This window comes from Aquila chrysaetos, chromosome 19, assembly GCF_900496995.4.
Source record: "Aquila chrysaetos chrysaetos chromosome 19, bAquChr1.4, whole genome shotgun sequence".
Taxonomy (NCBI): domain Eukaryota; kingdom Metazoa; phylum Chordata; class Aves; order Accipitriformes; family Accipitridae; genus Aquila; species Aquila chrysaetos.
The window spans coordinates 23,664,220-23,901,901 of NC_044022.1; the positions used below are offsets into that span (position 1 = coordinate 23,664,220).

Here is a 237,682-nt window from a genome sequence, read left to right on the forward strand (position 1 = left end):
TCCTGAGGCAGAAGAGGCAGCCACAGCGCAGCCGAGGTCCCAAAAAGCAGCAGGATCTCGTTACCCCCCGGTACACGGGATCCCGTCCCCCCCGTGCCCTGCTTGGCGCCATAAACCCACCCCGGCCGCCGCCTCCCTCCGCACCCAACGCCGCGAACTACATTTCCCAGCGGCCCGTGCGCCCGGGGCGGCCGGAAAAGGCAGCCCTTCGGGGAGGGAGGGGCCTGGGCGCTTCTCCTTTCCGATTGGCTCGCTGGGGCAGACCCCCGGCGGCCATTGGATGAGGAGGTCACGTGAGGCGGCGGGAGGCGCGTCGCCTCACGGGAGTCGCGTCGCCTCACGGGAGGCGTGTGGAGAGCGGGCCGGGAGCGGAGCGGGATGAGGCCCGGCCGCTGAAGGGAGCAGGCCCGTTCGGCCTCCGCCAATGCTGGGGCCACGGGGGGGATGGCAGGCCCTCCGTCGCTGCGTCTCCTTGCCTCGGGCGCAGCGGGAGGTGCGGCTGCGGGTCCGGGAGGCGCTGGGGGCCCGGGAACCGGCTGGCGAGGTTAAAGTGCAGGTGTGTGGCCGGGAGGTCGGGGTGTGCCTGGGAACGAGCCCACCCAGAGCCTTAACGGAAGGGAGAGGAGCTGGAGTGGCGTGGCCCGCGCCGGTTTCACTGCCTGTGCTTCAGGGAGAAAAGCTAAAACCTCTGCAGCACGTTTTACTAAAGGGACGAGTCTCCTTTACAGTCTCTGGAGCCAGCTCTGGCTGTATTTCTTCAGTTTGCCGTTGTTCGATCAGATACAACGTTTTGAAGATACTTGGCACGTGCAGGGAAAGGCTGTTACTGTGATGGGTTGTACTGAAACATGCTCTTTACGGTTTTGGTTTTGTGGCCCATTTGGTTTGGGAGAGTGAACCACTGCCTCTGTGCTGATGTTTTTAAAGCTTTGCTTTAGGTCTTGTTCCCCATCTAGGTTTATAGCAGTGTCAGGTGGAGCCAACAATAACAGTTTCATTGATGTTCATGTCCAGCTCCTGTTGTGAACCAAGGCAGACCGAGATAAATGGACTTTTTAGCAATGGCGCTCTTTCCCTTTCCTTAGCACAGGGTTGTGTGTCCCCCTGTTTTCTGGTGTTCCCAGCTGACGGAGCGGATGCATAGTCCTTGTTTTAGTGCAAGGCCCTTGGCTAGAACTGTGTAGTTGTCAGTATTTCTGGATGAATCTGTAAAGAACTGGGGTGCTTGGCAACAGTCTTAAACTAAACTGAAAGATGGTAGATATAGATTTATAAGGAAGAAATTCTTTACAATGAGAGTGGTGAGGCACCGGCAAAGGTTGCCCAGAGAGGTTGTGGATGCCCCATCCTTGGAAGTGTTCAAGGTCAGGTTGGATGGGGCTTTGAGCAACCTGGTCTGGTGAAAGATGTCCGTGCCCACGGCAGGGGGGTTGGACTAGATGATCTTTGAAGGTCTCTTCCAACCCAAATTATCCTATGATTCTACTGACCCAAAAACCAGTTTGTAGCACACAGATATTCCTGCACACACATAGATGAAGCCTAATAGGGTAGGAAGAAGCTCCTCCAATATAGGTGCTTTTCAGCTGTAGTTTTATGAATAATGCAAGCTGGAATAAACTGATGCTAAAATTGGCAATACTGCCTTTTTTTTGCCCCAGGTCCTTGCTGCATTGTTGCTCTTCCCCTGTGCTAGCAAAAACGTTTTTCGTATTAAACTGTATTGGGGAACTGAACTGGCTTAAAACCAGTCTTATGGCCCGGTTATTGGAATGTGCAGTCTGGTCTGAGTCAGGATTGGCACTCGCTACATGTTGCTTCTGGTAAGGTGTGAAGTCAAAACACTGCTGCCACAGCCTCTGCTGCTCCAATACAAGTCTGTGGGTATGCTCTTATTTCCTGTTGCAGGATGCAAAACCCATCTCCTTATTTAACAGATCCCAAAACAGCCTGATGAGGTAGAAAAGAAAGCTCTTGAGAATGTTTCTTTATTCAGGGGTTTTGTGTGTTTCGTTAAGGAGCTCTTAGTTCTTGCATTGAAAGGCCTGTCTGAGATTGTGAGGCTGGAGCAAAAGGCAAAGTTTCTTTAATGGTTACGTTCATGGCTTTAAAATCTTCCATAGTTCTTGTATGCAGTTGTCCTCTTTGTTTTATACAAGCCTGTCTAATGCCTTGTCTGTGTTAGTAGACATGTTGTAGTTTTAAGAATGCTTTACTTTTGGTACTGTTTAATTCTTGAATTTGTTCAGTCTACACAACAGAAGTAGATGGATTCGCATTGGTTTGTCTGGTATAAAATCCCTAATGCACTTGTGCAGTCTGAAGCCATTAGAACTGCTTGGGCACTTTGAGTTAAGCAAAAGACAAAACTGTTTGGAAAAGAGGCAGTTTGGTTGTTTAATCGGCACTGTTTTCAGTTGTTCTCTACAGTATTATTATAAAGTGAACTGGAAGCTCCCCAGTGGATAGTTTTGCTTTTAAGGGCAGCTTTGACTCAACTCTTGTGAGCTGGGGAGCAAGTAAGGGAGTTGTATTTTGGATGCTATTACATTTGCTTGGTGCCTTGGTACTGACTTAAATTTAAATTTCTTTTTAAAGGAAATGTTATTTCTCATTGAAAAACTCGAATTAAGACATTAGCCTGACATCTATATGGTCTGTTCTGCTGTTACAAAGAACCGCTGTGTTACTGTTTTAATTCTTCTAGTCAAACTGGACAAGAACACTGCTAGATTTTTTTCTTAATATTTTTTTCCCCCCGTGGGGTTGGTGTACTAGTCTTGATTTGGAGGTGTAAGGAGAAATACCCAAGGCATTAACTTTTATTTTTGTTTTGCATGAATATGTAATTTTTCACTTGAATCTGAATTGGCTGCAGCATCATTGTTTTAGCAGTCCAATGGCTTAGGGCATGTAAACAACTAGTGAACAAATTTCAGTTGGAACCTTCCTACAGGTGATACGGCAACAAAAATTGGTAATAAGAATCATCAAAACAGTCTTGAGTGTGTTATCATAAAGAACTATGCATTACAGGTCTCTCCTGTTTCAGTAAGAAGCGTTTTGAAGGGACAACGCTAATAAGAATATGTACTTTGCTAAAATGCTTTTCATCTTCAGAGCACTTTGCCATTTTCTGTGTTCTCAGCTCCCCAGAGATGCAGGTAGATCTTAGTTATCCCTGCCGTACTCAGGAGGAGAGTTGATATCTCTGCCTAAGGATTTGTTTCTCTTTGCTTTGAAGTCAGTAGAAAACCTGACACTGACTTTTTTTAAATTATTTTTTATTTTTGTGGCCCCTAAAGAAATATTTCCTTTGATTTCAATAAGAAGTTGAAATAGGCCTGAAGTAGCATGTCCAGCTCAGCTGCAAGGAAGAGCATGACTACACAGAGTAAATGCCAAAAAATAACAAATTTCTTTTTCTTTAACCCCTAGGGCTGGGTCCGCTCTGTCCGATCCCAGAAGGAAGTTTTGTTCCTGCATATAAACGATGGGAGTTCTCTGGAAAACCTCCAGGTGGTTGCTGATCCCAGCCTGGAAAATAGGTTGGTCAGTTTGAGATACCTGGAGAAATACCTGTGTTGACCAGTGCTTGGAGGGGTCTGCTTAGGCCTCCTTTACTGTGCCAGTGACTCACCAGCAGCTGGCACCTGGCCACAGGGAAGGCACTACTGCAGTCTGGGGTCTCTGGATGTGTTTTTAGGATGGAGACTGTCTGACTACTCTCTCTCCACTAGCTGAGGCCTTGTAGTTCAGTTGCTTGTCCTGTGAGATTAATTTGGACCCTGTTTTCTTAATAGCTGTTAGCAGTGTGGGCATTCTGGACTACTGTCGTACTTGCTTGGAAATCACACAACGTAGCTGGGGATAACTGTCCCCAGGTTTTGGAGAGTGCTGTTGCTCTTCCTATAACAACATCAGTGCTGGCTTGGTAGGCATACCCCCTAGATAGGCATGCCTGTTCTGTTATAATAAAATAATGCACTTGTTTTACAGCTTCATTATGTTTGTTACTCTAAATTGTTCTTTGGGCTAGGGTTGGGAGTTCTGGGATGATCTAGGAACCTTCTGCATGTAACTTGATTTCTAAAAATTTTTTTGAATTATTTTTCTTTCTGTAAGCCTGGTTTGTCCTCACCAAGAGCCCCTTCTAATAAAAGGCTGTCTCTTTTCCCCTCACTTGTCCAACAGTCCTGTCTTGTCCTAAATTCTTCTGTAGCTTTGTGAATCTATTCACATTCCCACCTATGTGTTTAATAATTTTTCATTTCATCAGTTAAGCCCTATGGCTACAGTATCTCTTGTGATCTCAAGTGGTCCAGCTAAATTAACAGGAATCTCTGTTCTGAATGTAATTGACTTTGTATCAGCGCCGAGTTAAGCTGCTGTTTTTTCTTGGTTTCTTAGAGATCTGACTTTTGGAAGCGCAGTAGAAGTGCAAGGGAAACTGGTCAAAAGTCCTCATAGGATGCAAAACATGGAGCTGAAAGCTGAAACCATCCGTGTGGTGGGACCTTGTGATACTTGGGTATGTCACTGCAGCAGGAGTCCAACTGATAGGACAGCTTTGGAAATGAATTTCAAAAGGTCCAAGTATCCAGCAAAGCACGCTTCAAACTGTATTTTCTTTAAGTCTGAGTGGTCCTGCAGGCTTTGATTTGTCAGCTGTGTCTATAGGGTACATCAAAGGAGAAACATGGGATCACCATGAAAGCTGTCCTCTGGGACAGAGCTGTTTCTACGTGGAAACTGTCCCACCTTGAAGCACTTACCTGTGCCAGGTGGTTCACCTGGTAAGTCTGGCTGGGATACGAATTGGAGAAGCAATGGGACTGGCAAAACACTCCACGTTGTGCCGGTGGAAGAACCATATCTGCCACAGGCATGTTTGGAACCGGCTTGCTGTTGAAGCAGTGAGATGAACAGCTGGCTTTCAAGGTGGCTCAACATCAAAAAGGTGGAGCGTTTCAGAGCGCTACTACCTTCTCTTGTGTTCACGGCTCTTGCTCTGCTGTAAGCATTATAAAATCCACAAAATGACTAGAAAAGATACGCAAAAGTGTCTAGTTCTCTGCTCTGTAATGATGATTGAATTTTAGTAGGCAGGGATGGTGTTCCATGAATAGCAATAAAGCTACATTGACTCCAAGTTCTCATCCTCTTATTTTTCTTTTTTTCTTTCCTTGTTGTTTTTAGTCATTCCCTCTGAAAACGAAGGAGAGGCACCCGCTGGAGTATGTCCGACAGTTCCCTCACCTGCGATGCAGAAACAACACACTCGGCTCCCTCTTGAGAATCCGCAGTGAAGCCACTGCAGCCATCCACTCATTCTTCCAGGTAGTCCCTTCTGTACCGAGCCTTATGTGTAAAATGTTCCCCCAGTTTGGCTTCACAGGAGCACGTTAGGAGGGAGGGAGGGAGCGAGCTTGATGTCTCAGCTGCAGGGCATGGATTTTGGACACAGTGGGGTTTTTTCCAGGCCTGGGTCTGGCTGAGGCCTTGGCCAGACTGTTGCTTATGATCAGGTTAGCGCATCTGTGGTCTTGTTAGCGTCTTTCCACCCATTTCCTGTTAGTTATTTTATCCCTTTCACTAAGTTGCAATGTAATTGCCTGCGAGTGTGTGTGGTCTGTGGAACACAAAATAATGGAGTTGTTTAACCCATCCTCAGCAGTGACCTTATGGTCCTTGGACGGAAGCCTCCTCCCACAATGAAAAATCTGTGGTGCAGGAAGACTACTGATGAACTGGCTTAGAGCTTCATGTTTTATTCTCAGTTCTTACCTTTCTATTACTGTGTTACAAGTCTGGGTGGATGCTGTTAGCTGAGATGAGGAGACTCCTGTTTCAATGCATTTCAAACTGATGGGTGGGAAGCACCTGTATTTTATGAATGTGTCACTCAAGTTGTGGGCGTGGTACAGCCTTTGTGCAGGTGGTGGGGGCAGTGAATTAACTCTAATTACAGATGCCCTGTAGAGTCCGTGTGATTCTTTGCATGAGTAGATAAAGGTAGCAAGTCCTCTAGTGCACCTGAGCCCTTTCTTTTAAAGCCATTCATTGAAATAAACATGTTTAGATAAACTGGCTTTAGTTTGAGTAGAATCATATTTAGAGCATTCTGATTACAAAATTCATGTGTAGTAATTAGCATGGCCCAAAGAACAGGTCAGTATTGTTGAGATTGAATTTCTGGTCCCAGGTATGCTGGTACTTGTTGCCTGCAGTGGCAATGAAGGCTTGCTTGCTCTAGGAGTTATCTCCTATAACCTAGAGTTATGCGTATGGAATACACGGTATTTAAAAGATTATTATTTTTTTTTTTTAAAGAGCGTAATAGAAATGCTTTGTCAGTTAAAGCTGCTGTTGATGTTAGCGTTGTGCCGGCTTGTAAGACAGAACCCAACTCTGTTGGGAATCAGTCTTTTCTGGCGTCGAGCCGCTAGATGGCATTGCCTACAACAATTTGTGATTTCAAACACGGACACAAAGGCTTTACTTCTCCAAATTAATTCCAGCTCAGACTCTGACATACCTTCCTGTTTAAAATGCTCAAGAGCTGAGCAGTATTAAAAAATATAAAGTATCATTAATTTAGCAGCAGCAGCTACACTCAAGTTATTTTTAGAGGGATCAGGGAGATTTGGTCCCAGACCTGATATCTGCGAATGCTTATGTCATGACTCTCCTAGCACCAGGAACATCTGTGGTTTGCTCCATTCCTCATGGAAGGAAAGCAGTCTTTTTAAATTGCCACCTACATGATCCCAAGCATGTTGGAATTTCTGACTTGACAATGCCAGAACATAGATTAACTAGAAAGTGTAATTGCAGTGTTTTCACTCTGCAAAGCTGTAAAGAGCTTAATGGGGAAAGAAAATAAGTGGGGTTTTTTTTAATACATGCTTGAAATTATCTAGACTCTCTGTAACTTTACAAACTTTTCTCGTTTTTTAGCCTATTCATTTCCAGCAGTAAATGACTAATGCCAAATGACTTCTGGATTTGGTTTGGATGTTGAAGGCTAAAATGTTACCTTTAAATCATCTCCTGAGTATCGTGGTCCATATGGGATAGGAACATTGTTCCTAGGCACAATAAAATAGTTGCAGTGTGAACAGCAACCTCCACTTTGCACATTAACTAACTACCAGGTTTGTCAGAGACAGTAATGTGACTTGCAGTCTTTTAGGAGCTTTTATAAGGGGAACTATCCAAGAGCTTTTTATGGGATTCTCATCTTTCAGACCTGTGCAGTTCATTCCTTTCCAAAGCATGTAAAGGGTCTTCTGTGTGAAATGTGCTTCTTTACAGCAATTGTTACCACAGTATGAGGAATTTAGGCAATTTTCCAAAATCTCATGTAGGGTTGGGAGGCCACATGACCAGCAGCTCTGTGGACTACGCATGGGATTGTGGCAGAAACCTGCATTTTGTATTGGTAGGCTGAAACTACCCTCCCCAGGCAAAGCAAGTAGTTCTGGCTCCAAAACTTGTGTGTAGTAACTGGATCTCAGTAAGAAGCTCCTGCCAGGTACTTGGCAAGCTGAGGTCTTTGCACCTGTAACCAAGGTAGCCTAGAGCTGACTGCAGGGGCTTTGGTCCCTCTGGGTCGTGTTATGGTACTTCCACAAAATGCATTGGATGTCTGTATGAACTCTTTGGTCAAAATTAATTTTAGTTTGTTTCTCAGTATGGGCAGTAAATACTGCTCCTGTCTTCCTAGCCTTTTAACTAGCTGGTGATAAGGACCTGGACCTGTCATGTGAATGGTTGATTTGTATTTTGGTAAAAGCTGTGAAACTAAGCTTTTAGAAACATTTGCTTTTTAATCTTTTTTTTTTTTAATTAGTGTTATGTGTAAATAGACAATGGGTTATGCTACATCATTGTAGCATGTATCATGGTAATGCAGGCACACCCTGATTTTAGAAGGGTTCCCTTTGTGCTAGATGTTACAGTGATGCAAGAGAAAACAAATCCTTTGTTCACAGCTGAAATCAGCTAGTACCAGATTCTTGTTTGCCTTGGCATGCACAGGTATGATCTCTGTGCTCCACCAGTGATCTCTGTAGTGAGACTAAGTTAGGAAGGTAACAGTAGAGTTCTGTTCCAGGTTTTGCCTCTAACATGCTGTATGCGGTTGTCTGGGGTCTGCTTGATGTACCCATCCACTGAAAACTGGGTTGCAGCTGGCTTAAAAGTGGCTGCACTGTAGAGAAATCCAGGGAATAGGGGCTCTTTTTTTATACAGCCTTCCTGGTTTCGGAGGCCTCTGCTGGGTCTATGAACTATTACAGGAATGGGTAATTCTCCAGGTACCTAGAATATGACGAAGCCAGGGTATACCCTGTCTCTTAAAATCAGTTTGACTTCAATATCTCGGAAGATGCAAGGTGGGACTGACGTTTTCATGGTGGTTGGGTGTTTTTAAAGCCTCTCTCCCATGCAGCGTGTGATTTCTGTGATCTAACGCACTCGATCATTTCTCTTAGTGGAGAACACTAAGAGAGTGTCCTCTGCCTAACCACCATCTTCCAGAAGCTGGAAGAAGCTGAAGTATTGAGGCTGTAGGGGTGAAAATGCCCAAAAATATAAAAATACCAGAGGAGGTGAGAAGAAAGGGCAATGATGTGGAGATGGGCAGTTGCAAAAACCCATAGTATCTTTAGGAAATATGGAAGAAAAGCACAAGTAGTAAACATTGATTTGTAAATCATGCTAGCATTTAGTTAGTCCTCTCTCCATGTAGGGTAGAAGTTGTTTAAAAGTACATATGCTGTCCTGGTTGGGGGCTAATAGCTGAGTTATGATATGTACTGGTTGACGTTATCCTTGAAGTTGATGTTTGATATCTTTAGCTACTTAACTTTAGTGTTCTGTCTGTTCCAGGATAATGGCTACGTGCATATTCATACCCCCATAATTACATCAAATGACTGTGAAGGTGCTGGGGAACTCTTTCAAATTGAGGTAAGTTGGTTGCATAAAGTTTGTTTTGATTTTTGCTTGCAGAGCAATTCTGGAGTCATTGAAGGTTAGAGGAAATGTTTATCTTTACAAAACCTTTCCTTTATGTACTTCTATGATTATTTTTTTAATATAGCAGTCCTTTGCTTCAACTAATAATTTAGTGTTAAACAGGTGCCTTACTTTTTTTTTTATTGCTGTTTTGTGCATTAATCACCACCTTTTGTACTGATGAGGTTTTTCTATCCCTGATGCTGTGGAAAAGTTTACAAAGAACAACACAGGGAAGTGGAACATCTTAGTAAACAGAAAGATGTGATCATAAGTGCCCAAGAGATGGGGTGGGACATTCAGGACAGCCTACTACATGCAAATATTTCTTAGCTTTGAAATTAAAAATATAATTTACCATGAGATAACTCCTTTTCACCTGTATATATGTTGCTCCTTACAAGCTACTCCTGTTTTATGTTGGAATTCTCCCCCAACATTGCCAAGTCTCCCCACCCATCCACCAAATTACTGTCACAATCTATCATTATATGAAGTACTTCACATTTTGGGTCAAAACCTCCTATGAAACTTAAATACAGCTATAACCACTAAGATCTTCCCCACAGATTTCTCATGATTCCTAACCACCACATCCATGAATCATAAGAAATTCCATCTGCCTTTTATACTTCTGTATATGAAATTAACTCTTCTCTCAAACAATTACATCCATTGCCACTTACGCTTATTGGCTCCAGCCTTGCTGGTGAATCATCTGTAAGCAAAAGAATAATTGTTGAGGTAGCAGTTGCTTGCTGCAGGATCATGTCTTCCACTCTCTGCACAGCCTCATGACAAAAAGCCTCTGTGTACTGGTTCTTCAGGATCTCAAGGTCTAACCTGTGCTACTAGTGATTCCCTTCCAGACCAGTACATGTGGCTCAGCTTTTTGCTTGCTGGGACAATAGAGTTGATTAGCTAAACTAAATTGTTCCTGTTTAATTGAGATCCCTTAATGCTACCAAAGGTTTGTTCCAGGCTGTTGCATGCAAATTAAGATGTGAAAACAAGTGACACTTAATGATGAGAACATTATACAGTTTGCAGCTGTACAGTGTATTACGTCTTTGGTACAAATTGTATCCACTTGAAAGCTGTAGAGGATGCAGGACTACAGCGTAGGTGGCTGGTAGTAACAGAAGCACTGATGCAAATGTTGATTGAGGTGCTAAATTGTGAGTCTGAAACTTGTATAAACTGAATCTTAACTAAATGCGTAGTTCAAGGCAAATCTCTTGCTCTCTCTCCAGTGTGATTGCTTAGGTGTAAATAATACCTGTCTTGGAGAAATGTAGTGACAGCTGTGCTTGAAAGGTGTGGAGTAAGTGCTGAGTCAGATTCCATTAAATGGCCTGTGCCACAAAGAAAGGGCTTCAGAAACCCACTTGCTGCTGGGAAGTGGGAAGTTCTCCCTGATTTCCTCTTTCTTCTTCAAGTACTAGTTCATTGTCTGGCCTAATTTAGGGCTGCATTTTGTTTCTGCAAAGCTCTGTTCGGAATTGGTATTGGCTAGCAGAGATCTAAGACCACTTGCTATCCTACTGTGACCACTTCATTCCACTGGAGCAGTGACACTGTTTCTTGACAGTGGAAATCTGGGGAAGATTAAACCTGCATTGGGCCATGTATGTGAGGCTGTCAGACATAAAAATAAGGGTGACAGGAAGGGTGTCAGACATAAGGGTGTGGTATTTGCAGCAAAGCCTAGAATCTCTACATGCATTTAATCAAATGAACCATCAAGACATTCCCCGACTGCTGTATTCAGTCACTTTTTAAACTAGCCCTTAATTCACTGCTTGGACAGGCCAAGGGAGAAAATAAATTCCTGTTCCTCTTATATTTGAGCAGTAGCCAAGAATTATGATGATGGGAATCAGTGAAAGCAACCTGCATATTAGATTCTTCAATTTAAAAAATGTTTAAATCCTGTACTTAAAGTTTTAAGACCTATCCTCCAGTTGCAACAAGAACATAAATTGGTGGCCTATTGCTCCTGAATCTGTAGTAGTTACAATACACCTGCAGCTTACAGGTTGTTTTTTCTGCCTTTTTTGGGTTTTTTAGCTCCCTTGGGCGGTGCATAAAACTGATAATCTCACCAGTTAGCTGTCCCTCTGTTAGTGGCATAAGTTGAAAACTTTGGTTGAGTAGCCTTTAGGACCCAATTTAGAGGCTGCTTTTGCACCTACTGTGAACCGTTGCCTTTTAATAGCTGTCTTCTCCTGAAGACACAATTTTAATACTCTGACTGATGTCTGATGGCTGCTCAGGCCTGTGCGTTCTTTGGAAATGGTGGAAAGTGAAGAGAGTAGGAATCTGTTTTTACGTGAGACTTGAAGAGATGGGGGAAGAAGTGTCTTGAGTTAGAAGGAAAAGGCTTTTTGACGGCATGTGATCTTTGATTCCTAGACCTCTTAATCCTGTAGGATTTGTGTTTGTTTATATGTTCAGCTTCCTCATTATCTTTGTTTGGGTTTGGGTATACTGATTAGTCTGTACATAGCTTTGGCTGGGATGTTCTCATACCAGGACTTGGGATGGGGGAGAATCTCTTCCCTCTCTGCTGGGCAAATCAGTTCAGCTAAATATTTTAAAAATTAAGTACTGTAACAGTAAAAAGAGGGCGGTAAAGAGAGGAGATTTTAAAAAATAAATAAATCACAAGATGGTAAGAACTCCAGAGAAGTCTTTTGCAGCTGAGACCTTCTACACCTGAAAAATGTAGGTTTGAAGAGAAATTTGAAGAGAAGCTGCCAGAAGTGTGAAAACAGCCAGGCAGACCCTAACCCACATGGAGAACATCAGCAATACCAACTTGTGGATTTCTGCACCTTTGATGGTGTCTGCCTTTGGTGGAACTCTGGAGTGGGGAAGAATCTTGCTTGTGCTGCCTTCTTTAAAGTAAACTTACTGAAAACACCAAAAGAGCTTTGAATATTGAAAGCTGGGTTTTAGTAGAACACAAAGTAGGACGAGGTAATTCTTGAAATAGCGGGAATGCAGATCAGCAGGGTGAGGTGGCGTTTTTTATTTTATTTTAATTTAATCTGACAATAATTCCTCTGTACCAGCAGTCTTAGCACTTCAGGGCAGATCCTTTCTCGCTTTTTTCTTTTTTTCTTCTGAAGTCTAAAATTCTTAGCAGCTTTGTATGTTGCAAGAAAATTTACCCAGTCCCCTTCTGGGTCTGCTTCCTAGGAAATCTGCCTTTCTTTTGTCTTTGTGACCCGGCATGTCTGTTCCCTGCTATTTTCAGTAGCCTCCCACTCTGTCTGCAGTGTTGAAGGCTCCCTGCTTTCTGGGTCTCTTGCTCTCTCTTTTCCACTTTGCTCCCTGGAAAGTTTCCTTGTTTGACTGTCCTCAGCTGCTGTGGAGAAGTTAGAGGCTCCTCTACACTCTGGAAAAGTCTTTCTGGCCTGGGACACTCCAGCTGGTGTGATGAGGCCCTGGACAGCCGCTTTCCCTGCTGCCCAGCTGCAGCCTTTTAGGACTCGGCATGCAGTCAGTTGCAAAGCACAACAGCTCCATTGACATTCACAGCTCTTTAAAGTAGATCTCATGTGTTTTGTATTGCCTGTGGCCTTATTCCTTCCTGGGGACCTTGCTCTATATGTAAGGAGCACTGCACTCTACCTTTTGGCTCCAGTGGAAGTAATGTGTGCTCTGTATCAGGCTTGTCTCTTCCCACACACATATCTCATTGCATCTGGGTGTTGTTTGGCTGAACCCAGGGTCTGAATCAGGCTATTTTCATTATTTGAAAGGGTACTTAACTGTAAACCTGAAGAACCATCCAGGTATTCTTCTCTAAAATGTATCCAGAGATTGTATAGTGTTTGGCTTTTGGGCTTTTTTTGCCCCCTGCTCACAGGAGTGAATGTAAAAGTTTCTAGATCCCTGAAGGGTACAAGTTCATGGTTGTGCCTACTGTGGCGCCAGAAATATGTGCCTGCTGCTGAAGATGCAGAAACTTACTCCTACTCTTCCTTTGGTACTGCTGAAAAATAGCCTTGTCAGCGCCAAGGAAGGCTGGGATCTGCTGCGGAGAATCACACTTAAATGCAACAGTATTAGTGTCTGTCAGGTGTTTTCCCCTTTAGAGATACATCGCGATATGGGAGGCGGCCAGTCACTGGGAGACTGGGACTTCAGAGAGGTGCTCAGCAGGGATCAGGGTAAGCTGGAACTGAGCTGAGGGAGGGCTTGCGCTTGCATTTTCTAGCTCTCCCAGTTTCTGCTCGTTTCTACCTGGTTCATCCCTGCGTGTAATTCCAGTCCATATTTATGAGATGTTTCTCTCAGCAGAACCAGCTGCTATTGCCCAATGCAAGTCCAACTGATCAGAATTAGGACTGGATTTGCAAGGAGGACTTCTCGGAAGTTACAAATTTTGCAGTGGTTGTCTAAAAAGGAAAACCCAATTGTTTATAATGGGACATCACAGAGGGCAGGTCTGGATTAAAGATGTGGTGCTGTGAAGCTTCAGCAGCATGGTGTTGTGGGCCTGGGCTAGAGCTACAGCAGTGATTTCTATGAGCTTTTCAAGTCTTCTCTGATCCTTTCATGCATTTGGCTTGCACAGAGTGAAAGACAGAATCAAACGGTTTATACTCTCCTGAAGCTAATTGCCTCAAGTAAAAGTTAATATAAGACTGACATCAAAGGGAATAATTTTAAATTAAATCATTAGACATTTGAGGAGATGGAGAACAAAACAAGTACTAAATCCAGTTGTTCTCGTATTTAGAATGAGAATAAAAAGCCTTTGATGTTGACGTTGAATCCTAGTATGTTTATAGCACATTTACTCCAAGACACCAAGATGTTTCATGCAGGTTCCCCCTCCTTCTTTCCCCATTGTAATTTGTGTAGTTTTCGACTAGGGAATGGAGAGAACTTGAAAGCAAACACGTTATTCCTCTCTAATCTTTTATCAAGTAGGTATTTGGGGGTTGGGAAGTGGGAGGAAAGTCCATCTAATTGAAATAAAAGCAGCACAATGTTGTGGCTTCGTTTTGCTAGTCATGGACATGAAAAACAATCTCACTCCATGTCAGCAGTGGAGGGATAGCATCACCTATTATTTATTATTTGTCTTCTACCAGCGGCTATGAGGCTGAACATAAATCGGGGGCATAGGCACTTGAAAACATTGGCCTGATCTTGTTCTTGAATGTGTAAACTGGAGGAACCACCTCTAGTGGGTTAGTCAATATTTGGACATGTGAAATGTAAAGTTGCTAATTAGGGGATACCTCCTTGCTGAAGGGGTCCCTTCTGAAGGAAAAGGGAGGCATTTCCTTTTCCCCGTGTAGCAATTGGATTGACTTTTGCAGCTCACAACACCTGTTCATCAAGCTTTGTGTCTCAAAATGAGGGAGAGGAAGTGGGCAGCTGTGGAGAGGTGAGGTGATCGGATGGTGATGGGGGAGTAAAAGTTTATCTAAATATTGCTATGTTTGCTCTTCACCTTCTGTTGGAAGCCATCCAGGAGCTGCTCACAATGCAGACGTGCATCTCAGGATCTCTCAGTGGCCTCTCAAACTGGCTGCAGGTTTTTGTAAGTCCAGTTGAGCTGTAGGCTTTCTCACACTCTTCCTCCAGTCACTTACTGTTGTGTCTATTTTCCCTTTGCCTCCCTGAGATTACATCTGATTTGGAGGATGAAAAATGACACAAAGTCATTATAAATAAACGAAGCCCCAGCTCCTGGAGACAGCTGTATCCTGTTTGTGGATTTGGGGGGAAGTGTTGAGATTTCATGGCTGATTTCTTCTGTTCTTTTCCTGCTTCCAGTCTGTCTCTTTCTCGTTGTTTAGAAGTTGCATCCTACAGGATTAGGTGGGATTTTTCGCTGGTGGAACAAGGAATGTAGCTGAACTAAGCTTGCAGTAGGAGAAACTAGAGTGGTATGTGGTTCATCTCTTTAGTGTTCTGGCCATGGCTCTGGGGCTGTGGTATGTGGGTGTTTGTATGTTTATTAATATCCTTATTGTTTTTGAGCAAATACTCTGGGTTTATTTGAAGAAAACAATAGGGGCCTGCTTCTGCATCCTTGGGTTTTGTTGTCTGGTTTTTTTAGAACTGCAAAACCTATGAAACAAAGGAAGCAGTCCTGGGGTTACAGCCACAAATTGTCTTATTTTCCTTGATCTCTGTGGAGCAAGGCAAGCTTGCTCTTTTCTTTAGTGTGATGCTGTGAAGAGATAAAACTGCCTTGTGATCTGAGGTCTTTGGCAGTCTCTGTTTTATCTTTGCGATGAGCAGTAGAGCTTTTTGAGAACAAAAGCAACACCTTCCGACTCATTGAGAAAAATGGCAGGTTGTAGAATATCAAAGGCTGGGAAACAAGCCTGAGCCTAGCAACCTCCCTGTGACAAAGCAAGTTGGGGAGTAGGGTGACTGGAGGCAGTGGCATACTTAGCTGAGCTAGCAACACTTAGCATAACTCCTAGGAACTACACTTTGAAAAGTGAGTATTTCAAACTTATCTCAGAAGAAAGTATTAGTTTGGAAGTAAATGTAGATTAGCTTCGAAGTTTCTTTCTGTCTTTCTGCTGAACCTTTGACTCCTCCAAAGCTTAGGGATGACATTGAAATATAGAAAATGCTGAAACAAAAATCTCATTCATCTTCATGTGTTTTCTTTAAAGTCACAGAATTGTGACCTCTAGAGATCATCTAATCCATCTCACCATGCTCAGTCAGGGTCAGCTGAACTGCTGAGTTTTTAATATCTCCCCAGATGGAGACTTCATGGCATCTCTGGGCAACCTGTTCTAGTGTTTGAGCACCCTCACAGTAAATAAAAAAAGTGTATTCTTGTTTTCAAATGAAATTTTGTGTGTCTTTTTTAAAATCTGTGAATCTGTGCCCACTGCCTTTTGTCCTCTCAGTGAGCACAGCTGAGATGAGTCTGGTTCCTTCTTCCTTCCCTTCCATCAGGTATTTATACACAAGGATAAGATCCCCCCTGAGCCTTCTCTTCTCCATGCTGAACAGTCCCAGCTTTCTCAGCCTCTCCACATATGAAAGATGCTTCAGTCCATTAGTCATCTTTGTGGCCCTTTACTGGACTCACTCCAGTATGTGCATGTCTCTCTTGTACTGGGAAAGCTGAGCACTTCACCCAGCGATCTTGGTGAGTCACCAGCGCTGTGCAGAGGGAAGGGATCCCCTCCCTTGACCTGCTGGCAGTGCTCTGCCTAACACAGCCCAGGAGGCTGGTGATTTTCTTTGCCACGAGGGCTCCTTGTTGTCTTATGGTCAGTTTGGTGTCTGCCAGGGAAATGGTGAAGCACAGTTCTTATGCTCAAATGACTTTTAAAGCGCTCACCACGGAGATCTTGTAATTTTTCTTTTGTGCCTGCCTGTAAATTAAAAAACCAAAAACATACCATCATTTTAATGGGGCTTTTTTTTTTTTTGAGCATTTTTATAATGAAACACTGAACTTGCTGAATTTTCCATTACTTGTAGTTTTTCATGCTTAAAATGTCTGGTGACCTGAAAAATATGCAAAAGCTGAAATGAAACATCATTTGTTTTCCAGTGCCCATATAATATGTAAGATGTGATTTTTCCAACTCCATATTGTTTCGGTTCTGCTTTTTTTGAAGACTGAGTAACAAGTCTTTAGAGGATATTATATTCCTTTTTTTTTCTGATTACTGTTTTTCTTTTTGCAATGGAAACAAATTCATTTGCCCATGAAAGGGAAGTAACACTGGTTTTAGAAGTCTTTGCTAAAAGGCAGTGCACCTGACATGGAAAATACTCCTCCATTTTCTCATCAGACTTAACTGAATTTTGAAGGCAATGCTGTCTGAAGCTTCAAACTTCCAAATGATAGAGATTCTTCCCTTCCCCCTCACTGTTCATCTTGGTAGGAAAGAGTGAAAATCAATACGTATATTTGGAGACTGGGTTAATAGGCTGGCATCTTTTTCTTATGTTGCTGGGCAAAATGTTCTTTAACAGATGTTCCAGAGGGATTTTAATTTTGTATGTCTGCATTTCCCAGAAACATGGGATATGGTTTTTCCACCTGCTCCCAAACTCCTAGGTAGCCAGAGCCCTTAGCTGTATACGTGATACTTTACTGGCGAGCCAAAAATCAGAGGCTACTCTAGAAAATCTGCATTTCTATCATTCTTGTTCTCAGACTTGCTTGTAAAATGGTGAATATGTCCTTTCTGACATTTTATTTTACATTTTGTTACCTCCTTCCTTTCTACAATGTCATTCCTAATTCAGCTCATCCATGTTTAAACAGGTAAGTTACACAATTCTTTTATTTGAGTAAAATTTAGAGCTCCTGACATACCCACATACAAAGTCAAGAGGTGAGAAGTGAAGAGCCTCATATTCTTTTAGCTTTGTATGAACTCTGTGCTGCCCACAATGTTTTGGGCAAACAGTCAAACTCCATGAAGCTGTGTCATCTTACTGAGTTACTTCCCGCTCAGCTGACCTGATATAACTAATTGCTGGGGATCCAATTTACTATCCCTGTTAGTTTGAGAAATGTATGAAAGAACTGCATATCCTTCCTCTGTGCTGACATGTCCAAGCTTTGCTGGTGACACTGGAGGTATGTGACACAGTTCACGAACTTGTTCTGCAAGTTGTTGTGATACCTACAACCCATATTCTCAAAAGTCACTAAAAGTAGAGATGGGAGCTGTGGTGTTTCCCACTTAAAGTATGGCTTTTCACTACATAGACCTATTATTTGCATCAGACCCCTAGAAAGAGAAGTCCCCAAGAATCCTTTATCTTGGAGGCTTTTCTTAATGTGTCTTGCTTGAATAGGATTTAGAGCCCATTAGGAGTCTGAGGAAAGATGGGAAGTGTTGTCTTACAACTTACCACACTGTTGGATTCCATCTCAGCAGTGTTTGGGTTCAATCTCATGGAATTTCTTAAGAGAAAAAAAGGGAAAACAAGCCAGGAGTTTTTTATTCAAACACCAGTAGTCTGATTTCTTGCTCATTTTTTGACTTACAGACATCAAATGAGGCAAGGGAACCTGCAGAAAAGACCCATTTCTTCAATGTGCCTGCCTTCCTGACAGTTTCTGGCCAGCTCCATTTGGAAGTGATGGCGGGGTGAGCAAAACAAGGAATTTTTGGCTTGACCTGTGAGATCTTCTCAGTTGTTAATTTTGCTCCATTGGTGTCTCTTAGGTATCTGCCACGTGTGCCAGAAACGAACTGAGCAGCAGTGGCTGGGTGATGGTGTGAGGCACCAGCCTAGGCAGGGGAAAATTAGAGTGCTTTTTAATTCTGGTCTGTGAACTAATTTTAAATAGTAGGAGTCTCCTTCTGCTTGCCATGGATTGGAAATATTGGATGGAGACATAATCTTTATGGGAATGACTGTAGGTTGTTGCTAGTAATTGTAATACCTTAAGTGTCTCTTTTTTGTTCACATCTGGCATGTCTCAGCAAGAAAATCTTTTTCATTTTAGCTATCATGTTCCTTTCCTCTTTTCCTCTTTTTTTCCCCAAGCTTCCTTTTTCTGTCTCCTTCAGTCTTCCTGTTGTGTTTCTTCCTTCTGTCAATTCTCATTTTTCCTGTTTTATGGCTTTTGCACTTGATGCTTTGTCATAAAATAGAATCATAGAATGGTTTGGGTTGGAAGGGACCTTTAAAGGTCTAGTCCAACCCCCCTGCCGTGAGCAGGGACATCTTCAACTAGATCAGGTTGCTCAGAGCCCCGTCCAACCTGACCATGAATGTTTCCAGGGATGGGGCATCGACCGCCTCTCTGGGCAACCTGGGCCAGTGTTTCACCACCCTCATTGTGAAAAATGTCTTCCTTATATCTAGTCTTTGTTCATTCTAGCCACTAAAGTGATCACAGTCAAAGAGTTAACACTGACTTTGATTAAAAAAAAAAAAAAATTATCCTTAGGCTTTTAGTGTTAATGTTTCACTGAGATTGTTAGGGGTGAAAGTGTCAGTCTGTCAGAGAGACAGTTCCCTTTGATTAGGGTGTTTGGTCCTCATCTGCACTGAATTTTCCCAATAAATTAACTAAATCAGTACATTAAACAAATGGAGTCAAATCAGCGCAATCCGTTATTTGAAGGTACAGTTTTCTGAGCATTTGCAGTGTGGCTTCTCCTCAGATGTGGTATTTCAGCCAAATCGCTACTTGCCAGCTGAATGGCTGATAAAGCCTGTCAGAGACCAGATCTCAGGCAGGTAGCACTGCAGTTGTTTGCCACTTGCCAAGGGGTTCGTCGTACACTTGTAGTGACTTTAAAATCACTTCTAAAGTGATTAGTTACTGTCCAGTGGAAATCTCCGGAAGATGAGAGGGATAAAATCCTAGCTTTAGAAAATCTGAACTTGGAAGATCTGCCTTTTCATGTGGAGGTTCTGACAAGTATTTCTAATAGTAAGACTCTTTGCTGTCCATGCCTCATATCCAGTGTTGAGAACAAGTGGTTTTTATTTAATCACTGTTGCACAGTTTAATTGGCTGCTGGTAAATAGCTGTAGTGAAATTGTTCAAAGGGCAAGTTTTGCGTATATATCAAAAGGTATAAATTTCTTCAGAAAGCAGTTTTCTGCCTGGCTTGTTCTCTCTGAGAGACACTGTCTCTTCTCAGACCACCTAGACAGCTGTGGTCTGCTGAAATACTCAAGCTAAAGGGTCTCGATGGGCAGGATGTTTCTCATGTGGTGCCCTGGCTGCTGTGACTGAAGCACAGGTCACTTGGCAGGCAAAGGCTGATGTGTCATCTCAGATATTAGCTGGGGAAAGCTAATGAGGAAGAGGCTTGTTTAACTGTAGGATTGGTGGAGCTTTTGCATCCCTGAAAGAAGATGGGACGACATGCATTTGTACGTGTTGGACTTAATTGACTGTCATGTGTTGTGACCTTTTTTGAAAGACGTAATTCCACAAATCAAATAAGTATGGATTGTAATGATTAACTTGAAGTACAATCTCACTCTCTTACATCAGTCTGTTCCCTTTAAATAGTACATAGCCTGCTCTGGGATGGAGTAGAAAGCTAAACTGGGCAGATGCGAGACCTCTCTGGTAAATATTTTTTTCCATTGGTAGCACTCAGGTGCACCTTGCTCTCTAAGGATGGGTAAAAAAATCAATGCTCGTCAGCATGCAGTACGTTACATTACAGCTTCATGTTCCTGTTTTACAGTAGCGTGTTGTTCTTACAGGCATTTTAAATAGTTCCAGTGACATCTAAATTTAGATAAGCTGTGTTTATTCATAATGGGGCATAGCTGTTCTGTGAACCTGCTCCTTTTTATTTTATTTAAGCACACTGAGTTTTTGAGACCTACAGCTGAAGTGGTATTGAATCCCTTTAGTCTTCAAAAATAGATCAAGCTCTTCTAGATGCAGAAGCACCACAGTGATGCATCACAGTATTAACCCTCTAGATACTGTGAAACCCTTTAGATACTGTGAAGGCTCTATCTGTGGTTATTAAATTGGGTCTTACTCTGTGAATAGGACTCCTACATGGTCAAAGAACGTAAGTGCATAATAGTAACCAGAGCTGCTTGGCAAATGAATGTGTTGTGATGATGCTGTCAGAGTAGTAAAAAGTGGGAGTCCTTCTCCCCTCAAAATGGAAATATTCTGGTCTTCCCAATAAACACAGCAGCCAAAACAGTAAAGATTCATAAGTTTTGGATTTGATCCTGTGAAATTTACCCTTTGTTTTAGCCAGACTAAATTTTTCATGCACAGAAAAGGAACTATTCTTCAAAAATTCCCTTTAGCTTAAATAAAATCTTGACTTGCTGCAGTCTTAAGGCTTTCAGGAACAACTGGTCCCTGAGAATTTGTGGGAGGAGACCAAGGTAGAAATGCTTGGGAGACCATTCCCCATCCAGTCTTGGCCCATATCATATTGTGACTTGCTGTGAGATGTGGGAGTGCAGAGACAGACCCTGCAGAAGTCTGTTAGAAACCAGGGGTGGAGCAGGATAGGTATGAGAGGCAGGGAGGAACTTGTCCATGGGATTTATGTAGTAGGGAACAAAGTCAGCTAGGCAGTCATGTCTGTTTGGAGTTAGCTTTTAGCTTTACAGAGCTCATGAACAACTTCCAAGCTGTGGTTGGAAAAGTCAGGGCAGGGGAGGTATGGAGAAGACTTACCAGATGTGCCTGGAACCAAGTCTTCTGCTGTCCTTGCTGAGAGTTCATCTGCAGCCCGCAGGGTATCGTCTTGAGTAGTCGTGCCTGCGTGTTGTCCAGGGCTCAGGGCTCCATTTTTATGGCAGGGCTGCCTCGTGCTATTCCTGATTACAGGAAAGAACAGTGAGCCATTTAGAATTTGTGAGTTTTTAACCTTTTTCTTTGAGGAAACGTGGGGAGAGAGGTATTCCTGCATTTATTGACTGTCTGTTATGCTGTGTGTGCTTCTTATTGAAGGCAAGGTCAGAGAAGTTCGTCTTGTCTCTCAGTATGACACGAACGGCCTAGTTGGCACAACTTCTCATTTCATTGTACTTCATCTTCACAGTGACGGCATCTAGGTTGACTGCTCAGGCTGTCTGAATCATTGTCAGCTGCTATAAATCTATAGGCTCTTTAAGGTCTCCAGAATAGTCTTTATTCAGTAATACAGTTCTCCCCTTTAGTCTTCTCAGTCTCAGATGAGTCAGTAACCAATGTATGTGGTAGAAGTTTGTAGGACTGTGTGTGTCCCGATAACTGGTTTTAAATGCCATTGATTTGCTGTGAAGTCCTTGTGGTATTTCTTTGCCCCCGTGGTCCTTTGGTGAGGATAAAGGCCCCTCTGGGGACCTGAACTGGGCTGGAGGGTCTGTGACAGCTGAAAATGATTCAGAGGCATACTGGAGACAGCCAAAACCAATTGTTGCCAAGAAGTACAGCTCACTGGCTGTATTTACTCATATTTTTTTTTGTCCTTTCACCCGTCTGCTTCCCACAAGCTCTACCTGCTCCTCTCCTTTCAGCCCCTCTTGCTAATAGTTTACATCATTGTTTTGCATTGCTTTTCCTTGCACCACGTCTTATTCCAGGCACTGCCGTTTCTGCCTTTTGCATCATGAGCTTAACTAAAACTGCTCTTCCTAAAAGCTCTGGGGGCTATCCCCTCCCTAAATTGCAGAATAAGTTCTCTCCTCATTCCCTGCTCTCTCTAGCTCTGTTTCTTTTCTCTTTGCAGGGCCTCAGTAGGTTTTTGCTCTCTTGTTCGTCTCATGTTCTCTTGAAGTTCCATTCAAAAGGGTAAAAGGCTCAGGGGCAACCTAATAGCAGCCTGCTCAGACCTGAGAGGAGGTTATCAAGACGACAAGCCCACTCTTTGCCATGGTGAACGACAGGAGCACAAGAGACAATGGGGATAAGTTGAAACAAGAGTAGTTCTGAGAGGATATAGTGAGGAAAAAAATATATCACTAAGACATCAGTCAAGCATTGGAAAAGATTGCTGAGAGAGACTGTGCACTCTTCATCCTTAGAGGTTTTCAAGACCTAGCTAGATAAAGCCTTGAGCAACCTGGTCTGGCCTTCTCGCTGACCCTGCTTTGAGCAGAAGACTGGACCAGCAACCTTCCAGCCTGAATTATTCTGTCCTTCTAAGTTTATTCTTGGCTTCATTCTCATTTTCCTCTCCACCAATCTTGTCCACAAGACCATCTTGGTGAATTCTCTCTCTAGTTCATTTTCAGTTCAACATCTCTCCCCAGGACCTGTATTTTTCTGCCTAACTTAAAACCTCAGCCTTTCATACTGACATCTGCCTGTTAATGTCTAACTGTCAAACTTGGTTTAGTTGAAACTTAGTTAATCCCACTCTCCTCAAGCACATCCACTTGATTTCTAAACCGTAATGGGTTTTGCTACTTTCTGCCTATTCCAGATACTCTCTGCGATCCTGCAACTGTTTTTTCTGGTTGCAGAGAGGCTCTAAAAAAATCTTAGTCATCCAGACCATTTTAGCTGTGTCTGCCTGAGTTTGTAGAGAGCTGAATGCAGAGAATTTCCTGTTGGTTTCAGAAGATACTGAAATCACACTGATTTCACTTTTAAAATGCCTGTACTTCACTGCTTTTTGAAGCATAGAAGAGATGGAGAGAGAGCTGTCATTTCGGGTTGGTGTTCAAGAAGGCACTGCAGAGCTGAAGAGAGATGTGTTTGATGCTGCCTTCCTTAAAAGAGGCTTCATTTTCAGCAGTCTGGCAAACACAGCCTTAAAATTTGATTCCAAAATGACTTGCTAATGATGGAACAGATTGCATTGTCTTTAAGCAAATATTTGCTCTACATTGTACAATTTTAAATACTTTTGAATGCAGCTGCAGGAGTGGTGTCCAGTTGTATAACATTCCTGTTGCTAAGAAGTAACAAAAATAAGTGTAATTATTTATCTTGGATGCCTGAAAAAAATCTCTGACATTTCTTGCACAACATTTGTTTGAGTCTGACTCACAACACAGACTCTTATAATTAGCACACTAACTTCCATTAATTAGGCTGACACTTAATTGGAGCTATAAAAAGCAACTGTGACATGTCTGGTTTTAATCAATTACCACATGCTTCAGTCTGGTTCATGACAGCTGCAGTGATTGTTAATGACTTTATATTACTGGGGGGCTGAATTCATGAACTTCATAGGCACAACAGTGAGCACAGGGTCGCTTAGCTGGTTAGAGCTTTCTGGTCCTCATGGATATGCCGTTGGTCCTCTCCGCTTTTTTTGAGGGGAAGCAGGCAATTCCCTTGCAAGAAGCATGGTGGGTGTGCTGAGAGTAGCTGCAGTTCAGCCATGTCCCTGGGTTCCATGTATGAAGGGCTGAGTGTAATCCCAGAACTGTCTTGGACTATGCTCTCTTTATCTCCTGACTGTAAAAATCAAGTACAGGTAGCAACAGAAGAACAGGTTTTATGGTCATCTGAGGAAAGGTGTCATCAGATGAAATTCTTGGTCCTTCTTTTACAAGTAAGCTAAGATAAACCACTATGTTTCTGTCTCGAATCCAGTGCACGGTCCCTTTTCCTTCTCTGAATGTCTTGTCATCCTTATTCAAAGCGGTAGTAGGTGCCATAGGATCTGTGCCAGAGATCCCAGCATCCAGGTTTGTGTAGAACCTTGCAGCTGAGCTTCATGCGTGTGCCCAGACAAAACTGTGATAGCCGCAGGGGTTTAAGAAACCATGGCTTTGTGAGTTACAACAGGGCTGTTATAACCCTCTGCCCGCGTGTTCCTTGTACCATAGTAGCCGCATTCATGGTGGCTTCTGTGAACTTGTTTTATTTTACGACTGAGGCAAGCAAGAAGCCTGTGGGCAGTCTGTTACTGCAGCTCAGCTGACCGTCAGTGGCTTATGCCGCCGTTGCAAACTTGATAGTTTACGAGAGTCTGAACGTGCCTTGTGTTCAGGCTGCAGCTCCTGCTTCTCAGGGAGTCTCTGTGCCCCAAGAAGTGGCTCCAGTATGGGATGTTAAGGCAGGTAGATTCATCCCTATTTGCTCCCACAGCTTTCCTTAAAATAGATGCACAAATCCAATAGTGTGCGGTCTGAATTTCTTCAAGGGTTTGCTGTCATTGCACTGAAGTAGAATATGGATATAGATACATGTCATAGCTGGAACGTGTTGCATTTAATACAGCTTTTAGTAATTTTTTTTTTAGTACAGTTATTTACTTTGTTTAGTTACTGTAGAATTTGAGGCCTTGGAGATTTTAAATAGCTACACCCAAACTTTGAAATGTCGCCTGAACCATGACTCCCTTTGTGCAGTAATGCACTCACTGATGCAGTTTCTTGCTGTGATTCATATTTATGGAGTTTGTAGAACCAGTGTCCATCTGAAAAAAAAAAAGATAAAAAAATCCTCTTCATAGCTATTATAATGCAGTTTCTGGAGAACATGTGTTTTTTCCACTCTGAAAGGAAAAATATTTAACCCAATTTACACACCCCCCCCCCCCCCCCCACCTGTGTTGGTAGTGTATTTTTATGGCTTAGAGTAGGAGTCACTGGGATGATTAAGTTTTGAAAAACACCTTTGCTCCCTGTTTTATTTAAATCTTTGCAACATTTTATATCAATCCTTTATAGAAGATCTCTGTTGGCTAGGGCATGGGAAATGGTTATTTGAATAAATGCTTAACCACTCTGGTGGCTTTCATCAACCCAGCTTGAGTTATCATTGCTAATCGGTCATTTTATTGACTTTAATTAGAAATAATAATATAAAAACTAAGACAAAATAAGACTCCACTGAGAATGAAGTACAACAGTGTGGCATAAAAGGGTGGAGGACCCAGGCTGATGCGATCTTTGAGCCTGGAGCAGAAGACATTGTATGGCTCTGAGTAACTCTGTTTCCTTTGTCTTGATTTTCCCCTATTCTCCTGCCATCTGTAAACTAACAATACACTGTCTAGGTGTGCTGTGTGGTTTAATAAACAAAATGTGGGGTGCTTTGCCAGATAATTAGGGTATATAGGTCACATTGTTGTTAATTACTCAAGTGTGCCTGGATCATTTTCAAGCAGAGGTGGATGACCTGGGGAGGATCCTTGTCCCGTCATCGTCTTTTCTTGCCGCTGAAGCTGGAGCAGAGGATGTGGCAGGGGGAGAGCTGGTCCTGGAGCGTGGCCGGAGGGTGCTGCTGCGCACACGACCTTGCGGGCATGGTAGGACTCTGCCCTTTGGAGGTTGCAGCGAGGGAAACGGCTGCGTTGCTTCAGTCTGACTGGCTGCGGGGGAAGTTTGGCACTTCCCAGTCCCTGTCTGGGAACTTAGCATTATTTTTTTTTTTTTTTTAATTTATGTATTTATTTTTGGCTGCTTACAAAAGGAAGTACAGTCCCGTCTTGTCACAGCATGAATTGAAACCTTAGCACTCAGCACACCAGCTCTGCTGCCCAGGCCTAAGCCTCACATACTGCTATAAAAGCCCTTGTCAAGATGCAGCTTTTCTCATCTGCCCTCAGAGGGCAGACAGAAGTGGCATGTTTTACGAGGAATCTTTTAAAACTCCTTTTCTGCTGCTTTTCTGGATAAAATTCAGTCCCCCCTGCCACCTTTACAACAGAAACGTGCATTTTCATTGTGCAAAATCCAAACCACCAAACAATAGTAATGGGAGCATTATTTTTATATTGAGGTTAAAAAAACGGGTATTTCTGTCCAACTCTGAGGTTTTATTTAAACACAGTCTACCCAGCTCAAGGATGTAAAGTATCTCCCTCTTCTCAAAACTGCTGGGTACCCGTACATCACTAGCATCATTAGGAGCGCTGGGTTTTCAGCTCCTCCAAAAATTAGACCAGGGAGGCATTAGATCAGTATGTTTCAGTGGTTTTCTGTGTGCATGTGGTTTCTCGCACCGGGCCAGAACATCTTTCAACGTACAAATTTCGGCATCCCTGAAAATCCCAGTCGTGCTTAGGTCAAGCACTGCAGCTGACTGGTGTCTCCTGACAGCCAAGCAAAGTCATCTGCTTATTTTGATGGAGCAGGTAGGTCGTCCATGTTCAAAATGAATATGGTTGTGCTGGAACAGAGTGGAATTAAATCAGATGTCTCACTTTATTAATTTCTTCCCTTCCTAAGGGAAAGGACAATGTGGCTGACAAAGCTAAGCTCCTGGGCTTTAGGGTCACCTTTCTTTCCTTCCCTCCTCTGCTGACATCATGTGTTGTTTTGTCCTTGGGTTAGAAGCTATTGTTTCTAGATTTTCTTGCAATCTAGATTTTGGTGTGTGCATGTGGTAGGGAGGGTTGGTGGATGATGGTGCAGGGGAACATACTGTGTTGAAGGGTCACATGCTGTGCTCATTTAGCATGGCCAAAGATAAGGTTTGGCACAAGTCACCTTTCAGCTTGACTCTTCACTGCAGACCTTGTCAGAGTAATCACTGTGTTTGTGTTTATGCAGATACCGGTAGTATTTTGGAGTGAGAACGAGGGCACTGTACAAATGAAGAGCTGTGTGTATACTGGTTTGGTTTAGCGCTTAGCCCTGAGTCACAACAACCAGCTTCTGCCTCCAGCTGTGTCACTACTGTGTGGTGTGACCTTGGCATAGGCTGTAAGCTGACTGTGCAGGGATTGCATCTTCTTGATTAATAGCCTTGCTCAGAGTTATATCCCCTTGGTTCGACAGCACAAATAAGTCTTTATTACCCTGGTAACAGCGTGGAGTCCTGGCTCAGAAAAGGAGCACAATCCATTCCTGGCTTGGGAACCATCAGCACAATTAATTATATTTGGATTGCAGTGTAAAAATTGCCAGTAAGGCGGAGATGCTCAGGCCTACAAACATTGCGTGAGTTTAATTAAAAGGATGATTTTAAGCAGCTTTGGGCACAAATACTTTATACTTCTCTATTGGTTTCTATCACTGCCTCAGTAATGAATTGTCAACGAGTTCAAATGAAATAAGCTTTCATTCTGCATGGCATAAAGCTCTCAAAGGCAGAGAGGTAGCTGCTTGTGAAGAGCGTTTTAGTAGTGTGTAAAATAAGGGTGAAAAGGGGGAAGTTTTTTTCCTTCCTGGATGTTCATAGGGTAGAGATCACAAATGCAGCCTGTGCAAGAATGAGCCTCCACCAAGCAATCATCCATGCTGAAGGACGGCTGTGCTCCAGCAACGCATCCAAGCGCTGCTGTCTGCGTCTAAAGGGACTCTTGTGAGCCTGTACCTAGAAGGTGGCTAAGCCCTTCGCTGGGCTGGGACAACAAGCTCAGCGTTTTGCAGGATAGGGCCCTGGCTTTTGCAGCGGTTCAGTGTGTTGGAGGGAGCGCTGTGTGTATTCTCTTGGCCTCCACATTCAGCTCTCAGATTTTCCCAGAGAACTGGGCAGAGCGAAATACAGTCCCAGAAAGGGAGCAATTAATTAAACAGCTCTGTGCCGCCTTCTGGTGTCGACCTCGACAGCGCCTGTGAACTGCATAAATGCACTCAGACTTGCTGTCCAGAGCTCTGATCTGGGTGAAGCTGACTGCAAAGGGACTCATTTCAAAGTCTCTCTTGTGTTCTTTGGTAGCACGTACAAGGACAGAGTTACAGACGTTACTGCTCTGCCTGTAATGGCTAAAGAAAAGGGCTCGACAGATTACTGGGCTTGCTTTTATTTATTTTTATTTTTCCCCTCCTGTGTATGTGCTTTTGTTGAAGACGAGGAATTAGCACTACTGATTTTTTTGAAAGACTCTTAAGTGCCCATAACCCCAACTGACCTAGGCACTTTTGGAGACTTAGCCAGAATTTTCCAAGTTATTTTTAAATGCTGGAAGTCTTGCAGAGGTCTGGGAATGTTAAATGATTGATTATTTGCATCATAGAGCATAGGAGTCACAGCCCTGGACTGAGGCTCCATTGTGTTAGGTGGTGAATGCACATAGAACAAAATGACTGGTTCTGCTCTCGGTACCATGAAATTGGAGCGGAGTCAGCTCCCATCCCTCTTTTCTAATATATTTATACATGCTCAGTGTGATAGAGCAGTGTATCAAATCACAGATATGTTTTTTAATAGCAGTTGAAGTACAAATAAAGGTCAGATTTGTGTAGCATGCATTTGTTTAATGTCTTGAATGGCAGAGCACAGTAAACAGTATATGAATGCCTGGATGAAAAATAATTGTTCATGCTTGGAGTTGATAACAGTGCCTATATGTATTTTTAGCTGTGTTTCTCTGTTATGTCCAGGCCTCTGGTCAGTGCTGCATTGCCATTACCAGATGACTTGCATTTACTGTGCTCCTTTGATCGCTTTGCCAGCATGACATCTGGCTAGTTTCCCTTTGCCAGGGTCCCAGGATCATGGTGAAGTTCTTACGGTTATTTGTATCTATCTTTTCACTTTACAATTAGCCTGAGAAAAGAATGATTTCTCCCCTCTCTGCAGATATGGGTTTATTTGGGGGTTTGGGATTTTTTGCCTTCTTCCAAGGGGCAGGCAGGCAGGCAAATTCAGCCCTACACCAGTGATGTCAGGTTCTCTACAGGCTGTCACAAAGCCCTTATCCCTGCTGTTTTTGAGCACCTTGGGATAATCCATGAAGTTGCAGTGCTAATGGTTCGTTTTGTACACTGTAGCACCTCCTACATTTACAAGTTAGAAAAGATTGGTTACGACAGGATGCCTAGAGTTGAGAAAAGACTGAAATCTGTTCCTGTGGGAGTTGTTCTGCACTTCTCTCCAAAAGCTCTGTCTCAGGTACAGAGAGAGGCTTTATTCTTCCAGCACAAAATCGATCTGTGACTGTGAAGCGTTTGACCATGATTAACATTGTGGAGCAATAAGGGTTTTTAAAATTTTTTTTATTACTTTTAGGTATCTTGCAGCCAGCAAGCCCCTTGGAAGATAAGTAACTAGTCATCATGCTTGGGCTGCTATTCAGTAGGAAATAAGTAGAGTTAGCTCAAAGTGCTCATAGTAGCCTGCATTGCTGGAGACTGTCATCTGCCATGGTAACCTGCAGTAACTGAAGTGTCAGTGCCCATGCCTGGACAGCTGTTGAGAAATGTGTCTCTCACTGAAGCCAAACTGTTGCTCTGTGGGACAGGATCTCTTTGCTAGCCACCTGGTATCACACTTTAGTTCTAAGTGTTACTTTGACGACTTCATGTCAGCAAAAAATTCAAGACCTGCACATCAAACCGAGCAGACCTGAGTGGGTACTTTAGCAATTGCAAGCTTTTGAAAATATTTTTGTCTTGTGTCCAGTCCTGGCCCAGTCACAATCTGAACTTGTGACTAAACTCATTTATTTAGGGAAAATTCTTTCTTTAACTGAAGAGCCCCAAATTGAAATATTTTAGCAAAAGCCTGAAACATGGGCACAGGTACCACAAGAACCTGCGTCTCCTGTTTCCCACTGCAGGCCAACTTCTGTGGCCTGGCAAGTTTTTGACCAGTTCTGCCTTAAACATTAAACAATTTTGGCCAAGTGACTCATTGTTTGATATTTGTTGTTTGTATTGCTATAGCAGTTGAGGCTCTTAAGCTTTGGATTCAAGACCTTGTTGTGCCAGGTGCTGTAGGAACATGGGGAAAAAAACCAAGAAAAACAAAAAGGCCTTGTGAGGAAGAACATGCATTTCTGTATAACCCAAGACAACAGATGGCTACAGATGGGGGAGCACAAGGAACTGATGAGATAATACTGGCCTGTGCAGTGAGTAAGTGTCTTGGTACATCACTTCTACACAATCTAAACATTGCTGAGGTTTTATAGACATTATAGCAAAGGACAGTTTGAAGGAGGATGACCGAGTTATGGCAGTTTACAGTAACATCACAGCAAGTGAGAAAGGCAGCAGAGGGAAAAGAGGCATGCTGAAAATTATGCTTGAGGAAAGATGTTTGCTGCATAATCTGGTTGGCATCGTAGATGCTGTGGTCATGTATGAGAGAGTACAGGTACGGAAGCAAAATAGAGACAGAAAGTGTATTTATTGGAGCAGGGAAAGCAGAGCCAGTGGGGAAAAGAAACCAAAAGGCAGGCTACATATTCAGAGTCTTGACGTGGAACTTTCTTCTGGCGTTTTTACTGTTAGCAGCTCAAGGAAAAAGAAAGTGCTGTTTCTTTGGATCGTAACTTTTAACCATCATGTGACATGAGGGAACAGATGAGTGAAGCAGAATGTGTGTGTTCCTTTATTTGCAGTGCAGATGCCTCTGTAAGGGGCAAAGGAATAATGCTGCTTTTTGTAGCGTTGTTTATTTGAACTTCAGTTTAACAAAATTAGCCTTTGCAAAAACTTCAGCGAACATCCTCTTTAAGTTGAAAGCTTGCAGAGCAAGATGCAAGTCAAATGCCAACCCCAGCAATTAGCACACATCCTTTCACAAGTGTTAAACTGTGCTTCATCTCTACTGGTCAGGTTCTTTTTCTCCTACACACTGTCTACAGCTAAAAATGTCAAGTTAAAGATGAACCAAAGATAGCAGCTGCCTAGTCCATGGTTTTTTCTGAAGCAGCTCGGTCTCTCCCCAATCATAGTTTGCTTCCCATGCAGCATGAGAGGAAACACAGCTGTCACGGCATCTGTTTGGGAAGCTCTTGCTGGCTTGAGGATGTCTAGGAGCCCAAGTGCTCATAGCCCACAGTGTAAAAGGTATTGCTTGGAGTGCAGCTTCACCACGGTAAAAATAAAACTTTTAAAGTTGTGTTGCTGTTTGATAGGAATGTTTCTTACAAAGGAAGTGGAGAATCAAGAAGGCTTTTGTATCCTGTGTAACGCAGCATGACGTGACTGCAGAACAAGAGAGGATGTATTTAAATAGGCTCCCCAGAAGGTTGCTGGAGAAATAGCTTCATAATAGGAAATGCATTGGTTGCTTCGGCATAAAATGATATCCCAGATGTGTTCTCTGCAGTAGAGACCCTTTTTAGCTGAACCATTTTTAGCTGTGTGGAAGGAGCCCAGCTCTTTATCTCGAAGGCTCTTTTGGCAATGAACTTTGGTCTTGCCACTAGAGGGGGACTGCAAGCCGTACACCGTACATCTGTCCTGCTGGGCTTCGGCGGCCACCTCTCAGTGCTAACACCGGCCCAGCAACTCCAGCAGCAGGACCCGCTCTGCTCTGTTGAGCTCTGGGGTGTCACAGCACCCATAAAGGTCAGACCTTGCAGCCAAATAAACGTGAAGGGACGTGGACAAGGGGAGCCTGACTGGTGCAATGTCCGTGTGCTTCTCCAGTGATCTGGTTCTGCAGAATGTAATTTTTTATTCCCACACAGCTACAAAAAGTGTCCTGAGCATGAATGGTGTTCAGCAAAAGCTGGTTAGGGTTTGTACAACCTCCCTGAGTCGTTAAGAGGTGTGAATAACCCCTCTCCGTGCCTGGTTGAAGGAATGTAACAGCAGCATACCCAGCAGCACCATTAAACTGGTCAAAGATGAAATAGAAACATGAGAAACATCTAGATCCTGGGAGAAAAGTGGGGGCTTTAAGTATAGCAAACTCGCTTGTGTGCTGGGGCTGACCTACCTGTTTCTTGTCACCTTGCAGGGCTTTTACCCATGTGTTCACCTTTGGCCCGACGTTCCGAGCAGAAAACTCGCAGAGTTGCCGGCACCTGGCGGAGTTCTATATGGTGGAGGCTGAGCTGTCTTTCACTGAAAGCCTCGAAGACATCATGCAGGTGGGCACTCCAAATGTCTGTGCTACAGGACTGGTGCCAGAACTTCTTCCTTGTCCCTGAGCTGTGCTCCCAGCCCTCAGCTGAGGTCGCAGCTTCTCTCGCCCTGTGTGACCTGGGTAGAGGTTGCACAGGGACTTCCCAAGGATCAGGGTTTGCTCAGCAGAGGTGAGGCCACAGAGAGGATTTGGAAGGGATCGTATAGGCACGAACGCAGCCCTCATCTGTATGGGAGGCTGCACAGTTGCTGTATTGCCAGGAAATGTGTAAATGTGCTTGACTGGTGCTAATGAAAGTGGCACTCTACCCTTCAAAACCTTCAGCATCTCTCCAGTGAATCTGAGCGGTATTTATGCAGTGTGTCCCTTGGCGTGCTCTGTAAAGAGCTCCTTGAAACCTGCGTTGAAATCTCAAGTAGAAACAACAGTTCCTGGCATACACTATCCACTGTGGCTTTAGCAGAAGACTGAAAGAAATCCTTAGTCAGCTAGCTTCTGATTTTTCAGGATTGACCTCTTAGTTGCAGTTTAACCACGTGATGGATGCTAATGCATCTTACTAGTCTCAGCATAAGCCAGTTTATGCCTAGTAGGACTTGGAAGTAAACATCCACACGCATTCTCATATATCAGATAAGCTCCTTGGAAAGCTATTGGAGAAATAGCCTTAAAAAGAAAAAGACCAGAGGCACTGGCTACAGATTTATAAAATAACATCCAGGTGGTGGTTTCTTCAGCCTGGATCATCTACAGTCTGCTGAGTCAGTATGGCCTGACAGCAGAGCTGACATACTCTGTCTCTTGTGTGTGCTGCTTCTGCATCTTGGATGTCTGGATGGCAGTGGGCTGTGTGGACTGACCCATTGGGTATCCCTGTGCTTTGTCATTAATAGCATCCTACTCTTTCTTTTCTCTCTCCATTTCTCCAGAACAACTTTGTGTATTCTTAGAGCATAGCATATGTATATGTTTGCGCCTTACTTACTGAGCCCGCTGTTTCTCCAGGTAATCAGGACCTGACTGAAACCTTAACTGCTTTTATCTAGTATAATAAGCAGGGTCTTCTGTTAAGTGGTGTTTGACCCCTTAAACACAGCAGGAACATATCTCTACTCTTATGCTGAGAACACTAATTGCTTGGCTTTTGAAGTATAGACAGCCAGTTCAGACGATTCAGGGAATTAGATTTGAGAACGGTTCTGGAATGTGTAGGGCTTTTATTTGTAGGGAAAGGAGGAACCCTTCTTGGCTTGGCTTTTCTTGTTGCTAAACATCTTGTGAAGTCTCAGCTTGTGCTCTCCTCTTTTGCTTCTTACCTCTGTTCCAAAGTCTTTGTTATAGGGACAGATGCTTGTCAGAAACTCTCCTAGCAGCCATCGTTTTGCATTCCTCATAGCAAGTCTACATTGCAACATGCTTACTTTTGTGATGTTCTCATTTGCAGAAGTGGAGTTCCTGTTTTGTTTATTTTTAAATTATTGGGCAATCTCTCTTTTTAAAAAAAAAACAAAACTGACAGCTGCTCTAAAGCCTAAGTTAAGTTTCTTTTTCCCCACGTAACTGACCTAAATTCAGTGTTTTCTCATGTATCTGCCCGTTGGGCAGTTTGTCTGTTTGTCGTCATCTGCAAGTTCTTTGTTCAGTGCAAAACGCCCAGTTGAAAGCCTTGGGGGCTCTTGGCCAGGGTTAGCATCTGAACTTTGTCCTCACATAAAGAGCTGGATTGTTTAAAATTTATTTTTAAAATTGGTATTCAACATTTGGACTGAATACCTCTTAACTTCAGCAAGTTAGTGTGCTGGGAATGCTCAGCTTCTTCAGGGACATCTTGAAGTATTTGCCTATACACCATTAAAGAAGAGCCTTGCTACAAAGGTGTACGTGTTTACCATTCACTGATGAGGCTTGAGATCTTTCTCTTGGCCAAAGCTCCAAAAGAAACATAGCTTTCCTTACAAAATAAAAAGAAGACGACGACTTAGTAACAAAGTTACATGTATTTGGGAGCAAAGGGCCTGAAATCTTAGAGCAATGGCTTTTTTCCCCACTGTAATTGCACAGAGTAGTGCTCAGTTATTCCTAAATTAGTAGCACAGTTGTTGTGAAGTCTTATGCGTCTTGATCACGCAATCTAAATTTCTGTTCTGTGCCAAAATGTGTTTTAGTGCTACAAAGAAGCTTAAACTCTCACAATACTGGTTTCACAATACTTTCTGTGGAAAGTCCCATGGTCCCATGTGCTCAGTGCAGTATTCTATGCTGGCTGGCTGGCTGATAGAGTTACTACTTCAGTGTACAGGGTATATGTAAGTGCATCTAAGGAGAGGCCTCTGTGGCCTCTTTCCATAAGAGTCTAGTCAAGAAGTTGAGTCAAGTTGCCCCAAAGCACTCTTCCTCCAAACTGGATGAGAAAGAGGGGGAGTTAGAAGAAGGTCAGGTAAGACAGTGGAAGGGGTCTGATTTGTATGGAAGTGTCTGGACTCACTAGAGCCATCGCCCCTCCAGTCCCTGAATTGGAGGTCCAAGGTCTCCAGTCTCATCTGTCATCTGAGATGCCTGCTGCCACCCTCTCCCTCTCTCTTCAGTGCTGTGTCATGTAGCCGTATTTGTAGATCATTGTCTTCTATTTTTCATTCCACTGTCTTAGCAGTGCAGTGAATTTAAAGGATCCCACTTCACTCATGATGCTAATGGGGTCTCAAAGAGGCCATATGATGCAGTCATTATTGACTTTCATCAAATGCACATACAAAACCATGCTAAAAAAAACCATTATTTAGGCTGTAAAGTCAGGATATGCCAGAAGGAAGTTTTCCTGAGGGCATTTTTGGGAGTTTATGCATATTGTTAGTCTTCCTTAACAAGAGCACATCCTAGCACCACTGTCTCTTTAAGAGATGGAGAATACATCTCTTTAAGATGGAGAATACAATTTAACACACAGTATTTGAGCTCTGTCCTGAGGGCAGAAGTATTGTCTTCCACTGGTTATGTACTTAATCAAAATTAATTTGCTGTCATTACAGCCCAGTGACATGGAGCATTATTACCTCTGTTTTATAGAAGGAAATTCAGGCATGAAATGAAATCAACAGTGGCACTGATTTTTGGATGTCAGTTTCAGGGACCTTAGATCTGAAACACCGGTGTGGTTTGATTTCCAGAATAGTTTGCACTCGGAGTACTTTCTGTCTTCAGTGCCAAGGCTAAGACAGTTGGGCAAATCTGACTCCAGTCTCAAGGGAACAAACACCGGTAATCACATGGGAAAGGTTTGTTCCAAGTGTCTTGCGCAGAGCTCTTTAGAGACATTGGGGTATCTGCAGGGCTGTGGGTTCCTTCTCTGAAGTGGCGTACAGCTGCCATAGCTGAGGCTCTTTCTGTTTCCTAACTTCCATCAGCATTTATTGTTCAGCTTCGATGACCAGTGAAGCAGTGGTCTGACAGAGAAGAGTCTCCTTTTCATAACAACAGCATCTCTCCAGAGTGGGTCCTGAGCTGTTGGTTATATAGCTGAGAGAGGAGACTTTATGACCAAGAACAGATGCGAATCTCCCCTCTGTGTGTGTGTGTATGTGCACACACGTATGGTGTGTGTGAGCAAGCATGAAGGTAAGCAGTAATGGTCCATTTGGTGACTGTTTCATATGTAAATGCCCTGTGATCCACACTGCATCCATATGCATACCGCAGGTAAATGCATAAACAAAAATCCTACTGGCAGTTTTTGTGATTTTTCTGAAGGTGTCTTATGTAATAAAGATGATTATTTGAACCCTTCTTGCAGTGTAAAGCACCTTCAATTGCTGCTGCTGACATTTACTGCTGTTTTGTTGATGATTTCCTCTGTTTCAACTCCGGTCAAAATTTTATTTGATAAGAGGATAAGTTGCAGCATCAAAAGATCCAAGTTAAAATTAAACAATACAGTTGGGAGCCACTTCTAATCAAAATTGGACAGTTAACCATTAAGTTCCACAGCAACATTGGGGAAGGACAAGACTGATACTGCTGAACTTCTTTGAAAGGTGAAAATCGAGAGAAAGTCTGGGAGCAATGAGGGAGAATGGAAATCTTTCATCTCTGTCTTCCTCGCCTGCCCTCCTACCAGCACAATTTCTACATTTCCATTATGAAGCAACCAAATTAAAGGGCTTTTGGACATCAGGAATCCCACCTCTGAGATGAGCTACTTGCTTCGATTCCAATGGCTTTTTCCCTCTGTAAGACTCCTATCAAACATGTTTCTTTCAGGATACGTTCAAACCAATCACTTCTCCTGTATCTGCAGCTTGTGTTCCCTCAAACCAGCAAACCAGTGGTTATGCTTCTCCACTCATTTTTCATATAGCCTACTTTCCAGTCCTTCATTGTATTATCTGCCTAAAGCCATAACTTCTCAGTTGGAGAGCTTTTTTTCCCCTCCTTTTTGTTTTTTCCCTCCACTTTTCGTGCCTAGTACACATTTGGCATAAATAAGAGCAGCGAGGAGGCCACTGCATGACCCACGTGTCTGTCTTTTTTGCCAGGATAAAACCTCAAGTCTCAAACCTGGAAATATTTCTCAGATTGTTTTTCCCATACCACCCACATCTTTTTTCCACAAGAGGAAGCTGCTTATGTTGAATGCTGTGGGAACCTAATTGTTACTTTATCGCACAGTGAGGAAAAAAAGTGCTAATTAAACAACATGCTTTTCTGAAACCAGATGATACTTTCATTTTCTGGAAAGAGGAAGCTTAATGTAAAATCCCTTCGACTCTGCCTGGTGAAACCAGATGAATTGCCAAGTAGTTTTCTAATTTCATTTGCATAAGCCTTTTTCTAGCTACTTTGAAGAAAGTTCAAAGCTGACTGTTTGGTTATTTGCCACTCAGCAGCAGGAATGCTAGCTTTTCATTTCCTCTGTGTTTGAGTACCAGTAGGGGTAAAATTGTTCATCTGCATATGATAATGCTGTTCCTTTATTTGGATCTTACCTTTTTAAAAAGAGGGCCCAGGGTGATGCAGGGGCCTGGAGGCTGTTTAGCTCCAGAGGAGTCAAAATGGACTGATTTACCACCTTCTCTAGGCTGGTGGGATGCAGAGGTTGTTCACCAGTGCAGAGCAGTGTTTCAGCAGTTTGGGAGACGTGATGAAGGATGTTCTGCTAAACATGAGAGTTTGAACATTGTGCCCAAAATCTTGTCTTGGCTATGTCAGTTGCCCAGCTTCTTCTTTTCTGTGCCTTTTGTTCCTCTTACCCTGTAAGATCTGGTTCCTTGCAAGGCAGAGACCTGCTCCTTCCTCAGATCTGCTGACTGAACATCAGGTTCATCTTTTCACAGTTAGTCTCTTCTGGGCTTTGCGGTGTCTAGGGACTTGCTACTCACCTAGATATTATCGGTGGATACTTCACTTCTCTCAACTCTGCAATTAATGTAGCAGTTGTTATGCTTACAGAAAAAAAAAAACAGGAATGTGCCAGGACTTTCAGAGGTGCTTTTTGTTGCAAAAAACCTGGTCCCATCCCAGGCTGAGGTGATGTGCAGCCCCGCTGCATTGCTTTGTTCCTTACAAAGGAGATGAGAATAAGGAGGGTGATTTTGAAGAAGAGTTGGGACCATCAGTACTACACGGGTGTCAACTACCTCCTTTGTGCAGTTGTAAGACTACAAGGAGTCATGGGAACTCTTAATCTGCACAACAGCAAGTGTCTTGGATGGTCTGCTTTGCTTAACCAAAAGAGAAAAGTACTCTTAAAATGGGTTGATCAAAATGCAGTGGCATCCCACATGGGGGCTTTTTTTGTTTAGAACCAAAATGGCATTTTAATTTCTTCATGGGTAAAGCCCATTTTACTGGATAAGTGTATCCAAATTGGATGATAATGTCATTTAGTTAATCCACAGTAGTTTAGGGAAATGAAACCACATCTTTTTTTAGTTTCTCAAATATCCCTGCATTGTTGGGTCTTCCGCTTTAGCGCTCTACTCATCTCTGTACAAGTTCTCTTTGCTTTGCTCTTACTGCGCAGAGTCTCTCTAGCTGGGATCTGTTTGATGGGCTGGCTCTACACAGTACACATTTATTCTCTCCTTTAGTTCTGTCTCTTCTAACAACAAAGCAGAAAAACAGAATTGCTCATTACAGGACAGATACCTCACGTATAATTAATCTGAGACCAGTCACCACAAATGGTTGTAATGTGTGTGTTTGTGGCTGACCAGGGCTGCTGCTTGAATATTTTAGCTGTGTTTTTTTCACTGGAGATACCTGACTGAAGGTACTGAGGCCATCAGCAGACACTGAAACCCTAAACCCGTAGCAGAAATACAGGTTCCACTCCTCTTCAGCTACTGAGCAAGCCTGCTAATTAGGAGCGTTAACAAGCAGGTACCCTCTTATGCAGTCTAACCATGCAGGACAGAAGCTCCTTCTGTACCCTTTGGCGGATGTGTACTGTGTTTTATTTATAGTCTGGGACATCTAAGCAGTGTTAATTTCTCATGCACTCCTGTTTTCTCTATTAGGTTATGGAAGATCTTTTCAAGACAGTGACAAGCACTGTGTTCTCCAAATGTCCTCATGATGTTGAGCTTTTTCATAAATACATAGCTCCTGCCCAGAAGGTAATAAATGTGACAGGAAAGAGCTGCAATCCTGTTATGCATTTTGGGGGCTCTTGGCCTTAGGAAGGCTTAATTTTTTTTTTTTTTTTTTTTTTTTTTTACTGTGTTGTCCTGTGTTAACAAACTATGAAGAGCTAAAAGTTGGCCTGAGCTTAAGCAATTGTTCAGATGAACAGAGAGAACACACAACTTTTTGTAGCTGATAGTAAGTGTGGTAGAACTGTAGCTGTCACATCATCTATCAGCCTCTGAATCATCAGCTTCAGTAATCAGGTACCCTTTTAGCACTGAATGGCCGGGATTGGATTTTGACCCATATCTAGATCATAATGCAGACCTACAAATTAAAACTTAGAGGGAGGTAGCTTTTTTAAGTTCCCTCTGGGCCCCTGAACCCTTAAGAGTAGCTTTACGGTTTTATTTTTTCTTGTTTTGACCAAGGACAGGTTGGAAAAAACGCTGAAGAACAAATTTGTGATGTAAGTACTTTTATTTCAAAATTATCTGCAAGAGGGCTTTGGGGGGAAAGAGTTCCTATTTTGTATATGTTCTTTTTCTTTCCCAACTCCATGTCTTCTGGGTTAGCATAATGTCTCCAAAAGAGCATGAATTGCAGTTCCCTTTGTACTGTTTGTCAGTTGCCCTTTCATATCTGCATGAGACTGGCATCTGAATCTGCTGGCCTTTGGCTTTTGCTTCCCTGGACAAGATCCTCTTTCTGTAAGGGTATCCTCCTTCCAGCATGTACTTGCACAGTGGTTTGCTCGCTGTCTTGCTTGGTTTTGGCTTTGGTGCTCTGCCTTCCTTCAGACTTCCACTCTGATGGTTCCCTTTTAATGAAACTATTTTTTGATATTTAAAAATCTCAATTGGTTTTGTATTCCTGATTGCTTGTGCAAGTCCTGTTCCCAGTTCTCTGTGTGCTAAAGAACTGAAGGCTTTTGGTTTCCCTCCTTGGCCCCCAAGAATACCTCCTCTTCCCTACTATTGCCTGTCTCTTCAAACAGTGGTGCTCTCCATTCATCCCACAGAACATTGTAGGGCTGCTTAGCCCAGCACTGGTTTTCCTGTTAAGCAGCTACAGCCACGCTTGGGCAACAGGATCGTGATAGATCCCTGTGCCTCGTGCCTGCATAAGCACCATGGGAGATGTCAGTGAAGTCACTGTCTCCCCATTTCAGTCCTTCTGTCTTTGGACCTAACTGATACTTCTGAGAGGACAAAGTTGCACTCAGCTTCTCCCATGGTCCAAGGAAAAAGAGAGTGAGTCAGCCTCTCTCTCTCTCTTCTCTGTTTCTCTCTTCATCAGCTGCTGGCAGATCTGGGGCATTCCTGGCTTACACACATCAGTTACATGCGTTGAACTTGTGCCAGTGATATACCTCATTTGGACCATGGTGTCTCATAATCCAAACACATGGAGCAATATATTCCTTCTTGAGGTATTTCCTCCAGAAGCCTTCCCTGTATTAGTGAAACCTTGTAGCTGGGTGTAAAGAGCTCGTGCTCTTTAGGGAATTTGGTTTATAATTGGATTTAGCCAATGATACAGAGAGATTAAATTATTGTGACCAGGTTATTCTTTCTTCTCTCTGTCCATAACATTTGCTTGGTATGTGGAAAACTTGTCAGCAAAAGTATCTTCCATTGAGTCTTGATTTCCAGTTATCAAACCTGCAGCATCTTTCACTGCACTTTTTCTGTTTGCTCTGCCATGATGCTGTTCTTTTGTATTGGTGGAAGTCACTGGAGAATCTGCTCTCAGATCTGTCAGAGGAGTAGAGAAACATTGCTGCAAATAAATCTCACAATTTTTGCAAAGTAAAATGAAAATGTTTGAGCTACAAGCCCTTTGCTCTCTGGGCTGTTATTTTTGCCTAACAACATCCTGAATGGTAGAGCTATGCCGATGAGGGCATATTGTTTTCTTAAAAAAAATCCACAAATCTCTATGAAGCAATTCTCTGCAGAGCTCACTTCTGACTGAAATGCAACATTGCAATAATGCAAAAGTGTCTTGAGAGCTTAGCATTTCCTGCCCTGCATGTAGCTGAAGCACAGGAAAACATGGGGTTCTTGCCGTATAAAATGGTTTTTGGTTTCGTTCCAAAGAAGCATTGCTGGGAAGTCTGACATCACAGCACACGTTGGCATGGTGGTGGGGAAATGCCTCCTTAATTTTCCAGTACGGCACTTAGCCAGAAAACTTTCTTGTTAATCCTTTCACAGTTATCTTAAAGACTTTTTTTTTTTCTTTTGCAGAATTTCCTACAATGAAGCAGTGGAAATTTTGAAGCAAGCTTCTCAAACTTTCACTTTCAAGCCAGAGGTAGGTAGTTGTGTGGCAGCTTGTCCCTATGCCTGTTCATGCACACAGCCAGCCTGAACTTTGTAGATCTCATTTCGCTCTTTCTGATACAAGAGTTGTTACTTCACACAGGTTATCTGCCTCCTGGGGTGTTTGCTCAGTTGTAACCCAGGTACAACTTTTGCCCTTTGGGGAAGAAACGGAAGCAATATAAGGAGTGAGTTCTGTAGCAAAGAACATGTAACGTTTGCAGGAAAGGAAGTGATGAGTTTGCTGTTGAAGGACCAAGGCTTTGGCAAAAGCGCTTCTCTTTACTGTATGTGAGTAGTGCCAAATGTGTTGCATATCCAGTAGCAGTCAAGTAAGGAGAGTTGCTGTAACAGTCCTCAAATAAAGGAATAATATTAGGACAGCACCAAAAGTTTGACAAGGACTAATAAGCCAAAACCAGGTCAAAATACCGTGTAATCTAGATCTAGGTAAAGGCAATCCCTTGTCTTTCCAAAGCATAGATGTTGACTGGGAGAAAGAATCACATGCTAGTCTTTCTAATACTGTTAGATTATGGTTTTCTGAAAATCATATTTTGCCCAATTTCAAACACACACACCAGTAGGGAGAGCATTCGTGGTGGTGCTAATCTCATGTGTACGTGTATCCTGATTAATCTTTATCTTGTTCTGATGCTTTGAGGAAAATAACCCTCTGGCTGAAGCCACCTTTGTAGCCAGCTGGGTAACTGTCTTATCTCTGTGTACAGGTGGGTGTAGAACCTCAAGTCCTCTATCAGTACTGCCTTGATATGAGACAGCAAACTCAGGATATTTTCAGATGAGGAGAGTCTGCAGAATATCTGTTCCCCTCTTCCCGTTCCGCTCCCCTGATATTCTTTGCACATCCTATAATGAACTGGAGGTCTCTAGTCAAAAGCCACAGAATTTATAGCATTGCTGGAAGAAAGGAGAAGTGAAGGACATTACAAATGTCCAACGCTTCTGATAACAAAGAATTGTTTAATAGGATGCTGGGTTTTCTTAAATGAGAATTAATGTAGTGTGTAACAGGACACAGCAGGGAAGAGAGCAGTCAGCCTAGTAAAGCTGCTTTCTATATACCAAAGGTAATACTGAAATAAGGCTTGTTTGCTGGGTTGAGTAAGCTGATTTTGGATAAGTGCCTCTTTCCCCTAAGCTATGTGGAGTGTGATTTGGGGGTTTTTGTTTGTTTGTTTGGGTTTTTTTCTGATTTGATACCAGATGGTTGGGCTTGATGCAGGGATGATCTGGCCCTGTTCTGTGGAAGTTAACCACATTATTTTCATTGCTTTGCTCTGCCTTAAAACTTGTGAAACTCTTGTCTGCTTAGCAAATTTTCCCAGTGGCCTGTGTGAGAAGTTGCTGTGCTTGGTTTCATGTTATTCAAAGCTGTACATCTCTCCTAGGCAGCGATTTTTCTGTGTCTCTTGCCACAGGCAAGGTGCACCAAAGCAGCATCCCAGGTCCCTTTTGCTGTCTTTACAGTGGGGCTGTGACCTCCAAACTGAACATGAAAAGTACCTGGTGAAGCACTGTGGAGAGGTTCCCGTGTTTGTGATTAACTACCCATATGACCTCAAACCTTTCTACATGCGGGACAATGAAGATGGACCTCAACATACAGTAAGTCCGTAGGTCACACTTCCACTTCTTTTTTGGCTACATATGTGTCTTACCCTACTGCTAGATAGACAGATGAGAATAGTCTTCTGCTGGGCCTCTTGTCAAGAAGTCCAAGATGAGACGTGACCATCAGGTCATCCTGTTCAGTCGTTTTCCTGTTGTAGAAGAAATCCCCAAAGCAGGAACAACAGGAGGAGGATTCGGGAGTTGGGTAGCGTTAAGTTTTTGCTTAAGTCCTTTAAGACAGATTTGCCGTAGTTTATTTCTTTTCCTGGTAGACTTCTGTACTACTAAGTGAAATGCCTAGAATTGCATGGCTCCAAGCAGCCCGTGATACTCTTGTCATCCAAATCTAGCATCCATGTAATACTCAAATAGCAGATGGACACAAGACGTAGACTCGTCCTCCACAAGTCTCATGCTTTGAAGGTGTGATTTCCCAATTGAAGTGAGACAACCTGAAACATTGCTTCTACCAAAAATAGTGACTACCCCACCATGTGCCACTGTCACTTCACTGGCTTTAATTCTAGCAACAGGCCAGCTGTGGGATGGGAGAAGTAACTCTGCAAAACAAAACAGAGAAGAAAACCAGCCCAAACCTAACAGTATAGGTGATAACATTGGGATCCTAACACTTGGATCAGCACATCGGTGCCATTGATCCATTGGTATCGTTACCTCTAGAGCTGGCTCAAGGAATGGGGGCAGATGGAGTAAACACAAGTTACAAGCGTCAGAGTGGCTTAAACTCTAAGGGAATTGGGGCTTCAGGAAACTTGCCTGTGTGTCTTTGTCTCCTTGTGAGCTGCTGTTGTGTTCTTTATACCCTGCACAGTCTTGCCTACATGCACAGGTTGTCACCAGAGTAACCTGGTGGGATTCAGTTCACACCACCTGCTGTAGATGTCCTCAGTCTGGAACACCACTGCACTTCTTTATGTTTTCTGTAGACTTACTGATGGTTATCATTGTAAAGTTCCCTCCTAGTCTTCTCCTGTCAACAAGGGGCTTTTCAAGCATTTGCAAATACTTACATAAGTGTCCTGGACTCAAAAAAAGAATTACGGTAGCTTCTTACAAACAGCCGTCCAGTGTCAACTGTACTTCTGCTGTAGACTGTATGGCTACATGGCATGGCTTATGTTAGTTTTCTTTCTTTTAAGGTTGCAGCTGTTGATCTCCTTGTACCAGGAATAGGCGAGTTGTGTGGAGGCAGCTTGAGAGAGGAGCGACTGCCCTTCCTTGAATCACGCTTACAGAGGTATGAAAAACCCACAGGTGCTGGGAGACTAGCCTGACCAAGAGAGTGTTTCAGCAGCCCTCAGTGGTTGGCAAGACAGAGGAGCGGAAGGGCAACTAATGGTATTTAAAAGAAGCCTATTTTTGTCTTTGAGATATCTGTTTCTCTGAGTAGGTGACTGCAAACTGGTGAAGAAGTTCTTGTGCTTCTGTTGTAGGTATGCAAACTGCCTCCCTGTTTTAGCTCATCAGAGAAGAAGAGTTTATTTTATGTTAGGAGGCCAGGGCAGTAGAATGCCTCAGCTCTGCTGGGACTATCTGGATTAGGGTCTGATGTGAGGCTCTTCATCCTTGAGCCTTTTCTTTGTAGCTTTTGTGGCTGGGAGTGGATTGCGAAGGTGGAAATTGTCACATAGACAGAGCTTAGATGTATTTGTCATCGCATTGTGTAACTGAGGAACTGCAATTTTGGTCAGAAGCTTTGCTAGCTGTGATGCAGCTGGCCTCAGTGGCATCATTTCAGAGAATATGGTTCTTTGCTAACAGTTTGGTGGGAAGCTTCACTGGAAGTACCTGGGACCTGTACTGTGTCATACAGGCTCCTTCCCTGCTCTTTGTTCTGATCATGTGACTTGGAGTGATTTTAGGCTAAATTCGGTGTCAGAATATCAAAGCTGCTGTTTAGTTAACAAGAATTGACATTATAGATCGGGTAATTCTCCATAGACAGTTACTCCTCGGATCCTGTCTGACTGCTCAAAAAAACCTGTCATAACTCAGATGAGTCCATTTGGGCCAGTCGTACACTTGTGCAAAGCAATTTTGGAGGAGGATTAGTCCCAGAGTAACACCATTTGCATATTAGGAATGAATTTGTTGCTTAAATCAGCCACATGCTCACCGAGATATATCTAGTCAGTGGAGAAGAGCAAAATCCATTTCAGCATAATGAATCCAAAAGGCGCTGGGCAATTAAAATCACCAGAACATTGGTTCTCAATTTGTGGTGTAGGATGATATTATTCCCTGTGCTTCCTGCTACTCTCCCTGTGAACTCTCCCGAAGCAAGCATGCTTCAGCTGAAGCAGAGTACAATGTTGCCTGCTGCACTTTCACTTGAAATTTTTGCCAGTAAGATCTAGAGTCCACAGCCCTCAAGGTGTGGGGCTGGAGGAGAGGGGGTCTGTGTGGAGGTTGAAGCCAGACTTTCTTGTTTGTTGGGAAAGTAATAGGAATTATTTCAAGCTATAAATGGGGTGTGTCTTCAGTGACCTTAAAGTACAGCTCTGCACTGAAGATGACCTGGAAAAATAACACCTCTTTTCACATGTTTTTCTCAATTTTGAGTACTCAGGATCTGATCTGCTGAGCCCAAATACTTTAAGGCTTTTAAATTCTACTTCCTGCAGACCCAGCATAGCTGAGAGAGATAAAGAACGGGGTTCTTGTCTCCTTATACACACTTCATACAATAGCTCCCCAAGTCCCAGTCAGGGACAGCTGCAATGCACTGAAGATGAGAGAAGTGGTCTCACTTTGCCTACACAGTTTTCTGTTCACGTTCAGAGAAATGGAAAAAAACTGACAACTTTGTTCTTGTTCTGCCAGGGCAGGGAAAGGAGAGAAGGTGCACTGGTGGCCATTAGAAAAAGACGTATTTTATTTAGTAGCTTTATGGAAGTTGATAGACATTAATAAAGCTATAGGAGTTCAGTGTTTTTGTGGACTACGGAAGGGAAGCCACATAGCCACACATGTGAAGAGATTTTTTGACTCACTCATAAATGAGGTTGGCTGCATGTCATTGTAAATTTAATATTCAGGCCTGTACTTTCCAAACATTCACAGATAGAGTACTGATATGCTTAAAGTTGAGAATATGCACAAGTCTTTGTATGAAGCCGAGATCAACCCTTTATGTTGACAAAACAAAATTTGCATTTTAAGAAGCAGGTGGGGAATCTGTTCAAGATTGTCTACCAATTACCAGAACTGATAGCCACTGCCTTTCCTTTTTTGGACTCAGTTTAGTCATCAGACCCTCCCTTTTCTTGTAGCATTCTCTTCCAGTCAAGTGCTGCTTGTGCAGATTTCCTCTGTTCCTTTACTTAAACGGCATTTTCTTTTTGTTCCACAGATTAGGACTCACAGATGCCTACCAATGGTAAGACACTATCTTGGTCTGCAAGCTCTACTTCTTCTTTTGAGATTCTTTAAACAACTATTTCATTTTTTTGATCTGTTTTTGAGGGGACATTTCTTGGCCCAGTTGCCCTGCCATCAGTGCCAGTCTGAATGGAACAGCCAGTTCATTTAAAAAAAGTTTAATCTAATGCTACTTAGTTTGTCTTCCCAATTTGTCCACTCACAGCACAGGTCATTCCTTTCAGGATTGCATGAAGTGGGTTAATTTACATAATGATTTTTGATATTAAATCATTAGGCTGTGTTCAAAGTTGAATAGACTCTGACCGCCATTGCATGAGATAAACAGGTTAGAGAACCACAAGCAATTTGTGACCTTTAACAGCTCCATGAATAACTCCCTTTGCAATTGACAGGGCAATTGGGTCGAAAAATCTTCCCTAACAAAGCAGCTGAAGCAATTAAAACTGTCCTGCTAAGGAGACAGATCAACCTTTGAATTAATGGTTTAGCCTATTAAAATGACAGAATGATCTTAGTGTTCCTCTTGACAAGTCTTTCTTGGCATGTACTTTGTCATAGCTACTGAGAGAGTGATAGTGCAGACAATTTTAAATTTAGAAGAGTATATTCAAATACTCTGCAGTATTTGGATAGATCATTAGGGAGGCTGCCTTGAAAAAAAGCAGAGTGAGTGTAGGGTTCTTTACTCTCCTCTTGCCACAATATGAGATCACTTAGGAACAGCCCAGTGCATGGCAGACCTTTACATCATCCATTTGCAAACAGGGTGAATTAAATCTCTTCCTTTACTGTTTGCGTTTATGGGCCAGAATACACCGTATCACTTCATCTGAGGGAAGGATTATCCTGAACAAGGATGATCAGTTGTGTGGTTAGATGCTGAGATATAGCCTGAGGAAGTCTGGTGTCCAGTGGCAGAGCTTTCCAGCACTAGTAAGATAACACAGCCCTGCCTCATGCTTCCCTCAACAGAGAAAATTAAGACATTGCCCGTTGCCCATTTGCATTTTCATGTGGTACGTAGCAATCACATTCTGGAAACCCTTTCTTCCTGTGATCTTGTTTTGGATACTCTTTCTTCCTCTATCCCCTCCACTCCATCACAGATAATGTAACTTCCCAGAGAAGATTAAAACCGTTGTTAGCCACTGCCATAGCAGGGTCTGGTGTCCTGGGAAGTGCAGGATAGGAGTAACCCTGAATGCTTCTGGACTACAGTCCAAAATCTGCCAGAAAACGGGTAGGTGGTTTGCCAGCATCCATCTTTTCAGTGGAGGTGGCAGGAGAGACTGAAATTTATCTCCTCCAATTTAGTGATTGAATTTAGTCTCCAAAGCTGGCTCACAAACTCCTTGAAGAACAGTTGAGTCATTCCTTTTAAAATATAATATTTTCTGACTTTAGAATGGGCAGCTGAGTGAGATGTGGTCCCTTTTGAAATCCCTTATATATTGCCATATCTCTGTTTCTACCTGTTTTCTTCTCCCACTAAACATGAGGATATTTTGGGGGCTGATTACTTCTAGGACAGCTTCAGGAGTGCCTTGTTTATGGGAGTATCATTGGGCAAAGAGGCAGCTGATGATCTGAAGTACTGTTGTGCTTCTGCCTATTCCTACCTTTTAGAAAGCTTTTCAAAAAAAGTAGATAAGGGGACATGGTCAAAGTCCTCTGAATCTTCTTCAGTTCACTACCATCTTTCCTGTTGTGCGGGTTTCTTTCCATAAAGAATATGAGTTGCAAAAGTATTTGTCGTGATTTTGCGGAGTTACTTTATTTTATTTTCACACTCCTTCCTTTAAACTGTAGATAGAAAAGAGCTCAGTGCTGTACATGCTGATCTTGGCTAGACTTGGAGCGGTCTGTGGAAGCGAGGTGGGAAAGTTGGGCAATCAGAGTTAACTCTGGAAAGTCACTTGCTTTTTCTGTGACCAGGGAATATTGAGTATATTGCCTTGTAAATGGGGGTCCTGATCCTGTTTGCAGCCTCCAGGTGCCAGCTTAGCACGAGCAATAACAAAGCAGGTACTTTGTAATGACCAACGTGTCCCCACTACCATCAGCTTGAGCAGCATTTCAGACAGTCTTTCTACATGTAAGGCACCCATTTCCTCACTCTGATTATCATCATGTGCATTCAGTGGAGAAGATGGCCTCATACTGAATGAACCCTTTACAGTCCAGGTACCTTTCTGATCTTCTGATCTAACGCTGGTGAAAGTACACAGTGGCAGAGCAGGTGTTACCTGCTGTCTTAGAATGGATATTACTGTGTTGTCTTGGCCTTGCTCCTGCTCTGGATGGAGACAATTGGGCTGTGTTGCGCTCTTTAATTTCTGATTTTCTTTGAAGCTTGAATGCCGGAGTGTTCTGTTGGGTCCTTGTGTGGCAAGGTAGAAAGGAGGAGTTGGACTTAAGGAACAGCAGCACTGGTAAGGCACTTGGAATCCATGGCTAGTGACAGCATTCCTATCATCCTTTAACCTCCTTCAGAGGCCAGCAAAAACCAGTAGCCTGTCACTGTCCTTGGCAGTTGCCTGGTCCTATTACTTCTGCTTTGGGGAGTAACTGGAGCGCTGTGCTGGGCCATACAGAGGCAGGCGGAAAGTCAGTGCTAAAGCCAGCCAAAATGTGCCCAAACCCCATTTGTGTTAATGGGAGTGTTTTAGACTGACCTCCTTGAATGTTTTTCCTGTGGATTCCCAAAAAGTTGTAGCAGAGCAGAAGCTGCCTGAAACCAAAGACAGCATTTTACCCAGCATCAGAACCTGGTGATGCTTTGCATGTTTATTTCCTGAAACATTCAACAAAATGGTCTTTCAGATGTCATTTCAGTAGTAGTTTTTCATTGCTCTCATTTCTTTCCTTTTTTTTTCCAGAAGGATATTCAACTTCATGGACTGAAATATCTCTGTTCTTTTAGCCTTACTTTTTTCAAACTGGCTGCAGAGGCTTCAGTATAACAAGAGGGTTACATAAAAGAGCAAGGTTATATTTGTTTTGAAAGGTGACCAAAAAGAATATATTCTGCTTATGAATGGTCACTAAGAAAGCACTGATCTTCATAGTGCCTTGCCGTGCAGCACAGGAGCTCGTGATGATCATAAAAGGGTATAGATTTTTAAAAGGATGAAAGGAAATGCTCTTCTAACTTGGCACATAACAAGCTCCTGGAATTCATTGCCAGGGGATGTTGTTGCAGCACATACTTTAGTAAGATTCAAATCTCTGAAGAACTACCAGTCCTCCAGGTCCAGAGCATGACCTCTGGGGCTAGCTGGGGTCGCAGAAACTTATTTCCCCCCTGGAATAATGTTGCACAGTCCCCCAGTTGCCAATGGAGGGCTCAGCTCTTCTCTTAAGTATGAGCTACTAGGAGAAATAGCTAGACTACTTCATGTGTGTTTTTGAGGTGAGAAACATCTGATGTCTGGAGACTACTGAATGAAGAAAAACCTCAGGGAGCATTTTCCAGCCTAAAGGGAATTTTCTCTTCATCTGCAAGGAGTTACTTTTTCTTTCATCTAGGAAGAATGGAAAATTTCTCAATTCCTTTGCTGCTTCTAAGCACAGTCATCAGAAAGGATTCAGTCTTGATCCTCAGCACCTTTAATTCAATGGACTTTTTCCATTAACTTTAATGGGTTGTGTTTTGCTCCTTTTGCCAAAATGGCTTCTTGGAGTGCTTTGAGATCTACAGATGAAAGCCCTGGATAAGCAAGGGTAGAATTTATTGTTATTGTTCATCTGGAAGAGGCTGAGTTATTTCATCTCCTTACAATGACTTTATAAACTCTGTTGCCAGCAAAAGGGGGAAAAAAGATGCTGGGTTTAGTCTCAACTGTCTGCATAGGCTGAGATATTCCTATAGATGTCATTAGAAATGTTTGTGCTGTTATTTATATTGCTAGCTGCAGCTAGAGTTGTCACCAGCTGGTTTGCCAGTTCTGCTCAGAACTACTGAGCTGGTACAGATTGATCTGCCACAGCTAGCACCCATATCCCTCACATTTACGAGGTCTTTCCTATTTCACAAGCCACCACCATCAGCATCAGATCTGCCCATCATCCTCCTTGCAAACCCTTGAAAAGCTGCAAAGTGGAGCTCCCCGGGGGCAGTTCCCAGTCTATTAGCAGAAACTCAAGTTCTTCTTAATGCAATCTGTATGGAGTAGATAGAGATGAAGACCACCATGCTGTTGCACAGTCTAGTGTTCATATCCTAAGCATAATCTTCGTCACAAGGTGTGGGGTGGACACAGCTGAGCCTTAGCAAGCCAAGCTAACACCAGCAGCACAGGTAGAAAGAACGTGGGTCCCAGGGATCAGAAAACATGGGTCCCACTCTTGAGCCTGCTGTTCAACTTGCAGTACAGGTATAACTGTGCTTTGTGTGTCAGTGCTAATAGGAAGAGGTAAGAAGTTCTACGATTCTATCACATTCTGCTTCTGGTTTTACTGCTTGGGCAGTGGAGGGGAGGGGAAAAAACCCTGAAGATTGGATTGAGTGTAATAAATGGCTTCCCAAATTTTAACTACTGTTAATGAACTGCAAGGAAAAACAATATTTCATGGTATAAAAGGCATACTGTCAGACTGAGTCTGCCAGGGCAGTCTCTTGCAGCTGTAGAATTGGTTGGAGAGTATTTTTATTTTGCAAGTAGAGTTGATCAGTGGCATTACCTTGCTTCACTTTGTTAAAATGTAGTCTTCAAGCCAACAAAATTCTGAAGTCCAAGCAAGTACACTTAAATATATATAATGTATATCTTACATATTAATATATATACACACAAATATTATTTTTCCTTGCAGTTCATTAACAGTAGTTAAAATCTGGTAATCCATTTATTACAATCAATCCAATCTTCAGGGTTTTTTCCCTAGTGTGTTTTCCCTTCCCCTCCACTGCCTGAGTAGTAAAACTTATATATGCATTTATATTTAAGTGTACTTGATTTTTTTTTTAAACTGCGATGATAAAATATTCATGCACAAAGATTAGAAGCATGTAATAATACATCTGGAGTCACTCAATCCCTTACTAGTGCATTCATATAAAGAAGGATAACTTTGTGGCCTCAGTAAGCTCAGAAGTGGCCCCATAAATCGATAGAACCACTGCCATGTTTTTCGCTCCTATTAAAATAGAACTGTTGGTGACAATTTATAGCTACAAATATAGTTCCTATGTATCACATTGGCTACAGTCCAGCTGGGAAATGGGGTACTCTAAAGAAGGACCACCATAATCTTGTTGACACCTATATATTTGGAATATCTGCTTCCAAATGTTTTCTGAGTTTTCTGTGCACAACAGGTGCTGTTCTCCAAAAGGAAATGTCTTGTTCCAGATCTCATTTTTGGAGCAGATATGTCCCAAGATTTTTTGCTGACTTACTGTGGAAATAAATGAATCAGTCTGTAAGAGTAATTGGGGAAAAAGTAACAAAAAGCCATCATAATTACCTTAAAAGAAAAAAAAAAAACCTGAAGGAATATTCAGTAGACAGCAAGACCTATTTAGGCTTCTGAAGAAATTACTGGAAATGAAATGACTTAGACTATTGAAAGGAAGACAGAAAATGAAAGAATTTATTGTAGGGCACATTTCAGCACAAGCATGGCAAGGGCTAAACAAACACAAGCAGGCAACTCCATCTCCGACTGCGGAAATGCTTTGTGATTCTGTAGGAACCTGGATTTGTGCCTCTGCTAGGAATATTTTAGATACTAAAACTTACAAAGATGCTTTCAATATGAGCAGAGCTTTGGTGTTCAAGCTGTTCTTCATACCCAAATGAGTTCTTGCTCCTAAACAAAACAGGCTCTAGCATATTGGCAAAGCATAGCTATGCTGGTTTAGATGTGTTTGCACTTGGGGTTTCTGCTAATAAAATTCTGCCTGTCAAGGAGCCGCCGCACCTCCTCACACCCCTGACCAAGGCCGTCTGTGTTGGCAGAAATCCACAGTGGTTAGGGTCAAAGGGAAGTAATTAAGATGGAAAGCAAAACCCTGGATAAAAAGCTCTCTGTAATTACATCAGCATAACTATGCTGCAAATGTAACTGTCTGTTTAAATTACAGGTATCTAGACCTCCGAAAATTCGGCTCAGTTCCTCATGGAGGCTTCGGAATGGGATTTGAACGCTACCTGCAGTACATCTTGGGAGTTGAGAATATCAAAGATGTTATTCCTTTCCCCAGGTTTTCTCACTCCTGTCTCCTGTAGCTCAGCAGTTGACTCACGTGGAGAAAACTGCTGGTGTGATGATATGTATATAACATATTAGGATATGACTAAGTGTGTTTCAATAGGAAATCTAGATAATTTTTATATCAGTTAAACTCTTGGTAAATTTAATACTGGCTTATTGAAAAATAATATTTGTTCTGGTGAGATGATGGAAGCACACTTGGCGGTTAATTTCACAGCAGTTCACGTCTTCAGTGCGCTGCAGGAGTACTAATAAATCCCACTTAACTAAAGGGTTAAGGTTCTCGTGAGACTAGTACAAGCCATGGAAGTACTGAATAAGTGTTGTTGGGAGGTAGTGGGGGTTTTATGTGAAATATTAATAAGGAGGTGTGACCTAAAATGGACTGGGAGCCAGGACTGCTGTGAGGCTTTAATAGGCTTTAATTAAATGCCTGCACAGTGCTTTGAAGATTGAGTGTTATAAAATTGTGAAGTATTGTCATGGCTTTGATGCACTTGCTCTTACGAAATGGCTACTGTAAAGCATGATTCTCCCCACCCTGAGTTAGAAACAAATATTGTTTACCTTGGAAAAATCAGTCAAACCTAGCAAGGAAAAATGTGATATTGGAACTGCTGGAGTGAATTAGGTGAATGATGTTTGATTTTGTGAATCATCAATAAAGATGTACACTGGGTTGTTTTGTAACTCTGTATGGTTTCTTCTTCTGTTATAAAACAATAGCACTCAGCATCATAGTGTTTTCTTCACTGTCTTTGGTAGATGTTTCCTTTTCCGTATACCCAAATTAGTTGCACAACTTCTGCCTGTTTTCTGTCTCCAAGAAAGCACATGCTCATAGCAGAAAGAAATGTTCAGTTAGATGAGAGTTCATTCATCTCTCCAGAGCCAACTTGCAGTTTATTGGTGTTTTTTTTGTTATTGCTTTGCTGTTTTGTTGTTGTTATTGAGAAAATCTCTCATGTGCTCATCGGACCAAGCAGTTTTGTCTATATTTTGAAACAACCAACATATGCTCCCGAGCATTGCATATGTATTAAGTAATTGCTTATCACTATAGGATCTGAACTCCTTGCAGTCTTTAGTGGGTTTATGCTCTCAGCTTCCCTGCCAGGTAAGGAAATATTAATTTCTGTTTTGAAGACAGGATTATGGGAAGATCAAGTGACTTGCCTAAGGCAATTGGAAACCAGTGGTTTATTTGGGACTTGAACTGAGGGTTTCCAGCATCTTTCTTCCCTTCCAGATTATCACAATCCAGTAAATGGTCATTTGCATAGTGCTTACTAGTCTGGAGCCCATGACGGCTGCAGTATAAACAATATATATAAAGAGAAAAAACAAGGTGACAGCCTTATTGCTAATGAACCTTGTGTAAATTGGCATATACAACGTGAAGTAGCTGCAGAACAGCCCTGAAGACTTCTTTTCCGAGCAGATGAAAGAGACTGAAAAATAGTAATCAACTAGCATTGCGCTGGTAATATTGCAGTCACGGTTCTCTCTGGTAGGGCTGTATAATACTGCACCTGCAGTATCTAAAAATACTTATTTATGTCATGTGGCACCCGCCATGTTTCGGTTTGGTCCACGTCTGGGGCTTTTATGTGTTACGATCATGCAAACAACATCACCACAAGGCCATTACTTTGGGGTGTTTGTTGCATGCACTGAGATATCCCCTGCCTAATGAGATTTTTTTCATATCTCCTTCATCTGCTTGATTAGGCAGGTGTTAACTGTGCATTTGCTGGTTTGCGTTTCCTGGTACAGCCTTGAGTTGGTAACTCTGGTTCCACGAACTGGTTCAAGCACCTGCCTTCCCTTTGAAACCACTAAGTTCCTACATCAGACACCCGAGTATCTTCCTGCATTTGGACCATCTCCTTTTAACACGTTGTCTTAAATGTTATTGCTGGCCTTTTTGTTTTGGAATTACTTCTCTCAGCAGAAAGATGTGGAAAGAGTACAGCTGCCAAACAGCCCCATCCATACCGTGTTCCTAAATAACTTGTGATGAGCAGGTGTCCTTACTGAGATCCTTAGTCACTGGTTCTGTCGCAGTTGCTGTAAATGAGAGTGCCTGAACTGGAAGCCCATCTGCTGAAAGCAGAGTGGGTGGATGGCAAAACCATCTCCCGTCCACTCTGCTCTCGTCCCCGCTGCAGCTCTGGGCTGGCTGTGTTGTTTCTGGCATCAGCGGGCTGTTGTCAGCGGGAGGTTGTCGATCACGTTGTGAGATGCCAGATCTGATGGGCAGGGTGGAGCTAAACAGCGATGGGGTGGAAAACAAGGTGTAGAGAAGAAGACAATAGAAGGTGCCAACAAGTCCTAGGATGATGTGGCATGAGTCACAAGTTACAGGGACGGATAGCAGGACTGTTTCAAACAGGCTTGCAGAGTGGCTGTCAGGGCCTTAGATGAGGCGACAGCTTGCAAGAACCGAGAACTGGTGTGATCTACCCTTCATTCTTTGCCTTGATAAAAGGTTGTTGCAGGAGAGCAGGAAAAGTTTGAACCTTCTCTTTGTGTATAGGTGGGTATATGAAGGTATATGGTAAGAAAGACGTAGCAAGGATGCACCGTGAGTGGTTCTTTATGCTTTTCTGACTGGGTGTCCAAGAGGAGCAGTCTCCCCAGTCTTCTGCATGTATTTCTATTTCACTCAAAGGTACTCAGTGAGTTGGAGACCCAGTGAGCAGGGTTTAGCTAAGGGGGCATTGCCCTTAGGTCTAAAAGCTTATCCAAAAAACTACCGCCAATAATCTGGCAGAATAAGCAGGAGGAGAGTGGGGTTTTTCCCAATAGAACTAACCGGATGAACGTTCAGGCTCAGAAGGGAGAAGAAAGGGTTGTCCAGTCTTGGAAACAGCCTTCAACATGCGTTGTTTTTCCCAGCGGTGGGAGAGAGGAGAATGTAGAAGCTGAGGCCCGTGTGCGTGATGATATTACTTAGGGTTAATACCGAGATTGGCATTCCTGTGAGAAGCTTGATTTATGGGTGCTCAGCAAGGGTGGGAGCTGCTCTTTCCCTCCAGGCTGGCATTGTTTGCCTCGTGCTATGTATATATAACGTGGGCTGGTATTGCCAAGGAATGCGACATGTTTTCCCTGGGATTTCCATGTGGAATGTCATGTATTTCCTTCGAATCTCCTCTCCCAGAATGAAACGGAAGTTAATCTGGAGGACAGGGGAGGTCGTTCCTCTTGGACGTGTAGGCAGGGAAAAGCACTGAGAATTTCTTAGATTTAAGCCGTTTTCCTTGCTACGTCTTCGCTTAGAGTTTGTATTCTGGCAATGGCTGAAGCCAGATAAAACCTCTGACAGTTCTTCAAATAAAAAAATGTTATTCTTTGCACACAGGAATCTTCTCTTAGCCTGAACACGCAGTGCAGTAGCTTACATTGGAGGGTTTTCAGTGCGGTAAGCAGTCAGCTCTCAAGCCCAGGTGACCAGCACGGTCTCTGCTAGCATCCTTGCGGTAAGTATTTCTTGAAGTTTCAGTTCCTCGGCAGCTAGCACTGCCTCTTAGCAGGTCTGTCCTCACTTTGAGCTTCAGAAGAAGGAATCAGTGTCATTGATTACTGAGTCTGTGGCTTTGCAACATGAGGACAGAGTGATGGGAGAGCAACACCACTGGGAATAAAAGAGCAATGCCATAAATTTTGTGTAACCAAATGCCAGCCTCTGAGAAGAGTGTTTAGAGGAAAACCTTTTGTTTTCACTCCAAGACTATCAGATAATCCCTTCACTTAAGGTTTTTTTATGTGCAGGAAAAAAGTATCCCGAAGTACTCTATTCTTAATTTAAAAAATAATACCTGCAGAACTAACACCGTGTCTCAGTCTTCTAGTATTTAAATCCCCAGGAGAGCAAATGCATGCTCTGAAGCTAGTAGCAGAGATTGCTCTTCTCTCCCTTATGATGTATGTTGTGATACTATGGCAGTGTCTAGATCTTGGACTGTTGTACTAGCTTCTGTACAAGCATAAGCAAAAAGATCCATTGCTGGGCCAAATGTTTAAAAGTCAGCAGACCAGCGCAGGGATTTTAGCTGAATTACCTGCATTCAGGCCTCCAGACCTGAGGGAAAAGCAGCAAGGTGCCCAGCTCAGCAGTCCTCTCTCCGGTTTATTTGGTAGTAGTTGTAATTTATAAAGCATCGCTTTTTTGAGGGCATGCCAAGACTTTGATGGGAAATGTAATGTACAGTTTTGCTTGCTGGACTAATATTGATTGTTTTGGAAATAGCTTATAGATGTGTTTTTCTTCAGGGGGAGAAGGGGACTAATTTGCCAAAAAACACTTTGGACATTGTTTCCATTAAATGTGTGTATAGAGATAAATGTGGCTTTGCTGCTGCTGAAACCAACAACAGCCATTATTACTGTTGGTTTAGCCTCTGTCTTACGCTTAGAGAGAATTGGGAGATGGGTCCAAAGGAGAAATAAGAAAGACTTTGTATAAAGATTGTCAAAGTTCTAATTTCCTCAGATCTAACCAAAGCTGCCGAAGCCACAAAAACGGTGGTCTTGGGGGTGAATTTATTGTTTTGTCTTGCTGTTTGTTGCAGAGCCGTGACCTTCAGAAGGATTGTAAAGTTTTATTTTATGATCCTGCTGGTAAAGAGACATATGTAATTTACTATACGAGTTCTTACAGACTTGGCTAACAACAAGTTTGACCCAGAGTTCAAAGAAATTATGGCTCCCGTTGTTTTATTGCTGCTGTGAAATGTATTATTATCTGTCCTACAGCTGTGTCTCGGTGTCTGCTGCAGAAGGTGTTCGGCAAAGATGCTCTAAAGGGAGAGCTTTCACGTAAAGGGCAAGAGAGCGGCGAGACTGTGTGGCCATTTAAAAGTCATACACTAGCTCCATCAGAAATTGTAGGCTCGATTATGGGTGAAATGTGGGTGAAATGACTTCAGAATCGTTGTTGCTCTTATTGCTGACACTATTTTATTGTGGGAAATTGAGGCACGGAGCAATTAAGCTGCTTGCCCAAGGTTATGGAAGATGCATGGCAGAACCATGGAACTCACCCAAATCAACCAAATCCTTGCTCAGCACCTCCCCGTGAGACTTAGCTCTGTTTGCCTTTGGGTGCACTGTCACACCAGAAGCAAGGCAGGATGTTTGCAGCTGATCCGGTTTCAAATGCATTTTTGGCATTTCTAAGATCCTAGACTGTGCTTCAGTGATTTTTATCTATCTCTGTATGTCCCAAGGCCTTTCAAAGATAGCAATCCTGCTGTTTATTTTTATTACTCTTACAATTGATTTTTTCTGAATAATTTGAGGCAGCCAACAGAGTACATTTTTAATTTTCTTTACAAAGCTTGATCTTGCTTTTTGCTCTTCACCAATAGCTGTATATCTTACTGTCTTCAGCAGGTTAATGTACTGATACTTGTATGTGCTGTAAAAATGGAGGTCTAAATTTTCAGAAGTCACCGATCATGTAGGTTGCTGGCAAAAAAATATGCAAACTGCTCAGAAAAAGTGTGGTCTGGGAGGTGGCCTTGATGAATCATGTAAACACGTAAGTTTCTATATTGGACTATTCTGTACTATCTGCCATGACTTCCAAAAGAGGCTAGATTTCCAGCCACAGGGGAAAATAATTATATTTCATAGGCACAATGGTTTTGTAATAATACTTCTGCGGTGTCTTTACCTCCAAAGTGATTTTTGAGCATTAATTCAGTGCTATCTTTGTGGCCCTTTGAAGATCCTGGGCTCTAAGTGCTCAGTACTATGATTAAGCTGTGTGAAGCAGGCTTGTGATCCATATTTTTCTGAGACACAGGTCTCCTGTTTTCTGCTTGTCCCTTGGCTTTGCTGCTGCTCTGTTGATGAATGCACGGCCACGGGCTGCCCGTCCAAGCAGGAGACAGCTAGACGCCCACCCTAGGCAACTTCAGGGCTTACTGACCTCTCTGTGTCGGTGCTGCCAAGGCTGTTCACCCAGCTGTGATGCTCCAGGTGAGTGCAGAAAAGTCAGGGACAGGATCAGGGTTAGATTTCCAGGCTCTCCTGCCCGAGTCGAGAACAGGTTTCTCCCATTTCTGCACGAAGTTAGAGAAAATCGGTGCTTAGCCAGTAGCTAATTTGCAGCTCCAGGAGATCCAGCTGCGAGCACTTAACTACTGCAGAGATTCTGGCATGGCTGTAACCGATGAGGCCCTGTTCTGGCAGGTTGGAGTCACACGATGGCATCTCCGTGAAGCACTTGAAATGACCTCTGCAGTTGTTTAGTATAAATAAGTCACCATGTGCGTTCAGGCTTGTCCAACAGCGGGTACGCAGCGTCATAGCCACCAAGAAGGGGCTCTGCACAGCAGATGGAGTGCAGGGAAGGGTGTGCTTCAGATGCCTCTTTGTAAACACGCATGGGTTGTGCTTTTCCGTATCACCCTACACATCTGAACTTTGCCACCCGCAAAACACGAATAAACATGCAAATCAAATCCGAGGGCCTGGTTTATAGAGTGGCTTCAAACAGTCTTTCACATTCCATTATTACTAATGGCGTTAATAAATTATTAGCATTTATGGTGATTTAGGAAGTATAGGGTTCAAGTGCTTAATAAATTTAATGAGCCTGTTTGTTAACGAACTTGATGGATGACTTGCCGGGCAGGATTACATTGCTGTCTCCTTGGAGTACATGCTAAAAGACGGTGTTTTTAGCACCGTGTTACTCCAGTCCCTGATTGAGATCTAGTGCCATCTGTAACAGTGCTGGTATGGAAAAAAGGAAGAAAGTTTGTGCTAAACCCTCTGAGATACAATGTTATGAAGTGTTCATTTCCCACATCATTAGAAACTCAAAATAGCCATCTGGCCAAAACCAGAGATGCATATGCCTGCATCTATGGTTTAACAGCATTCAGCTGTGAGGGTGGCTGCTCTGTAGCTTTTGGGACTGGGAGCTGGAGAGCATCTTCTGCCGCTGATCTTAGGGAAGTCTCTTTGCACTTTGGTCTTTTTCATGGTTGATCTGCAATTCAAAATTGAGCTGAATTTTAGGAGGTGTCTGTCTAAAATGCAGTAGACGTTTCAGCCAGGAATATAATATGCTTCCTATGCTTCCAAATGGCCTAAAATGCTTTGAAACCACAAGAGCGTATCACCTCCATGCATTACTCCAGTAATTATTTTCACCTTTAAAAAAGTGCTGTATTTCAGTCTCCATTTGCCTGGCCTCAGCATCTGTCAGGAGGATCTCAGTGTGTCTTAACTCTCAGCATTTTGGGGCCATTAGAAAAGACCACAGGGTCTTGAATTTTCAAAACTTGACCTGAAGTATGATGGGAACAAGCTTTTACATGCTGCTTCAGTGCCTTAATACTGGTAGGAGCTGGGGGTGTGCTGAAAACAAGGTCTTTATGCTGCTGGCCTTGTTACATTTACCAGGTGCCACTCTGTCACCTATAGATTACCTGTAATAGAGCTATGTCTGCTATACACAGCATTTTGTATATTCCTTGTTCTCAGCTGGTGATGTACAGCAGAAAATGGGACCTGAGGAACTCATTCCTCATCAGCCATTCACTCCTGCACGTGGTCTCAGCTTCCCTACTTGTACAGTAAGGATAATAAGATTTCTATGTCTCAAAGCTCATGTGCATCATAGGTCTATGCTCCAGTAGTTTTAGCTCTCAGCTGTGCATGGTCTACGCTTGTAAACAAACGTAGAGATGCATACTCCAGATTATTTACACTTTCTAGGAGAGGCCTGAACGTAATATGACAGCAATGATTTCCTTCTTCTAATAGAATTTTTAGTTCATTATATTGACTGTACAGTGCAAGCGTATATCCTGAAGGGGTGTCACTGGAAGGAGGAGTAGGGGGAAAGCATCTGTTTTTATTCTGGCTTCTGTTTTGACCAGCAAATATAATGGCACATGACCATTGAGCCGACAGTAATCCAGTTACAAAAGTCTTCAGAGTTGCTGCACCAACCAAATTAAACTTGATTACGTCCAATTATGCTGAAAAGCCAGACAACAGCTCTTAGCTCGGGGTGAAGTAACTTCTTGCGATCGCATGCGGGGAGGCCTTGCGGGGTGTCAGGAGGATAATTGCTCGTTTGCTCTACCACAGAGCACCATCTGCTCTTGAAGTAATGCCTAAGGATGTGAGAGTATACCAGGGTCGGGTAAACAGGCAGGGGAGCCTGGCGAAGATTTCCTCCTGCCTGTTTTATTATCATTTGTTTTATGGTTGCTTGCCCTGGGCCCAGCTGCGGTCAAAGCCCCATTGTGCCAAATAGTGTCCGTAGAGGGAGTCCTTTCCATACAGAGCTTCTGGACTCATCAGGAAAAAAGAAGAATGAAGTGGCCTTTATGCTTAAATCAGAACAGTGTCCGTGTCTGGAGCATTGCCTGCTGCTCTTTCCACCAAGCAATGCTACAATGGTTTTCTGTCTTCAGAAGGTGAGGAAAAAAAAAGGGAAAACTCCCAGTTTCTTTTTCTTCCATGGTAGAAACAGTGTAAGTGGGGAAAAAAAAAAAGGGCAAACGTAGCTGCCAAAAACGTATCTGGATCCAGGCAGGAGAGTTTGCATGAGGAACTCATCCATCCTAGAGGGAAGGACCATGCATGAAGAAGCTCTACCTGGGCCCAAAATAGAAATATTTCAGTAGCATTCTGTCCCAGCTCAGCTCCAGGCAAAATTATTTCTAACTGTCCAGTTTACTGAGGCAAGTAGGATGGGGCTTCAGCTTGGACTGTGGTTCTCAAATAGGAAAACCCATTTAATTATCTTCAAGTGCACGGACTGGAAGCGTCCTCTGGCTGCATCCACAGACACTGTCCGGCTCAGCACCGCGGCCCCCTCCCCGTGCTGCCTGGCGGTCTGAATCCATTCTTGATGAGAGGTGCTGGTTTTTGCCAGGATCTCCAACGGAGAGGGGACAAAGCAGGTTTAATCTGTTGTTTTCCCATCGCCACCACTAGCAAATGGACCGTCAAGTCCCAGGGAGGGTGTGTGCCTTCAACGCTGCTGACCTGCGAGTCGTCTCTTCCCTTCTCTCTGTTTTGTCTCTATTAAGGCATCAGAGCTCTGGTGCCCACATCTTTGCCAGAACACTGTAGTGAAGACGCTTCAAACTGTCTCATTATCTGATCAAAGCGTCCTGTGCTACTATTCCCCCTGCTCGTGGGAAGCAGCCAGTGCTGCTGGAGCTGCTGTCTATCGTGCGAAGGAAAGGACCGTCTTGTGGTTTGGCTTCGATTGCGGTTGTTCTGGGGGGCTTGCTGTGCTCTTTTACGGAGGGTGGAAAGCTTGAAAAGACGAGTTCTTGAAAGAAGTGATTATTTTTTTTTAACCTTGAAAATTCTTGATGAAATAAAAAAAAGCTGCTTCTATCTAGCTCTGCTGCAGGAACTGTTGCATAAAGATAAAGTCAGGTCGTATTGTTGTGGAGCTGCATCTCATGAGACCGAGCGTTCGCTCAGAATTGAAAAGCAGGCAGGTAGCACCAAGCGGCACAGCAGATTTTTAAAGCCTTTCCCCCCGCCCCCCAGCATGTTTCGGTTTATATTAACCTCGGTATAGGGCATTTCCAAGGGATTAGTGCCTGGCTGGGGTACGTAGCCCAAAGCATTTCAGCCAGCTGGTCCCTAATCCCCAGGAAATGCCCGGTGTCTCCATCCATCCCTACTGCTTACACCAGCGAGCCGGAGCGAGCAGGGGAATTGCTCTGCTGCAGCTTTCCCTTCTGCCAGTAGATGGCACAGCTCATTTAAATAAATTTGGAGCCGGCAGAGACGCGGTGGGCATTGTGGTTTCTTTCTTAGAAGTTCTGATTTTTCATAGATTTCAGTTTCAGACAAGAACAAGGAAGCACACTGAAGGTTATGATTAAAAACCCCGGAGGTTTCTGCAGGAGAAAGTGTAGCTTTGTCGCGCACCCGGGCACATTAAACACGCAGCACAAGGGCTTTTTCTTGGAAAAAAGTTTTTCTTTCTGCCCTACCCTTATGCGAGGAATATGATTTCTTACATGGCATCTCTTAATTTCTCCCTTGCTATGCCTGCTAATTCTGCTGTTCCTCCTTCAGTTGCTTCTGCTGGCAGAGACAGATTCTTGATGGCTTCATATAACTCCCTCATCGCGTTTTTCCAACACGGGGATGTGGTTTTCACAGTTTTCCGCCAAGGCTGCTGGCTGTTAGCTCAGACTCCGGAGATTTACGCAGTCAGCTGGGGCCAGCCTGAGTTCAGTCTCCACCGCCGGTTGGAGGAACAGCTTGAAGTTGGTAAAACTGTTACGAATGTGCAAGCGCTGCCAAATCAGAGCCACGTTCATGACATACGTTGTCTTTAACTCCTAGAGGCATCGGGGGTAATACTTGTCTTCCTGGCCAAACGCTTTAAGTAGGGCCAGCGTTATATAAGGCATTGTAATGTTACATGCATTGAATCATATGTAATCTGGCAGCCCGACGCCAGAATTAACTCACTGTTCCCACTCTGCGTACGGCCACGGTGGAATTAGGGAGGCACGTTCACATGAGCATCTTTGTTTCGAGCATTTTTCTGTGCGGAGCTTATATTTCACGTTTGAGAAGGCACCGTATTTAAGTGTACAGAAAATGCAACCTGTTTCCCACCCAGAAGTCCCAGCAATCTGAGGTACATGTGTCAGGCATCACCAAAGGCATGAAAAAAAGAATTCACAGGGGTACTTTATGTTTTGGACACTGTTCAGATATATCTTGTGATATAACCAAGTCAGTAAATGTGATCCATAATAAAGGATGAGCCGAGAGAAGGGATAGTACAGCAAGAGAGCAGGGTAGTAAACGAAAGGCTGGGACAGAATAAGTAGAATAATTCATTCCAGTTCACACAATGATAATTACGGAGCATTTCTTTAAACATCCATCGCCCAAATGAAGTATTTCAACTCCACGTGGTGGAGGTTGTTAACATAAAAATGCGGACAGGGTTCTCTGCAACTGGTTTTCAAACTGATACCACTTTGCATTGGTGTCAGTATGAGCAAATTCCTAACCTGTGAATCATTAACATCCACCATGGTATGGCTTTGCATGATACCTGCGTATTAATCATGATCGTCGGCTCTCGACGGGGGCTTTATAAAGCCCCAGTAGGTCACCGGCCTTCCTGAAATTGCTCTGGGTTTTGGGAAGATCTCTCAAGCGCAGGTCACCAGGACGCTGTTTTCCCTGCGAATGCGCAGAGTGCCTCTAACCCAGGAGAGTTTGCGGACGAGACTCTCGCTCTCATGCAGTGTAAATTGATACAGCTCCAGTGCACTGAATAAGGCAATGCTGGCTTGTGCCAGCACAGAACTGGCCTCTCCGTCCTCCCCTGCTCTCAGCTCCATCACGCACTCCGCGTTGGCAGAGACGGGCGAGCTGATCTGACCGTAGCCGGCGTCTGTGCGGATGTTGCCGAGCGCTTGAATAGGATCAAGCCCTTCCTTTGGGGGGTGAAAAGGTAGAAAAATCTTCTTTTTCAGCCTTTGCTTTTCACTGGCAGAAAAAGAAAAACAAAGCTGTGGAAAAAATACATTCCTAACAAATGACATACTTGTTCTTTAAGGGGTTATTCCCCTCCTTTATGTATTCACAAAGATGATAAACAACATATGGCTTAACTGTGCTGTCCCCATCTTGAAAAGAGGTGTCATGCCTACCTCCCAGAGGCACTGCGAGTCGTAATTACTGCTCTACAGTGATGCAAGATCCCCACGCGAGCGGCGTTATATAAAGATTGTTGTTGTTTGACATACGGTAGAGCATCCAGCCAGCGTGGAGTTGTTATTGCACCAGCTACGGCACAAACACCTAAGGAGGGACTGTCCCTGCCCACGGAGGTTGGACGGGCAGGGAAGTTGAGGCAGGAATGACTGAATGTGCCCGAGCAGGTTTGGGGCAGAGCTGCCGTATAGAGACAGGTCTTGGAAATCCATCCCCAGCAAACAACCCCGGGTTGTATTTTCCTATTAAGTGGACAGCGTGAGAGTGTCGTGGGCTAGGAGGACTCGGGTTTTATGGGTGCCATGCCCAGGTTTTTGCTTTTAAGGGTGCAGCGAAAGGAGGGTTAGAGCGTAAGCCTGCTTGCAGGGCTGTGGAGGGAAGTTTTATTGCTGCCTGAGCTGGGGAGAGGATCGGACTTTTAGATGTACAGTGTTTCTAGATCTGGAAGGTGATAGTTAATCTCAGCCAGGGTATAATACGCCGTAATACGAAACCGGCCTTGTCTGCATGAGACTCCAGTGGCAGTCAAATCCCCTTTCAGTGGGCACTGCTCCATTATTTAAAAATCAATAATAAAATATGAAGCTTTTATCGATTCCCCTCTTTTTTTTTTTTCCTTATCTTTTTTTTTTTTTCTTCCTCCAGGAGGGTTTTTGCTATCTCTGGTGTTTGGCTGTTTCTCGCTCGACCTCTTTGTTTTCCTATGGCACCTTCGTCTCACGCACAAGCCCCTGCGCGCAGCGGGGCGAAAGCCACCCTCTCCTTTCTGGGGTGAGAAGGACCTTTTCCACCGAGAGAGAGGAAGGGTCCTGAGGGGCTGGGGTGATTAAACCATCCACCGGAGGGGGTGGGTTGGGGGTGTACGTCTTTTTAATCAAAGCAGCGCCAAGGAGCTCACCTGCTGCGCTGTGCCTCAACTTTCTCTAGAGGTGCTGTAGGAGCGCGTAGGGAGCTGGAATCGAAAGGCAAGCCCTCCTGGGCTGCGGGGGGGGCCGGGCAGCCCCTTTTTCCCGCGGGGTTTGTATCTTTAAAGCAGGCGGACCGGGAGGCGTGGTGAGCCGGGGAAGGAGCCAGTTTCCTGCTTCCCCGCTCGCAGCCGAGCGGCGGCGGCGGCGGCGGGGGGAGGCGCTCGTCGCCCCCCCCCCATCCATCCATCCATCCATCCATCCATCCATCCATCCATCTATCCACCCACCCATCCATCCACCCACCCACCCACCGCCCTCCATGGGCCGGCGGGGCCGGCGCTGAGCGCCGGGAAGGCAGCGCCCGGCTGCCGCGATGAGCGGCGGGGAGGTTGTGTGTTCGGGTTGGCTCCGAAAGTCACCGCCGGAGAAGAAGTTACGGAGATATGTAAGTGGCAGCCCACCCTATCCCAGCTCTATCCCGGCTCCGGGGTGCTTTGGGGGTGGTGGTGGGGGGGGGGGGGGTCCCCCTTTTTCGGTAACCGGCCGCCTGGGTGCACCTGCCGCTGTCCTCGGCTGGGTCGGGGGGTGCCCCTTCTTCGGGCAAGGGAAGGGGTTGCTATGGGCTCCCCGCTGCTTGGGGAAGGGGTGGGAGTATCTCCGACCCCCCCCCCCCCCCCGGCTCGTTCCCTTGCCCCCGGGCAAGTTCTGGGGCAGTTCTTGCTGCGCCCCGCGGTGGCCGGGCTGAGCCGGGACCGGCGGCTGTTGCCCCCCCCCGTCCTTTGAAGTGGTGGGGTTCAGGGGAGGTTGGGAATACCTTTGGCCTAAAGAGTAAAGGTAATAATACAGCTTGGGTCGTGCGTGTCCCCCCCCCAACACCCCCATAACGGTCGCTTTCCCCCTCCCCGGTTCCTATTAATCATTTAACGTCCAAGCCCTTTGAAGATAGCACCAGTAGCGCTTCGATAGCCTTTTGTGTCATTAGCGGCCGAGATCAAACACTTCAAAGAAGTTGTAAAAAGAGGGTCCAAATGCCAGCTCTGTCACATTCCCCGCTCATTGAAAGAAATAACTGTTCTTTGCACCCTCCGCCTGACGGTCTCGCTGTGCGCCACGAGTGTTAGAGCTCAAAAACGCGGCTACGTCGAGCTGCCATCCTATGACTCGGCACATCGCTCCCCGGGATGAAGCCGGGGTCCCACTCCCTGACTCCAGTGACCAACCTCTTTGGTCGGCTGGGATGCAGCCTCCGGGAGAGAGCTGGATACTCTCCCTTCCCGGGCTAGGGGGTTGCGGGGGGGGCACCAGCCAGATCGTCCTTTGGTCCCATTGCTTTTGCCTGCGTGGATTTTGGGAACGGCAGGCAGAACAAGTGCAGCTGGTATCTCCCCAGTGCCTGTTATTGACTGATGGAAGCATCGCTGCCTACCCTTGAGAGGGAGGGGGATGTCTGTAGTCCCATATCACAGGCTAGGGCAGGGCCGGAGGGGTATCCGATTTGTGATCTGGTGTTATTAGCCTTGTCCAAAACGGGCGCAGCACCGTCGACATCAGTTGTGCCACATCCATTTGCATTAGACTGCGTGCCCGGTCACTCTTGGCAATCCTTCCCTCGTGTGCCTGATCCCCTTCGAGGGAGGATCAGCTTGGCTGTGGGATGGAGTTGCGAGGGAATCCGGTTTTCTTGCTCCCTGTCCCCCCGAATGTACTGAGACAAAGGTAAAACCGGGTGTTTACGTGGCAAATATCAAGCCCCCGAATGTATGTAGGCAGGCTTTGTGGGGGATGGACAGAATGACTTTGTGCATGCTGAACTGTGGAGGATGCTTTTAGCTTAATGGAGCAAAGCACCTTCCTCCCGCAGAAATCAACTAATTGCTGATCCTGAGTCACCAGTGGCCTTAACTCATCAAACATCATTAGCTCCCCAGCATCTGCCCCATGAAAGGGCGCTCACATCGCCTTCTGAATATCCAGCTTGTGCTCTGGCATTCCAGCAAGAGCTGAATAAATCTGCTAAATGCTCTACGCGAGGGTGTGACACGCCGGCGGTTAGCACTAATTATCGATGTGCATAAGAGTGCTTTTCATCCAGATACATCCCAAACTGCTTTGCAAGCCACCTATGTTTTCAAAACATCCTCGTTTCCCCAAGAGGAAAGGCGGCCGCGTTGAGATGTGCCCGGCCGTCCCACGCAGCCTCCGCGGGGCAGGAAGCGATGCTCGGCAGATGTCACCCGAGGGGATCTCTGTGCCGGAGCGGTCCCGGCGCTGTGGTCAGTGGGACTTCCCTTCCAGTCACACCAGTTGCGCCGGCTTCCTGCGTCGGTGGCTGGATTTGAAAACGTTGGCCTTAGTTTGGACTGTGTTTCGCCGGGTGGTGCCTCATCCCCTTGCTTTTTCATGCATTATTATTAATATGATAATACTTAGATAACTGCGTTGTGCATTCAGGGCGTCGAGGCGTTGATGAGGTTGTTCTCGTCGATAGTGGTTTGGAGCGGGTAGATGTGGTAGAGCCTGAGGCTGATGGCTTTGCTCCCCTAAAACCTGCCTTCATCTGCAACAAACCCACACGGTTGGACTTTGGTTTTCATGCACAAAAGGCGAGTTTTCCGCCACCGCGGTGTTATGCCGGCTTTTGTACAGACTCAAAGGGAAGGCGCTGAATCGCTGGCTTTGCCGCTTTCCTTATGCCTTCGGTTTGTTTTCTGCTTTGAGACCTCAAAGGAGGAATCTCAGGCTGCAGGATGCTTCTAATCGGGTTTGAAGTTCCTGCTCTGGCTGTATTGACACAGAGAAGATGATAGGTTTATTTTGTCTTTGACAAGTGCATTTCAAATGTACGTGTCTGTACTTGGGTGTGTTGCTGACGCTGTCTTTGAAATGCTGTGCTTTTATAAGCCCGGTTTTGTTTTGGTTTTACTTTTCAAGGAGATCCTTGGCAAGCGGGGAAGGTGCTAAGTTTTCACTCTAAATTCCAGCCAGAGTGGTTGGGGAAGGGGACTCTTCTCCACACCTGATCCACACAGCGTTAACCTGCATTTACAGCAGTACCTGCTCGGTTTCACTTCCAGGGATTGTATTTATCTCAGACTGTGGGATATTTTATGTAGGACCTCTTTGTACAATGCTCTGGGACATATCGGAGTCAGAAGTTTCTCTTCCATTGGGAGACATTCAAATGATCAGATGATGACTGCTCCAAGGTTGAGACGAATTGAGCCTCTTTTCTGCCTCGTAACTGGGGACAGGGGTTTATGTAGACCCTAGGCAGTTTGGCCATGATCCCGGATGAGCCCTATAGATGCTACTGCAGTGTTGATAATAAAAGGTAACCAAACAATTGAAGGTCAAAAGTAACAGAGAAACCAAAATGCCACCTTCTACCTCTGTTCTGCTTGGGACACCAAGCTCCATCATCCGCTTGCTTGATTTTTTTTTTTTTTCAGACAAACACTTTTGTATCTTCATAGAATCACAGAATGGTTTGGGTTGGAAGGGACCTTTCAAGGTCATCTAGTCCAACCCCCCTGCCATGGGCAGGGACATCTTCAACGAGATCAGGTTGCTCAGAGCCCCGTCCAACCTGACCTTGAATGTTTCCAGGGATGGGGCATCGACCGCCTCTCTGAGCAACCAGGGCCAGTGCTTCACCACCTTCATCGTAAAAAATTTTTTCCTTATATCTAGCTAAATCTACCCTCTTTTAGTTTAAAACCATTACCTTTTGTCCTATAACTACAGGCCCTATTAAGAAGTCTGTCCCCACCTTCTCCCCTTCTGACTTTCATGCATGGAAGGGTCTCCTTGTACACGGCCACAAAGCACAGAGCTGTCCTTTAATTCTCCTCCTGGCTCCTCCTTAAAAAACCCATGGAAAAAAACAAAAACAAAAACCTATCCCTAAACAAAACCCTTGGCTTTAGTTGTGTGACCGATGAGCCGAGACCAGCGCATGTTGTGCGGGTCTGTACTGACTCACTGTCTCCTGGTGCTCTCTCGCTGGACGTGCCTGTCTGTTGTCTCCTGAGTTAGACGTGGGTTTAGCGTGGTGTTTTGTGTCTATCCGCTGCCCGGCACGATGGGGTTCGGGGGTGGGCTTTCTGGCAGAAAAGTAACGTAAAAAATAACTGCTGTCGTTGTAGAGCAGCTCTTAGCTTCCTATCGTTAAATCAATGCACTTTGCCTATTCATTTATGTACTGTGAAGTCAGAGTATTTTCTGTCTGGCTGAGATGTATATTTACAATTTTGACTGAAGCAAAAGCTTCTCATCTTGTACTGGTTTTACAGTCCCTTAGTGCTTCCCCCGACCCCGCACTGGTTTAACTGGGGGGAGAGTTTGGCTTTGTGCATCAGTGGTCTTTTTTACATCAAGCGGAAGCAGTTTAATCGAGATCATCAGAAGACCTGCTCCTCTCCGATGGGGTGAGCAGAAGAGGTGAAGGGAGGGTATAACGGGCTGATTTACTGATCGCAGCCCTATTCCCAGGGGGAACTCCCTGATGAAGGGCTTGTTTTGGCCACCGAAGTAGATCCTTCATATCCCACTTGAAGATGCATAGCGAGGATGTCCTCATTAAATGGATGTAGGATGTGGACTGAAGTAGGACCACCGGAGCAGAGAAGTCTTAGGCTGCTCAATAGGCGGAGGTACCAGGTGCTGATTGGGATGAAATTTTATAGCAGGGAGAAGAAAGGACATCCCTTTAATTCTGCAGCAAAATAAAAAAAAAGGGGTATTAAGGACAGCGATCTCCTTTTTTTTTCCTCTTCTCTCTGAGGAGTTTTAATGGGTCACTCTCATGCTCAGCTGTGCCATGCCTGATTCGGGATGCTCCTCTCTGCCGAAAATAGGAAACGGTTGCAGAGACTCTAGAGAAAAGCACCAAAAAATGAGCAGAAGCCTAGAAAACATGGAAAGACTGAAGGATATGAGGTTGTTTAGTCTAGGGATGAGAGTGCTGAGAGGAGAAATAACAGTCCTTGAGTATGTCAAAGGTAGCTGCGAAGGGGAAGGCAGTAAACCGTTCTCTGTGGCCAGTGGTGGGATGCCAAGAAGTGCTGAGCTCAAACTGCAGCAAGGGAAACAAGTGTTAGGAAAAAAACTTCCTAACCCCTGTTTGCCAGAGGAGTGGAGCAGTGGAACAGATGGTTTGGGATGGGCTCGGAGTCTCCATCGGTGGAAGTTTCGAAGAGCAGGTTGGCCAAACTGTGCTTTCAGGAGAGCTGATCCTGTTTTGAGGCAGTGGAATAAATTTGACAAATTCTCCAAAAGTCCCTTCCAGTGCTGGTTTAGGTGAGTTGATGGATTTTGAGCCTGAACTCAGGGAGGGATAGCAAAGAGGCTTTAGGGCACAGATCATGGCACCTGGATCTGCTGATGGGACTCAGGGAAGTCCTCTGACCCAGTGCAAACAAGTTCTTTGTAGAAAGTTTTGACAGCGCTGAACTCCATGACTTCGCCTCTTATTCTAGCTGTCAAGCTGCCTTGCTGCGCCCCGCTCCTCCCATGTAATCTCCAGGCTTGATGCAAAAAGACCATCAGGCATTTTAGCTGTTGTCATCTGCCCCGTGATTCAGAGGAGGGATGAACACTTGCTCCACCGGAGAAGGTTTTGCAGGTCAGGGGGTGCATTTTGCTTGCAAGGGCAGTGCCCGCCAGCACTCCTGCTGCACCACCTCTCTTGTGCAATGCTGCACAAAGGTCATGCTCCGTAACGTGTTTCTCTGCTGCATCATTGCTGATGACTCAAAACAACCTCTTCCCTGCAACGTTCTCTCGGGGTCATTTTGTTTGAGCGTGGGGCTGCGTTCCTTTGCCCACTGTAGCGTTTTCTGGCAACAGTCCGATGGTGGTGTATTGTCATCATGATGATCTAATAACTTGCAGCTACTTGCAGAATGGTTATGGGGATGATGGAGTCAAACTCTTCTTGGCTGTAGCAGGTGACAAAATAAGGGGCACCAACCACAAACCAGCTTTGGAGGTTGGGTCTTAGGGAAGCTCCTCCACTAAGAGGGTCATGGTGTAAAGGAACAGGTTCCCACAGAGGCTGCAGGGTCTCAGTCTTCGGAGATTTTCAAGATTTGCCTAAAGAAAATCCCAGCTGACCTGATCTAGTCACACCTCAAATGCAAGGCTGGACTAGAGGCTTCCCCAGGTGCCTCCAAACCAACATTTCTGATACCTCTGTGGCATAGCGCAGCCCGGAGCGACCAATTTAAGAAGCAATGTAGCTGCTTTAGCCCAGCTCCCCGTGCAGGTGGATAGTCCTTGTTTTGTTTTCTACCAACACGAGCAACCTGGGGGAAGTGCTATGCTAGGGCAGTTCTTCAGCTGCTGAAACTCAAACTGGTTTGGTCAGGGCTAGCCCGCATTTCTTCCCGAGGCATTGCATCGATCGAGGTGGACGTGCCCGTAGAGGTAAGGAGTCCGTGTGGTGTGTGGGGAGTGAAACCGGTGTGTTTTCCTGGTGTTCTGGCTTTGCTAAGACAGCTCGAGCGGATCTTCAGCTGTCTGTCCTGACTTCAGAGCTGGCCAATGGTCCTGGCAAAGTCCACAGTAGATGTGACAGATTGATGGTGGCAAAGCACAGGTTGAACTTAAGAAATACAAACAATACTTAAGGGAAGTGTAACAGGAAGATGGCTTTGTTTCTCTTTGGAAGAGAGCAGAAGTGATGTTGAAACCCTTTTTTCTTTTTTTCTCTTTTTCTTTTAGCTAGTGTCAGATGCAAGAGGTGATGTAATAGTGTTTACCAGACTGAAGCACATAATTTATAGTAGTGACTCAAAGGCAGAGCAAATATTATTTATTTGGATTACAGTAGCAGCTGAGGTGACTGGGATTGGGGCTTGATGCTCGGGGTGTTTGGTGAGACCACATCTGCCCTGAAGGGTCTGGTCAGATGGGGAAACCGAGGCAAGGAGCAAGTCAGTGGTTTGGCTGCACTTGTGTTCAGGGTCATTCCTACAGCTGGGAACTCAACTTGGCTTTATCTCTTCTACCTGAGCCAGGGGTTTCCAAGCTGCTCGCAGGCTGCTGGGGATGTGTGAAGCTACGGAAAGGGATTGCAACTGATCCACAGAAGTGCATAGTGCTTCTAGCAGGGATTTAGACAGCGAGAGTGCCAAGGTCATCTGGGGGCTGTCTGAGATGAGTTGATCCAAAAGATTTGGAAATTACTGCTTTTAATATAAACTGCCCTTCCTTTCAGTACTCCTTTCAAGTCTTTAAGGTCTCACTGCCCTTTCATAATGCTTAGGTGAATCTTACAGCACCTAACAGTGGTGACAAAGCATATTTATCCTTATCTCAGGAGATGGGAGAAATGAGGAAGAGAGACCTTGATTTACTTCGGGGTGCGCAGAGAGCAGCAATAGAGCTGAAGCAGGTTTCTGGAGTGCTGTCGCTGCCGTTCTGCGTGACCTCTCCTTCACCTCTCAGCCCTTCTCCGCAGGATAGACCCATCCTGCCAAGGGTTTGGGCAAAAAGAGGTTAAGCCCAGGTTCAACAATATGCAAATGCTTATTATCCCACACCGTCCTTTGGCTGGGTAATTTTATGGAATTTTAATTGCGGCACACCTAGGCATATCGTTTGGTCGAGAGGCGTCATGTAAACACAGGCTGTTGTGATTTCCTCATCCAGAGCTGCAAGTGGGGGTGTTGAGAGCCTGGCCCATGCCATCAGCTGGGGCACCTGGCTCTGGAGAGGCTCCCAAAGCTGCTGAGCATCCAGAAAGTCTCCTGGAACATACTGGATCTCTGCTGTGGGTCACTGAACAGCACCTACCGTAGCATTCCTCCTGCGGATGAATAAGCTAGGGGCAGACCTGCCCTCCAAAGCTTCACTTGGTGCCTCCGCAGTCTAGCGATGGCTCCTGCAATTCTGTTCAAATAATAAAAATAACTTGAGAAAGAAAAATCCTCATTCTTGTTTGCACATCAGATGATCTCTGTGCCTTATCTCTGGTCCTTCCCCAGCACACAGCAGTGCAGGCTCGAAAGGAGCAGAGCAGGGAAAGGCTGAGTTGGGTTTTTGTTTGCCTTTTCCAGTCTCTTATCCCAGCTTCAGAAGTCATCGGCGTTAGAAATCACTTGTTTACACTCTTGCAGACCGCTATGTTAATATCCCAGCATGGCTGGATACTTTCAGGCAAAAGCTTTCAGAGTTGCTGGCCTGGAAACGCTGGTGCAAAGCGGTCCAGGTCTCACTCCCATGGAGGGATGGGTGGGTTTGCTCCTCCTTAGGCTTTTTCAGTCTGAATCTGGAGAAATTGGATCAGAACCTGAACGCCTTGCTGCCAAGTGAAACCAGCTTTGTGGTTATCACAGGTTAAACCAGCAGCAAATTGGCAGTGAACGTGGGAGGCTGTATAGATGCAGTCGGTGCGGAGCATCCCTTCTCTTTCTTATTCACGATTAGCAACAAAAAAGGCAACTATTCAGCATGTGAAATTGCAAAGAACAGACCTGAGACCTCAAGAAGCGATCCCGCCCATGTGCACGCTTCCAGGCAAACACACTTGCACCTAAGATATGCCTGCAACAACCTGGTTTTAAAATGTACAGAGAGGAATTCCTCAAGGTCAGCATGCAAACCTGCACAGTGCAGTCGTACGTATGTCATCAATCATATCTAGCCATACAGCAATTTAAATATGTGTTGTGTTTACATTAAAAAAAAAAAAAAGAAAGAAAAATAATAAATAAATCAGCTTCACTCAAAAAAACCCCCAAATCATAGTCATCTTTAGCCTGCAAGCTGTGCCTTTAAAGAACAGGAGGAAAATATGAGTGCTGGAAGCATATGTTTCTTGCTGTGTAAGATAGCCAGTGGTGCCTGTTTCTGCAATGAATCTGGAATAATTTGATGCCAGCAACCTGCGGGGGGAGGATTTCATCTCTGGATTTGTCTTTTCGTATTCGGTTCCTTTTTTTTCTGAGCTCTTGCGCAGTTTTCCTGGAGAAGGTTAGTATCTGGGAAATCTTGCATCAGTCTGGTTGTCTGCATTACACTAATACCTAGAAATGGACTTCTCCATCCAAACGTGAATATTCTCACACCAAAATGATGCCTGTTCAGGATAGGAGGTTCACTCTTCGGCCAGGAATGGGACATTTTTATTTATAGTTTCAATCTGGCTTTGAGGCAGGACCAGTTGAAAACAGCTCTTAGACATTTCTGTATTAAGCGTTCAGATTGCTTCTTCCTTTCCATTGCTTGGAAAGCTTTTCCATTTCTGCCTGCTCTGGACTCTTCTTCACATGGCCTCTGAATTTTTAAATCCTGTATGTTCGGTCTCTCTTTTTCCTGTAATCTATTAACAGAAATATCTTCTGGTTGGTTTTTTTATTATTATTATTTATTATTTCTTTTGCTTCCCAACGTCTTTTGGACATGTCCAAAATATCTCTGTTGTGTCTCCTGGATCTAAGATGCTCTCCTAATAGCATCTCAGTACTTGTTATGCATCTTATTCCACTCAAACCTGGTATTTTCCAAAGGCGTTTGCTTTGGAAGGCATTTAGACATCTCTTTGGTGGAGTTCCAGCTCCCGCATCCATATGGTAAGATGGAAATAACATTTGAGTCAAAGATTTGTGGTCTTCTGAATTTTGTAGATTTTCAGTGATTAAGTTTTGCTGATGATCACAGCTGCTGCCTCACCCATTCAGGTTCCTCGCTGACCTTCTGAACATCCCTGTGGACTTCCATATGGCTGCCAAAGGATGCAAGTTGACTTGCTAAACAAACTCCTTGGCCACTTAACATAATACCCAAACGGGGATTATGTCTTGTTTCCAAAATTGATTAGTAAACCTTCATTTCCCTCCTCTTTTCTGGTGACACTGAGGTGTCGTCTAAATTTTCAGCTTCAAAGAGCTGTGTCATGCGTACGTGGTAGGTCTGGCACTGTGTGCTCCTGTTGAGCTGGGCAATACTTATGTTTGTCTGCATTTTTTTATCTCATAGTAATGTCAGTAATCATGCTAAATGGGGTTATTAGTCATTGCTGCTGATCCATTCTGCAGATCTTCATCCACATACTTATTTAATCATCTTTCGAGTTTCTTGTTGTTTATTTGTAGGGTAGATATGTGGGTTTTGACTGCTCCCTGGATGCTCTTGGCTTGAAACAGTGCCCCACGACAAAGCGAAGATTGGCTATGTAATTAGCTCGGGGTTTTGGTACTCCGTAGTTGCCTCTCCCTTCCAAAGTCCTGCTCGCCTCCGGATCTCCTTCCTTCTCATGCCGCTTTCACGCGGGTGCTGTGCTTGAAAGCCATCCAGCACAGGAAGGGGCAAACACAATAAATGCCCCTTTTGGCTTATTGACAGCAGAAAATAGCCACTCTGCTTCCATGCCATCGACGCCGCACACAGCTCCTTTGATTGTGGGTCTCTGTGTCCTAAATAGCTCCCTCCAGATAGGAAGCTCCCAGGAAAACCTCATTTGCTTTGACCCAAGAAGAATCAATGACTTGAGGCTTGTGTTCTCCCTCCCTCTCGCCTCCCCTGCCTCCCTCGCCCACTGTCCACCGCACGTAACGTCAGACCGGAGTTTCCAGTGGGGCGGTGGGGAATAGAAGGGCTCATTGTTTCGGGGGTCAGGGCACGGGGCCGGGGTGGCAGGAGAGAGGGGAGCGGAGCTGGCGGCTGAGCCCCGCTGCTACCTCCAACCTGGCCCTATATCATCCATAGCGGCAGTCGTGCAGTCAGCGAGCGGTCTGTGACTGTGGCAGGCTTTAAGCCTTTGAGGGAGGGGAATAAATAAAATTAATGAAAATTAAAAAAAAAAAAAAAAAAGAAGAAAGGCAGAAGAGGTGGGATGTAAGGAATGACAGGGAGTGTATGGGGTCCTTCTGGCTGTGCTGAGCAGAAGGAGGTGCTGAGAAATGATGCAGGCTGGTCCCCGCTTGAGGCTCGAAATTGGGGATTGAGGTTTGAACCTAGTCCTGACTGTGCGGGTCCCTCTTTGAGCCTTCTGTGTGCGTGGAGTGAGGCAGGACAGGGAGCGGGGAGTTTTCCTGCCAGCGATCGGGACTTTATCCTGCAGCAATGTGTGTGTGGGTGGACCCCTGACACCAGAGTCTTTGGAGAAGGGTGATGAGAGTGATTAGGAGCCTGGGAAAGCTTTACACGGCAGGCCTCCGAAACAGCGAAGGACAGCCACCTTCCAAAGAAAGGGAATGAGAAAGTGCCCTGAGAAAAGCCTGCAGGGCTGCCGTCCGTGCAGAGGGGGGCCAGCATTTTAGCTTGGCTTGTAGGACTTCTTACAGGAGCACCCCAAGGTCCTTCTGCCGGGGGGTACCCCAAAGTGTTTGGCACATCACCAAAGCACGGTGGGCTCTGATTGCAGGTGGTGGGTGTCCCAACCCGTTCCCTGAACCCATTCATGGAGAGGTAAGGTTTGCACTCGGGAGAAGTGATCAGACATTTCTGATCCCTCAGCATCAAACGTAGAAGGGGAGCCGGTCACAGATGTTAAAGCTTGCAAGATCTTTTCGTCTCTGCATCCTTCAGCAAGTTCTGCCTCCACTATAGATGTGCGATGCGGGAGAAACATGCCTCCTCCTACCAAGTCTGATTTTGCACCTTTTAAAGGAGATGAGACATGAGTAATGCAAATATCTGCAACAGTAGAAGTTGATACCATGAAGAAAATGCTGGAAGGGACCAAAATCAGTGTTTTGAGGTTTAAACCACTCAACCAGTTGAGGACAGGTCTTTCCTAGTGGTGGGGCTGCCTCCACCTGCCTTTTCGGAGAGTTTGCACCTGCAACAGGGTGTGCTTTGGTCCGGGACTAGCTAGATCCAACACCATACCCATGGAGTTGCCCCCAGAGCCACCTTTTGAGCTTCTGCCTTGCACTCCCTTCAAAGTCAACCCGAGGGAGGGCCTGAAAAGATCAGGCTGTTGTCTCAAACACTTGCAAAACATGTTGGCTGAGGCTTCGACTGGGAATCAATCAATACGCTCTTTTTAGCATCAAATCAGTACAGCCAGCTGGCGTGCAGACGGGCTGATGTATCATGTGCTGTCACAGGGAGGTGTACCGAGGAGCGAGGTTTGAAGACAGAGTCATGTGCAGAGAAGAAGGTTGTCTGCAGGACTTTTGTTTAAAACTGAAGGCGCTTCACGTGCAGCAGAAGGCAGGGTGTCTTACAAGTTCTTGTGGTGGATGGTGCTTCACAAAATACTCTATGCTCAGTAGTGTGTGTTAGATGGTCACAGTGGAGCTAAAAATGAGTATTTGTCTTGGGGCAGGTGGAAACTGGACCTCAGGCATTGGTCTGGGTCGGAACTGAAAAAGGGATGTAAAGCAAATTCTGTCCTGTGCTACGCGTAAGATGTTTATGAGGCTTTTCTGTATGAGTTTTTAGTTAACTAGGGTGCTTGATGAAAATATTCTGTTTGTGATGTTTCTCTGTCCATCCTGCTTCTTGGAAGAGTCTGCCGTGACCCACTCAATGCTGTTAAATGCTGTCATTAAGGCTAGGTGGGGTGAAGCTTGGACCCGCTGCTCTGACATGCTTGTGATTTCAGATAGGATCAAGTTCTTGAGTACCACTTGTGCATGAGAAGCTTCAAGATTTGCATTTGTAATTAAGAAGAAGAGCTTTTAAAGCCTATTCTTTGCATTTCTTTGTACCTGAAGCCTCCCACTAAGCAACAGTAGCTTGGGTTGTGGAGGAAGGTGAGAAGCCAGAACTACGTGTTTGGGGTTTACATGCTCCCCCCTGCTGTGTGCATTACTGCTGAATCAGCTGTAATTTAGGCAGGGTTTAACCTTCTTTTTTCAGTGTGGAAGGGCCTGGTCAAAACCTTGGATTTGTTTCCTTTAAAGCACGTGAGAGTTTTGACTAATTATATATCTTTAAAAAAAAAAAGATAAAATGTGAGTTTGCTAGAAAACCAGACACCAAAGCATGATCAGAAACACAGCTGCGGTGCTCTCCAAGTTGTATCTCAGACATCCATTCCCGGTCGGTGTATATTCCTGGATATTATCATATCTGCTTCTCCCATTTCCCCAAGTTTATCCTTTTGTACCCAAAGTGCAGTGGTGTGGGCTGGTTCATTTTCTTTCCCCCAAGCTCTGGTCCTTCCACTTCCAACTCTCTCACTACTATTCATCCGCCTACCCTGCGTATTACAGGGTCTTGGCATTATAGCACTGAGGTGGGTTGCAAACACAAATTATTTTAGCCTTGCACATCCCAACAGAGCAAAGAGTTGGTGCAAGGGGTTGGACGCTCAGTGGGTTTCCAACCTTTCCACCCTCGTGCTGCCAGGTTGCTTGCTGGACTCTTTCTTGGGTCTTCGCTGTCCCTGCTTCATAAATAAGAAATTAAACTGTACATGGATTAAATTAATTTTTTGGGGTCTGCATCAAGTCCATTACAGAGCTGGGAACCGGACACCAACATCCTTCAATCCTACCTTCATCTTACCCATTTCTAAGCTGCATCTCGGTGTCGGTGTGCTCTGTCCCAGCCGTCTCATGTTGAGAAAGTCCAAGTTTTCTAAGTCAAGTTCACCTCACGTGTGCCTTGCCTTGAAGTGCATCGGATGAGGTTAGGAGTGAATTCAGCCTGTTTAAAAACTCAGTTCATCTGCCAGACGGGAAAATCTGATGAGCGGAAAGTCAATCAGACGTGGGAAAGGAGGGGGAAAAGGCGAGCAGTTGTCGTCGGCGCTGCATTTGTTGTGGGTTTGTAAAATCAGTGGATTTACTCTGTTTCGGGAGTAAACACGTGGCAGTGCACACGTGTGTGCTGGTAGCTGAACTCAGTTGGGTAATAAGAGTAAATCTTGCTCTGCTTTTGAGAGGCTGGGACTAAAACATGGTATAATAGTGATGCGTATAATTTTGTACGGTGAGCCAGTAATTTACTGTGCTGTTTTGGCCATCAGCGCAACAGCTAGAGGCTGTTAAGATAATTTAGTGGTGGTTTGTGGTTATAAATACGTTTCCATCGTGACTAAGGATTCTAATAGATATTAAATTCAGCTGAGGGGTTTTTAGTATTTTTTTTTTTTATTTCATACTCCCCAGTGTTTCTGTTTTGACTTATTAATCTTAAGGAATAAGATGAGGAATGGCTATTAAATGTTTTTTAATGTCTAAAATAGGAGTTGTAAAAGAACTAAAACAAAAATGGATGATGCAATCAATTTAGTGTAATCCAGTTGTTCAGCAGTGGGGCTCTGGGGTATCTTGCTCTTGGCTGCTGCTACTACAGGTGTGTTGGATGATGTGCAAAGCTATTGTAATGCAATTCTTTGTCATATACATGTTTTTCACTTGCAATATTGTGGGTAAAAGGGAAAACAGTTTTCTCCATCCATCTTGGCCTCATGCAAGATAGGTTGTGCAGAATTAAGAACCGATTTTTTAAATTTAAATGCGACTGCATCCAAATGTCAAGGTGCCCACATAGCAGCTCAGGACCTCAAAAACCCCTAGGACCTTAGCTATGGATTTCCAGCCATGTCCTGCATCCATACAAAGACCTGCCTTCCACCACTGAGAAGCAGGCAGTGTGAGAAGCGATGTGATCTGCTGTGGGAATGCCTCAGCTCTCCTACTCTGCCGTCTTAATCCGAATAATAACAACAAAAAGTTTGAAGGCTTAGTTTGGAATTGGATAGCTCTCCAAAAATAGGCTCTCCCTGGAGATATCTCCTACTTCCTGCTGGGCTGGAAAAGCTGTGCTGACAGCCTTTGCGCTTGGATGTTTAGGCATCTCCTGGAACCTAGAGCATGAAGGAATGCAAAATAATAAAGGAAATCAGTTGAACTTGTTAAATTTCAGAAGAGCATTTGGTTTGAGTTTCACAAAGTGTTCCCCAAACCCCTCCCACGTAGAAAGCCACCTGGGCCAAACCCTAATATTTACAAATATTTTTGAGATCTTCCAGGTTTTGGAGCTCACAAGTTTTTGAGATCTTCCAGGCTAGACCCTTTTTCTATAAATAATAGCTCTTGGCTTGAATGCATATGAGCTCCTGGAAAGTGTGGACCCCAAACAGGGCTCCCTGCATCCAGAGCTGTGTTGGCTCCAACCCTGTCTTCATGTGCTCAGAAGTGGGGGAAGGCATTGAATTGAAAAAAAAAAAAACCCAAAACCAAAACCAACAAACTTCTGTTATTTTGTTATGTTGGAAGGTCTCTGACAGTCTCAAGGAATAGCTGATACCATCTGGTATATCTTAGGAGTTTGTCATTGGGAGCTTTATCTCTCCGCTTGCCTTCAGGACAATGGGCTGAGCCTGAAGGCAGCAGGCTCGGAGGTTTCCTCTCCACAGCTCTATAGGCTGCATGTTTTTGTACCCTCATCTTTCCATTTTATTTTAGTCTTCCTTTCTCCTTTTCTTCTAATTCTTAACACTTAGAAGGTTGTCAGCAGGAACCCACTTTTCCCAGAGTGTAACTTGTTGTATTTTGCTCGCTGAAGACCTGGTTTTACGGCACTGAGTAGAGACACCTCTGCAAGTCCATCTTAAGAAGAGTAGGAATGAGCAGAGGAAGGCTTACGTGGCCGTCCCCATGCCGCAGAGCATCCCAGCGACCCAGCCTGAACCTCTGCCTCGACACACAGCCATGCCACGAGGAGCAACCCCCCATTCCAAGCAGAAGTCCGCAAAACCAAGGCCAAGGTACAAAAAAGCAGTATTATTAACCTGACTTGACATGTGGCGAGCCTGGGCTTGGGAAGCTGGAAAAATCTACATTTCCAAAGTGGTTGATTAGGGATTTTAGTGTGAAACTCTTTTTCCTCCATCCTCCCGCTTTAAGGTTTCCACAGGGATTACTGGGATGATGCGGACGGCTGGTATTTCACCCCGCTGTCTCCCCAGCCACACCAGCACCAGCTCTAAAACCCGTGTCGGGAACAGAAGTTCAGAAACACAATCTCAACCTTTCCCAGCTTGTTTTTCCCATCTGTTTTTAAAAGCGTGTTCTTGCCACTTGGACCTTTCTGGGCTCGATCTTGTGATCCCTGATGTAGTATGACATTTCCAGTTTATTAGGAATGCTTTTGTTTATTTGCTGGGTGGGTTTTTTTCTTTCTTTCTTTTTTTTTTCCTTTTTCCCTAGGTTCTGCGGAGGCTTTCTGCCTCGGCTGCCAATACAAACGTCCCCTCCGTGCCGGGAGGTGCCACCCACACCCGTCCTCTCTGAAATCAGGACAGTTATCTCAGCGGCTGCAAGTCCTCTGAGTGCTATGGGGGCTCTTATTAAATAAAAGGAAGGCTGATTATTTTTTCCTATCCTTTTCTACTGTTCTGTAAAAAAACCCCAGGTCCTAGAGTGCTGAAGCAAGTGAGGTTTTAAAAATCTGTTGTCTTTTTTTAGCTTACTTAAGGAAAACCAGCAAGAAGGGACTCAGGGCTTGAGTTTGCTGGTGGCATTTTCAGTTTACCCAGCCTGTGTCTGCTTTTCTTAGCAGATTGAGCGTACCGCCTGTTGCATGCAAGTGTGAGTTTCCTTCTAAGCTGAAGGTGGCTGGACCAGCCTTCGCATCACTCTGTCTTTCCATTTTTGCACAGAAAGCACCACGCTTTCCTCCAGTGCTGGACAGATATCATCAACAGATGAGTATCGGTGCCAGGGCAATATTGGGATTGCAGTTCAGCTCTGCCCATAGTGTGCTGCTTTCCTTAACCTACGTGTCCCTCTCTAAAACCTCCTTTGTTCTCCTGCCTCAAAGAACTAAATCAAGTGATACCTTTTGGAGACCTATATTCAGTTCCTGGCTGGCATAAATCCCCCTATAAGACTTCAAAGATGCTTAGCTGCTTTTCTAAAATACTTTCAGCTGTACCGTACCAGCCCATGAAGCGCACAGTGGTGTGAGAAACTGCAATCTCAATACAGGGCAGTGGTGTTTCCTGGGGGGGGGGGGTTGCATCCAAAAAGCATTTTTTAAATCGTCAGGAGAGTCCTGTGAGCATCCAGCTGTGGGAGGAGGGGGCTCGTGGTGGCCTGGGCTCTCATGCACCACGAGGAGCAGGTGCTCCATGTCATCTTCTTGGCCAGGGGGGCAAGGAAGACATGGGGGCCAGATTGCGCATGTCCATCAGGCTTATGTTTATTAAACCGAACCGAATATCAACTGCATTCCTGAGCCGGGAGGGTAAATCCAGCAAGCGACGTGTGGCTGCAAAAAACTGGGAGTGGAGATGAGGCCGATTCATTTAGGGTCGGTTCAGCCCACACTTCACTGAAGCATCAGGACCAAATCTTTGGTTGCTGTGACCTGTGAAGGGTCCTTTGATCAAATGAAGGTGCTGCTGAACTCCTCTCCTACACCTGTGGTCCTGTACAAACGCAACACACTGTCGTGGTCATTTGCTCAACGAGTGGGAAATCTTTGTTCTTTGCCATCAGGATCAGAATTTGGGTCTGTAACCAGAAAGGTTTGCAACCAAAAATCTTTTACATAGCCAAAAGTACCCCAAAAAGCTCAGAAAGTCCCAGGGAGCTCAGAACTGCTGTGTCTGCGTTTTGATTTTTTAAATGTTGGCCTTCCCAGGAAAGCAGAGATCCCTCCAGAGACCCCGCGACTCTGATTGCTTCCAGCCAAGCAGCAGGGGCACGTTTCTGTCCAGTGAATCTGGTTTCTGCATCAGCTTTCCCAGAGACCAGCCCTTACCTCCCTCTGTCTTTCCATTTTGCACAGAAATCACCGTGCTTCCCTCCAGCGCTGGAGGAATATCATCAACAGATGAGTATCAATGCCAGAGCAATACTTGCTCTCAGGCAAAATGAGCTTCTTACTGTGCTCCCCCAAATGAACTGAAGTCCGTGCCCGCTCCCAGGGATGGCTTGGGACATGCTTTGGGCAGCATCTGCCCAAGGACGCTCCCAAAAACCTCGCTTCCTCCAGCGCAGATTAAGATTTGCCGGTACCCAGCAACATCAAGGTGAACCTCATCTTCCTGTTGCGTTAATTAGTCTTGTTTAATGGCAGATGCTGTAGAAATAAAAGGAACCAGACGTAAAAGGACTGATTGCAAATGCAGATGCCTTGGAGCAGGGTCAGGGGGACAAGCAGCCGGTCCTTAACTGCGTGCCTTGTCGGGATTCACGACCAAGGGACACAGAGGAGAAAACACCAGGCAGTACCAGACCGCTTGGATGGATTCAACCAACTCGTTGCGATACACTGAATTAGCCTTTATGGGTTTATTTTTAACATTGGGGAAGGCCTCGTCTGCTGGAAATAAAATTGATCGATACGTGCTCGGGGTCCTCGTCTGGCTTGAAATGGCTCCGTGATGGATATGCGTTGCAGAGCCCTTGACCGTCACCCTCTGCGGGCGCTCGGGGAGGGAGCTCGGCGGGGATGAGGATGGGGCGGACGATGCTGAGCCTGAATGGAATTTGGCCTCTGGGGGCTTTGGCCCCGGGGATGCCGGCTTTTTGTGCCCGCTCGGGGCTGGTTTTCATCCTGCAGCAGGATATTGAAAATAATAGGGTTTTCTCATCCTTGCGGCCGTTTTATGAGCCAGCCTCTAACAGTGTCCCTGTTTCCCCAGGGGAAGCAGCTGCTAATTTTTTTCTTCACTTGTTACACTTGCCGTGGGTCTCCCTGCCGGAGGATTTCTGAACAAGGCTTTCAATATTCATAGACTTAACTACGTCGTGAAAAAGGGGCCATTAGTTCCTCCAGTATGATCTCAGATCATTAACTCCACGCTACTGCTTTCCTTTACCATCCTTTATTCTCCTTGTCCTTCCTAAGTGCTGTTTGTTTTTTATCGCTCTGTGTATCCTTTCAGCAATAGTGCTAGCATATTTATTAGTATTAATTGGCATACATGCAACAAATGTCACGCAAGGATCACAGAAGCCGTTGCCTTGGAGAAATCAGTGTATTTATCCCACATGGGGAATCAGAGGCACTGAAGAAACCAGATGGGCATCAGCTGCAGGCATGCCCCGACAGAGCTGACCGTGATTTCTTCCTAAAAGGCAGTTTGGACCTTGCAATCGTTGGCACACTGCTTGCTTTGAAATACTTCAGCCGTGCCCTGGAAACCAGGTGCTACCCAGGTCTTTATTCCAGCAAACCTGCTGGCTTTCACACCACCTTCAATCCTGCAATGAGCATCGCTCCCTCCGCCTTGTGCCACCCAAAATCCCGCAGCCCGCAGTGGGCTGGAGCGGTGCTGCAAGGCGAAAAAGGAAAAAAAAAATAAAATAAATAAAAAAAAATAATAATAGGAGAGACCTGTTCTGGAGATGATAATGATAATAATTTTCTCGAGGTGTCATTTCAGAGCTACTTATCTAGGATTAAAAGCAATGCAGGCAGAAGGACCAAAGCTGGGGCTCTATGCTGACTTGGAAGGTAAAAGTAAAGCCAAGAGGGCAAAAAGGAAGGCTGAAGTCCCGTTTTATTATATTTTTACCTCACTGAGCTGCCTCTCAGTCTTGACAGGGGACAATAGGCACTTGTTCCCAGTAAACATCTCCCAGCCGACAGCCTGTGCTGCGGAGGGGACTGGGAAGGGGCTCCCGGGGTTTCGACCGCAGCCGTGAGCCGCCGGGGTTCGGCTCAGCCCGGCCGGCCGCCCGCGTCCCGCTGCGCCGGGGGAGTTTATTTTTCCAGCGCTCCTACTCAGAAACATTTGGCTAAAGGAAAAATTGTGGAGGAGGTTTAGCTCAAGTGAGCACAAAAACATGTGTCCTTGTAGTATATTGCTTGCTGAGTGGTGGTTTGGGGATTTTTTTTTCTTTGTTTTTTTTCTTTTTTTTCCCCCTTTCTTTTTTTTAAGCATATCTGGGAGTTTGGGAATCATGTGAGGAGGGTGGGGGTGATGCCTTTCAGATGGACGCAGGGCTGTGTAAATACAAGTAAGAGAAATCTTTTCTGCCTGATGCAAGTTCTCCCAGCCTGTTTTTTCTCTTTTTCACACTGCTTCTTTGGATGAGTGCGTATGGAGATGGCAGAGTCTAAGGAAGCCTTTAAAAGCCTCATATAAACCCCTACCTTAAGCTACCCTTGTCCCCAGGGTGACCACCCATCCTCTTCCCATGGCCCCCAGAAGTCCCTGCCTGAGGAAACGGGCTGGAATGTCGCACCGAGTCCTCTTTTCTTGCCTCGTGACCTGGTCACTGTGGGGGGAAAAGGGACAAGATGCAAAAAAAGTTGGCTTCTGGACTTTAAAACCGGGGAGCAAATAGCTACCCCCCTCCCTCCATCCCCAATTTATTCTTGCACACAAGCTCCTCTCTCCTGCCCTCCACAAGTGAAACATTGCTTCATCCAGAGACGAGATGCTGAGCAAACAAATCGCGGGTCAAAGTCTCCCACTCCTTCCCCCGCCACGTTCCCATCCGCACATTTTTGTGCGCCATCCCCGCTGCCTTTTCCCATGCCCTTTGCGGGGAGCAGGGTTGGTACGTACGCCGGCCGTCGGCACGGCGAATGCAGCCCCGCGGATGTGAGCTGCCTTTGCCAGGCCAAAGGGGGTTGTTTGGGGAACGGCTTGAAAAGCCCGGGCAGATGGTTTCCACCCTTCGCCACGAGCTGGGGTTGGCAGAATTGTTCTCGAAGGGAAAACGATGGCGCGGTGCCGTTCGGTAAAGCCGGTTGCAGGCGCTGATGTCCGAATCGATTCCGTGCTAAACCCTTTCTCGGGTTTGTGCGGTGGCAAGGGAGTGAGAAATAAACCCCCTCTAACCCTGCGGGGATGTGAACGAGGAGCGATGCGCGTGGATTTGTCTACCCTGGGATGGTGCATCCCAAGGAGGAGCTGTGAAGCTGGGCTGGTAGCAAGGTGGGGGCTGTAAAAACAGAGGAAAACCCTGAGCATGCTGAGACAGCTGCTAGGAAGGAGGGGTGTCAGGAAAAGAGGGAACCACAGGATTTTAGCAATTTTGGAGAGAAAAACAGAATATTATGGGTGCGTCTGTCATGGGGCAGTGGGTTAGCAGGGTGGAAGGTGGTTGCCTTCTGGTTTTATCCTTTTCCCTAAGGGAAGGACCACCCAAGGAGTCTGGTGGGCTCCAGCTTATGTCTCCAGCCAGTGTGATGGACCTGAGTGAAGTGAGCCTGAGGGTATTGCTCCGGAAGGCAGAGAGGTAGCAATGCAGAACCACTGCTGCATCTGCTAGTCCTTGACATCCGTGCTGCCTTGGCCAAAAAAATCCATGACCCAGATAAAAACAGAGACGAGGGTTTGCAACCTGGCTTATTCCACTGAGTTTCAAGCACCTGCCGTAGCCAGCTGAATTCTCCTTGGGCTCTTTCTCTAGACAATTATTTTGTTTTCTGGCCTGGGGCTGATACAAGGACACTAAATGAGGATTTAATAGTGAATTGACTCATCTTGATCATGCTACAGGCATGCAAGTCAAATCACCATCTGGGAGGCTCTGTACACGAGAGCGCTCTGATGTCCACTCATGGGTGAGGAGAGCTGTGACCTTTATGTGCATGAGCCATGCCCAGGATGGGAAATCCCATGAGCTGGTTTCTAGCTGCTCCAGTTGGTTGCCCTGGGGACTTTACAGTTTCTATTGTGCCTGCTGTGGGATTGACCTGAGGTTGTAGGGTTACCCTGGGATAAAAGATGGTGGTCCTACATGAATCTGTGGTCCACAGGAATTCAGGAGGCAGGCAGTGAGGGCACTGGAGAGAGGATCGTCTTACCAGCCCCTTCTCTTTCTCATTCGGGTTGGTGAGCTGTGGTTTTGTCCATTAGGGAATAATTTTGCTTCAGCATGTGCTTCTCCTCCCACCTGAGTTCTGCAGGATGGGAGAGGATGCCTACAGGACATGTCATGTTTAATCCCAAACTCCACTGGATCCTGAACACAGCCACGATACTCCATAAAATAGTACAGGATCGACATGTGAAAGGACTCAGTTGGGTGCCCTGACCTTCTTGTGATAGACTCTGCACCCATGTAAAGTGCCAATGTGGTCCCTGCAATGAAGGGTTTCCAATTTATCCCCTCCAGGTGGTAGACCTCTGCACTGGTCTGCCAGGCTCAGGGATACGCGGGCAAGGGTGTCAAGTCTTTTGAAAACTAATTATTTGGTTTTGTAGTGTGATTTTCTTTTTGTTTTCATCCTCTCCCCCACTTTTGAAGGTACTGAGAAGTACCATCTGTGAAGGTGCTTCTCAGAAGGCATCATTAGATGTCTAACTTGGTCCTTGGGATTTTTTGTTTATTTGTTTAAGTGTTTTGGGATACGGGGTAAAAGGGACCAACTTGGACATTAGCATGACGATCTAGCAGGACATGGTCCAGTGCCAGTCTCAGTGGCTGCAAGATGTCATCTTGGAGTATAATGAGTTTAGAGTGACTTTTCAAATGGATCTCCGAAGATGGGTGGGAAATCCAGCAGAAGATGGGCATCCAGACTCCCTTACGCTCATCCAGAAAATCATGCAGGAACAACAGTTTATCTCTGGGAGCTCCCTGCCAATGAGGTCCTTATCAGCTGCTTATCCCTCCGCTCAGCCTCACCTCCTGCCCCATGCCTCCAGAGACTGCACATCCCAGAGAACTGCTGGGTAAGATGAGGGATTTCCTATATTACAAAGCCTGGAAGCTGGGCATGGTTTACGTCAAGTGCTAATGGTGTAAAATCTTGAATAGAGCTGTCAACGCGAGCTGCTGGACTATCTCAGCAGAGAAGGAGAAAGGGACTTTCACTTCTCGTATCCCTACCTTGCCACTTCTGAAGTTTTCCTGCATGGGTAAGTCAAACCAGTCCTTTCCCCAAGAGCACGCACAGTGGAACTCAAGTGATTCGGCTTCTTCCTGCAGCTTTTGTTGCTTCATCGGGTCCAAAGTGTTGACTCATCAGTCTTTCTTCACATGATTCCCTCGAAATAGCTTCCCTTGGGTAGACAGCAGTGAGGACCGGGCAGCCTTGTTGGCACAACTTCTCTTTGAGAAGCTGCTGTAGTGGCTGGTCCCTCTGGGGCAATTCTGGTCTCTAAAAGGTTTTTAACTTTTCCTAAAAGTATTTAGAGGAAAATCTTCTCCAGCGGTGTTTTTACCTAAAGGAGGACAGCCTTTGTGAGTGACTTGAAGGTACAGCTGACAGCTTTGTGTACTGCATGTCATCTGGGTCTCTAAAGTGTTTTGAAATCCTGGACGAAAGGTCACTCATCCTGAAATGTCCTTCCTTCCTCCCGTTGGACGCGGTGCCAGCAGAAACCCTGACACTGTACACGAGCTCGTGCACCACCTCTTGTGATATTATCGAAACCTTTCTAACTGAGGTTTCTCTCGCCTTTTAGGGTTGCTTTTTTTGAGCAAACCCAAGGGTTTCCTGCAAGAGCCCAGGGTGGTTGTCTAAAGGAGCAGGGAGCAGTGATTGCTGCTGATGTTGGTCTTTGGGATGACCCTGCAGCCCATCGCTTGCAGCTTTCCCAGCGCTCCAGCCCCTCTCTGAACGCTTCCACACCGCCCTGGGTGCCAGCTAGCATCACTGTCTAAGAATGAGAAGTAATTTAGTTCCTAAGCAACCTCTCGCCTGGCCTTTTGCTAAAGAGTGACTTAGCATTTTCCGAAGGAAAAAAGAGACTGTGGATTGCAATGTGTCAAGGCAGGTTCTCCTAATGTGCTTAACCCTCTGGATGCCAGTTTAATGAGCATCCATGGAGCGTCGGCTAGCTGGGTCGCTGCCAACAGGGTCAGGGTGCTGTGGGAAGCCAAGTTCAGCCCATCTTGGGGGAGCTCAAATAAGGATTAAAATCTATAGCTGTTAGGAGTGTTTCTAGGATCACAAGGACTGGCTTTTTCCTTATTTCTTCTCACTGCTTTCATCTTCCTCCTGACCTTAAGACATTTTGCTGTCTGCTGTCAGTTTATTTCATCTTCCCTCCCACCCCTTGAAAAACCCAGTAAAGTCAACAAATGTCATTTTATAGGATGTTTCTGCTGTGGTGACTATTGGTTTTATTTCAAATCCGTCAATGCCTAGCCTGGAAAATGAATTACAGGTCACATCCCTGTCCTAACCATCTCTGTCTACCTGAGATATCTTCCTATCACCTCCATTAGAGCTGTACCTCAGTAAATCAAGATCTTTACTGTGTTTATCCTTTTCACACCCCCATAAGGCAAAGCTCCAGGTGAATCATGATTTTCCCAGGTTATTAGTATGGAGAAGCCAGAGCCAAAGCATCAGGCTGAATTTGTACCTTCAGGGTACCCGCCTTTCACGTGGGACATGCTGACTCCTGACCTGCTGTTTTCATTCGGTTCCCCCTCCATCGAGGGTCTCAACTCTTCTGTGGAGCTGGGAGGTTGGTGGGTGGGAGGGTGTTGTGTTTTGAGATGTGACTGTAGGGAAAGAGCAAGCAGCTTGAAAGGAAGATGTAGGAAATGAGATGGGGGAGATCATCTGCTAGAGCCCAGAATCAGTGAGGCTGGAAGGGACCTCTGGCAACCACCTAGTTCAACCCCCTTTTCTAAAGCAGGGTCACCGAGTGCAGTTTGCTTAGGATTTTGAGTATCTCCAGGGGTGGAGACTCCACAACCTCTCTGGGCAGCCTGTGCCAGTGTTTGACCATCCTCACAGCTAAAAAAAGTTTATTCTTATGTTTAAATGGAATTTCCTGTATTTTTAATTTGTGCCCATTGCCTCTTGTCCTGTCAGTGGGCACCACTGAGAAAAGTTTGGCTCGGTCATCTTTAATTTCCCCCCATCAGGTATTTATACAAATTGATAAGATCCCCCTGAACCTTCTTTCCTCCAGGCTGAACAGTCCCAGCTCTCTCAGCCTCTTTCATATGTCAGATGCTCCAGTCCCTTCATCAATTCCGTGGCCCTTTTCTGGACTCTCTCCAGTATGTCCATGTCTCTCTCATACTGGGGAGTCCGGACTGGACCCAGCACCTGGAAGTGTCCCACCAGGGCTGAGCAGAGGGAAGGATCCCCTCCCTTGACTTGCTAGCAACGCTCAGCCCAGGAGGCTGGTGACTTTCTTTGCTGTGAGGACATGTCGTTGGCTCATGGTCAACTTGGTCTCCAGCAGGACCCCCAGTCTGGTGGATAAAGCTGCTTTCTGGCCAGTCAAGCCCCAGTGAGACCCACCTCACTGTCCAGTTATCTAGCCCATACTTCACCAGTTTGTCTGTGAGTACCTTATGGAAGATATTTTGAAAGAAAGCATTACTAGCGTCCTGACAAGAAGCACCCACTGCTCTCACCGAGCCAGTTGTCTCCCTGTAGAGGGCTATCAGGTTGGTCCAGGGTGATTTAGGGGACTTACTACAGAGGGGCGTGGGGTCAGAGGGAACTGCAGGAGGTTCAAGGTGACGTAGAGATAGCTGCAACAGATACTTCAGTTTTATTGGAGCATTTCAGCCATGATATTCGTGCTCTAGTAACATCTAGCAGCAGGGGAGGTGTCCCTGGGCAGGCACAGGGCTGCTTTGTGGAGCTCAGCAACACACAGGAGTTCATCATTCAGGATTTGCCCCCATGGCTGCCCCTATGATGGGTGTGCTGAGGCCAGCACGTATCTCCTGGTCCACTCACGTCCCCATCTGTGCCAGGAAAATGGGTCTCCTCTCTCCATCCTGCTGTACGTGAAGCCACATCTCCCCTCTATCGTCCGTGCAATACAACGTGCAACTCAGTTGATATGCAGCGAGGAGCAATTTACTAAGAGAAATAGAAATAAGAGTGACAGCTTGGTACACTCGTGAAGCCAACGGCCAGGATGGGTTTTGCCTGAGGAGCAGTTCTGTCGAGTAAAGTAACGCTTTCTAACCCAGCTGACTGAAGCCAAAGCGGGCACAAGTGTGTCCTTACATTAAGCAAGAGCCTCACCAGTTCACAAGGGTCGGGTTGAAGCTGGGAAGAGCTGATGGCAGATTGGGGAGTAGGACCCAGGCATGAGCTAATGGTTGCTGATGACCCCCTTTGTTGCAGCAAGTTGTCTAGATGTACTAGGAAAGAAACACTATTAATTTTTATTCTTTACTTAAAAAAAAATAAAACAGCCTGGCAGAGAGTCAGCATGCAAGGAATGGGCAGGCACACTGCCTCGTTTGTTGGAATGGCCGACAGATTAAATTAAGGTTTTTTAAAAAAAAAAATTAGAGAGGGAGAGAGAGAACAAGCGTTTTCTATGGGCAGAGTTCATTCGCGAGTCACTCATTTCTCTTGCTCTTCAGGGAGTGATATGAGACAATTAGCTAATTGGTTTGGGGAGGTGACCTGTCAGTGACTCAAGGAGGAAATGTCTCCTGTGCAGTTTGACATAAAGAATATATTTTCAGCCCGTTGTGACAGCTGCAAGCACCCCGCATTAAAATCAAGCATGTAATGGCTGTAATAACGGCAAGCTTGGAATCCATCACAGCAAGGGAAAAGCAATGAAAACCTGATAACACGAACTAAATTGCAGCCGGAGCTAGTATGTTATGTTGTCAGGTTTGAAATATTTCTGAATTATCTTATCATTAGTTCTGTGTAAGCATCCAAAGCCTTTCTGAGTTTGAAATCTGTCCCCAGTTACCTTTTTAAGCCCTTTGGTTCAGCAGCTCATCTGCCTTCAGAGCCAGGTACCTATGTATCTTCGTGATGGAGCCAATGATCATATGTGAAGTTGGGAGGACTTGAAATGTGGGATTTTAGCCCAACCCATTGGAAAGAGGGGCTGGTTGCTCGATTTGCTAAGAGGATGTGGATTTTCCACATTTTTCTGTAAGTTCTCAGGACTTGAGTGGTCAGGGGTGGCTTCCTGCATTGGGCAGCATTTGGGGTAGGACCTGGGCTGAGGTCTTTGAAATGCCCCCATCAACCTGCCGCCCTTAATGTTGTGTGTTTTGGCAAAAGTGGTAGGCTGGGAGGGAGCAATGAGAAGGGAAAAGTTTAGCCAAGAAGGCAACGTTGTTCTCAAGCCCTCAGACCCGTCCCTGCGCACCTCCTCAACTTCTGATCCCACCGATGTAGCAAAAACCAAAATACCGAAGCGAGCATGTCGCAAAGAGACAGCAGTCGTGAGATAATTAGACGAAGAAAAGCAGGAAGTCTCGTTCAGCCCAAGTGATGTAATTTTCCACAAACAGAACTTCATTCACATGAATGTTTCAAAAAAAAAAAGAAATGCAAGTAGGGCAGCTACAGCTTTTAGCTGCCAATGGAGGTGGTTGGTCCTTTCTGAATATCAGGTGCCTGAAAATTATTATTATTATTATTATTATTATTATTATTATTATTATTATTATTATTATTATTATTATTATTATAAAGTTTTCAAAATTTTGGCTAGCAAAGCAAGTCTCCATCCCTTCCCACAGCCCCACCGTTCATGTGTATTTCCATGTGCTGTGTTCTGTTCCCACAGAACTGGTACAACGTTCATGCAGGAGGAATGGCTTTGTTGATGTTTGGTGGGTCTGAGTTTCCCCACTGACAACGGCAAGGATCAGCCCTGGGGATGGGCACAGCAGAAACTGGAGATACGGTGAATAAGCACATCATGTCTCAGAGGCTTCTGGCCACCTGGCACAAATGAAGACATCCTCCCCATCCCTGCCCTGCAAATCCCTATGGGAAAATACGTTGTTGGGTGCCCTGCATGGATGGGCAGCGCTCAGTGGGAGACCCAGGAGCACTGGGTCAGTCCAACACCTGCTTGGATTAATGAGTTTAGGCAAACGGTGTTTATGTGATAGATTAGGAAGGGTGATGTTTTTCTTCTTGGTGGTGTGTCTGTGTTGGTGTCAGACGGTTTTGCTGCGGCACAAACAGGAGACGGCTGCTATTTTAATCATTGCTACCCAAGAGTTTCTCGTAAAGGTCATAAAATTAAAATAAACCTCAACCGACTGACCCATCATTAGTGGTAAAACCAGCTATGCACCACTGCAGCCATGTCCCACAGTAGGGTTACAGGCCATAGGAATGATTTACTGAAAAATAAAAGAGAGAAAAAGAAAAGAGACATTTTCCAAAACCATTTCTTTTTATTTGTGTTGCAGAAAATTTCTAAAATACCTATTTTACTTCCTTTTCCTGAAGTATTAAAACTTGTTGAAGTGTATGGACAGCTTGTGTTTCCCCATCCTACCCCTCTGATTCCCTGGTTTTCATCCCTAAAGATTACAAGCCAGAAAGAGTGGCAGAGCTGCACCGTGCTGGATCTCACAGGGATTGGATTCATGTTGAGCGGGAAATAGGGCAAATGAAATAATTACAACCACACAGAGCAATTAAAAGGGGGTTTTTTTGGCAGCATCCAAGAGGCCTCATTGCTCAGCCACCACTTTATCGCTTCATGCAAGCAGTGTTGGAGGCTGTGATTTGATGACCAAAAGGATGAAGCTCTGATTCATCTAATGACCTCAAGCAACGTTTGGGGTTGAAGTTCCCAAATCCCTAAATTGCAGCCACACAGGAAAAACTCCTTCCTGAGCACTGAATTTCTTTGGGGTTTATTTTTTCAATTCCAAATACCGTACTCCAGAGTGCTCCAGTAAATCTTCAGTGTGTTGTACAAGAAGAGGGATCAAAGCTCTTGTCAAAGAGCTCTCGAAACCTCTTTGTGCAGCCGAGGGAAACTTCTGGCTGCTAAAGGACTGCTTTTCTTAAAAGTTTTGTCTGCAAACCTTGAAGTCAGGTACCTTGCCCAGAGCCTAGAAAAGAGGATTGGTTTGAACCCTAGGGAGCTTTGCATCAGGAGTTATGCTTTAAACTAGATGAAGGACTGAAATCTCAATTGTTTTAACAGACCGAGGTGGGAATTTTTTGATAAATCATTTTTGGGGGTCAGAAAAATTTAAAATTAAAAAAAAAAAAATTACAGAGAAGCTTTGTTTTTCCTTACTCAAGAGGGAAATGCAGTGGAAGCGTGGAATAAAAACTCCTTTCTGGCCAGACCTGGGCACCATCTCCCTGGATTCAGGGTGTCCCAGGTGTGGAGATCTCCCCATAGGGATCCCCCCCAACTTTATTGATCACTGTGGCTAGTAGGGGACCTTCTGCCTAATTTTGGCAAGGGTAGGATGTTATTTTTTACATTTGTCTTTGGGTGTTTTCCTGGGGCTGGCTCTAGTCTGCTCTGAGGGCACTAACATTGATTAAAGCTGTTTGCTGGGAGATATTTGCTGAAATCGCTACAGAGGTACAGCCGCGTCAGGGGGTTTCTATACATACCCCGCTCTGGGCTCACTACAAACATCCTGCCGGGAAGAGGAAACATTTCCTCTGCCCCAGGATAACCCGCCTTCCTATAGAAAGAGAATTGATGTTTCCGGATGGAGCATATGGATGTGGAAGAGGAGCCTGCGCGTGCTCCTGCTGTGCCCTAAGCGCTGGCTCCACTCTTGGCCGAAGTCAACGGGGTGACTTCGCATGTTAAGTAGCATTTGGGGTAGGACTTGCATGAGGATGCTTCTTGGGGACGTTCTCCGGGTGCTGGAGGGTGCTCAGGGCATTTGATTCTTCCCATGCAGCTGCTGCGAATGCACTGGAGATCCATGCTGGCGTGCAAGGATTGGAGCTGGAGGTAGGGTGAAAGCTGCTGAGTGTCATGCCCTAAAAAAAAAAATCCCCCAAAACAGGGAAAACGGGAAGAAAGAAGTGAAGCAGAGAGGAAGACTCCAGGAAATGAGGTGGTTTTTTGGTTGTTTTGTGCTCTTCTTTTTAATAAAATGTCCAAGAAAAGATTTCCTGCTGCACAAAAGGGACAACAGAGGAGGGAAACACTTCCTAAAAATAACCAGAAGCTGCCTGGCCTCACTAGACAGCTCCTCCGCTGGGACCCTCGGGTTTGACGGGGGATGGATCAGCCAGCTCCCGAGGGCACATCCACTGCAGCCCTCTGGTTCTTGCTCAATGGCGATGCATTGATCCAAAGCAGAACTGTCTCTTCCTCTCCTCTCCCTCCTCCCAGCTCCAAAAATATCTAGAGGTCTATCATCAGAGGTGATGAGGAGGGAGGGAGGGAGGCATTTGCAAAAGAGAAGGGCTGGGAGAAATCCTGGGTTGCTCACACGTGCCAGGCAAAAGGTTAGAAATAAAGAGAGTGAGATGGGATGTCTCGCAGAGTCTGAGGGTGTTGCATATCTGAGAACAAAATGAGACTTCGCAGGTGTCGATGCTGTGAAGGTGGGTTAGCAATAGGGCAGTGCCTCAGATAACGCAGCTGGTAGGTGAAATAGTGTGATAATTGGGATTTTGAGGGTGGTGATGCTTAGCATGGGCAAGTGGGAGTACGTTGCAGCTCCTGGCTACCTGCTCATCTTACTCCTGCCGCTATCCATTGATGGAAAGGGGAGCAAGGTGAGATCTGGGTGCAGAAGACGAGAGGTGAGCTCCTCTCACTGTCTTTCTCCACCGTGGCCGGTGCTCATCCGAAAGGGCGCTTCTTATAACCACCCTCTACATGTCCTCAGAGAGTTGGCAGAAAAAAAAAAACCACAAAAGGCAAAATAACACTGGGTAAAGAGCTAAGGATGATTCCCAGCTTCGGCTGCTGCAGTGGGCATTCCTTGCAAAAGAAAAAAATAGTAATAATAATAAAAATTTTGTCATTAAGTTTCCAAAACGCTCACAACAAAGGAGAAAAACAAGAAGAGAATAACTTGTCAGTCCTTCCTGCTGGGATTGCCTGGCACTGGCACCGGAGGGGTCACCACATGTTAAATAAATCACTGACAGCTTTTTAGGGGCGCAGCTCCATTGCTGCAGCTCAGCCCCATTCCTGCAGACCCTGGGTTGAGTTTCTGAAATGCCACTTTTCATTGCCATCTCCTGGTTTGGTACAGAGCTGGCCTCAGGATTGCTCTGGCTCAATGTGGCAGCCAAGGAGGCTCCCAGAGGGAGCCAGTGCTTTTATGGAGGAGGAGATTATCCACTTTTTAATGATGTTAAAATATAGACAAAAAGCTTTGGGAGCATTGTTATCTGATCCACTTCCCTGCATCAGCCGCAGCTGCAGTCAGGGGGTTGTTAAGCCCCGTGTGCTGAACATGTCCTCCGCTGCCTGGATTTGGGGGATGCTTTTCCCAAAACCAAGCAGTTTCACTGTTTTGGGGATTCCTTCACCTTTCCCTGGGACATAGGATACCAGCCACGCTTTGGGGACTAGGTAGAGGCTGGAAGACCTTTGGCCATGACACAGGCTAGCGGACCCTGGGTGGTCCGTGGGAGGATGTACTGAGCATTGGGTGTTCAGCATCCCCAAGCCAAAATCTCCCAAATCTGAGCAGGTTTTCAGATCTTCCTCTAGAAAACCGGGGGGCATCACCCAGTCAGGAGATGGGAGGATGCAGCTGTTGAGCCGCAGCTTTCTTGTAGCAGCACTTAGGGCTGAGGCAACTGACAGGGAAATTGTTGCAGCACCTGGAAGAGTGCTGGGGTGTTGCAGCTTTCGATGGCCGTGGTGGTCCTTGCAACCTCTCTTTGATGGAGACATAAATCCAGGAGAGCGTAAAACCAATGGAGGTTGTGTGGATGTTAGCCTGAGTGTCTGAGATGAGAATCTGGCCCTAAATCTGTATTTCTGCTGCAGTAGTGAGTTGGGCCAGGCTGGAGCAGGTTTGGCTGTTGAAATTACAACTTGTTCCATATAAAACCTGTACCTTCTCCCTGGTGCTTCTGCTGCTGGGAACCTCCCACAAGGGCATCACTATCCTGCTCCCTGTCCCTTATCCCATCCAAGACCCAGAGCTCCCTGAGGGCAGTTGCATCCTCCTAGCTTTGCTGTAAACTTCTTTAGTTAAATGATTCCTTTCTTGAAAAATGAAAAAAATCCCATTTCCTCAATTTTTTCCAAATTGCATAAAGCATTTGGACATATGAGAGACGAGGACATGCAGGGAGTAAGTACATTGCTGGACCTGACCTAAACTACAGCCCGGGTACAAGAGTCTTATTCTGAGAATAGCCATCAATTCTTGCTCATGTGTGGCATCGTGGACAAGCTTTTCATCCAACCTTGATCAACAAAGTTGAAGGCAAAGGACATTTTATTCATCCTATGAGGCTGTGCGTAGGAAATACAAACAAATCCTTCCTGGCGTGCGGCTCTTATATGCTCTTCTTATATAACCTTGGATGGTTCCCGGATGCTCCACACGGTGCCACGTGATGAAGTAGGTTGTAATCATTGGTATTTTCACGTTCTTGCCCAAATAAACCTCAGGGCTCCCTGGAGGATCTTCCCAGCTGCTGTAGGAACCCCGCTTGGGGAGCACACAGAGGTCCCATGACGTGTGTTGTGGGAGAAGATGGCTTTGTACAACCAAAGTGATACTGTGACAGGTGAAAGGGGGTGAACAGGGCAGTTTTTGCAAGAAGTGGGTTTGAAATGGGGTTTGTTGTATGTAGCAAACACTGGGTGTGTGTCTTGCTTTATAGTCCCTAAGGCGATTGGTGTCCCATCCTAGAACCACACTGCCTTTCTGTGAACCTACAAACAAGAAAATCCTTTCCACCACTGCATAAGAATTGCCATGAACATGGGTTCCTGGAGCATCCCGTGGCCACTGGGCCAAGCACACAGCCTTCTTATGCCCCCGAGCACCCCAAAACACATCAGGTTTTACAGCCGGCGCAAGCTGAGGTTGTCCTAGATGGGGATGGGGCTTGGGGTTTGGTTCTGAAACGACAGTGCTGGGTTGATGCAGTGACGTTCAGCTTCCTTTCACTGCTTGCAAATGCGTCGGGAATCCAAGGGGGTAATTAAATCACAGGAGCAATTTACTGTAGGCCCATTCCACACAGCTGCGAGATGGCTGCCGGTAAATATAAGAATATCAATATTGCAGTGACCACAGGTTTGGAAATCAGTGACACAGCAAGTGCAAGGCATTCTAATGCTGCAGAAGAGAGGAGGGAGGGATGCCAGAAGCCAAAGATGTGCTGTTTGCAGGTAGCAACACGCTAACGAGCGACATGTCGGAGCCTCATTAGCTCCCGAGGCAACTGCACGGTGCTCAGAGGGTTTTAAAGCTCTGTGCCATCGTGGAGGGGGGTGCATCTCTGCAGCGACTCAGGGAGCGCAAGCGCTCCAGGCTGCACGACGGCACCCTGGTGAACCTCGTGCTACCTCTGCCTTATAAGAGAGCATCTCTGTTTTGGCAAATTAAGGCAGAAGCAACGGCTGAGAGTTGAAAGCCTGGCTCCAGGTATCCAACAGGTCCATGCACCATTGTCACATCTCCTTCGGAGATCTCCCACTCCGGCCGACGGGCAGCCTGCCTGCAGCAGGGCAATGAGGTTCCTCCAGAGGTTCTGCCTTGAAGCAAGAACTAAGAGCCAGGTCTGGGAGAGTGCGGGGTGGTGGGCATGCCTAAACTCCCTTTGCTGAGCAAAAAATGCTGGTTGAATTCTTCCCAGAGCACTGTGTGAGTAAGAAAACACTGAGGAAAAGGGTTTTAATCTCACCTGGAACATCCATGTTCACTCCTGGATGAATTTAAGGGAGGGAGCGATGGCTCCTTTCCTGCCACGAGCAGATGTGCTCGGATGTCTTCAGCCTCCCTGCCACAAGCTGGGTCTTGTACCAGCTCTTTTACCCTGTAATTATCCATTCTTCACATCCAGCACTGTGCAGACAGCCCCAGCCTGGAATAAATCAACTCTTTTGCCCCAAGAGAGCAAGAGGTCAAGACCACATGAGTCATGCAGAAACTCTCCCCTTTGGGGCAATTTGAAAGATTGTCCCTCTCGTAATAAATCCCTGTGTTTTCCAGATGCTTTTTGCCCAATGTGGCTTTCCCTTGTCTTTCTGTAGCTGTGCAGAACAACTGAAAAGGGTATTTGTCCCAGGTGGACGCAGCTTCACACAACTGGCTCGCACGTTGACGTCCATCAGCCCATCAGGAACAGGCACAGGAGCGTGCCACGCGTACATCAGCAAGCGTGAGTCGCTTCTCCTGCCAGAAGACAATGTAGGATGTGGCATTAGGATGTCCCTCGATCCTGAGCACAAGCAGGGGGAACAGGTCCTTGGCTGGCCACTGTGAGCCCAGCCCTGCCAAAACTGAGATCGGGCTGATTTACCTTTCACCCTTCCTGCCCCATCATCCTCTTGGCAAGTCCAGTGTGATAATAAATTCAGATCCGTTCAGTGAAACAGCTGTGGCTTTGCCAAGAAGCTGAATTTAGGTGTTTTCCAGGGAAAGCACTGCCCGCGCACATGGCTGGGTTTGCAGGCTCGGTGCTTGGGAGGACAGAGGCATTGGGTCTGCACTGTCACCTCCAGGCATCCCATGGGAAGCCCAGTCTCCCACCCCGAGATCCTCTTTAAAGTGGGACACAAAGATAACTGAAACCTGTTTAGTTCTTACAGGCAGGATTTAACCACCTTAAATTACTGTAAATGGATGGGGAAACATCCTATGATCTCCAAGCCAAACAGGTCACCTTTAATTTCCTTTTCCTCCCATCAATAATGCTGGTGGATGGGTGTTTCATTTATTAACCACTGAATAATAGGGCTTGCTTGTGTATTGCTGTCAGAGCGATAAATAGGCCCCTTTGAAGGCAAGTTTCTGGGAGGTGGCCATGACTTTTTTTTATATATATATGTGTGTGTGTATATATAAAGCAACGCAGACCCCCCCTCCTTGGACATCCCTGATCTTTCGGGCCATGCGCGGCTCTCCCCCAGCCGCCCCGCGCCATGTAACATGCTCGGAGTGTCAATCCTCAACCTGCCCCGCTGGGAGGATGATTAATGCTTGCAAAGTGCTTTGAGAACATCAGATTAGTAGGACAGAGCCTCATTATTATATTAGCAATCACCGGTTCCTTGGCCTTTTTCACTCTCGGCGCACTTAGTGCAGCATCTAAAAGCCAAATGCTGTTTACAAGCAAACCTCGGTGCGTTTGGATGCTTCAGGGAGAGCTTTTTGTGCTGTTCACAGGTTTATTTTTAATGATGCACCTGTGGTCCAGACTCCGCCGAGGTCCCCACAAACCGCTGCCCTGCTTTTCATGCAAACACTGTGCAGATTAAAAATAAAGACCACTGGGTACTCACTGTTATAACTATAGAAACCAAATATTTAGTTCAACTATAAAAGGCAGGAGTGTTTATGACTATGAGGCCAAAGGCATTTCCAGCCAAAGTGGAATGTATTTTAGTTCTGCAGACTATTTATAGATAGGCAGCCACTCTAAATTTGAAACTTCCCTTCCGTAAGCAATTTTTTGGTGCCTACTGAGATATATCCTTCTCGTCTGGGGTTTAGCAACATCACTACGGGGAGCCAAAACAGTTTGGAGTCACCCTATAAGACATAATGGCTTGTTTTAGGGGGTTTCTCTCGCAGTTCTATGAAGCTGGAGGAGAACTTTGCTTGAAAGATGAATAAATATTTCTCTTGAGTGTAAATTAAATATTTTGATTTGGAGCTATTGTTTTAACCCTTCCAATTTGAACATAAGTGTTACTTTGAACTGAAAAATCCAAACATAGTTATGAAATGCTAAAATTAATTATTTCAGGGGTTTGGAGGGGGCTTTAAAGGATGTTTTCTCCAAGTAAATAATTTTGCAGAACTGATACGGATTAGCAAAACACTTCTTGCGACATCTGTCCTTCTAAGTTTTTAGCTAAATATCGTCACCCATCCCTATGCTTTAGACTTGAAGCTGGTGGTGACAGAAGAGAAAACCAGGGGTTAAGTGGGGAAATGTGCTTGTTGAGCAGCCTGAAGACCTGCTGGGAGCAGGGCTGTGTGGTGTTAGATACCACTTGCCCTTGCCCTGGTGAGCTTAAAATCACGCCAACATCTGGAAACCTTTTCCTTGTTGGCATCCACAGAGATGAAACCCAATGTAAAGGTTGTGTGTGCTTCTCTGAGTCCATCATGCCACAACAGATGGTACGGAGACCTAGAGAGCAGCTATAAGGTGAGGGAGCTTGAGCAAATTGTATGCGGAGAGACCTAAGCCCTGTTAGCAGTCGTGGTGGGTTAGTGCCTTCACCTCATTCCTGCTCATCCTACTCTGTAAAACCTCCTCGGTGATTTCCCTCTTGTCCTTGGTGTTTACACCCTTCAAATATTTGCAGACAGTTGAGTTGCCAAGCCCCTGCTAAGCTGCTGTTAAGCCAAGCTAAACATATTAGCTCAGAAAGTCAGTCTCTCTGACTCCGTAATAATGTTTTGCTTTGTTCTTCTCTGAATTTCCTCCAGTTTATTGATATTTTCCTGGGATCGTGGCACCTGGCCCTGATGGTGATAGAGGAGGTGCCGTCTTTGCAGAAAACCAAACGACGGATAGAAAATCCAGGTGCCTGTGGAAAATGAAGGGGTGCTGAGTTTCACAGGGTCTAGATGCCTCCTTGCTTGCTTTGATTAAGTGCAGACTGGAGGTGGCCCCATGGTCCCTTGGCTGAACCCAGGGATCAGCTAATATAGGACCACTCTCTGTGGAGGTCAGTGGGTGCCTGTCTGACGGCCCTTCCCTGGGCTCGTCCCTCCTGTCTTCTCCTTAGTGAAGATCCAAACTGAGCTTTGCCAGGCTCAAACCCCTCTGCAAACCTGCAGCGCTGAAGGGGTCTTCAGAACTTCTCTCCCAACTCATCTATGTGTGCGGGTTGCTTTCCCCAGTAGAAAAAAACCCACTAATCAGCCTTATCTCTAGACATAATGATACAGCTTTTGCCACCCAGCCTGGTCCTGCTGCCATCTCCCCAACCTTCATTCTTCCATGCCCCTGCTGCCATAATCTCTCACTTGATCTTGCTGGCTGAAGCAAGGAGACATCCTTGGCTTGGGGTAGGACTTCCTTTCTTCTGCATCCCTGGATGCTAAGAGCGGTCATCAGGAGCGCCTGGGCTACACACGGAGCCCACCCTTGCCGAGAAGGAGAGCCATTCTCCACTGTTTGCTCAGCAGGGTCCTCATTGCTCATCCTTGCTGGTGGGAGGGCGAGGAGGCCACATGTAGACAGGGCAGGGATCCACAACGGGCTTCGCTCCTATTTACTCAGCTGCAGAAACCACTTGAGCTTGCCAAGGGCACCCATAGAGTCAACGCAAACCACCCACAGCAGGCTGCAGCAGCGTGGTGGGGCAGCGTCAGGCTGGACTGGGAGTGCGGGGATGCACGGTGGGTTTAGGAAGCTCACAGCAAAAGCAAAGCCCAGGATCCCCTGCACATCAGGAGGTAATGTAACAAGGAGTGGCTTCCCTCGAACTCTTGCAGAGCACAGGGTGTATACATATCCTTGGAAACACCCAGCCGAGGAATCTGGGGTATTTTAACCCAGCACAGACTCCCTGTCTTTCCCAAACACAACAGCCTACGCAAGTCAGGGCAGGAAAGCCACGTACCCTGTGCATCCTCCAGCACGGCCAGAAGGGTCCCATATTTAATAATGTTGGTTTCTAAAGATGAACTGCCTCCAAAGGATTCTGCAAATGAGATCCTGTACAGCAATACGGTGACTCTCTTATCACGATGCCTGTAGGTGCAATCCCTGATTGCGGCATGCCTGTGTGCCTGTGCCCGCACCTTGGTCCCCTGCTCGCTGCTGTGAGCTGGCGATAACTGCACTGAAATACGAGGGTTATACTGCTGGGAGAGACATGCAAGTGGGATCAGATAAGCAGGAAAATCTGAATGAAGAAACACTGGGATGGAGGTGCAGCATCCCAAAGTGGAGGGGAAAACATCTTTCAACTTCACTGTGCACCTGCTTGAGCCACCAGGCCATCAAGCTCAGCCTGACCCACCAAAGGATTTGGGGACGAGGGCTCCCAGTGAGAGCCGGACCTGTTCTTCCCGTGTAGGGCAGTCCTCACAGCCTCCGAGCAAATCACTTGGAGAAACTGCCCGCTCCCTTTGGAAAGCATCTGCGGTAGTCCGTGACCCCTGGTCACCTGAGGGGCACCTCCAAAGGCCACACTTGGCTCGGCGGGTCAGGTCCTTCATGCACGTTGGCCACAAAGAACATTTCCTTCTGGCCTGCCTGGGCCAGACACTGTGTTCCTGTTCCAGGATTGATCCCAGATGTGAGTTAGCATTACAAATACATCTCAAAACCCTCATTTCTCCCAGCTGCCAAGTCCTCCACCCCCATCTCGGTCCCTCTTCTAGAGGGATGATTAACACATGGTGCAATAAAACTCATCAGTTACTGCTCTTTCCACCCCTCTTTGCTACAGGTTCAGATTCCCATGCGCTGTTTTCTACCTCTTGGTTTGCAGAACTGTTGCAGGCAGAAAAATTACTCCCCACCCATCATATAGCTACACTTTCCATGCCCAAAGTATTTTTGCAGATACCAGCTCACTCATTTTTTTTGTAACATCCATCTGAGATAGATTGGGTCTTGATTTGGCGTTTGGAAAACTGCGGCACAACAGGGTAAAACCCCTTTCTCCAAGGGTTTTTGACAGATTAATGGCAGCTGCAGCATCAGATCTCACAAACTCCTACCTCCCGATATTGTGTTCAGCTTTCTGCTGCAGTTTATTCTGTTCAATCCCATTCTGCGTATTTTATCTCACCTAACACCCAGGATATATGAGCTTTACGAACCTAAGACTAAGCAGGGATTAATGCATTTCATGTCTATCCCCAAGGTCTCCCTCCAGGTCTTCTCCTAAGGGGTGAAATTTGGCACACTGTTTAGGTATCCTCATGAACCTTTCTTTACATACCCCCTTAGTATCAAGGTTAATTGGCAGACCATTTGCTTGAGATAAAGAGCATCACATGAGAACGAGCCCCAGCAAAGTATTTGGGCTTTAAAACACTCCAGCACGAAGCTGGTGTGATAGTCAGGGCAAGGAGCAGGACACAGGTTGGAACTCCCAACCCCCCGAGGTTTGAAGGCACCTTGCGGTGGGCGTCCTTTTGTCCTCACTGCACTTTACAGACGCTTTCTTGATGATGAAGCAAATGGAGCTTTTGTGTCCTCTCTAATAGCCTGAGAGTCCTGTAGAGTCTGAGCACTTTATGGGAGGAGATCGGCTCTATCTTTATGGCACTAATGGAAAAACAAGACCTAATGACAACTAATCCTGCTCATTTCACTTACTTTTGGTGCCGAGCGGTGTTTATGCTGTCAGTTTGGCTTATCCAGTTTTGCCCTGCAGCGCCCTGCTCCTCCACACCCCATACATGTTAGTTTGAATCAGGGATTGCTGTGGAGCAAATCTAGTGATCCCCTTGCTGGAGAAACCCAGGAGCAGAGAAGAGGACAGTCCGGGTGCAGGTCTGGACGCGTTCAGCTGGAGGATGTCCAGGATGCACCTTTGCTGTCTCATAAGCACCATGGATGGGTTCGTCCACCGCCCATCATCATGTTTTCCATTTGCATTTGTAGAGGAGCCAACATGGGGAGGACTCCTGGTTTCTTCCCCAAACCCACAGGTTCAGGGAGGGTTGAGCACTGTGTAGGAAGGAGGACCGGGGAGTCTTGTTTCTCTGGCTGTGTCCGTGCGACGTATGGGCTGAATGTTTCCTTTGTGGTTTGGTCTGTGAAGGCTTGTGTCTAGCCCTTTGCTCTCGTGCCAGGGAGTCCCGGCACTTCCATCCTGGAGCTGTCTCACTGAGACAAAGGACATCAGTCTGCGCACAACTTCCCCGGCTCTCCCCTTAGCCCTTCTGCCGGTTTTGTGTTGGAGTGGAGCATGCTTAAGTGGGTCAACAAAGAGGTCATTTTTCCCAGTGCAGAGTACCCTAATAAATTAACCAGTGAGCATTTTAATAATACATGAAAGGAGAGAGGTTTGCCGCTTTTGGAAAGGCTTTTCAGCTATTGACAGGGTCAGCAGCTGGGTCGGTGGCCACTGGGATTCCAGCAGAGGGAGAGGTGGTGGGCATCATCCTCCACCGATGAGCATATCCGTGCCAGCAGGCCAAAACAGAGCTACCCCTGTTTCAACCCACTGGTATAAGTGTTGTTAACAGCTTTTCAACACAAATTAACCGGCAGACGGAGGAGCTGCTGTGGGGGCTGGTGGTGTGGAATTAGCACTCACCCTCCTGTCCACTCCTCTGAAGCCTGAAGCACATGGGCTTTGAGCTGGGCTTCCAGCTGGGTTTCCAAAAAGATGAGGCTTGTGTGATCTGTCAGGGGGAGCAGTAGACTACCTCAGTTGTGTCTGGCTGCAGCCACTTTTAATGGAATAATTTAAATTTAAGGAGAAAAGGCTAATCCACAGAGGTCACACTAAACAGTCCTGTTGATCTGGTAGCTTCTCAGCTGTTGTAAAGTGGTTTTCAGCACCTCAGCTGATTTATACCCTGTTGGCTTCCTTGATTTTAAAGAAGTCTTTAAAAAAGGCAATCTGTTACCATGACCCCAGGTTATTTTACTGCCCTGTTCAGCCAGATTTGTGGGCATTCTTCAGGTCAGAGTCAGAATATTTGACATTCTCGCTGTGTTGTTGGTCAGGCAGGAAATAGGAATGACCAGAAACCCTGTAGCATCCCAAATATGCTACTGCAAAGGCTTCTATAGGCTCTAACTTTTAGAAGACAATAGTGACATGAATATTCATTAGGAGTAGGTTATCTTTGAATAGGCCATCTTCTCATCCGTTTGACCTTCTCATCTATGTTGGCTAAACCATACTACTGTTTATCAAGTGACTTATTATGCACTCGAGTTCCCAAAGCCAAATAGTCTATTTGTGCTTAGGAATATCTTCCCCAGGCTTTGCTTGCTGGCGGGAGGCAAAGGCTGGGGCAGACACGTGGTTAATAAAGTGCCTCAGCACTATGTTGACTGCTGTTCCTGAGGGCCGTGATGGACTTTGCCAGTGCGCAGTTGTACGCTGTCGCAGCATCCATCAGACCCCAGCCATCTGCCTTTGAGGCGCTACCTTCTGGAGAAGGTCTCTTTCTTCCTGCGAAGAAGCCCAGGACTTTCCTTGCTCTCTTCCAAATTCTGTGTGGATGGTCTCTGGAGACTGCCTCTCCTAAAGCCTTCTTTCCTGACCAAAACTCTCGATGGCCACTTCCCCTTGATTTTCAGAAGGGGTCCGATCACTGAAGGACCATGGAGAGATTTGGAAATCTGGTATTTGAGGAAGAGGTGAGCAGAGCAGTATGCAAATTTCCTGCAGGGAAGTTCGTGGAGGTCCTGGAAGCAGCAGACTTCCCTCCTTTCCACAAAAAAATGGGAAAAGAAGACAACAGCTTTCCAGATATGGGGAGAAAGGGATTAGCTTAGTCCTGAATAATTACTTCCAATCCAGAAGGTAGAAATGTTCAGAAAAGACTCCCCAGGCAGCAAAAGGTCAATACCCAGCATCAATCCTGGGCCAAATGGTGGAGCCCACAGTTCTGTTAATGGCAGGTCAGCTATAGGGTGGTGAGGGCAGCCCATACAGTCCCGAGCATGTGGCAAGTGAATTAAAACCGGACAGATCCCAGAAAGATGTCACCCTCAAATATGGCTTTTCTTTGTGCCATTTTTCAGAGATTAATACTAGGTCTCAGCATTTCTCTAAGTGAAGCAGATCCGATGGCTCCTGCGGGGAGAAGCTGCCAGTGGCACAAAGGGTAATGAAACGGTAAATGTTGAAGACAACTTCATCAGATGGGGCAGTCTGGATCACTTGGCAAGCAGAGCCCATTTGAAAAAAGCATGTTAGAAGACTGCCCAATGCAAAATTGTACATCAAAGGAGAAGAAATTAAGATTGTTCCTATGGAAAGGGGCAGTGAATCACCAAGTGCAGGGTTTTCTGTGTTTAGTAGAAAGAAACTGCACGAGCAGCTCCTGACATAAGTTGGTGCTGAGGCAGAAACAGCTACAGTGACCTTTGAAGTCTAAATGAAGGAGTAGGAGTTGCATTTATTTTTCCTTATATACAGCAATGGCAAAACGTGTTAGAGTAGCTGGCTACTAATGTCTATGCCGAAGAGGAAGAAAGCGAACATGAAAGTATTGTAGAAATGGTGTTCAGCACAGCAAATGCTTAGGCTGGCAGCTGGTTAGTTTTTTGGAAGAGCTGAGAGGCTGGAGTACACAGGTGACTGATACTGTCTCCCTGAAAAGGTGCTAAGGATGCTCCAGTCTAGTGGAGAAGGGCATCACAAGAGCCTTTTGCAAGATGCCAAAGCCACAAAGTGACAGACTGGAAGCAACTCCCTCCTTGCTTTTTCTTTCTGGAGATGTGCGAGGACAAATGAGTGATTACTGGGGTCCATATGGGCATAAATGTGCATTTAATTAAGAGCCTGTGATATAGAAGAAATCAGTTTACGATCATAGGATCACTGAATAATTCAGGTTGGAAGGGACCTCAGGAGACCTGGACTGCCTGAATCTGTGATTCACACAGGTAAGGGGGGAACCTGGAGAAAACTTCCTTCTGCGGGCACAGGGTTGTGGGACTGGAAGCGTTGTGAGGACTCAACACAGACTCCAACAACTGCCGTCACTGACATCTGTTTTGGCTATTGGGGACATCTGGAGAGATGTACCTCATTGTGGCAGGCTCGAAACCAGAAATCTGCGTATTTTAGCTGGCCACCCTCAACCCGGCTGTGCAACAAGTGCGATTCAGACCCTTGTGTCGTGCAGATCTGGGGTTGTCCCCACGTACACCCTGAGTTATCCTCCACTGCTCGCCAGCCCGTGAGCTGAACTGCCTGAGCGCTGTGCCTGCCAGGAGAGCGGTGGTCAGGGCTGTGAGCTCGGCACAGCTCATGGAGAACCTCGGGGAGTGTCTGGATGTGCATGTGCCTTCTGTGAGTGTCTCCTGGAAACCGGTAAATCCCTCAGCAGGTTTCAGAGGGGCCTGACAGCAGGATGAGATAATTAGGTCTCTACAAGTTTCATCTAAAAGGGTGAGCTGGAAGAGGAGAGAAATCCTCTTTTAACTAAGGAAAGGCTTTTGCATGAGCTTACACATTATGAAGCACCAGGGAATCCACTCATTAGGGTGCTCCTTTAAGCTGCAGGAATGAACCCCAGGTCCCAAAATAAACTAAGCCATGAGAAACCAGCCCACGGGTAAGTGAGTGCCATTGGTGCTGGTCTCCATGGAGCTGTCTTTCTCATATGGGGCTTTCGACTCCATTTCTCACTTTTGCCCACATTTAATGTGTTTGACTTCACAGCTTCCTGCCTCTCTGTCTTGCCAAAATACCACCCACACCCACGTTTCCCAGAGCAAAGCCAGGGCAGCATGTGAAGCCATGATGGTTGGGCTCTACCACCAGGGTCGGTGTGGACAATGCTGCCTTTCTTGCTCCTTCCAAGCCTAGCAGATCCGAACATCCGTAGAGGGTCAAACCCAAGTCTATCTAGTGCTGAATGTTGCACAGTGGTCAGTAAGCAGACACCTAGGGAAGACTCCCTCCTCCTCCTCCTAATGTTTACCTTGTTGTCAACAGTTTTCAATGCAGACTTCCATTGCTACACATGATGGGACTCGGTAATCTTTGGGGGATTTTGTTCAGTCTCCTCTTGGGGCCAGCTAAACTCGAAGCCTCCAGAACATCCTTCAGCAAGGAGTCCCACAGGTCATTTCTGTTTTGCCCAAAGGAAAGTCTCCTTTTGTGTGCCCTGAGCCTGGTTCCCGTTACCTTCCTGGGACGCCCTGTCATTCTTGTATTAGGCGAGAGTGAGTAGGTCATCTCCACAACCTTCTCCCTGCTGTTGATGGTTTCCTCAGCATCTCTCCTATCCCAACTGTTTTCCAGACTGAGGAGTCCTGTCTCACTTAATCATTCCTTGCAGAGAAGCCATTCCAGACCTTTGATCATCCTTGTTGCCCCCTTTGTGCCAGCAACTGTGATGTTGGCCATGAGATGCAAAGGGTTGTCCAGGAGACTGTGAGTTCAATGTGAGCCAAATCAGGCCAATTCCTCCATTTTTCCATAGTTTACAGATGCAACAGGGCTGCTTCTCTCCCCCCTTTATCTAAAATATCCTCTCACGCTTCTACTGTGGACTTAGGTGTTTGTGTTGTTTTCCCTCTGGGGTGGCTACAGGAGGAGCACTGAGCCCCTGAGTTGGGTACGCATTGATCTCTGGGTATGGTTGCCCTGGCCCACTCATGAGATATTTGCTCCCTCTTTGGACTAAAAGTGTTCCCATTTCCTTCTCTCATCCACGCCAAAGTCCCCCCAAAAAGTGCCCAGCTGTCTTGTAAAGCCCATACTGAAATGTATGGTCTGTGCCAAGTCCCAAGAATCCACTGGTGTCACCATTGCCTTTGCAAAAGACCTGGGTTTGGCTCAGGCTGCAGCAGCTTTGCTCAAATTTGAATAATCTTAACCTGTTCACAAAATCTTGGGTTTAATTGAAGATAATCTATATGGGGACACAAAGTCTACCATTTGTCATGGTCAAAAGGGAGCACCTTGCCTCCACAAGAGCAGATCAGTAGCTTGAAGGTGTTGAACCTCCTCCTGCCTCCCTGTATTTTGGGGGCAGAAGGTGTCTTCTGGGTCTGATACCAACTGGAGGACATCCTGGTGTTCCAGCCCCATAGTAGCCCTATATATGCATCCCAGCTAGGCTAAGAGCACATTTGGACAGGGATAAATGGCTTCATTTCCTCCAAAAGGGAATTGGTCTGGGTGTGCCAAAGCCACTTAAATACCTGAACAAACACCTGGAGGTGAGCACATTTTTTTGTGTCAAAGATGATTATTGCTGTGAGCAAACAGCTCATGCAGACACGTGCAAGTTGAGCACAGCTAGACATAAACTAGACATAAAAAGGAAAATGTCTTTTCCTCAAGGAAAAGACCATAGAGGCAGCGTGATTGTAGCCAAGGGGTCAAGGGAGTGATTTATTGGCTTGGGAGCCAGAAAACAAGATAAGGACCTCAATACCACCGCAGATTTGAGTAGCCCTGGCTGGGTTAGCTCTCTTCTTTCACTCCTCATCTGCCTTTTCTGTTCCAGTCTGGCATCTCTGAGCTAATGATGTTTCTCACAGCATCTGGCACAAAGCAGCCCAGATTTTGGATAATGTCTTGTGGTGGTAATATTTCCTTGACAAAAAAGCTAGAGTAGGGAAAGATGAAGGTGCAACTTTTGTAGAGGCATGAGGATGGCCAATTCCCATCGTATTCCCAGGGATCTGGTGTTATTTTCCAGAGGGTTTGTGTGAATATGTTGGGGAAAGTAAAAAAAGAGAGATTTGAGAGAGTCCATTTTACCAAAGCAAACCTAAGCTCTGCAAAGCCTTGTATGACTGGACCCTGTGCCGGTTCTTGTATGTCAGGTGGAAGTTTTGGCAATTGGGAGCGCAACACCCCTCGCTCTGCTCCCAGCCGCTGTCCCAGTGGTATAACTGTCTTTCTCTCAAAAAAAGGAGTTGGGCATCACAATGCTCAAGAAGTGCAGTTTTATCACATCATCTCACTCTTGCAGAGGCTAGCCCAGCTGGAGACGGTTACACACTGAGACAATGGGACAGCTCATTAAAGTGGCTCAAAATTAAAAAGCTTTGGAGTTTTTCTAAAATCAGAAATCATCCCTGGAAAGGCAAGCCTATCCCAAATATCCTACTACAAACCAGAGAAACCAGGAGACCAGTCCTTTAGATGATGGGAGAAACTTCCTCACACTTTACTGTCATCTTCAACCCCACGATACCTCCAGTTCATCATCTCAAACCAAACAGGGGATTGTGGTTTCTGCTGTGCATAGAGCATGTCAAGCTTCAGAAGAGGTTCAGTATCACCTTGTAAGACCCTTTTTCTGCAGCCTTTAAGCGAAGGAAGCGGCATGCCAAGGGAAGGGGAAGCATCCTGACACACCTCTCATTCCTGTTGTCCATCTCTGTGTCCACCTGTATTTCCATCTGCCTTCACCTGAGAGATTGAGGGCACAGCAGTTCAATTACAGGATTGATTCCTAGAGCTGACATGGGTGTCTAACTCCAAATTATTGAAAGTAAGCCTCAAATTGGCTTTTTCAGATTCTTTTCTTGGTTCAAAAGGATTGTTTTAAATCAGCTTTTCTTTGAAACAGAAGCAGCATTCAGAGTTTGGAAAGGGTTCCCTGGCTGGGAAACCTGTTTCTTATAGCAACCCCTTCCCCGTCTCCCTCTGGGGCTCATGGATGCTCATGGATGTGGGACAAAAAAAACCCAAAATGCTATGTCCTGCCTAGAAAATATCTCACAGCCAAGCCCAAGCCTGGTGAAAGCAAACCGTGTCCTCTCCTGAGCATCTTCCTGGATGTCGCAGAGGGCTGGTGAGAGGTGACACAGGGTGGGAAAGCAGCCACAGCCTCGAGGAGAAGGCAGAGGGGAGATGGGCAGTGATGTGTTTTTTTCACGTGAAGCCCATCATTGGGCGCTCATGGGGCAAAGCATCCCTGCAATGAGTTTTGTATGGGCAGAGACTGGCGTATGTTCGCTGAGGAAGTCTCGGGCAGGATCCATGACCCCTGTCGGCGTGCTGTAGGGATTTTTTTGGGGCAGCTACCATAGGGGTAGCAATTTGGGGTAGCCCAAAGCTAGAGGCGAGGGAAGGGAAATCGCTGACAGTGCTGTGGGATTTATTTTGCTCCTGCAGAGGCCAGAAAGCTAGAAAAACGCAGTTATCAAAATGCTGTGCTAGGAGTCATTTGTTCATGCCGCATTCCCATGTCCAGCCCTGCTTGTGTAATGGCCAGGAAAGCGCTTATCAGAGCCTGATACCAAAGTCTCAGGAGGGAAAAAAAATCTCTGAGCAGTTTGCTTTTTCTTCCAGAAACCCAAAGTTGAAAAAGCAAAGTAAACTCCGTTCTCGCTGTTGGCGTGCTCGCGTGGCGTGGGCTGACTTACCCCCGCAGGCTGGTCGGCTCTTGCTCACCTCCGTTGGGTTGAGCGTAGTCAGTGGTGGCGGCTGGGTTTTCCAAACAGACTTGAGAAGCACCAGTCTCGACGTGCATCATGTAAAATATATATAACAATAGCATCATAATATATATGATAAATATAATATCACTTAATAAGCTGCTGGGGCATCCTGTTTGGTTGTCGCAGCCCCTTGTCCATGTCAGCCTTCAAAGAGGCAGCGAGGTCCAAGCCAGCCCTCCACGGTGCTGCACCGGCAACAGTGACGGTGAGGGACGAGGACGATGCAGCTTTGTGCTCAGTTCGTCAGTCGTGCGGCACAGCTGCATGCTTGTGCCCAGCGAGGCGATACGGCAGTGCCATCACCCCACGGCGTGCTCCAACGTCGAGTCAGGATGCGGCCAGGGCGGATGCAGGAGCCGGGAATCATCCTTGGGACCAGCATTGCCAAAAACAAAGTACCTCGAGGCCGAGGATGAAAAATCCCTTTAGTGGCCCTGGCTTCTGGATCAGACCCAGACTAAACAGTTGGCTGGAGACTCGCTGCAATCCCTGCGGGGCCCCGGGGGTATTGCCTGCAGCGTTGCTTTTGTAGGACATGGTCCCTTTTGCCGTGCTGTTTTTCTCGGGCCGACCGATGGGGGCTTGGGGCAGAGATGACGGTGTTGTCATCTCATCCTTTTGCCAGGTGTCCTGCAGATCCACGGGGAGCCGCAGGCTCTGCCCGTCCCCACGCAGGGACACCCATCTGCCTGCACCTCCTTCGGGTGCCGCTCCGGTCCCCCCACAAAGGGTGTGCCACAGCGGGGTGGGGGGAGAGATTTCGGCTAGGAATAACAGAGTGGAATACAGAACAGGGCTGAATGGCAGGAAATACTTCCAGATAACAAAATCCATGGCACGGCGGCAGGGACGTGGTGGAGGCCCTGCACGTGGACAATTCGTGGCCAGCCCCGGAGCAGGAGCTGGGCTCCAGCTCACTCCTTCTTCGAACCTCGTGCTTTCCCAGCATCTTCCCACTTGCAAAGGAGCCTTGCAGCTTTCAGCAGAAAGAATTACCCAGAAGAGGTTGCTTTACTCAAGGAGAGTTAAAAAATGCCAGTGCTGCCCTTTCTCGTGCTCAATGCTGAGGACGGGTGTGTGACGGGTGGCTGCACCAGTCCCATGTCGGGGATTGGGGTTTGAGCAGTCTCATCAGGTCTCTGCACGACAAGTTCAACACTCCTTGCTGGGAGCTGAATCTAATTACGGAAAAGTAATTCAGATTCAAAGATAACTGAGGTCAGAAGGGACCTTTGGAAATCTCTGGACCAACCTCCCTCTCAAAGCGGGGCCAGCTTGAAGTTAGGGCCAACTCTGGAGGCAAATCGCATTGCTCCTGGTCATATACAGGCAGGTTTTGAATATCTCCAAGGATGGACATCACCCCATCTGGGTTTTTTTGTCCTACCACTCATTGTAAAGCCTTTTCCAGACATCTAATGGGGCTTTCCCATTGCGTCTCATGCTGTCCCCATGCATCTCCCAGGAGAGTTTGGCTCCAGCCTCTCTATACCCTCCAGGTAGGAGCACTCCCGGCCCACCCCAGTGTTTCCCTTGTGTCCTTCTTTCTCAGACAGTCACAGCGTGTCTGGTGGTGTAAGTACAACCTCGCTACTTGGTATTTTGTTTTTCCATCCCATCCTTAATCATGCGCTCCAGCATCCCAGCAGAAATGCAGTCAGCACCCTCACGTCCCAGAGAGATCTTTATTTTCCTAAGATTGACCATGCAGCACTGAGCTACTGAAATCTTTCCAACTGGAGAACTCCCGTAAAATAAATATGGAGGGAAATGTTTTCCACATTGTGTCACTGCTTTGTCGCCCGTCACGTTCGCAGAGGGGAATGGGTCCTCCAGCTCACACCAGCATACCATTAGCTCTGAGCCATCCCAACCCCTCCCTTCCCTGGTAGCGAACATCTCCGATGGCAGGAGCTGTTTTTGAAACTCACAGGTTTTTAAATGATCTTGCAAATAGGTTTTAGTCTGTGTTTGAGCCTCACCTCCTTCAAACCCCATCTCAGCCAGCTGTGAGTGATGCTCAGTGCGGGAAGGCTCGCACCGGCCGTGCCGCCCTTGGGTGGGTTTCGCACGTACCAATTCAGCGTGTGCTCTGAAGCCTAATTACACCTCTGGCAGTGGGAAAAAAAAAAAAACAACATGGAAGGTCAGTTTGACAGCCTGAGATACACACTGGGTTGGGGGTTTTTTGCATCACCGTTACTTCCCTTGATCCCCCAGCGAGCCAAGGAAGAGCTGCCTTGTACCCCAGCAAGGATTCCTGTGCCCTCCAGGGTCTCACCGCTGCAGTGCGGCGTTATTAACGCTGCCAATCAAGCCTCCCCCAAAGCGATGCTGCTAACGAACTTGCTGTGAACTCGGCCATGGCAGACGCATGATTAGCGGGGATCAGTCTCCATCCCTTTGAAGGGTGAGAGGAGCGGGGTTGGGACCTGTCTGTTCCCAGCATAGTGTTGAAAGGTGCTGAGAGCAGGCAGCGGGCAAGGAAAAGGTGCTTGGAGAGCCATGGGGGGGTCTGGAAAGGCAGGAGGGGGCTCAGGGAGCTCCTGTTTGCTCTTGGGCTCGGGGACATCAGGGCTGTGTGGGGGCAATCAGCCAGCAGAACCGTTACCCAAGCAGACACAGGGGGCTTCCTCACTGCTTGCAAATCTTCTTCCAAGCTGCATTTCCTTTGAGTTAGCGCTAACACAGGGAGGGGAGAGGCGTTCTTGCATGAATAATAAAACCAGCATCCTCCTGTCCATCAGATGAGATAAAAAGCCCCCAGGGACACAGAGGAAGACAGCATTATTATACAGGTCACCAGTAGGTTATTCTACAATCCTCATGTATGGGGCTTCACTCCCCGTTGCTGGTAGCACCGGCCGCAGTAGGGGACCGTGTCTCTTGTGCAGAGCTGTGGGAATGGGGTGGCCAGGGCAGGGTCAGCCCTGGCGTGGGGTAACACAGTCCGACAGCTACAGTCGGTGTCATTGTTGCGCATGGCAAAAACAATAACACCACTGAGTAAGCCAAGCCACCCGAAACGTGGTCTCGGGATACCCCCATCATCTCTATCCCCATTCCCAGGGATGATCTCGTCAGGATGGCTAAAGTAGTCGTAGCTGGGAGGGGACAGCAAGGGGACACGGTGACTGGGAAGAAAGGTGAGACCTTTCCAGGTGTCGTGGTCCTTCTCACGTGCTCCTGGAGCGTGAGGTCCTCTTTGTCACACCAGATGCGCCAGGAGCCGGAGGGCGAACGTGCTTGATGGGGGTGCAAGACCACTCTGCACTGCAGAGTGAAAACTGGGGGCATGTGGGGCTGGGACAGGCTCGGGGCTTTCCGTGGGCATGGTGGCATCCCTGCTGGCAGCTGGTGGCCATGGGGGCAATAGCAGGAGCCGTCCTGCACCCAGGGCTTCTCTGGTTCTGGGCAACTCCGGGACACAAGAGCCTGCTTGCCCCGCTGAGGGGTTTCCTGCTCAGATCGCTCAGTCCCTGGCTTCATCCCGGTGTGAGAAATTTGCCTGATGTCATGGCTAAGTCGCTCATCCCGCCTGCCAGCTCAGATTAGATCCTGTGATTTGTGTCAGATCAGATTTTGGAAGGTTTATTTCACACTGGTGATGTGCTGCGCTCGCAAGGACAAAGGTGGCGGTGGGGGGAGAAGGAGTAGGGCAGAGAGATTTCCTGGGAAATACGTATTTTCTCTTCTCTTCTCTTCTCTTCTCTTCTCTTCTCTTCTCTTCTCTTCTCTTCTCTTCTCTTCTCCTATCCCAATATATGCTATAAGGGTGTGGTGGTGAAATTATTAATATTTAAGATTTGAGAGGTCTGGCTCAGAAGTTTATCCTAACTGAAAGAACATTCCTTTCAAATAAAAGCTAACAGCCTCTGACTGTTTCCAACTCCTCACTTCTGAGCTAAGATAATACTGGGAGGGCTACTCCTATAGGCCCCACGAAGAGCCATCTCTCCGTATTGTCACTATATTTACTGTTTGATTCCTTCTTAGGCTTGTGGCAGTTAGCAAGCTCCCTGAGGATGGATACCTGGCTTTGCTAACATAGAAATTATTATTTTCCTCACCTCTTTTCTTTTTTTTGTGAAACATTATATAGGCTGGGTCTCTGCAATCACTTGGCAGAGAACAGGGGAGCAGAGGGTGAGATGCTGTTCGAATGTCCTCTATGACATGTCCTTAATGGCACTTGGGTTATTATGCACTTGGAGTCTCCAGATTCTCTGACAAGGGCCAGTGTGAGCCCTCCGCACTGATGCCACCAGCTCTCTCACAGCATTGCACCATCAGGACAGCCACAGGGAACATGAGGGACCTCACTCATGGTGCGGTCAGAAGATCTCCCGTGACGCTATCTAGGTTGCTCAAGAGCAGCCACCTCTCTGGTTGGGCTCTCCTGGTTCCTCACCCAGCAGAGGGGACAGGAAGGGTCCCAACCCCTGCTTGAGCCCCCCAGAGCATCCCTGCTAAGCACACTCAGCCAACGAACCCAGCAGCACTGCCTTCTCTCTGCCAGCCCAACTCCCCAACCCATAAACAACCAATTCCAGGTAGCATCCAGCTGGAAAGGGGTCAGTTTTGTAAACTTTAACTTGCCACGGCACCGTTGAGGTGGGAAGCAATCAAGCAGCAGTCATGGGTCTCGGCACCCAGGGGGGATTTACATTGCACTGGCAGCATGATGGGCATTTTTTTAACAAACAAGTCTTTAAAAGAAGTACTTGCCAAGCATCAAAGTATTTCTCAATGATATTAAGGGCCTTTAGCAGCTGTAATTTAACTGTGAAGCAATCTGATGCAGGCAAAGGACCACACAGCTGGAAATTTGTGCCGTAAAGGCACCATTTTATGGCTGTTAAGCTGTTGGCCTCTCTACGTTGTAAAGCTGTTAAACAAACACAGTCCTTGGCTCACACCACGTGTCGGTGAGGCACAGTGTTTTGGCAGGAGCGGGCTGACAGAAACAGGGGCTTCAAAGGAGCTGGGAAAAAATAGAAATAAGGAGAGAAGGAAAATTCAGGTGGAGATGCATGTTGGCCATCACAGCCGCGTGGTGGTAGAAGGTGGTCTTGGAAACAGAATGGGTAGGTTCACGCGGAGTTGCATCTTCCTCTGGTTTTGCATGGGCTGCGATTGCCATGCACATATGGATCCTATGCATCCTACTGCTGTCGCAGCTGGTGGTCAGTAGACCCTTAAGTCACCCTCTTGCAGGAAGGTGATATTCTAGGGAAACCTAAACATGGAAGATTTGGATGATATTGATAGCTTTGAATGGGGAAATAGGTGTTCCAGGAGGATGGGCCACATGCTGCAGGCTGTGTATACTTTGCCACATATTGCTATATGTTGAAGCAAGCTCCATTAGCGCCACAAGATGCTCCAAGAGCAGCCCCAGCCTGGCAAACACAGGCTGAGCCCTTTTCTTAATGGAGACATAGCAAATCCATGGGGAAGAACTAAAATACACCTGCTGAACTCAGTGCTCAAAAATTCAAAGAAATGGGGAAAATCTCCACAAAAATAAGAAGGTGCCTGGCTATTTATTATTTCCTTCCATTCTCTTCTAGTGGTCAATGCTTATTCCTCTGGCTCAGAAGCTGATCTTAGGAGGCAGGAACGGCTGGTCCTGCTGCGGGGATGTGCAGTGGGAGACGCATCCAGCTGTGCTGCCTGCAGCTGCCTGTCCAGGACAGGCAAGTCCAGACGCTGCTGCCGTGAGCTGTTTTTCTGGGTCAAAAGCTGTTTTAGAACACTGGTGACTCTCTATCATCAGGAGGGCACCAGGCAGAGGTGGACAGGGTGATCATCCCAGGTTGGTGGGGCTGTTACCCTGTCCAAGGGTCGCACCCTGCAGTGATACTCCAGTTTCTGAAGCTTCCCAAGAAATTTTGTCCTGGCAAGAGCAGTTCTTTTGCAACCAGCTTATGTTGGGACTTACCCAATACCACCGGACTGCGTGTGTTATACTGTTTTCTCTGCCAAATATTGACTGTGTGGGGCTTTCCATTGCTACCAGACAGACCAAAGACAACTAGAGAAGCTGTGGCTCTCGCATTGGCAATAAAAAGGGAAGCTGTGGTAGCATCGTTGGCCTCGCTTGCAGCATTTCCTCCTATTTTTTCCATGAAAGCTCTAAATTCTGGAGTCTAGTTTCTGTACTTTGTGGTTTTTTTAATGCAACTTCTCAGCCATGAAGGGATGCTGCAAGGCTTCACTCTGAACAGTTGGAAAGCAATGAGCCAAGTAGCAAGAACTGGTGTTGGATGTGTCTTCATTCAGGTGGTGGTTTGTGTGGTTGCACAACTTGATCTTCTTTCAGGCCCCCTCACTGATGTGTGCCCATGTCTTAGTCCTGACAAGTGGCTGCAAAGAAACGGCTCAGTGTTAATAGGAAGAAGCTAACAGGACATTTTTCACCTAGAGCTAGAAAAAATGTTCATGAGTTTGTTTCCCACTGATTTTGGGTCATCCATTTTGAGGAGATGGGCTAGAAAATTATTGCTGCTGCCTGGTGAAATTGGTTTTTTCCCTCCCTGATGGACGCAGCTCTGCCGTGTGCATTTTTTTTTTTCATCTAAAAGCAGCCATTTTGATGAGAAGTGGGTGAGCTTCTCCTGGATGAACCCAAAATCTGCCAGCCTTGCACGTCCTCTTGCTAAGCAATTTGCTGCTCCACTGCATTTGGAAGATTGCACTGAAGTTGCTTTCCTGGCATCTGGAGCCAGTTTGAGAATTAGTGCAAAACTAATTTGGTTACAAATCTCAAACACACCAACAAAAGCTATTTTTAAGCCTTTGAGAAGTACACTGCAAATTAGACAATTCAGAGAAAATATCACAGGGGTTTCTTATCCTTATTTCAGCCACCAAATTCTCCAAAACTGCAGGATCCTGGTGCAGTTGGGTGGCTGAGATCTAGCAAGTCCCATCACCAACACACAAAGCTGTGATCACCTCCCAGGGAGCATCATGGAGGTCCCATGGGCTCTCTTGGGTTACCAAAGGTGTTTGTGGCTGTTGGTTCTTCCTTCTTAGGGACATCATGTGCTTCCTCGTGACCCAACCTCTCATAATCACATGAACCCAAACACTGGTGATATTTTTAAAAAATAATTAAGGTAAAGCTCATAAAACAAGCAAACATCCATGGCCGGGGCAGTATAGTGGGAATCACATCCCCTCCCTTGGTGTCCTTTGGCGCAAACTGAGGTCTGCATCAGCTAATGCAGGAGCACTGGCAATACCCCACATCGCCCCGCTCATCCGCGTGGGCCGTACCCAGCCCACGTTGTTTGTTCACCTCTCAAACCTTCGCTGCCTTCAAAAGGAGCCTGAACAAACTCAGATGTTTTAAGGATTACGCTTAGATGTAGTCCTTCTCTTCCATATGCCGTGGGAGCCGAGCCCTTCTGCGAGGCAGCATAGCTCTGCGATGGGGAGCAGCTCAAGGTGGTCCCTCGCCCTGTGCATCCCTCCCGAAGGTGCCAGGATGCTTGTGCAGAGCCCACCCCCAAAAATAACCCCTCCAGCCCATGGGATGGGGAGATACACCTGCACGATTCTCTGCGTAATACAAGTCATAGCATTTAGCGCATTATCGTTACGGCTATTCCCCCTCCTGTGGGCTCCCAGCTGCGTTTGGCATGGGGAAAGCAGAGAGGCCGCAGCTCCCAGAGCCAGGGCTGATGGCTGACATTTATTTTGCAGTTTGCTTCAAACACCGTAAACCCCTGTGTCCGTTCCCCGGGTGGTTTGGCTGGGGGCCGCCGTTGGCAGTACTCGGAAGAATCAATGATAACCTTTTCCTTTGCTAAGGAGTTTCCTACGTACCGGGTAGCAGAAGATGCTGAAAAACAAATGAAGCTTGGATTCTCCATGGGTCTCCCTGGCATTATTCCTGATATTTAAAAAACCAAACTAGTTCCCCGTTGGTTTTATTAGCCTTTCTATCCTGGCATTTAAACAGAGTTGGGATTGGCGCGGTCGGTACCTGCAGACACATGCTGTGATGCTTTCAGGGGTTTCTCTGAAGGGCACGATACCCAGGGCGCTGTGTCGGAAGCACCTGAGCTCCTCCGAGCTGCTGGAAGGCATTTCAGCACTGCAATTGCCGGTAATGCCGCCCCACAGATTATCTCGCATCAAAGGGCGAATGGTATTTGGGTCCTGGGAGTGCAGCTGGGCTGTAGGGTAGGAGCACAGTTGCTCTAAGCCTCAAGACTAGCGCTTCTTCATCTTAAGCTACAATGATATTTCAGTATTTAATTCTCTTGGATAACCAGTGGGATTTGAGTATTGAACTGAGCTGAGTCTGTGCACCTCTTGCAGGGATGTCCTGAACAGCATTCCAGAGCATCCCAGGGCAGAGGTGTCATGTCCATCTGTGTCACCCTGTGCCTGGCAGTGGTTTCTCGGCCCTCACAACTTGAGCAATGGGGTTCATGCTTCCTCTCTTCTTGGTTTCAGGCATGGAAGAAACGCTGGTTCGTCCTGCGCAGCGGTCGGATGAGTGGCGACCCTGACGTCCTGGAGTACTACAAAAATGACCACTCCAAGAAACCTTTGCGTGTGATCAACCTCAATTTCTGCGAGCAAGTGGACGCAGGCCTGACCTTCAACAAGAAGGAGCTGCAAGACAGCTACATCTTCGACATCAAGACCAGTGACAGGACCTTCTACCTGGTGGCTGAGACCGAGGACGACATGAACAAGTGGGTTCGCAGCATCTGCCAGATCTGTGGCTTCAACCAGTCTGAGGAGAACACAGGTACCGTGAGAGCTGTGTCCGTGGCCAAGAGCATGTCCTGTCCTGTCCTCCCAATGGGGTCCGGCTCCTCTTTCAGAGCTGTGGGAGGGGGGTGCAGCCCACCACAAGGCTGGGAGTGCTGGAGTGGGGAATGGATGGACACGTAGGAAACCTCCATGAGGCTTTCCTACCTTTGACATCTTGAAGCAGGGCAGGCTTTGCCCCTGTGAGCCACCTAATTCATTTCCCCCCCCCCCCCCGTAACTGTAGACCTTTGAGTCTCTTACAAGAATTTGGTGCAGTCTGGGGATTTTTTTAGCTGCAGCCTTTGTCCTCATCCATCACCAAAGTCCCACTGAGAGTCATGGGAACCAGCCGTGAAAATCCCCCTCATTCAGAGGTTTCAATCCCTTGGTGGAGTAGGGGAGAAGATTTACTGGGACCATGTCCCTCACTGCTGTGGTTGTCCCCACTGCTGACAGGCTCTCACGTGAAGAACAGACACGTCTTCCCCACCTGCATCCCCGTCCCACTGGGGACCCCCGTCCCCATCCTGGGACCCACTGGGAAAACGCTGGGAGGGGAGAGGAAAACACCGGGTGGTTTTGTGCAGCGGTGGGACCTGTTCCACCGGTCGTGCTCCACCATGCAAACTGAGTTGCACTGTGGCAAGCCTCTGCGGTGAGCACCGGGGAGCTGCCTCCGCTTCCCCGGCACCATGAGGGCTCACATAAATCCCGAGTGAGATGGGATGGGGGGGTGAGCATGGGGTGCAGCTCTGCGGTCACCCACCGGTCCCATTACATCTGGTAGCACTTCTGGGCATCTTTGCTTTATGTCATCTATGGTCCAGTCTCATCCAGGGGACTCCAGTCCTGTGCTCAGTCTACATGAAACTCCCCATAATAACGTCCAGCTTGAATCTGTTTTGCTCCGTCGCAGAGCAGCTGCCATCCGTGGGAGCTGAAACCCTGCCAAGAGCTTGTCAGGCAGGACAGCAAACAAAGCATCACAGCAGCGCGGATGCGATCTCCACCAACTGACGCATGAAACGGGACGTCACCTTGGCAATGGGTGTACAAGTGGTAGAAAGGATCCTTGATAACACTGCCAGCGCGGTCTTTCAGGGAAAGGTCAGGCTAAATAAATTACATCCCGTTCCGATGTCAGCAGTGCAGTCCTCGAGGTTCAGCGAAATTGTTCAGGCCCTTTTTTTAAGAGCTGTTTTGTTGGAGGATTTTCCATTTTGCGTACGTTCAGCTGGGGGAACTGTTTTTCTTCCCATTTAGTAAAATGAGCTTTCAGCCCAGCAGCAGTGGGATCGATACTGGACTTCAGTGAAATATAAATCTGGGCAGCAAAAGGAAAAACAATCTGCCGCTTGCAAGTACATCTGTCCCAAAGGGCACATAGGGCTCGTCAGGCTGCAGAGATCCGAGCGTTATTCCCTGCAGGATCATGGAGTGACATCAGCAAAAGAGGAACAAAAATCCCTATTTGTAACAAAATCACAGCTCGTTAATGGTGTAGGGAAAGTACCCACTTGAAACAGTACCCAGCTGCCAAAGCATGGTTTTCTGAGTCAGCTGAGAAAAAGCCTGCAACGGCGAATGCAGCAGATGTGTCCAGATGCTGCAGAAAAGAGGGAGCATGAATTATTCAGGGCTGGTTCTTCACTTTGGTGCTTACCGAAGCAGTGACCCCACACTCACCTTTCCTTCACCGTCCCTGCTAAGTAATGGCAAATAAATCATCAATTTCCCAAAGTAGATGATATTTGTTTGAAGGACCCACGGCCCGAGGCTGGGCAGAGAGGTTGAGGGATCGTTGCAGCACGATGGCTATTGGGAGTCTTGTCCATCTTGGAGTACATAAGCCCATCACCCATCCTTCATAATGTGTCAGCTGGAGGGAGAAATAAAACAGTCGTAGCAATATTTGTAACTGCTGTGTTCCCTGTTCATCACCTCCTTGAAGCCATGGGCTGATGGATGGGAGAGTATGAGGAGTTTGCATGAGATTAAAACAGTTCCTGGGTAGAAACAGAGCTTGAGACATCTGGCATTTCTTTCTTAGATCTTCACCCCCTCATCCTCAAGCCTCTCTGTGCCTTGTAGCCTCTGCCTTGGAGAATGACTGAGTCAGTAATTGGATGCACCAAAAAGGGGAGGAAAAGGTAACCATCATGGGCAGGAATAGCTCCATGCTAATTGTAGCAATTAATTAACTAAACCTCCCTCTCCCAGCAGACAGGCAGTGTGACGGAACGAGATCAGAAACTGCTGGGGAAGCCACTGTGCACATTTTTCTGGTTGTACTCATTCCTGGGTGCGTGACTGCTGAAAGCCTTGCTGGGTCCAGCCCCAAAGCTGGGCTGTTTCGGCTGGGTTATATTCACATCCCGGCCAGGGAAATGCTCCATCACTCGCAAAGGTGATTACTACAGCTGCCATCACATGCTGAATTACCTCCTTCTTGAAGGGATACCCCACATCAGCTGAGCCCCAGCCACCGGTCACGAGTTTGCTTTTAACCCACCAGTGGTGGAGGAAAAACTCATTAGCTTTGGGGGCAGTTTGGGTAAAAGCCTATTTCAGCAGCTCCCCATGATGGTAGGGAAAAGACAGGTTTTTCAGTTGCTTTTTAGCACGATTTAGTGAGTAAATGGGCAACCGGAAAGCAGCTGCACGTGGCGATGCAAACTGGCTGCAAACCCTCTGCACCAGCTTGGGACCATGCTTGGGTGCTGCCCATGCTCCCAAAAGGCAAAAAAAATTAAAAATCCAAACAAATTTATACCCTTTGATTCTTCATTCTGTTTACAGCTCAATGGAAGAGCATAAATTTTCTGTCACTTGGTTTTCACATTAGTCCTTCATGTCCTGTCTAGACTGGGGGACTCTAAGGATTAAGAAATAGGATGGAGTTTAGGCGTTTTAATGTCATGCTGCGGTTAGCTGCTGGTTTAGCTGATCGCCAGCTGCATTACACATCTGGTTCATCGAAAGGAAGCTTGTTCCAGCCTCAGGGACCTAAATGTCAGTGAAGCGGCAGGTACCGCCGGCTGCCCCGGCACCGCCGAGGAGCAGCCGCTCCGCAAAGACGCCGTGGTGGCTTCGTCCCCCGACCTGAAAATAATTGCAGAGCAGTGTGATTACATCTGCTGGGAGAAGGGAAATTAAATTGACTCTAAGGTGTTTACCCAGACTGTGGCAAAGCTTTTTGTTTCTGTTAACACCTATTTACTTTGAGAGCTAATTACTATTTTTGAACAAGGGGAGCCTTGCAGGATCCTGGCTCCTCTGCGGGTCCAAGGAAGCCGATGGTGCTCAAGGAAAGTAGATTTGCTCCTGGCTCAGCGCTGCTTTTACACTGCAGTTTGCACTGCTGCTACCTCGGCTGACTCAAATACGATGCGGGGAGACCTGCCGGGAACACTGAGCCACAGGCTGCGGGAGAAACGCAGGCGCGTGGGTATTTCAAACCATCTGCATTTTCCCTGCCCTAGTGGGCAGGCAGCCAGGGCTCAGCTGTGAACTGGATTTTCTCATATGCTTTGTTTGTTGGAGTTAAAAAAAATACCAAATCCCACTAAACATATCTTGTGTGCCGTTAACCCTTTCTGGAGCTGATGCTTCAGCCCAAACCCCGCCTTGTCCCATTCCCAATATGACAGAGGCGCAGCTACGGCAGCGTATAATTTAATTTCTTGTGAACCAATGTGTGTCCTTGCAGTGAGCATGTCCTTGCAGGGGTCCTATGCACAGGTTAGTTATTTTGGAGGGGTCGATACCTTTATTAACTCTATCCCAATTTACTGTGCCACCCCAGCACCTCCGTGGAGCTCCTTTTCCACCTCCTCCATGGGGCAGGGGCTTTCTCAGGGGCTCAGATTTGTGAGTGCGGAGCAAACACCTGGGGGGAGTTTAAGAGTTTATTTATGCATGGCATTAATGCCCCTGTGCTAGAGGTTTAACCCAGCTATGAAGTGGGGAAGGGAGTAGTTGCGGGTGAGTAAATGTCCTTGTTCTGAGCTTGGACAGGGTGAAAGGGGCGTGGGAAAAGGATGGTGCTGGGCTCCTGCCCCGATGGGTTGTGTCTGGCAGCAGTGGCCTCCCCCACCCAGCCCAGGCATGTCGTCTTCTTTTTTTTTCATCTGGGACTTTATTTCTTTTATTTATTTCTCTGCTTTCTGCCAGGGGGCTGCGCCAGGGCAGTCCCAGGCTCTGGCTCACTCCTTGCTCCATCTCCAAGGCTCAGTGCTGGCATTTTGCGTCATGGCTGGGATCGATCTCCAGCAATCCCAAAGCTTTTACTGTCTCACTGAATGCAAGTCAGGGCCAAGCATTAATGTTTAATGGAGAGCTGAGTGTCTCTCCTTCCTCCTTCAACTCAGCCACACTCACTCCAGCAGAGTTTACCAGATCAGCCTTTGGACACCAGTCACTTTCCACTTACATTGATGAGAGCTCCTATCCCCCACATGCATGGTCTCTACTGAGGGTCTCTTTGGCTTGATGCTGCCCCAGACCCTCCACCGGTTGCCCCCTTCCAACCCATGAGAGCAAATTTATTGGTTTAGTACCCACTTGACTTGCTTTGACTGGGACTCCCATATGGGTCACTGGCTGGTTGCTCCCCAACCTGCTGCCTGCTCACACAGGCTGCCTGCGAGTCTGTGCTATGAGCCCATATGGCTGCTTTTGCTCCCTCCTTATTTCTCCCCCAAAAACCTGTTGGTCCCAGCATCAGGCCAGCAATACCCCCCACTCCATCAGTTCCTTGCAGCCAGGTTTGCATGAGTGTTTGCCGAGCAAAGGGAGCTCGAGGTGGGCTGGAGAAAAACCATCACAAAGATACCCCTGAAGACTTGTTGGGAGGACAGGAGCTGCCCAAAAACTCAGTGAAGAGGCTGCAGGTAGCAAGACTAGAGTAAACACATACGTTTGCACGTCATACACCACCCACCTCCCCCAAATCATCGGTGTTCGCCATCCCTGCACCCAGGAGTGGGGCACTGGGGAGCTCACACAAGGTGGTGGCCCTGGGGCAGCCCCCACATTCCTGCTGCTGCTACCTTTTCCATGGCCAGGCGGAGGGGAAACACTAATGACCACCACAAGACCAGGTCCTTCCTTGCTATTGTGCCCAGCACATGCCTCCTTCCTTCCCTGCTTGCACCCTGGAGGAGTTACAAGCCCAGTGCCATGCTGGGGGCTGTGAAATGGGGGCAAGGAGGGAGATGTGGGGGTGTCCTTGTGTCCCTGAAAGCACCGGGGCCCTGATGCGCTTTTTTTCGGTGTCTACAGGCAGCACTGCCACCTAAGGGCAGCCGAGCAGGCAGCCCTTTGTGGAGCCTTGTGCCCTCAAGCTGGGCCAGGACTTGACTCTTCAGCTTCTGTTGATGCAAGTCGATTGGTCTTGACTTCATCTTTAAGCTGTGGTCTTGGTTGTACTTGGATATCAGCTCACTTGGAGGCCAATCTGTCCCCCAGCAGACAGTATGACACTCTGTGACAAGTGATGAATGAGAAATGGCGATGAGCGAGTGATGAGTCTAGTGAAAGGTGTCCCTGCCCATGGCAGGAGGGTTGGAACTAGATGATCTTTAAGGTCCCTTCCAACCCAAACCATTCTATGATTCTATAACTACAGTTGAGTTGAGCTTAACCCATGGGGTAGATGGGGTAGATCTGGTTGGGTTCTCTCATGTATCCCACCTTCCCATGTCTCGTTCACCTACCCAAAGATCTGATGTTCCCTGACCAACCTGGGACTTGGAGGTGGCCTGCACTGGGACAGCAATGTGGAGTTCGTGAGCCTTGAGCCCTTTCCTCTCACCCAACGTCCTACCATACATACAGATGTAGCCTTTTCCTCAGTGTTCCCATCAATACTTTCTGCACTCAGCATCACGGAGCTCCTTCTTTTAAAAGACCATATGTCACATCTAGATCCACTGGTTGCACATCTCAAGGGCATTTGGATCAGTCCCACCCATCCTTCTCTACCATGTTCTGAGTTTTCCTAACAAAAGAAACAGCCATGGCCGCAGATTTGCTCTGCGAAGACAAATGCAGATGTCGTGTCTCAGCCCCAGGCTTGACCCAGCCTCTCTGGAATGGACGGGGGAGACCTGGTGACCCCAACTCACTTTGCAGCAGGCTCATGGTTGAACTTCAGGTGCATTCGAATGCCTCTTTGCTTGCGTCCCAGTTCATCCTTTAGTCATCCTGCCTCTTTAAATTTGTTCCAAACTTCCCTGACCCTGTTTTTCCTGCTCCACAAACAGCAAGTTATTTTAAGATCTGACACTGTTCAGCTTTTATCTCAGTGTAAACAATACCGGAGATGGAGTGGTCTTGGCACAAAGGAGCAGCTTGAGAGCAGTTAAGTGCCTGCTGCCTTTTTCCCCCCTCTTTTTCCCCTCTTTCCCTTTGGAGATGAGCTAGTTCAGGTGTTAATGAGTCTGCTGAAGAGCAGAGAGCTACTAATGACCTGGAATTTGCTTCCTAGAAGACAGAAACAAGGAGAGATCATTGCTGATCTCTACCAAAAGGTCAGGGTCTCCTTGCTGTGATTCCCCTGGCATTTTGGAGAGGGAACCAATGTCGTTGAGAGTGAGACGTGCTGGTGGTTATAATCTGTCCACTTTTGGGGAGAAGATGGAAAAAGATGTCTAAAATGAGGTGAATCATTTGCACCCGGGAAGTGGCTATTTCTTTCCGTCGGCTCTCCAGGGAACCAGGACTGATGAGCTCAGGTGGACACAACCACTTTGTAGACTCCTAAAACTCTGCTGAGATGAATCCCACCCATCTCAGGATTGCTGTCAAGACCTTTGAGATATTTGGATCTTCGAACGGTGTCATTTGTCATCATTTCATTTACACCAGATGAGGATCAACCCCGACTATTCTTCCATACCTTATTCTTCTTGCTGTACTCAGCTCTTCATCATGTTGTATTACCAGAAGCATTGCAGGACCAGAGTCAGGACTGCATTGCTGTGATGGTCACTGTCCTTAACACCGAGAGCAGATTTCTAGCCCATCTGGGTGCCAAGAAAAGGACTGAAGCAAGGATGCAGAAACCGGAAAGCAAGAGAAAAGGTCTTAAGGTACCTACGTGATTAGAAAGCCAAGCTTCTGGCTTCAGGGGCTCTGATGCAATTGAAGAGCTGAGGTTTGCAATGCTGGATCAGCATTTTCTTCAGAGTTTGGGATTTGGAAGTGTAGGAATTTTTAGGATTTTATTATTTAGATGTTTTATTGTGGCTGTGGACATTTTGGAGAGGTGGGACTGGAAAAATCCTGAAGATATGTCAGCCTTGTGTTTGCAAACCCATAACTCTGCCATCCCAGTGAGACCCCTGGGAGATACATGTTAGTTGAGCCCCCTTTAACCATACCCAGCATTGATGGGAACTGGCAGAGGATGCAGCCGTTTGTGGGAGCACCAGGTTTATAGGCAAAGAATGCTCTTAATCTCGCTGCAAATAATAAAACCATCAACCAGCAAAAAAGAAAATTTATGCTCAGCTTTTAAAAAAGACCAACAGCCAAATACTCCAGTTCTTCATGACTGTTTCCCAGCAGGCGCCCAGCACAAGGGTATCCAACCAGCCTCTTCTGAAGATAAATATGGAGCTAGGGCCTTGGGGAAAATCCTGCACTTTCCTGGCCAAAGTCCCACCGGGTTTGCTGAGCTAGAACTGGGATTTGAGCTGGGAGGGAAGGAAGAAATGTGAAGTTCAAGAGGTTTGGGTTTTTTTTAGAGCAAAAAGCATTGCCCAGCCTTTCCAGCACAGGTTTCCCAGCAGAGATTGGCCAGCTGCATTCATACCTCTCAGCCCTGCCTGAGCCTGTCTCCTGGGCCAGGTACCCAGAATCAGAAACCCATTTAAAATAATTCTTTGTTTTATAATTGGCTTTTATCGCTACGAGCCCTGTGCGTGTCAGGTCAGCCCCATTAGTTTAATGGGAGCTGAGGAATTTTTAGGATGACTTACTGACCGTGGAAAAATGAGTGTGGCAGACAGTATCAGCATCGCATCAAAAAGCAAAACCACGCAAAGCCTTTGGAAACAAAAACAGCTGATGGGCTTGGAGCAAAGCGACCGGCAAAGCAGCACTGTCTGAGCAAAATCGAGGGAGGGAGGGAGGCATTTTGGGTGTCGGCCAGCTGGGAGGAAACTTGCAGTCAGATTCGCCTGCATTTATATTTCCCAGAGGGGTCCTGGGACTGGTTTAGCCCATGTGCCCCAGCCGTGCCACGTTGGGGTTCATGGAGCTGTATCCCGTGTCTGCAAAGTTGCTCAGGCGTCGGGACAGGATGCAGATCTGCAGGCAATACCCAGCATGTAGGGGCCAGGCTGGGAAATGCGATGGACACAGGACTCCAAAACGTGTGTGAGCAAGTTGGAAGACAAAGGAGAAAATCACAGTGACCTTCATGGTGGATAATTTCAGGCAGTTTTTCACAGCATGACTCTTTTTCTCTCCCCAAGCCAACATATTTCCACTTTTCTTCCCTCCATATATTTCACATTGTTCCCTCCAAACCTTTGATAGGGGCCATGGCTTATACACTCTGAGCGCTGCTTTATAAAACCTGATAAAAGCCAGGACAGATTTAGACTCTCATTTCCCAGACCCCAATGCCTGTTTGTTTACTGGTTTGTATTGCTCTATATTTCCAATTAAAATGGAGCCTGAGTAAAGGGAAAGCTTTCTAAAGCCTTTAAAGCCTTTGAGTGAAGGCACATGGAGCAGGAAGGAGCCGTGAAGCTGTCGATTGCTGTGAACTTTCCATGACACCACTCAGGGTTTGTTTCCAGACTGATTTTTATTTATGAATGCAGTAGCATTTATTACTGATTTTATCTGTAAAGATAACACTTCTTCCCTAGATGGTTTCTATGCTTCAGTTATAATTACTGCCTGCTTCTCAAACATACTTCTGCATTATTTAGGGTGGTACAATGTCAGAGCTGTAGTGTTGGCAATTTATTACTTGGACTGTGAGGTTACACCTGATCCAGGGATGCCCATGTCCACACGTATGCCCTGGCCACATCCTGGCTCCCTCTGGGAAGGCTGAGAACATCTCTTAGGGTCCCTCACGGTGTAGATGTAGCCAAGAAACCAGTTTTCTGCTGGTGCACACAGGTGCTGCACAAGCTCTGAGCATAAAGGCAGCCTCTGCTCAAAGGGATTCATCACAGCATAGACATGTTGGTGCATCTTTTCTTCTGCCTGTAGCCATTTGCTGCCAGAGGCAGCTCGGTGATGGTACCTGCTCCCTCCAAGCTAAGAATGGTCTTAACAGGGACACTTGGCCACAGCTCCTGAAAAGCTTGATGAAAAATGAGACTGTGCAGGAAAATGAGATGTCGTTATCTCTCCTGTTCCCCCCTTGCTCTCAGCCTGCTTCTTCTCTCTGGGAGTCAGACCTAGGAGGGGGTCACAGTTTCCACCAGGCATTCAAGGAACAGCTTAATTGTTGGTCCATGCTTATGAGCGCTTTAAGCCACAGAGGATGAGGCAAATACTTACAGTTAAGCATGAAAAAACACCCCAGCTTGAGTCTCTATCCTTGGAGATACTCAAAACCCAACTGGACACAGTTCTGAGCTGGTGTAGCTGCCCCTGCTTTGAGCACAGGGTTGGACTAGACCATCTCCAGAGGTCCTTTCCAACCCAAATATTCTGTGATTCTGTGTTTTTTATGAGCTTACACTGCAGGGCAATATCAGGCTTCGGAGTATGGTGAGGAGCTGAGATACCCCAGCAATCCCAGCAGGTGAAACTGGAGTAGTTCCCTGTCTGCATCACCAGGAAGGTGGGAGGGCAGAGCAAGAGATGAGACATTGCCTCATCTGAGTTCATATCACAGCGAATTGTCTGATACCCCTTGGCTCTGGGTAAGTCCAGACTCATGTTTTCTTATCCTTTTTGCTCTGTGTGATGTCCCTCATTGTACTCCAGCTGCTCCATGGCGGGTGGTGAAGCTCTGGCAAGTGTCAGCCCTTACTGGGGATTCAGCTTCTTTTCATACTTACTGGGTCATTGTCACATGCTGAAGAATGTGTCTGACTCGTTTGCACCTTTGATTGATTGCCACCCTTTATATCTGTTTATTAGGATGGAAAATAACATTTCACCTCAAAAATTTCATCATGTGTTCTTTCAGCTCCACATGACCAAATCCCATCCTGGCCAACACAGCTGCTCCTTGCCAACTTTTGGTACGATTGCCTTCCATCATTTCACTGCCAAATACATAAACTGCCCCCATTCTCGTATGCCATTGCTTTTGAAGTAAGCTGGAGTTGAGTGACTGATTGCATTTGCTATTTTTTTTTTTCATAACTGACAACAAATCCTCTTTTTGAAGTGTTGGGCAGGCATCTGGGCACTCGGGCACTTGCAAATATTTCATCACGTGTAAAAGTGTAGTAAATGGCTATTGCACTGCCCGAGGCTCCAACCTCACCTTTATCTCACGGCAGATCACCTGCCCTGCCAAGCACCACCTTGTTTGACATCATTGCTATCTGTGTAAACCATTCCCTGGAGCTTGCATATACTTTGTACAGGCTCAACCTTGATATAAAGCCTTTATGATGGTAATTATTTTTGCTGGCTTGCTGTAACAGTTCACATTGCTCTCAAATGAGTCATGATGAAGTCTTTCAAATACCCACTTGTAATCCATAAATTCTGTGATGAGTCTTTTTGCTAGTTGATGGTTGCTTTGGTGATTAGTGTTAGGGTCAAAACCTGGTCAAAACATGATCTCCCAGGTGAAAATGTTGCCTTTGTCTCTTGAGAGTTGTCTGAAAAAAATTCCTGATAGAGCAGAAGACTTTGTCTTTCCTGGAGAGCACTGTGGTGTCTCTTCAGTCTTTACATTTGGGGGTTTTTTTAAGTATCTCAAACCCAGTTTCTTGACACCCATGGCTTTTTCTCATCCCCAAACTTCATTCTGTGAGTCTAAAAAAGGGGTAGATTTGTGATTTTCACTTGAAGCTCATTCTAACTTTTACAGCTTTATTACAGGTTTTAAATACCATTATATCTGTTCTTTGGCATCAACATAACTCCTTCTGGGGGTCTGAGATCCTGCTGGCTTTTCTGTGATGCTCCAGAAACTCACTTCCACCATTTCTGCTACCTTTAAGAAGAAATGCAAATGCTTTTAATTTCTTTAGCATGTTGCTGGAAGGACCAGCCTATCCTCTGCCTGCCACTAATGTTTTTATGCAGATAAGTCCATGATTTCCTAGTCCTGGACAAACAGTGCTTCTTGCAGTAAAAAAAAAATCCACTGACATATCTCGGTAGTGAGAACACATGCTACTGTCTGGTGTCTCCTGGTGCAGTTTGAAGGGAAGACCAACCCTGTATTCATGGACCTATATGACACAGAGTGGTTTGTTTTACAGACAAAGCGGCTTAAAGAATTAATACTGCCATGAGTGCAAGAATGCCCTTAGTTTTATTAGATAAGTTAAAATATTTGCTTTAATAATGTTTATAAATGATGAAGTGAGGCACAAATCAGTTTTCCCTGTGGGTGCATTGCTGCATGAGTGATCCCTGTGAAGTTCTCATCTGTCTCCAAAGCATTTGGAGATGGAAAGCTGGAGCAGGCTGGTTTATGGTCCAGTCTGGTCCTGGTAATTCCTGCATTCCTGTGGTTGTAGCCAAAATCCATTATATCATGGCTTATTCCTCGCAGCATCTGTGGAGAGAAACGGATACAATGCGTATTTGTTACAACCACTTTTCATCCCATGGGTGAAGGACTCTGTGATAGTGATGAGAGGGGCACCAAGTGTTGGCGCTCATCCAGATCTGTTTCAGCAGCCAAATACACCAAGTTTGGACATGGGTCATCTAGGTAATTAGAAGAAAAAAAATCCCATTCCTGTGAGGAAGGAAGAGTTCCCAGAGGTGGCACATATGGAGTCTGAGCAAGCTGATGCTGGGGGAATGCTGCCCTTGCAGCGAGCAGAGCAGGTGACAAGCCTATCACAAACTCCACTTCAGAGGTGGTAAAAATTCAGCATGTTCATTTTCACTCTCACTGAAATCCATTTTCATCCGCTTTCAGCGTCGATTTTGATTCACACCTTTTCACTCTGAATTTGAATGAATTTATAAAAAAAAAAAAATCAAGAGTTTCGCTCAGAATTGCGCTTTCATATCTAAAAAGCACATGATGATGATCTTCGATTGAAGAAGGGCAATCCACCCCCAAAAAACGATCCACTCTGATGAGAAAGAATTGAAACACTTTGACCTTCTCCCCTTTTACTTAAAATTCACTTTTATCCTCTAAAGGTTTCTTGTAATTTCTGGCTGCAAGCAATCCCTTGGCAAGCTCCTATTTTGATTAAATGGCATTTTCCAGCTGGAGGATGTCAGAACATTTTCAATTGGCCCCCAGCCAAGCGTGAAGCATGGGCAACGCACCGGGCAAGAAGATGTGGATTTTGGTGTGGGTGCTGGTACCATCTGTGGTGTGTGCAAGGATGGGCACAGCTGCAGAGCCGCAGATAATGTAATCTGGCTCTTCAGGGTTTTAAGGATGGGCTCACCACACTTTGCGAGCCGCATTTAAGTGAGGAAGAAGAGGGTGAGGAGCTGTTGAATAAGCCCATGGGATGGTTCACAACCCATGAGAGAGCATCAGGGGAGAGAGGGTTTGCTCCAGTCTTTGGATGCCGGAGGATGTTTTGTTCCTGAGTCAGGGAATGAGGAATGCCAAAATCCAAAAATACTACGCTCAAGGAGATTGTGATAAATCTGCCTTGCCCGAGTCTCCTGAGGACCAAGCTCTGCATTACGCTCCATTGCCCCACTAAACCCAGCTCTGCTGCTGCTATGTGTTAAAAATAACCACAAAACCAGCCCATGCTTTAGTGCACAAGGTTCAAACAGCAACATCCATGCTGGGAGCTTACCCCGCTGCTCAGTGCAGAAATATCCAGTGGGGAGAGATTTGCTTGTCTGCAACCAGACGTGATGGGGAGATGGAGGGTGTCCAGGTGGAAACGGTCGTGCACAGATATAAGAAATCCAAGACCGTAACGTGGAGCTGAACTGATGGTGACCAAAGTCCAGTGGGATGTCAAACCCAGCAGGATTCAGAACTGTAGCCAACCCTGCATCTCCTTTAACCACCTTCATCTCTTCCTTGGGATGGTCCTGGAGGGGTACGAGCCATGGTGGATGGGGGATGTGGGGACAGGGACAGGGACAGGGACAGGGCTGGGGCTGACCCTAACCCAAAAGCGCTTGCAGGAGAGCCTGCCAGCCCCGCGTTTCGGAGCATGAATACCACAGTAACGTATTGCTGTGCTGCTTTCAACCCACGCCAGTTCTTGCCTTTGGCACAAGCCGCGCTCCCCAGTCCCTGCCAAACCAGTACAGATGTTTTAACACTCACCGGAGCCCAGATAATTACAAACAGAATGGAGAGACTGGTCGGGGTTGTTTTCTTTTCATTGCCTGAACTCTTAGCCATTCTCAAGCGAGACACCTCCCACTTTCTGACATTGCTTTCAAAGACATTTTTGTGGGCTGCATTGCTAATACTTGTTTTATTAGGGGAACGCTGAGAAGCCCCAACCAGGATGAGGATCGCACCATGCCCACTGACGTAACGGTGACCGCAGAGTGAAACAAGTGCAGGGAAGATGAGCGGAGCAGCTGGGAAAACATTTTCATGGGAAATTAGAGCTGGTTTCTAACCAGTAGCTTTCCAGCCATGGCATTGCAAAGCTCAGCTCATTTTCAAATGGGTTTGGGGAGTGTTTTCAATGGGATGAAACCATGCGATCAGCTGGTGGGCACTGGCCAGAGGATGCTGCAGGTCCTTCCCACCCTAGATCCTCGTGGGAGACAGTGCCCATCATGACGAGCTTGTGAGCAGAGCAGATGAGATGAAGGAAGGAGCAGCATCTCCTGTTTTAATGGAGGGAAGCCAGCAGCAAACACCTTGTTCCTGGTCTGTGCTTGTACAACCCTAAGATAAGGGAGTCTGGCCCGTGATCAGGAGCTATGTTCCCTCAGACCATTTGCAAATAGCCGGGTTTGAGTTTAACAGATGAGAACTGATGTAGCCTGAATGAAACCAGGTGTCATATGCATCTCCCCTGGGGACACTTAGAAAGTATCTGTGGGGAGGAGGACCAAGAAAGCCTCCTCAGGCTTCAGGTCTACATGAACCTCATGTCTACTCACCCTTTTTCCATCAGGATGCTTTGAGGTCCTCCTGGACATGCAGGTTCATTTTGTCCTTGCGTTTGTTACCACAGCTGATAACTGGTTGGGTGGAAGATGACTGGCACAAGCCCACCAACCCTGGTGGGCAAAACCTGTCTTCACGGTTCTCCCCTCAATCCCTGCTGTGAAATTCCTCGTTTGCCATGCCCAGCCATGAAGATTTTCATCTGACATTATTCCAGTTCATTTCGTGTTGCTGTGGAGACCAATTTAAATGAAACTCTAGTATTTTGAAAGAGAATATGATTCTAAGTCATTTGCGATGCAAGGTCCCATGCTAATAGCATTAGCATATTATTTGATTATGGTGATGTGTAGGGAATAAATTCCAAGTCCTTTTGCCATCATTGCATCTTAAAAGAAGAGGAGGAGAAAAAACTCCAGGTTTTAGCTGATACTGAAGACTTTTACTGCAAGTGAACTCATAATTTCTGAATGCATAAAGCTTTGGGGGTCACAGACATTTTTAACCTCATGGCAATGAGAAGAGCTTCCTGGAAGGGACCTTTTCTTTCTCTGCTTCCACTGAGCACTGTTAATAGACTGCCTAATGGGCAGGACTCAGGTTTTTAATGACGGGTAGAGAGATCCAGGGCAGCTTTTTGGCTGTTTGTGTTTTTGCTGGAGTGCTGGTGTGGCAGAGCCCAGCTAGAGAGTGGCTGTGCAAGGTGAAATCCTCCCATCATTTGCAGAGACTTTTCTTCTTGCATTTTACCCTCAACAGCTTAGGAATGGTTTTCCCTTCAGGACTTCTTTAGAAGATTCTGTTATGTGGACAGGGTATGCCCATACCCCTAAAAAAAAAAAATTGCATGGAAAACTTTTGCAGAGAGGATTGTTTTGAGAGTAAAGGCTGCAGAGATGGAAAAGTGAGAGCTGAACTTCCAGCAGGAAAAAAACCAAGCCAAACTATTTTTTTTTTTTTGAGTCTCCATCCCTACGGGCATGTTTTCTGGGGATGAACTGACCCTTGCTTGCACTGACCCCCAGGCCGCTTTGCTCGCTGGTTCAGGGACGCAGTATTGCAGCCACGAGGGTTAATGACTTCTTTTGTCTCCTCTTTCGGCTTTTGCAGTTGATGTGGCTGATATTGCCCCGTCTGAGCATGCCAGGCTCACCTGAAAAATCTGGGGCTCTACCACAACCCCCTGTCCCCATCTTCCCCCCTGCCCCCTGTGCAGCACCCACCTCCCTTTCCTTTTAACCCATTGGCTAAAATACCACTCAGCAAGCAAAAAATAACATTAATCCCAGATAGAGGAGAGAAAAACGGTGCCAAACTCCTGCGGTCTGGTCCTGAGCATGGGTGCAAATGCACCCATGAAGAAGGGGGCTCTGAGAGGAGAAATTTGGGGATCCTCTTCCTTTCCCCATCGCTGCCTTACCGAGCCATGGCGAAGCAGACCCTTAACAGCGCTGCTGTTTTATTGACTCCCCAGCAAACCAGGACTTACAATGTTTCTCCCCCAAGGTAAGGAGAGATCGAAATAAATTACTTCTGTAAAGAGCCGGGAATGGCAGTTCTTCTATAATACAAAGTGCAAATATTTGGGCCTTTCGTGCACTCCCTTGAATAGAAATGGTACTAAATCATGCATAAGTAAAATGGGTTCACATTTCCTCCTAGCAAAAGTTTTCCTTTGCTCTCCTGGAGCATTAAAGGCCTACGCTCCCGTCGCCATAAAAAGGGCTATAAAATTTTAAAAGTGAGCCGTTAAGAAGTCCGGATTGGCATTATGCTGGGAATCATCCTTTCTCCTTCTCCATCCCTGCTAAGTGAGGCATGAACCCATGTTTGCTCAAGCAAGGAAAGGCACCCACATACTGCTCGCAGTGAACAATGAGGAAGACAAGAATAAATTTGTTCAGGACCTAAAAGCAATTTTTTCCTGGGCTAGGGGATGCAAAGTCAATGGTGCACCAGCTTCTGGGCTTTCACCCTCTTCGTTGGTGGCGTGTTGGACCATGGCATTGCATGAAGACTTTGTTGGCGTGATGGCCAAGGGAAAGCCCGGTTAGGAAATGCCAAAATCCCTAATCATCATCATCATCATCATCATAAATAATAATAACCAGTGGTAATAACCAACATAATAACCAACGCAATCTCCAAAACAGGATGGCGGAGCTTCATTTCACACAGTAAGAAAGCTGGTTTGATGCTGGGCTGTCATGAGGCTTCCTTTGGCAGGAGAAAAAAACCTTTTCTCATATAAATGTGTCATCTCTTTCAATAGCTCTTAGCTTTCAACAGCTTCAGCCCTGTCCTGCAGCACTGGGCTCCACAGGCTGCTCATACCTCCAGCCAGATTTACTAAGGACGCCCCTGGCCTCTGCGGGAATCACATATGCCACCCCCAGAAAGCAGCTAATTCTGCACGTCCACACTGCATTGGTTTTGCCCCTTACCCCTACCCTGAAAAAGGCAAAAAATACCCTCCTTGAGACCACTTTGTGTTTTATACAGTTAGAGCCTACCATCTTTGCCCTTTCCCTCTGTTCCAGCCTTTTTTTTTTTTTTTTTCTTTTTCCCATTTAATTCATCATCAAATTGGTTTTGCAATGTCAGAGATGATGATTCATGAAGCAGAGGGTCGGAGACGAGTTACTTCTGTGGAGCAAATGAAGCCTGTCCCAGCCTGTGCTGCTGCCCTGGGATTGTCCTTCGTCCCCAGCTGTAGGTCATTGTCCCACTCCAGGGCTCTCAGATAAGGGTGTCCCAGGTGGGATGCTCAAGGTCGCGCGTAAACCAGGGCTGCGAGCATCCACGTTCATCTGCTTTTATCTCCAGCACTGAAGCCCATATAATGAAAATAAATAGGTGCACACCAGGCATCCCCATTGGCCAAATGTTAGACCTCCAAATATTGACATGAAAGGTTGAGCTCCACAATCGAGCGGCAGATTTGCTCTTTAAAGGGTAGCCGCCATGTGCGGGGCATGCTGATATGATACAGAGCTGGGTCACTGCCGCCAACAGGTGTTTCCCAGGGCAGGGATGGGATTTTGGGCACAGCCTCATCTCACAGAAGCAAACCTGTGTTCTCCAGGGAGAAGCATTGCATTGTTTCTATTGCAGTCTCTCTCCCTTCTGCCCCTTCGTCCTTCAACGAATTGATTGCTGTTAAAATAACTGAGATATATAATGCTTTGAGGTCAGGATGATCTGACTTGGCTCCTTTCCCTCTTTTCTCGCTCACTCACTCTCCAGCGCTGTGATTTTTCCCCCTGGTTCCCATGCTTTTCCAAGGCAAATGCTCCTACGTTGCCATTATTTTTTAGTTGTGTCATACAAATGCAAGCAGAATGCTTACACTAATGGGCAGAGACAATGTTATTTATTGCCCCTCATCTTTGTCGCACTGTCTCTCCCATCAACTCTTTCTCGGGTAGTTCTCCCCATCCTGTGTCGGATGCTTAAATAATTGGGGGATTTCACTGTTGTCAGTAGAGGAAACCTAAGGGGACCAGCTTAGGCTAAGTATCATTTAGATGGCTGAAACTGAGTAAGAGAAACCATGCCTTTAGCCCTCTGTGAAGCAGATCCCTGTCCGTAAAGCAGTGATGCTCCTCCTTTCCTTTGGCCACTCTGTCTTGACCAGTTTCTCAAAGCAGATGGAAATAAGCAGCAGAAACTGGAAAGGAAAATCTCAAAAGCCTGATGTTGCTTTTGTCCCTACCCTTCAGCTCCTCTGCAGTGGAGGATGCAGCTGTGCCCCATCCTCACTTCTGGGGAGCTCCACTCCCCCTGCTTGGCACCCAAAATTCAGGCAACACTCAAATATTAGGGTACCTGTGTCCTTGCACGCAGCTCTCCACCCTGATGGAAACCAGAGAGGGGAGATTATCCAAATCAGATGCCCTTTCCCACTAACCTGCTGGAGGAAACCTTTAGCAGGCGACCCACCAAGGCGTCCTCAGACTGACAACAGCTTTTCCAAATGCCATCCAACTCGGAGGCGATAGGGAAAGCTCGGTAAATAAACCTTCCTCGGGTGCCATGCTCATCCTCATGGCATCCCAGGACCTCCTGGCAGCACAGTGGCATGGTGACTCATCCATTGGACATGTTGTTTGTTCTCTCCCTGCCAGGAGAAGCATGCGGAAGGCTTGTTTTGGTAGGGTTGTTTGTCTTTTTTTTAATTATTTTTTTGTATTTGTGCTCGAGGAGTGAGCTGGCAGTGAAAGCAGAGGTGCAGGCAGAGTCACACGGGAGAAGGTTCCCCCTTTTTTTGCTGATAAATGACAGAGCTGCTCCAAAGAGTGGGGAGGGTGATAGCGCATGCGCGCACTCCGCCCCACGCCCTCCTAGGGATTATTTCTAGTAGATTTCTACCATTCCCTCCTGAAAAAAATCTCCTCGGCCATAAGTTTTAACTGGCACAAAGTCAGCAGCATCGTCTAAGGTGTTTCATGACCTCATTTGCCAGGGCAGATCTGAGGAGCCCTTATCTGCAAGGCCCCTTGGATCAGCTCACCTTTGCCAGCGCGGTGTGAGCATCATGGGGAATTCCGTGCCGCTCAGGGATGCCAAGCAAACCTGGCACCTTTGCTGTGAACTTCAACGGGAGTGCAGGAATTTAGGTACATGCAAAAATCGACACCTTCCCAGGGGCGTCATTTCAAGTCCATGGCATACAGGGAGTTGTAGTCCCAGCCTCTGCCTTCAGTTGGGGAAAGCTGACATCGCAGCTTCAGTGAAAAAGGCCGTTCTGAGCAACAATTTCCAAAAGAGGCTACGTAATTATTTCACTCAGATAAGCCCAGGAACATTGTGTGAAGCTATGTGCACACAGCAATAGTCGAGCGCTCCGAGCAAGGGAATTCAGAGCTGTCAGCAAGGAGGGAAATACTGCTTTGGGGGATTGAAAACATTCATGAAAAATTCCTGGCTCCCAGCCTAGTTGGTCCCGTTGCCGGCCGTGCTCGCAGCTGCGTATTTTTCTTCGGGGATGGAGTTGCGAGGAGGTTTTTTTCCCCCTTTGCTGCAACACATGGCCAAAAAGGCACATCTTAACCTGGACTAGTGAGTGCTGAGCCTTTGGCCGACCGAAGTCCACCTGGCACTGTGGGCTTTTGCAGGGTTGTGCTGGCTCGTCCCCGCCAAGCCCCTGGCTCGCTTTCTCACAGGGACCAATGCAACAGCTGTAGCATGAGCCCAGTGAGATGCATGCATGCAAATCGTGCTGCTGACATCAAATTTTAAGTTGTGGGCGTCCAACGCCGCCTTTTCCAGACCGTGAGAGTCCAGTTCCCCGAACTCAGAGGAGAACCAGCCAGGAAACGTGGGGTTAAGATGAAACTTCCCACATGGCCCCACTACATAACCTTAACTCTTCCCCCCTGGGAATGGCAATAGGAACTGGAACAGGATCTTATCCCTCCTTGGCTGTATTTGACACATTCCCTCAACATAAACTCAAGTTCTCAACATAAAGCCAAGGGATTTGATGGCTACGTCTATGCTGTTGAATGAAGGAGGGCCACGGGTTTATCCACGACCCCGAGGTGGATGGCTGTGAGGGATGGAGAAGCATCATTCTTTTTGGCTCATGGTCGGATTGAGTTGAGCGTCTTCGGTCATGATGCGGGTGGGACTGACACCTGGAGGCGTCTGGATGGGATGCCCCGAGGGTTATTCACTAAGTGCCCTGCATGGACATGGGAAAGGAGCGTTGGTCCTCATTGCTTGGGAGGTGGGCATTGTAGCATGGTGAGTTGAAATGGCTTCAGGACCTCTGGCTTGTAATTCACCTTGTATGCCTTACCCTGTCTCTGTTTCAGGCCAATGTGAAAGCACAAATGTCTTGACTTTTCCCTTTAGCATGTACTAGTGATCAAATACTATTTTTCTGCCTCAATTTCCTTTCTTACCTCTGTTTCTGCCCCCCAGCAGGACCCATCACCAGCATGTGACCTGGGCGCATGAGCTGCCCTTTTTTCTAGTGCAAAAAAACCCCACAACATAAAAAATACAGAGCAATCTTGGCAGTCCCCTTCTGCAGCCACAGGATTTATCTTCCCAGTACTTGCAATACCCTCCCAGGCCCGTGAAGCAATCCATCTCTCACCTGCTATTACGGAGTTCATCTCACAGACCTAATGGAGTACGTGACTCCTGAATTGGCTCTCGCTAATGCTCTCGGTGGCCGGGTCGCTGTGGGAACCGAGCTGGGAATTAATTTTGAAAATCAATGCGGACGCCAATAGAGCGGCTTCCCCCAGGGAAGCGACGTGCTTTTACCGGGCATTGCCACCTTCTCCCCTTTGTCCCCTGTTTTCTTTTATGTCGTTGGAGTAACTGTGGAGTAATTCATCCTGCTTTCAATGAGCACGTCTTTTGCACTGCGCTCTCTGGTTTTCCCAAATCAGACTGATTTTTGGGAAAAGATTAGGGTCTCCTGGCAGTGCGGGGTTCACTGTGCTCCTCAAAGTGTTGTGATTTGAATTTTCTGTGCCCTGGGGTGGTGCTGGGACCATCTCCTCTGTGCAGCCCCATCTCTCCCCTTAGGCTCTGTTGGCACAAATAAATCACTGTAATTTCTGACTCCTGAGTGTATTTTGGCCTGCCATGGCTCTTCCATGCAACGGCAAGTGCAGAGCCTACAGCGATAGTGTTGGAGGACTGCTCAGGGCAGACGGACCGCAACCCAGCGCAGTTCACAGTTGTCCCCAGAGGCGACCTTCATGCTGGGATGGGGACATAAAACTAACCTGCCATCCTCATACCATCCTTGGAAGAGTCTTGGCCAAAGCCCAATGTCATGGGCAATTCCTGGTTGTGATTCAGCAGGCAGCAAGACCGGGGGGGCTGTTCCTGAGAGGCGCTTTGGGTGCAGCCACCCTGTTTTTGGTAGCAACGTGGGTATGGACTCTACCACACTGGCTGATCTCAGAGCACTTGATTTGGGACTGACATTTGGGACTCACAGAGCTCTTAAGACTCTTTTTCCAATGGGGATCAGTCTGCACTGCTATGGGATAAATATTTAATAAGAATGAGGGTCAAGGCACTGTTTTGTCCAAGGACACCGAGATGGCCATTTACTCCCATGAAAAGCACCGAGGGATCTTTAATGCCCATGCAAAGAAGATAGGAATTGGAGTTCTAAGCTCTCATCCCCCAGCATTAATGTCAATGTTAAATATTGATCCTTTCTGTGTTTAGCACAAACCAAACAACAAGAGTCGAGCCACACTCTTTGGCTTTTATTAATGTACTTTTTCTGCATTGGGTGAAGTTTGCAGTAACGCCAGGAAAAAAAATGTAGCAGCAATGAACGAGCGGCAGACAGATCGATTTTGTATCTTGACACGATTCAGAAGTCAGTGAAAAATCACCCTGTGCGCAGCACCTCCTTGTCCGAGCCATGACAGCCATTTCACAGAGAACTCATTTATCTGCAGTGTAAGAGAGTCAGGCCCAAAATTTCTGGTAGGTTCTGGGATTTGAGGGAAGGAATGAAAAAAAGAGGTTGGAAATCTGTAAAATCCCCCTCAGGCCTGTGTCGGAGCAGGTTCCCTTATGGGTGTCTGAAGTCAAATTTGAAGAGCAGGTGGACATCGTGTTAGGGGAAACCTGGGAGCAATCCCTAAATCAATGGCAGCCAGAAAATGAGCGGATTTACCCAAGGAAAGATGGCCTTTTTGTTAGGGTTTGGGTCTTTTCTGCATTTTGCATCAGCACCAAAAAAATGTAAATCACAACTGCTATAAAGGGTGACTTCAGTGAACCGCAATGAGTGGTTTTCACATGCCAGGAGGGCATGCACGGCAGGGACACCATGCATTGTCTTCTGCATGGTCTTCTGCAGCCAGAGATGGATCAGCTTTCCCAAAATATTCTGCAGCTTATGAGTTTTCTGGGGTTTGGTGTAGCTTTTTTTTTCTTGTAATGGAGGTTTACAGCTTGGCTGTAAAAATTCATCCCAGGTTCAAATTCTTGGAACACGTTTATTAGAGGGATGGAGTCGTCAGGTGATTATTCCTGACCTCTGGGATATTCTCTGTTGAAATGAATTTAATATTTTAAAGTGTATTTCTCCTTGAGCAAGGGGAGCAGACACTAGGAGTCACGCCTTGGGTCTGCATCCCATTTTACTAGCAGAAAACAGCTGGAACTCTTTTGAGGTCACAAATTTAATAGAGAACTGGGGAACGTGGGAATATTTTTCATCTCTGCTGTCATTACGTCCATCCACATTCCCTGGCCTCAGTTTACCCAACTGTAAAAGGATAGCAGTGATGCCCTTACACAGGCGGATGGGGATGACTTTAATCACATTGCTAAAGCCACCTACAAAAGGTCTTTAAGAAAAGACAGAATAAGCAGAAACTGTGGTGTGAAAGCTCTTCTCTTCCTTTTCCTTTTTAACCAGGTTATAACAACCCACTGAGCTCCCTGTGAATTGGGCTGACATCCCCCAGACATCCCTGCAAGCTACTAAGCATGTGATAAAATATGATAAAATTTTAAAATATGATAAAATATTTATTTCCCTACATGGTACCTGCAGTTGCATGTGCTTCAGGTAGAGGAGTCTGCTGCTGAGTGCATCACTCAGAGCCATAAGCAAAACCCACTGACCTCCATAAATGCCGCAGCATTTAAGAAAAGAAAATTCTGGCAACACAGGCTGTGGGGTCACTGCATCTGGCCGCTTACTGGTATGTTTTTTCCCTTCACAGATACCCTGAGGAGCATCGCCTCCATGAACCACGCACCGCGGTCCTCCCCGGCAGAACTCAGCAGTGCCAGCCACCACCTGCTGCGAGAGCGCAAGTCCTCAGCGCCGTCCCACTCCAGCCAGCCCACCCTGTTCACCTTCGACTCGCCCGCCGGCCACCTCCAGAGCACCCTGTCCGCCAGTGCCCCCCAGGACTACCTTTTCCTCCACCAGTGTATGAGCAGAAAGTCAGAAAACGCAAGGTATTGTAGCCCACCTGGGAGCAAGCCTCAGGGGCAGCTGAGGGAGGGCTGGGGGTGAGTGGCTCAACCCACCTCCATCCTTGGAGGTCTGCAAAACCCACCTGGAGAAAGCCCTGAGTGATGGTCTCATCTCATTACGGTTGGGAGGAGGAGGTCGGAGTGGTGACCTCCTAAGCGAGCTCCCAGCTTTCTTGGCTTTCTGGGTTGTATTAAAAACCGGCTCAATGGCCGGACCCAGAGAGTGGTGATCAGTGGCCCAAAGTCTAGTTGGAGGCCAGTCACTAGCAGTGTACCCCAGGGGTCCATACTGGGTCCAGTCCTGTTTAACATCTTCATTAATGATCTGGATGATGGGGCAGAGTGTACCCTCAGCCAGTTTGCTGATGACACCAAGCTGGGAGGAGTGGCTGATACACCAAGAGGGTTATGCTGATACACCAGAGGGACCTCAACAAGTTTGAGAAATGGGCGAGCAGGAACCTCATGAAGTTCAACCAGAAGTGTAAAGTCCCGCACCTGGGCAGGAACAACCCCAGGCACCTATATATGCTGGTGGCCATCCAGATGGAAAGCATCTTGGCAGGAAAGGACCTGGGGGTCCTGGTGGACACCAAGCTGAACATAAGCCAGCAATGGGTCCTTGCAGCCATGGAAGCAAATAGTATCCTGGGCTGCATTAGACAAAAGTATTGGTGACAGATCAAGAGAGGTGATCCTTCCTCTCTACTCAGCACTGGTGAGGCCACATCTGGAGCGCTGGGTCCAGTTCTGAGCTCCCCTGTACAAGAGACATGGACAGACTGGAGAGAGTTCAGCAAAGGGCCATGAAGATGCTGAAGAGACTGGAGCGTCTCTCCTAAGAGGAAAGGCTGAGAGAGCTGGATCTGTTCAGCCTAGAGAAGAGAAGACTCAGGGAGGATCTCATCAGTGTATATAAATACCTTTAGGGAGGGTGCGAAGAGGACGGAGCCAGGCTCTTCTCAGTGGTGCCCAGTGACAGGACCAGAGGCCATGGGCACAAACTGAAACACAGGAGGGTCCTTCTGAACATCAGGAAACACTTTTTCACTCTGAGGGTGACCGAGCACTGGCACAGGTTGCCCAGGGAGGTTGTGGAGTCTCCATCCCTGGAGATATTCAAAAGCCATCTGGACACGGTCCTGGGCAACCAGCTCTAGGTGGCCCTGCTTGAGCAGGAGGGTTAGACCAGATGACTTCTAGAGGTCCCTTCCAACCTCAACCACTTTGTGATCCTGCAGACAAGGCCCTAATTCCTGCCTTTAACCAGAAAAACCACAACCAGAGGGATAGGCAGGGTTTGCACCGCTCTGCCGATCATCCCTTCCAGAGCTCGCTGGGCTTCGCGGCAGCCCGTGGTGCACAGTGTGGTATTTCTGAGCGAGCGACAGCTCTCTGCCTCCGGACCCAGCCGGTTGCCTTAAATAGCAAGGAGTTTTTTTGACGTGAAGGGTTTTGGCTCGCGGGAGCGGTGAGAAGGGAGGGAGGGAGCGGCGGTCGGAGCCCAGCTGGCGTGGGGTGAGAGCAGAGCCCAGGCTGCAGCCTCCACTGGGCTTTGCTGCTGCAGCTGCCTTTCCCTACCCGAAAAACAACAACTGAAAAAGGCTCAGAAAAATTAACTTCAGATGGACTTAATGGAACAGCGTTTAAAAAAAACGGCCCTCTGACACTCCAGCTATGAGGATACCTAAAAGCCACCCTCCGAGAGCCTGAGCGTGGCTGGGAACCGGAGGAGGAGGGAGCAAGCACCAATGCTTTGGTGGGCAGAGAAAAACTGGCCAGCGGCAGCTTCTGCAACTGGGCCAGAAATAATTGCCCTAATCAATGCCCAATGCACGGGGCCAGGCTGCAGGACTCCTGGGAATCCCTCCCCTTCCAGCTCCGGAGCTCTTACTTTACTCATCCATAAAATGAGGGTAATAGTAGCTAATTGGCGGGCAATGCTGAATAATTAACCCATGAGATGTTTCAAGTCCTCTGCCGAAAAGACCCTGCCAGACCCCGAACGTCTCCCGGGCAGACTGAGTTCCAAAGGCAGACTGAGTTCCAAAGGCAGCAGAGATTTGTCATATCACAGCATCACTTGTTTTTTCCCCAAATAAGCCCTATTTCTGAGCGCCATCTCGTGCTGGCTCCATGAAACAGAGTCCCTGTTGTCCCTGCAGAGTACTAACCCCGCTGGAGTCCTGTAAACCAGCATCTCCCAGCTTTTCCCATAGGGCTGGAACTTCCCCAGTGATTTGCTGCAACTGGAAACCCCCCCATAACCATTTCCCTTTTTCCCAGCGTGGTGATTGATACAGGGCAGAACTCTCTTCCACGGGGAGATGTTTACATGGGGCTGGCTGAGCCCTTTCTGGCTGTGAGCGTGTAGTCCCTAAAAGCCTGACCCACTCATGGTTATACCTCTGCGAGCAAAAAGACACAGCCCAAGGCTACCTCTCGCTGTCTCCTGGTGCATATGCATTAGCTCTTCATGGCAGGGTAACCCTTTTTTGGAGCTTTGCCAGATCTTCTTCTTCCACGCTGCTTCAGCCAGCTCAGGGAAGGTATCGTTATCACCCGTGCTCAGCTCTGCCGCATCTTGCCCTCGTGTCCCAGCACTTCCAATGCAATGATCACATTTCCCCAAGTCTTGCAGGATGGGGAGCTGCTTTGTGGTGGCAGGGGTTGAGGATGGGGGAAAGAAAAGTCCCAAGTGGCCAATTCAAGCATCCCCTGACTCGAGAAAATGTCATCTACTGGGGTTATGGATGCAGAAAGCCAATCCCATGGGGCTCATCGTCTTCTGCAACATTGGAGTGTTGATAGAGGAAGCAGTAGGAGGGATAAAACAGGAGATGAAATACCTTGGAGGGAATCAGCGGAGGAGCGGTGGCTAACAAGCAGTTGTTAGAGGATTGAAGTCTCCCCAGTGCTCATCCTCCCTCCTGGCTAGTGTCCCTGGGCATGTCCACAATACAAATCAAGGAATTATTAGCAAGGCACAGACCTAGTGACCATGATGCCCTGCTCACCCTGCGAGACTTGAGGCCTTTTATAAATCTGAATTCAGTCCTGAGGTTCATTCCTCCTCCCCTGCGGATCAGGGCTGCAAACTCCAAACCCCAGCTGGGGACTGCCCTCACCTCCCCAGGGCTTGCCCCGCAAGAGGACAGGGTGGTGGCATGGCTGGAGGCTTTGAAATAATCCCCATCATGAATTTTTCCAGTCCCTCTCAAAAATGTTTGCGAGGCAGACATGAGAGTAAGCCTCCCTCCTGCACTGCGGATGGGCGGCCAATGCATGATGGTGATGCTGATGGGGTGGCTTTTTGCAGCTGTGTCTTGGGTCACTGTCAGCTGGTGTGAAAATTGCCCTTTTGGAGCAATTTATATCTGGATAAAAGGCTTGTTCTCACCCATAGCCTTATCATGGAGCTGGGTGCAGGTACCTCCCACCCATGACAGAGGCATTTTGAAGGTGTTTCAGGATAAAATGGGTTGTGGGCATGTTTGGAGGGGTCTGAGATGTTCCCATTGCCCTGGGGTTGGGCAATGCGGGTTGGGAAGGTGACAAATGGGGGGAGCAGAGCTCTGTGCACCCCAGGACCGGATCCCCCCCATCTCAGCCCCTTTCTCCCTTTCGTCTGCAGAAGCGCCAGTTTCTCCCAGGCCACAAGGTCCGCCTTCTTCATGCGGAGTGACACAGCGGTCCAGAAGCTCTCACAGGGCAACGGGCACTGCGTGAACGGGGTTGGTGGGCAGCTCCACGGCTTTTACAGCCTGCCAAAACCCAGCCGGCACAACTCGGACTTCAGGGACAGTGCATATGACCTCCCACGCGCCTTCGGTTCCTACACCCACCCCAAATCGAGCCTCACCAGCTCCGAAACCGATAACGAGGAGGTCTACACCTACAAGACTCCCAACAACACCCTATGCAAGGAGTTTGGGGAGCTCTCCACGGACTCCTATGACATCCCTGCCACCCCGCTCTCTGTCTACCAGATCCCCAGGACATTTACACTGGACAAGAACCACAATGCTCTGGCTGTGGCCGCCAGCGACTCACCCGCTGCACCACCCCCGCGGCCCCCGAAACCCGGGCAGACGGAGCCGCGGTGGGGCAGCCCGCCCCAGCGGCCCCAACCCGGTGAAAGCTTAGGGCTGGCCCCCATGGCAGCCACCATTCCCCGGAGAAACACGCTGCCAGCGGTGGAGAACAGCAGGCTGCACCGAGGTGAATTTGGGGGTGGGGAGCTGGGGGTGGCTTTGTTGGGTCTAGCAGCCTTGGACAGGTCAATCCTACCGGGTTGCAGGAGGGCTGGCTTAGCTGTTGGCATCAACCAGGGGATTGGACACGAAGAAGCTCTCCCCAGTCAGGATCTGGCCTTGGTTTTTGTATGCAACAGGCATAGAGAGGCATCCCCAGGGCTCTGCTCACTGGAGCCGCTCAGCTGGCTTTTGGCTGTGTTGTACGTTGAACCAAAACCGCAAACCTGCTTGCCCATGCAGGCCTTCACCAGATTTTGGTGATATCAGCCTTTTTTACCTTGCTTTTACTTCAGTTCATCACCAGGTTTATCAGAACGTACTTCAGCCTGGAGCTGCCTTGGTTTTGCTCACTAGACAGGGATGTAATTTTGCACATCTACAAGACGCAACATCCCCAGTGCAGCAGAGCCGCCCTTCCCATTGGCCATGGATGGGCTGTGGATGAATGTGTCCTTTCCAAACCTGGTGCCTAGGATGAGATAGTTGCAAGGTAACTTAGAAGAGGTGGTTGGAGAGAAAACATACTGTAAATGATACGCACAGATCCCTGAAATGCCTCTTCCATCTCCTCCTACCTAAATGCCAACATTTAGGCTGAGATCAGACCCATGCTCAGCAGTAGACAGACCAGTCTAAGAGCTTAGCACCCCCTCCTCACCCCATCCTCCCCTTATCGGAGGCTTTACATCTGCTGAGCGAGCTGTAACGGAGCTCTCCCTTAACACAGTTTTGTCGCCGTGATCTACCTTATCTGACATCTTTACCCCTGGGATTTTGCAGCACTTTGACAGAACCAGGTTAGGTCCGCGTGGCACATGCAGTTGCGTGGACGCATCAGAGAGACGCTAATTGGGAGTGAGCATAGCAGTGAGTCTGTCACAGGCTAAAAACCATGTCTTCCCACCAGCATCTCAATCATCAGGAACAGATACTGCCCTCCCAGTACCTGGATTTTGTTTTCAAGGGCCTCTTTTACTAGCAGTTGCGTTGGGACACATTGTGCATTTGTGGTTGTGTTGCAGCTTCTTCTTGCGAGACGTACGAATACCCCCAGCACGGGGGAGGCAGCGCTGTGCAGTCGGTCGAGTCAATGAATGACGGGTACAACTCCTACCTGGTGAGTTGGCCTTGGTCGGCCACCACACTAAAGGCACCATTTGCACCTTACAGATTCAGAGAGAAGTGGGTTCCAGGTTGGACCTCACAGCCTAGTCCTGCAGAGTTAAGTCCAAAAGGGTTTTATTACTGATTTCAGTTAAAACCATGGTGGCCTGCAGGGTAGAGATGGAGGGACAACCACCTAACCCAGCACCACATGCAGAGTTTTGCTTTAGGTGCTTCCACAGAGTGTGTCTGCCTGGAGCTTTGACCCAAAAAAAGCACCCAGGAGTTTGGCTTCTTCCTGAAAGCCTGGGATGCTGCTGAGCTGAATTTTGACGTATTGCCAGAACAGCCTCTTTTGTACACTTTCTAAGACTTCCTGAGCTGGAAATGACATTAAAGCAGCCTTTCATATTGCATTTTAGTCATGGCCAGAGCCCAGGGAAAAATGACTTTCCAGGTTAAGCATACTTCTGCAGCTCACTCTGATCATGAGAAGAGGCTCAACTCTGGCCAATTAAGACCTTTCCCTGAACTCAGGATGTTGCAATGTCTTAGAAACAGCTGAGGTAGACCATCTCAGTGCAAACTGATGGCCGAGGACGGGACAGACCATCCCTTCCCTCTGTGCTGATATTTTAGAGTTGGTCCCACCTCAGATGTGTGTTCGGTGATGATGAGATGAAGGGGTTTGTAGTGGGATGGGGTTGAGTAGTGCCTGATGCTCACAGCACGTCCTCCCGCTTGTCCCACAGCAAGCCAAGGCAGTGGTGGCCCGCTCCCACAGCACCGACTCCGAGGACAACTATGTCCCCATGAACCCCGGTTCCTCACCCTTGATCCACACCGAGAAAGCCAATGACAATGCCCAAAATCTCTACATTCCCATGAGCCCTGGGCCGCACCACTTTGACCTGGTGGGGTTGTCCTCGGCCACCCTCCCCGTGCATAAAGGAGGAGCCATGGCGCAGTGCCACAGACGGTTGAGTGAGATCCAGCCCCCGCCAGTGAACCGCAACCTCAAACCCGACCGGAAAGGTAAGAATGGTTGTTTGTGGGCAAATCTTTCCAGGAGCCCTTCTGTTCTTGTAATACTTCAGACTACATCTGTCATCTTGTGCACATGCAATAGAATCCTATGTGGAATGTGCTTTGCTACGGCCAGCACAGGCAGACCCTTCAGATCTTCCCCATCCCCTTCCTCTTTCAGGATGACTATGGTGCAAATGCAGCTTTCATGGTGCTTGAAGAGCCCATCTCAAGCCCTTCCTGGTCTTTACAGGAGATGCATGTCACAGGCAGGATCTCACTCCCTTTGCCTGCACCCCTCCTTACGCTCCACCCCAAAATCTCTGTGTTGTATTCAGATGACCCAAATTTCTCCTACTGTTTCCTACTGGCTGGCTCTAGGCAGTTCTTCCCTCAGGGCTTTGACTGCATCCTCCAAATCCCTCCCCAAACCATTGCCTGACAGGTCACCAAGGAGATGCTGAGAAGGAGGGCTTCCACCATTAGGGTTTCAACACCTAGCCCCATCAACACGCTAGGCGAGGGCTGGGACTGGAGTGCAGCGCTCTTCTCTTCCACCTAATGAACCATCCGTGATGAGAAGAACTTTCATGTTATCCTGCAGATGTCCTTTCCCATTCACTGTGGGGAAACGCTCTGGCCAGAGGCAGCTCAAGGCTGACAGAGCCTGGTCTTGTCCCCATCTGATGGGTTATCACAGCTCCCTAATGAATGGGTTTATTATACTCTGGGGTGTGGAAATTTTTAGCAGATCTCCATTCCATGGGAGGCACATTCCCCTTTTGGGGCCACCCATCCACTTTGGGGCTGTGGGTCAGAGGGACAAATTCACTGTTTTCCCCCAGTCCTGGCATAAATGAGTGCAGGGATTTTGGTTGGGGGTATTTGTCATCAGCAAGGAGGGCTGGAGGGCTGATTAGCAGAATGGGAAGCAATCAACAATTTGTTGGGGACCCTTTCATGCTGGTCACGGATGCTGAATTTTAGGAACACGCTGCCTCTGAATAAAGGCTTTTCCCCTCCCCAGCAAAGCCATCGCCACTGGACCTGAGGAACAACACCGTCATCGATGAGCTTCCCTTCAAATCGCCAGTCACGAAATCCTGGTCCAGGCCAACGTGAGTAATGGTTGGGGTATGAATTCTCACTTTGCTCCAACAGCAGATCTCTGGTCTCGCTCTCACTGGTGTCCACATGTAGCCACGCCATCACCTCTGCCATGGATTAAACGTCTCTGGCTGAGTGTAAGGGGGATATCGACTGCCCTTCTGCCTCCGCTCACTGCAGAGGTTTCTTCTGGCCCACCATCTCTTTTTGTTGAAGGAGCATGTTCCTCATGGGCCACCTTGAATCAAGCTAGAAGTGAGCCCAGACTTTGGATGCAGACCTGAATTTCCCCAAAAGCTGCATGATCCCTTCAGCCCTCATTGTCTTCTTTGTGAATTTTAGAAACAGGAGCTGCAGAGCTGGGTCATGCCATGCAAACATCTGCACTGGGTTGAAAGTCCACCTTGACCAACACACTACCCCCATCAGGGACCAGCAGGAGCTATCTGGGAAGATAGCTCTTTCCTAAAATATTCTGCCACACCATGGCAATTTGGGGCTCAGGGATTTCCTTGGTCACATCATGGCCAGACATAGGACCTGGGTCAGATACTGTTGAAGCAGAGGGGCTTCTCTCTTGGACCCCTCACGAGCTTAGTCAAGTGTTGTAAGAGCCAAAGTCATATTCCCCACATCACAGCTGGTGGCAGGAAGATAAATTTGTTTAGGTCGGGATTTCACATGAAAGCCCAGCATGTGGCCGAGCAGCTAATTAAGATCCTTTGAAGACATTTCCTATTTCTGGGATCTGACAACTCTTGAGGAGCTGTGGCTCTGACACAGGACCTGTGGTCCACCATGACTCATGACCCAGCTGAGCCACCCCGACTCGGCCGCACTAGGGACGAGGGGCATGATTTCACATCCAGCTCTCCCCCAAAAAACCCCGCTGTAGTCTCAAAACACAGGGTGACACTCGCAGGGTCTGAGCGAGCTGTGTTTTGATTGCCTTGAAAGCAAAGCCTAGCCTGAAGGAAGTCTGCAAAATGAAACTGAAGCACTTCAGAGTAAAGTCTGCCGGCCAAAAATAACAGGATTCGCACAATTCCAGTTCTGCTGCTAATTCGTGGTCTGCTGTTGTCCAATGAAAGGCAGAAGCAAAGCTTGGCTGCTATGACTCCTCTAATAAATTGGATTGTGTGGAGACTGACTGCAGGGCATGAGTGCTGTGTGCTGAAATCACTGCACCAGGAAACAGCAAGCGGGGTTTGATTGACAAGACGTCCGACCCCGGAGAAGCTAATGGATTTTTCCCTTATCAGCTAATCATATGACCCTGCCTTTACTGCAGCAACAAAGAGCTTTTTAAGACGCAAGCTTTAATGCCAGACACTGATTGCATTATGTTATTCTGTATAATTAGATTTGGCCAATTGAAAGCAAGACAATGCCTTGGAGGTTTTGTTTTCCAGCAAAAAATTCGGATAGGGCCCTTCACGGGAAACAAATCCTGGAGCTGCGGTGAGGCTGGAGGTGAGAAGCTCCACTGAGGCTGGCCCTGCATCCTCCACAATTAAATACTTCCTTTGAGACAGAAGAGTTCATGGAGCCTGATTTACGGAGCTGATAGCAAGAGACTTATGGGTACATAGCAAGCAAGGTGTTATTAAAAAGTCCTAGAAAGAAAAAAAAACCAAGAAGACTAAACCCAGTGATTTCTGAACCATGGGAAGGTCAAGTTAGGAGAATGTCAATGCCAACAGGTCTTCTTCATGCCCAGTCCCCAGTTGTGAGCATGGTGATGTTTGGAGGCATCAAGTGCTGCCCTTTCCCATCCCTCCTTGGCATTGGACAAGCAGCACCTGCAACCATCACTAACACATTGACCCTTGTCCTTACAGCCAGACCTTCAACGCCGGCTCTTTGCAATACTGTCGCCCTGTCTCCTCCCAGAGCATCACCAGCACTGACTCGGGAGACAGTGAGGAGAACTACGTGGCGATGGTAAGGGCCCCGCAGCTAAGATATATGGTCCTGGCAGGACATATACGTTCCCCAGCTCTGCAAACACATTCCTAGCTCATGACATGGAATTGCTCAGATAGCACCGTGATGAATGTGGTGTGCATCCTTATGTACATCCCTACAGGCACGAAACAGTGCCTTTCGATCCCAAAATGACACGTCCCATTGGGGTTTTAACTGTCTATGAGAGCAGGAACATATATCACCTACTTTGCCAGGAATTAAGAGGGGATAAAAACGTCTATGGACTGTCGCAGCCTATTTTCCTAACAAGTTGATTTTTTTCAGGGCTTTTTTTCCCCTGATGATAGCTGCTGACATCTTGTTTGCGTGGAGGGCAGGGGCTATCGGAGCAGGAGCAGGGAGTGGCACTGCTTACAGGGACGGGATTTTGTCTCTCTTTGCAAAGCTGTTGACTTGAAGCATATTTTTGAGGCTGTGTAACTAAGGGGGTAGAGGAAATCTGTGCTCTGCATAGCGTGGTTGTGATTAGTGAAGATTCCAGAGCTGGTCTGGCCTCACTGAGGTGTGGTTCCTGGGAAATGCTGAAGCCCATGTCTGATGTCAGGCATGTGAATAAAATCAGCACAAAGGCAGCAGAACGGCTGCGATACATAAAATCAAAGAGCATGAGCTTCAAATATTTGTGAGCACGATACATACAGTCTCCCAGCGGTTCTGCACACCCTGGTCCCAGAGAGGCAGGTGAGCGCATATCCAGGCTGGGACCTCTTGTAAAAGTGTCACTGAGGCATTTCATTGCCAGGTTTGTGTTAATTCCTTTTTTTTTTTTCCTTCTTCCCATTTTAATCCTCGTTATCTCTCCTGTCTCTTCCCTGCATTAGCAAAACCCCATTTCTGCTTCTCCTGTTCCTAGTGGCACCAACAGCCCAGCGCCTAAAAAGAGTTCGGGCAGCGTGGATTATCTGGCCCTGGACTTCCAGCCAAGCTCACCAGGGCCACACAGAAAGGTATGGAGGATTTTATAAACTTCTGATTAAAAGTGATGCATTTTAAAAGTTTTTTTTAATGCACATAGGCAACAGCATGGTCCAAAGCCCTGGGCAGGGTTGGTAAGTGGCACAGTAACCTCAGAGGCATGGATTTTCCTGCAGATCCGCTGCTATATTTATTCTAGGTCAGACTCAGTCTCTATTGCATGTTTGCATCCTTGCTGGAAGTGTCACCAGCAGCATGGATGTGCAGGGGTTCAGGGATGCTAATGAGACCAGAAATTCAGCTGGAGATTGTAGATTTTGTGCTGGACCAGAAATTCAGCTGGAGATTGTATATTCAAAAGCTGTCGGGAGGTATCCCAAGAAGTATCAGATTTTTTTTTTTCCTCCTTCAGAACAACAGGTCCTACAAAACCAGACTTGGGTTTTCCACCTGAGATACTTTCAGGACCTCATTCAGAAAACGCGGGGCACCTGTCTCCTGCCAGTCAGGTGCTTTTAAAGGGTGCCATTTGGGCAGGAAAAATATAAACTGCTTTCAAAAAGTGAAGCTGATGTTTAAAAGCTGAATTATGTTGAGCTGATCAAGCCGTTGCCTGGTGAGAAAGAGCTGCGGGGAGAAGGTGGGTCGGGAATGGGATGCCTCTGCCAAGTGTCAAGTGGAAATGTGGAAGGGGAAGCTCCTAAAGACTCAGATGTTGGTGTCTTTTCTCCAGGTTCATACACAGAGGAAACAAACACCATCTTAAAGTGAATCATAGGAAAATAGGGCAAGGGAGGACATCAGGGCAACCCCACATCCAAAGGAAAGCATCTCTCCTGAGGTGACAGATGAGGCTTAAAAGTCTCATATGATGGAGATTTCACAACCTGCCTAGCAAGGCCACGTACCAAGATGTAGAGGACACCCAGGGCGACAGAGTGGGCTGGGGAAGGACCAAAGGCAGGTCCTATTGGGTGTCACCCTGATCAAACTGGGAGGGAGAAGGAGAGACTGGTTCAAGCAAAGCAGCACCTGAGCAAGGAGATGGTGAAGGACAAGGCATTGTACAAACCTTTGTGGGAATCACCTGCGAGTTGGCCTCGACTTTCCCAAACACCACCTTATTTCCTAGGCAAAGCATCCCACTGGTTAGGTCCTTTTATTCTTTGACAGTTGTTCCTTGATTGTTTCTTTCTTCCCAGCAACATTTCTGCAGGTATAACCAATTTAAATTATATCCCAACCTGGAAAGGTGATTTTAGAGCATTAAAAAACATCATCTGGCTCCAGTTGCAAGCAGCTGGGGGTCCTCTGAAATGCTTGTAGAGGCAGACAAGGTTTCAGGACTCAAGAAACTATGGAAAAAAGTACCTCTTTCTTCCTCAACAGGTCTCCTGGGTGAACCTGCAAATATATCTGTTGTTTTGGGGATGAAAATAATCCAATGCTGTAGGTGTGTAGAGTCAGCACAGCTAAGAGGGATGGAGCTGGGGTTTTTATGTATATCTGTAAGAGTTCTTGATTTCTTTACAAGAAAATGAGCAAGATGCAACACTGAATTTGCACTATCAGCAGTTAGATAACACGTTTGCAACCAAACATTCATGTCCCAGAGTTGGTGTGAAGGTAGAGACCCAGGCGCTGTTCCTACCCTCCCATTGCACCGCAGCCTCATGCAAGCAAGATGCAGAGCAGACTGAAATCTTTCATCCAAGACCTTTCGGGAGGTTAGAGGGAGGGTGGTGGGCTATGGAGTCTGAAAGAAAGCAGGGGAGGTGCCGGTGGACTTGCAGCACCCGTGGTGCTGATGCGGGAAGGAGGGAGAGGGAAGAGCAGAGACCTGATGAGTGACCAGGCGGTGGCCGTGTTTCTCCTCCCCGCAGCCCTCCACCTCCTCAGTCGCCTCGGATGAGAAGGTTGATTACGTGCAAGTGGACAAGGAGAAGACGCAGGCGCTGCAGAGCACCATGCAGGAGTGGACTGACGTGCGGCAGTCCTCGGAGCCCGCCAAGAGCACGAAGCAGTAGCGCCTGGGGCAGGCAGCAAAACAGGCAAATGTCCCAGTGGTTTTCCCCAGCTGGGGCACCGCCGGGCTGCCAGCTCCACTTGGGCTGGATTTCTAAGACTTGTCTGTGGAGGGGGTCTTCATTATTTTTTTTTCTTTTAGGACAAAAAGAAACTTAATTTCAGGGGAAGACTTGGCGGATACTGTTTGCCAGTGATAAAGACCAACTATGTTCGGTGGCTAGGTTTGTGCTTTAGCTGCTGGATGCACTATCCAGGAACTTCGACTTAGCAATACCAGGTTTCACCCTACACATCTTTTGCTTACAGCTATTAAAGCCACCTTGTATGTGCTAACACTGCATCATCTCTCCCCGTCTTCTTCCATACCGTACCCCCAAACTGTGCCATGCAGGTTTGCAGCATCTCTCATAGGACATCACTCCCCAGCTCTGATTCCCCACTCCTTATGGTCGCCCTCTTCTCTGCCTCCTCCCAATCCCAAAACTGAGCAAGGACCATTCCTTTTGAAATCAATTTTGTTGTCCCGTCTCTTGTAAATAATATGTTCAAAACCTCTGAGGGCTATGTTCCTCCTGTTGGGACAGCCCCTGTGTTTTTGGTTGTGGTTGTTAATCTTCAGGAGCTTGAAGAGCATCCAGACTGTCCAACTGAGCTGATTTAGAAGCCCAGGACTTGCCCCATCATACACACACATATATGCCAGCACATGATCACACACATGCATGCATGCGTGAAACAGCTAAGTTTTTTGGGGTGTGTTCTGCCTGTGGATGCTTTCCAGCATCTCTCAAAGTCAACGGGCTGGAGAGATTGGCTTTGGATGGCAGAATTTAAGCCCTGACCCACTGCCTATCTGAAACCAATTGCCTGTGAATCTGGCCCTAAGAACCAAAACCTGCCCTTTATGGCACCAAAAGAAGCCCATCGAGTGAGAGTCCTACGTCTGTGGCTGTCATGAGAAGTTCTGTGGTTGAGTACGAGGGGCGCAGGGAGGCTCTTGAGACTCTGTATATCTGGACTGGCATGAGGATGAGTGACAAGGAGGGAGTGGAACGCTGTTGCGAGGACTGGGAGAAGGCGGACGCTGTACTGCAGAGGTTGGTCTTGGGTGAGGAGGTCCGGTGGGGCGTATCTTGGAGGAAAGCAATAGACTAATTGAAATGTTGGTTGACGGTGAGGCCTTGGGCTTGGGAAGAGGCTGGTCAGGAGAGTCAGGGCAAGGTGTTTCAATATTAGCTTTAATGTAGCGTGATGGTTGGTTTGTGGTGGGTGCAAAGGGCCGGACCAGATATTTTCTCTCCATCTTCAGCAATGTTTCTTCAACACAGAAATGGGGCTTGTTGACGTTAACGACCCTAGGCTCTAATTATGGGTGGGAATCTGCTGTTGCCCCTTGCCAGCATCCTTGACACATCCAGGCTTTGGGATTGCTCCCCAGGCAGCTGCCGGGTGCAGAGAGCCAAGAAGGAAGAGACCATTTATTGCAGAGATAATAATTCATGATCTCATGAAAACAGGAAGGACTAATGATTGCCATGGAGCAGCCTGATTGCCAGACAGCAAGCGCTGACATGAATAAACAGGCTGACTGCAAACCGAGAGCCAAACAAAGGAGACATTAGAAAGATTAGGTAATAATATTTATTAATTGCTGGAGCTATTCTTTCTTCAAGCTGAACCCCTCCCAGCACCACAGGCTGTATGTTCCACCAACACCACCAAGTTGTATTGATTATTGATGCTTAAGCGTTAACACATTTGTTTAATCTTGGTCTGAGTTTGGAAGAGGCCAGACGTGACCCATATGGGGATAGGATACCAGTCCCTTAAAGGGCTGCATGCTCGTAAAATGAGTCTTGAGCTTCCAACAGCAGTTTATATTTTCTTCTTGCGTGCCATGAAAGGTAAGGATATTAATGGAAAAGCTCTGACAACCCTTTTAAGACACTGAAGTGTTGGCCTTTTACAGGAATAAGGAAGCAAATATACTGATGCTTATGGTAAAAATAATAATCATCTAGGAGAAAAAAAAGACCCAAAGGGGAAGATCTAGCACAGCCAGATGCTTTCTGAAGGTTGGGGAGTGTGTTACAGCCTGCAAGGGCCTTTGCCTCTTGTTGGGGGCTTGCACGCTTGCATGGTGAGATAATGAAATGAAGACCAGAGTAGAGTGCTTTGTATTTCTATAGCCCCTTTCATCACTGCATCTCAAGGGAGACTAAACATTGGGCTTGATCCAGAGCTCACTGACGTGTGCATTCACCTGGCTGGGAGCAAGCTCCCCATCCCCACAAAAAAGCAAATATAACTCAAGTGGAAAGCTGATTTTTTTCCTATTTCATCCTCTGAACTCTTAGGCAGACACAAAGGAAGATGAGGTTGGGGGAGAAGGGTTATGGTGCATGCTGGATGTATTTTCCTGCCAAAACTGTGCTGTTCTCCTCTCACACTAAAACACAGCCATGTCTGGGGTGGATTGCAGCAACAATTTGGGGAATAGCTCTTTATACTGCTTTGGGTCTCTCTGAGTAAAACAGTGCAACTATTCTCAAGATGAAACTGAGCGCAGCTCCAGGCTAAAAAAATCTTGAACTGGTCCAAAAGCCTGGAGAGATTAAGTGATAGCCCATGCTTAGATTGAGTCTTTTTCTCCACCTAGGAGATGGGGAGCTCAGCAAGTCTCAAAAGTACCCTGAAAGAGGGCAGACAGCAGCAGTAGTAATTTCTGATGGTGCAGTGGCTTGAGAGACAACACAATGGCTTGGGATGCATTTTGCTGAGTTGGTGCCCTGTGCTTCTGCGCTGGGACTAAGTACATCCAGTGCCCACTCCCACATTGAGTCCAAAGCGTTAATTAAGATTGGAAAAGCCCTTCATGGTACTGGAGAAACTAGTCCCTTTTCTCCATGTCCCACAAATGTCTGTATTTGTTCATGGGGCAAGCATTGGTATGGGATAGCTCTTTTCCCAGGCTCAGACCCCCTTTTTTTTGATGATTTGCTTTCATGAGCATCCCCAGTAACAGGCGCTTTGCATTTGGCAGACCAATGACCAAAACAGCCCAAAAGTAGCTATTTTGCAACTGCTGGTTGCTGGTCCCTCTCTGCTTTGCAGTGAGGCCTATGTTTTCCCAGAAACATATATTCCTCCATTTTTTCCGGGATAAGCATCAAGCAAATGGCCCTCCAAACTAAGTAGCAGCCCATAGACTCTATGCATTGCCATATACACATGACTATATCAACCCCTCCTGAAAGCCATTAAGTAATCAATGGCTGCAGTGGAAATAGTCATTCCTGATGGTTGCTGAGCTGATTACAGCAGTCCCTGATGATTAATGTTTGTTCAGTATTTAGTCTTAAACCATATTGAAAAGCAGCTGGTTTAATTACACGGACTGCCAAGAACTTTGTCCTGAAGGCATTGAGTTTATCACATCCACTCTATACTTGGATGCTCAAGTATGACTGACTCTTTTGTTAGAAATAGGTATTTTAGGAAGCTGAGAACATTGCAAATGATTCATTTAATTGCAATTAAAATGGCTTGAGTCTTCACGTCAGAGCCTGCTCTTCAGCTCTACGGTTCCATTTAAGAAAAGGGATATGCTTGCATGTGTGTGTGTGTGTGCTCATGGAGAAGGGTTGTCCGTGGGACAACCATCATGACCTCAATATTTAGTTTTATGAAGTATCAGGGCCATGGCTCAAAGCTCTCCCCGAGCTTTAAAATGACTAAGCTGGTGGTTTTAAAGGCAGAAGTCTCCAAAAGTGTGTATCCCTTGCTGTGAGTGTATGACTGCTGCTCATGGTTCCTTTGTCTGGTGAGATGTGTGAGCTGTCTTGGAGCTGATTTGCTCTGAACTGACATTTGAGTGTTTGGTGGAAAATACATTTACAGCTCTAAATGGATGCCAGGCTTAGGCTTAGTCTCAAGTTGGAGAAAGAAAATACATGCGAGTGCAGATTGTGCCAGGGTAAAGCTGAGTGTCTGGCAGATAGGGCCAAATCCGGAGCCAGAACCAAAAGGTGGCTAAGGCTTGGGTTGACTGGAGGCTAACTGGGATGGATTTGGACCCAGTGCCACCAGCCACTGACAAGGGTTATATACAGGGTAACATGACGTTGGGAGGAGAGAAGGCAGGGGAGTCTGCCAGCAAGATTTGAGTCTTGCTTCTCACCATGTGCCCATTTGGCATGAGTTTCAAGTCAGATACGTAAAGAAGATTTGTGGGTTGTGGAGTGGGGTTTTGCTCAGTAAAAGCCATGCGCGGGTGCGAGGGGACCTCAACCGCTCTCCGGACTTGCCGAGGGCACTTCACTCTTGAGGGGCTCATCCCGCCCTACAACGTGATGCCTCAGCACTCTGGCTTTCAGGGAGCCCTGGTCCATGCACCCAGCTCTGAGCTGGGCAGGAGAAGCCCTACTAGAAATGTGGTGGGGACGCGGACATTCTGGGAGACACCTTGCTCTGGGGCTCCCGTGAGCCGGTCATGGGACAGCAGTGCCATGGCTTCACGGGGTTGTCCCGTGAGGTGCCACCTCCATCCTTGGAGCTTTTCAAGACCAGGCTGGGTCAACCCCGTAGGTGACTCTGCTTGGAGCCGGGGGTGGGACTAGAGACATCTCTTCCCTCCAGTTTACCCTGAGACCCTGAGCTGCTGGGGCTGAGCAGAGACTCCTCTATGTGAGGGAAGGGGCCAAAGGCATTGCCTGGAGCCCTATAGCATCTGAAACGAGCCAGGACCTCTCCTCTGGTCATGAAACCAAGTGGCAATGCACAGCTCAACCCCAGGGCCATACCCCCCAGCAAGGGGACCTAATCCACACTGGGGCCATCCCTTGCACCTGGGAGAGAGCTGGCTGGCCCAGACCAAGTCATCCAGGACACAGACACACAGTCCAAGCAACTGGGGAACAGCTTGAACCTGTCAATTTTTTAGGATAGACATCGACCCAGAGCTCTCTGCAGCCCCACACCAGCCCCTACACCCTGGTGTCCCAGTCCCTTGAACATACTGGGAGGAGTTAGCTGGCTTTGGCCATCCATTGAGCATGGCTCTTTGGGAGGGGTAGAGCCATGCCCAGGTCTTACATGGTGGTAGACTTTGGTAGGAAGATGTTTAGCTCCCAGGTCCTGTCTGATCTTCCTGGCCTAGGAGGCGAGTAAAAGGATGGTTTTCTCAAGTCATGCTTGCATTGTGTTGATGTTTTCCCACCTAGTGATGTTGCTATTCTGTGTAAAAGTTGACACTCGCCCACACTGTGTGGAGGGATGTTGTCTGGTTGAGGTGGGTGCAGTGGGGCTGTGCCTATGGAGAAGCCCTACTTCCCTACTGTAATGGGAAGGATGAAGAGCAGAGCCTAACCCCAAACCCAGCCAGAGGACATGCATGGCCATCAAAGAGCCATCAAGAAAATCAGCCGGACCAGTCCAGCATCAAATCACAAGGGCCAATAAACCAGTTTAGGGTCCCTGGTGAGTCCACGTGCCTCTCTTCTCTGCTTGGAAAGCACCAACCTGCCCACATGTATGCAATGGTCTTGCAACTGTTAATGAGAGTCTTGCAGGTAGAGATGTGCACCTTTTGGTGATGATTTCTCCTTGGCCTGGAGCAGTTCATTCCTCCATCAGCTTGTCCTTGGTGTCTCATCCTTGTAGTCGCAATTTTATCTCCTTGTTCGCAACTCCTAGAGTTGTACTGTTAATCAGGTTGCTAATTCAGTGGCTGCTCTTGAGAAAAGTTGCTATGTAGCAAGGTGTCACCAAACAGCTTTCCCCCTGCCAACCCACGGCCGGCCAGCCAGTCCTGGCACATGGTGTCCAAATTTTAACACCAGCCAGCAACATCTGGAGCAGAAGCTGGGCCACATGGCTCCATCTCTTGAGTTAAAAGAACTTCTCAATGGACTTGCTTCAAATCAGCAGGCTCTTAATTTTGGATGCAGCCCATTGCTAACATATAATGGGTTTGTTTGTAGGGTAGTGGGTTGACTGTATGGGAGAGGTTTACCCCAAGACCAGGAGGTAAGAAACCATCATTTTTATTGTCGTTCTTTGGGTGACACCACACTTTATCTTTACGTGGGACGAGGGGGTTCATTTGAACTCTGTATCCCTCTTTTTCTCTGGCTTGTAAAATGAAGATTTTTAATACTTATTTCCCAACTTCACAGATGTGTCGTGAGGTGTGATTAATTGACATCTAATAATGCAAAGAGCTGTTTTGAGTCTGCATGCAACGGCCAGGCAGCATGTGGTGCTACCCCATTGTCATGCCCAGCTTCACACATGACGCTGCACATCCCGCTCTGCAAAACTCTTTAAAACCCCCTCATCCTTAACTGCCAAGGTGGAAAAAAAATTGGCAGGAGTTTCTCCTGAGTGAGGGGGGTGGGGGAAAAGCCATTTGCACAGTTTCAGCATTCTGCTGCCACATTGACCCTGACAATACCACATTTTGTTCGAGAGCCCTTTGGACGTGGTGGCTGAAGCATGTCATGGAGAGGGGAAGGGAGCAGGACTCTGGGCTCCACGGGGAGCCTGCTGATGAATCCCGTAGGATTAGGACCAAACCTTTAGAGTAGTTACATCCCACCCAACCCAGCCCTTGGCGAAGTCAATGGGTCGCCATTGACTTTGGGCATCATTGCGTGGGAACGGACCCAGCCAAATTAGGGTAGTTTTCTCCATTTGTTTCTTAACCTGCTGCGAAGGGGGGTCGGAGCCCTGGCTTTGAAGCCGTCGCGTTGGCAGCCAATTCGCAGGGATGTTTTGTGTGTTTCAAAGCCTATGACTGTTCTTTAAGAGGAGTTTTGTTGGTTTTTTTTTTCCATTTGTAGGAAGGACAAGAGTAATCTGTGGCAAACTGTACAGTACGTGTCTTCTTGTGGTGTCACTGTTTGAATGGTTATTAAGTTTTCAAATCACTGTGGACAGCTAATCACTTAAGTTATTAATTTATTCTTCGGGGTTTTGTTGTTTGTTTTTTTAAAGTAATTTGAAACAGTTATTTATCCTGTAAATCGGTCTTGAGTGAAGCCTAGATAATACTTTTTTTGCTGTTAATAAACATGGTACATCCCTGACATGACAGTGATCTCATTTTTAAGTATTGTATATGCAGTGGGAAAGCAACGAGAAAATAAAACAATAATAATAATAATAATAAAAAGACATCTCTCACTGGTGACTCCCAGCATGGATTCAGAGTGGGGAGAGAAACAGGGAATTACTGAATGGATCAAGTTGAATTACGCAGCACCTTTAAAGCTTTCAGAGCATCTTCCCAGCATGTTGCCCCACATGTCGCCAAGTATCTCCCACAGCTTCAGGTGTCCTGTCTGTGCAATGAGGGTCTTTAGGATGCAGTTAGGGTTTTTCCTGATACCAGAATCCAAACTGTGTGGTTTTCAGCTGCTAAAGTGCATTTCATACTATATATCTGCTCCAAGGACACACTTTGGTCTGTGCAGGGTGAGGACAAATACTGCCTTCCTTAGCCATCACCAGCTCAGCACCTGTGAGCCCCAGCTCAGGACACCAAATCACTTGTAAAACTTAAGCACAAGAACAAATCTTTTTCCCCAGAGTTAAAAGTTTAACACCCCTCTTCAAGATACTTATATATACTCTAAAAAAAAAAAAGACACCTGGGGAAAGACACCTCCCTAAAGCACAGCCCCCATAATCCCTATTTTTAAACAAGAGTAGCATCACCTCACATCTGCAGCATATCTGGGATCCCGAACCTGGAGCTGAGGACTGCTGCGGGCTCTCCTCGGCCAGGGGCATGTGTGACACTACAGGCCAAATGATTGTATATACTATAGTATATACTTTACCGATATACCATATACAAATATTACTGTTATTACTAACACTAATATTAATACACTATATACTATAATTGGTATGGCATAGATAGTAACATACTATATTAATGCTATACTAGACTGCTGTAAGGCCTTTGATACAGTCCCCCATAACATTCTTACCTCTAAATTGGAGATACGGGTTTGATGGATGGACCATTAGATGGATAAGGAATTGGCTAGATGGCTGCATCAAAAGAGTTACAGTCAGTGGCTCGGTGTCCAAGTGGACATCAGTAACGCGTGGTGTCCCTCAGGGGTCCGTACTGGGACCCATACTATTTAATATCTTCATCAATGACATAGACAGTGGGATTGAGTGCACCCTCAGCAAGTTTGCGGATGACACCAAGCTGAGTGGTGTGGTTGGTACTCTAGAGAGAAGGGATGCCATCCAGAGAGACCTCCACAGGCTTGAGGATTGGGTCCACGTGAAACTCATGAAGTTCAACAAGGCCAAGTGCAAGGTCCTGCACCTGGGTCGGGGCAATCCCCAGTATCAATACAAGTGGGGGGCTGAATGAATTGAAAGCAACCCTGCGGAGAAGGATTTCTGGATACTGGGGAATTAATAGTTGGACATGAGCTGACAATGTGTGCTTGTAGCCCAGAAAGCCAATGGTATCCTGGGCTGCATCAGAAGAAGTGTGGCCAGCAGGTCGAGGGAGGGGATTCTGCCCCTCTGCTCCGCTCTGGTGAGACCCCACCTGCAGTTCTGCGTCCAGCTCTGGGGTCCTCAGCACAGGAGAGACAGGGACCTGTTGGAGTGGGTCCAGAAGAGGCCACAAAAATAATCAGACAGCTGGAACACCTCTCCTGTGAGGAAAGGCTGAGAGAGAGTTGGGGTTGTTCAGCCTGGAGAAGAGAAGGTTCTGGGGGCACCTTACTGTGGTCTTTCAATACTGAAAGGGGGCTTACAAGAAAGACAGAGAGAGACTTTTTACTCAGGCCTGTAGTGACAGGTTAAGGGACAACGGTTTTAAACCATAAGAGCATAGATTTAGATTGGGCACAAGGAAGACATTTTTTACAACGAGGATGGTGAGGCACTGGCACAGGTTGCCCAGAGAAGCTGTGGCTGCCCCATCCCTGGCAGTGTTCAAGGCCAGGTTGGACGGGGCTTTGAGCAACCTGGTCTAGTGGAAGGTGTCCCTGCCCATGGCAGGGGGGTTGGAACTAGATGGTCTTTGAAGGTCCCTTCCAACCCAAACAATCCCATGGTTCTATGATTCTATAATATTAGCCATGTATTACTAACACTTCTCATATATTATAGTATATTACTAATAGTATACTGTAGTTATAATAATATAGCATATGGTATATTAATAGTATTCATACTAATAATCATCATCAACAGTATTAATAAAGTATATTAATGCAAACTTTAGTGTATGTTATTTAGTATATTACTCATATCTTACACGTATTTATACAATCTGATAATTGTATATATATGTGTAGATTATATATGCATATAAATACATATTTATACTATATACATATATAAAGTAATTATTCTGGGGAGAGGATCATGGAGCAACTGTAGATAATGCTGTGAAAACAGAGGCTCAGGACTGAGTCCAAAAGGGAAGTCCAATGCTAAGAATTATAGGAAATGAACAGAGACTAAACCAGACCACCTGGTTACACCGTTGAAACTATCCAGGCTGCCATCCATGCTGAGCGCTGCGTACAGTTTGCCTCTGCTCATTTCACAAAATCATTAGAATCATTCATTAAGTTTGGAAAAGACCTCTAAGATCATCAAGTCCAATCTTGAGGAAAAAACAAGACATATTCAGGGAAGAGCGTAGCTATGATACAGCCTCTCCATTTTCCATGTTGGGTTGATTATCTGCCTTGATTATTTAGATTAGGATCTCATCAAGGCAGAGACAGCCTCCTGCAAAAGCACCTTCCAGCACGAAGCGCAGAAAATGCCTCCAGGTGACACTCCAGCACAAAGCAAGGAGCTGGCATGACAGCAACATGAAAGCTTTCGGCAACCTCTTTGGACAGGAGGTTCATAAAAGTCTATTAATAATACCAGGAAACACTCTACTTTCTGTCTAACTTCAGCTTTGGGTCCATACTTATTTCCTCTTAGCACTGCTTTAAGTCTAGCAGACTTAAATACAACGAACACACTCCACTGCTCATCTACAAAACCTCACTAATAGGATTGTGATCTGCAATCGGGGGGCACCCAGCTCTGGGCTGGGGGGTCCCCATCCCACCTCTGCCTGCTCCCCTCTTCCAAGCCACCACTCTGCAGGGTTGTCCCACGTCCGTGAGGTTGGATGCTTGTCTCCCATCAGCTTCCCCATCTCTTTCTTGACCCATCAGCACAATAGCTATGAATGTTGCAATAAGAATCCAAGCCTCTATGTTGAATTAATTAATTTCCTTTATTTATATATAGGAAAGGCAATAAAAGAATATGATAGTATACGCCAGAGATTTGATCCCAAGTGTCCTCTCTAGCAGACTTTCGGCTCACTTTATCCATAGCACTGTCTGTGCTTTGCCTATTCCTCCACGGCAACACAATATTCCCACCCCAATACCCCACGGTCAGGATTAGGCCCTGCACCCAGGACCTAAGGCACAAGTCTCTGCCACTTGAGCTAGAGATCTCTACTACAGGCGCAAGGGAGGAGCAGGCAAGGACAACGGCTGGGGAGGGACATGGGAGGGAGCCGTGGTCCTGTAGACGTGCTGCCCGGGGCTTGGGTTGGCCTCCCGCCACCAAAATCAGCCCCTGACCCATTACTCATTTATATAATACATTGGTTTACATAGTATGTATTTATATTGGGTTGATATAATATATCTGGTGGGCTACTCTCCTGGCAAATCAGCATTTTAAAAAAATAGCTAGGGGGTTTAGGGGGGCTCTGTCATTTGCTGCTCAGTTCAAGGTATCCCAAACAAAAGCCCGAGTTTTAAAGGGCAGATCCAGCCCAGAAAGCCATGAGATGACAGCAGCAGAAAGAGGCTAACCAAGTCCTAAAGACACATCTGGAAAAACAGCTGTGTGTCTGGGCCTGCTGTGTACACTAACAGCATCTGGAGGTCACCAGTAACACAAGGGAGCTTTGCTGGAGCCCCAAAAACTCTCTTGGCTGGAGGGGTTTGTGCCCCTCCATCTCTTTTGGGTGCTTTGCTGCATAAAACCCTCTGGTCCACCTGCCACTGCTCACTGTGACCACGCAGGCTTGCAAGCTCACTGCCCCACCAGACCAGCATTGCCACGTTGGCTGCTCAGCATTTTTCAGCCTTTTCAGCTGCCTTCTACCTTTAGAAGTGTGTCAAGGTGAGTTCTCAAAACCACATAAAAAAAAAAACCCAACAACTAAGCAGAGGTCCCCCCAAAACCGACTCAGCGCCATGGGAAGGGCTGCAGACGGGATGTGCATGGGACATCTCCACCCCTGGGGCCCCGCTGGGTCCGTCTTCATCCCCGTCCCTGTCCCCGTCCCCTCCCCAGGCTGGAGGCATGGCTCACAGCAGGCAAGACACGGCTACGCTGAAGCAAAAGGGCACTTCTCCGAGCTGTCGGCAGCTGCTCATCTCCGCGTTAGCTTAGTTACGTTAAGGCGTGAAGACCAAGTGCATAGGAAGCGGTGGGACCCTCCATGCGCCTCCAAATCAGCCCCTGAGTCCTTTTCCATTGAAATGTTCCCCCAAATCCTCCTCCAAGATGCTCGCCGTCATCAGGGTGAGGAAGAGGAGCCTCTGGCTTCAGGTTGGCCCCGTGGACATTGACTATCTGGTTTAACCCGTTGGCTAGAAGACGAGTCCATGAAAGGAGCCGGATCCGCCCCCGCCCGCTGCCGGGCTGCAGCCCCCCGACGAGCTGTCATCATCCTTGTCCCTGTCAAGGTCTCTCCACCACAGCGGGGATTTCGGCAAGGTGGAAATGTAGGCGGCTCTGTTCCTCGCTTCTTTTTCTTGTTCCTGGGAGAAGGAAGGGGGAGAAATGACACAAGGATATCTGCAGCTAAATGGCCTGGGTGGGGGGATGCTCCCACCTTCCCCAAAGAGCCAGGAACCTGTTTGTTTGCCCCTGGGAGCCTCCTCCAAATTAAACCAGGGTGAGAAAGCCATGTGCTTATCTCTAGAGCTCAGCGGGAGGAATAGAGAAAAGCATTGCATCTCTCCAGCGATCAAAAAACAGCCCTTCCATGTCACCTCTAGGAGAAGAGGGACCCCTCAAATTCCCCTGGGTGCTGCTCATGTCTCATGGGACACTGCTGTTTGGAAAGCATTGAAACCCACCGGTTGAATGAAATCGATTCGAGTTTGTATTCCCAGCTCACCCATCTTTCCCAGGCACTTAGGAGAAAATTTCAGGCAGAGCTGCCTGGGGTGGGCAACAGCAAGTCAACCCCGAGCACAGCCACGAGGTGTCTCGCACCAACCTCAACGCCCAGTTTCATCGGGAAACTGCAACCTGGGTGCTAAAAACTAAAAAGGGTTTTGGCTTCAGGGAGCGGTGGGTATCTGCACGTGCAGATTTATCCGCAGGACGTGACCCTGCTGCTGCCCACGTGGGTGGGAATGTGGCCCGTGAGGTGGGCAGCTGCAGGATCGCACCCTCCTGTGCACGGCAGCGGGAGTTACCTGCAAGTAGAGGATGTTATCTTTGGAAATGGCTTCCATCAAGTCCTTATGGAGGGAGGGTTCGCCGTGCAGGCGGCCGGCCTCGGCCAGAGCCTCGTGCAGCGGGCAGCTCTGCCTCCCTGGCCGCTGCCTGTAGAAGAGGACGTAGGCAGTGTCCTTGGGGAAGAAAGAGGTGACGTTGCTGACCGATTCGAAGGAGGAGAAGGAAACTCTGGTGTCGTTGAAGAGGTACCACTGGATTTCAAAGTCCAACTGCTTGTCAGAGGCCAGTTTCGGTGCCCCATCCCGGGGCTGCCCATGAGGGACAGTGTCGGTGCACTCCCTGGAGTAGCAGTAGTAGTGGCCACTCTCGGAGGAGATGCCTGAATGTACCACCACACTGCAGAGGTCATACACGACAGACGTGAAGCCACTTCCCGGGGCAGCCCTGTCCTTCCCACGATGGCAAACCTCCTCGGTTTCCTCCGGGGTGACAAGGACAGGCAGCTTGAGCACCACGGGGATGGAGACGTTGTCCAAGATCTTCTTCCTCTTCATAGTCCGTGGGTCGAAGGAGAACCGCAGCAGCGTGAGGATGAGGTAGTGTGGACCCTCCGTCAGCTCTGCCACCTTCTCGGCATCCTGCAAGGATGCGCATTTCTCACAGTGGTATTTATTCTCTGCTGTCAGTCTCTCCGGGGATAGGAAATAGTTGATTAAATCTGGTACGGATCTGGAGTCCTTGGGAGCACACGCCTGCTCCCCAAAAGCCAAGAGAGGGTCTTTGGCTGCATCCACGCCACTGGCATTGCCACTTAAGGGATTTGCCGCTTCTCCTGGCTCCTGGAAACCCAACGTTTCCACCGGCATCGGCGGGGCTGCAGGGTCTCTGGCCATGGGGGCCTTCCTCTGGATCCAGGGAGACCCCGTAAGCTGGCTTGGGTTTTCAGGAGGCTCAATAAACTGCGGGCCAATTTCTTCCACCGGTAAAACAGACGTGCTCCCACGCATGTGCCTGTCCGGTGGGGGAAAAGCCAGGGACAGGTCTGTGAAGGCTTCTTCTCGGGAGGAGACATTCAGACACTTCAAGCAGCGGATCTTTGTCATCATTTTACCCCCAAACATCTTCTCAATCAATGTCTTGTTTAAGTAATGATGCTCCACCGTCTGAGACATCAAGCTGGATTCCTTGAGTTTCTGGTAGATCCTTTTTTCCAGTTTTTTCTTCTTCGTGTAATCTTTGGCAGGGGAAAAAAAGGCTGCATTATGCAGTGATACAATACCAGGAGGTAGTTTCTAAAGTAGGGTTTCTATTCTTCACTCCAGGGAGTTAATCCGGGTTAACCTGTCTGTGCCCAGGGGTCTGGTGCTGTGGGAGGAAGGTGGGGAGGAGTTGGGCAGGATTTGGGAACCTGAGGTTTCCATGTGCCATTGACCCCCCCTGCTTCTAGAGGGATCGCTGGGATACCAGAGATTCAGGATTTCTAGGTAAGAGAAAGGCAAAAACCAACATTTTACAGAGGAGGCTGAGTGGTTTGTCAGGCAAATCTCTAAACTTGGTACAAATCCCTTTGCCTTCAGAGCAAAGGCAGACATTTTCAAGTTCTGACCTTACCCCTAAGCCAGCCCAAACAGGGTTTTATCAAGGAGCCCCGGACCAGTCTCACCATCTTTCACCCCAAGCCTCCACTCTCCCAACTCGTCCAGGTCTCAGCCGCTCGCCCCATTTGCACGTGGGTGAGCATTAAACATTACATCGGGTCTAGGGATGCCGTTGTCACCAGGCTCCGAAATCACGACGCTTGCCACGTACCGGTCCAGCAAGTACTTGAGATATTCCGAGCAGTCCTGCTGAGCACCGGGGGTGAACCAGGGTGGCCAGGAGGCAGAGAGGAAACTCTCGGGTGAGATGGCAGGTCGCTGGCAGCAACACAGAAGAAGGAGAAGTACATTTAACCCTAGGGATTTGGTTCTCACTTCACACAGGGGGATGGAGAGGGGAGGGGAGGCTCTTTCTGGCTGCTTCACTGGGAGCAAGATGCGCTCGTGTGCCTGATAAGGTCTCCTTTTTTTCCCCTACAAAGGCTAATCCCAGTGCACAGGAAGACTTGCTTGGTTTGCTGCAAGCCAGGACAGTTAGGATGAATTTCAGCCATTATTTTACATATACTTCTATAGAATATCCACGTGTTTATTTCTTCCTTCAATTTTAAAATAGTTTATTGGCCTGACCCAGAGACTTCTACTTAATGCAGCCTGAATTTAATTTGATGCTCCGTTTAATTTGATCAGGATCTCTCACCAAATCCTTTCATTAAAAAAAAAAAAAAAACAAAACCAAAGCAAAAATCCACTAAACTTCCACCCATCATTCTGATCACTGCAGGGAGTGGATTACTGGATAATGTAATCTCTGCTGTTAGGAAGCTGCTGTCTAATTAACATGGAAAAAGACCCATGTTTGGCAAAGAAGTGAGTTTAAGAACAGTCCAAAGAAGAAAAAAAACTAGAAGGCTATTAGGAAATTGGCAGGAAAATATTAACCATAAACTACACAACAAGCAAATATGCTTCTGTATTTGCTCATCACAGATCTCAGACACCCTTACCTGACATCAAAAACTAGACTCTTCTATGACCAAATATTAAATTTAACAGGTTGTCTATATTTTTCCTCCAAAAGTCATCTGTAATGACATAATACCACAATGCAACAAGCCAGCTCTGTCAGTCAAGGCTTGGAAAATGGAGAAGCCCAGATGACTAGTTTCACACCAAGGGAAAATTCTCTGGACTTTCAAAATCATGTATTTCTAGGGACAGAAAGTTATATTTCCAAGAGAGGAGCTAGATATGACGTAGCTGTATCTCCAGGAGTCATTCGTATTAAAGTTCATGTTTGTCAAGAAAGCATTCATAATTAATTTAAGGGTGTTATTTTTATTTTACTTTCTCTCACATACAGAGGATTCAAAGCATCTGAAATCTAAGGGGGTTTTTTATTATTATTCTTTTAACAAAACCACTTTTAAGGCAATTGTCATCGATTGCTTGTGCTTTGCTGTGAAGCAAGGGGACAAGCAAGCTGCTCCTGTCTTCTTCCTTGCTGCGTAGCAAGGAACAAAAACCTCTGCTTTATACCAACAGGCTTTTCAGCTGGCCACATATATGTAAACTATTACCGAAGGGACTTCATTGTCAAAACTATTAGTTATTTCATCAGTCCAACCCAGGAAGACCACAGGCTGAAGACAGGCAGCCTGGTGTGAACACAGCTCGCTTTCATGGGTGATAGGAGCTTGCCTCCTCCACCCCCAAATTAGCCTCTCTCATATAAACAAAATCTGTCCCGTTATAAAAACCCACCACGATCCACAGCTCCTTATCAGCACGTTGGAGTCGGCAGGAAGCAACTTGGAGACGAGCCTTTCCGCAGCCGACAGTCCAAACAAATAACTAGAACATGAAATAATTACCTGACTGTGCTCCAAAAACGCAAAGAGCCACTGGAGCTTTGTCATCAGGGGCTGGGAGTTGCCCTCGGTTAAATTCAACACTGAATGCCGAAAGCTGCAAAAGAAAAGCAGAGATGCAAACCGTAAGATGGAAAATCAGTGCAGGACGCGCAACGCCGGTGTGATGAGCAAGGCCTGGAGCAGTCTTGAGTGAGAGCAAGGGAGCAAAAACTCACTCCGAAGCCATGAAAAGAGACTGTATGATGCTGTTCATGTAGCACGTGTTTCCCAAGTTAATTAACCCAATCTTTCCTGTCTCTGATTTGGATGCCAGGCGTGGGTAGAAGCAGGCCAGCTCGTTCTTCTGGGAGGTCCAAGCATTTTGTCCCAAGAGATGTTTAATCCGGTCTTCATTTGGAATAGGAAGAGCCTTGGAAAGAGAGATCTGTGTTACAAATCATTATCTTTCCATGTGAAGAATTAGTAATGGGCAACAGCAAAACTCCGCTGCTAGAGGTGTTCACGCAACTCATTTCCCCTGCTCTTCACATGAACATGCATCCATGCAAGGAAGTGTTTAGCTGCTAGTATTAGTCTTTAGACGCATTCAAGATTAAAGCTATAGCTAAAACCCACAGGCTCAATCAGGAGTTCTGCAGGCCCACCATAAGAAAAGTATCTTCCCTCAACTTGCCTACATGGGTCTCAAACTCAGAATTTTAAACCCTTTGTTCTACCACAATTTGAGGTGTTGAGGTTAGGACATCCCTACCAGTAGCACAGTCCCTCCGTACTAGGCTGCAAACTAAGATGCCATTTCCACATGGAAAACAGAAAAATGGCCGAGAGGTGCGTATCTTACTTTAACTGCTTCTAGGACTGGTTCGTAGAGATCTGGAAATCCTGAGAAGCGGAAGAACATGCAGTGGATGAGCTCGGCCAGCTGCTCCAGGGAGCTAGTGGCAGAGTTGGAGTCCTCCTTCTTCAGAGAGGCCACCAGCCTGGGGATGTGAGGGAGCAGCTGGAAAAGGAAAATTCATTACATCAAAAATGGCTCCAATTACTCGCAGAGCTTTAACACACACGCAGGGGAATGAAATTCACTCTCAGGCAGAACGGACAGTCAACAGGAGTTGACTTCAGTCTCATTCTGGACTTCATCCTTCACCCTATGAACTCAACAGCAACTCTTCTGTTGACGTTAGTAGTGCAAATGCTACAGACCTCAGAGGGTTTCATGTTGCATGACACCTGCGGGTTTGTGCTGCTGCTTCGCTGTGCTGTGATTACCATTCTCTGTGCAGATCAGTCTCTACTAAATCACACACCCACGGTGGAAAGGAGCGTTATATGCTGACTGCCAAGTGCAGGGATTCAAATCTACAAGACAGATGAATTAGCCTACAAGAAGTGTTGTCTGGTGTGCTATATTTTATTTTATACTGTATAAACTAAACTGGAATTGCTATGGTCAGGTGGGTGGCGACAGGCATATAAACAGCACATTTGTTATTTTGCTTTCATCTAGAAAATTTAAAAATTAACAAGCAGATGCAAACACAAATGATACATTGCTCACGGGCACCCTCTGCTGACCCCACAGCTGCACAGAGAATTAATAACCTATTTCCAACTCCGCAGATGTGCTAGAGTGACCCTGGGCACTTTTGCAACCTTTTTCATATTTATATTTTATGTTATTTTTAACCCAGAACAATCCTAGAGTAAAGTCTCAGGATCCCCAGTCCAGCCATTTCCACGTCCTCTCTTCCTCCCTTCGTCTTCCTCTCTTCTTTCTCTCTCTCTTTCTTTCTCCTCAAAGTGTTGGAGATTTTAACGATTTTCTTTCCAACAGGAAGGGTTTTTTTGGGAAGCACATGAATCTCAGTACCATTTTACACATCAATATTTTGCCAAGCTGTGATGGGAACCATTCTCAAAACCTTTCCAAAGTGCCAGGGCAAACACAAAAAGATAAGAAGCAAGACAGGTTTTTGCCCTGTTTTTAAAAAATAGGGGAGGAAATTTATGCTTGCTGGGCTGCAGATGGAAACTTCAAGCCAAGAGTAACCAACAGCTTTTGGAGTGTTTCAAAATTTGGATGCCCAACTGAAGACAATCCATTGGAATGACCCTATTTTTAGAAACCAAAGAATTTCTCGAGAAATTCAGGCTCATTTAAAGTGTCTCCAGCTGAGGAATGAAAAAATATCAGTTGAAAATGTTGGCTAGCTTTGCTTTTTTCCAGCCTTATCTGTTTATTCTGTGAATTTTAGGTGAAAAGCCAAATGTCAGGGCTTTAATGAAAAAGTATAAAATCAAACATTAATAAGAGTAATTTTCCATTACTGCTTTTATCAGGTCAATCACTGCAAGCATGCCTTTGCCTTTAGCTTTGCTTTTTTATTACAGCATTCCAGGGGCAATGCCAGTGAGAAGCGGAGCCGTGCATTAGTGTCAACAGCAAGATAAAATACAAAATATCACTGTGGAAATGAAAAGAGGATATTCAACTGCTGCTAAAAGTGGGTTTTGCTTTCAACAGCAGAGGATTCATGAAGTGGAAGTGTTCTGATCCAGTCTTCAAGTCGTATTGTGCTGATGCTGTGCAATGCTTTGAAAGATGACCTGTCACTTCAAGAAATGGTAACGGGTGCCCATATGTCGGTGACAATTTGAAGTCACGTGTGGGATGGGGCCCACTGAGTCTAAGCGGTCTAAGAGCAAGAGCAGGGAAGAGGGGAACCTCCTCTTCTACCTGCAGGGCTGGCAAAAAAACAGGTTAAAATAACTGCAAGAGCACTACAGCCACTGCTGATGAGACCCTCGGTGTGGCTTGACGGGCCATCCAAGATATATTTGCATTAACTGCATCCTCGGCTGGTGGGCTTTGAAGTTGAGAGAGGACCATGGGGATGCACTTGCCCACAGAGATTGCTCCTCCAGCTGGTAGAGCACCGCAGAAAAAAAAGTGGAGCATGCACACACTGCACACATTTCAAATCTGGAAGCGCCAAGCCCCAACCAGCTTTATACTGATTTATCCCTGGAGATGAGCCATCCAGCTGGTAAGCCTGAAAAGAAATTGGAGGAACCATCTGAGGAGAAAGCAAAGCCTCACTTCTCATCTGCACCTCGCTTTCTGACATAAGGTGATTGCTCTGTCTGTGGCAACCAACTCCTTTTAGGCTCAGGACTTGCCTCTGCATCTCAGCACCGGCTCCACGGTGCCCAAAAAGCTGTTTGGGCTGCAGGAGAGGCTACCTGCAGCTGCCAGGACAGGCTACAAGTGGATGGACGGGGTTTGGTTTACAACACTCGGTGAAATCAAGCAGATGAGGGAAATATTCCCCAATATCTCAGCCCCTTAGGTTCCCTCCCACCCATGTCACCCCACAGCATCATTACACTCAGGGCAATGCCCTCATCTGAGTGCCAGACGCAGCCTTACCAAGTGAAACGCCTCGTGGGAGTGCTGGAAGCTCAGCAGCATGTACTGCAGGACGGACAAAGCCCCCTCTCTCACGATGGGGTACAGCAACTTGGAGAAGACCTGGTGGGGGACAAAAAAAAGCAAATGAGAAGGCAGGATGGCACTGCAACATGCAGGAGAAGGGGCTGGCAGGAAAGAGAGGCACTGGGCATCTACCACGGCTGCTGGTCTGTTCCTACTCCACGCTGGATGTTGAAGCAAGCAGCCTGCAGCCAGGTCTCCAGAGTCATCTCCTGTCCAGAGCACGGCCTCAGAGCATCCTAAAAATACCGCGTGGGTTATCCTCACTCTTGCAGGCTTCTGCAATGCCTGGCACAGTGTCCTGGTTTCAGCTGGGATAGAGTTCATTTTCTTCTTAGTAGCTGGTACAGCATGTTTTGGATTTAGTGTGTGAATAATGTTGATAACACACGGATGTTTTAGTTGTTGCTAAGTAGCGCCTATCCTAAGTTAAGGATTCTTCAGTTTCCCATGCTCTGCCAGCAGGTGTACAAGAAGCTGGGAGGGAGCATGGCCAGGACAGCTGACCCGAACTAGCCAAAGGGATATTCCATACCACAGAACGTCATGCTCAGTATATAAACTGGGGGGAGGTGGCCAGGAGGCACAGATCGCTGCTCGGGCATTGGTCAGTGGGTGGTGAGCAATTGCATTGTGCATCACTTGTCTTTTCTTGGGGTTTATCTTTTATCATATTCCTTTTCACTATTATTATTATCATTATTATTGTTGTTGTTGTTGTTAGTGTTACATTTTATTTTACTTTAGTTATTAAATCATTCTTATCTAAACTGCAGGGACAGCATAGCCTCAGCGCTCGGCCCCCCTGGGCCTGGCAGCTGGGGGGGGGGATGCCCCGCTGGACACCCCATGTTGGGCACCAAAAAGGACTGTCATGGTTTAACACCAGCCGGCAGCTAACCCCCACCCAGCCGCTCGCTCACTCCCCCCCAGTGGGATGGGGGAGACAATCGGAAGAGTTAAAGTGAGAAAACTCATGGGCTGAGATAAAGACAGTTTAATAGGGAAAGCAAAAGCCGCGCACACAAGCAAAGCAAAACCAGGAATCCATTCCCCACTTCCCAGGGGCAGGCAGGAGTTCGGCCATCTCCAGGACAGCAGGGCTCCAGCACGCCGAACGGGGACTGGGGAAGACAAACGCCATCACTCCCAACGTCCCCCCTTCCTTCTTCTTCCCCAGCTCCATCTGCTGAGCATGACGTCCTACGGTCTGGGATATCCCTCGGGTCAGTCGGGGTCGGCTGTCCCGGCTGTGTCCCCCCCAACTCCTTGTGCCCCCCCAGCCTGCTCGCTGGTGGGGTGGGGGGAGAAGCAGAAAAGCCCTTGGCTCTGGGTAAGCCCTGCTCAGCAGGAACGAAAACATCCCTGTGTTATCAACGCTGTTTTCAGCACAAATCCAAACCATAGCCCCATACGAGCTACTGGGAAGAAAACTAACTCTACCCCAGCCAAAACCCGCACACACAGGGAGGTGCAGATCTCTGTAACACCGCTGCATCTCCGTACCTGATGGACGAGGCCGTGCAAGCACAGAGGGATGCTAGATTTTCTAAAATGTGCCTCTTCTGTTTTATTGTGATACTTGGAACTTAGTCACTAACCTTTCAGGCAAAGCGATAGAAAGCAAAGGCCTTTTTCAAAGCTTAAGTAATGATATTTATCCTACTTTACAGAAAATGGCATAAGTTGACAATGCCCTCTCCCCTTTTCAGATCATACTTCTGAGAGTTTCCAAAAATTGCATGTTATTTTAAGGGCTGTGTCCCTTTCCTATGCATTAACAATGAAAGGAAAGATAAAGAAAAGCCAGAGATGCTTGGCTGCTCTCCCACTGCTCCAATGCACAGGGACAAATGCAGTTATTGATAACGTTCCAATACTGATAATTATAGTCTTGATAACTCCTATGGTGACTTCCACTGCGGGCTCAGCCAGGTGTTATCCCCCTTATACGAAGGAGGGAACAGCAGGAACACAGCATGGAAAATGCTTTTGAAGTGGCAACCAATTTCAGCACTTGGTCACACGGTTTTCAGAGAACAGCAAGTACTCACTGCTGAAACACATGATGGCAATGGCAGTGGGGGCTTTACCCGTGCTGGTAAATGAACTAAAGCCAGGGTACAGGCTTTAAAACTGACCTGTGACGGTGTGGACTGTTAACATGCTCGCTGGTATGTATTTTGCCCGTGCCAACCAGCACTGATCCAGGCACAGCTGAAGGAGAGCGTGTCACGCTCCCAAAGGCAGGTTTTACAAGAGTTCCATAGTTTGGGAAGGACAGTGTTTGGTTGGCTTGAAAATCCTTGGCTTCTTTTATTTCATAACCTTTAAGATATCAGTACCTCTGCATACCAAGACCTAAAGAACTGCGGGTGGTTCTGGAGGACATCATTCCTAGCTGCAAAACCAGTGTCAGCCCACCACCCCATACGCAGCAATGCAGCATTCGCAGAGGGTGCAGGGGACACAACGGTCCCTCCAAACCCCCCTGGGACAGCATACTCTTTTCTATACATCTAAAGTCACCGCTCGCCCTCATTCAGTTGAAAGGCAAGAAGACATCTCAGGTGCAAGGAGAAGTCCGCTGTTCACGTTCATGTTTAAAAGAGCCCACTGACCTTTTCAATTTTCGAAAGAGTAACTTCAATCAAGATGCTGAACTTTTTCACCGCAGCCAAACCCTTCAGCAGAGCAATGATCCACTTGTCTATGTTCTTTCCCAGGGGCCAGGACACCCAGTCGATCATCCTGAAATGAAATACAAACTCTTAAGGTAAATTTAATGCACATATTGTGAAAGTCAAGCTCAGCTCTGGGTTAAACCTCCTCCAAATTTGTGTCTAGTCAGTGGGATGACCAAGTAAGAGCTGGGCCCTTCCTAAGGCATTTCACATGTTATTCAAATCACAACAGAGCCTGAAATGGAATTACCCCAATGTCATTATCACACTGTGGTTCATCAGAGGACCAGACCCAAGTCCACAGAAGAAAGCAAGGATTTCTTCCACCAACTTGAGTTGTTAGTCAACTTGAGTTCAGGTTTTTAACAGTGGTACAGTGTTCTATATACCACCTGCAAGAGGTGTTGATCAAGGTCTCTGCATTGTCACCATTAGAAAACAAGTGATACCGATATGATCTCTGCATTGTTACTGGTAAGGAAAAAAACACTCAGATTCAGATCTTTTCATTCTCTGTGTGGGAAACATTGATTTCCAGAAACACATTTTAAAAAAAATACTGGTAACCCTAATAGAAACCAGATATTCCTGAATGACACAGCTAACAAATTTCATCTATAGCCACACAACCAACATGTCGTCATGTTTCTGCAAGTAATAAGTACTTTACAGAAGCCACTCATAAAAAAACAACCTCAGACTAAGTGATGACACATTGTTGCTGTTTAAATTTAATGTTAAACAAAAATGGGAAGCAAATAAGTCTTGAGGTCTCCAAGGGTCAAACTTTGCTAACCATTTCAGTACCTTTGATTTGAAGATATCCCAGATCTTGTCTCCCACGTCAGTCCAGCTATCTTACCCAGTCAGTCCCTTTTGCTTATCAGCCTGTATCTCGTGCAAGATACATGAAGGGAACACAGATAACTAACCACCACAAGGCAAAGAGCAGGAATAAGTGAAGTCTACAAGGAACTAGAAAAATAAAAGGCTAGTCAGTAAAGAAAGCTTGAAGAGCAGAATATGTTGGGATGTTGAGAAATACCAAAAGTCAAGCCAAGTTGGATAATAAAGCAAATACCAGAAAAGCTTCCACAGACATTTGCATCAGAGGAGAATAAGGAAAGCCATGCAATCGCTGCATACGGAGGATGTGATAGTGATTAAAGATATGATATGGCCTCTAGATGTGACTTCCAAACTAAACACATCCTCTGCTTCCATTTTCAGCAAGAGGAAGGAATTGATCAGGGTGACAAAGAGGAGGCAGATAGAAGGTCTGAGAATGGAAACAAGAGCAAGAACAGCTGATATGAAAGGAAAACATGAAGAGTTCATGAACTCCAAACGAGGAGTTGGTGATTTCCATCATGTAATATTAAACTCTGGTAGGTTTTAATGACTCTATAAACTTTGGCGTGGTGCTTTATGATGACAGGCAATGAGGGGATGACTGAGAAGAACAGATAGCGTGCCACAGGGGGTTACCATAGGTGCCAAAGTCAGCTTTGTCAGGATATATGAATTTCTAGTCAAAGGACAGAAGTAGATCATATCTCACTGGCTATCTGAAAGGAGGTTGCAATCTTCAGGATCTAATGATGTTAGCACAAACATCCTGAAAATGGCGGTGAAATCTCTGATGATGCAAAGTGGGGAGGCATCAACAACAAAAGACGAGGGTCAAGGAATCATGACGAAGACCCTGAGGATTAGAAATGCAAAACTGGGAGGAAATGTATTGATTCAAAATGCATGCAAGGCACAAGAAATGGAAGCTATGTGACAATAACTCATCTGCTTGAAGACAACCAGCCAGGCACCAGGTGATTCCAAGTTCCCAGTGTAACCATAGCCATGGAAAAGACCAGCACCATGCTGTGGTGCAGAAGAAAAGGTGGTTTCTATGGCAAAACAATGACCTCAAGCTCTTGTCCAAGGCCGTGATGAACTGCACCTGGAACCCGGTGCACAAATGTCACCATTGGTGTTCAAGACCAATGAACCGAAGTGGGAGCAGGTGTTGAAAAAACCTGTTAAGGTGGTCAGGGAAATGAAGAACACTTCCTGCAAGAAAAGCTTAAAATAACCTGGCTTGTTTAGCACAGCCACAGGAAAGCAGAGATGGGAAGGAACTGTTCTGCCTGCATACATTGAAGGAATAAACACCAGGGAGGGAAAAGGGCTATTTCAGCTATTTATGTTGGCATAAGATCAAATGAACTATAAGATGGCCAGAAATACATATGGGCTGGCTATTAGAAGAGAGATTTGAACCTTTAAAGCAACCCAGTGGTGGAACAGCTATGAAAGGAGAGCAGTGGGAGCAAAAGCCCTTCCTGCTTTGAGGGGTGTAGTTGAACATTCATGAAAGGGGTCTGTAATGTCAATGCCTATAAAGCAGGGAGATGGAACCAGAGATCCAAAGGTCCCTCTTCACCCTATCTTCTTTTACACAGGCATAAAATAACCTTGTCCGCTTTAAGCTATTTTTTACCAGCACTAGCAGCTAAGTTACAGTCCTGCCTGCTGTCCGCCTCCATTGCTACAGTAGGAAGAAATTACATTTTAATTTAATTTACTTTCCACAATGCACAATCCACTAATGTTTTGGAAGCCAGGGCCCTAATTTTCCAAAGGAGCCATTGATTTGGTATGCTAAACTGTTAAAAGCTCAGATCCTGACTTCCAGAGGTAGCAAGTGCCTGCATTGCTGTGTGACAGCAGATGCCTTCTTCATCTGGACCTGGGCTCTTTGAAACAGATACACACCCAGGAAAAAAACAAAACAAACAAAAAACCAGCGAGTACTTCTGAAGTCATGGATGCACATTAATAGAGTCTATCTGAAAAGAGACAAACTCTAAAAGAAACTCTCTAAAGGAGATTGTGGTGTACACTTACACCAGCAGGTGCCAGGCTTGCTTTTTTTTACCACTATTTGTTCTTTAAACGCTTGATCAGAAGCTCCACCCCACGGCCAGTTTATTCCCCTGCTACTAACTCCCAAACCTAAACTTTGGAGGAAGAGACTTCTGTATGTGACCAGTTTGCCAGGGATCCTAAGCTGAAAGATATTTTCAACTAGGACATTTTTCTTTGATTTTCTAGGCATGGAGCACACGCTTATCGAAAGGCCGACAGTCGTGAAGATTTCTGGGACACCCGTCTGCTGTAAACACGCTGCCAAAACTTCCGCATTTCTCCTAAATGATCTTAATTACATTTTGCAGGCATTTGCTTAATGTTTGGCTAATTCTGAGTAATCATTTACTCATCCTTCTGTGTGACAAAGAATGTTTTAAGGAATGATGCAATTGACTTTGCAACCTCTATATTTAGACACTGGTGCTCTTAGAAGATTTATCGCCTGGAGCTCGCAGCTGCAGGTTCCCAGAAGGAGAAAAAGATGGAGAATAGGGTTAAGAACTGAACTGATAACTTAATCTTTTGTCTTGGGTTGCTCTGGACTCTGGGAAAACCATGACCTTCCCCAGCAAGTCAAAAAGAAGCAACTCCTTTCTGCATCCATAAAGTTCCCATCAGGAAAAATTTGTGTTTCTGTCATGTAACCTTATGGGGGGGACACAAATCCTGCAACAAGAAGAGGAAAAGAGATCTTTCCAGAAAGATCAAGTCACAGCAGCTCCCTTGGGTTAAGCATGTGTGCTACTGCATGTGAACGTCACCCATTTAAGTGGAAACCTCTAAGGCAAGCACGGGTTGAAGATACTCCTAAGCAAGTCTGGAGCAAGGCACTGGAGCACGGAGGAGCTGTAGGACTTGGACACAAGTGTGCAAGGAAGATCTGGTGATGCCAAAGAGGGCACTGACTCTGCAAAGACCAGGTCTAGCATGTGAGGCAGTATTTCACCCGCTACTCTTCATCATGCCTTGACATCTCCATTGACTTTGCCTGCACAGAGGACAGGGATAAACATTGTACAGGACCAAGATCCAGACCAGCAGCACCACATCCATCTGACAAAGATCAAGGTGGGATCACTGAAACAGCTGGGCATACCCCCCTCTCCAAGATTTTTAGCTGTGACTGGTGATTTAGGACGATGTCCTTCTGAAGGGAGATGGGAATCAACATGAAATTCTGTAAAGGAGATTTTTGTGAAGAAAAGGCTCTCAACAGCTTCTGGAAAAAATCAAAACTCTTCAAGATTTCTTATGTTGGGCATCCCATAACACTACTTATTTCTAAGAAAAAAGAAATATAAACAACAACAAAAAAATCTATTAAAAAAAAGTCTTTATTCTAGTTCTCTGCGCCCTCAGGGCTGGAAGGAAGGATCCAGAAATTCCCTTTTTCCCCCCCCACTCCTCACTAGACAGCACCAGCCAAACTGGTTGGGATAAAACCACGCAAAGGAACTGACTGCAGCTTTGGTGCAGGTTTTTATCCGAACTGAGAATGACATTCACTAACGCAGCTTCTCCTACCTGCCAATGGCCGTCATCATTTGCACATCAGTGATGCTGTCATCGTTGGTTAGGTTTCTTATGACGCCATCCATGAGCTCCAGAGGGACAAACTGGACCACACTGGCCAAGGCGTTGGATGGCGCTTCCTGCTCCTCTGCAAGAGATGGATGAGCGCCAGCAATGAAGATGTTAGTCGCCGGGAAAACCAGGCACATGAGGTCATTTCTCATCTCTAAAAGCCAAATCATTTCTGCCTACGTAAATGGAGCGGATAGTCAGCTGGTGTAAATGAGCAATGCGGAGTCGACACTTAGCTGTGCTAGGAGGACAATTTCCCAAATCCCAATGTAGCACATAATGAGGTTGGGTGATAGCAGATGGGCTGTTGCATGAAGCCATACGCAGCCCAAAGGGAGGAAGAGATCACAGGCACAAGAGTGTTCTTGGGCCGACCCCAGGTCCCAGATTTCCTCTGCGTGCTCTCTTTATACTAAGTACTGCAAATAACTGCAATGGGATGCAACTGCACGTTTGCCTGCCTGGAGCACCCTCCAAAGGATGAGGCTTTCATACAGAGGGCACTGAAAAACCCATCTCCTCATGGGCTGAGGAATAGCTGGAGCAGGAGCTCACCTGCTGGTAGAGAGTCCAGCCTTTCATAGCATTGGTACCCCCAAAAATCTTCTGAGACCCTCTGCAATAACCTAAAGGCCCCAGAAGTTGGATAAATATCTTCTGTCCCACCTTAAGGTATTACCACCCTCCAGAGACATAGTAGTGCTTCCTACCTCTAGATCGGTGAGAAATAACTCCTTAGCTTTGTCCCTAGTTTCTGGTAAGGAGCAGGCTGTGGGGTCCCATCAAGTCAGCCATAAGAGAGTGACATTTCTCAAAGTTTTCAAGTCCCACTCTAACCAGCCGCAGATAAGGTGCTTTCCATTAAGCCCAGCTGATACTGGAAAGTGCTGAACACACAAATTTGTGCTGCAAATATTTCAACCCAGTTAACAACTCCTGTGTACAGACTCTGTGTGGTTTCAGGGGATATTGTTTCCCTAGCTTAAAGCCCTGGGTAACTTTTAGAGATGCTTGTTTATTGTATTTCAGCTGTGGCTGCATTTCTGGAGTGGATGAAAACCATGCAAGATGTCAGACTAATCAAATTTGACTTCATCAGAGCCAACATTTACATTCCCAGCCTTTTTTGGGTTTTTTTAATTACCTGTTGAAGAAATGATAGTGAACAGCTCCTTCAAAGAGGGCAGGATGGCTGAGGTCTGAGTCCTCCAGATCCTCTGCAGCAGACCGCTCACTTTGTTCACCTGCTCCAAAAACTCCATGATGTCCTCTTCCCCCTCGGAGATGCACTGGAACTGCCCGATGCATCGGATCAGCTGCTGACAAAACAAGACCTGGTGTTTGCCCGTGGGAATGCACTGAGGATGTTGGGTTAAGAGTTTGCTGATCTTCGCACATTGCTTGGGGCTGGGCCTCTCGCAGACTTTCCGGAGCACCTCGATCCTCAATAAGCTGAAGATGCTGTTTGCTGACGGGCTTTCCAGGACAAACTGCAGTCCTAATTGTATATAATCGAGTACGTAATGGCTTCTCTTCCCCAGAGGTCCATAGCCTTCCTGGAGGAGACTCAGCAGGAAGCGAACATTGAAGAACTCCTCAAATTCCTCGGGGTGGTAGTGGCCGTAGACCTCCAAAACCTCTTTCCCAATCTCTCTTTTATACTTGGTGTCCCCTGTGAGATAAAGCTTGGTAGACAGCTCCAGCATAGACCAGCATTGCTCGCTGTCCATGGGCTGCTTTGCTGCCTCAATGACGCGCCTCACAAGCCCTTGCTTCACATTGTTGGGGTATGAGGACATCACCACGGCTTCCAGTATCTTATCCATCTCTGCTCCCAGCTGCTGAAAGAGAGGAACAGAGCAGGAGATTAGTTCAAGCAGGGTCTGCTGAGCTTTCAAACCCAGGTTGGCAAGGGACATCAAAGAAGCAGAGCTTGAGAGCTGTCTAGGACCACTATGAAGATGATAATTCTTGTGCCCTTTTCATGGTGACATTCAGAAAAGTTTCCACTCTGGTGATGTTTGACTGAGACTAAAGCCCCCAGACTGAATGAATACACAAAAATACAGAACTTCTACAGACTAATCACACATTTGAGCATTTTTGTCTTGTAAACAACCAACTGCAATCTTACACTTGACCCTAGGGATGGATGAGCTTCCTCTCCTCTATGGGTTCAGCAACTCAGCATCGTACCCCATGTTTCACAAAATCCAGTGCCCACTGGACTGGAGACAGCCTGCCACAGACCACAGAGGGGCTGAGTGGGGAATTAGGAGAGCCAAGATCTTCCACTGGCTTCTCCTGGCTCGGGTGTCCTCAAGAGGCAAAGATGCTCCCAGTGATTGTCTTCACATTCAGGGAAGGAGAGAAAACCCCTGGGAAGCAGAGATGGGATTGCAGCCTCTCTGTGCAATAGCAGGGGTGTACGCTGACATTTCAGCCGTGCTGCCAGCCACTCCGGCTGAGTGGTGCAGTCTTGGCTGCTCCCCAGGGACCTGCTGCATTTGTATGCAGGACCAAAGTGAGAGGGGAGAGAAAATGCAGAGTCAGGCAAAGTTTCCCATTCGTCACAGCCCGAATTCAGCAGCAATAAAGCGTTAGAGGAGAGAGTGCTTAAAAAAAACCCCTAAGGATTTCCCTGGAAGAACTCAGAACAACATTTATAACCAGGTGTTGGATGTACTACTACACAAGAAACCCCGTTACAGAGTGATAAAATTAGACAGACAGGATTTCTTAAAACATATTACAGGGACTGTATAAAGGCTTACCCACCGCAGGTCCCCCCAGTGCGGTGTGCTGCACAAATACACGTTTGGAGAACGTCCATTCCTGCCTATAGCCTGAAACAATCCATGCAGGAGGGAGAAGGAAGGTACGTATCATCTTCATTACCTAAATGAGGGATCAAGGCAGGACAGATCCATCCACGCTCATTGGTGTCTGACCAGAATAATAATCACCACCTTTCTGTTCCTCAGTTTCCTAATCTGTGAAATGAGGACAACACACAGCAATTCCTAGTGGGGTTGGTTGAAACTTCCTTCGTTAGCACTTGGAAAGCATTTGAAGCAGGTAGTGTTACATTAATGAAAAACATGCACACAGGTGGCATGTACAAGCATGGTTTTCAGAGATGACATCCAGAAGGGACCTCAGAGGATGCCATCCAAGGACCATCCCATCCCCAGAGTAAGCCTGTATCTGAGCCAGAGAGTGTCTTCTCTCCTGGTAGACAGCTGCTTGCTGGTGGAGAAGAAAAACCCATGCCAGATACAAACCTCGAGCTCTGGCTCGCAGCTACTTGGTTGGGAAGCCTTCCCATTCGACCACACATCACCTCTTCCCATCATTGCTTCACACACAATCTCACAGGGTGAAAAAAACCATGACACATACATGGCCACCTCCCCATCCAGCAATGACAGCAGCCTACGCTGCAATGGCTCTCCAAGCACCACCTTGGCCTTTCTGTCCCCTGCTTGTTGACTCATACAGTTCTCTGTTCATGTGCTGGATTTATTTTTCCCCATCAGACACCACAGGTGCCTTCCCTGCAACAAGCTATGGCACAACTAATTCTCCTTATTGCATTGTTTTCACAGGATAGAAGACATAAAATGGACTCTTGAGGGACCAGCCTGCATTAAACCAGTAACAAATGAGGACAAGGTAAGAGGAGAGAATAAAAGCCCACAGGTAATGTCTTTTCACCTCAAACAGAAAGTACCACAGTGACAGCAAAGGCTAAAAGCCAACCTGGAGAGCAGATGGGGCTTGCAGACAGACCAGAAATCAGAAGGAGCAGTTGCCCTAGCTGTAGCTCAGTGGTCACCTTGGCCATACAGAGGTTGGCACAGACCTGCCGTCAAGCTCGTATCCCCTTCGCCTCCTCTCTGCAGCTTCACAGACTGAGTTCTGACACCCCAGATGTCTGGCAGATAGATAAGGGACCAGGAGGAGACAGGAGGATCTACAGTGTTCACTGGTTGTGTCTCACCGTTACGTAGTTACTTCCCTGGAGAAATCCATGCTGAGCCTGGCACAGCGGTGTGGAAACACCACCCAGGCAGAATGGTCAAAAATGGCTACAGACCTTTTAGAGCTAACCCCATAAATTACAACAATCCACAGCCCACTGGTGTACACGGTGTTGGGTGGCCTCGCTGCCTCTCTCAGGGGCGATGGTTGTCCACTGCTGTCCCCTGTATGACTGGGATTTAACTACTTTAGCATTGCCAAACTTCACCCAAATTTTCAATGCAAAGTCTACTTCCATCTGAATTTAGAGATAAACTTGTAGCTCCTGAAAGGGCTTGGTTCTTTCTCAGGCTGATCACAGAAGGGGATGTGAGGATGGGTCACCCCAGTCTTGCTGCCTGGAGTGCAACTAGGTCTTGTCTGACATAGTGCGGCAAGGACAAGGCTGAAACAAAATCCCTCCATCGTCAATAGATAAACAAGTCCCAATGGAGAATATCTAAAGACTGTGAAGGCAAACAATCTTCCACATCAGAAAATGTCGTAACGTCTCATACTGACGTTAGGACCTCAAAGACACATGGGGAGAACCACCTGAGTTGACCTTGTGGTGCAGGGTCCATGCTCTCCTCACCAATGAAGGACTTTACAGTACAAGGTGGGGCTTTAGGTAACACAGTCCCACCTACAACTCTCCAACCACCCTGGTGTCAGCAGGAGGGGACAAAGAAGACCATGTTTCTGTTGTGTATCAGGGTGCACCAAGCTGCTCTCTGGGTGTGGGCCAGACAAAGCCAGGATGGAGGATGCTAGCAAGGGAGCTCCTAAGAAGGAGGCATTTATAATATATATTACAATGTTAGAACTATATTAAAACAACATTCAAGTTGCTTTATAATATGTAATAACAAATATTACAGTCTTAAAACCACACTAAAAGAGCATTCTACGCTAAAAGATCATTCACATGTCAAAGGTTAGGAATTAAGATGGCTAATTCAACCCCAGCACAGCTCCAGATGCTTTCAGAGAGATATTATTTAAAGGATCTCATATTAACCTTTTTTTCCCCCAGGACCTGCTGGAGAATGAATCAGGGTTTGCAGTGAAGGAGACTGTTGTCTGTAAGATCATTGTCTCATTTGTTGTAGAAATTGGAAGTGTGTCATAAATAACCCAGGGAACTGCAGGAGAGGGAAGGACAGTTTCATTGCTGGGCAGCCGAATGCTGCCTTGGAGATCTGGTTCCTGGCTCTCCTCTGTTTAGTACTGGAATAAAGAGACTAAATATTCAGATAATCAGGCTTCTATAATGACTGCTCCTGAAGTGGAACAACCTTTCTGCACTTCATCTTCCTCACTGGCAATAACAACTCACAGAAAAGTTGGAAGGATTGGCTCATTCTTGCTTGTAAAGAGAACTGAGTTCCTGGAGCACATGAGGATGCTGTAGAAGGTCAAAGTGTTAATTATTAATCTGAAAAGCCGCTTTGAGGTTTCCATCTGTTATGTAGCTCACACAGAACAGAAAGTACACAATATGAGCTTTGCAGTGAAAAAGAAAAAATCCCATGAAATGGCAAAACTGTTCTGCTCCCCTGGTGAACAATTGGCAGGAGCAACATGGGTAAAATCACAGAATCAGGAGGGAAGGGACCTTGGGAGGTCTCTAGTCCAACCCCTGCACAAAGCTGAAATTAAACTAAGCTGCTCAGTCAGGGCTTTGTCCATTTAGGTCTTGAAAACATCCCAGGGTGGAGATCATACAGCCACCCTGGGCAACCTGCACCAGTGCCTAATTAGCTCGTAGCGGGAAGTTTTCCCTTATTTCCAGTTGGAAACTCTTGTTTCAATTTATGTCTGTTTTTTTCTCATTCTCCTGCCATGCACTGCTGTGAGAAGCCTGGCTCCATCTCCTGAATAACCTGGGGGCTGCTATCAGTCAGTCCCCAGCCTTCACCAGTGCAAGGGGTTAGTCCATCCTGGGTGAATCCATGCTGGGTTAGCCCATCCCAGGTGAATCCATGCCGGGTGAATCCATCCCAAGTGCAGGACTTTGCATGTGTCCTTGTTGAATTCCACGAGGTTCTTGTCAGCCCCAGCCTGTCCTGGTCCTCCTGTATGGCAGCCCTGACCTCAAGCATACTGACTATTCTGCCAAGTTTGGTGTCACTCACAAATCTGATGATGTGAATTTCATCTCCTCCTCCAGGTTGTTGATAAAAATATTAAAAAGGAAAGGTCCCAGGATAGTTCCAGACAGTTTCCTACCCACTTAGCAGTCCACCCATCTAGACTGCAGTTTCTTTTGTATCTTTGATACAAGGATGCTGCACGACATCATCTCAAAATCCTTACTGAAGTCAAAGAAGACAACATCCACTATTCTCCCCTCATCCAGTGATCTACCAGTCCATCCTTAAAGGCCAGCATGTAGGTCAAGCATGATTTGCCCTTGGTAAATGAATGCTGGTCATTCCCAGTCACCTCCTCCTTCATGTGCTCAGACACAGCTCCCAAGAGGATGTGGTCAATGATCATCCCAAGAACTGAAGGGAGGCTGACAAAACTAGGTTCTCAGATAATCCTTCTTGATTTTTTGAAGATGTGCTAGAGAGGGAGATGTGCTTTGGAAGAGGGAGGGATGTCTTCCTATCTCATCCTTGTCATGCAGATGCTCAAACCTACAAAACTGTCCTGAAGACACTCTCCATTCCACCTGGCAGATCAACAAGTGTTGATGGCATTAGATATCACACACTGCATTCACAAATACACACCAGGGTCCACAGTGCTTTATCCCATGCTCCCTCAAAATAAAAAGGGCACTGTAAAAAGAAAGCAGCCCTGGCTCCACATTTAAATTCCATCTAAAGCCACATATAAAATGAAGTATTTCATCAACATTTGCAACAGGTGTTGTTGACCATGAGATGTGTCCCTGCAAGGACAGATACCCAACCATGGTCTACAAACCAGAGAGGGAAAAGGAATTCAAGCAAAGAGCAGTATCGACCAGCTTAGCTTCACTCTCCAAACCGAGTAAACTGCAAAAAAACCCCAAAACTCAGCCTCAGGATGAAAAGTCACCTTGGGCATTGTTTGGGTCTAATCTTCATAATCTGTACTGTTCAGAGGTGTCCTCATATTTCTCTTCTGCCTGTGTTTTTTCTTTAATTAGGATTCATTTCAATTGAAGTCTATCCAATTACTTCTAAATCAATTCATTCCCCTCTCCCTGCCAGCAGCAGATTTCCAGTAAAGGCTCCTTAGTATTTTTGCAGAATGCAGTATCAGTTCCCACACCCCAGATCTTACAAAGCTCTGAAAACACAGATTTGAGATGTACCTTTCCTTTAGGAAATCTTGGTAATAAATTCAGCACATTTCCTACAATGGCATCATATATAGTTTGATAAATATCACTAAAGGAGGAAAAAAATCCCACCATCCGTAGACTGATAAATAAAGTGATTTGCTTTTTACTTACAAAGGACAAGAAGAAATCATGATCTACTTCCCTGAATTCTCTGGAGATCTGGAAGTACAGAAACGAGACTCACCTTTTATTGTCCTTAACTCCTGCTGAAATGGTTTCTTTTATGTCAGCCAAGACATTACTGTTATTCTTGCTGCATCCTCCAGGCAGCTAGGCAATTAGGGCTCAATCCTGCAGCATGCTGAGCTGCTGCAGGATGAAAGGGAGCTCACACAGTGCCTTGCTAGAGCACAAAATACTGCAGAAAAAATACTGTATTCTGTAAAATTTCTACAAAATTTGCCATGACTTGGTATACAACTTCTTAAAAGGACCAGCCCCTGTTGTCACACACCTCTCTAGGTCTGTTTTCCAGGAACATCAAAGTAATTGTGTCCTAATGATTTTTTTGCAGGGAATAAATGTCCCCTTAATTCATAGGCAAAGGGGATTTTCTTTGTCCAAAGTACCTGCCTGTTCATTCAGCCAAGGAGGGGAAACCACAGCCTGCAACTCATCATTAGCACATCCAATAGATACAGCCTGACCAGCAGGTATTGGACTGTCACAGACAGTCATTCCTATCACTTCCCTATGACTATTTTTCTAAAAGGCTAAAAAGTAAAAAGCCCTCGATATAACTAGGAAGAAATTGCAATTTCCCTACAGAGTTGGAAATGATCAAAGGCTACTGCTGGGTCCTCATGCATGCTACTGTACCTCCTACTTCTGCCTCCCCATGATCTAGGATAATTTACACATCTGGTTATACTCTTTATTTAGCTGAGATCTAGTTTTCCTGACTAAATAACCTTAATTAATGTAAGTGATGTGATCAAGCACTCACAGTGACTTAATGCTGTGGTCTCCATCTCGAGTCCTCCCAATGACACAATTGCTGCTTTTCTCTTTACTCCTTTCTTAATTATTTCACATCCAGCTACTCATTATTCTCTAAAGCCTCAGTCTCCCTTATATATTATTTGCACCATAATAATGCCTGGAGGCTTCAACTGAAATAAAGCCCACTGGCCTACAAACTATATCTATAGGAATATTCACAAGGGAATATATATCTCACTTAAGCGACATGGCAGATAACATTCATGCTGTTGTAGCAATATGAAATATTGAGGCACATCCAGATCAAACCATTTGCTCAAGGAGATGCAATAGGTTGTGGCAGAGCCAGCAGCCAAACCTCTCCAGGCCTGCAAATATATTAACGGCCATGATCCACCTTACTTTGCTCGCTTCAGCTGCTATCCGAGTTACACCCAATAAAGTGCCATGGCAGAGCAGAGGATCAGGTCCATTTTTATGAGATCTGGGCAGAAACTCAGAGCTAATAACCACAGAAAAAATCCAGTTAAATACCCTTTTAGAAACAGAATTGAGACTCTACCCATCTGCAGTCATAACAGGGAAAAATTGCCAGCACAGAAGCCTGGCCAAATTTTTTTGCACGTAATTATAATCTGCCTTTCTAAATTCACCTTCTCTTTACAAGAAGATCACATATTCTTTGCTTCCTGAACAAAAGTGCTTTCCAGTGACAGATTGCACTTGTGTTGTGTGTCTCCTACTCACCAGAGCTAATTACTTCTGGCTGGCAAAACACTTTGTGCTTTCCTGTCCTCTGTTGCACTGAATCAGAACTGCCCTTTAGTAGAGCCCTGATGGAGATTCCCCTCCAGCCACAGGCAGTAGCAGATTTGGAGCAGGAGGTTGCCCTCACGCTCAGCAGGACCTTCCACCCTGCTTGGCAGCTTTTTGTCCTCTCCAGAGAGTAAAGATTTATTTGAGCATCGTCACCCAACCGGACTGTTGGCACTTTGCACAGCTTTGCCATACGTCAGGACCTCCACCTTGGGAACGAGTTTGTCCCCTGTGACCACCCACTTTTCTAAGGGGTCCCTAAATAGTAACTAACCAAAAGACATATATTTGCAATCCACCTAAATTTACCACCTAGTAGTCCCTACCTTTTTTAAAATCTGTTGATGTTTTAGAGCCACAGACCACTGCAGACTCTTTTCCTTTCTTCTGCAGTACCATGTATTTCATCATTCCTTTTTCCTCTAAAACATTATAAGTGTGTTTGACCACACCATACAATTCTATCGGCCATCTACAAGTGATTGACCATGGCCTTAATTCATGGAAAACAGTGCTGGGCTAGCTGCCCTACCTGAACCCATCTATCTTAGCTACCCTGTTCTCTTATTTCTCCGGTGCTTCTTCTTTGATCCCTTTGGTGCACACGAATCCCCCAGTCTCTTCTCTTGCTCTGTGTTTTTTGCTCTTAGGCACTCGGTCATGAAATAAAAAAAAAGGCTTTGGCTGGATGTCAAAGCGATCAGCACAATAATACCCAATAAAGCCCAAGGCCCTAACATTTCATCCTCTCTTTCTCCAGACTCCTCCTCCCAGGTCCATTCCTCTCCTCCAGTCAACAGCTACATACATGTATCTCTATTACTTACTGGTATCCTTTTCTAATAAAGCATCTCAAAACCATCACTAGAATATTATCAGCCATCCTGGTATGGATGCAGAAAGCAAGGCACAAGGAATTAAATTCCTCTCTCCCATTGCCTTGAAAACCAGCAGCAGAAAAAAGGCACATAAGGCAGGACTTGCTCTAACCACTAGACCAGCAGTGACAAACCACTATGGCTAAGCCCAGCGCCAACCACAGACAAAAATAACCCACCCCAGTTGCTTTTTAATTTTTGGAATATATTTGGCATTGGATGCCCAAAAGCTTTGTCCTGCCTGCACTAGGTAAGTTTTTCCCAGGATGGTGACCCCTCCTCACATCCCCCAGATGAAGATATCTTCCTTTTCTCCCCCCAAAAGCCCACTGCTCTTCTTAGCCAGAGCTCTCAGCCAGGACTGCGCTGCTGTACTTCCATGGGGCTTTATACTAGGAGCACCCGGATCCTGCACTGACCTTCAGACCAATGTCCTTTCTACCATCATCCCTGGAGACTGTAAATACATCTACTCCGGAAAGCTGTTTGTTTTCTTGGAGGTATTTATAGCATTAACATCACTCTTCTTTCTTCAGATTTCTGTCTGCTTTTTTCTGTGTATAGAAATTAAACCCCTGGATATAACCCAAGGTAAAACCACGTCCTGTTCACCAAAGCATACCGGACCGAGGGCTGCTGATGCTGGCTGGGATCCATCAGACAGTGCCTCACTGCTTGGAGATACAGAGATCTCCAATTTTTTGGTGGTGCCTTCAGGAAAAATGGGATATGACACTCATCCAAGACCTCAGTTTCCCTTCAGCCCCCAACGTATTCAGCTTTGCATCAGCTGATCCAGAAACCAAGAAGGTGAAGTGAGACCATGGCAAACTTTATGGACTCCAAAGATGTCCAAGGCATTTCCAACGCCCTCCCCAGGTGAAAGCTCAGCCCCTTGCTACATCCTTTCAGCCTGAGGTAGGGCACGCAGTTGAAATATCTCTGCCATGAGTCCCGTGATACAAACACAGCAGGGTATAGTTGAGTTCCCAAAGCGTTTTGAAAACCTCACAGAAGTGACAAATATTCCAACATCTGCTTTTATCCTTTGGTAACACCTGCAAAGTCCAAGCCAAGGCAGATTTAACCTGTAAGGGGTTTGGATCTGGACTGCTCTGAATTTGACCCTCACTTTTAGGGTCTTTTGGCTCCCTATGGGATGGGAACATCCCTGGGTGTCTCTCCCCAGGTCAGCTTCCCTGGGGAAAAACTGAACCCATCTTGGCCCATTTCTCATAACAAGATGCCGCCTTGTAAACAGGTTTGCAAAGCCCTGCAGGCACCGGGGCAATGCACACACACCCACTTGCCAATGTTGCTCCTGTACCTCTCCCTCCAAGCATCCCCCTGTAGCCTGACCCCCAAACATCCAAATCCTCAAGCATCCCTCCTCCAGGGCTCCCTCTTGCCCACAGAACATCCCTCTCTCTGAGCAATCTCTCCGGGAGTCCCGAATCCTGGGCTTCTCTCCTGAACCCCTCCCTCCAAGCACCCTTCCCTTGAGCATCCTTCCTGCATCTTAACCCTCTGAGCAGCCCTTACTCCAACCATCTCTCCTGCATACCTCCCTCCAAGCCCTCTTCTACATCCCAAGCCCTGAGCATCCCTCTGAGTATCCCTCCCAAGCATTCCTCCTGCACCCCTTCCCCTAAGCATCCCTCCCTCTGAGCATCCCAGTTCCTGAGAACCCTGACTGCATCCCAACCCCCAAGCACCTCTTACTCCCAGCTCCTTCCTGCATCCCAACCCCTGAAACAATCTCCTGCATCCCAACCGCTGAGCATTCCTCCCACTGAGCATCCAGCCTGCACCCCTTCCTCCAAGTATCCCTCCAGCATCCCGATCCCCAGCATCCCAACCCGAAGCATTCCAACCCCTGAGCATCCCTCCTGCACCCCTTTCCCTGAGCACCCCTCCTGCATCCCTTTCCCTGAGCACCCCTCCTGCATCCCTCACCCCGAGCATCCTTCCTGCACCCCTTTCCCCAACTACTCCTCCCGCATCCCTCACCCCGAGCATCCCTCCTGCATCCCTCACTCCGAGCATCCCTCCTGCACCCCTTTCCCCAACTACTCCTCCCGCATCCCTCACCCCGAGCATCCCTCCTGCATCCCTCACTCCGAGCATCCCTCCTGCATCCTCACCCCGAGCATCCCTCCTGCATCCCTCCTGCATCCCTCATCCCAAGCATCCCTCCCGCATCCCTCACCCCGACTACCCCTCCCGCATCCCTCCCCCCGAGCACCCCCCCTTCACCCCGACCCCAGACCACCCCTCCTGCACCCCTCCCCAATCACCCCTCCCTCCGACCACCCCAACCCCTAACCGCCCCCCCCTCCCGACACCCCCTTTCCCCCCGTTACCTCCCGCCGTAACCGGGCCGGTCCCTGCCCGTAAGGCTGCGGTGTGGCCGGTTGCGAGCCGCAGTCCTGCGGGCAGCGCCGGGGCAGGGCCGAAGGCGACGGCGAACTACAAATCCCAGCGCGACCGAGTCGATCCACGCCGCACCCCCTGCTTCCTCCGCCTCCTCCTCCTCCTCCTCCTCCTCCTCCTCCTCCTCCCGCGGTGCCCGGTAAGCGACGGGGCTCGGCGGCTGGAGGGGGCGCAGGTGGGTCCGGCGGCGGGGCTGGGAAGGGGATTCACCCGGCTTGGGGGACGTGGGAAGGGCCGGGGTCACTCCATCGTTATCCTTTCCAAGTGGGGAAACTGAGGCACGGGGGAATGGGGACCGGCGGCTGGGGAACCGCGCTGGTGTTCCGCGGGGAAACGCTGTGGGGTGGTGCGGGAAGGACGGGTGATCCGCCGCTCGGGGGGTGTGTGTGTATTTTTTTTAGTATTTTAAGCTGATTTAATAGTGTGAACGCCTGGCTATGTAGGGAGGAGCCATACCTATGGCTCCCCTTAACAGGGTAGGGCTGAGCGCCACTCTGCAAACTTTGCCTACCCCCACCCGCTTTCAATGAAACATCTCCGAAATTAAAGGATTTACAGCGGTTTAGCAAATCCAAGCCCTGGATGCCCACCCCCGGGCCTGGCTCTGCGTCCAGCCGAGCTGGGCCGTCGATGTGCGTGAGCCGTACCCCGCAGAGGGTCCGATTCTGGATGGCACCTACCTTGTTAGTGTAATTTCCGAGTGCTTTTTGCTAGCGTGTGGCTGCATCCGTGCTGGCAATTGGCTGCCCTCTAATTGGAGGGGTGCCCTGGAAGTGACGGTGTCAGTGGGAGATGGGATGGAAGCTGGATTGCTGAACCACCCCATGCGTGCATCGAGCGGTACGCAGGTAGTGGTCTACCACGTGTGCGGATGAAGTGGTCCAGGAAAGCAAGAAGAGTATCTGGAAGATACTCCGAGGGTGCCAAGTGATACCCATGCGCGTGCTTGGACAGGACATTAGAAATTAGTGAAAACCTTTGCTGGGGCTGGGATTAAATTGGTATATTGGACCGTACAAAGGGTTATATCAGCTGCTTGGAAGGAGAAGTGTTGCTCCGGCTGCCACGAGACCCCGAACGGGCTCCCTCCTGGCAGCCGGTGGCAGTGGCCTCCTGACAGTCTGCATCGCCCGCACAGCAGACCCTGAGCCCACGGGTGTCAGAGGTCACGCCAGGAGGGCACAGAGCACCACAGCACTTTGGCTTTTATTTTCCAAACCTCGCTGCAGCCACATCTCTCTGGCTCTGCACTCCCTCTCCCCCTCCATCTTGTCTTCTGCTGTTCTCCTTCAGTAGCAGTTAACCTTCATTTTGTTCTCTTCCTACCCGCCGTGCACTGCTGCTTTCATTTCTCTTCTCTCAGGAGGAACCTGACCTTTGTTTTATATCGCTCCTTCCTTTTACTAACAGGGCACCAGCTTTATTTTCCTACCCCTGTCTCCCTACCCCCTTCTCTTTATTGCTTAAATTCAGCGTCTGCAGAGAGCCAGACGTGCAGCCTTTTGCATTCACCTGCATCGCTAAGCAAGCAGCCCAGGAGATGCTCAAGGGCATCAAAGTGCAGGTCTGGGAAGGGATGAACGCACAGGATCGCACCCACAACAAACCACGGATGTTATGAAACTCCCGTTCACGCTTTCCCGTTGTTCGCGCCTCTCGTTGGCAGAGGAGCGTTTCTGTGTCTGACGAAGCACGATTAGAAAATTAAGTATAAATAACCAGCGGCTAAGCAGCTGCTCTCCGAAGGTGGACAGTCAGCGCGTCTATCTCCGGGTATCGCAGCCGCCGGCAGATCGATACGGATCCCGTTTTACAGCGAGAAGGGAAGGGTGAGCCGTTGTTTCCTGCCACGCGCCTGCTGGGAGTTTGAGTTCCCTCCTGGAGCTTGTCACCCGTGTCCCCAGCGCCAGCCTTAGGGGTGAGCAGCCTTTTCCCAAACGCTGGCTGGAAATTTCCAGTGGCTCACAGCAGTCCCGAAACAAAAAGCAGCTGCTTCCCAGCCCCACACCCCCCTCCCAGCGCTGTGTTTTGGGATATATTGCTCCTGGCAGACACGCCACGCTCTGCTTCACCGACTGAATTTTAAGCTTCTAAGTGCTGCACTATATTTATTGGAGGGGATGATATTAAACGAGTGTCCAAAATTAGGTGGGTCTGTCCTGCAGCAATGGGAAAACATGAGTTTTCCTCTCTAAGATTACTATAAATAAGCATATGGGGTGTAGAAATCATATTGTAAATGCTTAACGTTCTGTAGTTGAAGATGAGCTGAGATAAATCAATGTGCACCAGGGGTACATGAAGGGAGGGTGAATCTGTCCTTGTGACGGATTTTATCCCAAATCCTTCCTTAAACCCAGCTCTCACTTGATGCCTACTGGCTGCTGCTGGCTAGGTAAGTGGTCAACTGAGTTTTTTATCTTTTTTTTTTTTAATCCCCTAAATACTATTTATTTTGTTTCTGCCCTCCCTTTGTTGTTCTTTTATTACTATTTTTCTCCTGTCTTTCATGGGGTGACTTCTAGGCTTCAAACTGCCTCGTCTGCAGTCCCCATAACACAGTGGGGCACAAACTCGGAGCTGAGGGTCTGGATTTCCTCTGCAAAATCGTTCCCTTGAGAAGGGGCAAGGCGCAAAACTGGTCTGCAGGTACAGTCACAGCAAATGCCATGGGGCTGGGTGTGCCCAGGTCTGGAGTTCACAATTTCATGAGGTTTTTTTCCTCAGGACTTGGGTGTTTCGTGGAAACTGGAATTTTTACCTCAAACCGAAACGCGGGTTTCAGTAAGACGCGATGGAGCAAAGTGATATGTGCCGAGTGTGGGGAATCCGGGGCAAAACCCAAAGCAGAACAAGTGTTGCACAGAAAGAAGTGTCTTTGCCTGATTATGCGTCTGCCATTAATGCACTCTAATGAAGCAGACTGGAGCCCCATCCTGCGAACAACCACCTTCTCCTGCTGAACCACATTTAAAGTCTCCAGCTGCCACACAGGTGCCCAGATATTTCTTTTTTCAGACCTCCTTTTTAGCTGAAATCAATCCTGCCCCTCCCAATGCAGAATTAGTTCCTATAATGCATTACATGATCTGTCTCTTGTAACATTTATCCAGCTGATGTGGCTTTCACCAGCTCTCTTGGGCAATGCTCAAAAAGCCAGAGAGGTTTTTAGTCTGGCTGCTCTTCCTGATGCTTAGCAGAAATGGTCCCCGGCTTGCTTTAATTTTATTGCCACTTAGGCATCCTTCATTGTGCCAGCCTAAATAATTCATCTCCTTTTTCTTTTTTTTTTTTTTTTCTGTGTGTGTATTTTGCAGTTCATTGTTACTCCTCAACAATTTCTTAACGGAACAGCACATATTTCACTATCTTAAATACAGGTTTCCAAAGTTTTGGTCGTGGAGGGATGTTTTACGGGTGAGCTATTGAAGGCTATGCTATAATATTAACCAGCAGTGCAATACCTTATGTATAAAATTAAAACCAGGGGCAATGACTGTGTAAATGACCACATATCACTATGTCCGGCAGCAAAAGACCCTGTTGCTGTCACAGCATCCATTAACTCATATTTCAGGGGATGCTACAACTTTTAATGCCTTTAATGCCACGCGTAAGGGCTTCAGAGGCCATAAGCAGCCTGTGGGATGGACTTTGGAAACCCTAACAAGTCATCATGATCCACTCCTACCAAATTACAGATTGCTCTTGCTTTGCTGCTCTGTGTTTAATTAATTTCATTAATGAGATTCTCTGAACAACACTAGGATCAGCCCGTTAACCCCGTCTTAGGTGTTGCCTCTGAAATCCTAAAGAACTGATTCATTTTCCTTCCCTGCCATTTGTAAAGTGAAATCTGTGCTTGCAATTGATTACTGCTGCTTTTCCCAAGCAATATTTTCCCAAGAAATACTTGTATTAGGGTTTACTTGTCATGGAAATCAAGGCATTGCTACATATTTTCCCAAATAAAAACTTCTTGGTTTATTTTCTGATCTGTTTAGTACCTCTTCTCTGCCCTGCTGGTATTTACAGCTTTGGCTAAACTAGTATTAGCTTTATTTTGTTAACACAGTGAGTTTTCTTCAGTTCTTCAATGAGACTGTTGAACAGAACCAGGCATACCATATCTCTTTAGTGTTTCATAAACTTGCTGTTTCAGGGTAGATTACTTTTAACTGGAATGATTTAAGTTATCATTTTTTATCTCAATAAGTAACCAGAAAAATCCTGTTTTAAATGGTCTTTAGAGAGAGAGAGAGATACATGTCTTAAGGAAAAATCCATGTCTCTCTGAAAACCACAGAAACTTATTTATTACTTTAGACTTTCCATTAAACTGCACTTTTTGGCTAAAAAGAATAGACTACAGCTGTACCCATTTTTCAGAGTGGTTAAATACATAGTAATATTTATACCATTTCTTTATATTACATTTATGTTGGCAAATCATGACTAATGCTTTTTTTTTTTGAGTATTACTTGTACACTTGTGGGTTTTTGCAAAGTTGGGTGGAACAGGCACTCAGTTAACTTACATATACAGAATTTTATTTATTAGCTAATTAAAGCACTCTTAAATGTGATGAATACATAAGAGGGGAAATAAGCTTATCCAAAGCTATTCTACATTCAAAATTATTAAGCAAAGGAAGTGTTATGATAATGAAAGAACTGAGCTGATGGTTTTAAATATGTGAAGGCATCAATAAGTGAAAACAGGTAGATTTTGTCATTTTGCATGCTCTTTCATACCTTCCTGCTGTGTCAAACCCCATTACTCTTCCAGGTTGGAACCAATTATTTGCTGAACTAAATTCATGGGGTAGAAGGTCATTACAGAAATGTTCTCTATGCATCTGTTGAGAATGCTCCTGTGAGTAAAACCCAAGTTAAAATTTAAAAGCCTTGGTCGATTGAAATGCTGAGATGCTGACAGCAGCTTCTATTCAGGAGTTTGACTTTTCCAAAAAGTTCACCACTGCTGGTTTCTCTCAATTTACATCACCTGAAAAGATTATCACTTTAAATCAACTGTAGATTTTTTTTCCCCATGATATTAAATACATCTGTTTTTAAAAGAAAGATGTATTTAAATACAAGTCACTCTAAAAGCACAAAATAAATCCTCTTCACATCTTCAACTCTCAAATTAGATCTCTAGCTGATCTACTTTGAGTGAATTTTAAGTGCTACTTGGGGAGCAGCTACACAAAAGGCTTTACTGTATTTCTCTGCTTCCAAGAACCGTAAGCCAGTTCATACTTGTCCTTGGTGACTGCAAGTTATAGCCACCCATGTCCAAGATTAGGTGCTCTCTTGGTAGCTCCTCTTTGTGGAAATGCCACAAAGCAGAAGTGATTTCCGTGCCGCATTCTTGGAGAACCTTTAGATTGCATCAGCAAAGTACCCAGGCCTGATAAACCGGGGTAGGGACTGCAAATGCTGGTTGGATGAGCAGAGAGAAAGCTGACAACCCATTTAATCTTAATTTTTAGGAGTTTATGAAAAACTTTTTTCATAAACAAGTTTATAAGAAAAAAGCAGCAAAGATTGACTTTCTTTCCCCAGCTACTGTCAAGTACGTTGGTTGGTTAAGGCAAAACACTCTGGACACAGGCAAAACACTCTGGATTTAGAGATCTGTTTCTTGCCATTAATTATTGTGCAGTGAGATATACACTGTGTGCGCAGGGTTAAAGAACAGAGTGGAATGTTGGTCTTAAAACTAGAAGTGAAATACAGATTCTGCTTTGACCTGTTCATTAGCTGCCCTAGGTTGGGCAAGATTTTCATAACAAAATGTGCTTGCTATCTAGAGGCGTGTTTGTTTTAAGGTGCCTAAGACTATTACTTGGTTTTTAGCAGCCACAAAAGAATTGATATTCCAGCACAAGATGACGTTCTTCCTATCTGTATTTTGCTGTGACTCCAGAGCTGATAATAGTGTTGTAGTGTCTATGAGTATTCCATGACTAGTTAGGAAAATGCCTGTGCTTAAGTTTAATTTTAAGGGAGCTGTTTGGTGGCTTTCTGTTGAATGATTGTAGTTACTACAGCAAGAGCTACCTCCCACCTCTGCAAGCAAACATGGATGGGTTTCCTGCTGATTAAGTCAATAATAAAACTGGGAATAAACTGTTGATTGATTTGGATTCAGCAAACAAGGAAAAACAGATTTGCAGGTCCTCAGCTATCAGCAACGAGGGCCCACCTTTTCCAGGCAGCTGAGCGGATCTGCAATGGAAAGGGCTACGTAGCTCCTTCCTCTTCCCTTGCACCAGCCCTGGCAGTCCAAGATGTAGCAGAAACATATCCTGAATAGAAAATGATGGTTTTTCTCCCTAAACTGGCTCACTGTGGGGTTAGATGAGTGCTAGACCTGGTGTAAGGGAGGAGGAAGGTATGGTGGAGGGCGAAGGGAGGTATGTCCCTTCCAGAAGCAGTGATGCTTAACTGCACCATAAAATCGCATCCTCCGTTTGTCTCAGCTGATCGCAGAGGAGCTGCGTGGAAACTACGTCAACTGGGATATGGCCCCAATTAATGAGGAAATGTTTTCTAAGGTAAAGCACGTTGGAAGGAGAAAGCCTGTTGGTTTTTTTACTGAATGGAACCGCAGACTGTCGCGTGCTTACGGCAGCACTGCTCGCTGGCTCCCTGCTAGGCTGACTGCACTCAAATGTGTGTCAGGGGATTCTGCTGCAACCACTTTGTTGCTTTAATTATATCTTCAGATGCCATGGAAGACGTTGGGATGTGTCCAGTTCTTGTCCTCTCCTTTTTTTTCCCCTCTAAATTCTGTGTTCGCGAGGGAGATGGGACAAGGTAAGCCCAGGACACAACTCTTGCTTTGAAGTCAGCAGTCGTTCTGCTGTAGGCATCTGTGGGAGAGATCTCACTTTTAGCATGATTGTAAAGCTTTGCAAGACTCATGATTTCTGGCACTAAACTGAACTAAACAAAGTCCTGTTCAAGTCTGTTGAGAAAAAAAACATCTTTACGCTTGTTCTCAAGATACAACCTCCAAAAGTAATTCCCCACTTCTAATTTCTATGACGAATTCTTGCCATGTGGTTACCCTTATATATTTAGGACTTTTTATCTCTGTAGTTTAACCTTTCAAACAGGTAAATGCAACTAAATGTGTGGTGTTGGATTTTTGTTTTTGTTTTAGAATTAGTCCCAGCATCGTGACTTTTCCATCATGTCAGAACCCATCACGCTCAATGTTGGAGGGAAACTCTATACCACCTCTCTGTCCACCCTGACTAGCTTTCCAGACTCTATGCTGGGCGCCATGTTTAGCGGGAAGATCCCAACCAAGAAGGACAGCCAAGGCAACTGCTTTATTGACAGAGATGGCAAAATCTTCCGCTATATCCTGAACTTCTTACGAACTTCTCACTTGGACCTCCCTGAAGACTTTCAGGAAATGAGCTTGCTTCGACGGGAGGTTGATTTTTATCAAATTCAGCCACTGATTGAGGCCTTGCAGGAGAAGGAGGTGGAGCTTTCTAAAGCGGAGAAGAATGCCATGCTCAACATCACCCTTGATCAGAAGACCCAGACTGTTCATTTCACTGTCCGAGAAGCACCCCAGATCTACAGCCTGTCTTCCTCCAACATGGAAGTGTTCAGTGCTCATATCTTCTCCACATCATGTCTGTTCCTGAAGCTTCTCGGTTCCAAACTTTACTATTGCTTCAATGGAAACCTCTCTTCAATATCCAGCTACCTGCAGGACCCCAACCATTTGACCTTAGATTGGGTTGCAAGTGTGGAAGGCCTTCCCGAAGAGGAGTACACCAGGCAGAACTTAAAGAGACTCTGGGTGGTGCCAGATAATAAGCAAATCAATAGTTTCCAGGTGTTTGTGGAAGAAGTGCTAAAAATAGCCATGAGTGATGGTTTCTGCATAGATTCTTCTCATCCACATACTTCAGATTTCATGAATAATAAGATTATTCGCCTAATTCGGTACAAGTAGGAATGGCTGTTTATTATGGTGCCAGCATGGAGATAACACAGGTTAAGTGTTTCCATTTAAAACACACTTACAGCCTAATTCAGAATCATGCTTATCTGGATTAAGAGTCACTAACAAGGAGATGATTTTCCTTTAATGTATTTACCAATACAACCTTTCAGAATATGTCCATATTCTAAGCGGAAGGAATATTGTCTAGCACCTGAATTAAGGATTGGTTCTGTCTCTGCCTCCACCTCTGACCTGCTGTACAATTGTGAGGAAAATCACTTAACTTCTGTCCTTCCTACGTTTTCCAGTTGGAAAATGGGAGTGATCCTTAACCTATATTGCAAGGGGATGTGAGGGTTCAGTAATCAAGGTTTGGAAAGTATCTGGAGATCAGATGCAGTGGAAGATGCCATGGAGCTGCAGTGCAGCAGACAGCCCTGGGGGCACGTTTTCCATGTCTTGCCATATCACCTGTGCAGAGCATCCAGGAAGTTTGGTTGGGTCCGCAGAGAAGCCTCCCCACATACACACACTCAATATAGCTGCAAAGGGTGGTGCAAACTGCAAATGAGTAAGGGATCCTGTCTCTTTCGGTTCAGCAAAGGATTTCTGTCACCACCTGAAGCTGGCTTGGGTTTTTTCCTGAACCCTGTGAGGAAGCCCTTGCTCTGTTCTGCTTTCAGGGAAGCCGTGTTTGAATGATGTGACTGGCACGGGGAACGACCAAGGAAGCCATAGCAAAGAGAATGGTGTTCTTACAAACTGAGAAGATTGTGGCTGGTGGGGGAACTTTGCTTTGGATGCTCTTAAACCTTTACTTTTACATTCCAAAAGCATCCAAGACAACTAGTCCTTTTCTTTCTCTTACAATGTTATATTTGTCTGGAGGATGCTGCTGAAACTTGCTGAGGTGGAGACAGATTTGGGGGCAGAGGCCCCCAAATATCTTCTAAACGTTTGAGCCTCTTCTGCCTGGACACAGCCTTCTTTTGGGCACATCTCCCTTCAGCAGTGCCTGGAGTGCATGGGATGCTCTCTAGGTAGGATGGATTCCTTCTCAAAAGACAACATTCCCATCAGGTTATGCCTAGTATTTTTTATTATAAAAACAGAGGCTCACTTTTCCTATCCTGGTACATTGAGCCTGGTTTGGGTTTTTTTTACGTCATTGTGAAATGGTCAGGTCACTAAGCTAGCATTTTACCCTCTTGCTTGGCTTCAGTGTCAGATTGTCAGAGGTAAGGCAGTGGGAAACCAGAGGTGATGACAATGGTCAAGCTCTTTTCCTACACACCAGATCTGTGCTATAATGAAGATCATAATCCACTAGCTGCATGTTAGCACTAAACATTTGTGCCACATTCAAGGTGGTTCATTCTCAGCTAATTAAGTTTAAGAGTATCTTCACTGTCTTTCCCTAACCACATTGCTACGTGTGCCTGAGAGACCTTCTGGAACATTTCCCTTTATGTCTCATGAGATAGAAGGGAAAATGCAATAACCAAGTTTTGCATTTAGAATTCTAGTGCTTCCAAAAGTTCTTAGCACAGGGCTGCAAAGCTCAGTATTGCCCATGTTCTTGTTTCCCAAAGTAACTAGTCTGTTGTTACATTAAGCTGACCTGTGAACAAGCATAAAGAAGCATTTTGTTAGTGTTGTAAAAAACAGTGAGATAAATGTATTTCTACTGTCCCAAGCTGTAACTGCATGAACAACACAAATCAGCATGCTGAGGGTAAAAATGCACATTCTGCAGCTATTGGCAGCCTGTTACGAACAGCTGCCCCTGTCTGACTTGGTGCTAAACCAACATGATATATGTGGGACCATGTTGTTAAGAACCACTGACTGGGCTTGAAGCCCTCAGAACCATTAAACCTGGCAAGTTTGTGAATTTTGAGGATTGTAAACAGGATTTTGTGGCCAAATTCCAGCTTGAGTCACTATATTCTTCTAATTTCAGTTGCATTAGGAAGAGCTCTTTTTTCCCCCATCCCTGTCCTGAATTATAAAGCGGGAGTAATCTGTTCCAGGGGTTGCTGCATGCCACTAACAAAGCAAAGCAACCCCTGTGTGAAGCTTATTTCTGACATGAGTTTGCCAGTCAGCTGGACATTCACAGGGATGATCTATGCAGGTAATATGATTATGATGTGTAAAATACCATATATAAACCCTCTTTCATCAAATCTATGCCTTGAAACAGATATGCCTTTGCTGAATTTATGGTAACAGAGCTTTTGGGGACTGTTGACAGTATTTCTTTTTAACCCACACTCTTGAAAGTAGATTTTAAATGATCTGTAACGGACGTTCTTGTATGGCAAGACTAGAATAATACTTACCTGCAGTAATTTGTTTCCTGTCAGCTTGAGTTTATCCAAAGGTAAGAGCAGTGGGCTTAAATCTCATCTGGAAGAGGGGGGAAAGTCTGATCTACACCCTTTAGAGCTCTGGATCAGTACTGCTTCATTCTGTTTCAGCAAAATAAAAATATTCCCTGGGAGAGTTGAATCGTTACTGCATTTTCTGATGAAAGGCAAGTAAGAGGAGTCCATAAAAGCACTATGCATAGCTTAATCTAGAGCATTTACTCCTCCTCTTTGCTCCCATCCCCTTTTCTTTTCTTTGGACAGTAGCAGCACCCACACTAAAAGCAGTTATACAGTTTCTTAGAAGTCTAAACAAGAAATTACGAGTGCCCCAACCTGGCCTAGACAGTAACTGGGGTAATTCTGCTGACATGGAAATACGGGTTTCAATCCCCACAGATTGAGGAGAGAACTGAACTCGGGTCTTCTCCTGGAGTGTTTTAACCCATCAGTCTATTATGCAAAAGATGGACGACTTGAATACACATTTATCTGTGCTCATGTAACTAAATCAGGCAAAGATACAGCTGGCCACAAATCTCTGTCATTTATTAACAGGCAGAGAGATGCAAAATATCTCTCTTCTATATGCATATGAGCTGCAAAATTTCCAACAAGTATAAAGACGTGAATGAAGATAGGCTTTGGGAGGAATAGAAAAACTTGAGATACCTCTAAATTTCTAAGCGGAATAAACATCTTTAAGCATGAGATACTATTTATAATGCCACAGTCGTTCTGCATGCTAATCGAGTATGTGAAATAAGCAGTAAGTGAATCACTTGCGATTGCAGTCAAACATATGTTATACAAATGCTGTTGCTATTTCAGACTACACACTAAGCTAAATTTATAGTTGCTCCCTAATTTTGCAGTCTGTGAGTTATGTTATAATGACTGTTTATAGGAATGTTCTCCCTCCAAAACATTTGTTCCCCCTTTATCTAGATAGCTGGCTTTTGTTTACCTTCTTTTTCTGAGCCCTAGAGGCGTAACTTGCTTTTGTTTACCAGTCAACAGGACTGATGATTCTTCTTCTCAAGAGTTCCTGAATTAAAAGTGAACATGCACAAAGCCATATTAAGTACAGCACAACCCCATTGCTAGTCATGAAAAGCACTCAGCATTTATTAGCAGTAACACCTAAAAATTATTTCACTGTTGAGTGTAATATTCACTCTCAGAACAAACTAATATTCTTCCTGTAAGGGTGTGAGAACAAGGAAAGGATCTAGTGAAGGTTTTTTCCCTTACAGTTTGAAGGGTGCTTTCTTCCACATCTTGGTGCCTAAGTCCTGTTCCGATGCTGCCATATGCCTGTCTCCCTCCACACCTTCGTGTACAAAATGAGGCTAAGTCCTGCACTTTTTTCTTGAACAGCCTACATGCTGAGAGAGCCACTGAATAGAGCGATCAGTAGTGTTAGAGCAGAAAAATACCAGAGTTAGGGCAGATGATAAACAAGTTATTAGCTGTAGTCTAATGGGATTTTCAGATATGGGCATGTCCATAGCACAGCGGGATTTCTTATATGACAAAAAGCATCTTAATGGAGTCCAGAAAGAATCACTCACAGATTTCTGTATGTGTTTTTTAGGCTTGATAGCTCTTAAATATCTAACAATGTCCAGTTATAATGGACTGAAACCATACATAAATGTTAAGATATCTTTGGTTCATGCAGCTGTTAAGGATCAGTAGGAGTTGGTGGGATGAGTGTTTGTTGCTGCAGGCGGTGGTAGGGAAATAGAATAAATAGGTGAAGGAATTCACATGTTAACAAGAAATCCAGGATTTAGAAGGGAAACAATAAAGAATCTTGATGTGTTCAGTAAAAAAAACAGCAAGATAACAATGGAGACAAAGATTTTGCTATGGAAGGAGGCTGTGATTAGAATGACTCACCGGTCCTTTCCAGTTTTAATCTCCTATTATGCAACTTAAATATTGGTCATGCCAAGAGTTACACTAATAACTTGTCAGGAGTAGACAGCTTTGCTTCAGTTTGCATGTGCTTTAAATCACCAAACATATGCACTGCTGTAGTTACCATATTTTAACTTGGTTGCTGAGTATAAATTGCTGCTTGAGTTCACTGGCAGTAAATACCTGGAATCAATCAGATTTATTCCCAGTCTAGGAAAGGCTGGTGGGGTCCATATATAAGGTTGACAGGAGTGATAAATACTGCCTTCAGCCATAGACTGTGGAAAATAAATCCACAATCTTCTGATACTTCACAGATAAATGGAGAAGTTATGAAGAAGACTCCTTTGGGGAATTTAATTTTCACCCCATCTCTTTGAATTCGGTGTCACTGCTCAGAATTTCAATATATTTTGAAATACTTAACTACCATTCTGTAATGACTCCCGTATCCACACACTGATGGACACAAACATGCAGGGTACAAGCAGTGCTAGTATGTGACCCTCCCAATAAGTCTTGTATGTGAATTAGTACAGGCAGTCATGCAGATACTCTGTGCAAGACGGACTGGATCGAGCATAAGTATGCAGATCATGCTCTCAGATTCACTTGGGAAAAACACAAGGTAGGGTTTCCCTATGAATTCAGAAAAAAAGGAGCTATAGGGGAGGGCTGTATGGAATAATTCCTTTTCTCTTCTCCCTCTTGGCATTCCCCTCTCTCTTATTTTCTTGCTCCTACTCCTAACTGTAGGATTTTCCTGTTGATCAGAATTTGGTCCCTAATTCACTAAAAGCCATGCTTTTGAATGAATACTATTTGGAAAGTGTCAAAAGATGGTTTTTATTTCTTACCACTTTCACAGAGAGCCTGTAGGGCTACCACATTTAAAAATCTGGTTGCATTTCTCTGCCTGTAACTCTTTTGTGAACTGTCACTAATACATATTTTAGAAAACAGTAAATAAAATGTGAATGAAGCAGGAGATGCTCTGCCTGACATACATTTCTTGAGAAGAAAGCATGCAGCAATGTTTGCTGAATCTGTAGCTTTTCCTCTAAGGATTTTACACAGTGCATCATTGCAATGCTTACCTATACATCTCCATGGCTGAGAATTGTAGGAAGCTCGCCAAAAATTAGTGCAGTGGCAGAAAACTTGGATGAACAAGCCCTCCTAAATAATCACAACCATTTTAAATGCATTAGCTCATTTACGTTTCAAGCATTTATAAAGAGGATTCATTTCTCCAATGAAAACCCTTCTTAATCCTTAATGCTTTACCACTGTTTAACTTGTCTCTAGTCTCAGAGTTTGAACAAACCATAATATATTGCTGCTGTACAGGAAAAAAATAAGTTTAATATTATCTATATAATTTCATGTAGCCCTTACAAGGTACTATTGCTAGATAGGTGTAGGTTTGCTGTAAGGAAGCAAAAAGGCATCAGCCTTGCATGCATCCACCCTACAGGCTGGCAATTTCTTCTGGGTATTAAAAAATTGAGCTTTTTCCTCTGAAAGAGCACTTTATCCCTGGAAGCTGACTCAGACACGAGTGACACTGGTTGGAGATGGCACCTCCCTCAAGCAGAGGTAAGCTAAGTTGAAGTGGCTTCTGCCCAGTGCCAGGCAGCTGTCGGCATGAGAGCTGCCATAAATTCCTCCATGCTCTTCACCCAACATTAACTCACCCACAGACACCGTGTTTCTGGGCACGTGAGTGGGCACTGGTCTCTGTCCCAGATGGCCACAGTTAAGCCTGTGCTGATGGCAAGCAGCACGGTGGGCTCCCCAGCACCCTGCCCAACATCGCAGAGGGGATGCAAAGGAGCATCCAGAGAGAGATCCTAAAAGATTACGCAGATCCAGGGTGAGCTAGAGCCCTCCATCTCTTTAACCATATCCCAGGGACAGGGGAGCCTCCTGAAAGAAGCAATGGCTGAAGTTGAGCCCTGTAGGAACAGCATTTCTTGGCTCTAGTAAATACAGAGGAGCATGAAGGGATGGATTTGGGGCTGCGCTAAGGTGATGCCAACCCTGTGTGAGACCAGTAACGATGAACATGGAACTGGCACCACAGCCTGTCCCCTCCTCCTCACTGACACGCTGGCCACGAGGAGCAGCCCAAGCCCAGGCTGCTGCAAATCCAGCCCCACAGCGGTCCTACACCACCCCCCAACACCCCCTACCTCCAGACATGGTCCCACACCCACCTAACCCCACAACACCCAGGACCACCAACCCCCCACCCTCACTGCTGGTCCCACACCACCCGATCTCACATCACCCAGGCCCAACCCCACGTAACCCAGCCCACCACCACCCAACCCCACACCATTCAGGCCCAACACCAGCCCACTCCTGAACCCCAAACCCAAACCCAAACCCAAGCCGCCCCCCCCCTCACGCAGAGCAACCCTCCTCACAGACCACCCGCCCAACACAGCCCCCCCGCGCATGCGCAGTGCTGCGCCCGAGGCGGCGGCTGAGCGGGAAGGGGGGGTGTGAGCGGCACGGCGCATGCGCACCCGCCGCCGTGGGCGGGGCCGTGGCCTTTAAACGTTGCCGGCGGGCCGCCGCCCGTACGGCGCATGCGCGGCGGTTCTGTCAGCGCGGAGTTGGGGGGGGGGCGCGACATGGCGGCGGCGGGCGGCCGCGGCTGGTTCCGCGCTTTGGCGCTCGGCGTGTCCTTCCTCAAGTGCCTCCTCATCCCCGCCTAGTAAGGAGCTTCCCTGGGGGGTTGTGTATGGGGGGGGACACGGCCTGTCAGCCCCCCCCCCCCCCGCCGCGGTTGGCGGTTGGCTTCCACCGCCCCTCAGGGCGGCCGGGGATGGGGAGGGGGGGCAGGGGCCGGCGTGGTGCCGCCGTTCCTGAGGGGGGCCTGGTGTCCTGAAGGGCCCTATTTCCTTCGGGTGCTTGTGGGGAGCGGGTTGGTGCTGTCTCCTCGTCCTCTCGGCGGTGGGGAGCCGCTTCGAAGTAGTGTTTGAAGGCGCTTACCGCCAATGCTGCTCGGTTGTTCTTCGGGGGAGCTGGGGCGGCTTTAAAACATAAACGCTTTTTAATTTTAAAAGGCGCTGTAGCTTTCTTCCGCCAGGAAAAAAAAAAAAAAATCAAATTGCTATTAAAAAGTCAGTCAGAACGTGGAGTTTTGGCATTACATGTCAGGAAAGGGTGAGCTATAAATAATTCTGGTCCTATAGTCGCCTGTGTGTGTCCTTGGCACAAAGTTCATGGAGCATCTTTGTTACTGTTCGAGTTTCTTGATCAAAGTCTTGGAAGATGCCCTAGAGTGGATCATTGTAGGCTTCCTTTTTATCTACCTGTGGTAGTGTGCTCTGAAATGTTTTTCCTTTAAGTATGTGACTCTTAACATAAACCTTCTGTAGTTATTCCACAGATTTTGAAGTACATAGGAATTGGCTTGCCATCACTCACAACTTACCCCTCTCTCAGTGGTACTATGAAGTAAGTACGTGTTTGGGGTTTTTTAGCTGTGTATAAATTACAGGCATATTGGGTGTGTCAGCCTGTGTGAATGTTAGAGGAGAAAAGCTTTTATCTGCAGAACGTACAACGTCATGGATACTGATGGTTGGCAGCTGTATAGCAGTGGTTCAGAAACATACCTGTCATGATTTGTTGGCTCTGTGTAGCATTTAGTTAAAAAATGAGAAGTGTCTGGGGAAGCTGCTAGTACTTACGAAGGTGAAATGGAAAAGACAATTAAGGCACATGGGTTATTAGAAAGGCTGTGTAACGCAGGAGCAAGTTGCATGGTAGTCTTAAATTGCTGCTGTCTTCGCTCTTGTCATTGATGATACACAGTTATCATGGTAAAGAATGAATCATATAAACGGGTCTATACATTATGAAATCAGTCATTGTAGTAAAGTTTTGAGCCTCTGCTGGTGTGCTACTAGCATGCATCGATTTTAATTTAGATGAATCGCCTTTAAGTTTATGATAGACTCAGCCTACACAATTGGGTTTTAATCTATCTCACAATATCTCCTTGAGTTCTGGGGTAAATATCAGTCTCTAGTACTCTTCCACATAAGTGTCTGGGAACTGTGTATCCAGGACTAAATAATTGGTGCGGCTCAGAACTTTCTGACAGGCTGGTCTAATACTGTAAAAGAAATTCCTGCAGATGCCAGTGTGATCCCAGTGCCAAAGCATAGGATGCCTTTTAGCAGTGTAACATAAGCATTTGGGAACATGCACGCTGACAAATATACCCCATCTCAACCTGCTCTGTTCCTGTTTCCTCCTCTCCTGTTTCCACAGCTAACAAGTTAACTGTTGGTCAGGGCATAATAATGGTCTGTATGGGAAAAGATCAAATAATACTATTTGATCTTAATAAGGTCTTATTAGAATTAAGACTTGTTGACTAATGAGTAAAAATAATTTTGAGACTGTAGCAAGGCTGATTGTGCTGGTGATTCCTCTAATGTAGACCAATATTCACTGTGAGCTATTTTATTGCGATTTTTTAATATTGGCCTTATTACTGTAAGTTGATATATAAAGAACAGGCAGTTATATATTGGTTAGGTGCAGATACACAAAATGTATGGGGCATTTCTTTCTACTAATCAAGAGATGTCCCATCCCTCTACCAGTACTACAGCTCAAATCACGTTCAGCATGATACAGCTGGCTACTTCATTGTGAAGTAGTTTCTGTTAAATAGAGGCCACTGAGATAAAATACATCAGCTGATTTACTGTGATGAACTGTACCTGAAGAACTGTAAACAGCATGGATTGTGTTAACCTATTTAATCTTATTTTGTCTTTAGGCAACTTCGGAATGGACCCTGGATTATCCACCATTTTTTGCTTGGTTTGAATATGCGCTTTCGCACATTGCCAAGTACTTTGACCCCAAGATGCTGGTTATCGAAAACCTAAATTACACCAGTCGCGCAACCATCTTCTTCCAAAGATTTTCTGTCATCTTTACAGATATCCTTTTCATATATGCAGTTCGTGAGTAAGTCTTAATATTCTAATTTTAGGGAAAGTGGGTAGTCTTTAATATATGGACCTTTTCTAGAGTAACAACAAATAATTATTTGTATGAATAAGCTTGTAAATACATGGAAATATCAAAGTTGCTTTAACCTATTCAGGGAGAAATTTGGAACACACTGCTAAACACAAGATGGCTTGTTCTTGGAGAAGCTATTGCTGTACATGTGATCAGATTTGTACGCATTCAGACATTAGCTGCTGTTTCACATGTTACAGGTGTTTTGTTTCTGTCGCTGGGTTCACTTTGCAGGAGTTGCAAGAGAGCTTGTGTGCACCCAACTGTGTGTTCCCGTTATGTTTCTTATTACTCTGTTGTTCTAGAGTAGAAGCATAAAGGAAACTTCTGACAAAATGCCAGTATCATCAAATATGCAAAGTCGCTCCAGTATTTTTGGTATTCTTGATGATAAACTCATTATTCCAAGTCTAATTTAAGAATATTAAGATTGTATGTTTTCAGTGTGCCCTGACTTTGTGAAGAAGTGTTTATCTTACACCTAAAGAGTGTGTGCAGGGCAGATGTTTTGAGAAATATGTTGCCTGCCTTAATGATTTGGCTGTAAACAGTCTTCCCTCATTCTGTTCTGTCTGCTCAAAATCTGGGTAGAAAGCTCTCTTGAACTGGAGCACTACCTATACTCCTTTATTTACTTTATTTGAAATGGGCTAGCTTTGCATTGTGACTTTTTTCCTTTTATTGTTCTGACTCAAAGATGTATGAATGAGATGGCTTTCTTAAAATGGCTCTACTAATAGTATTTCAACACAAATCATCCACAACTTCTTAATCTGATCTAACCTTACCTTCAAAAATAATGTGGACCATATGGCTTCACACTAAGAAGTAATAAGATGTTTCTAACCAACAGAAATAGCTCATAATATTGGGGGGGGGGGGGCATTAAGAGTTTAATGTTCAACTGAGGGCCCTAAATACAACTTGGTATGTTGTCTCCACGTGTAGTAATACGTTGCTCATTCATGAGAAGTTGATAGTAAACAGGTTATGACAACTGTACTTATTACTGAATGTGAGACTTGTACCTGAGACTAAGTTACTTAACGTAAGCTTTAGCATGTGGAACATACTACAGCTACTGAAATTTAAAATGCTTTTTTTGCTAAGCTTTATTCATGACACTGTCTTCTCTTGATGAATTTAACAAGAATTTTATCGTTGCCTTCCATCTTAATAAAATAGTTTTCTTCAGGTTAAGTGTACTTCTCAACTCTTAAAAGCAACAATGTTTTTGTTGGCCGTTTCAATTAAGACTTCTGTTTCTTCTGCTCTTGTTCAGGTGCTGCAGATGTGTAGATGGGAAACGAGCTGCAAAGGATATCCTGGAAAAACCAACATTTATTCTTGCTGTTCTGCTCTTGTGGAATTTTGGGTTGTTAATTGTGGATCGTATCCTTTCAAACTGTTGAGGGTTGTTTGTGGTTTGGGTTGGGTTTTTTTTTTTTTAATAACCTGTTATAGCATGTGGTACAAACCCATGAATATTATTATTACTATCACTGCAAGTAACACTACTGTTTATGTTCCTGGGGTTAGTTGAATAACTTCATGTTTTCATTAGAGTTATTATTTGGCAAAATGGAAATCGTCCAGTTTTTGGTCCAATTTGCCAGAACTGCAGGAGGACCAGTCTGGTAGCAACATGCCTGTTCCTGCTGGCTGCTCCTCCTCTGCTTGCCTACAGAATTATTAGCAGAGAGCCTCTTTTTTCAGGGTGTGGTTCTAAGTTTGTCCCATGGCAAGGAAAATCTTAGCAGTGCTTTATGTGGTTAATATTACATGAGAATTAGCAAGGCTTTTTGAAGAGGGTATAAAAATAACTCTGAAAAGTATTGACATAATGTGCATTGATCTAGCTGAGGAGGGAACAAAAGGGGAAAACAACAGTAACTATTTTGTAGGAAGAACTAGTTTTTTTCTGTCCTGGCCCTTGTTTAAGTTGCCTGCTTATAGGTGGTAGGTGATAAGTGAGGGCTGCTGTCTCCATCCATTAACGAATGTGAGGCAGAAACTAATACTTAAAAGTTCAACAAGTGGAGAATTAACCTCTTATTTGTTTTGGTTTGTATCATATAAGTTGCATGATACGTATGTGGTCAGATTGTTATGCTTCATTTCATCAAGATAATGTACTGCTATTAGTAGATTTTGTATCTGTGCTTACAAATATGGTTAAATAATAACTTCATGTCTGTGTGGAGTGAATTTAAGGTTATTTTCTTGATTTAAGTTCCATTTTAATTTGAATTTATTGTTTGTAAGTTTGGGTCTTCCCCAGAAGACTGATAGTAGTAAAGAAAGCTTGCTTTATTCCTTTCTTGACTCAAGTTCAGATATTCACTTCCAGTACAATGGCTTCCTGTTTGGGCTGATGCTTCTTTCTGTTGCCCGACTATGTCAGGTAAACTTGAGTGGCTCTTCTGTTTGTCACTGTACGTATTTTAGGTGCATTAATTAGCTTCATTGAGATGCTCATATTGAAGGTATTGGGAGCAGCTCAAAGTTGAGGGGTGCTAAGATGGATGTCTAATTATTTTTTTAGTTTGGGGGGAAGAGGAGAACTTGAAACTCACCATAATTGCTTGCTGATACTGCAGCATTGCATTTCCCCCCACAAAAGCTAAATTCTGTGTTACAACTCAGCAACGTGGCATGGTTTCCTGCCATCTTTTCTTCTTCCAAGTCACTAGTCCTTAGAAGATGTACCTCTGAAGTTGTGGGGAGGTGAGGGCTATCCCAGTTTTCCAAGTATCGTGTGATGACATAGTGTCCTCCTCCATACCTGTTGTGCATAACACTACTGAGTTTGTAATTTGATGTAAACACTCATTTGTTTTTCATGCCTATGATAAATGTTCTGTCACCTTAGGAATACAATAGAGGACCATTAAATGTTATTACAAAGGGAGAACAAGTAGAAAAGCTTGGGATTTGTTTTGTTTTTCCTGTAGAAAAGATACTTGGAGGGCGCTCTTCTTTTTGCTGTTCTTCTGCATTTCAAACATATCTACGTGTATGTGGCCCCAGCATATGGCATTTACTTGCTGCGATCCTATTGTTTTACTGCAAATAATGCAGGTAAGATGGGTTTTTCCTTGCTCACTTTTGGGGGATTGTGTTAATTAGTGGGGTATGGGGAAGACTGAGACATGCAGATACCATCGGAATGAAATGGCTGTGGGTCAAATGAAAATTCAACTTGGGTAGCAGGGTTGGCAAGTTCCTTAAAGATCTTTGAAATTTATTTATTTTTGTAAAATTCCTGTTTTGAGGGGGTTCTTTATTAAGAAAAATCAACATGAACAAATGGCAGGTGGCAGTTTGAAGCCATAAGAATTATTCTGGTTATGAAATGATTAGATAGCATCAGAAGCTATTTCAAAGTCCTTTGAGTTTCTCTCCACTTCTTGGCAATGAAAAACATGTTTGATATTCCTCATATTAACAGAGAAGGTGCTTCTCTTGAAAGAGAAAATACTGCAAGTTTGTATAATGAGGACCTGCAATGTGGAAAAAGTAAATGCAAACCAACTGTTGAAGGAAGCAACTGAATGTATTGATGTAAAAGGCTGTACGTTTCTTTTAGATAGGTGCTAGCAATTCACTATTAGTGTGGAATGTTTTGTCTCCCTCTCCACTTGTAACAGTAACTGCTTTCATAATCTGTTTGCTTCTTGTAGATGGATCCCTGAAGTGGAGAAGTTTCAGCTTGCTTCATGTAACTCTTCTGGGATTGATTGTCTGTCTTGTTTCTGCTCTTTCACTGGGCCCCTTCATAGTATTGGTAATAACCCCCTTTTCACCTGTCATTCCCCTGAACTCTTAGAAAATTGTCATAAAAATATAAACCATGTCTCATCTAAAGAGACCATTTCTTTCTTTCTTTTTTGTTTTCTATAGGGACAGCTGCCTCAAGTCATTTCACGGCTTTTTCCTTTCAAGCGAGGCCTCTGCCATGCTTATTGGGCCCCTAACTTCTGGGCTTTGTACAATGCCATGGATAAAGCACTAACAATTTTTGGTACAGTATGCTAATCTTACTATATGGTGCCTAAATGCAGATAGAGCTCTCTGGATTTTAGTCTTCCTTCCCCATTTGAAATTCAGGTAATACATTACATTTTTGGATTGCCTTAAATCACTGATTGTCTACATAATCCACTGCATGATAAGCTTCCACCAGTAGGTCAGAAATCAATCTTTCCTCTCTGCTGTCCTTTAGAGAAAGAAAAGACTTGTCCATGTACTTAGTTCAGCTACTTCATTTTCTTCATTAACATTTATCAGTTTGTGCCTTTTTTATGTTTTATTTTTAGGTTTAAGGTGTAATTTTCTTGATCCCACAAAAATTCCTAAAGCTTCAATGACAGGAGGGCTGGTTCAAGAATTTCAGCATACTGTCCTCCCTTCTGTGACTCCACTGGCAACGTTAATCTGTACTTTCATATCTATATTGGTAAGAACAAATAATATTTTTTGGAAACTTGATGTGTTTTGTCCCCTGTAGATTTTATTTGATTAGCATGCACTTCACATGAATTTTAATTCCAGGGCAACAAATAAGTTTTCTTTAAAAACAAAACCAATTACTAGGATAAATGTGGAATTAATATCTTTCTTGATACACGATATTACTTTCTTCAAGTATGGCTGAAAACATGGCCTGTGTCACCTCTAGAAGAGTTAAGAGATTAAAAGCAGTCTTGGATCAAAACCACTGTGCATGCTGAGCTAGTAGTAACCTTTTGTAATAAGCGAGTTGAACTAAGATGCGAGTAGAGATACCGATGGAACTGTTTGGGCAGCTTACGGTGTTCCTAACAGCATAAGCTACAGGTAAGCATAGTGTTCTTCATGTGACAAGCAAAGAATTGAAGGTTCAATAAGTAATTACTTGGATACAGAGTCTTTCTCTAATGAGCACCTAGCCTTTAACTGGAAATCTTTGTTTCAACACCTTTATGTAGTAACTTCGATAAAATGAGTTTGGTGGCTTAGACTCAAAGACAGTTCTTGCAACACAAATAACAGGGAGTTGGCTGTAGTCTTTCAGTCTACTTTTTCCCTCCTGTTATACTGATGAAGTCCTTAAGGCTCTACTCGTACATCCAGAGAGATTCAGTTCCTCCAGTGCTATATAATGCTAGTGCCACACAAGCACAAACTGGGTGTAGTGGTGTTTATTAACATTGAAAAAACTCTCATTGGACAATGGCTTGTGTTCAGGATTGCCAGACTTTTCACTGAAGTCCTGTTTTTGCCTGTTGTTTCTAGCCCTCTGTTTTCTGTCTTTGGTTTAAACCTCAAGGGCCCAGAGGCTTTCTACAGTGCCTTGTTCTTTGTGCGTTGAGCTCCTTCATGTTTGGCTGGCATGTGCATGAAAAAGCAATACTCCTTGCTATTCTGCCTTTAAGGTAAGTGAATTTTGTACATAGTAGTTGGCCAAACTGAACCTGCAGCCCCTTGTTCAGGAATCATCAAATAGGATCTCTTTGTTTTCAGTATATTTCAGAAAATGAACATGTTTATAGAATGCCTTAAGCTGTAAAGTTTTAGTGCCCTTCAAGTAGATTAATTTCAGGCATAATAACATATGGCCGCCTTTGCAATGGAATGTGCTGATGCTAGTATAGCGTATGTAGGAAACTGGTGCGGTGTTAAATGAACAGTATCTTTTATGACATACTAACACTGGCATATACTTTACAATAGTTTGCATAGACAGAAGCTTTAAGTAGAGCTTTATTTGTAGTAGCCAATTCCTGTATCAGCTCTGTGGGGCACAGCAAAGCTTTGTACTAACTTACGGATGATCGGAAGAACAGAAGCGTATGGTGTTGCGATGATTAAGCAATCAGTTTAGGAGTCTGACACGCAGGCCTTGCCACTGCATACTCCTTTGTGTCTCTTTGAATGCTGAGCTGTGTTAAGATGCATAGTATACAGAAAATCTCTGTTTTGATTCAGATGCTTGATGGCTTTTAGAATAATGCAAAAAAAAATAATTCCCAAAACAAAAACCAAAACAAACTGTGCTTGTGAAAGAATGGGGTTCAGACTTTAGGCTGCATGTGGACCCACAGCTCTTAAAAGAATTCATTTAGCTTCCCCTTGAAGCCTCCTTTTCTCAGTGACAGCTTGGGAGCAGGCTTGATAAAACATTTCACCCATGTGACATGGTGGACAAAAGCAGGCTGCTTTCTTAGGCCTTTTCCTTCCCCCACTGTTATTACTGCATTTCTGCAGCACGTTCATTACACCCAAAAAGTCCAAGACCTATTTGTTGTGTGTCTTGTGGCTTTGCCTTTTAAAGAGAAAAATTAATTGGCTTGCCTGGCTTGAAGCATTTGCCGCTGCTGTCATACTCAAGCTTGGCAAGTGTTTGTAGTTGATTTAGTTCTTTTTCTCTCTGAATAGTTAAGTTTAGAGATCTATTCTGGCAGGGACAAATATAAAAATACTGTAGCCTTTTAGCTGCTGGGCAGTTCAAGCCTTGATGAGTGCTGTGGTTCATATTTAAAAAGCTACGTAGATTGTTCAGGAGCCAACTGAGGAAAGGGACCTTCTGCACTATGCTTGACAAGAACAATGCACAGTTTCTACTAAAAGGACTTTATACCTGATTTAGGGTAGAAGTGAGGCTATAGTTCATAAGCTGCCTGACCGATATTACTACAAACTGTGTTTTCCTTGTTCTTTTAAGTCCTTGAGACTTAGTGATGTTTAAACTCTTGAAGTGAGGCTTGTGAGAGGTGGGGAATTGGCATTGGAAAAAACAAAAGGAAGGAGGCGAAGCAGGGATGACAATGTTGGCAACCAGCTGGCAAAGGAAAAAGACCATTTGTAGAAAACTCCAGGCCCTTCTGATGTGTGTGTTCAGTGGGCATGTGGTTTTCTGTTGGGAGGGTTTCCTGGTTGATTTTTTTTCCTGCATTTTTTATCTTTGAGGCCACATGACATGGAAGCAGGAAACTTCACCACAGGTCCAGTGTTTGGAGGGACTGGCGTGTTATGAAACTCTATTTGACCTGTTCTTCAGTCTCTTGTGAATTGTGTAGTGTTTTGCTGAAATTAAGTTTCTTTGCTAAAAGACAAAAGCATAACAAATTCTTGTCATTTTTAGCTTGTTGTCTGTTCAGAGAGCGAAGGATGCTGGCATCTACTTGATTCTGACAACAACAGGGCATTTCTCACTTTTCCCATTGCTGTTCACGCCACCAGGTAAAGTGTTTTCCTTCTTTCTGTGCTTTCATCTTGCTGCTTTGGGGTTTTTCCTAGAGATGACGTGCAGGTAATTGTTTTGGATTATTTTATGTAATACATTGGAAGTTGCAAGAGGCTGTATGTCAGCCTGTTTCCATAAATACAAACTCTCAATTAGTGAAAAGAAATGTTGGTTTAAGCAGCTGTGGAAGAGGCACAGGCTTTAAGTTGAAAGAGATGGGAAATTGTCATAGTCAATATTTGTTATCCCTCATTCTGCCACAGTTGTAGAAAATTCCCTGTCTAACATTATCACTTTTGCTTCACATGGTTAAGACAATCTGAAACCACAAACCTGGCAGCTGCTCCGTCATGCTGTTGGTAATGTGCTTAAACTAAAAAAAAATCACACAGCAGCATCAGTTAAATGAAGTATGTGTAGGGACAGATTTGTCTTTGTGACCAAAAGCTGTTCCTTCCTTCCTTCCTCCCCCTCCTCCCCTTTCAATTAATTAAGAGTCTGCTTGCTTCACTTAAACCCTAGGCCATCATAGCCAGGACAAGGCTATGACACTGTATTGATTGTCATCCTTCTGGGAGAGTTCAAATCCAGACACTCACGCCCTTCTGGTCTGATAATGCCGCTTATTTGCAATAGTGAAGCTGCTGCCTTTAGAAATGAGAAACTTCTGCCTTCTCTATTACTTAATTTTTATCTAGCCTGGAGCCTAGAACTAGATAGCACTGATTTGGCTGTCACTTTTGTTTTAAGCTTCCCAGTGATTTCTGATTTCTTTTGAATAGAAAAACCGTATTTCCAGTGCTATCTTAAATTGTAATTATAATTAGTGTGTTCAGTATGTTTATAGATAATTGAAGCAAGTGTGTTGCAAATGGTTGGCATTTGCTTTAGTAAATATCTATGCTTATTTTTAGATGTCCTAAGCAGTAAAATGTTTAGTTCTGTTTGGAGAAAATAATTAAGTTGGACAATGCAAGTGTGACTAGTAGGATTTAAAGATACTGCAATTTATGTGGCAAAAGGATTTTATAATTAATTTTGAAAGTGTGTTATGTTCTTTGTATTTCAGAACTTCCAATTAAAATACTGCTTATGCTGCTGTTTACTGTTTATAGCTTCTCTTCGTTGAAATCTCTATTCAGGTAATTAAAGAAACTTGTTCCCAAAGCCAAGAACAAAACCATTTCTTCTGTCTACTGGGAATGGTGGTGTTGTAAGGGACAAACAGCACAGAAAACCAATGCTGAAGTATCAAACTGAAGTGTTACTAGTCAAAAGATGCTGCTGTCTCTGTTCTCAGGAGGCAAGGCTTAAGTTAGGATTATTATAGCTTATCCTTGTTAGGTTTGAATTGTGACAGCTGCTCGGTTAGTCCCTGCAGGCTGTGTATCCCCACCTGTTTGATGTGCTGTTCAAGCACAAAGTTGTAGTGCTGTAGCCTGTGAGGATTTAATTCAGTATTGGAACAGTTATTACAGTGAGTTACCTGGAGACTGTTTACCAGCAGTTATAAATATTACTGTCTTTTTTTTGCAGTAGTGCTTAGTATTTTAATGTGTGGAAGGGACAGGTTATAAATAACATACACTTAGAAGCTGTAACTTGTCGACATCCCCTGCAAAAACTTGGTTGACAGAACATGTAATTGCCCAAACTGTCCTGTGTATTTTTTACAGGCCGTTGATCTGTTACCCACTTGACCAAAGATAGCACTTATCCTTATAACCCCTGTAGTCTCCACTTTCCTATTTCCCAAACTTCTCATGGCAAAACCAAGCTGTACTGAAGGATGTCAGAAATGCTATAAGCCTGTATTTAGTACTTCAGTTACCTGCTTTTTGTAGGTGATCCTCTTTCAGACTGCTTTTCCCCCCTTAGTATTCCAGAAATCAATCATTCTGTCTCAAGAGTTCTAACTAAAAACCACTGCAGGAGCTTAGTTTCTGTCTAGAGATGGAGCTTTTGCAAATTTCTTGTTCCTAACTTTCTCAAACAAATTCCTTCCAAAAGAACATGAATTCCCCCGTAAACTACCTGTAGGCAAAGCCCTACCACCAGTGTCCTTTGGAAGAGAGATTGGCTCATAGTACATCCTACAGAAAGCTTGAGGGAAGAGGTTAAGATAAATCTGACATTTTCAGTCTTTGGACGTCGAACATCTCTGGTGGAACAAGTGTGTGTGTGAAGGTCTCTTTTCAGTTGTTCACTGAAATGATGTGAGGTGAAGCAGAGCAGCTGATGAGATTTCTACTTAGACTCCAAGGCATCTTGGAACCTGGTGTAAAAGCCATGTGATAAGGAAATTAGCTGTACTCTGTTATTACTCTGGGTTTTTTCCTACTGAAACTTTAAATTGTTATTTAAAGCCTTATTGTGAACTAATGGGGGATATTTTTTGCACTGGTCACCAGTGATAGGTGAAAAACGGAATAGTTGGTTTTAGTTACCATCATGTATTTTAACAGTATTTTTTTTTTTTTTTTTTAAATTCCTCTGACAGGAGAGAGAGGCCTCTCCTTAACTGGCTTGAAACCATCTACCTCGTCCAACTCGTGCCTTTGGAAATCTTCTGTGAAATTATATTTCCTCTGACCCCCTGGAAACGGCACTTTCCTTTCATCCCTCTGTTGCTGACCTCTGTGTACTGTGCTCTGGGTGTCACATACGCCTGGCTGAAACTCTATGCCTCTGTCCTGACTGAACGAATTTCTGTTAGACAAAAGGCCGAGTAAAGCCGCGGTGTGGGGACCAGTCCCGGGTTTGAGGGGATTATCGGGCACTGTGAGGGGTTGTCACAAGGACATACAGCTCTTGATAAAACACAGCATACGTGTGCCATCGTCACGAGGGGAGGTTTTTCTTCCAACACTTCTGTACTGCCCAACGAGGATACCTCTGATCAGAAGCGCTCATCACAATAACATGGGGTGCGGTGAGATGCCACTTGCCATGGGTAAACTGTGAAGCTTAACAAGGTCCAGACTTCTGTCCCGAGGAAAACCTGCCCAGCTTTTCCAGTACTGTTTATATTTGAATAAAAATCGCTGTGGCACATTACAAGGGATCATTGCTGTGTAGAAGAGAGCGTTGTAACTGCTTTCTGTGGAATATGTAAATTAAAAACTTGTTATTTTTGTTTTGAGCATTTCTTGTGGATTGTTTTATCTCATGTCGAAGCCCTGCTTTTTGAGGGTCACCCGCACAAGTGTCCAGCTGGAAACTTGTCCTGTGGTGCTTTGTCAAACCCTTGACCTGTGTCCCTTTTGATCTCTGTCTTTCATACAATCTTTGCAAAGAGGTTTTAATATTCTTCTAACATGTATTTTTGTAGACCAGATTACCAGATTGAGGCATGCTTCTGAAATGAGGAAATTTTTTAATGCCATTAAGTGTATGGGATAATGTGGCTGGATAATCATATTTATTTGCAATTCATGTAAATCTCTGCAACTGTGGCAAAAGACCACATGTCCACAGTTCCTCTAGTAAACTGAGGAGGAAGGATATCGTGTTCTGCCTTGGCAGAATCACATACCCTTAAAGACGGCAGTTACCTACAGCTTGATGCAGTTCATCAGTGTACTTTTTTAAACCCTATGGAATGGTCCCTAAATGGTTTTGCTCTAGAAATGGGGGTCTGGTTTGGATCCCAGTGCTGACACATGAAACTGGGAGGGGAGAGGGGATGGATTTTTTTTTTTTTTTTTTTTTCCCCCAGCAGTTCTTGAACTTTCTTCCATGTTAGTTGAAGAATGTGACACCCCCCCACCCCAACCCCCCCCCGAGGGGACAGCCCATGGGCTGGTTACACTCTGTGTGTTCTTTGAATATTTTGGAAGTAATAGAGTGCGGCTCTTGTTAGGACGGTGGGTGGGTAGTAGAGCAGTTGCTGTGGCCATTTGCGTAAGCACAAAGCTTGTATATTTAAACTTTTCACAGCCAGTGAGCTCGTTTTCAGACTTTTTTCACTCTGTTTTTCATTACTTTCTCATAGTTCCTGCTTTTTTTACTGCATTAACTACTTTGCCATGCTATTTTTAGCTGCTGTGACTGCTGGCAGTGCCTTGGTACTGCTTCCATCTCTGCTCTACGTTCAATCTAAGCCTCAAAGTTCTGGCCAGGGTTGGACACCCATAATGCCCATATTTATCTGTCTGTAGGTGCCATCCTGCATAGGGGAATGGTAATATCCTGGCAAAAACCTCTCTGTGCTCTTCTCCAGTAGTGCCTTTGCAAATCGAGCCGAAATCCTCCAAGGACTCCCGCCTCAACTTCGGCATCTCCCGCTAAGGAGCGGTGACAGCCCAACCTCCTCCTGTGCGGAGAAAAGCTGAATAATAATTTTTTTTAGGAAAGAGGCTGGGAATCCTTTGGGACCCGTGATGTGTTCAAAGGGGGTTTTTTAATGGTTAATGTCAGTCCTGGTACTGTTACACTGGGTTTAATGTGATTTTATAGTAATTAAAAAAGAATAACAACGCGGTAGGTGTTAGTCTTTAATCCGTTGGCAGGAAGAGCTCTGAAAAGGAATTGGTTTTGATTTTAGGGTTTAATTAAAACCCTAATTTAATGACAGACCGGCCTCCCAGGCACTGCGCAGCCAGTGGGGCCGAGCCGCTTCACCCAGCGGCCTCAGGACTGCGGGAACCCCCGCCCGATCCCGGGTAAAGCCGGCCGATCTGGAGGGTGGGTTTGTGGGCTGGGGGTGTTTTTGGGGTTTGGGTTTTTTTTTTTTTTTTGGTGAAATACCTAAAAGCGGGGCAGGGCGGCGGAACCCGAGTGCGCGGCGGCGGCGGCGGCGGAGGGAACGCGCTGCCGCACCGCTCCGACCGGTCACCTTCGGCGGGCCGGCCGCCATGGTGTTCCTCCCGGACGAGTCGCGGTCGCTGCCGCCGCCTCCCCTCGTCAATAAGGGCTCGGTCTGGCTGGGTTTCACCGGCTGGGTCGCCGCCATGCTGGACAACGGCTTCAACCACCGTCCCGTCATCCGATCCGGTGCGGCGGGGGCTGGGAGGGAGGCGGGAATGGCGGGAAGGGGAGGGCGGGAAGCCCTGAGGTGAGGGGCTGGGTGGGAGGGGGGGTATGTGGGGTTTTGGGGTGATTCTGTGGGATATGGAGGCGGGGAGGGAAGAGGAGGTAGCCCTGAGGTGAGGGGCTGGGGGGGTTAGAGGGGTTTGGGGGGGGGCTGGGGACGGGCGTGTGTGGGATTTGGGGTCACTGTGAGGGATACAGGAGCAGGGAGAAGGGGAGGGGGCCCTGGGGTGAGGGGATGGGAGGGGGAAAGGGGTGCTCTGTGGGATTTTGGGGTGACTGTGAGGGATACAAGGGGAGGGGGCCCTGGGGTGAGGGGATGGAGGGGATGGGGGGAAAGGGGTGCTCTGTGGGATTTTGGGGTGACTCTGTGAGGGATACAAGGGGAGGGGGCCCTGGGGTGAGGGGATGGAAGAGATGGGGGGGGGGAAGGGGGTGCTCTGTGGGATTTGGGTTGACTGTGAGGGGGATACAAGGGGAGGGGGCCCTGCGGTGAGGGGATGGGGGGAAAGGGGTGCTCTGTGGGATTTTGGGGTGACTCTGTGAGGGATACAAGGGGAGGGGGGCCCTGGGGTGAGGGGATGGAGGGGATGGGGGGAAAGGGGTGCTCTGTGGGATTTTGGGGTGACTCTGAGGGGGATACAAGGGGAGGGGGCCCTGGGGTGAGGGGATGGAAGGGATGGGGGGGGAAAGGGGTGCTCTGTGGGATTTTGGGGTGACTGTGAGGGATACAAGGGGAGGGGGCCCTGGGGTGAGGGGATGGAAGGGATGGGGGGGGAAAGGGGGTGCTCTGTGGGATTTTGGGGTGACTGTGAGGGATGTAGGGGTGGGAGTGAAGGGGAGGGGGCCCTGAGGTGAGGGGCTGGGGGGGTTAGAGGGGTTTGGGGGGGCTGGGGACCCGGCGTGTGTGGGATTTGGGGTGACTGTGAGGGGGATACAAGGGGAGGGGGCCCTGGGGTGAGGGGTCTGTTGGCAGGGGGCAGATGGGAGGTAATCGGAGGGGGCCGGGGAAGGGGCATCGTATGGGGGTGGAGGGGATTTGGGGTGACTCTCTGAGGGATATGGGGGGGCGGGAAGGGGAGGGAGCCCAGAGGAAAGGGGGGGTCTCTCTGGGGGGCCTGCAGGTGAGGGTGCTGTAGGGACCGGGGGGGCCGACCGTGGGGGTGAAGCGAGGAGGGAAGAGTTGGGGTGTGTGGGGCCAAAGTGTCGGGGGGGGGCTGGGGAAAGCGGGGGGGCCCGTCTGGGGCTGGGAGACGGGCTGAGACAGGGGGACGTTCCTCCTTCCGCTGCAGGTGTTCACCGCCAGATCCTCTTCGCTACCGTGGGATGGTTTGTTGGCTATTACCTTGTTAAACGTATGGAGTATGTACATGCCAAACAGGACAGAGAGTTGTTTGAGTACGTCAGGCAGCACCCGGAAGACTTTAAGGCAGCAGGTATTATGAGTTGGTGTTTTAAGAAAGACCTCAGCCTGCCATAATGTACCGGTTAACAAGTGCTAATATATGTAAAGATGTTGCTAGGCTGCTTGCAGAATCTGGTCTTTTCTGGCAAGCTGTACTGACTGCTAACTCTTTCCTGCTTATTCACAATCTAAATTGCAACAGTATTAAGGATTTTATGATATGAAAATAGTTATTTTTACTGAGCCGATCAGCTGCCTTGATGACCAACTCTTCCTCCTAGAAGCTTTTTTTAATATAAAGATGGCAGAGACAAAAAATAAGTACAGACTAAACTTGTGCCGCTGAAGGAAAAACAAAGAAACTAATGATAATTAGAAAACGTGGGGTTTATTCTTGTAAAATGACAATTTTACTGTTTGTTCTTGTAAAATTGCAGTGCGTGTCGATTTAAAAACGGTGTGATGAATATTCAGAAAATAAGCAGAGCAGGTGAAAAAAGAATAAATAGAAATGTCAGGAACCCTGAAGCCGCATTGGCTCTTGCTGGCTTAGAGCCTTGGTGAAGAGTAGCATTTTACTAAATGTAGTCACTAAGCCCAGCAATGCAATGGCAAATTGTGGTGAAAATTGTCTGTTTTCTAATAAAATACAGTTAGGTGACTCTGGCTGTTGGATTGTAATCCTCATCATCCCATGTTGTGAGGAATATGTAGAAATAAAGAACTGTTAATATTGAGATCTCTTCGCAGGGATCTGTGGGGGGCCGTATGGAAAAGAAGTTAAGTATAAAGTTTATGCAGCAAGCGAATAGCGCGCTGTTGGTAGCAAAAAGCAGATCTTGGTGGCTTTGTTAACCTTAAGACTTAATATTAAAAATCTTCAGAATTGATCTCAAATGCTGATTAGGTTTTCGCAACTCTACCCATTGCCTTTTGTAGAAAAGAAAAGAATAGGAGAGCTTTTGGAGGATTTCCACCCAGTTCGCTGAGGATTTCTCCAGCGGCGATGTGTCGCAGGGTGCATCTACTGAACTAATTCCGTACCGAGAACTTCAGCGGGCTGGCTGTAACTGTTCAACCGTCCATGGCTTGGAAAATGAACCATTACTTGCTTTCATGTAATAAAACCTATGATTAAATACTTAGTGTTTAATTATTTGTTCTGCTGTTCCATTATGGTGTATCAATATATAGGTGACTGGTGTTTGTAATATGATAATAACTTTGATTCGCCCCTTTTTCAGTTATTTTATTTTAATTGTGAAAAGGGAAGATTGTTCATGCAGTATATATCTTACAAAAAACCCAGAAAGTAGTTCTATGAATTCCTCCTTTTTATTTCTCATTGACGTTTTTCCTAACCCTTTAACATGCTCTGGACCAGCCCCTGTAGACACTGTAGCCGAAGTCTTGCTGTGAAATTAATTCTGTCCCGCTAGTGAAAAGAGATGCTCTCCTTAATTAATTCCCTCTCTATATTTTGCATTCTCATGTTACTTTTTCTTTGCTGGGGATGAGGATTCAACCTGTCTACTTTCTCACTTGGTTGTTAGCTCCCGAATCCACATGCTGAACCCAAATGTGTTCCAGACACGCTGAGGATCTGCAGCAATTCTGAATTTCACTGCAGGGTGCTCGGCACCTCTGGAGCTCGACGCACTTGCAGTTGAGGCTGCTCCAGTTAGGAATGATTTTTATGAAATTACCAGTCCGCTGTTTTTCAGCACCTGCCTTGGCTTCCTCCTGCGCTTGGTGTGAGTTTCTGCTCTGTGCAGTGCCTCAAAGCGCTCTCTCCGGCTCCTCTTCCCCGGGGAACCTCTCGCTGTGCCCTGCGTGCCGTTGCCTCACCCCTGCCGCCAGCCTGGTGCCGCGCCGAGGTATGGGACGGTTGGGTCCCTCTCCTTGCCTCGTCACCAGGGACTGATTCTGCTCCCAGGTGATGTTTCAGCAGAACTTCAGAGCTCCTTGGATCCGCTGGTGAAACCCAGCGGAGCTCCGTTTGCGGCCGCTGCTGTGGCCGCTGGCTCACCTCGCTCTGTGCCCATCCCTTGTGGGCCCTCCTCTGCTGGAGGGGACAGGGACGAGCGTCCCCCTGCACAGGCCACGTGTCTGGGCTGTGCGCTCAGCAGATCCACACCTTTTTCTGCACGGAAAACGGGGATCGGCTTTTGCTGCCGTTGCTGTTGACATAAGGAAGACAGTCTTTACAATGAGGGTGGGAAGACGCTGGAACACGTTGCCCAGGGAGGTTTGGGATCCCTTGAAGTGGTTACGGTCAGGTTGGACAGGGCTTTGACCACCCTGAATTAGGGGAAGATGTCCCTGCGCAAAGCTGGTTCTGTTAAGGAGGAAGGTGACCATCAGCTGGATTAAACAGTGACCAGGGAATTGCGGAAGGGACTTTGAAAATCCAGACGGTCTCAGCCCAAAAGGAAGCATGAAAGCTCCCAGCGTGAGGGAGAGACCTCGGAGGGGCAACGGCAGGAGTCAAAGCCCGCCGGGCGCTGCCAAAAGCAGCCCTGCTGGCATCCCGACCTCCAGCCAGGCCTGGCAGAGCATCCTCCCGGTGGGACGCCGCGAGCAGCCTGCAGCCAGAGCTGCTGGGCTGACGGCACGGGGGGCACCGGGCGGGGAGAGAGGCAGAGTCGGCGATGGGGAGGCTGGAAGGCAGCTCTGGGGACGATCGAGGCCAGCCCCTGCTCAAGCGGGGTCAGCGACGGGAGCGTGTCCGGTTGGGTTCTGGGTGTCTCCGAGGACGGAGACTCCGCCGCCTCCCTGGGCAGCCGGTGGCAGTCCTTGACCACCCGCGGCTTTAGGGGGAAGTGAATAGATAAAAAAACTAAATGTTTTTCTTACCTTCAGGTGGGATCTCCTGTACTTCAGTCTGTGCCCATCGCCTCTCGTCCTGTCACTGGGCGCCACTGGGAAGAGCCCGGCTCCACCTTCTCCACAGCCCCCATCGGGTCTTCACACACACGGATGAGATCCCCCTGAGCCGTCTCTTCTCCGGGCTGGACAGTCCCAGCTCGCTGAGCCTCTCCTCGTAGGGACGACGCTCCGGCTCCTTCATCACCCTCGTGGGCCTCCGTGGACTCTCTCCAGCGTGTCCGTGTCTCTCTTGTACTGGGGAGCCGGGACCGGACCCAGCGCCGGGATGTGTCCCACCAGGAGAGAGCAGAGGGGAAGGATCCCCTCCCTCCGCCTCCTCCCGGGAGGCTGGTGGCCGTCTTTGCCCTGAGGATGCCGTGCTGGCTCGTGGCCACCTTGGCCACCCAGGGAGCCAGGCGTGGGGGGCGCGGGTGTGAATTCGTGGGGCGCTTTCCCCCCGGCACCCGCCCGAGCGGGCAATAGGCAGCAGCAGGGGGTACAGCTGAGGCCGGAGCCCCCCGAATCCGAAGGCAGGGGTGTGCAGGCAGGGAACCTGCCCTCCCGGGAGGGGCGGGGGTGCTGGCAGCCCACCCGTCCCTGGGGGCGGTGGGGGACCTCTTGGGACTGGGTAGAGAAGGGTATTTGGGATTCCTTACGTGCGTAACGTTTTGGGTCGAAACCGCGCTTTGTCTCGTCTCTTCCCGATACCGAGCCTGGGTGCCCAGCTCACCGCTTTCTGCTTAACTGCATGTCGTTAGGCAGATATAAATATCCTGCCGCAATCCTGATCCGCTCCGAGGATGTGAGCGGAAAAGTTTGTTTCCCCGTGGCGGCTGGCAGCGGTGCCGGTGCCCCGGGAGCCTTTCCAGGGCAGCGCAGAGCCCGCATCCCGCTGCCACGCCGGAGCGGGCTGGATCTGCCCCGTCTGCCCTCGTCCTGCCGGGGACCTGCGCTGCCTTTTTTTAAGGACAAAGACCTTTTCCGTGATCATCCCGCCTCCCTTATCAGCCCTGCCCAACAGCGGTGGCCAGCAGCAGGGCACCGTCGGGGCTTGACGCATCCCCGGGGCAGCGTGATGCAATGCCCCGCAATCGGAGCAGGCAGAAGTTTCCTACGAGGCAGCAGGGTCGGGGCCGGCTGGCCGGACAGGAGCTCGCAGAGAGGGGCCTGGGGGTGCTGGGGGGTTGCAAGCGGACCGTCAGGCGTCAGCGTGCCCTTTCAGCTGTCTCACGCCACGGACCTTTCCTGGGAACGTCTCCCACCAGTCACGTCCAGGAGCGGTGGTGAGCGCTTCCCTGGCTGTCCCGCTGTGATACTTCCCCGGGGCACCGCCAGCCTCTCCAGCTGCCCCGCGCGCAGCCCGAGCCAAAAGCCGTTGACGGAGGTGACCGCACTGCGACCACCGTCTTCTCCAGGGGACAGAAGTCCCATCCCTGAGCTCCAGCCGGGTGGACCACCAGCGGGACGTCACCTCCTCTGTGGTCCTCACCTCACCGGGAACCGACGTCCCTCCACTGCTCACGGTTCAACAGCCGGCTCTGCCACCAGCGCGGAGGCAGAGGAGCTCCAGAGGTGTTCTGGAGTCCCCACGTCCACCTTCCAGCTCCGCTTCTGCCGTGGCACGAACCACCGCAGCGCAGCTGGAGGTGGCTTTGCACCGGGGACGGGCTAGGTCCCTCCCAGTATCGCCCTCGTGCTCCCTTTTCTCTGGATAAGACAAGGCTTCAACTTTGCCCGGGCTGAGGAGGGACGCGGAGGGCAGATCTGCTCTGAAGTCCTCACGCCGGCTGGAGGCCCTTGTGTTTGCCCACGTGTTGGGGCACTTGGTGCTCGGCAGCTGCTTTCACAGAAAAGCAAGGCTTTTGGGCCGGGGTGCAACGAGCTCCTCGGGTCTCTGTGGCCACACACGTGGTGTTTGGGCAAGCCTCCCCGCTGACCCACCATCCTCTTGGGGAGCACGTCCCCAGCCACGGCTTGGGAGCGGGGAAAATGCCACCACGCGTGTCTCCGAGTGTCCCCGTGTTGTCCCCAGCACCTCTTGCTGTCAGACCTCCCACGCCTCTGAGTCCTCCGAGCCCCCCGGGACTGCTCTTGTCCTCGCTTGAACGTGACCGGGACAATTTGAGGTGCGAGGCGGCTCTGGACCCGGCCCCAGCAGACCCCGTCCAGAGCCCCTGGCCCCCTGGCTGGCCACTCGGCCACTGGTGGCTGGAGACCCTGTCCCTGCTGCCCGTGCTCGGGGAGGACAAGCTGAAGCCAGCGTGATCTCAACAGCCAGGAGAAACGGCCTGAAGGAGCGAGAGGAGACGGGACCCTCCACCGTAACCCCACGGTTTGTGTCTGGGCATGGCGCTGGGGTCCCGGGGGCAGCTGCTTTCCACAGGCGCTGAGACCTGCAGCTCTGCTGGCCCCTGGGGACGGTCCCCGGGCTCAGCCCCGCTTGGGGCAGCTCCAGGGCAGAAACCCCCGATGGGCAGGAGAAAGGCACGGGGAGCCGTGGGGCACGGGGCAGCACCAGCAGCGGTGGGACAACCCGGGGGAGAGCTTGGAAGAGGGTCCTGAACCTGGTGACTGCCTCCAGCACGGGTCGATGTCTCCCACCCTCTCTGCTAGGTGCCCAGCAGCAGGCTTCAAGGAGAAGCTTCTTCACTCTGAGGGCGGTGGGGCACTGGCACAGGTTGCCCTCAGAAGTTGTACGTTCCCCATCCCTGGCAGTGGTCGAGTTCAGCTTGGACGGGGCTTTGAGCAAGCTGGTCTAGCGGAAGGTGTCCCTGCCCATGGCAGGGGGGTTGGAACTAGGCGGTCTCAGAAGGCCCCTTCCAGCCCAAACCACGCTGAGACTCTGTGACTCGTTGTCCCTTCCAACTCCCCATCACTGCGCTGGAAAGTCCCCTCCCAGCCGAGCCCGCGTACCCCTGCCCCACGCCGGGGCCCTCTCCAAGGCCTCCAGCCGGCGGAAAGCACCACACTGACAACGGTTCACAGCGCTCGTTTTATTAGCAAAGAGTGGGGGAACAGCCCTCGGAGTCCAGGTACCAGCTGGAAAAGGGCTCGGCGGCCGCAGGGGACCGCCGGAGGTCGGGGCCGCCGCCTTCGCGCCGCTCTTCGGAAATAAAGAGGAGGGCGCGAGCCTGCGACTCTTCCAGCGGACCTCCCGGCACGACCAGACGCTTCTTTCTTCCGACGAGGATACGGCGCCGGCTGGTTCTGGGGCGGTCGCAGCCGTCGCCGTCGCGCGGTGCCGGCGCTGGGAGATCAGCTGCCGCGGCGCGGGGAGGGCGAGCGGGGCTGGCGAAGAGCCCGCGACGGCCGGCGACGGGGACGTCCTCTCCTCCGTGCCGCCAGCGCTCGTCCTGCAACGGCGGCCGTCCTTAACCCCGAAGGCCGTCCCCGGGAGACACCCGCTCCGCCGACCCGGGGTCCGTGGACCCGCAATCCCCGGAGCCCGCGCGCGGAGGGACGGGACGAGCCCTCTCCTTCGGCACAGAGACGGAGATCCGCGGCGCCGGAGGGGACGGCCCGCGCCTCGAGGCGCTTCCCGGTAGATCCCCAGCCCTGCGGCGCGGGGGACCTCTCCGGGGACATCGGCCGCCCCTCGCCCCGGTGGCCCCGGGCTCCGCGTCCCCCCGGCTCTTACCCGCCGTCTGGGGCAGGGTCACCAGCTGGGCTGCCCCTCGCCGGGGCTGATCTGCTCCAGGATCTGGCTGTACCTCCGGGTCAGGGCGTTGGCGTCCCTGGTGAGGTGGGTGAGGACCTGCTGCAAGCCGGCCAGGTGGTGGGACAGGCGCTCCTCCAGCTGGGCGTCCACGGCGTCCGAGGACGCGTCGGCGTCGGCGTCGGCGTCGGCACCGCTGGGGCTCTGGTCGGCGACGGAGGCCAGCCCTTTCTCCACCACGGGCTTGATGGCCTTGAGGAGCTGGTAGCGCTCGTAGAGGTCCGCACGGCCGCCCGTGGCCGGGGCCGCCCCCTCCTGCTGCGGGAAGACCCCTCGGAGCAGGCTGGGGAACATCACCTCCCGCTCCATCTTCCGGGTGGCCGAGAAGTACTGCTCCATGGCCCCGCTCCCACGGCTCCGGCAGCGCCGCTCTGCTCCCTTCTCGGGGTGCCGCCTGCTCCCCGGCCCCGCCGAGGGCTTTTTATGTGGGACCGGGGCACGTCCCTCCTCCGCTGTCCTCTCCCGCCAGCCCGGAGCCGGGCTGGACGGCCGTGGGGCCGGGCTCGGCTCCAGCCCAGCTGGGGCTCGGCCACGCCGTGGCCCCGGCTCTCCGCAATCCGTCCCGGTCCAGCCTCCCGCGGCCTTCGCCCGAGCTGGACGGGGTCCTGCTGCGTCCCCACGCCGGGCGCTGCGGGGCGGCCAGGAGCGGAGGGGCCGGGGACCTCTCCGCTCCTGTCCCCGCCATCCCCGCCGTTCCCGGGGCGCCAGGAGAGCGGGGCCAGATCCTGCCCCCCGCTGCGGGCAGCAGTGCCGCCGGGGGGGGGGGGCCGTTGCCTCTCCCCCCTCCTTGCTGCCACGCGCTCGGGACGTGAACCCTCCGCCGACGTTGAGCAACTCTCTTCTGTCCGCAACGGCTCCCCGGAGTCGGCGGTGGCAGCCGCCCGTGTGGAAAATCTCACTGGGGATGCACGGCTGTGTGGTGTCCCACCTGGGATGCCGGGACGCGGGATGGGGACGGGGATGGGACTAAACGCCGCAATGGGAAACCGCCGTGGCACGGAGCTGTTGCTTCCCACGGGGGAGCGCAGACGGGGCCGCCATCTCCCCCACTGCCCCCGCGGTGGGGCAGAGGCCACGGCTGGGGCGACGGCCAGCACTGCCCGTCCCCGCGCGTCCCCGCGGTGTGTGGCAATCGGGGAAGATTTGTTCTATTTGGGGAAAGGCCGCAAGGTCCCTCGTCCCTTTCGCAACCCTCGGTAGTGGCAGCTCTCCCGCTGCCTCCCCCCTCCGTGTCCCAGCCGGGTGTCTGCTGGGAGATGTCCTTCCCCGCGGGGACATGTAGGCAGTTGTCACCCCAGCCAGCCCCTGGGAGGGGGCTCGGTGCCACGACTCCCCAGGACACGAGTTCCCTCCCCAGGCGTGTTCTCTGACCCAGCATCTCCAGCTCTCCCCGGAGCTCAGCCCAGGGCAGGGCTATGCTCTCTCGGTGGTGCCACGGCGGGGATGTGACAGCAGGAGATGCTCGGGGCGACACAGGGACATTTGGGGGCACGTGTGGTGGCATTTTCCCCGCTGTGAGCTGTGGCTGGGGACGGACTGCCCAGGAGGATGGCGGGCTGGGAGGAGGCTTGCCCAAACACTGGGTCTGCGGCCGCAGAGACCCGTGGATCTCATTGCATCTCCCAAGGGCTCCAACGTCCCTGAGCGGCCTCCCCCGGGCCCCCACCCGGGGCTGGGTGCCCCATTTTGGCTCAGCCCAGCCCCAGCCGTGCCACAGCCTCACGGTGGCTGTGCCAGGCTCCAGCCCCGGCCCCTCTCCTCCTGCTCCTGCCATCGCTGCCGGCGGTGGCGGTTCCCCCCTGGGTCTCTCCCAGCAGGATGTGGGGGGCCCATTTTTGGCTGATGGGGTCCCTGGAGGCATGGGGAGGGTTTGGGAATGATTCATGTCCCAATGACAGGGATTTGGGGAGCGACCTGGGGCTGCAGAGCCCATGTAACCCCCTGACGCGCTGCCCCGAGTGCTGCGTCAGCTCGGGAGGATGATGCCAAAGCCAAAAAAAGGGAGCAGGGGGGCAGAGTGTCCCCCGTCTCCCTCTGCCCCAGGAGCCCTGCAACGTCCCCGCGCATCCCAGCAGCTCCACAGTGGCCCAGCCCCAAAACCTGGCCGAGCTCCTTGCACGGGGCCAGCAGCACCCACACGCCTCGGTGTAGCGCTGGGTCCCACGGCAGGACACAGCAGAGGTGACGGGGACACCCAGTAAGGGACAAGCGGGGCGGTGGGGACGGGTCTGGGGGGACCGTGGGCGCCTGCCTGGGACGTGGAGGGGTGATGGGAAAGCTGCCACCACCAACGGTTGCAAAAGGGACGAGGGACCCTGCGGCCTTTCCCGAAATAGAACAATTTCCCCCCGATTGCCACACACCTCGGGGACACGCGGGGACGGGCCGTTGCCCCAGCCGTGGCCTCTGCCCTGGGATGGGGCAGTGGGGGGGTGGCCCTGTCCGCACACCCCCGCAGGCAGCAATGGCTCCGTGCCGCTGCCACGGGAGATTCACATCACGGTGTCAGGTCCCCGAACCCGTCCCTGCCCGGCTGGGGGAAAGCCCAGGGGAAGGGGACGTTTTTGGAGACCCCCGTGGCTGGACAGCAGCTGGCTTCTCTGTCCCAGGCCCCCACGTGGGACTCCACATTGCAGCACATCCCCGGTGGAATTTTTCCGTATGTCTGCAGAAGAGAGTTGCTCAACGTCGGCGGAGGGTTCACGTCCCGAGCGCGTGGCAGCAAGGAGGGGGGAGAGGCAACGGCCCCCCCCCCCGGCGGCACTGCTGCCCGCAGCGGGGGGCAGGATCTGGCCCCGCTCTCCTGGCGCCCCGGGAACGGCGGGGATGGCGGGGACAGGAGCGGAGAGGTCCCCGGCCCCTCCGCTCCTGGCCGCCCCGCAGCGCCCGGCGTGGGGACGCAGCAGGACCCCGTCCAGCTCGGGCGAAGGCCGCGGGAGGCTGGACCGGGACGGATTGCGGAGAGCCGGGGCCACGGCGTGGCCGAGCCCCAGCTGGGCTGGAGCCGAGCCCGGCCCCACGGCCGTCCAGCCCGGCTCCGGGCTGGCGGGAGAGGACAGCGGAGGAGGGACGTGCCCCGGTCCCACATAAAAAGCCCTCGGCGGGGCCGGGGAGCAGGCGGCACCCCGAGAAGGGAGCAGAGCGGCGCTGCCGGAGCCGTGGGAGCGGGGCCATGGAGCAGTACTTCTCGGCCACCCGGAAGATGGAGCGGGAGGTGATGTTCCCCAGCCTGCTCCGAGGGGTCTTCCCGCAGCAGGAGGGGGCGGCCCCGGCCACGGGCGGCCGTGCGGACCTCTACGAGCGCTACCAGCTCCTCAAGGCCATCAAGCCCGTGGTGGAGAAAGGGCTGGCCTCCGTCGCCGACCAGAGCCCCAGCGGTGCCGACGCCGACGCCGACGCCGACGCGTCCTCGGACGCCGTGGACGCCCAGCTGGAGGAGCGCCTGTCCCACCACCTGGCCGGCTTGCAGCAGGTCCTCACCCACCTCACCAGGGACGCCAACGCCCTGACCCGGAGGTACAGCCAGATCCTGGAGCAGATCAGCCCCGGCGAGGGGCAGCCCAGCTGGTGACCCTGCCCCAGACGGCGGGTAAGAGCCGGGGGGACGCGGAGCCCGGGGCCACCGGGGCGAGGGGCGGCCGATGTCCCCGGAGAGGTCCCCCGCGCCGCAGGGCTGGGGATCTACCGGGAAGCGCCTCGAGGCGCGGGCCGTCCCCTCCGGCGCCGCGGATCTCCGTCTCTGTGCCGAAGGAGAGGGCTCGTCCCGTCCCTCCGCGCGCGGGCTCCGGGGATTGCGGGTCCACGGACCCCGGGTCGGCGGAGCGGGTGTCTCCCGGGGACGGCCTTCGGGGTTAAGGACGGCCGCCGTTGCAGGACGAGCGCTGGCGGCACGGAGGAGAGGACGTCCCCGTCGCCGGCCGTCGCGGGCTCTTCGCCAGCCCCGCTCGCCCTCCCCGCGCCGCGGCAGCTGATCTCCCAGCGCCGGCACCGCGCGACGGCGACGGCTGCGACCGCCCCAGAACCAGCCGGCGCCGTATCCTCGTCGGAAGAAAGAAGCGTCTGGTCGTGCCGGGAGGTCCGCTGGAAGAGTCGCAGGCTCGCGCCCTCCTCTTTATTTCCGAAGAGCGGCGCGAAGGCGGCGGCCCCGACCTCCGGCGGTCCCCTGCGGCCGCCGAGCCCTTTTCCAGCTGGTACCTGGACTCCGAGGGCTGTTCCCCCACTCTTTGCTAATAAAACGAGCGCTGTGAACCGTTGTCAGTGTGGTGCTTTCCGCCGGCTGGAGGCCTTGGAGAGGGCCCCGGCGTGGGGCAGGGGTACGCGGGCTCGGCTGGGAGGGGACTTTCCAGCGCAGTGATGGGGAGTTGGAAGGGACAACGAGTCACAGAGTCTCAGCGTGGTTTGGGCTGGAAGGGGCCTTCTGAGACCGTCTAGTTCCAACCCCCCTGCCATGGGCAGGGACACCTTCCGCTAGACCAGCTTGCTCAAAGCCCCGTCCAAGCTGAACTCGACCACTGCCAGGGATGGGGAACGTACAACTTCTGAGGGCAACCTGTGCCAGTGCCCCACCGCCCTCAGAGTGAAGAAGCTTCTCCTTGAAGCCTGCTGCTGGGCACCTAGCAGAGAGGGTGGGAGACATCGACCCGTGCTGGAGGCAGTCACCAGGTTCAGGACCCTCTTCCAAGCTCTCCCCCGGGTTGTCCCACCGCTGCTGGTGCTGCCCCGTGCCCCACGGCTCCCCGTGCCTTTCTCCTGCCCGTCGGGGGTTTCTGCCCTG

The 237,682-nt window shown here is 47.2% G+C and overlaps 8 protein-coding genes across 14 annotated transcripts; 6 read left to right on the forward strand and 2 right to left on the reverse strand.

Annotated features, from left to right (window-relative positions):
* Window positions 1-323: 323 nt before the first annotated feature.
* NARS2 (asparaginyl-tRNA synthetase 2, mitochondrial) lies at window positions 324-53,058 on the forward strand. 3 transcript variants are annotated; one of them, XM_030042351.2, is made up of 14 exons: window positions 324-556; window positions 3,439-3,548; window positions 4,411-4,531; window positions 5,200-5,340; window positions 8,896-8,976; window positions 18,040-18,140; window positions 32,033-32,165; window positions 38,674-38,772; window positions 39,208-39,251; window positions 41,035-41,101; window positions 42,601-42,738; window positions 43,905-44,002; window positions 46,118-46,144; window positions 52,238-53,058. In XM_030042351.2, exons 1-14 carry the CDS (start codon window positions 425-427, stop codon window positions 52,380-52,382), a joined length of 1,437 nt encoding a protein of 478 aa, XP_029898211.1. In that variant the 5' UTR covers window positions 324-424; the 3' UTR covers window positions 52,383-53,058. The 3 variants fall into 3 exon arrangements, with proteins under 3 accessions (XP_029898211.1, XP_029898212.1, XP_029898214.1); XM_030042352.2 differs by having other exon boundaries at window positions 39,214-39,251; XM_030042354.2 differs by lacking the exon at window positions 18,040-18,140 and adding an exon at window positions 20,037-20,089.
* Window positions 53,059-65,180: 12,122 nt separating this feature from the next.
* GAB2 (GRB2 associated binding protein 2) lies at window positions 65,181-163,330 on the forward strand. 2 transcript variants are annotated; one of them, XR_003927508.2, is made up of 11 exons: window positions 65,181-65,469; window positions 120,294-120,594; window positions 143,559-143,799; window positions 147,452-148,038; window positions 149,096-149,190; window positions 149,930-150,212; window positions 151,231-151,321; window positions 153,152-153,254; window positions 154,121-154,246; window positions 156,098-158,706; window positions 158,743-163,330. XR_003927508.2 is itself a non-coding variant. In XM_030042355.2 (10 exons), the coding sequence occupies exons 1-10, from the start codon at window positions 65,398-65,400 to the stop codon at window positions 156,239-156,241; spliced, it is 2,043 nt and encodes a 680-aa protein (XP_029898215.1). In that variant the 5' UTR covers window positions 65,181-65,397; the 3' UTR covers window positions 156,242-163,330. The 2 variants fall into 2 exon arrangements, 1 of the variants encoding a protein (XP_029898215.1); XM_030042355.2 differs by having other exon boundaries at window positions 156,098-163,330.
* Window positions 163,331-166,508: 3,178 nt separating this feature from the next.
* USP35 (ubiquitin specific peptidase 35) lies at window positions 166,509-195,303 on the reverse strand. The gene is given in 13 exon segments (XM_030042845.2): window positions 166,509-168,079; window positions 168,746-169,940; window positions 169,942-169,962; window positions 170,538-170,644; window positions 172,201-172,294; window positions 172,416-172,609; window positions 173,042-173,200; window positions 175,631-175,732; window positions 178,315-178,444; window positions 182,830-182,965; window positions 184,034-184,730; window positions 190,364-190,411; window positions 195,252-195,303. Coding segments are annotated over 11 exon segments (2,991 nt in total). The 5' UTR covers window positions 184,716-184,730; window positions 190,364-190,411; window positions 195,252-195,303; the 3' UTR covers window positions 166,509-167,908.
* Window positions 195,304-195,413: 110 nt separating this feature from the next.
* Window positions 195,414-208,588, forward strand: KCTD21 (potassium channel tetramerization domain containing 21). Of its 4 annotated transcripts, none has more exons than XR_003927582.2 (4): window positions 195,448-195,496; window positions 197,847-197,970; window positions 198,049-198,315; window positions 198,639-199,308. XR_003927582.2 is itself a non-coding variant. In XM_030042847.1 (4 exons), exon 4 carries the CDS (start codon window positions 202,529-202,531, stop codon window positions 203,309-203,311), a length of 783 nt encoding a protein of 260 aa, XP_029898707.1. In that variant the 5' UTR covers window positions 195,448-195,496; window positions 197,847-197,970; window positions 198,049-198,315; window positions 202,499-202,528; the 3' UTR covers window positions 203,312-208,588. The 4 variants fall into 4 exon arrangements, 3 of the variants coding, with proteins under 3 accessions (XP_029898708.1, XP_029898706.1, XP_029898707.1); XM_030042847.1 differs by lacking the exon at window positions 198,639-199,308 and adding an exon at window positions 202,499-208,588; XM_030042848.1 differs by lacking the exons at window positions 197,847-197,970; window positions 198,049-198,315; window positions 198,639-199,308 and adding an exon at window positions 202,499-208,588 and having other exon boundaries at window positions 195,414-195,460.
* A 1,609-nt stretch (window positions 208,589-210,197) lies between these two features.
* Window positions 210,198-223,031, forward strand: ALG8 (ALG8 alpha-1,3-glucosyltransferase). Its single transcript, XM_030042990.2, has 13 exons — window positions 210,198-210,325; window positions 210,993-211,071; window positions 212,411-212,604; window positions 213,944-214,053; window positions 214,998-215,065; window positions 215,616-215,742; window positions 216,345-216,448; window positions 216,565-216,685; window positions 216,981-217,120; window positions 217,939-218,078; window positions 219,788-219,885; window positions 220,959-221,031; window positions 222,390-223,031. The coding sequence occupies exons 1-13, from the start codon at window positions 210,198-210,200 to the stop codon at window positions 222,619-222,621; spliced, it is 1,614 nt and encodes a 537-aa protein (XP_029898850.1). The 3' UTR covers window positions 222,622-223,031.
* Window positions 223,032-224,670: 1,639 nt separating this feature from the next.
* NDUFC2 (NADH:ubiquinone oxidoreductase subunit C2) lies at window positions 224,671-227,464 on the forward strand. Its single transcript, XM_030043194.2, has 3 exons — window positions 224,671-224,884; window positions 226,213-226,356; window positions 227,265-227,464. The coding sequence occupies exons 1-3, from the start codon at window positions 224,746-224,748 to the stop codon at window positions 227,312-227,314; spliced, it is 333 nt and encodes a 110-aa protein (XP_029899054.1). The 5' UTR covers window positions 224,671-224,745; the 3' UTR covers window positions 227,315-227,464.
* Window positions 227,465-232,171: 4,707 nt separating this feature from the next.
* On the reverse strand, window positions 232,172-233,487 carry LOC115353606 (thyroid hormone-inducible hepatic protein-like). Its single transcript, XM_030043259.2, has 2 exons — window positions 232,831-233,487; window positions 232,172-232,546 (listed from the first exon to the last, which is right to left on the reverse strand). The coding sequence occupies exon 1, from the start codon at window positions 233,245-233,247 to the stop codon at window positions 232,849-232,851; it is 399 nt and encodes a 132-aa protein (XP_029899119.1). The 5' UTR covers window positions 233,248-233,487; the 3' UTR covers window positions 232,172-232,546; window positions 232,831-232,848.
* A 2,356-nt stretch (window positions 233,488-235,843) lies between these two features.
* On the forward strand, window positions 235,844-237,156 carry LOC115353604 (thyroid hormone-inducible hepatic protein-like). Its single transcript, XM_030043256.2, has 2 exons — window positions 235,844-236,497; window positions 236,782-237,156. Exon 1 carries the CDS (start codon window positions 236,081-236,083, stop codon window positions 236,477-236,479), a length of 399 nt encoding a protein of 132 aa, XP_029899116.1. The 5' UTR covers window positions 235,844-236,080; the 3' UTR covers window positions 236,480-236,497; window positions 236,782-237,156.
* The last annotated feature ends 526 nt before the right edge of the window (window positions 237,157-237,682 follow it).

Coding starts and splice junctions, on each gene's coding strand:
- GAB2 (XM_030042355.2), top strand. CDS start 65,398: ATGAGCGGCGGGGAGGTTGTGTGTTCGGGTTGGCTCCGAAAGTCACCG. Junction 150,213..151,230: donor CCTCAAACCCGACCGGAAAG/GTAAGAATGGTT, acceptor TCCCCTCCCCAG/CAAAGCCATCGCCACTGGAC. Junction 153,255..154,120: donor AGGAGAACTACGTGGCGATG/GTAAGGGCCCCG, acceptor TCCCTGCATTAG/CAAAACCCCATTTCTGCTTC.
- NDUFC2 (XM_030043194.2), top strand. CDS start 224,746: ATGGTGTTCCTCCCGGACGAGTCGCGGTCGCTGCCGCCGCCTCCCCTC. Junction 224,885..226,212: donor CCGTCCCGTCATCCGATCCG/GTGCGGCGGGGG, acceptor CTTCCGCTGCAG/GTGTTCACCGCCAGATCCTC. Junction 226,357..227,264: donor GGAAGACTTTAAGGCAGCAG/GTATTATGAGTT, acceptor TGCCTTTTGTAG/AAAAGAAAAGAATAGGAGAG.
- LOC115353604 (XM_030043256.2), top strand. CDS start 236,081: ATGGAGCAGTACTTCTCGGCCACCCGGAAGATGGAGCGGGAGGTGATG.
- LOC115353606 (XM_030043259.2), bottom strand. CDS start 233,247: ATGGAGCAGTACTTCTCGGCCACCCGGAAGATGGAGCGGGAGGTGATG.
- ALG8 (XM_030042990.2), top strand. CDS start 210,198: ATGCGCGGCGGTTCTGTCAGCGCGGAGTTGGGGGGGGGGCGCGACATG. Junction 214,054..214,997: donor TGGGTTGTTAATTGTGGATC/GTATCCTTTCAA, acceptor ACTCAAGTTCAG/ATATTCACTTCCAGTACAAT. Junction 216,449..216,564: donor TGGGCCCCTTCATAGTATTG/GTAATAACCCCC, acceptor TGTTTTCTATAG/GGACAGCTGCCTCAAGTCAT.
- KCTD21 (XM_030042848.1), top strand. CDS start 202,529: ATGTCAGAACCCATCACGCTCAATGTTGGAGGGAAACTCTATACCACC.
- NARS2 (XM_030042351.2), top strand. CDS start 425: ATGCTGGGGCCACGGGGGGGATGGCAGGCCCTCCGTCGCTGCGTCTCC. Junction 3,549..4,410: donor GATCCCAGCCTGGAAAATAG/GTTGGTCAGTTT, acceptor TTGGTTTCTTAG/AGATCTGACTTTTGGAAGCG. Junction 38,773..39,207: donor ACATAGCTCCTGCCCAGAAG/GTAATAAATGTG, acceptor TTTCTTGTTTTG/ACCAAGGACAGGTTGGAAAA.